General features: G+C 49.2%; 6 protein-coding genes, 1 long non-coding RNA gene and 1 pseudogene across 28 annotated transcripts; 6 read left to right on the top strand and 2 right to left on the bottom strand.

Annotated features, from left to right (window-relative positions):
* Window positions 1-15,617: 15,617 nt before the first annotated feature.
* Slc37a1 (solute carrier family 37 member 1) lies at window positions 15,618-89,066 on the bottom strand. 5 transcript variants are annotated; one of them, NM_001011944.2, is given in 20 exon segments: window positions 15,618-16,579; window positions 16,973-17,037; window positions 19,964-20,061; window positions 24,886-24,964; window positions 25,616-25,689; window positions 26,960-27,008; window positions 27,853-27,938; window positions 28,494-28,556; window positions 30,223-30,313; window positions 31,970-32,101; window positions 37,868-37,948; window positions 40,527-40,564; window positions 43,878-44,044; window positions 45,002-45,078; window positions 47,305-47,440; window positions 49,979-50,057; window positions 50,711-50,855; window positions 59,273-59,354; window positions 66,906-67,127; window positions 70,423-70,625. In NM_001011944.2, coding segments are annotated over 19 exon segments (1,614 nt in total). In that variant the 5' UTR covers window positions 66,962-67,127; window positions 70,423-70,625; the 3' UTR covers window positions 15,618-16,563.
* On the top strand, window positions 88,813-108,422 carry Rsph1 (radial spoke head component 1). The gene is made up of 9 exons (NM_001012176.1): window positions 88,813-88,920; window positions 93,984-94,097; window positions 94,200-94,305; window positions 99,330-99,420; window positions 99,854-99,989; window positions 103,505-103,576; window positions 105,400-105,559; window positions 106,223-106,348; window positions 108,228-108,422. The coding sequence occupies exons 1-9, from the start codon at window positions 88,867-88,869 to the stop codon at window positions 108,269-108,271; spliced, it is 903 nt and encodes a 300-aa protein (NP_001012176.1). The 5' UTR covers window positions 88,813-88,866; the 3' UTR covers window positions 108,272-108,422.
* Window positions 106,908-173,296, bottom strand: Ubash3a (ubiquitin associated and SH3 domain containing, A). Of its 12 annotated transcripts, XM_087597426.1 has the most exons (17): window positions 173,059-173,296; window positions 167,616-167,718; window positions 164,378-164,506; window positions 157,396-157,543; window positions 155,638-155,691; window positions 151,201-151,387; window positions 149,726-149,924; window positions 147,122-147,291; window positions 145,414-145,622; window positions 136,302-136,428; window positions 132,948-133,047; window positions 132,074-132,196; window positions 128,505-128,597; window positions 126,577-126,721; window positions 125,763-125,869; window positions 124,410-124,519; window positions 121,191-122,323 (listed from the first exon to the last, which is right to left on the bottom strand). In XM_087597426.1, the coding sequence occupies exons 4-17, from the start codon at window positions 157,506-157,508 to the stop codon at window positions 122,186-122,188; spliced, it is 1,875 nt and encodes a 624-aa protein (XP_087453552.1). In that variant the 5' UTR covers window positions 157,509-157,543; window positions 164,378-164,506; window positions 167,616-167,718; window positions 173,059-173,296; the 3' UTR covers window positions 121,191-122,185.
* On the top strand, window positions 148,302-151,750 carry LOC147998564 (uncharacterized). The gene is made up of 2 exons (XR_015645649.1): window positions 148,302-148,556; window positions 149,408-151,750. It is a non-coding gene; the product is annotated as an uncharacterized LOC147998564 (long non-coding RNA).
* Tmprss3 (transmembrane serine protease 3) lies at window positions 160,268-197,800 on the top strand. Of its 6 annotated transcripts, none has more exons than XM_087597425.1 (13): window positions 160,268-160,481; window positions 176,631-176,772; window positions 179,500-179,610; window positions 180,520-180,636; window positions 180,975-181,098; window positions 183,398-183,523; window positions 184,839-184,882; window positions 185,256-185,421; window positions 186,099-186,268; window positions 188,238-188,333; window positions 190,176-190,318; window positions 190,933-191,085; window positions 194,551-197,800. In XM_087597425.1, exons 2-13 carry the CDS (start codon window positions 176,679-176,681, stop codon window positions 194,566-194,568), a joined length of 1,362 nt encoding a protein of 453 aa, XP_087453551.1. In that variant the 5' UTR covers window positions 160,268-160,481; window positions 176,631-176,678; the 3' UTR covers window positions 194,569-197,800.
* A 3,981-nt stretch (window positions 197,801-201,781) lies between these two features.
* Window positions 201,782-201,897, top strand: LOC120099070 (small nucleolar RNA SNORA44; annotated as a pseudogene).
* Window positions 201,898-209,243: 7,346 nt separating this feature from the next.
* Tff1 (trefoil factor 1) lies at window positions 209,244-214,204 on the top strand. 2 transcript variants are annotated; one of them, XM_087596768.1, is made up of 5 exons: window positions 209,244-209,265; window positions 209,778-209,941; window positions 210,310-210,451; window positions 212,774-212,926; window positions 213,999-214,204. In XM_087596768.1, the coding sequence occupies exons 2-5, from the start codon at window positions 209,810-209,812 to the stop codon at window positions 214,013-214,015; spliced, it is 444 nt and encodes a 147-aa protein (XP_087452894.1). In that variant the 5' UTR covers window positions 209,244-209,265; window positions 209,778-209,809; the 3' UTR covers window positions 214,016-214,204.
* A 16,393-nt stretch (window positions 214,205-230,597) lies between these two features.
* Window positions 230,598-233,823, top strand: Tff2 (trefoil factor 2). Its single transcript, NM_053844.2, is given in 4 exon segments — window positions 230,598-230,705; window positions 231,305-231,454; window positions 232,295-232,441; window positions 233,650-233,823. Coding segments are annotated over 4 exon segments (390 nt in total). The 5' UTR covers window positions 230,598-230,626; the 3' UTR covers window positions 233,664-233,823.
* The last annotated feature ends 7,653 nt before the right edge of the window (window positions 233,824-241,476 follow it).

Below are 241,476 nucleotides of genomic sequence, written 5' to 3'. Positions count from 1 at the left end.
AGCCCTCAAGGCCACGTTTTCATGACTCATCTAACCCATGGTTGCTTCTCTCCCCTCCTCACCTTCTTTCCCCTGTGTTTCTCCTCTGACCCCCAAGCCCAGGAATCCTAAACCCCACGTATGTCTCTTCTGCCCAGCTATTCGCTGTTGGTATCTTTATTTACCAATCAGAAATAACTTGGGGCAAGGTCGCATAGCTTCCCTTGGGTCTACATGTGGACTCGAGGTCTTGGAGGCCCACACTTAGCATTATGATACACAGCAAGACCAAACCCTAACAAATCACCGTCTGCTCTTCCATAGGAAGAGTTCTTGATTCCCAGCAGCCACACGGTGGCATGTAACCATCTACAGTGAGATCTGGTGCCCTCTTCTGGTGTGTACACAGAAATAAACAAATCTTTAAACAAAACAACATCAAAAACCAATCAACCAACCAAAGAAACGAACAGAAATAATAATGTTAAATATGCACCATGGGGCTGGGCCTCCGTGGCAGTGCCTGGGTTCCAGCTTCAGCGCCACAAAAATGAAGTGAGCAAAACTTAACGTGTAGAGGGTAAATTACCTACCTCTTTTTCCTCCTGCCCTATTGGGTCAGCACAGCTCTGTTCAGGTGTCAACTCGGAGGCTCTTAGGCGCAGGGCACAGGACATCCAGCTAGTGTGGACACTGAGGGACACAGGGAAGGGTCTCTCTAGAAGCTGTGCCATTGTGACTGCCCACAGTTGGAATTTACATGGGAGATTAATTTAGTTTTTGTAAGTCCTGGGGCTCTGGCAGCCTCTCCCTCTTCCTTGGCACAGAGACTTCTGGAAAGGACTCCCTTCCCTCCTTGGCATCTCGGAACAGCACTAGAATGTCACTGTAAACTGAGGCTTTGGGGGCTGTGAAGACAGGTACAGCTGCCCACCGGATTCTATATGGGGCTTGGTGGGTCCTACAGCGAGCTATGATAGCCGGAGCCATGAAGGAGGAAGGCAGAAGGTTTTAAATAGGGGCCTAGGCAGCTCTGTAATCTGAATAGCTTTCAGCCTTTAAACTGATTCTTTTCTGAGTTCCTATAGGCAGCATAAAAACGTCTCCTTTCCAGGTTTATAAATTGGTCCCAGATGGCAGGGTGAAAAGGCAAGGCGGTGACATATTGCAAATGAGGCAGGTCTTTCCCCCTGGGAGTCTGTGGAGACCTGATGACCACAGGGAAAGTCAAACTCCCAGCTCTCCCAGGATCCCCTGCTACACTGCGTGAAGGGAACAGACAGCCCCAAAGACAGTGTGAAGCCCGTTACAGTATGTTTGAATTGTAGCCCCCTGTGTCCATCTGGCCCACAACTATGATGCTATTTGGAGAAAGGGGACAGGCAGATGTGAGTAAGTTAGTGTCCTGGTTTCATTTCTGTCTCTGCCGGGGGAGGAGGGACACGCAGACAGAAAGCCATTCAGGGGAGAAGGTTTGTTTTACCTCATAGTATTGCCGGGAAGGCAAGGAGGCAGGAACTTGAAGCAGGCTGGTCCCGTGAGATCCACACTCCATCGAACAGACAGAAGAGCGTGTACACATGCTTCATTTTGGCTTGCTTCCCTGCCCTGTACACAGCCTAGGACCCAGACTCAGGGAGCAGTGCCTCTCACTACTGGTTAACTTCCCCACATAGATTAAGACAATCTCCCCCCACAGACACGCCCCGAGGGCCGCCAATCTGATCTAGACAACCCCTCACTGAGGGTCTCTTTCCAGGTGTTTCAAGGTTGCATGCGGTGTTGACGGTTTAAAACGAAAGATTGTTGAGACGAGGTGATTCTAGGTTTAATAAGACCGAAATCCAATTGACAAGTGTCCCCTTAAGAAAGGAGAGGGCTCAAAGTCAAAGAGGGGATGTGTGTGTGAAGATGGGCCCTGTTATTAAAAGGCATTCCTTGGAGGGGGGTGTGTGCAAACAATGGATAGCCCTTCTTCTAAGGTCCTTGTGCTCATTCAGGGGAGCCAGTGAGTTCCATGGGCTTCCTTACGGAGCGATGGGGTAGGGGTAGGAACATGGGTGATATTCAAGCAGCCACACTGGGAGGTCTACACCCAGCTAGGATGATGGTTTCCTCAATGCTGTCTAGTGGGAACTACTTCCCAGGGCTTCCCTACTGACAAGCTCTGTCTAGCCTTTCTCCCCAGGTTATCGAATCTCGGAAGAATTGCCTGCACCTGGGGGAGAGGGATAGCTGGATACTCAGGTGAGGGTCTGATGTCTGCCCTCCACCCCTGCACCCTGCGAGTGATATCAACAGGCCCGGCTGTGAGAACTTTTGTGAGCAGTTCCAGGAGGACCAAAGATGGCGCCTGTTTGGTTCCGAGGATCGTCCTGCCCATAAGATGGAGAACCTAGAGCTGTGTATCGACAAACTCAGGGACTACTGAGGACTGTAGGTGACTCTCAGGAGCCAGGAGAGAGGCACGAAAACTCCTCAGAGAGGCCCAGCCCTGCCGCCACGGCCACCGTGCTGGAGGCCTGGCCTTCTGTTGTTGTTTTTTTTCTTTTCTTTTTTCGGAGCTGGGGACCGAACCCAGGGCCTTGCGCTTCCTAGGTAAGCGCTCTACCACTGAGCTAAATCCCCAGCCCCATTTGGTCACCTTTTACTGTTGTCTTTTGAACCCATCAGGATGATTAATCCATCGCCTATCACAGAACCTTTGAGATCTAGCTGGAAATGCTTTCGGAGACCCACCCATGGGTCTCATTGACCCAGTAACGACTCGCCCCAATCAAGTCTATGCCAAGGCGAACCAGTATACATGGGAAGGCTTAAATGGAAGGGGGTCCGAAAGAGAGCCAGACCTGATGGCCTGAGAGTGTGTGTAGGGTGCTTTCCGGGGAGGGGCTAGCCATGCGTCTTCAAACGTCAGGAACCGCACTGAGCATGCGCGCACTGTACACCTGTCACTGAGAGCACCCGTGGTTCTGAGCTCCAGCGGATAAGCTATGGAAAGACGGAAATAATTCCACAGTCTCTTCCTTTTCTACTTGTGGTTGAGGGAGACGCCTGCTGTTGTCTAAACAACACTCGCAGACTGACTTCCTGCCCATCTCTATAACCCCAGGCCTGTGCATTTAAGATTTCTTGTGGTTGTTAGTTTTTCAAGACAGGGTTTCTCCGTGTAGCACTGGCTGTCCCAGACTTGCTTTGTAGACCACTCTGGCCTCGAACTCAGAGATCTGCCTGTCTCTGCCGCCTAAGTGCTGGGATCAAAGGCTCAGGACACAACACCTGGACGGCTTTATGATTCTAATTCCCGCACAAAACCGGCTCTGTTGCAAATACCAGTGAAGATGCTCGACCGATGCCATAGAACCTAAATGCTGGGTGGATGTTGGCACAGCAGGGCCTTCCGTTTATTCCCTGTTGACAAGGCAGGGGACTCCTTCGGTGGAGATAACAGGAGTCGGGGTGGGGGGAGGGAGGATTGGGAGAGGCAGAGACAGATCTCATGGCAGTGGTGGGCTTGGCGTTTAAAACGTCGTCGGCAGCAGCTTCAAGCTGCAGAGCTCACAGCCACGGCAGCTGAACGTGGCTGCTGCTGACACCCTGGCTTTGTTTCGATGATCTGCGACCTGGCCAGCACGCTCAGAGCACAAAGTTCTCAAGCCGAGGTTTATGCCAATACTGTTAGGTTAGAGATGGATGACCCATATAGGGCGTTCTTCATTGCAAGCAATAGGAGAGCTAAGGACAACGGACAAGGACCACGTTACGGAATACAGAAGAATACAGACACTGCCCACCAGTACTTACTGCTCATTGGCTTGATTCTGGAAGTGTATGTGAAGGTGTTACCTATTAGGGTCCTGCTGGGAGTCCTGGTTCTGGCCTCAAGTGGGCACTTTCTGACCATGACCTCTCAAGTAAGAGACAGAGGTTTCTGTTCCATTGCTTCTTTTTAAAAGTTATTATTATTATTAATTATTATTAATTAATAATAATAATAAGTTTGTTTTGAGGCAGGACTTTTCTGTGTAACTCATGGATTACACAGAATCCATGGTTGCCCTGGAACTCGCTTCGTAGACCAGGCTGGCCTTGAACTCAGCGATCTGCCTGCTTCTGCCTCCTGAGTGTGTTGAGATTCGAGATGCGCACCACAGCATCCAGCCCTTGTTACTATTAATATTGGTTATAGTAGTAGTAACATCAGAACAGGGTCTCCTGCAGCTCATGTTGGCCTTGAACCTGCTGTGTAGCCTTGAACTTTGTCTGACCCTCTAGTCTCCATGTCTGGAGTGCTGGGATTATAGGAGTGTATCATACTTCATTTATGCAGCATTAGGATCTATCTAGCCCAGCGTTCATGTGTGCTAGGGAACTCGGGCTGAACGACACCCCTGGTGTTAACCTGTCTCTTCTTTGTTTTTAAGTTTATTTATTTATTTGTTTGTTATATATAGGTACACTGTAGCTGACGTCAGACACACCAGAAGAGGGCACTGGATCCCATTACAGATGGTTGTGAGCCACCATGTGGTTGCTGGGAATTGAACTCAGGACCTCTGGAAGAGGAGCCAGTGCTCTTAACCACTGAGCCATCCCTCCAGCCTCAGCCCATCTCTTCTTATGAGAGCACTAATCTCATTTTAAGAGCTTCACTTTTAGGGCCCCATTAATCTTTGTTACTTTCTCTCTTCAAACACAGACACTGCAGGGTTGTAAGTTTATTGGGGGGAGGCACAGTTAGTCTAGACACTTCTGCCACTAAAGCCATGCCCGGTGTTTTTGCTGTGTTGTTCTGTGTCCCTTGCCTCATTGTAAACTTGTGTCAGGGCAGTGTTAGTCCCCGGACCAGGTTTCTGTAGTCTGAGGAACTTAGATTATTGATGTAGAAACTTGGGTCCTTTGACCCAAGCAAGTACTATGTTGGAGAACCCTCTCCTGTGGAATAGAGCATCTATATGCTCAGCACTGCATGGGCATGCTCAGCACTGCATGGACATGCTCACCACTGCATGAACATGCTCACCACGGCATGAACATGCTCACTATTGCATGAACATGCTCACCACGGCATGAACATGCTCACTATTGCATGAACATGCTCACCACTGCATGAACATGCTCACCACTGCATGAACATGCTCAGCACTGCATGGGCATGCTCAGCACTGCCTGAACATGCTCACCACAGCATGGGCAAGCTCAGCACTGCATGGGCAAGCTCAGCACTGCATGGGCAAGCTCAGCACTGCATGGGCAAGCTCAGCACTGCATGGGCATGCTCAGCACTGCATGGACATGCTCAGCATTGCATAAAATGCTCAGCACTGCATGGGCAAGCTCAGCACTGCATGGGCATGCTCAGCACTGCATGAACATGCTCACCACTGCATGAACATGCTCACCGCTGCATGAACATACTCACTGCTGCATGAACATGCTCAGCACTGCATGAACATGCTCACTATTGCATGAACATGCTCACCACTGCATGGGCATGCTCACCACTGCATAAAAATGCTCACCACTGCATAAAAATGCTCACCACGGCATGAGCATGCTCACCACGGCATGAACATGCTCACTATTGCATGAACAAGCTCACCACTGCATGAACATGCTCAGCACTGCATGGGCATGCTCACCGCTGCATGAACATACTCACTGCTGCATGAACATGCTCAGCACTGCATGAACATGCTCACTATTGCATGAACATGCTCACCACTGCATGGGCATGCTCACCACTGCATAAAAATGCTCACCACTGCATAAAAATGCTCACCACGGCATGAGCATGCTCACCACGGCATGAACATGCTCACTATTGCATGAACAAGCTCACCACTGCATGAACATGCTCAGCACTGCATGGGCATGCTCAGCACTGCATGGATGTAGAGAACACAAGAGGTAGGTACCAGAAGACATGGATTAACAGCACGTAGCTCATTATGTGTCTATGTGATGTAAACTTTTACCTTCTAACTTTAGGATACGGTTTGAACGTGAACTGTCTCCCACAGGCTCTGAACACTTGGTCCCCAGCGTACGGTAAGGTTTGGGAAGGCTGCACCCTATAGAGGAAGTAGGTCACTAGGGGTAGGGCCTTGGGGTTTGACTCAGCCCTACTTCCTGTTCCACCCTCTGCTTCCTGATTGCAGGCACCAAACGGTTGACCAGCTGTCTTCTGTCACCATCAAGACTGGCTGAATCTGGGGTTGGGGATTTTGCTCAGTGGTAGAGCGCTTGCCTAGCATGTGCAAGGCCCTGGGTTCGGTCCCCAGCTCCGAAAAAGAAAAAAAAAAAAAAAAAAAAAAAAAAAAGACTGGCTGAATCTTCGAAACCATGAGTCAAAATAACCCTTCCCTTAAGCTGTATCTTGTAAGATATTTTTAGTCATAGCCAGGAGGAAAGTATCACACTCTGGGAAAATGCCATTTTTTCTACGCGGTTTGGGGGCAAAGGAGTGGCTTCTCTCATAGAATAAACTGAGTTATTTGAAGCATTTAAAATAAAATCCAAGATTTTCCATTCAGGAATCGATGTTTATAGGGTTGTACTATAGACCTGGGTAACAGGGTCTGGGATAGGCAGTTTCCAGGGCTCTGTATCCTTAGACCCAGTTCTTCCAGCAGGAGAGTAGCTTGTCACCTACAGGGGTCTGCCAGGGAACTTAAAAAATGCTTAGGCTACGAGGCCTGGTGGAGTGAGTGAGTCTTTAATTCAAATACTTGAGAGGCAGAGGCAGGTGGCTCTGTACAGGGTCAAGCTAGTCCAGCCTACAGAGTGAGTTCCTCAGTTCGTCAAGTGCTGCACAGTGAGATGCTTGTCTAAAAAAAAAAAAAAAAAAAAAAATACTGTTGCCTGGGTCTAACCTTGACTAAAAGAATCAGACTCTGAAGGTGAAGGGGCCTGAACTGTCAAGTGCATTTGGGTGACCCGAGGTCACATCTCTTTGTTGCAAATCCAGACTGCAACTGGTGCCAGGATTTTGTGGCTGTGGTGAGGCTCCAGCTAAGGAGTGGAACCCCTTTAAGAATGGGTCCCCAGGGGGTTGGGGATTTAGCTCAGTGGTAGAGTGCTTGCCTAACAAGCGCAAGGCCCTGGGTTTGGTCCCCAGCTCCGGAAAAAAAAGAAAAGGAGAAAAAAAAAAAAAAAAAAAAAAGAATGGGTCCCCAGGTCCCTCCACTGAGAAGTGACACATTCCTTTTGTCTCCTGATTAGGAGGATCTGGCCTCCTGATGACCCCAGTACAGATTTCCATAGAGAAAGTTATAAGTTTGAGGAGCACTAATTAGGTCATCCCATTTCCACAGTGTCTCCAAGCAGCACGGCCTCTTACTGGCCCCTCCTCCACATTAGTCACTCAGGCAGTCATCCCTAAATTAGCATAAGGACATAGCCATATGCATGTCACTAAAGCAGTGACTGACAGCCTGTCCTAAAATGGAAATGCAGATGACAGAGGTTGTCTGTAAAATAGCACAGGGATTGTATTTTGAAGCCCTCACGTGAGAAGCCCAGTCTGGGCAGGAAAAGAAGCCTAGTGACCTTGATCCAGGTGTCTCAGCAGTGCTGAGGGGTGAGGCGTCTCACTGTTGGTACAGCAGTCTAGACACTACTGATCCCCCCGCCCCCCACTGGATTGTGAGGTCCTTGAATCCTGTGACTGTTCCATACATCCCAGTGATCACCATGTCACCCTGATGGATGGAAGGCCCAGAATTTAACTGATAGGCTTCTCTGGAAAGATGAGGGAACCAGCCATGGCTGGTTATCTAAGATAGAACTCAAGGCTACTGAGAGACATGTGCCATTGGCTATGGAAAGGCTCCTCCTGGGTCTTCAGGAAGAGAGCCTATGTGTAGCTCACCTGTAGAGGAGGGGCTCAGGGTGTTGCCCTATGCGACTGATCTGTCTCAAACCTCTCTACAGGGGTCTGTGGGGGGCTGCAGCTGGTGAGCCCTTGATCTCTCCTGGGAGACTGGGAATGCACCTGCTGTCCCTTTTAGGGTTTCCGGGGATTCGACCTATCTCGACCAGGAATCAGAGTTATCTTTCACAGCCTGCTGTTTCACAGGTGAGGGGTAAGGGCTCTTGGCATTTCCAGGATGGTAACAAACTGTCCTCTTGTGGGCCCAGCCACTGGTAGGATCGAGGGCAACAGAAGAAATACACATCTTCCAGGTTCAGCTGGAGAAAATGACTGTCTTGAAGATAAGATCTTTGGGCCGGAAGAGATGGCTCAGCGGTTAAGAGCACTGACTGATCTTCCAGAGGTGCTGAGTTCAAATCCCAACAACCACATGGTGGCTCACAGCCATCTGTAATGGGATCTGATGCCCTCTTCTGGTGTGTCTGAAGACAGCTACTTATATACATAAAATAAATCTTAAAAAAAGAAGAAGAGAAAGCAAGATCTTCATGACAAACTTTTGTGAAGGAAGAATACAGACACATTGCCAAGGCCCCTTTGATTCAGTCATCTATCAAGAGGGTGTTTGGACTGTTGCCTGTATTGGGCAGTGTATTGAGAACCAATCTATGACACCTTGGTGGAGGTTACCGTCAAGCATGAAGGCAGACTATCAGGTGAAAAATTCCAGCTTCCTGTGGGAGGTTAAGTTGGTACAAGAGAAGCTCTGAGACTCAGAGGTGTGCAGACTCTGTCCAAGGAAGGGTGTGGCCACACTGGGCCATCTCAGTCTTGAGGAGTCAGGGCAAGGGAAAAGATAGCTTTCTGCTCTCCGATCATAGGGTCACTTTGTGGTCTGGCCAAGTGGACTTGACTTTTGAGAGTGAGGGAAAGCCCCTGGAAAGAATAGAAGACTGGACAAAATTATTAAAGAACTCTGTGTTCACGGTCTTAGTTCCTCCATGCTGGACTTCTGCAGAACACCACGCTCTTTGCTATCAAGAGCTTTGAGTCTGAGGATGGAGATCCAAAGTTCAATCACCACCTCTAACTCCGCCATCTATGTCAATAAATGCCCAGACTACGGCCGGAAGAACCTCATCCCTCCAGCGCGCACGACACGCGTGCTGGGCCCCGTGATGCACGCAGATGCTCGTAAATGTCTATACTTTAATGGTAGACGCTGTTCTTATTTTTAGCCTTCGGTTGTGATCATTAGACTATTAATACAGAGGAAGAAGCTTCCGGTGTGGGATGCGCTCCTGCTCTTCCAGATGGAGATGGCTGCCTCTTCGCAGGTGTTCACATTTGCGGCGGAAATCTGATCTCCCTGTCCGTTTCTCTCTGCCAGAGTCTGCCTTACAATCTTTCCGGGGCCGGGCCGGGATGAATGTCACATTCCTCATCTGCACCGCGCAGAACATAAAACCACACCAGAGAAAAAGGTTATTTGACTCAAACATCTTAGCTGTGCTCAGGGGCCGTGCTTACTCAACTCCAGAAGGTACTTTGTTCAGTGAACGGTAGCTTACCCCACCCTCCCACCCTCAGCTGACGGAGTTAAAGATCTCTCATGGGTGGCTGGGGATGGTGGCGTGCATTTTTTTTTTTTTTTTTTTTTGGTTCTTTTTTTTTGGAGCTGGGGACCGAACCCAGGGCCTTGCGCTTCCTAGGCAAGCGCTCTACCACTGAGCTAAATCCCCAACCCCGGTGGCGGGCATCTTTAATCCAGAAGAGCCAGTACCTCACAAAAAGACCTTGTCAGAAGACAAAACACAGAAACAAACAAACAAACAAAAAGATTCCCAGAGGCCGTCTCCTCGCAGATCACCTCACAGTGCCGACAGGCCTAACCTGACCACTGCCCTAAGAGAACTGTGTGTTCCATTAGGTCTCAGATACAGTGCGAGAGCTCCATCACTGTGGGATTCGTGAATAGATTTTTTTCCATTAAGTGTGGGTGAAGACAGTGGCTGGAGATGCTTGTTCATTGTTTACTACGCGGTTGTTCATGGTTTATAAACGCTATTAGCTTACAGGCGATTCCACTAGGCTCCTCCCAGGGACCTAGCAACGGCTTACGTCATCACCTGCCAGGTGCGCCAGGTACCTGCACCAGGCACCACGTGTCTCTCTCTCTCTCTCTATCTCTCTCTCTCTCTCTCTCTCTCTCTCTCTCTCTCTCTCTCTCTCTCCCTCTCCCTCTCCCTCTCCCTCTCCCTCTCCCTCTTCCTCTTCCTCTCCCTCTCCCCCCCACGTTCTGTCTCTCCCCCTTCTGTTTTCTGTTCTCTGCACCCCACTTCTCTGTCCTCATAGCTCTGTCCCCCACTCCAATCTGTCTGCCTGTCTACATGTCCACTCGTCTGCCGCTACCCCTTCCCAGATCCTCACTCCTCTCCCCTAATAAACCCCCTTTATACCAGATCTGTTGCATGGCTTAAGTACTCAGGGCACACCTTGGCATGGGCCTGCTAGGTACACCCTTCGCCGTTATTATATTTCATAATATACACCCTCTTGGATTCTCAGCTAGATCCTGCTGGGAATGGGGACCCAGCATCTTACATACAGCAAATCGTAATATATTTAAATGTCCTACACCCTGGATGCATCTCAATGGGAAGGGACTCTAAAGAGCTTTTTCTCTTTTTTCCAGTCGACTCCCGTCTGAAACCCACTTCAAAGAGCCATTAAAAAGTCCTTCAGTATTCTTTGCAAAAGTCTTTCAGGAAAATATTCGTATTTTCGGGAAAATATTCACGATGTGCCGGGAAAGTTATGTGCTGTGAGGGAGTCATTAGAACTGAGCTGAATGGAGACACCCACAGTGGTTCTTGTGTGTGGGAAGTCTGTCAAGGGCAGTTTTCCCTGAGACAGTGGTGACTGCCTCCTCCAGATGAGAGCTAACCACTGGGCATGTCAATACTCTGTTCCCGCCTGGGAAGGAGTTACCCGCATGCTGTGACGGGGGTAGTAGCTGCATGTACCTTGGTACAACTGTGCAGTCAAGGGTACCTGTGATGGTTTGTATATGCTCGGCCCAGGGGGTAGCACTATTAGAAGGTGTGGCCCTGTTAGAGTGGGTGTGGTCCTGTTAGAGTGGGCGTGGCCCGTTGGAGTGGGCGTGGCCCGTTGGAGTAGGTGTGGCCTTGTTGGACTGGGTGTGCTGCTGTGAACATCGGCTTTAAGACCCTCATCCTAGCTGCCTGGAAGTCAGTCTTCCACTAGCAGTCTTCAGACGACGAGGTAGAGGGATCAGTTCCTTCTGCACCATGCCTGCCTGGATGCTGCCATGCTCCCACCTTGATGATAATGGACTGAACCTCTGACCCTGTAAGCCAGCCCCAATTAAATGTTGTCCTTATAAGAGTTGTCTTGGTCATGGTGTCTGTTCACAGCAGTAAAACCCTAAGTAAGACAGTACCTGTCAGGTATATTGTGGGGAGAGACTGTCAGGTATACAGTTGGGGGTATCTGCCGGAATCCCTCACGAAGGAGATTAGGACCCCCAACAAGAGGTTCAAGAGGGATCACTCACCCCTTCTAGTGCAACATGGCATTGGGCTAAATGAGTGGCCTCTTCTTGTGGCTCTTCTCCATGAAAGTCCTGCGGCTTCTGCCTCATATCCAATGAGAAATCGCTCTATTCACTGACCAGGGTCACGACGGTTGAAGTGGTCCCTGTGTTAGTTAATCTTGACTCTCAACTTGATTGGATCTTTGAATCAGCACAGAAATAGACCTTTGTGTGTGCATACAAGGGGGTTTCCGGAAAGGTCTCTCTGGTGAGGGAAAACCCACCCTGCTTTGGGGACCGCCATCCCACAGACTGGGACACCAGCTTCATCCCTCTCTGCTCTCTAACTGCAGACACAGTGTGATCACCCTCAGGACCCTGACTCCATCACCACCGTGGGTCATCTCCTGAAGCCGAGCCAAAATAAATCTCTCCTTTTTTTACAATGCCTCGGTCAGAGTGAGGAGAAAAGCAGTTAACACACTCTTTTTCTCAGAATGTCTGCTAGGCAGCAGTCTGCGAGCAGAATGGCTGCGGGAAACCTACTACTGTCTACCTCAGAAGACCATGTGTCCTTTGGGGGTCTCAGACAATTGACTATTTCATTATCACCAGGGCTGGAGGGCAGGAGTCCCGCAGAGAGATGTATGCAGTCAGAAGTAAAAAATACTCTTTTACCTGCTCAGCCCCCTGGACTTCCTTCACATACACACAGGCTTGCATTTTAGGTGGTGTCTGGATTCGAACCCAGGGACTCATGAATGCTAGACAAACACTTTACTAACTGAGCTGCTTTCCCATCCCTATTCTGACTTTTTTTTTTTTTTTTTTTTTTATAGGCAGGTACCTGCAGGGCTGGCTCTGGTCCCTGCTGTGGACAACCTGAGGCTCACATGATAAAAGCCCACCGAGTACCTTTGGCCCATGGATTTTGGTCAATGGCTCTTCCTTTCTGGCCTGGATTCCCTGGCTGCCATGAGTTTGCCTGTGGTCCTGCCATTCAGGGACTGTTTGCAGACTTGAATGGGAGCCAAAGGGCAGCACATCTCCATGAGAATGCAGCGTGGGTCTCCTCTGCTGTTTCCAGATTCCAGTGATCTCAGCTGCTGGATGAAAAGATGAATATATATATATATATATATATATATATATATACACATATATATACATATATATATACACACATATATATACACACACACATACACACACACACACGCGCGCACACACACACACACACATATAAAGACTACAGGATAGCTTTTCCTCATGGGCCATGGGAGATTTTCTTTCAGGGCTTTGGTACATAGAGCTGGGTACAGAAACTATCACCCTTGGGGTTTCCTGCACTGAGTGCCTAGTGCTCATGGGTTATGAGTTCCCATGGTTGTGGGAGTTCCACTGCCCCATACCAGGAGACATGATTGCTGAAGCCTCAGAGGGATCCTTCTGGAGGCAGACAGCAGTGGGTTTAAAAGAGTTTACTTATTGGGTTGGGGATTTAGCTCTGGTAGAGCGCTTACCTAGCAAGCTCAAGGCCCTGGGTTCGGTCCTCAGCTCAAAAAAAAAACAAAAAACAAAAAACAAAAAACAAAAAACAAAAGAGTTTATTAAAAAAAAAGTTGTCACTGGGCAGTGGTGGTGCACATCTTTAAGCCCAGTATTCAGGGAAGGAGACAGGTAGATCTCTGAGTTTGGTGCTAGCCTGGTCTACAGAACAAGTTCTAGGACAGCCAGGGCTGCACAGAGAAACCCTGTCTCCAACTAACATCTTACAACAGGACAGTTGTGCATATGAGCTCTCAATGGTTGTGACAGCATGCACCAGACCCATGAGAGCTCAAGACAAGGTCCCATCCTGAACGCTGGGAAGAGGGGCAGACAGGAGACCCAGCCCTAGCTGAGGAGCTTCTGGCACTGAGAGCTGCTGGGGGAAGGAAAAGAAGCTCTTGGTCATGAGAACAGAACCTCTAACCCCAAGGGGCTGAAATGTGTTTGGTGACGGATTCAGTCATTTTGGCATCAAAACCCTGCCTACAAAGACAGGCTAGAGTACAGTCATGCTAAAGAGGTGGGCAGAGTACTTAGTCCCTTAATGAGACACTGTGCTTTTGTTCCCAGAATCCCCACCCCAGGGGATGATAGACCACAGAGTGTGGGGTCAGTCGGCTCTGCTTTTTTTTTTCTATCTCTTTTTCTCTGCGTGTTTTCTGTAACACTTTGGGTTTTCTCTTCCCCCGACATTTTAGAATTTCTTGGTGCTTGTCCTCCACGGTGTCTGTCCTCCATGCTAGGTAAAGACGTGGCTTTTCCCCCTCTGTCCCCCTCGGGTCAGTAGCTAATCCTTTACACCTTGTCTTCCTGGGGGCTTTTCTTTTAAACTCTAATAACCTTACCCTAGTACTTCAGTTTGAGCCCATTCTTAAATTCTTTTATTAATGGGACTAAACCCCAAAGGGGGATCTCCCCCAACTCCCCGTTTCACTAGGACACCTGGTGACCTCTGTGCGTAGAAAACTGACAATGAAGTCAGTGTTTGTAGACATTTCATTTGCAGGAAAAACAATTTATACACGTGGCAATAACATTAAAAATAAAACAGTGGGGTTGGGGATTTAGCTCAGTGGTAGAGCGCTTGCCTAGCAAGCGCAAGGCCCTGGGTTTGGTCCCCAGCTCCGAAAAAAAAGAAAAAAGAAAAAACAAACAAACAAACAAACAAACAAACAAACAGCATGGGCTGGAGAGATGGCTCAGTGGTTAAGAGCACTGACTGCTCTTCCAGAGATCCTGAGTTCAATTCCCAGCAACCACATGGTGGCTCCCAGTCATCTGTAATGGGATCTGGTGTCCTCTTCTGGTGTGTCTGAAGACAGCTACAGTGTCTTTATACAGTATTTTATACATAAAATAAATAAACCTTAAAAAAAAATAACAAAGACACCCCTCCCCCAACAATAACAACTAAAGAAGCCAGCCCAGTGATGGCCGTGGGCTTCTGGAAGAGCTTGAGGACAGCCCTTCCACCAACTGGTGGTCTGTAGGAGTTGGGGGTGCGCCGCCCTACCCCCACGAGTCACGGCCAGTTGCTATAGATACCGCAGCAGAACTGCCTTAAAGCACAGCCTCCCGCCATTGAGAACATGCACCATGGGAGCTGGGGCCACTGCAGGTCCTGAGGTGTGAATGAATGTCTGAGCACCTCTTCCCAGTTCCAAGCTGCCGCACGCTCACCAAGTGCCATGTCACAGCCAAGGACAAGTGTTGGGATATTCATTAACTCCCACAACTTACCAGATATCCAGAGCTCCATCGTACTGGGGCCTTCTGTGCAGAGCCCCCTTTTCTGTTGCAAAGGTCAGCAAACATCTTTGTCACGATTGATAAGATTTTTCAACTTGGCCGAATCTAGAAACAAACCTTTGGGCACGTCTGTGAAGAATGTTCTAGATTGGGTGAACTGAAGTAGGAAGGCCCTCTTCAGTGGGCAGCACAATGCCACGGCCTGGGGACGGTACGTAAAGGAGAAGCCAGCGGGATCGAGCATCCGTCTCTCCCTGCCTCCTTTCCTGACCATCAGTGCAACATGCCTGGTACCTCAAGCTCCCACCCGAGTGCCTTCTGTGCCACAAGAGCCAAAAGAAACCTTCTTTTCCTTGAAGAATCTTTTGTTGTGGGGGGGAGGGGCTGGAGAGATGGCTCAGTGGTTAGAGCACTGACTGCTCTACCAGAGGTCCTGAGTTCAATTCCCAGCAACCACATGGTGGCTCACAACCATCTGTAATGGGATCTGATGCCCTCTTCTTGTGTGTCTGAAGACAGCGACAATGTACTCATATATAATAAATAAATAAAATCTTTAAAATAAAAAAGAACCTTTTGGGGCTGGAGAGATGGCTCAGTGGTTAAGAGCACCGACCGCTCTCCCAGAGGTCCTGAGTTCAAATCCCAGCAACCACATGGTGGCTCACAACCATCTGTAATGAGATCTGATGCCCTCTTCTGGTGTGTCTGAAGACAGCTACAGTGTACTTATATATGATAAATAAATAAATCTTTAAAAAAAAAAAAAAAGAATCTTTTGTCAGGCGTTTTTGTCCCAGCCACATAAGACTAATACAGTCTCCAATCCTAAGAAAACCAAAGTCACATAGTTTGACTGGAGTCTTTGACAGCAGGATGGAGACTTGGATGGAGATCATCATTTGTATTGGACGTGAGCTTTTTTTATTTTTAAAATAAAAACTCATTTATTTCAAAGAGCAGGTACAATCAAGACAAGAAGTGGCCACGGAACAATCACATTCGTCTTAATAAATAACAAAACGCCATTTATGTCTCTTAAAATCTATATAATACATTATACATTTAAAATAAATAAATCCCTGTGGGTCTAGAAACAGCCCCGGTGTCTGGGACAAGAGGGATGGCTATGTAAGACCCATTGCTCTTGGGTAACCAACAGAGTCCCCTCCCCAGCCACTGTGCTCTCTCTCGGTTCTTCTGGGGACCGTAGCACACGCCGGTGCTTCGGGACTGGCCTTCCTAGTGCCCCTGCCTTGTTTGGGGGGGCTTATTGCTTCGCAGACATTCCCATCTTGACACGGTCGGTACTGAGCATGGCTCTCCGTGACAGCCGGGCGTGGACTCCATCTCCGTCTCTGACTGGGACTGGGTTTTCCCATGCTGTCGGTCGGTTGCTGAGACATCCCGTGAGCGACACGTCTTCTCCTTTCATCCCAAACATTCGGGAAATGGCGGGGCAGGATGGCTGGGACTCACAGGCTATATAACATTCTGCGCTGGATACCTGAGAGGGGTGGGCTGCCTGGGTGCTGCAGGCTAGTCCTACCTGTCACTGTGCAAGCTAGAGTTCAGTGGCTAAAGGGGAGTGAGCGTCTGCCAGGCTGGGGCTGGCTGGGCCACTGGGTCTTGGCCCGTTAAGGCAGTGGGACACAGCCAGACAGACTCCCCTCCCACTGTCAGCCTGAGCTCTGTGTCAGTCTGTACGGCAAGTCTCAAGGTAGCTTCCGAGTTGCTCCCAGGTGCACGTGGAAAGGGCGAGCCTTCCTTTTCATGACAGGATCCTTCGTTTCATCTTTTCCAAAGACAGTTATGTGGAAGATGGGCCCAGGCGCTCCAGGGGACTCCGAGGTTAGTGCTCCTTCAGCCTAAAAGCAAAGGATACGGTGACAGAGGGCCACACGGCAGAGGCTGAACACACACAAAATGCACAGACCACGCAGGGCCAGCCCAGTGCTTTCCCCCATGGCTTCTCAGTGGCAGGGAGAAGAGGGAAGGGTGGGAGGACAGCTGCTAGAGAGACTGTCTTGGCTGGGAAGCCGCACCTCACAACCTCCACAAACATTTTCCTCACATCCCCCTCCCCGGGAGTCTGAGGAGCGATTCGCCCAATCACACCCACACAGAGGCACTTATTAGACGAGAAAGGAGAGTGACCGTGGTGTGCCAAGACAGGAATGACTGGTAATGTCTGGGAAGTTCTTTCCTTCCTGTCAGGCTGCCTGGAGTCGGGCTATCTCTAGAGGCCTTAGTGGACTTACGGAGCCTGGATCACTGTAGCCGACCCTGGACAGCTCAGTTCCTTGTGTATGAGGCGGATCAGGAACTGCACCCAAAACAGAGAAACGATATGGTCACCATCGGAGGACTCAGGCAGAGGGGCAAGCATGGCCTGTCGAGGCTGGCTGGACTGAGGACCTGTCCTCTGGAGCACCCACAGGTTTATGCCCCTTGGAGGTCATTAGAACAGAGACCACGTCAGCCCCTAGAGCTTGGGGTCAAGGCTCAGATGCCTGCCGGAAAACAGGCATTTAGCACGGACTTCAAAACCAACCCAGCACAAGGTGCTCCCCATGGAAACAAGACAGAAAACGCAGGGGAGGTGGCCCAGGGTATGGGGCTGCATGGGGGACTCTGGAGCCAGGAGAGCAGGTAGGAGATGTTCTGTGAGGCTGAAGTAGTGTCTAGGGACTAGCAGTGTGTGTGTGTGTGTGTGTGTGTGTGTGTGTGTGTGTGTGTGTGTGTACGTGTGTGCATGGGTGTGCGTCTTTATGCATACCTTTGGCTGCCTTCCACGTAGTGCTAACTGCGAGGCTTAGAGCCACTGGCTCACCTGGTTAACTTTACGCCTTCCATGTGCTGGAAGGCTCAGAATAACCAGAGCAGAGTAATAATTGGCTACCGCCCGTAGCTCAGGCCTTGACCCTGCCTGCCGGTGTGGAGCTAGTCTCTGTGACTGACAGCAAACCACAGGCAGGTTCCGGGGCTGCATGGAAGGGGGTCCTGAGGGAAGTCCCAGCTTCCGGTGGCATGTGCTTAGAAGGCAGCAGGCAGCCTTAATCCTGAGGGGTTTGGGGTGGGGAACAGGCAGTGCAGGTGCTAAGGGAACCACTGTTGTCCACCCATCAGCTGTCCACCAGGCCTCGGGCTATGGCTCCTAGACACTCCATGTTCAGGACGGAGGCCCACATGCATACGCTAAGGACGATGGGAATATCTCCTGGGGATAATACACAGCTGAGCTTGGCTTGGCCCAAGAACAAGGCCATGGCAGTCAATCACTGGACGGCAGTGGGAATGAGGCAATACCAAGCCCGGAGTTGGTGGCAAAAGAATTTTGCAGCAAATTGGAACTAACTCCAATTTCAGCTTTAACTAACGACCCAGGGCTGAGCTGGCAGCTACCAACAGCGTCCCTCCCACCAAGCACAGTATGTGGTGAGCGCTGGCAGAAGAGGCCTGTGGTGGTGGTGAAATCAGGTTGCCAAGAGGAAGGAGGAGAAGGGAAAGGAAATGTTGCCTGTGAGCATGGGACAGCTGGTGGACGGGGTCACAAGGAGCCAAGTCACCTTCCAACAAAGCTCTGTGCCCATGCAGGTGACAGTGACCAGCAGAAATGAGTCCGCCCATTCCCAGTGCCTGCCCCAAGATGCTGGGAATCTGGGTGGCATGATTCAGAGAGGAGGCTAAGAGGTAGGAACGTGACCAGATCTGCTGCTCATCACAGATGGTTGTGAGCCACCACGTGGTTGCTGGGAATTGAACTCAGGACCTCTGGAAGAGCAGTCAGTGCTCTTAACAGCTGAGCCAGCTCTCCAGCCCGGGGTTGGATCTTATTAAACAGCTTGGGCTAGCCTCAAATATGTGGCGGTCGGTCGTGTACATTCTGAGTGCTGGGATTATGGGCCAGTAGGAGGTCTGTAGGTCGCTGGGAGTGCCCCAAAGTGACTGTGGGAGCCCCAACCTCTTCTCTTCCTATATTTTGATCCCTGGCCCTTCCGTGAGTCATTGGTTTGCAGAGGTTTACCTTGTCACAGGCTCAAGGCAATCCTGGGTTGAAGTATCCAAAGTTGTAGGCAGAACGGAGCCTCTCAAAGCGGGCCGTGTCAGGCATTTGCTATAGGGACTGCCGCAGCAGGCAGATGAGGTGGGGGTTCTCTCTGCTCACGGTCAACTTAGTTCCCTAACAGGTCGGCCATCACTATCAGTACACCCTTTTATAATGTGGCTGCTAGGGACAGGGAGATGGTTCAGGGATCCAGAGCCTTGGCTGCTCTTCCAGAGGACCTGGGTTTAGTTTCACGCACCAACTAAGGAAGCTTACAACCATCTTTAACCTGAGCTTCAGGGGGTGGGGGGAGGGGAGAGTCTGATGCCCTCTTCTGGCCTCTGGACACGTGTGGTACAGATGTGTACACTCAGGCATACACACACATACACATAAAACAATAGAAAAAAGTAAATGTGAATGTCTCGGAGAGGCTCCGTGACATTGACTCTCAATGTCCTACAAGGTTACGGCTTCACCTGCTTCTCGCTTATTCCCCACTGGTGGAGAGAGAGAAAGCTTCAGTCTATGTGTACCTGGAGAAGGTGGTACCACACACAACTTTGCTAGGGGCTGAAGGAGTCCACAGGAAGAAAGTGTGCTAGGGCAGCTTAGGTTATGACCCTCAACCTATGGGTCATGACCCCCAACCTATGGGTCATGACTCCACCATAGGGAAAACAAAGATACTTACATTACTGTTTAAAACAGTAGCAAAATTACAGTTATAAAGTAGCAACAAAAAGGGGTTGGGGATTTAGCTCAGTGGTAGAGCGCTAGCCTAGGAAGCGCAAGGCCCTGGGTTCGGTCCCCAGCTCCGAAAAAAAAAAAGAACCAAAAACAAAACAAAAAAACAAAAAGACTTTTATGGGGCTGGAGAGATGGCTCAGTGGTTAACAGCACTGACTGCTCTCCCAGAGGTCCTGAGTTCAATTCCCAGCAACCACATGGTGGCTCACAACCATCTGTAATGGGATCTGATGCCCTCTTCTGGTGTGTCTGAAGACAGCTACAGTGTACTTATATATAATAAATGAATAAATCTTAAAAAAAAAAAAAAGAATTTTATGGTTGGAGAATGGGGGGTCACCACAACGTGAAGAACCGTATTAAAGGGTTGCTGCATTAGGAAGGGTGAGAACCACCGCAGTAAGGTCTGACCTGCAGCTCTAGGGTTGCTAACTGAAGATGCAAAGGGACCCACCAGTAAGGCACAGGCATCTGCAAACATCAGCATGTAGAACACGTTGCTCCATCCTGAAGGGGAGATGAGCCCGGCCAGCAGGGGCCCCAAGGCAGCTCCTGGAACGGGCATAAAGATGCTGGTTAAGGAAAGGTAACAATGGGAGATGAACTCAGTCGGTGCGGAAGACGGAGTGGGCTCGCATAAACATCTTCTGGAACCCATTCTAAACGTCGGTGTTGATCTTTGAAATGTCCACTCTGTCTGACACACCATCATTATAAATGAGCTTATATTGCTGGGCGTGGTGGTGCACGCCTTTAATCCCAGCACTTGGGAGTCAGAGGCAGGAGGATTTTTGGGAGTTCAAGGCTAGCCTTGTTATATTTCGAGTGCCAGAACTATACAGAGACTCTTAAAAAAAAAAAAAAAATCAGGGCTGGAGAGATGGCTCAGTGGTTAAGAGCACTGACTGCTCTTCCAGAGGTCCTGAATTCAAATCCCAGCAACCACATGGTGGCTCACAACCATCTGTAATGAGATCCAATACCCTCCTCTGGCCTGTCAGAAGACAGCGACAGTGTACTCACATACATTAAATAAATAAATTAAAAAAAATCAAACAGTAAATAAAAGAAATCTGAACCCAACGTATAATTGCAGATACCCCTGTTAGTAAATAAATGTTAGTAAATAAAAAAAATCTGTGTAAGACACACAAGACTTAGACTCTGCTGATGTCAACCGCAGGGAACCCTCTGTCTTTTGAGAGGAGCGCTGACCAGTTATTTGCAAAGGGCAGTGTGGCTGCATCTTACATCAGTGGTTCAGAAAAATGTGCTTGTACATGTGCAAAGTGTGTGTTCATAAGTGTGCATGTGCACATGCATGCATGCAAAGCATGCATGTGTATTCATGTGTAAAAGCATGTGTATGTATGCAGTGCACAAGTGCTATGTATGTACACATGTACACAAATGTGTATATGCATGTATGTGTGTATGTGGGAACAGGTGTGCATGTGTGTATAAGCATTCATGTGTATACAGCTGCACAAGTGCTATGTATGCATGTGTGTGCACAAGTATGTATATGCATGTATATGTATACATGGGCACAGGTATGCATGTAAGTATGTACATGGGCATGTTGCACATGTATATGCATGTGTGCATGTGCATGCATGTGTGTGTACAAGCATGCATGTGTATGCAGTTGTGTGCAGAGTGCATATGCATGTATGTGTGCATCAGTGTGCATAAGTATACAAGTATGTACACAACTGTACATGTGTATATATGTGCACAAGAATGTGTATGCATGCATGTGTGAATGGGGTATGAGATAAAGCAAATTCAAGATGCCTGGGAACTCTTTTATGTTTGTGAGGTTATTTTTTTTTCCGAGTCTTAAATTATGTCAAATGAACTTTGAAGGCTACACAAACAAAAGACCTCTGCATAGGAAGGCTTGCTCCAGCATCCTGAGCGCTTCCCTCACAGTGGGCAGGTGACTCTGACAAGAAGAAGAAGGCTTGTCCAGCATGCTACAGAGTTTGGAGAACTGCCTGCAGGTAACTGATTCCATTATAGTACCCAAGAGCTGGGCTCTCTGCTCTTTACCCACACAGACTGTTCCGAGAGTGTGTATCCAGCACACATATTATTCTGTGGACCCGGGAAGCTATTTAATAAGCTTTTCCCACGTCTCAGCAAAGTTGCAGGCAAATGGCACTACTCATGAGTTTACTCTGAACATCCTAAAGACCACGGCGTGGACCATGCCTGAGTTTTAAAACTGTAAATCAACGAAGTAGAGTGCAGATGAGAGAAAAACATGATTTTTTTTTTAAAAGACAATCGTGGGGTCGTCTCCCCATAGCTAGGCTGGCTGAGCACATGGCACAGCAAAAGGGGCAGCAGTGGCAGAAGGGCCATCGCTTGCTCCCTCTACTACCTCAGAGTCCAGGTCCTCCTCAGCAGTGACTCAAGGACACCCCACAGAAAAGCAATTGCTAAACCTCTGGGGGGAGCAGACTTTATGAGGGGTATGGCAAAAGCCCATAACAGAGAACAAGGATCCAGGGGACAATACCAGCCCCCAAGCAGCCATTCACGTTCCAACAACAGCAAGAACTCCAGCACTGAGCTCCTTCCCTATGGGTAAGCAGACTCCAGGCTCATCTGTAAAAACCACCAGAGGGGGCGCTCTCCAAGAGAAAGGACTCTGCTCACACCCTTAAATAAGAAGATACACTGTGGCAGGCCAAAGAAACAATGTGGCAGCTTAGAGAACCTATGGCTGAGAAAAAGACCCAGCTGCGACCATATCAGAACCACCAGGAAGGAAGCCCAGGGGCAGTTGAACAAGACAGATGAAAACCCCCAGCGATTACTTCTCACCTAACACAGTGTTTGAGGCACTGAAAGGACGGCTAAAATAAGATCACAGAGGTTGAAAGAGAAAGTCAAGGGCACCGTTGGGAGAAGAACAAGAAAGGCAGGAAGGACAAGCAATCTAGAAACCTGACATCTGACTAAGGCTTTCCAGAAAACAAGAAAGAAAAGGCAAATGTATCAAAGAAAACTACAGTGCCCAACCTGCAAGATGTAGGCCCTGCTTCCAGGTGGGTGGGGGAGGGCCTCTGGGTAAGGGGGAGACCCTGAAACCTCAGGGGAGCAGTCAGGTCTATGTGAAGAGCAGTGGAGAATCACAGCAGATACCTATTGCCAGCAATGGAAACTGAGAGACACTGGGGTTCTGGAAGAGGCGCCGAGATTCTGTGGAGATGAAACTCCAGTACCATAGCTGTGCGAGCCCCAGGAACCTTAGGAAGCTACTAGGCCACAATCCCACCCACAGAAAAGCAGTGAGCAAGAATCTGGCTAACAGTGGCCTGATGTCAGAAGGAGAAGGCAGTACAAGGGATGGGGAGGAAGAAAGGTTTCTGGAGCCTAAGTACGCAGCTGTGTGGCCTGTCAGCGGACACCAGAAGGTGGTGGTATCAGGGCAAGGACAACCAGGACAGAAGCAAACAAAAAGCAAATGAGAGAGGGATGACCAGTCTGAGGACCTGCAAGGCTGACTTCCTGACTGGAAGGAGGGCGGCATCAGAGGGGTCAGTGTGATTGGGGGGGGGGGGGGTAGGGGGTGGTTGCAGGTCAGGCAGTGTGACAAGAGCCATGACTAGTTTTCTTGGTTAAAGGACATGAAATGGTGCCTAGCCTCACATATGCGAGGAAGCTAGAAGAGGCAGCTGAGAGGAACCATCTCTAAGAAGAGGACCTGAGCAGGCAGAGCCAGGGCCTGTCACATTGCATCATAAAACCTCATAGAACTAGCTAGCCCCTGTGGCTACAGTATGTATCACTTGGATACAATGAAACCCTGAGAACATCCAGCTACATTTAGCTGTTCGGCTCACACATGTAGGAAGGGCAGCCTTGGGTACCACTAGGATGTCACTCTGGACACTGCAAACGGCACTGCAAACACACCGAGCACACGAGCCATAAAGAACTCCCAAGTTGGGAGAAAGTCCCGGCTGGGATCCGCTCAAGCCCGCACTGACTAATGGACGTGAACACTTGACAAACCCGTGGGGCAAACGCTTCTTGGTGCGAGGCTTTGCTAAAGTGGTGTGCCATCCCTCGGGCCTTCTGCTTCATCTTGGGGAAAGCGTGCATGAGAGGCATAAAGCTGGGACTTGGTGGAGGACCAGTGTTCATGCCGTTTCCATGGTGACTAGCTGCTGAGTCCCTGTGCACTTTGAGTAGTCAGGGAAGCATGGGGGCTGGGAGTCCATCCCATCAGTTCCAAATGTCACTGCTATAGAAACCCAGGTAGTCTCGAGCTTTGAAGGGGGGGTGGCAGGGGACGCTGAGGGCAGGGAGGGCCCGCCACCCTTCTGTTTTGAGCATGGTTCTTTCCTCCTTCACAGCCCAGTGTGCCATGACAAGATCTACCTCTTCACTGACACAGCCTCTCTCCTTTCAGCCTTACGTTTGAGAACGAATGTCAAGAAAGAAGTGGTTCCCCACCTCCTTCCTGGCTTTTCTTTCTCCTCCGATCCTCTGTTTTACTGTGGCACCTAGGCTGAGGGCGGGACTCCATGTTAGCTTTAAGCAAGGCGTCCTGGGGGTAGCAGAGCGCCTCACAAAGACTTCTGTGGGACAGAGGGGAGAGAGCGAGAGAGACAAACAGAGACAGAGAGAGACAGAGACACAGAGGCAAAAAGAAACACAGAGACATAGATATATAGAGAGATAATAGATGATAATAAATGATAGATTGATAAAAGATAGATAGATAGATAGATGATAGATAGCAGATAGACTGACAGACAGACAGACAGCTGGGTAAACTTGGAGAGTGGTGGACCACGCCTCTGAGGAAGGGTTCTGCTGCTTCTGAGACCCATGACCAGGTACAGGAACCCTCCCCCACCTCTCAGTCCCGAACACACACCAGGGTCCAAGAGGGACCAAAACAAACCTTTTCCTCTATTGAAGTTGACCATCTGTGGTGTTTTGTTACAGTAACACAGAGCTGACTAACACCGGGATGAGCTGCTTACATTGTCACTCTAAAATGGGTACCTCGGGATTCATTAGCTTTTTTTTCAATAACTTAAAACTGAAATACGATCCTGTTTTTTCCTGGAGGGACAGTTCTGAAAAGTTGGAGCCTGAAGTGTGCCAACCCCTGGGTCAAACTAGAGCCCGGAGGAACATTCTCTCCTGTCGCAGAAACAGATCCAGCTACCCACAACTGTCTTCTCTGAAGCCACACGCTACAGCCTCCAGGGCCGACTCCCCTGAGCTTCTAGGAGCAGCCTGACGCTGGCATCAGAGCCTTGGGCGCTGGTTAGTTAGGAACAACAGTTTTCCTCCTTCACCCCACAGAGCTCTTGGGGAGAGAGAGAGAGAGTGTTCTCTGCATACCTACAGACCCGGTGCCGTCGATGATGGCTGTCACGGTGGATAGGGCGTGGGAGTTCCCTTTCAGACTCTTGTGAGTCCCCTGTGGGAGCGGAGGAGAAGGACGTGAAACACAGGCAGCTAAAAAGTGAGAAATGAATCCACTCTGGACTCGCTCGATACACAGAACACTCTCCTTAGGAAGTCTACACCCTGCGCCGCTCTGAGCGAAGCGGGTTTCTAAGTGACGTAAACCCTTCAAAACACCGGCCTGAGCACATTTAATTATTTGTGACCCTCTTATTTAGTCTAAAAAAAAAATAGTTAAGAGCCCTCATCTGCTTCTGGTCCTTGCACGTGGACTGTTTTGTTTAGTCTGGTGTGGATCTTTGAAGACTGTTTCATGGGCACAGCGCTGAGTTAGAACTCTCATGCCTACCCAAGGATGAGCTTCCTAGGGGCAGACTCAGAAACACACCCGACATCAAGACCCAGGCAGGGTCAATCTGCTCTGCTGCCTTGCGTAGATGCCACGGGGTGGAAGGGACGGCTCAAAGCTCCGTTCCTCTTCCTCTTCACTTGGCACTGTCTGTTGACCACTCAGGGATTTATAGGAAGAGAGCTGAGGGAGGGTAGCTAGGGACAGGTGCCAGAGAACTCTCAAGACACAGGCTCTCTATAAACAAACTGCGGACGGCGCTTTGCCCACTGAGATGGTGCTGTCCTGGAGTAGGGGAAGCCACATGTGACTTACCAGGTCTGCAGAGACGGCAGTGGTGATCAGAGCGTAGGGCCCGCTGACCAGGGCCCCACTGAGGAGGAGCATGGCTGTGGAAAACAGAGGGAGCTCAGAACAGAGCCTTGCCTGGCCCAGCAGTCAACCGGTGAAGGCAGGCATTGACAGGGAAGAGACCCATCTCCAGGGCATAGAACAAATGGCTTCTGTACTGTGCCGGGGGTTGGGGAGGGGGGAATACATTGCTGTGCTTCCCCAAAGCCTCGGAGGCCTGTTTGGCAGACTTAGATAGAACTCAAGTCCCCTGGCCTCTGTGGACAGCAGCTGATGGCCATACTGGGAGGGGAGGCCAGCACTGTGTCTGTGCCATAATCTTTTCAGTCATACGTGGAATGTCCACTCATCACCACAGGGTGCGGGGACAATGAACCACATGTCCCTTCCCCTCCACTGGCTCAGTTCATTTTCCTGAAGAGACTCTGGGTCTATAGCAAACCCCACGTGACAGGAGCCTCCCCCATCCCTCTCCCCCTCCAGTCTCCTTGGCTGGCTCTCTACCTTACAAAATGGCTTCCAGGGCTGTGGCTAATGCCCCATGCCCAAGCTGAACAGCTCCTCCCCTAGGTACCAGGGCACAGCATCGCTGGTCAGGTGACCACTTACCCACACCAACTGTCACACCTGAACTGTTCAGGTCCATGCCCCAAAACAGGAGCCTGGCCTCCTCCCAAAGAGGGACAGAGGGCCAAGTAGTGGCTTGTGTTCTTATGCTAACTACGTTACCCAAAAACCTGTTTGAAGTCTCCCACACGTAGGACCAAAGGAAGCCTGTCCCCAGTGGGTTTTTGACTATTCAATAAAGTTACCAGCGGCGAATGGCTGGGCAGGGAGACAGAGGAGGGACTTTTAGGATTCCCGGGAAGGGACCAAGGAAGGAAGAATTTCACCATGACGATGACAGCATAGGAGATGGACTACGCCAGAAAGGTGCAGAAGGGAGAGATGGCCGACATGTTGGTGCAAGGGGAAAGCGGCCCCAGGAGGTTGCCCAGCAGGGTTCAGGGCAACAGAGATAAAATATAGATTTAGTAAGTATTCATGAATATTGGAGGGGAGTGTGTGTTAGCCACGTGGAGGTAGGGAACAGCCTAGACATCGAGCTGTTTAAGGTATTTAAACTATAAGGCTGTGTATGTGTCTTACTTTGGGGAATGCAGAACACTGGGTGATATCAAGAAGCCCTTGCACACCCTCTGGGAAATTTAGAGCAGATTAACATACTACCACAAAAGGGCCACACTGCTCAGTCACTCCAGCTTAAAGCCTCTAGATTAACTGTGTGGGGAGGCTTCGTGGACTCACCTATGGTGGCTTCTAGGCCCATTTTGCTGACGGAGGAGAACACATAGAGCTGCAGGAATTAAGAACAAGAAAGGGATGCTTCAGATCAGGCAGCTACAGGGCTGCCAGGAGCCTGTGGTTTAGAGACAGAGCCAACGGGAACCTGCCTGTTGCACAGGTAGCTCTGGACCTTGGGGCAATCGCAGGGTGGGACTCTGAATGCCTAGGGCTGGTGGCAGGACACTGAACGGTTTCCCAACTCCTCATCTGAGGTCTTGCAGTTACCTGCCTGAACGTTGTACCCCGAGATGCCGGCCTCCCAGCAAGGGGGCCGTGCTGCTAGTAATTTCGAAGATTCCTTTATAAAGCCTTAGGCCCAAGAGGACTCAGAACTAGGCCATGTTCTGGGGACAGCCACAGCCTTGGGAGGAAAGGCATGTGACAAATACAATACAGTGGTAACGGACAGGATGGCCCCTCATCTCCCAAACAACAATGGCAGGGCTCTGCACAGCCTCACTGTGGAGTGATGCCACTCATGACCATATGAAGAATCTGAGGCAGGGGAATCACCCGGCCAAGGCCGTGAGCTTCTAAATGCTTGAAGAAGGACAAGTGTGGCATGATAGGGCTCCTTGAGCCTAGAGGGGAGGGATGGCTCAGAGATCCTAAGGGACAAGCAGGAGTGTGACTGGGAAGGGGGCTAGAGATGGGTGTGAAGGGCACCCCAGAGAGAGAAACCCAGAGTGAGGGAGAGGCATGGTCCGTGCAGCCCAGGGGCTGAGGCAAGCAAGCACGGAGGCTCTGTGATTCCAGTCAGGGTTTCTAGGGGATGCGGATCTCAAACACGGGACAGAGGTAGCTAGGGGAGATGACAGTGACTGTCTGTAACTGCGGGCAGAGCCAGGGCTCACCGTGGGTGCCGCGAGCAGTAGCATCAGACCACAGGTGGAGGCTCGTTTCTCCAGACGGTCAGAGATCACACCTGCTAGAATTCCACCTGTAACGGAGAGAGGGGGTGGCCTCGGGAGCTGACGTCTGGCATGAGCTCCCCAGAGACCAAGTCGCAGGGACAAGAACAGCAGCAACCGTCCCCAAGCCTATCCTTACTGGGCATCCGAAATGGCCACCTGGAGCCTGGCCTAGCAGGATGAATCTTGTATGGACCATGGGAGCCACAGGGTGTCTAGGGTCAGGCTTTAGGGCAACCTCAAAGCCCCTTTACTTGGTAGGTACTAATGCCACGGCCACCTGCCTGGGACACCCGTGTGTCATTTCTGAGGGCAGCTGGCTCAAGGTCAGAGGTGAGCATCTTTCAAAGCAATGGCCAAGGTCGCTGTGTCACGTGGTGCTCTCCCAGCAACCAAATAACTTGAACAGGGATTGATAGATTGTTTTTTTGTCTTTTGAGACAAGGTCTCACTGTGTAGGCCAGGCTAGCCTCAAACTTGCCATCCTGCTGCCTCAGCTTCAGAGTGCTAAATCACAGGAATGTCAGTCACCTGGTTGTATTGTTAAGTTCTTGACAAAGCAGAGCGAAGGGCTTTGAACTCACCGAAGATCCCGCCCACGTCAAACAACGTGGAAAGCTCCCCGGCTTTCTTGGCGTCCAGGTGATCTGTTGAATGAACAGCAGGTGAGCCCATGAGGACATGTCTTGAGCAATTATCCCACAGAGGCCCACCCAGACCCTGCTCCACGAGCAGAATTTTACCACGAGTAATCGCCTGAACTCAGATTTTAAAGGGATGTTGGTTGACACATTTTTAAGGGATGTTGGTTGATGCCTGGTCTTCCACAGATGCCCTTGGCCACCACAGGGGCATCAGGTCAGGAAAGAGGGTGAGCCTAGAAAGCTACGTGGGGTGTGTGTGTGTGTGTGTGTGTGTGTGTGTGTGTGTGTGTGTGTATGTGTCTGTGTGTATCTGTGTGTGTGTGTGTGTGTCGCGTGCGCGCACACGTGCGCGCGCACATGCACAAAGACTTATGAGTGATGTTTCTGAGGGCAGGTAGTTCAAGGTCCTGGTAGGGTTCTTCCTGAACAATGGCTAAGACCACTCAGCCAGTCACACAGTGAAACCGAGTGTGGTTTCATGTGCTACCTGATCTCAATGGGGACCAGAGCCTTCTCATGCCTCAGTGGCAGGGCACTGCCACTTCATGTCCCTTTGCTTCCAGCTGGCTGGATGCTGGCCAGTCTGAGGAGACAACTGGGAAGCGCTTGGCTGGCCCAACCCATCTTCCTCATCCTGAATGCCACCTGCAGGAAACTGGGATTGACTCAAACCAAGACTCAGACTGGGCACCCAGCACCGACACTGGCCGAGATTGTTCCCTTGTGAAAGGGGGCATGGCCTCTTACTGAGACTCCCTGTTAGAACTACCGTGCCCCTGTCAAGATGAGGTGGGGGTTGTTAGGCAGTGCCCTGGGCCCTGAGGTAGCTCCTTACAGCCTGCTCACCCACCCTCTTCCTTTCTGCAGCCTGTCCTTATTAGCCAGGTCCCAAGAAAGTCCCCCCTTGCTGCTGTCCCAGCTTCTGCAGCTGAGGTGACATTCCCTCTGACTTTGGGTTTTGGTCAACCTTGACATGACCTTACGACACCCCTTGGAATCAGACTCTCCCACTCTTGAAGCCTTCTTTCCTATGCTGTCTCCGAGCCCACGCCCATGCCCACGCCCACGACTGTGTCTACAAAATGCTGCCCTTTTCCATCCCTCCCCTGACTCACTGGATCCTGAAGCCAAGGTGTTACCATACGCACAGAATTTACAACAGTCCTTCTTGGTTCCTGAGAACCGCTGAGCCCCTAATCTCTCTACAAGTCAATGAAGCACAGCGATATAGTACTATTTTTCTGGAAAATTCTATCAAGAGCCACAGCTCCAGACATCCTTGGACTCTGGAAACCCAAGAGACCGTCAGCCCTCCCACAAATCAGAACACATCCCCAGAAACAGTTTGTAGGTCAGATCTCAGCCCCCAAGGACCATGCTCCTGCTTGCTGGCCACTGTGTTCTAAAATCCAACATGGCCCAGATTTAAACACAGGCAGCCTCTGAGAACCGCAGAGTGGTCTGGATGTACCAGATGAGCCCAGTAAAGGTTACTACCAGAACCACAAACTGTGTGTACCTCCACACTCTCTCTCATCTGCTGCACCACGCTGTCCCTCCCCAGTTACCACATGTGTGGTCACTGTTACAAGTCTCTGGCCCAGCAGGAAGAAAGGAGTTCTGAGCAGTCAGTGCACAGAACTGAACCTCCCTTCCGGCAACCACTCACCTACATTGGTGATGTACAGCGGGAGCCAGAACAGGAAGGTATAGCTGACCAGCTTGGCAAACAGCAGACACAGAGAGAACTCGATCACGCCCTGGAAGAGAGAGGCACTGTCAATCTGGTGTGGGATTAGCACTATTTCAAGGTGTGACTCAGGACAAAGGACTATTCCCCTGCAGACATGCTGTGTTTCCATAAGGTGCAGCCTTGATCAGGGGAGAGCGCGAGTGGGAAGCAAGACCTAGGAGATCTGAATCCAGCAAGAGCCCGTGAGGATTCATACTGATGAGATAGTCACACAGAGTGATAGCTACTGATTCCCTCCCAGAGGAATGCTCGTTAAAACTGGGTTGGGGAGATGGCTCAGTCCATAGGAGTACTTGCTGGACAAGTGTGGTCTGAATTTAAATCCCCGGTATCCACATAAAAAGCAAGGCAAAGTTGTGTGTCTGTAACTCCAGCACGGCAGGGTGAGACGGGCATATTCCAGGGGCTTGCTGGTCAGCTGTTTAGCCAAATCGGCAAGCTTCCAGTTCAGAGACGCTGCGTCACGGTAATAAGGTGGAGAGTGATAGGTGAGGATATTAAACATATTCCTCAGGCCTCTGAATGTGGTGAACCCGGGTGTGTGCACATGCATGCATACTCATGTGCATACATCACACTTGCGCGCGCACACACACACACACACACACACTGACACACTGAACCCCACGCCATCCCCACCTTGGTATTTTCTGGTTGTTACCACGACATGAGGACAGGAGCGTGTGGTACCTACTACATATATGCTTGGCATGTTCTGCACTGAGATAAAATCAGCAAATGGCATTGTAGCAGGGGAGGAGCCCAGGGTAATTGGAAGTTTGCAGTAGACGCTTATGCCAACCATCTGGGCAAGGGCCAGGGGCAGGGGCAGGGAGAAGGCTGGGCTAGGTCTCCAAAGCCAGTTCTATCCACATTGTCCGGTGACTTGCATTTACATGCTAGTCTGTTCCCCACCCGATGCCAGCAGAAGGATCTAGGGCAGTCATGCACAGCAGTAAGGTACCACAGAAGGGCTGCCAGCCAATAGTAAGAACACATCCTTAGAAATGGCGTTCATTGAAAACTGCTGTCTCCTACTGGCTGGCTATGAAGTCTGTCCAGGAACCCAGGGCCCATAACTATAAACTGTGAGATTGCCACTTCAGGGCATTGTGAGCGCTAAGAGGCCCCTAGTGCTAGCGCATAATCAGGTCCTGCTGCTTAATGCCTTAACACATTGCTGGTTATTCTTCTGTAACCTCCACTCCTTCATGCCTCTCCCTCCCTGTGGAAACACACCACACTGGGAACTCAGACCCTCGACATGCTGTGAAATAGAGCAGGCCCAGTAGAGCCACAGAACAGTGAGCACAGGTTGCCTCCCATATAGCACCCTACCCCCTCAGAGCCAGAAGGCAAGTGGCTGGAAAACCAAGAGGGACAGAAGGTATCCGGGGTGTAGGTCCAGAGCAGCCAGCTTTCTGTTTTTCGGAGTGAAAAAACATTTGTCAGATTTCATTTGTCTGTGAAATGTCTGGGTGGAAAACATAATTTCAAAAGTGTTAGAGATAGTACAAGATGAAGGCATCATGCACGGAGCTGCATTCTCCCTGGGGTGACCAGCCACACTGCCCACACAGGATGGGAGGATCTGACCCGCAAACGACACAGCCGCACACTCTCCTTCCCACAGCAGCATTCTCTCCCTGGAAGGCAGACTCACCGGGATCCTCAGCGCTCCCGTGAAGCTGATGGCGGCCATGCTGCTGGTCCTGTCACCGGGGAGGACAACGATGTGGCTCGGGTGGAGGGGGCTCTTCCCGTCGGAGAGCAGTAAGCACTGAAGCTCTGGGTCCTGGGCACAAAAGCAAAAAGGGACAGACGTCACCAGGGGCATCTGACTGAAGTGAGGCCAGAATTTTAAGTGGGTTTCCTACCAAAAGTCTTAGGATCATGTACTGGCTGGCTTTGTGTGTCAACTTGACACAAGCTGAAGTTATCACAGAGAAAGGAGCCTCCCTTGAGGAGACGCCTCCATGAGATCCAGCTGTAAGGCATTTTCCCAATTAATAATCAAGGGTGGGAGGGCCCAGCCCATTGTGGGTGGTGCCATCCCTGGGCTGGTGGTCCTGGGTACTCTAAGAAAGCAAGCTGAGCAAGCCAGGGGAAGCAAGCCAGTAAACAACACCCTTCCATGACCTCTGCATCAGTTTCTGCCTCCAAGTTCCTGCCCTGTGTGAGTCCAGTCCTGACTTCCTTTGGTGATGAACAGCAATGTGGAAGTGTAAGCTGAATAAACCCTTTCTTCCCCACCTTGCTTCTTGGTCATTGTGTTGCACTGCAGCAAGAGAAACCCTAAGATAAACCAGTAACAATTCCCTTGTTTCCTCAGTCCTTAGTATCCACCCGGCTCATGAGATGCCTTGTGCTCATAAAATTCTTTGGTTCAGAAATAGTGAAAGACAGAAAAAAAAATGAACCCCACATCACTGTGGAGAAAGATCAGTTCATTAAAAGGGGTGGGGGGGGGGGAGACCTGGAGAGATGGCTTAGCGGTTAGGAGCAATAACTGCTATTCCAGAGGTCTTGAATTCAATTCCCACCAACCACATGGTAGCCTGCAACCATCTATGATGGGACCCGATGCCCTCTTCTGGCACGCAGGGGTATAAGCAGACAGAGCACTCATATACATAAAATAAATCTTAAAAAAAAAAATTAAGAGGGGACTGGAGAGGTGGCTCAATGGTTTAGAGCATTGACTGCTCTTCCAGAGGTCCTGAGTTCAATTCCTGGCAACCACATGGTGGCTCACAACCATCTATAATGAGATCTGATGCCCTCTTCTGGTGTGTCTGAAGACAGCGACTTTTTTTTTTCTTTTAAAAAGATTAAGAAGGGTTGGGGATTTAGCTCAGCAGTAGAGCGCTTGCCTAGCAAGCGCAAGGCCCTGGGTTTGATCCTCAGCTCCAGAAAAAAAAAAAGAAAAGAAAAGAAAAAAAAAAGATTAAGAAAAAAATAATGGGATCTGATGCCCTCTTCTGGCACATGGGTGTACATGCGGATAGAGCAAATTTTAAAGATATAAAATAAATCTTAAAAAATAAAAATCAAGAAAAAAAAGCACACCTGTGTGGTATTGTATCTTGTACCTAAACATCTGGAAGATTCTGGTAACAGGAGCAGAGGCCTATGCTAGGCATCCTCTTAGATGTAATCAGATTAGATTTTCATTATTTTCTAATCAGGTGTGTTTAGCCTGCTGCCCAGGGCTGACATGTGGCCAAAGATAATTCAGGAACATATCCAACACAAAGTATAAAATCTACTTAAAACTTTAGTGTGTGTGGTTTTTGTTTGTTTTAACTCAATTGCAAAGTTCTCTGGCATGAACCTTGCAGGTGACGGCAGAGTTGAACCTGCCTAAAGGAACTGTGTACATATTCATCCACATCTATAAGATGCTTTTCTGAAAAACAGGGCGAGGCTAAAGTCTAATCCAGCAATGTGATCACTATGCAGTAGAATGATATAATTTCATGGACTTGCTAGTGAGGAATTCTTCACAGAACTCTGGACTTTGCAAGGAGGTCACAGTGTACTAACACTTCCAGAAGCGATGTTATTTTGAAATTTATAAGCCAGTTCTGAGATTTGTGCCTTCCGATACTGGGGACATTCCTAAGGGACAGAATTTGTGCTTACTGGAGCATGGTAGAGAAATCCCAGCTCTGCATGGAGTTTTAAGTCAGAGCAAAGGTGATCTAAGAAGGCTTTTTCTGAATGAACCATGAATCCCAGGGGCTTAAAAAGGAGTGCTCCTAAGTGCTTCGGGCGTGCTGTATGATCTAACAGTCATTGATATATTTTGTTTTACTGTAACCCATGTAGGGTGAATTCAAACCACAGTAGTTTTTTTTTCTTTTTTGAGATGATAGGGTTGGAGAGAAGGCTCAGCGGTTAAGAGCCCTTGCTGCTTTAGCAAAGGACCCAGGTTCAATTTTCAGCACTCACAACGGGCCCCTCACAAATGCCTGTGATTTCAGCTCTAGGAATCCAACGCCCCCTCCTGGCCTCTGTGGGAACTGCACACACAGTTCACATACAGATTAAATAAAAAAGATGAAAGTTAGGGGAAAGGTTTGACGTGCAGACACTCAGATTGTGTGCGAGCTCGAGATGCCACATCACCTAGGCTGGGCTCAGTGGCCAGACATTCTCACACTGGACCCCATAGTTAAGAAGGAAGGGGAAAAGTTCAGGTGTGAAGGAGGGACCCCCACCCCCAACCCTGTTCTACTCCTCACAATCACAGGGTTACAAAGGTCTGCCGTTCACTTTGCGAACCTGCAATGCTCTCATGGGTGTCCAGCTTGGGAGGCACACCACCATTTCTCCAACATACTTAACATTGGCTCCTCTGAGAGCTGCGACCCCATTCCTGGGTTGACTGAGCTATAGGAATCTCTGAATAGCTCTAGGCTTCCGGAGAGCCCCTAGGGACCAAACTGAGATCTACAGAACTTTACGAGTCCTTTTAAACAGAAAGGGGCCTGACCAGGGGGTAAGATGCAGCAAGCCTCAAGGCAACACAAGTGCAGAGAGTCCACCTTGCCAAGGGAGGAGCAGTCTGCGACCTGGAGACTATAAGAACAGGTCAACCTCGGGGGTTGGGGATTTAGCTCAGTGGTAGAGCGCTTGCCTAGCAAACGCAAGGCCCTGGGTTCGGTCCCCAGCTGGGGGGGGCGGGGGGGGGGGGGAGAAGAACAGGTCAACCGGAGAAAACAGCTGCAGGGACCATGTGGGAGTATGAAGTGCTCTAAGGTACCACCTGCTGGGATGGCTTTATACTGCAGGCTAAGACTGCTCTGGCAGCAGACAGGAGTCTACCCAGGCCTCTGGGGAAGGTTTATTCTCTTTGTAGGCTGGAAAGTTAGGTAGTGGTAGGCCTTTCAAAGCAAGCAAAAGGAGATGCTATTTCCTTTTGGATTAACAAGGAACCACTGAGCAGCAAGAGACAAATCCTGGGGGGGGGGGAGGGCAGAGGGAGGGGCTCCTGCTTTAGACTATCTTTTACTCAGTCACTTTATACCCCCCTCACTGCCCCACTCTTGGTCACCCCCTTCCATCATACTTCCCTCACCTTCCCTCCCCTTCTCCTCTGAGCAGGTGGTGGTCCCCCTGGGTATCCAGCCACCCAGGCTCATGAAGTCTCTATGAGGCTTGATGCATCCTCTGCCACTGAGGCCAGACAAGGCAACCCAGCTAGAAGAACATAGTCAGGCAACAGCTTTTGGGATAGCCCCTGCTCCAGTTGTTCAGGACCCACATGAAGACCAAGCTGCACATCTGCTACATATGTGCGGGGGGAAGCCTATCTCCACCCGTGTAATAACCAGGTTCCATGTATGCTCCAGCCCAGAGGCTGCAGGATGAACAGAAGATTCTTCAGTCAGAACCCTGTTCTTGGCTTAGGCTGCTCCTGCTACTGGCAAAAGAACTCCTGCTATTGTTCAAGAACACACGCACATACGCGTGAAAACACGCACATACGCGCGTGCACATGCACACGCATACACGCACACACGCAGGTGCAAAGGCTCTTAACTGAGAAGCCTCATTGTATTCACTCGGATGTGCCTGTAGCCACACTGTGGCCATGGAGATGGGAATGATGACCAGCTCAAGGCAACCATCACAAGCCCTCGGAGACCAAAGAGGTTTCCCCTGCAGCCACATAGGGCCTCTGCCTTAAGCCTTGCATATGGCATGAGCAGCAGAAAGGAGTGCCTGGGGTCACTCTGGAACACTCTGGGAAAGAGGACAATCAGGAGTGCCTACCAAGCGCAGGGGACACCCTCCCTCCCACAAATCCTAGTCCATAGCAAGGGCAGAGGCAGGGGCTTAGTTAAGACACCCTGTGAGCAGGTCCTGTCCCTGACCGGTCAGTCCCCACTGTCGTTGGCTTAAATGAAGCTACTGGGCTGCTGTGTACCTGGCTTCTCAGTGGCAGCGAACAAACTCACAGAGGGAAAAGAACAGGAAGAGGGAAATAATATGTTAAAGCCAGAGTGAGCCTTTTCAGGTTAATCAGTATGAGGAACAAAATGTCATCCTTCACAGTGACCACAGAGAGGCGTCACAAGAGGCATGAACATTAATCAAGCTGTGGTCTTTAAAAGCATAACTCAAGTGAGCTGAGATTCTTGTAGGCTCGACCAACCTTTTGACATTCAAATGCTACACTGCCATCTACAAAGTCCACGTTCAAAAAAAAAACATGCATCAGGCTGTATTCATAACTATCTTGGGGTGCCGTGCATGCAGCCTCTGGGGTGCAGAGTGGACAGGTCTGTAACCATCTTCTTCCTTGGCACCTCTGACTGGCCACGGCTCAGACACTGCTGAGACGCACATGAGCCTTGGAATGGCTCATTTGCCTGTGCCTTGCTCGCTAGATGGGAATCATAGACCTCAGCAAGGGCAGGCTTCCCACAGTGTGGCTACAGACATATCTAAGTGACTACGCACAATCCCCACTCTCCTTCAAGTATAAAGACCAGGATGTATGGCATATCGTGTGTCTTTCTTCGCACACTCCAGACACTACGAGTAAGTTTCTCTGGGCAATAAAGAAATGATATCATGCTTAGTGCACAAATCCTTCAGGCAACCCCACTTCAAGATGAAAGAAAACGGCTGTAACTTGGATGACTAAGGCCAAGTCTACGGTGCTCCAGGGGGTTCAGCTCATGAACTCAGTGAATTATCTAAGAAACTGAAGCCAGAAGAGTTTCATAAGAGAGGAACAGGGAGAAAAGCCAGGCATGGAGAAGACGTCTGGGCTCGTTCTGCGGGTTACAAATCAGGAACCTAACACATTTGTGCCTCAGTTTCTTCATCTAGACAGTGGAAGGAAGCTGAGAGATGACCTTTCATGACATCTGTCACCTTGACTTGAGCCTGTGATATGAATTCTTGATATCACTTTGTACCCCCAGCTCACTGTGTGCTCCTCTTGTCCTGTGTACCCGTACCTGCAATACCCACCTGCCATACAGCTGTGTTGCAGTGACACCTGCTGAGGCCAGCTGGAACAGCACCTGGGGTGCCAGGTGGCTGAGGTCTGCTCACTTCCCATCTGCACTTGCCCCCCAACCCCTAACAACCCTGAGCAGTGCTTCTACACCTGCAATACCCACCTGCCATACAGCTGTGTTGCAGTGACACCTGCTGAGGCCAGCTGGAACAGCACCTGGGGTGCCAGGTGGCTGAGGTCTGCTCACTTCCCATCTGCACTTGTCCCCCAGTCCCTAATAACCCTGAGCAGTACTTCCTGTTAGTGAACAATTATAGGATGGATTATAATTAATTATTGGATAATTTTCAGAGTTGATTTTAGACATATGAGTCTAGTTGACTGTCCAGAGAAAGTCAACAAGGCTGACTCAAATACCCTCTAGGAATATAAGGAGATTTAATGGTTTAAAAACCCTGGAGGCCTGAGACATGCATGATTGAGGCCCAGGGACAGGGACAGGGACAGGGACAGGGACATGCTTAGAGACTGGTTCTGAATCTCTGAAGACATCCCAGCAGGTGGAAGCTGTGTGTTACTCACCAGAGGCCCGTTCTTTTCACTGTGTGTGGTTTGCTTCTGTACTCTGAATCTGTTTATGCCGTTCTCGGAGGCTCTGGGATGCTGGAAGAAAAGGATGTGATTAGAGTTTGGTAAGAATGCTTGTACTGGGGTTGGAGAGATGGCTCAGAGGTTAGGGTCACTGACTGCTCTTCCAGAGGTCCTGAGTTCAAATCCCAGTGACTTAACTAGTAGCTCACAACTCTCTTAACTCCAATTTCAGGGGATCTGACGTACGTACACACACACACACAAACATACACACAGTGCATATATATCCACAGAGGCAAAGGCTTACACACTAAAAACCAGTAATTATTGGTTTTGTGTATGTGAGTACGCTGTGCTGTCTTCAGACGCACCAGAAGAGGGCGCCAGATCCCATTACAGATGGTCGTCAGCCACCATGTGGTTGCTGGGATTTGAACTTAGGACCTCTGGAAGAGGTCTTATCCAAGTCAGTGGTCTTAACCACTGAGCCACCTCTCCACCTCACCCAATACATTTTTATTTGAAATGAACACTTCTTTTATCGCAGAAAAAATTCTCAGGGGGAAAAAAAAACCTGTGGGGAACAACCAGAAATACGCTGCTGTTTCATGCATGACTCTCCGAGACACACTTATACTGAGCTACTTCATTTAAAGCCAACCGTTCAGTGGTCTGTGAGTCAGAGCCTTGTATCCGACACGGACCTCAATCCTGGAACGTTCCTCACCTTTAGAGACGGCACTGTCACTGTGTGCCCTGCCCCCATCACCTCCCCACACACTGATCTGCTTGTCCTTCTGGACTTTTCCTCTTCCCGATGCTTTGCAGAGGGGCTGGGCTATAGCTTAGTAGCCAGGCATTCATTCGTACAAATGAAACTGTATTTAGGCTGTGGCTTTCTGTGACTCGCTTCTTTAGTTCAGCAAAATGGCTTCAACAGGGCTTGCTTTCGTCTGCATCCTCATCAAAATACTTCGCTACAGAACGGATCGCATAGAATGCGCGTCTGTTAACCGACTCGCAGCTGTCTGTTCTGTCCCACGGTTGCAATGCTTTAACCCTGTGGCTAACCTTTGTGCCCAGGTTCTTGCGCGATCGTGATTCTCTGGGTGCGTGTCTGGGAGTGGGGCTGCGGGGTCAGATGTAACTGTACCTCCCATGCGGCTGCATCCCTTTCCATGCGCCCCGGTGAGGTGAGAGTTCTGATCCCTCCACGTTCACACCAACACCCAGGGTGGCCGCCCTGTGGGGTTTGACCAAGTCCCCTGATGCCCTGCTCACGCCGAATGGTGAGATGTGTACTTTCCTGCCCACGCCCGTGTGTGTTCTTTTTAGAACAAGTATCTGTCCTGGTCCTCTGACCCCGTGTGTCCTTGGGTGTCTCAGTAATCAGTTAGTATTCTAGATGTGGGTCTCTGCCCAGGCACAGTTTGTAAATATCCGACCCCCCCACCTCTCTTCTGTGGGACTGCCTCCTTTCAGAGGGTCCCATTTGAAACACTAAGTCTTGAATTTATGGTGAAGCCTCATTGACAGTTTTTTTTCCCCTCCTTCAATTCTACTACGCTAAGGCTGGGCAGCCCCATGGCTTCATGTGTTGAGGCGGAACCCCACTGTGGAACATTAAGGGGTGTGGAAATAGCAACTGTTCTGTTTACCATAGAGCCCTTGGGGCAGCTAAGCTCTGGGAGAGCCCGGTGACTCGTTCCGAGATTTGAAGAGGAGAAAATAAAGATGTGCTTTACTGGACCAAGATCATGTCTAGCAAGAGAATCAATCAGGCAGACCCAGCCCTACCTCACACACATGCCAGCAGGAGAAACGGGAGCTTGTGCCTGGCCTGGGTCCCCTGTATGTCTGGAGCTGGCAATGAGGAAGAAGCCACTTCCCCAGGCTACCAGTTGCCCAGAGGGACAGGTACTCGCGTGTGCAAGTGAGCAGCTAGGTTCTATTGTGTCTAGAGCCCACCCCTACCCCCTCCACACCGCTGCCCGCTACCCCGTGTGACTGAGATCACAATAGAAACATCACCAGCTCTGTGAACTTCGACTCTGAAATCTACCCTTCCACGTGGAGATGGCTCTGGGAACACTTTCAAATACCGGCCACATCTAGTTCTCCAGAATATAGTAGTCTTCTTGGCTTATCTTTGTTTTTTGGTTAATAAAGTGTCAAAATGTTCCCCTAACTCACTCTCTCTCTCTCTCCCTCCCTCCCTCTCTCTCTCTCTCTCTCTCTCTCTCACACACACACACACACACACACACACACACACACACACACACACACACAAAATGAAGCCCATGAGCTGTTAAGCCTCAACAGGAAGCGGCTCTGGCGCCCCCTGCTGCACAATTCGGGCACTGTCCCTAGAGCAAGGATCTGGTTGATATCCTAACGCTTGACAGGGCAGAGGGTAAACAGGTGGAGGAGATCTTATGGGAGCCACTGAGGTGGCCAGCCAAGCCAGGGGGTGACATGTTTCAGGCAACCTCTGCAGGGAGAGCTGAGGACTTAGGAGCTGGTCAGCAGGAAGGGCTCAGTGGGTGGCGATGGCTGAGACAGACTCTCGTCATGCGTGAGTCTGTGGCCAGCTTTTCCGCGCTGGCAGTGTGGGCTGGGAAGGTAACAGAAACACAGGAGCTCTTACCGTGGGGAGGGTGGAGGAGCACTTGATGTCTTTTGGGTCTGAAAGAGCAAACAGGAGATGGGTAACTGAGCATTACCGCTCACAGCAAATGGATCTCAACCTAGCGCCCTCCCTCAGCAGCCCTTAGGGTGCTGCTGGCACCGGACCTGTTCTTTACCCGGGGTTTCCTGCTAAGTAAGTTTTAGGGCCTCTTCCCGCAAAGTCGGGAACAGATGAGGAAGGTATGAGAGTGGCTGGGTGTGCATCATTACCGTAGCTTTTATTGGTTCTGTGTCCTTGAATGCGTATAATAAGGTCCATTTGACAGGAACAAGACGCCATCTGGTGCTCTTACTAACCACACAGACGCCTAAGGAAGAAAGACAGCCCAGGCCAAGGGGCTGGCGAGGAGCTGGCTCCCCTCCCATTCTTCCACGACTGCAGATGGGCGTGTGGCAGCCCGAGGGTACGAATACATTAGGAGCTTAATAGTGTAGTCAATCAGCTTGAGCCAAGGACGTGGTAGACCCTCAGAGCCGTTAGACAGACACAAAAAGACAAGAAGGGCACCGGAACCCTGTCAGAGCAGCGTTTGTCGTGGACGATGACTTTCTTAAGAAATAAGAGCGGGCGGAAATCAGACACCTTCCTGAAGGAAATGGAAGGCTGGTGACGCCGCAAGGAAGCAACGTCACGAAAAGATCCTCCCTTGTCTGTTCTGGCACCTCAAACTTATCTGGTGGCCTTCTGGGCCTTGGGTGGTCACTCAGCTCCCCTGATAAACAGCAGCTTGTCCCTGAACCCTGTGAACTTGAGAGTATGTGGGAGAACGGCCCTGGGGCCTGGCACGGTGTCAGGGAGGCAGGAAGCATTCCATATGGGACAGTCCCTGCCTGCCACCCAGGAAGATGTCCCAGATATGACAGATGAAGAAAGAGAAGGAAAGAGGGTCTTAACCCCAAGGTGTGGGGGGGGGGGAGCAGATGGATGACCTCAGGCATGGGAGGGGACAGTACAGAGGTTTAGGGGAGCTGTCCTCAAGGTCCAGACTGAAGGAGCACACGGCTGAGCACCGGGCCCTGGAGACAGCCTTGCGGAGTTCAGGGAAGAAGAAGGGAATCACACCGGGCACCATGACCAGGTCTGTGGCCTGGGCCACATATTGGGGACAAGCCACAGACTTCAGTGAAGTGGCCAAGAGAGGCAGAAGCAGGAACAGGGGCGGGAGGTGGCTGATGTCGCAAAGCAGCCGGTGTGAACGGGGTTCGGAGGGCATCCCCCCCACATCGGGAGAGCAAAGTGTGGAAGGAGGAGGTAGAAGACACGGAAGTGATCGGAACAGTGAGCTTTAAATAGATGGTTTTTCCCCACGCGTGGCAGTGAGTGCTGAAGGCTTACATGTCTAATAAGGAAACCCGGGAACTAGGAAGGACGTGTGAGTACAGTACGGAGGCCGATTCTGAGACCAGGCCTGGGTCCTGGTTTTGTCTCTCTGTCCTGGCACTAGGATGCTCCACCATCAACCAGCAACCACGTTCCTGAACAGAGCCAGGAAGGACCGGGTAGGAGGAGGCACAGGGCAGCTTGGAGGAATGGTCCTGACTATGTTGGCTCTTGGAAGACTTCCCAGAGAAACGGGCAAACATCAGGTCTGCGGCTTCTAGACCTAGTCAGCTGGCTGGAAGGTTCCGTGGACCTAAGGAGTAGAAACTGTCTGCTCTGGGGTAGATGAGGAAGAATAGCATAAAGGGCGGGGTTGGGCCACACAGGAAGGAGGCGCCAGGTCAGGTACCGGAAAGGTGAGAACAGCGATTCTCTGTTCTGGATAATCCTGCTCTGAGTGGGGCTAACACCCTGTCCGGGAAGACCAGGGTGAATGACATCACCTACCCTCTCTGACCAGTGCCACGTCCTCTGTTCTTCCCCTCACTCTCCTTACCCAGAACTAGCTCCCCCATCAGTTAAAGTCCAGAACACCATCCCTGGGGACTCTAGAAATGGGACAGGGTGGACCTGGGGCCTGGAGCCTTAGTGAGGAGGCACTGTCGATCTCCAGGTGTGTGGTAAGTAGCAGATCAATACCTGGGGGAGGGGAGGGGACAAGGCCCAGGAAGACAGCTGGCACAATGGCCTTTCTGAGAACTCCAGTGACATACCAGTTAGTTAACCGGTTGCCCGAGTACAGAAGCCACAGGGTCCTGCCTGTCCCACAGTGTACTTGCCTGCCAGCCGGCACATCAGCCAACATACCATTTCCTGAGCCTCTGGAGGACACCGTGAAATGAGGTTTAGCGGTGGCCCACATTGCTCATAGGCTGCCTGTCTAAGCTCTAGGTCTGAGTGTTCATTTTTATTTTCACTACCCAGAGAGCTGGCCGGGAGAGCCACATCCCCCTAGTTTGGCAAGATGGAAGCCAATGAAAAACTAACAGGTCAGCTTAAGCAGCGGGCAAAAATCAGAATCGAGGGATGGAGCTTGCTAAAATACCTTCTTTTCTTGGGCAAGGCAGCGGCAGCTCTGGACAGTGTGGAAGCTGAGGGTTTGAGGCAAGGTTAGTGTGTACAGAGGAAAGGAAGATGAGGACAGTCTGGGGCTACTCTGATATACCAGAGCCGTGTGCTTTCATCTCGCTTCAAGCAAAAAAACAAAACAAAACAAAACAAAACAACAACAACAACAAAAAAAACAACCAAAAACAAAATAAACCTAAGAACTAAATGGCCAGCATCGCTTCTGAGACCAGGATGAAGGCTTAAGGGCCTGCCTGGTTCCTCAACCTCAACGTGGCTGCTCAAACCTTTCCCTTGCAGGCCCTTCGCTTTAAAAACCGCTTTCAAGATTTGTTAAGTCAGAAGTCTGGAATTGACCGGAATAGAACATGAACTTCACTTGTCTGTGGACGATTTGCCTCATAAGACATATGGCTTTAAGCCACACCACGGTTTTATGACATGGCCCGGGACGGGGCTCACTGCTGAGTACACAAACTGACAAAGTCCACGTTGGCGTGTGGAGGTGGTGGGTGTGAGCAGGTGCAGGCACGTAGGGTTGGGCCTGTGCCCTCGGGTGGATGTATGAGGGAGATCTGAGAGTCTTTGACGATACTGGTGCAAGGTGCTAAGTAAGAAGGGGGCCAGGACGAACGGGGACAGGATGATAAGGGGGAAAGAATTTCGACAGGAAACTGGGAAGGAGCAGAAAACAGAGCAACACCAAGACAGAATGGGCTGCTGGGGAACTGTGTACAGGGTCTGGCTAGGAGGTTGCCGGGGTGAATAGGGCACGCACCCACAGCACTGGAATCCACATTAACCAACTTGCCGTGAAGACTAAAGCCAAGGTGGCCATGTCTAGGGGTCATGTATACTTACGTTCGATGAGAAAGAGAAAGCACACTATCCCCATGGCTCCAACGATGGCCCCGGGCACGATAAATGACAGGCCCCAGCACGTAGACACCCAGTAACCGGCAATCAAGGACCCCAGAATGTTGCCCACGGAGGTGTGGGAGTTCCAAATCCCCATGATCAGGCCACGCCTACAACACAGCATGATGGGACACTGAGAGGTCTGTGATCTGCTTGCAGGGCAAGAACTAGCGAGGTAGCACGACGGGGGGGGGGGGGTGATGGTGGGGACGCAGGGAGGGTGCACAAAGGAACCAGCGTGACCCAGAGGAACCAGAGTGACCCAGAGGAGCGAGACCGCGGATGTTCTGCGGAGAACTGCGTCTCGGGCTGCATCAGTACGCGTTTCACCGCTACTCAAGAGATCCTCAAGTCGAGGCACGAGGGCTTTTCCTACGATTCTTAGAAGGCAGAGGATTTCAATTTGGGCCTCCACAAACACGGTAGTCTTCTGACTATCTCGGTGACAGAAGCTCGCACTGGTGCCCGTGCCAAATGACTAAAACAAGCTTTCTAAATTGGGCTTCTGAGTCCATCTCCCATTTTAGCCTCAGAGATGGCGGGTGGCGTCTCTATGGTTACTTAACCCCAGCTAAGCTAGGCAGGGACTGAAATACTGTAGCTGGATCACCAGAGCTGGCTCAGGCCTGCTAATTATGGCCCGGGTGACCTCTGCCAGAATGTCTCGAACTCCTCGGCCAGATGCAGGCTCCAATTCAAGAAGCCTGGGGTGGGTCCCCAGATTCTCTATGTCCCACAAGTATGAGGGAAGCTGAGGCCACACGGCTCTCAGGTATGGAGTCCGGGGTCACACACACTACCTGCCTAAGTGGCCAAGGGGGAGGGCTGGGTTCTGTAGAGACAGAGGCTGTCGCCCCATGACAACTATAGAGCGTCCATCTTGGAGATCTCAGTACATTGCTTCCAAGAAGAGCCTCATTAAAGTTTCTGAAATAGGCTGAAAGAAAACTTGAATATAATTTGGTCTAGTTTCCATCTGAATCTGTCGCGCGCGATGGGGGGAGGGTAGGGGAGATGGCGGGGGGGGGGGGGGACAAATGTGGGAAATGGGGCACTATTTCCCTCACCTTCCTTTTCCAAACCAGTTGCTGAGGCAGGTGACGACACTGGGCCAGCCTGTGGTCTGCACCAGTCCATTAATGATCTGTAGGGAGAAAAGGAAGCTCACGGAGGGGAGAGGCTACTCCCACCCCATCCTCCCTGGGAGGGGCGGCTCCCACTCTGTCTCACCACCGGTGGCGAGATGGAAGGTTTATATTTACAGATCGCTTAAGCTATGAAATGTAAAATATATATGTAGTTCACAAACATAAAATATATAGAAACATGGATATGTATATATATACATATATATGTGTATATATATACATATACATATATATATACATATACATATACATATACATATATATATATATATATATATATATATATATATATATATATATATATAAAACCAGGCATACATAGTGGTGCAGGGCTATCATCTGAGCTGCTGGGGAGGCTGAGGCAGAAGGACTGTTGAGGAGAAGAGTTTGACATCTATCTGCCTGGGTAATACAAGAAGATCCGGGACTGGAGAGTTGGCTCAGTGGTTAAGAGCACTGACTGTGGGGTTGGGGATTTAGCTCAGTGGTAGAGCGCTTGCCTAGCAAGTGCAAGGCTCTGGGTTCGGTCCCCAGCTCCAAAAAAAATAAAGAAAAAAGGAAAAAAAAAAAAAGAGCACTGACTGCTCTCCCAGAGGTCCTGAGTTCAAATCCCAGCAACCACAAGATGGCTCACAACCATGTCATGGGATCTGATGCCCTCTCCAGGTTTGTCTGAAGACAGCTGCAGCATAATCATATAACTAAAATAAATACATCTTTGAAAAAAAATAAAAGAAGATTCCCTTCTCAAAAAATAACACGTATGTGCATGCATGCAAATACACACACACATATACATGTGAAAAAGCCAACTCAAACCTTACATGGTGGTTCACACCTATAACCCCAGTACTCAGGAGGAATGCTGTGAGTTTGAGGCAAGCCTGGGCTACATATGAGTCTTTGCCTAGAAAAGAAAAATAAAAAATAAAGCCAACCCAGCCAGGACCCACAGCTAGGAACGTTCTCCTGACAGGTCGAACTCAAACATTCCAGACTCCTTAGAATCTAAACATTCTGTGAAGACAAGAACTTTTCTCTTTATAAACTGCTACAAACTCAGCCTGGTAATGGCACGTGTTCCCCTGGACTAACCATGAAGAATATTCCTCTCAGAAGCCAAAGCAGCCTTGACCCAGCCCTGGCATGCATTCCTGCCCTCTCCAAGAGGTGTTGGGCCTGCATTTAACAGAGGGGACAGTGCCAGGAGGCTCACTTTGGTGTCATTAGAACTGAGGCCATAGCAAAGGGCCCAGCCCAGCTCCCTGCTGTCTCACTGGGGAAACGGGCCCTCCGGGAAGCATGCGCAGGGCAGCATGCCCATCTACTGCCATTCCAGGATTGGCAGCTTGGCCATTACCAGAGGAGCATGTTGGGACTCAGGGAATTGGCTCTCTTTCCCTTCTGACTTTGTACGACATTATGGTCTAATGTAATGTTGGGCTTATAATGGCTACACCCATATCGGATGGCCAATGGTCTCCAAACAGCGTAACAACAGGAGACGCGTCATTCATTCACACTGCGCTTTATGCTATAGACAGTCTAGAGGTGGCTGAATTGCTACAGGAAGGTGCTTGCTGGATGAGCATGAGCCCTATGCCACGAAGCAAGGGACCTGAGTGGCCGAGGACATTGGCAACCGGGGATAACCGACTGCCCGCTTGCAAGAAAGCGGCTGAGCACAGTCATGAAAACCAAAATCAAACAAGAGTCGCTTTGGTTTCCTATCACGCCTCCCCACCCTTGGCTCTATGGAGTAGTTGGCCAGCCCTATTTCTCTTACGAGTCAATATTTGCCCACAGGATTGCCGGAGAGGGCAGAAGCTAAGAGGTGCCGCAAAGGCTGGGCCCTCAAGGAGGGCAAGACTGGGGCTTCTGGTCCCACCTCTCCTTTCTCTCTGGCTCTGTAGTGAAGGCCTCATACCCCTACTCTACTGGCAATGGCTCCAAGCCAACCCTTCCTTCTCCTCTGGCCGGCCCCATGGCCGCTTTGGTGTGATCATTAGTGCTTCACTCATTGACCTGCTACACTGACAGCTCCTAGAACCGGAAGTAAGCATCCACATGCCAGAGTACAAGGGAGGAGGGTCTTTCCACGGCTGTGGGAGCCTTGGTCTTGGAGGGACGCTCTTCTGTCCCTCACTAGTATCTACCATCCGTTCTCTTTAGCAGAGGTCGGCTTTGGGACCTGAACTTGCCGTCCTGGGTCAGAACCTTACCTGGGTCACCACGTAGAAGCCCAGGCTATGAATGTTGTAGAAATAGCCCAAGCCGAACAGGGCTGTGAAGGCGCCGCTGGCCAGCATCCCAAAAGTCAGGTAATACCTAATCGGCAGGCGTTCCCCTATTATGCCACTGAGGCAACAAGGAAAGAGACAGGCATGAGGAAACAGCACAGCACCTTGCTAACAGCTCCGGCCACGTCTCCCGGATGTCCCACACCATCTATTCTCTGTGCTTCCAGACTGCCTAACCCCACCATTGGAGACTGGACTGAAATGCTTCCCTTGGAGCTCACATGCTACCATGGGACCCCTTAGCCTCATTTTTCATTAAAAACAAAACAAACCCTCATTTGTTTCTCATTAATAAAAAAAAAAAAAACACTAACTGTCCAACAATAAAGTTCACACCGCAATTCACACCCACCCTACCTATTAAAGCAGGACTTGCCCTACTTGTTAAGCCTCCTTTTATACCGTCAACACAGAGCCAATGTACAGAGCTGTTTTAAAATGTCACCGTGAAGCTGCAAATGGTAACTTGGAATGGGGATGACTGTGAACTCAAGCAAGCCGCCCATCCATTGAGCGGTGACCAAGAAACCTGTCCGGTGGGTCAGCAAAGATAACACTCCCCTGCACGGCCAACCACTTCCTGCCACAACCACGACGGGTGGGGCAGAGCGTGAGCCCTAAGACAGCAGTGAGGCTCGGGGAGCTACAGCCGTGTGGTAGGGCGACTGTCAAACTGTGGCGTTTGTGGAGGAGCGTGACAGGGCCCCCGGCTTCATAACGGGGCAGGTGTGAAACCGGTTGCTATCCATCACGAGCCACACCTCGGTCTACTGCTTTACACATCACCACGGAGACACAGAGACTCACGATGAGAGCCCTCTGTGCTCTTTGCAAACTCAGTGGGGTCTGCAGAGACACAGACGGCTCACTGGTTAAGAGCACTTGTGTCCTTCTGGCGGATGTGAGATTTGGTTCCCAGTAGCCACATCTGAAGGCTCACAGCTGCCTGTAACTCCAGCTCCAGGGGCTTGGATGTCCTCTTCTGACCTTCATGGGTTCCCGAGCACACATGTGCATGCATATGCACGTGCACGAGTGCACACACACTCAGAAGTAAATAAATCTTTAGAAGATCCACAAGCTACATTTGCTTCCACTCCAGGAATCCAACCATCAGAGAACATGGACAGACACCTGCCTGCCCAAGAGTAGCTCCCTGGAGTAAGTGACACTGTTCCCGTGTCACCTCTAGAACCTGCTTGCTTGCTTTTCCCTTCTGCGCTCACCAAACAGGAAGGATCTACCTAGAGCCACTCAAATGACCCGTGAACACTATTACTCGAGCGTTATCCAACCGCAACACCCTGGGCTGATATACTCAGCAGAGCAGAACCTGATCACAGAGACTAGAGAGCAGTCAAGGTGTTTCCACTCAACCATGCTCACTTTAGAGATCAGGAGACCTGTCAGGGGCTGCAAACCTGCCTAGGCTCAGGATAAGGCACCGAGTCATATGGGTTCCCAAGAGCGGCTGCCATTGGCTACCGCTGGGAGGTGTCCCCTACTATGGCCACCTGGCGCCAGCGCCCTCATCTCCTCGGTGAGATTGAGGGACAATTCTGATGGAATGGACACCACCCCGAATCATATCTGATTCACACAGGACTCACACCCACGCCATACCTGATGATCCTGTCAGGCAAGACCAGGGTCCACCCACCTCCCCCGTGTGCATTCGGGCTACAGAGTCACGTGATGCTACCATTCAAGACCTCAGTGGTAACCTCAGCGCTCTGAGGGCTGTCCTGCCTTCTTGTCACAGCACCGGGCCCATCAGCAATGAGGCAGGTGCTCTCACCTCCCTCTTTGAGACTTTTCTATGGACTTCATGTCCATCAGAATCCCACGACGATACACTCGATGGTAAGCTACAGGAGAAGCTGGCTTTATTTACTAAGCGAGGTTTCTTGGGTCGGATATCTGGCTGGCAAGAAGGTGGAGACCAGGCCCCACACCTTACTTCTCTTTGGCCTCATACACTGTAGACTTGTGCATCCAGCGTACCTCACGCACCAGCCCTTGACCATCCTCTCCTACCCTACTCTCATCCACACTAGCTCTGAGCTCCGTGTGGCATTTACATCTGAGGAGGAGGGCTATCTCTACACTGGCAGGAACCACTTGTCAATCTGTCACCGCCATAGGGCCTCTGAGCTGGGAAGGGCCCTGGATCTTGAATCCACATGATGGGAAGCTCTGAGAGAAACAGTTATATAAACATTTATAAGGATACCCCGAAACTCCCAGGCTCCGAAGATCAGTGTCTAAAACAAAGTCTCTTGGGATAAAGGTTGTAGTTTCTATAAGGTTTCTCCTTATTTTTTTTTCCCCCAGTATTGGGGCTTGAATCCGGGGTCTTTTATATACTGTGTATGCTAGGCAATCACCCTATCCCTGAGTGATCTCGCTAACCCTCCCCTGATGTTATTTTAAAATATGGTGGGGCTGATAGCATCAGCGAGGTTTTAAATCAGCCACGAGTTTGCCTCCTGACCCTGAGAACATCTAGTACCTCCTAGATCCATTCACCTCCTTTACCTCTCTGGACTGACAGGGCCCACAAGACTGGGAAGGGTTCGAGCACGGGGGCTCCTACCTCAGGTACATCCCAATGGCATAGGCACACAGGAAGGCGTAATCCAGGGCTCCAAGCAGTTGCTGGTAGTTGTTCTTATCTACGTGGGTTTGAGAACCGACAGAAAGGCTCGGAGTTAGCTGGCACGTTGTAGAGATGGGTTATAAAACAGAAAACTTTATTCTGTAAATCTCTTTGAAAGGGAGATGCGCTCTTTTTTTTTTTTTTTTTTTTTTAATTTCCGGAACTGGGGACCGAACCCAGGGCCTTGCGCTTGCTAGGCAAGCGCTCTACCACTGAGCTAAATCCCCAACCCCAATGCTCTAACTCTTAAAAATACACACACATACACACACACACACACACACACACACACACACACACGCACGCACGCACGCACGCACGCACGCACGCACGCACCATCACAGCCTAGCTTCCTGTGAAGGAAAGTAAAGCCACCTCTCTCTCAAGCTGTCCTTGAATGTGTCCCTCAGGTTGGAGGCAAACCACACGACTGACTGTGGTGGGTTTGACTTTCTGCGGGACAGCACACACTGCAAGCTATCTTGGAGAGACTTCCCCAGTACAGACATAACTTCACGCAGTGGGCGGGTGCTTGCTATGGGGCAGTCATCCCTGAAACACATTCACAGCCGAGGATGGCGTCACTGTCCTGAGACTAGCCAGGTTGTAGAAACTCCAGTGGATGGCTGCCAAGAGACCTGGGCGGCAGAGGGTTTGACCCAAACTCACCAAAGGGGGCCCAGCCACAGTCGGTCTCGGTCTCGGTCTCGTTGTTCAGGAGCCAGTGGGTGGGGCTACGCCTGGTACTGCTGCTCGGGCCACCGAATCTTGGTTCAGGCTCATCTGCGGCAGCACACTGCTTATGTAGCTCACCCTAGGACAGACAGACAGAGATGGGGGTGTGGGGGGAGTGTTCAAATGGGATGTCTCAGCCAGGACAGCAACAGCTCTTTGAGCACAGGGAGGCTTCTGGTAGGTGTCTGAGTTCCGCAGGAGCTGTCCCGTTGTCGACAGGAGGCTCCGGCAGCATTTTGTAAGAACACCAGTTCATGGCCCACACAGCAGCCAGGGCCTGGCACCAGCGGCCTCTGAAGGGCTTAACATGGAGGTAGCAATCAGGAGGCAAGAGAGCATCAAGCTGAGGACCAACTGCCAGTCATCCTTGACGGCCTGCCCCTCGGGGGAAGAACAGGGTTAACTGCTGGATTTAGACAGCTGGATGCTACGGAGGAATGGAAGAATGAGGATCTCAAAAGGAAAATAGACAAAGAAACGTGGGCTGCGCAGTTTCATTTCCACCAGTTCAAGCACAGGCAAGACACCCCTGGTGGCAGGATAAATCTTATTGTTGCTTAGAAGGGGATGGTAGGGACTGGCACAGGGGGCTGAAAAAGCCTTAACCTAGATCCTGGGTACCCAGGTGTATAGGCAAAGACCTGTCAAACAGACACTTAAGATTAATATATGTATTATATTATACATTATATATGTATATATAATTATATATATTTTTATATATATACATATATAAATTATACATACAAATTATATATATTTATAAATCTATCTATCTATCTATCATCTATCTATCTACACACACACACACACACCAGCAAGGCAGATGGCCACCAGCCTACCAGGACCAGCAAGCTGTATTAGGGCAGAGAGAGGCGTCTGACTGGTGGGGGGGGGGGGCAGGGAGGGAATGACACAGCCGAGGGGCGTGAGGACTGACAAGTCACAAGTGTCCTCCCTCCATCTCCCCATCTGCAGGAGGCTGCCACCCACTTACAGAACAGAGATTCTGACAGTCAATACCAGGTTTTCTACACAGCGTGGGGATGGGGCCACCTAAAGAAGGAGGCCATACTTCCAGTGGGAGTGGCCAGGGCTATCTCCTGGGGAAACTGAGGGATAGGGAATTCACTGTCACACCCGTGTCCCCTACCACTAGATTTAGTAAAGGTCCAGGGTCACAGGAAGCTCAGATGAAGTAACCTTATCAGGTGTGGGTGAAAGGTGACAAGGAGGAACTTCTGGTCAGGGAGATGCTCCTTTGAGGACAAGAAATCCTTCCAGTGTTCAGGAACTGGATCCTGAGAGTCACGGGGCCTGGGGGTTGGTACAGAATCCTAGCCCTGCTATATAGCATGGGGCAAGGAGCCACCTGGCCCCTAAGCAGGCGGTAGGCTTGTCTACCTCTGTCGGGACAGAATAGCTATGGGACCTTGTTGTCCGAAAGGCTGCCTTCATCATCCTGGCTGGATACCAGATTTCTGGACACAAGTCGCTGAGCCCCAGCACGGCACGTGAATGTAGCTTCTCTACAGCGGTGGCTTTGTGCACATCCCTGCGCTGTTCTGACTTAAATGTCACACCAAAAGCTCACCACCTTATAAACTGAAGTGACTGTCTCCCCACATGGTAGCATCCATGTGCCACAGAGGCTCTCTGGCTTCTGTCTCATGCCGAACAGAACACGGTCACTTGGCCCTTCCCCACTCAGGCCGCTACCCCCATCAGGGCTACGAAATTGTGGTGTGTGTGTGTGCGTGAGCGTGTGTGTCTGTGTGTGTGTGTGTATGTGTGTGTGTGTATGTGTGTGTGTGTCCCATTTCTATCTCCGAGGCCTTAAGATGTGTGTGTGTGTGTGTGTGTGTGTGTGTGTCCCATTTCTATCTCCGAGGCCTTAGTTTTCTGGCTACCTCAATAGGTGAGAGTTTCTGCCTTCCGTACACTGTCCTTTCTCAAGGCCACCACACCCAAGGACATTTCTCTCTTGCTGCTCACTGAGGACAGCCACAAGCCAGGAGGGACTCATCTGCCGGACTAAGTAAGTTTCTAATGTTAGCCTTACACGGAAGCGAGGGATATGGATTCTACGGAATAGAGTCATCGACATTATCTCCAGTGGCTTAACCTGTCTGGGGCACATCACCCATGGAAATCAGACCAGGTTAGAGATGATCCAGGATCTTCCATAAGTCTCTGGAAAGGTTTTCAGGTCCTGCCCATGGTGAGCAGCATCAAGAACCCTGGTTTGTTACGGTCACGGGCTCTTGGTTAAGACAGGCCTGGGCTGAGACCTATGGCTGCTTGTAACCGACTGACCTCAGTCACACTCCCTGGACATCAGCTCTGAAGCCAGCATGACAAAGAATGACGTTATAGGGTGTCTGAAGGATGGAGTTCATTCAGAGGGCACCACCCAGGTCCTTACCCTCCAACAGGGTCAGCTGTTGGCTCCGCTGTGCTTAGGCGAGGCTCCTACAATTAACCTCTACCCTTGACGGATACAGTGTATCCACACCCCTCCCAAGCCACTCACCGTCATCTTTGCCTCTCTTGTAGCCCTGCTGGGAGGCTGCCTCCAAAGGTCGAAGAACTCGGGGGATATTTAAGAAAGCACATTAAGGGGTTGGGGATTTAGCTCAGTGGTAGAGCGCTTGCCTAGGAAGCACAAGGCCCTGGGTTCGGTCCCCAGCTCCGAAAAAAAGAACCAAAAAAAAAAAAAAAAAAAAAAAAAAAGCACATTAATTCTCAATTACATCGCTCTGGTTTAATATTTCAATGATGTCTGCTACGAAAGCCTGGTGTTTATGGGAGAACAAACGTCTCACGTTTAGACGTTCTAAAGAGCCAGACTTGGGGCCGATTAGACAATTTCCACCACAAACCTCCCGAGCACAAGGACCCCTCCCTTCCAGGAAGAAAAAAAGGCTGGCTTACTTCCTGAGACAGCTACAAGCCAAACTGTGGCTTCCAACCGACGCACACCCCTCCCCCCCTTGGGAAAGTCTTGAAGGGTACACTGAGTCCGATCTGAAAGTTGTTTCGATCCACCAAATGTGCACAGTACCCTGCTTAGTTACCATTGTGCAAATTCTGCCCCAATGGTTTGAATTCTGCCCCAGTTGTTTGCAAGGTATATAACTCTCTGTTAAAGTCTGCTCAGGGTCGTCTCCCCTTGAAGTGGGAGGACTCTGAGACGGCAGAACTAAACTCTTCTTGCTTTTCCATCGATCACTGCCTCAGTGAGTCTCATTCAAGAGGTCCTGGAAGACGTTCAACTCGGACCTCACAATACAAGGCTCCCACGGACTGATTACCAAAGAAACATTTCAGGGAAGGGCGTGTCCCATAGCTTACGTCAAAGCAGTATCCCTCGCAAAAATTTACAGGGTTATCTTTCAACAAGCTACGCCGAAAATCAATCAGCCTGCTACAACAGTTGGTTAATAAAACGATCAGGGAGATTAACCTCGTCGGTTAAAAGTGTTTGCCTTGCAAGCTCCAGGACCTCGGTTAGAGCTCTGGAACCCATGCTGGGGTGAGGGTGGGGGGCATATGGGTATGGCACTGGGTGCTTTGGATCCTATCCCTGGGAAAATGGAGACAGGCAGGTCTCTAAGCATAGCTGGCTAGCCAGGTTAGCCTACTTGGTGAGGTCTGGGCCGGTGACTCAAATAAAACAAAACAAACAAGGTGGAATCTGACTGAAGAATGACTCCTCAAGTTGATCTCTTGGCTTCCACACACGTGTATATACATGCACACCTGCATACACACACACAAGTGCGCATGCACACACGTGTGTATGCACATCCTCTTTCTCATTCACACCCACATGCACATACACAAAAGATCTGATCAGTCAAAAGGGTGTCAGGGCTAGTAAAATGGCTCAGCAGGCATGGGTGCTTGCTGCCAAGCCTGAGGACCTGAGTTCAATTCCCAGGACAGGTACAAGGAACGACCCAACTCCCACAGGACATCTTTTGACTTCCTAATGCACCCTCCCCACATATACATACATACATACATACATACATACATACATACATACATACATACATACATATATACATACAGAAATGTAAGTTTAAAAGTTTAAAAAAATAGTGGAGCCCATCTTCAGTGACCTAAATTTTTACTCAAAATGCCATAATTTTCTCAAACTTTCACCTATTGAATCTGTTCATGCACTTTGTTTTCCCCCTGGATGCTGCAATAAAGACATTTATACTAGCTGGGTGTGGTGGGACATGTGGTGGAACTCAGAAGTCCGAGACAGGATCACGGCAGAGTTCCCAAGGCTAGCCTGGGTTTCAGAGGAAAACTCTGTCAAAACAACAACAGAAGATGTTTCTGTGTTAATTTGGGGTGCTTGTTTTGAGAGCTGTGACCAAATGCCTGAGAAAAATAACTAATAAAAGGCTGTATTTTGGCTCTTGGCTTACTAGGTCAGCAGGCTGTCCTTGGCTTCACGTTTCTGAGCTGAGGGAAGGCGAGGTATCGTGGTGGGCGGGGCCTAGGCAGGATATGCCCTTCTAAGACCCACCCCCAAGTGATCCATTTCCTCTGGCTAGAGGGATCTTCCAGTGTGTCCCTAGTGTCTATTCAAATCTGAATGGCATGGTGTTCTCATCTACTGACAGGTCAGGGCCTGCGTATTCTTCTGGAATTCTCTTATTTCCTGGGCGTCACTCAGCCTCAAGTTGACAAGGTTACCCATCTCAAGGCAGCAGTCCCGGAGTTAAAAACAGAGCTGTACTCTCCTCTATTCTAAGCCTTTTGCCTGTTCTTGTGCAGCAGCCCAATACTTTGATTATAGTACTCAAAATGCATTATTTTTTTTATATTTTTATTTTGTTTTATTAAAAGTTATCAAGGGGCTGGGGATTTAGCTCAGTGGTAGAGCGCTTACCTAGGAAGCGCAAGACCCTGGATTCGGTCCCCAGCTCCGAAAAAAAGAACCAAAAAAAAAAAAAAAAAGTTATCAAAAAAAAAAAAAAAAACAAAAACAAAAAAAAAAGAGTTAGAAAAAAGGGTTGGGGATTTAGCTCAGTGGTAGAGCGCTTGCCTAGGAAGCGCAAAGCCCTGGGTTCCGTCCCCAGCTCCGGAAAAAAAAAAAGAACCAAAAAAAAAAAAAAAAAGTTATCTTTGAACACTTTCCCTGGCGATATTCTCATATATTCATATTCTTTCTCTCTCTCTCTCACTCTCTCTCTCTCTCACTCTCTCTCTCTCTCTCTCTCTCTCTCACACTCACTCTCTGTCTCTCTCTTTCTCTCCTTTTGGTTGTTATTGAAAAAGGCTCTCTCTATGTAGCCCTGGTTGTCCTGGAACTCCCTATGTAGGTAGACCAGGCTGGCCTCGAACTCTCAGAGATCGTCCTGCCTCTGCCTCCAGAGCGCTGGGACCATGCCCATCTTTGGGGAATTAATTCCTAAGGAGCATCTTTTCATATAAACTTTAGGATTCTTTTACTTGATTAAAAAAAGTAGCTGGGTGTAATGGCACAGGCATGCCTTTGATCCCAGCACTCGGGAGGCAGAGGCAGGCAGATCTCTGTGGGTCTGAAGTCAGCGTTCTCTTCTTGGGGAGTCCCCCAGCCAGCTTGGGGCATGTAGAGAGACCTCGTCTAAAGTGGAAATCTCTGCTGAGGTTTTCCCATGGCCACGGGAGGCACTGGAACTTTTCATAAAACAGCTTTCCTTGACAGCTCTGGCCTTTTTAAATTTTGTTTTCTGTTTGCCCTGGCACTTTAAAAAAAAAAATTTCCAATTCTGTGTGCAAAGAGGTCTGTCAACAATTATCCTCAAGCCAGCCCCCACCTCTTTCTCCCTCCCTCCCTTCTTCCTTCCTTCCCTCCCTCCTCTTCCCTTCCTCCTTCCCTCCCTCCCTCTCTCCCCTCCCCACTGTCCTCCCTCCCTCCCTCCCCTCCTCTCCTCAGGGACCATGCGATACCATTTCTAAGAAACCATCTATTTAAAGATTCTGCTCTGGCCCAGCCTGGAGGAGAGTTCCCCAAAGTTCCCCTCCATTGGGGCATAGACCCCATCTGTCTACGAGCCAGGGAAGACATCTGCCTCAAATAAAGATGGCTGGCTGCAGGCGGAGGATTATGGGAAGGGACAACATTGTCCTCCCAGCTCTAGGTTTTTCAGAGTGCTTTTAAAGGTACTATTTTTTTTTTATCAGAGAAAAATAAAAGCAATCAGTGATAGTTGAGGCGAGTGTCACCCTGATTGACCTGGCATCACTTGACAAATGAGTCACGGTCACTGGGCAAATCACGGCCCATTCTCAGTCGGGGTCCAGTAAGCAAATGTATTCCAGTTTTGTTTATAACCTTCTGGGAAATACAGACTGCAGATGGTGACTCATGGGGTCCCTGATAGAATCATCCCCGTTCCTTGACTCATTTGTGTCATTTAGAGCGGGAGCTGCAGGCTCTGTGAAATCTAAATTATAGGCAGAGACAGCTTTGTCTGCCTCAGGAGGTAAAGCAGCCTTCATGACTTAACATAAGGGCATTGCACATAGAGGTGCACTGGAGAGTCTAGGTGTTAGATGCTGACCGTAGGCAAGCAGTTAGCTGCCCTGGAGACTCCTGGGCAGCCCTGTTAAGAGAAGAGCCCAGGGGCTAGAGTGATGGTTCAGTTGTTCTGAGCACTGACTATTTTTCATAGGACACTGGCTCAGTTCCCAGCATCCTTTTGGGCAGCTCACAATTGTTCATAATTCTAGGTTCAGGCTGAAGCCAGTTATGCATTCAATGCGTATACATAAACATAGGCAAAACACTAGATAAATCTTTAAAAAATAGTAAGAGGGCTGGAGAGGTGGCTCAGCAGTTAAGAGCACTGACTGTTCTTCCAGAGGTCCTGAGTTCAATTCCCAGCAACCACATGGTGGCTGTAATGGGATCCAATGCCCTCTTCTGGTGTGTCTGAAGACAGCTACCTACATACACATACATACTCATATACATAAAATAAATAAGTAATTCTTTAAAAAAAAATAGAAACGAGACCCTGGAGCCAGAGGACCAATGTAGAAGACACCAAGCTCTCTTATTCCTGATGATACCCCTGGGCCACTGTGAGGACTGTATTAGAGAGCAAACACAAGCATTTGGGACCATTGGGTATGGGACTCTGGTTCAAACTAAGGCGTCTCCTCAAGAAACCTAGAGGTCCTAATGGTCACTTCTGCATACGTAAGGCAATGGAATTTGACCTTGACCTGTGTTCATCAGAGTCCAAGGGCAAAGTCCTGCCCTAGAGACCCTCCAGTGTCGAGGCCCACCTCACTCACCATACCTGTCCCACAGGCAATGACTCCGTGGTGACACTCTACTCTCTACCTGGTACTGGACGTGGTCCCTCACCCACCATGTAGACCTAACCTTTCCAGGTCAATCCTAGAAGCCCCAGTGAGGCCCCCTGACTCTGATTGATCCCACATCTTCAGTGCTCACCCCCTGTAAGGGTGGCCTGATGTTTGTTTTCTGTGCTATCCCTCTGTCAGGAGCTAAGCGTGAATTCTCTAGGCAGAAAGAGTCACAGAGACAGCATTCCAATTTCCAGGGCTGATGTCAGAGCCCTTGTCACATGTCACACGTCGGAGCTTTTAAAGCCACCCACTACTTTCCTACCCCCAGTCCTCTTTGAAAGACCTTCTTTCTTGAAGCTCTCCTAGTGCTTCCACAGCAACTCCTGGCTACCATTTACTAGCATCTTCTTAGGGAATGAATATACTGGAGAAAGCACACAGGACCCCAGAGGCAGCAATACACATTGTCTCCCGTACCAGAAACCTTTCTGGGGCAACTAGCCCATCTCAACTGGGAAGTCCATAACTCCAGAGTCCAGGACCAGGTCCCTGCCAACTGCTGGAAGGCAAGCAGGGAACAGAGCCGTAAATAGGCTGATCTTGGCACTGGGGAGCGTCTTTGGTTCTTCTACAGTAGTCAAAAGCCATTCATTTCTGCAGTCAGCTGCTCACACACAAATAAGGTGGGGTGAAAACAATACCCGATTCCTTCCCTGTTCATATGGAAACAGATGACTTGATGGCTAGAAGGACACCTGTTCCCTAACTGTCACCTGCTCTCCCAGGATCCCCAGTGTCTGTACTACAGAGACTGCTCAAGAGCCAAAAGAGGGGTCAAATGACACCAAGGGTAGGAGCCACCTGGGGAAGCATTTAAGACTGGATCTACTAGGAAAGAAAATCCAGACAACATAATTATTTAACTAAGTTTGGGAATTCTGGAACCGTAGTCCAACCCAGTCGTGCCTCTGAGGGGGATAAAGCCTGAAACATTGTAAAGATTAGAGTTCCTTAAAAAGGAAAGCAAGATCAAAATGTAACAAAAAGGCCCCACAACTAAGATGCTAGAGTAACTTGTCTCTAACAATCCCCGCCCACTTCCTCCTGCTCCCCTTCCTCCGGCAGATGCCAGCCGAGCCCGGTGGAGCCCGGTGTGTGAAGATCTCTTACCTTCACTATGCTGATAGGCTTTCGGGATAAGTGGAAGCTTGCGTAGAGCAGGAACGTCAGCATAAAAATGAAAGCCCGGTACCTAGAACACATGTAATACGGGCATGAGAGGTGCCATGCTGTGTTAGTCCCACACCCATCCCATTCACAATCTCACAAGGACAGGTAGCCTTGAGCCCTGACCTCCCACTCCAGTGAAGGTGCTAACAGCCAATGATCTTAACAGCTGTTTTCTCTCAACTCTAACCCTTCTCCATAGAAGGAACCTCAAAAGCCAGTGAGAGGGGGCTGTTCTCTGAAACCCTGACTTAGGGCCCCTTGCACACTTTTAAATACAGCTTCTCTAATCAGACATTTATGGTTACATTTTTTGCTTTTGTTTTTTCTCTCAGAAGCCCTGTAGGAGCTGGGAGGAAAAGCCAAAATCTTTTGCTCCCCACCCCTCCCACCCCCAATATGTGAGACCCATGTCCCCACAACAAACAGCTCTCTAGTGGATTCCGCCTGGAGGGGTTCTGCAATTCAAGCCACGTCTGACACCAATCTACATAGTAATAGTGTCAGACCCCAGGGTTGAGGGTCCCATCCCACACACAGCCCCTACTAATAAACTGACAACTTTTAAAGTGGGGTTCCTACAGGCCCGGGTGCTTGTTCAGTTAGTTTACGTGAGTGGCTCTCCACACCCAGAGAAACCCTTTCTCGAGGTCACCATTTGCTATAAAGCCCACAGAGCAAGAATGAAGACGTGCTGCAGGGACACTTGTCTTCCCCTGACTGGGAGACTTTTGAAACCATGAACAAGAAGTGACCATCTCTGCAGGATGCTTATGACCAGAGAAGAGACGGTCTAAAGCCTGGGCCAGTCAGAGTGGGGAGAGTTGGCTCCGTGAGTTAAAGGGCCTGACAACCTCAGCCTGAGCCCCGGAACCCACAGAGTTGAAGGCGGGAGACTCCATCAGAGTCACACTCTGACTTCCACTCTCACCAGTGCAGGTGTGTATTCACACTCACACACGCATAAACAAAAGGAGTAAAAAAAGATGTTTTTAAAAAAACAACTGGATCCCCCCCCCAAAAAAAAATCCCACATTTCCAGACTTTATTAAAGATTCCGTTTGAAATGAAGAAGGCGGGCTGGAGAGATGGCTCAGTGGTTAAGAGCGCTGACTGCTCTTTTAGAAGTCCTGAGTTCGAATCCCAGCAACCACATGGTGGCTCACAACCATTTATAATGGGATCTGATGTGCTCTTCTGGTGTGTCTGAAGACAGCTATAGTGTACTTACATATAATAAATAAGTCTTAAAAAAAGAAAAGAAAAAAAAAAGAAATGAAGAAGGCAGGGTAGTAGTCCTGTAGAAGGAAAAAAAGGGCCAAATTCACATTAAGAAACTTGTTTCTGGGGGCTGGGGATTTAGCTCAGTGGTAGAGCGCTTACCTAGGAAGCGCAAGGCCCTGGGTTCGGTCCCCAGCTCCGAAAAAAAAGAACCAAAAAAAAAAAAAAAAAAAAAAAAAGAAACTTGTTTCTGGGGCTGGAGAGATGTTTCAGCTGTTAAAAGGTAAGGCTCACAAACGAAAATATAAGAAACTTGCGTCTGGGGGTTGGGGATTTGGCTCAGTGGCAGAGCACTTGCCTAGGAAGTGCAAGGCCCTGGGTTCGGTCCCCAGCTCCGAAAAAAAAAGAACCAAAAAAAAAAAAAAAAAAAAAAAAAAAGAAGAAACTTGCGTCTGAATAAGGAACTGTCTGAGCTCTCTTCTCTCTGGGGAAACCTGAGTTCTTCCAGGACCTGCCGTCCAAAACCCACCAGGTGACAAGAAGAAAAGCAAGCACTTAGGAGACAGAGCTGGGACTGCCCCACCAAGGACATGCTGTCTCTTGCCGTCTCTGCCTCTGTCTGTCTGTCTGTCTGTCTCTGAATGCCTCCCTACAGCAGAACAGAAGGTACTTTCCATCCTTTGGCTGAAGCTGCCCTGTGGCCCATCCCCTGATGGCCTGAGGCTAGGTGTGAGACTCCACCCACTGACCCCCCCTAACCCCATTCTAAGCCCCAGCTCACAGCCTGACTCTAGCTCCTCTCCTGGTCCTCAAACTGGGCATGGATGTCCCTCTAGAGCCTCTCAGTTTGACACGGGAGCCTGGGATATCTTCCAGTGGCCCCTGCCCAAGGCTGATGGCTAAGGCTTTACCTAGCAGGGAGATGACTCATGGCTTTAGGCTCTGTCTACTCCACACTGCTGGAATTGAAACTCCCTATAGTGAGTGATAAGGACTGAGGAGAGCCCATCCCAGACAAACTACATTCCTCAGTCTCAGTAGGTTTCCCGCAAGGAGATTTGAGGATGAGGAGATAGTAGCTTTCAGCCCCAATTTCTACCAGGCCCTTCTGCAGGTGGCCCTGGGAAGGTGGCTCTGGGAAGGTGGCTTGGGAAGGTGGCTTGGGAAGGTGGTGTGGAGCACACAGGCAAAAGGGCTCCTCAGGACAAACCCTCATTCATGCTGGTGAAGCCATGAATGGACCCTTCAGGAAGAGAGAGCCTCACTGAGTCAGGGCTTCTCCTATGAGCTGGAGTCAAAGGTCAATGAAGAGCAGGCAGGATTTCCCTGAGGCAGAAAAAGGAAGCCTTATCTTCATGGGGCTGGTGCCGAGGCCCCGCCTACTTCCTCCATTTCCGAAGTCATTCTTCCTTTTTCCTCAGCTTCTTAGAGGAGCTGGGTGTGGGAGAGGCAAGGGCTGCAGATTGTCCTTCACCTTCCTGGAGGGTCTGCAGTTAATAGCTTTTCTCTGTTAGTGGCCATCTTGCCCCGCCTTGCCTCAGGGAGAAGAGGCCCCTGTGTGTGAGGTCCTGGTGGGGTCCCTCAGTGTTCTTCTGTAATTCCTTCCTTCCACTTGGTAGCTTTATCACCATCCTTGTCACCATTCATAAAGCAGGAGTTTGAAGTCGTCCCTTCTGCCAGACCATTTCTCCCCAAGACTAGAACGGGGTTTCCGAACATCACTTTATTCAGAAATAAGCTTCTGAAGATGTAATGGGTTAGCCTGGGGTCCTGTCAGGTTAGGATGGCCCTAAACCCAAGGACTAATGTCCTCCTCTGAAAAGAGGCTGGGCACAGTGACACGGGCCTTTAATCCCAAAATTCAGGGGGCAGAGGCAGATGGATCTCTGCGAGTTTGAGGCTAGCCTGGACTCTATAGTGGGTTCGAGGATAGATAACCAGGGCTAGAGTGAAAAAGCAAAAGCCCATGCAGAGACAGCAAGGAGGAAGGAAGTGTGGCCACGGGGACGGAGGCCAGCGTGATGCAGCTGGTACCAGAGATACTGCAGCACAAGGAGTGCTTGAAGGAGGAAGGAAGAGGTCACCTGAAACCACCACACGGCCATGACCCTGCTACACTTTCAGCTTGGCCCCTCAGCCTTCCAAGTTACGATGGATCCGGTTCGTGGTGCTTTGTTCCGGGAGAGGACCAAGTCTTTGGCTTTATGTGATGCTACAGGTGGGCTTGGAAGATCAGGTAACGGAATAGAAGCCATCGGGCTCTGCGTTTTCTCTCCAGGGCCCCCTTATGCAGATATGACAAGCGGTTCATGCCAATACAAGAATGGAGCCTGGATTAGCCCCAGTTTCAAGCAAAAAGCTCACATCCCATTAGCCAGCTCGGGGCTTGGATGCACGCCGGACTCTCCTCGGGGGTTATCTCTTATATTTGATACTGTAACATAACACTATCATCTACGCCACTCGAGAACCAGTAAGGTTATATAACCCTCAAAATATTTTAAGACGTGATTTTTGTAGGGCTGTACCATTGCCATCTGCTTACTGAGAAGGAGATCTCTGGGGAGTGGGCTGTGAGGCTTCCGGACTGGCCCCACTTCCTGTACCACTAAGATCAGAGCAAGTAGCCTCAGGCCCTTCTCATGGTACCATCCATGATAGGACTGGCTAGCAGGGGAGACTGTACCCTCTCAAGCATGCAGAATAAGCCCTTCCTATTTAGGTGGCGTTTTCCCAGGTATTTGGTTACAACGATGAAACAAATAGCTAATAGTATCCTCCCGTGTCAGGATCCTCAGAGAAGCAGCAGCAGGGAGCAGGGCTGACAAGCCTCCTCCGGTGGGTTGGAGTCAAAGGTCAACGAAAGGCAGGTTATTACAGAGACACTGCGACATCAACCGGTCTTGGCTCGGTGTTACTCGGCTCAGTCACGCAGGGATTCAACACGCACTTTTTAGAGGAATAACTCGTCAATGTGGCTGGTTTAGAAATGAACCCAAACCGTTTCTGAACTCAGAGAGCCATGCAACCAGATATGGAAGGGAGGTTGTATCTTTGTCAGAGCCTTGGTCGGGAGACTGTCTTAGTTAGGGTTTCTATTCCTGCACAAACATCATGACCAAGAAGCAAGTTAGAGAGCAAAGGGTTTATTCAGCTTACACTTCCACATGGCTGTTCATCACCAAAGGAAGTCAGGACTGGAACTCAAGCAGGTCAGGAAGCAGGAGCTGATGCAAAGGCCATGGAGGGATGTTACTTACTGGCTTGCTTCCCCTGGCTTGCTCAGCTTGCTTTCTTATAGAACCCAAGACCACCAGCCCAGGGATGGCACCACCCACAATGGGCTGGGTCCTACCCCCTTGACCAGTAGTTGAGAAAATGCCTTACAGCTGGGTCTCACGAAGGCATTTCCACAAGGGAGGCTCCTTTTCTGTGATAACTCCAGCTTGAGTCAAGTTGACACACAAAACTACCCAGTACAAAGACGAACATTGTTCACCTAAGATCCTGCCTACCTTGGCAACAGGTCTGTTTTCCACACTAAGGAGGGACTATAAATCTTGTAGGAGCATACTATGAGATGATGGGGCTGGTCCTAGGTCCCAGCTTCCAGGCCCCCCAGATTTGGAGGCTGGCCTCCTAGGGAAGGAAGCATGAGCCTGCTCCAGTGGCCCATGGACTGTGACAAGTTTGAGGAGAGATCAGGTGCCATTCTGTCGATGGGCCATCATCTACTCCTAGGATCAATTATTTGAAGTCTCAAATTGTTGACCTGGTCAGCAAGCAATAGTCCCTCTGGGTTTCACTCATGGTTTTGTTTCCTGGTACCACAAAGCATACTGCCCATCTTCTGCAGTCCCCGCCCATTTTCTGTGGTCCCTGCCTATTTTCTGCTGTCCCCGCCATCTTCTGCAGTTCCTACCAGTTGAGGCATGAGTGTGTCTCTGAGATGCTGGCTTCTGTCAGTGAGAGGAGTCAGACAAAGGAGACCAGGAGCCAGTTGTGCAAACCTGTTCTGGATCTCCAGGATCCCTTCTCATTACACCCCCACCGTGCCTAGTCCCTTCTCTCCCATAGTATCTTTAGCCCCTCCCCTCCCAGCCCCACAAGCCAAAAACGCACTGTCTGACTTTCCAGCTCAACAAACATCTGCTTATCCAAAACGAGAGACCATCCATAAAACACGCGGTTGAACCTTTCAGCGACTCAGGGTCACAAAGGATAAAGCCAAGGGACATTTCTAGACTTAAAGGAGGCAAAAACCACAAGATAGCGAGATGGAGTGTTGTGGCCCTGTGTCAGATCCTGGGTGAGAAGAGGAACTGCCAGAGATCTTGCTGGACACTGGATGTGGTGGTTAACATGACCACTGATTAGAGGCTTGGACCAGGGCTTCACGCTTTGCAAGCACCCTACCACTGACACACACACACACACACACACACACACACACACACACACACACACACACAGACAGCAGGAGGTGCAGACGGGGTAAACAGTAAATAGTAACAACCATCTATTTATAAAACAAGCTAAAAGTCTCCCAGTAGAAGTGTTTAAAGGGGTGTGTGGCTAGAGTCTCAGCAGGCCTCAAAGGAAAGCCACTGAGGGATGCCATCTGCAAGTGGTTTCAAAGCTACCCTGTGACCTTTTGGAGCCCAGTGGTCTTGTGTGAAGCCTTGAGTAGATTAAAATGAGCCTGTATAGAAGACTGGGTGGAGAGCTGCTGAGTTCCTGAAGCCTCTTAGAAGCCACAAAGCAAGCTTCCAAAGATTTAGAAAACTAAGTAACTAAGTAACTAAGTAACTAACTAAGTAACTAACTAACTAACTAACACAAACAAAACCTTCTGTCTCCCAGAAGCAACCAGAAAGGCTAGGAGACTTCTCTATCAGCCGCAACAGATAAAATCAGTTCCCACGGGGTTGGGGATTTAGCTCAGCGGTAGAGCGCTTGCCTAGCAAGCGCAAGGCCCTGGGTTCGGTCCCCAGCTCCGGAAAAAAAAAAAAGAAAAAAAAAATCAGTTCCCACTACCTGTGCTCTTAAGAACTTTTTTTTTCTTCCCAAAAAATCCATGTGTTTTCTTCCTCAGTGGCCTTTGCCACGTCTCCTATTAAAGACAATAATGAGCCCCAGGTTCTCAATGGGCCCTCGGGCGCACATTTCTCTGCGAACCTCCATGAACTCGTGATACAAATCTTTTTATTCTCTCATTCACCGGTCTCTTCAGTTTAACCTGCTTGTGCCCAAGCACTCAATATCAAACGGGAGGAGAAGGGCGGAGGCCTCAGCTCAGCGCCAGAGTGCTTAATCTAGTACGCACCAGGCTCTGGATTTGAACCCAGCACCACAAAAATAAAACACAAGGAGAAAGGGTACGGTTTTTTTTCCTTTCTGACAGACTAGGAGAAGGGTGGAACGGAGCCGGGGGAGCTCCACTCTGAATCACCCCCCGCCCCCGCCCCCTTAAGGAGGATGGCAAGACCAGGTCCCCCTGTGAGGCGACAGAGTCACAGAGCGGCCAGGAGGGACACCCTCTCATGTGGCATTCTGGTCTGTCGATTTCACCTCTGCTCTGTCCCATCCAGTTAGGCCACTCATCCGGAACCAGAGGTACCGGGCCTTATTTCATGAGCACCATTTCATAATCCTGCTCACAGCTGGTTGTGGCGGTGGTTTGTTTTTTTGTTTTTTTTGTTTTTTTTCTTTTTTTTATCGGAGCTGGGGACAGAACCCAGGGCCTTGTGCTTGCTAGGCAAGCACTCTACCACTGAGCTAAATCCCCAACCCTGGGTTGTGGTGGTTTAAATGGGAAATGTCCCCTTACCGGGCTCTGGCATCTGAACACTTGGTCCCTTGGTGGTAGTGGTATTTGGGGAGGTTTGAGTGGTACAGGCTTGCCAGAGGAAGTTGGGTTTAGACACCCCCCTCTACCCCTATCCTCTCCCCCACCCCCACTACTAGTCTCTCCTGCCACTTGCTTCTGTGTGTATCAGCCGAGATGGTCTCTGGAACCGTAAGTCAAAACAAACCCTACCTTCTCTAAGTAGCCTGGACCCTTGCTGTGTTCTACTGCGAGGGGAGGGTAACAGACCAGTGTTACGCTCTGTGAGAACGGTGGTTATTCAAAAAGTCACCCAAACTACTCAGAAGTCCAAATGCCGTCTGTGGTGTCACCACTAAAACACAGACCTCCTGAGGGCGACAGGTCACAGCAGCCACCATTCACTAGCTATGGGAAAGACGGACGCCCATGTTCCGTAACAGAATATGAGTTAAGAAGTCACCAGATGCCCACTATTGCTCTGTCCCCAAAACACACTCCAGAGGACAGACCATCACCAGAGCTTACCATTGATCCCTGGAGAAGGAGATGATGAAGCGGACGCCCATGGGGAGCGGAGCCATTTATGTTGCCCCCTGATCTCAGTCGGTGCTCTAGTCCGGAAATCAGCCACTTGAGAAACAGGTTAAAGTTGTTCTGACAGCCCTGCGGTTCACACGGCCCGGGAAGCAACCTCAGATGGGTTCTACTGGGTCCTGTCCCCTCTTCCTTCCATCAGGGAGATGAGCTCTACGGGAGAAAGAGAGGCATTAAGAATCCGTGACCCTGACAAGAGTACCTTGGAGAGACACTGGCAGGCACCGGTCATTCTACAGAAGGGGAGATGCTACCCCACGCCTGACCAAAGGCCACACTGCGGATACCAGAGGAAGCTCGTACCACGGGTGCCTCAGGGAGGTTTGCTCATATTGGAGGTCACATGATGCTCTAATGATTCCTGCAGGGAAGTGGGCATTCATCTCTCTGCCTTTAGGGCTTCCAAAGATGAGTCTGGCCACGAAACATATGTCTATGTCCATCACATGGGCATCTATCAGAGCATGGGGTGGGCACTAGGCTTGTTCACTTCATTACTCCCCAGTCAGGCTTCCTGTGAGCCTTAGCAATTGAGGACTATGGCCTGGGCAGGATGACAGAAGGGACCAGTCATCAGTTGCTTAGGTCGTGGGTCTGCAATTGAGTCTGACACGGCTAACAGGGAAGGGGTGAATTTCCCATGTGCCACTGTGGTTCCCTCTCCTGTGAGCGTGCTCTGAGAACTGGGCTGAAGAGGGGCAATTCTGGAAGGGGCAGAACAAAGCCTTCGCACTAATAAGGGGTCCAGCCCTCCGGAAGGCATGTCTCCTATCCTGAGCCCCAAGCCGCCCTCAGGACATATATCCCAAGGCACTGTAGATTTCCAAAGTGGAAAATACTTCTTCATCTATCTCCTCCTTTCCTCTGAGCTTTCCACAGCCGCGTGCATTGGTCTGAGGTTTGGTTTGGTAGTGGAACAGCAGGACGGAGACTCTGGGTTCCAAGCCTAGCAGGTCACATAAACACAACCAATAAACTCCAAGAGACCAGCCCCAGAACCATCATAGAGGTGTGGAGGCCCTTGCCACCTCAGCTAGGAGAGCTCTACCTTTCCCAGGGGCCCACGGGGCCTTAGCAAAGGTCACTTGTTCCTGACCCTACACAGATCTGCAGTGATGGGCCACTAGTCCACCTGCTCCCTTAACTTCTCCAGCTAAAAGACAGACTAATGGTACAAGCAACGAGACCCAAAGACGTGGTCTCAGGAAGGCCATGGCGTAGTAGACAGTCCATCAGTACAAGTGTGAGTGGTTCTGTAGGTGAGTTTCAGGGAGGGCAGGGTTTCCCTGTCCCATATCCCAGCTCAGAACAAAAGCAAAGAACTCAGTGGTAGTCAGCCAAGTGACTTAGGCCTGGTGATCTCAGCACTCAGGAGGCTGAGATAGAAGGTCCATTTCGAGTTGGAGGCCAGGCAGGGTTACCTCCAGACTAAACCAAAAGTTGGGGGACGTTGGCTCAAACCTCCATAAGTAAATGGTATCTTCCAAAGAGGGGTTTGCTCAGAATGAGTTTGTTGGGCTTGGTCCTACATGTGCTTCGAATGCACCTGTGAAGTAATTCTGCTGCGGTTTGATGGTTTTGACTAAAGGATTTGTTTTCGATTGCACAGGGCTTAAAAAATAGCAAACCAGAGTCCATTCCCCCCCCCCCCCTCCACTAAAATACTGAAAATTTCACCCCTGTGACCAGGGAAACCAATCTGTCATATCGCCGCACAAAAACATCCAACAAACACCCAACAGCAAAGGCCCTAAAGAGTTGTGGGGGGTGGGGAGAGCTCCTGGCTTCTATAAATAATGTTAGCGATTTCACCGAGCTGATGATGTAGCCTGGTGGGGGTTGGGTATTCATTCTCGAAAGAAGTGCACTGGAGGATGGACAGATGTCAAGTCTACATTTAGGGGGTTGAGAACTCTGCTTAACAAAGTCCCTTTTGGGGCTGGAGAGATTGCTCAGTGGTTAGAGCACTGACTGCTCTCCCAGAGGTCCTGAGTTCAAATCCCAGCAACCACACGGTGGCTCACAACCATCTGCAATGGGATCTGATGCCCTCTTCTGGTGTGTCTGAAGACAGCGACAGTGTGTTCACATAATTTTTTTTTTAAAAAAAAAGTCCTTTTCTTGATGGCCTGGACAGCATCTCTAAAACTTGTTCCCTCAAAATTCCAGGTCATGAAGGCCACTGACATAGCCTCCTGGAGCCCAAGGCATAGCTTGTCCTCTAAGGCAGCGGTTCTCAGCCTGTGGGTCTTGGCCTCAACAGGGGTGCATATCAGATATGTATATTACCAATAGGTATACCAATATGTATATTACCATATAGGTAGCAAAATTACAGTTATGAAGTAGCAATGAAATAATTTTATGGTTGGTGGGGTCACCACAACATGAGGTATTGTATTTAAGAGTCACTGCATTAGGAAGGTTGAGAACCGCTGCTCTAAGAGGAGAGATGAGGTTAACCCAGCTAGGTGGTCTTCACACCCAGGAGGTTCATTTCCCTGGGGGTACCTTCTCAGGCACAAGGACACTTCCTCCTGCCTATCCCTGAAGAGCAGGGGAGCACGTGACTTGGCTGGCAGGCTTTGGCGCAGATCCCAAGCCCGAGAAAGTAGTTAAAGTAGTTTTTAAATGTCACCTCTTAGAAGCTCCCAGAGAACTTCAGGCCATTAGAGAAAAGGATAAGAAGGCAGTGTTATTATTGGACAGGGTGAGGAGAGCAATTAGGAGCTTTTCCTTGGTGAGGCAGCACCCCTACCAGGCTCAGGAGCACACGGAGAGCTTGGCCAAGAGCTGAGGAACAGACACACCCTCGATCCTCCCAGCACTGAGCTACCCAGAGCCCATCAACTCTTCGAGGAGACTCAGGAGTGGGTGGAAGTTAGCAAACGCAAGAGTAATGGCCCCAGGGGCTTTTCCAGGCTTTAGCACACAGACAAAAAATCAGAGCACCCTAAGGCAACATGTCAAAATTATGGCACCTTTTTTGAAAGGGCAAACCTGAGAACCAAACTCTCTCCAACAGCTTCAAGAGTTTTGTTTTAAACTAAGACAAACTATAACTCCTCCAATCGAGCACTTTCTAGGCTTTTAAAGGCTCCATTTCCCATGGGAGATTAAACAGAAACGGTTTGTCAGAATTCGATCCACCATCGCTCTTAGCCCACTCACAACAAAAACGCACCCCGGAACCAGACCTGTAAAAAGACTCCCAAGATCACAAGGTGCAAACGGGACTCCCAAGAGAGGGAATTCTGTGTAAAGCTGGAATAACATATTTACCAACTCGCCCAACTTCATGCAACTTAAGTTCCAGGACAAGCAGGCAGGCAGGGAGGGAGGCAGCCACCAGGCAGGTGCATGGAACTCTGAAGACCGGGAAAAGGTACCTTAAGGAATTTAAATCTAGAGCTAGGGAAGAGTCTTCCGTTCAAATGCAAATCTTTACCTGCGAGTCGCCAAGATCTCTGGATGGACCCTAAGTGCTGGAAGAGTAGTGCGCGCAGCTGGGGGACTTTTCCGGTGGTTTAAACCCTTTATTACAGCCAGACGGTGGCTGTCACTGCGTTGGCCACAGAGCCCGGGCTCCGGGAAGCAGTTCCTTAGCAAATAAACAACCCAGGAGCCCAGGGTGCTGGCTGAGAGCTTTCCCAAGGGCTTTGCGAGCGGACTCCTCCCAGGTCGTACAGCCGCTTGGCCCGGTGGTGAAGGCTACAGGCACGCCCACGTCCCCAACGCGCGGCTGCAGACAAAGCGCTGGGTCTCCGGCAGGCGTCTTCTCACAGCTGTCACTGGCGGCCTGGGGCCGGGAGGGGATCCAGCATCACAGCTAGGCGACCCCAGCCCCCCAGGCCTCGGGGAACCTTCCGCTTCCACTTTCCCTGGGAACTCAGCATAGGCAGCATGGGATCGCCCCCGCACTGTCGCTCAAGGCCACTCTAGGAGCCTTTACTTCAAAGAGGTCCCATTCTAGGAAAAGCACTTGACTAGTCCCCGGCTCTCCAGCCACACAGCAGAGGGAGCCCAAACCGCGGAGAGGCCGAAGCGGGGGCGCAGGGCGCGGGCCCGCGGCAGGTGCGTGGGGGCTGGCAGGTGCGCGCCGCTGGGGAGGGTCCTCCGTTGTCCCCGCGCCTACCTGCGCTTCGCAGCCCGCGTCGTGCGCTTCCTGCCGTCGACTTCCTGGAGCGGCCGCCCTTTCACTTTCCCGGCCCCTACGAACGCCGGCCCAGAGCGGCTCCTCCCTCTCCCGCGCGCCCCCTGACCCCGGCCCCGCGCGCGCCCAGGGATGCTCAGATCGCACACAGCCCGGGGATGCTCAGCTGGGGCATCCTCCTCTAGCTGTTCCTGGGTCCCCACACCTGCCTGTCATGCCCTCCTAGGCCCGGTAGGACGCCCGGCTCTTCCTGACATGGTGCCCAGCAGCCAAACGTCGGCTCCCAGGGGACCTCAGCACCATCAGGCTTTTGTCCCCAAGGCGGACCTTACTAATGCCAGCGAAATGGACAAGTTCCGGGGTAAAGATTTGCTCCCTCGGAGTCCTGGACTGAGGACGGCCTCTCTCGGCCTACCGCACCAAGTGTCAGAGTCAAGAGCACTGGCATGTTACAAAAGGAGCGGGTACACGCCTGGTACCGCACCTGGGCCAGTGTGATAAACGGCTTGCATAGTTAGGTCCTGAAGGTCAGCCATCCGGGTCCTGGGGAGATGCCTGCCCTGGCCCGCAGCCTTCTAGTCAGTTCTGGATAATTAACTTTCAAACCCCTCACCTCCTGCCAAGAATTGACCCTGGAAAGTCCGGGGAGGGCCTGATTACTTCTAAAGGGCACCTGCCTCACACCTCCACCTATCCGCCTGGCTGGGCCTCAAGGCCAACCCTGCTTGCTCAGCGCCAGCTCCTAGATCAGCTCTTGCCTGGAACAGCATAACCAGGCAGGAAACCAACTTCCTAGGAACACCCACTGGGTAAAACCGTGCTTAAACCCAAACCAACTCAAATCCCCGCTTTAAAAGTCAGGTACATGGACAGAGCCGGGGTGAGGGCGGGGAGTGTTTGGGGGTAACTAGCGCCCTCTTCAGACCGGTTGGTGTACAGGCGGCCCATAGCTTCACTCTCCTCCCCACCCCCACCTCTGCCATAAGCGCGCAATTCGCTGAATTGGGTAAGGCCAAGCCCTACTCTATCTACAAGGCTTTTGAGAAGTGTTCTGTACCCTGGAAGCAAAGCTGACTTCCTGGTTGAGCCACCTGCATCCACATCTCACTAGGAAGTGTGACCCCGGAACTCTAGCTGGTCTATCCTGTTCCTTTGGTTAGCTGTCTTCTATTTTTTTTTTTTTTTTTTTGGTTCTTTTTTTTGGAGCTGGGGACCGAACCCAGGGCCTTGCGCTTCCTAGGTAAGCGCTCTACCACTGAGCTAAATCCCCAGCCCCTGTCTTCTATTTTTAATTCCCTAACTCCCCATTCCTCGTAAGCAGCGTAAGCAGCGTAGCAACTCAGGTGGACGCTTACATCTTCTCTAGGCGCCTCCCCATGTCACTATTTCTCAGGCCTGCCATCAACAAGCTTGCTCAAGAGTCCTTTGCCCTTCTGCCTGTGTTCCGGTTTTGGTTTTTGATTTTTATTGTTTGTTTGTTTTGTTTTTGGGGTTTTTTTTTTGTTTTTCTTTTTGTTTTTGTAGCTGCCCCAAATTGCCCTCCCGAAGCAAAATTTGAGCTCCCCAACTTGATTGGCCACTTTTAGAAAGCCTTTCCTCACAACCAAGAACACAAACTCCTCAGGAAGCCCTGAGGCCATTAGCTCAGCCGAAGAGCCTCACAAAAACTTCCGGGTAGCTTTTCTTTTTCTTTTTCTTTTTCTTTTTTTCTTTTCTTTTTTTTTTTTTTTTTATCGGAGCTGGGGACCGAACCCAGGGCCTTGCGCTTGCTAGGCAAGCGCTCTACCACTGAGCTAAATTCCCAACCCCTCGGGTAGCTTTTCAGTTCCCAAGAATGGGACTTTTCACATTAGTGTGTTGGGACGTCTTTCCTGAGTCTGTGGTTTTTGAGTGAGCTCAGACTTTGAGAATCGTTGAAATATTCTGTTTAAAATGCCCATGTCCTAGCGACGCCTGTCTACCTCCCGGCCCCTAGGGGGCGCAGGAAGGCGTCCTAGATTAGAAAACCTAAGACAGCGAGACAGTTAGGGATATTTTTTTCCCCTTAAACAAATAAAGAAAAACCAAAATGACAATTTTCGCATAGATCCTGGAGTTAGCCAGAGGGAGTCTGGCCACCTATGCATGACATTTGCTAAAAGCGTCAATCTTAGAATCTTAGGTAAAGTTAACGTTTCATAATATATATATTTAAATTGATCTTTACAAGAAACACTCACATGTGTTGAGGTGGGATGCGTGTGTGTAAAATTTAAATAAATTTTGAAATGGAAATTTGCGATTCGGTCAGAAGGCTGGCAGGTTTTACACTTCAGAGGCTATGAGAAGGGATTGGGTGGCCCCACCATGGTTTGTGGCCCATGGTCCTCTTGCCTCAGCCTCCTGAGTTCTGAGATTCACGACTGGCTCCCCCTGCTCTCTCCCCACTACGAATATCCGGAGGTTTTCACATGGGAGGTGCATGCTCTATCACTGAGTACCCACCCCCCCTCCCCTGTCCTAAGAATAATTTTTAAATCAAATTTTTAAAAATCAAATTATTTTTTAAATTAAATAAATTAAATAAAGTTTTAAAAATTAATGAAAAGACAAAGTGAAGGAAATGAAAGAGTTTGTGTTAGCCCTTGTTAGCATTCCGTCTAAGCTCCACCCCCACAGTTACCTGGCAACAGCCAGGTATGCCTGACAGTATAAAGGGGACTGCTTGCCCCCTCCTTTCTTTCTTGCTCTCTTTATCTTACCCTCTTCCACCTTTGTCTCCTCTCTCCCCATTCCCTTCCCCACTTCTCTACATGTGCTCATGGTCAGCCTCTACTCCTCTTCTTTCCTCTTTCTCTCTCTCTTTCTCTCTCTCTCTCCCCCTCCCATCCAACCCACCCACCCTACTACCCTCTTAACTCCCCTCCCCATGCCCTGAATAAACTCCATTCTATACTATACCATCATGTGGCTGGTCCCTCAGGGGGAAGGGATGCCTCAGCATGGATACACAGAGGCACCCTTTCCCCCCACACCTCCATAGAACATAACCCCCACCCTCTTTATCTTTTTATAAACACAACATTGGTGCTGAAACCCAGGACATATTCTCTCTTTATCTCTTTATAAACACATCAGCCCTCAGCAATGGCTTTTTAGCAATGACACTGTAGGCACTAATACTTGAATCAGGGGTGTACTTAGAGAGAGGAGCTTCGTCAATGTCTTGTCTGTCTGTCTGTCTATTTTCCTGAGGTAGGGTTTTTCGGTATAGCCCCGGCTGCCTTGGAACTCAGGCTGGCCGCAAACTCACAGAGATTCTGGGATTAAAGGCGTACAGCACCATGCCTGGCTTGAACCACACATTTACGAGTGGCTTCGGTAAGTGGCCCGTAGAAGACAGATTAGGCGAATGTTTCTGTTTCTAAGACTCCTTGGCACTGTCTTCCAGTAGAATGCCTTTATAATTTTTTCTCCTATCTGTAGGATATGGGAAGTGGTCACACAAGATCTAAATTGGATCCTAACTGGAACAGGGTTTGTAAAAGTCTGGAATCAAATTTGGGGGCTGGCACAGCTGGCAGCTGAACTCTTCTCCAGGGCTAGCCCATTGCTGCATCTGTCTGCCGTGGGCTTCCCTACATTTCAAGTTTATAGTTCGCACAAGACAAGACATATGGAAACAGGAAAAAAACCTGACCCCAGTGGAGTCATTCCTGGCAAAGCAGTCGCTGGAGACAAATGTGACAAGCAAATTGGACAATTTTTACAAGGTGTCCCCAAAAGGATCAATAACCTTCAACTGTGGTTTGGGAAACCATGTAGTTCAAATCAAGAGGTTGTGCTTTTAGAGTTCCCTACGGGCCTATGTGTGTGATGATTTATGAAGAGAGAGTCCTTTTACTGCACAGTATGCTAATGCCTTGGTGGGAAAGTACAAGAACCCATCACTTCATCCTCAAACCCAAGCGATCTCACTAGGAGTTCCCATCTCCTAGCCTGGGGCTAAGTTGGTTTCAGAGGAAGCCCTGTGTGGAGCCTCCTGAAGCTACTACCCTGCTCAACAGAGTGTGTCCATCACTGGCTTCATGGCCTGCACATCACCCTCTGTGCATCCCGACTGTGGTCATTGGAGGGTTTGGGCCCTGGGCTCATCTGTGCACAGTTGAGAGCCTTCCTTTTTAACCCTTTTTAAGCCCTTTCTCAAACCACACTTGTATAACTCCCTCCCAAATTCAATCTTTTACTATCATTCAAAGTCACCGGCGGGTGGTGGCCAAGCAAGAGGAGATTTGGGATCTGTCTCCAACTCAAACCTTGACTCCAAACTTCCTGGGACCCTGTGGAGGCCACTTTAGTTTGATGAACTCCCCACTGTGATCATGGGATGGGTGTGAGGATGGATGGGGTTGGGGGGGCAAGAGTTGGGGGATGGGTAAAGGGGGTGGAAGTAGGGAGTGAGAGATGGGGTGGGGGTAAGAGGTGAGGAGGGGGAGGAGTGGGGGAGGAGGTGGGGGAGGGGAGTGAGAGTAGTGGGTGGGTGGAGGAAGGTTTTTGCAAACACCAAGTTTCACTTATTTCATTCACCTGTGCTTGGCACACTCCGGAAGCTTAAGAAACCCTCCCTGTGGAGGGAACATTTACAAGGTTTCTATGGAAACATTAAATCCGCTCTAAATGTCTGTGGCTATCCTAATGACTGGGAAAGAGGCATCCAAGACGAGCCCAGGACACGTGAGCAATCAGGATGGTGGGGGTGGGGAGGGGCGCTCCAAAGTCTCTTTCCTCAGTTTATTTTGTTAAACTGCCCACAAAGGAGAGTTTGAGAGCCCCACCTTCAGGAAGTCCTGTTCAAGTTTGCTTCTTGGCGCGGCTACCATGTATCAACTGCAGCTTTCTAAGACAACTAGACGGACTTCAGTCCAGGGTTTGCATCTATAATCCCGGCACTCAGGAAAGCCGAGGCAGGATAACTTGCCATGCGTTTGGAGCCATCCTGGGCTATGATGCAGGACCCTGCCTCAACAAACAAACAAACCCCACAGGGCTACTTTCCTTTGAGGTCTAGCTACGCTGAGCCAGGCCAAGGAGGCCAGCGCCCACATTCACTTCCTACATGCTCAAAGTCACTGCTGTGTCCACACCTGCACTTACTGAATGAATCACACGGGGGAGAGGGGGGTGTTAACCCATGTCGGTCCCAGTAATTTCTGTTTACCTTATGCTCACGTTCCTGCTCGCTGCTGAGCTCCCTGTCAGGTGGCCATGGACTACAACTTTCTGGAACCCTTAGCCCCCACTGTTAGCATTCTGTCTAAGCTCCCCCCCGCACAGCTACCTGGCAACAGCCAGGTATGCTCCGCCCCACGGTGACCTGGCAACAGCCAAGTAGGCCTGACTCACTATAAAAGGGGCTGCATGGACCCTCCTTATTCTCTTCTCCTCTTTCCTCTTGCTCTTTTCTTGCTCCTTGCTCTTTCCCTCTTCCTCTCTTCCCCTTTGTCCCTTCTCTCCCCGTTTCCCTCCCCACTTCCTTCCACATGCTCATGGCCGGCCTCTACTCCTCTCCCCTTCTACTCTTCTTCTCTCATTAAACCTTTCCATGTGGAACCATGTTGACACGTTGTGTTTTGTTTGGACGAGAGCTGAGATTTCTACCCTAACACCCACATTAAATACTTGGCCATTGTGATGGTTTGCATATGCTTGGCCCAGAGAGTGGCACTATAGAAAGTGTGGCCTTGGGGGTTGGGGAGTTAGCTCAGCGATAGAGAGCTTGTTTAGCAAGCGCAAGGCCCTGGGTTCTGATCCCCAGCTCCGGGGGGGGGGGGGGGGGGGAGAAAGAAAGAAAGAAAAAGGGGGCTGGGGATTTAGCTCAGTGGTAGAGCGCTTACCTAGGAAGCGCAAGGCCCTGGGTTCGGTCCCCAGCTCCGAAAAAAAGAACCAAAAAAAAAAAAAAGAAAAAGAAAAAAAAAAGAGGGGGGGGTTGGGGATTTAGCTCAGTGGTAGAGCGCTTGCCTAGCAAGCGCAAGGCCCTGGGTTCCGTCCCCAGCTCCAAAAAAAAAAAAAAAAAGTGTGGCCTTATTGGAGTGGGTGTGTCACTGTGGGCGTGGGCTTAAGACCCTCACTTTAGCCGCCTGGAAGCCAGTATTCTGCTAGCAGCCTTCAGATGAAGGTGTAGAACTCTCAGCTCCTCCTGCACCATGCCTGCCTGGATGCTGCCATGTTCCCTCCTTGATGATAATGGATTGAACCTCTGAACCCTTGGTGTCTCTTCACAGCAGTAAAACCCTAAGACAGTCGTGATTTTTGTTTTGTTTTGATTTTGATTTGCTTTTTGTTCTATTACGTCAATAGAAGTGTAGCTAAGATACAAACTGCACTCACTATGAGATACCTTCTTACCTTTCAGACCAGCAAAGAAGAAAAATGACCTCTCAGAAGCCCCAAAACAGTGAGTCACATTCTGCTGGTAGGAGTGGGGGTTTGCCATCCCAGAAGCCAGTAGCGACCGTATTTATAACCCGTGATAGTTGCTCTCCATCAGCTTGACTGGGTTTTGAATCATCCAGAAGGCATGCCACTAGGCTGTGAGATCGTTTCCAGACAGGATTAAATAAGGGGAGAAGACTCGGCCTGATTGTGGGTGGCATCAGCCCAAGGACTGGGGTTCCAGACAGAATAAAAAGGGATAAAGGAAAGAGACAGCTGATGGTTTCACTGCAGACACATGACCCCAGCACCTCGTGCTCCCCCTGCCCAGGTTGGATGCCTCCTTTCCTAAATCATAAGCCAAAAATCCCTTCTTCCCTACCATTGCTTGGGACACATGTTTCCCCCCCAGCGATTACAGAAGCAAGTAAGCTGTAAACACCAGCCTCACCACCGGCTCCTCGACCGACCGACGCTCTATATAAGTCAGGACTCTACAGCGTGAACTTGGGATGAGGACAAGACTCAGGCACTCAGACACTCACACAGACGCACACTAGCTCATCCGCTGGGACAGCGGGTGTGCGAGAGCTCGCTGCCTGGCTTGACTGCATCATTGGTGTGCACGAGTATCTCTCCCCCTCTCGTTTTAAATTGAATTTCCATTTGGCAAAATATTGTGAGCTCTCTCTCTCTCTCTAACCGTGGATTCTCTCTTTTTCTATTTTATTTTAAGTAATTGATTAATTTTAAATTAATTCTCATTTGTTTTTTTTGTTGTTGTTGTTGTTATTGTTGTTGTTGTTCGTTTTTTGTTTTTGAAACAGGGTTTCTCGGTGTAGCCCTGGCTGTCCTGGAACTCACTTGCTCTGTAGACCAGGCTGGCCTCACACTCAGAGATCTGCCTACCTCTGCCTCTCAGGTGCTGGGATTAAAGGCATGGGTGCCACCACTTGACGTTAACCATGGATTCTCAGTCACATTTATACCAGGCATTCATTTCCTCTTGGGAAGTGGACAAGTGGGCCTTAATTCCACACCAGCTATGCCACTAAGCATTCAAAGGCATATCTCGCCACACTGTTCATTACCATAGACCGTAGGGTTCACAGTTATGAGGGTATTGATGACCTCTTCCCCCCAGCAACCTGTGTAACTTCTATCAGTATTCTGAAATACTACATAAAGACAACTTAAATCCTGGTACGTATATGTAAGGGGAGGTGCTGATACTAAGGTCTAGTTCCCTAATTGGTTCTTGATTTGTCAATAAAGAAGGCCAGGAGCCAATTGCTGGGCGGAAGGTACACGTGAGACTTCCGGATCCCAAGAGGAAAATGCAGACACAAGGAAGGAGAAGGGCTTCTCTGCTGTGCTTGAGAAAAAAGCAGCAGTCATGTAAAGTGTCCGGGCAACTAGGGCCTGCAGCCTCCGCTATGGGATGGGGCCGAGGAGATTGGAAGGGCTAGCTCATACAGACCACTAAGTTTAGGGCAGGAGGGGAAACTGAGATAATAATTGATGAGGACATGCCTTTCTGGGCAGGAGATTCTGCACCCAGCAGTTGTACCTAACCGGCAAGTTCTAACATGATAAAGTTGTCTGTCTGTCCTTTATCTGAGGATTCTAGGACCTCAGGTTGGGGCTGATTGCCACCGCCCCCCTCCCCCGGAGATAAGCTGGACAAAAGGGAGCCGGGAGGGGCTAGAGCACAGCAGCTCCCAGGCAAAGGGGGTGGCGTGTTTTTTAGAACTACACACTACACACATATACAGGTTACATTTCTATAGAAACTCATGAAGTTTCTGTAGAAACTGGATCATCCTATTCCTCAGTGTCTTACTCACAAAACTTAATTACCACCTTCCTGAAGAAATAAATAACGGACCAGCCTTTCAGTGTGTTGCTTCCTTCTCTGGCCCTCTGTCAGAGGATCTAACTTATTCTTAGGTCCTGGAGAGACAGCCTTATATACCACATGACTTCACACCACCACCATCGTAGGCCACAGTGAGGTTATTTATATGTGGTATCAGAATCGGGACCCAGTGAAAATTTGCTTGAGTTTTGTGTTTAGCAACACACACACACACACCCCCACACACATATATACCACACACACACACATATATACCACACACACATACATATATCACACACACACACCATACACAAACACACCACACATACATACCACACACACATACATACACCACACACACACCACACAAACACACACCACACATACCACACACAAACACACACCACACATAACACACACAACACACACACATACACACCACACACACACACACACACATGCACACACACACATACACACACTCCAAAAGCAGAACCAATTCTAAATTCCCAGTTAGTACATGGGACACTCATTTTAAAGAGAAGGGATAACACACAGCCATAAGGCACGGGGTTTTGGTAATGCTATAAGGGTGCAAATCACTGCAGATATTGCCTGCCGCATGGAAAATTAGAGAATCTCTTCGTCATTTCCTTTCACCCTTGGTCTAGGACTCAACAGACACTCGGATGCGGTTAAGCAATGGAACAAACTCCTGGAAAAGGAGTCTGACATAAGAAAATCAGATCACAAGCTGGGAGAAGAGGAAATGAAACATTGTTATGTTTCACTTTCTTTTTTTTTTTTTTTTTTTTTTTTTTTGGTTCTTTTTTTTTCGGAGCTGGGGACCGAACCCAGGGCCTTGCGCTTCCTAGGCAAGCGCTCTACCACTGAGCTAAATCCCCAACCCCATGTTTCACTTTCTTTCTGTTCCACAGGACTGCACTGGGTAGAGTTGTGCCCCCAAATATCTGAAATTCTACTTGACATATGTGCGTTGATGACTTCCTCAATGGCAGGCACCTGCCATGTGGCATGTGGCCAAAGCTGCTGCCTGTGACATCTCCTGTCTCTACCCTGACCCTACTCATGCCAAGCTGTTTCTTCTGCTGTGATGTTACTGTGCAATCTCATTTCCTGGGAAGAAGAGATTTTGTTATTTCTCTTTCCACAACTGTACTTAACATCATTAAACCATATGCTTCATGGAGGAACCCAGGGAGAGAGAGACAGAGACACAGAGTGACAGAGATAGATAGAGACAGAGATAGATAGATAAATGGATGGATGGATAGATGGATGGATGGATGGGACAGACGGGTGGATGGATGGATAGATAGATAGATAGATAGATAGATAGATAGATAGATAGATAGATAGATAGATAGATAGATTGATTGATTTGGGGCTATTGCTCCATTGTTTCCATATGCTTAACATTGTTTCCAACGCTTAAAAACAAAATCTAGGAACTGGAAAGATGGCTCAGAGGTTAAGAGCACTGACTGCTCTTCCAGAGGTCCTGAGTTCAATTCCCAGCAACCACATGGTGGTTCACAACCATCTGTCATGGGATCTGACGCCCTCTTCTGGTGTCTGAAGACAGCGACAGTGTGCTCACATAAAATAAATAGAAATTTAAAAAAAAAATCTAATGCTAAACAGTTAATGTGTGCATGTTCATACACACACACACACACACACACACACACACACACACACACACACACACACAACACATGCATATTTTTTCTCCCCTAGACGCTTTGGTCTCCCACCTTTGTAAATCTTGGTGCTAGCATGAGCAGAAACAACTATCTGCTCATCACAGACTAACTTCCGACGTCACAGTTACCTGTGCCAAGGACCTTTTGCATGAAAGAAACCCATCCGAAGGTAATTAAAGGTTCTGCAGAGACCTGTTGACAGACCAAATGTTCTTAGTCCACTGTGAGAGAGACAGCAGTTGGATTGGAGTGCAACCCCTTGAGAGTGTTAACTTAGCCTGTGCGAGGGCCTGGGTTCCATTCCACAGGACAAACAAACAGACAGAAGCCAAAGAAAATCAGTGTGCTGTTTTGAATGAGAAATGTCTTGGGCATTTGAACACTTGGTTAGGTTAATGTCGCTGTTTGGGGAGGTTTAGATTGGTGCAGGGTTGCTGGGGGAAGTGACCGAAAGTGGCTTTGAGATGACAAGCCGCAGGACATCTGCAGTTTGTTGTCTCTGCTCTGTGTTTGGGATTGAGATGTTACCTCTCGGTGTCCTGCTCCTACCACCATTCCTGCTGCATGCTGCTGTGGTTCCCTGTCATTGTGGACTCTTACCCTGCACAACCGTAAGCTGAATAAACCCTCTCTCCTATAAGTTATCTTGGCTGTAGTGTTTTATAAAAACAACAGGAAAGAAACCAATGCAGTCAGCATAATTAATAAGAGGTGTTACCTATGTCGCATTGGCTGTGTGCTCAGCACAGCACAGTGTGCTCATTACAGATGAGGGGGTGACGCCACCGACCTCATTTTACCATTGTCTAAACAGACAGTCAGGGGACCCAACCCTGGACTGGATCCCTGTTAAGCGCCAAATGTGGGGTGCTATAAAAATCCACTTTTTACAGTAGAATTTTCTGTCGATACACGCTTATAGCCAATAAGGCATAGCCATGAGCCTTGCTAAATTTAAGGACCTCAACAATCATCAGGGAAAAAAAAATGGTATACTTCCATACTTGTGGCAGATCTGAATGGATTTTCCTGAAAACCTGCTTTTTGTCTAAGCAGTTGCATTTTCCTGACTTCCTGGGTTCTTAAGATCTTTTTTTCTACTTGAAAGCCCAGAAGGAACACATGCAGGGCCTTGGTCAGTCACTATGGCAACTGACTGGCTCACAGAGCCTCCTGTTGGGTGGAGCCCTGGTAGGTGGCCTCATGGTCAGTTAGTTTCCTTGGCAATCTCATCCAGAAAGACGAGGTGCTCTTGGAAGCATCCCCTCCCTCTCGCACACCTTCCCACCTCACACTGAGCTTGGTCAGTAGGGACGTTTCTCCTTCCTTTCCTCTTTTTCTTTTTTTTTCCAGCGAAAAGGGAACTAGGTTGAGAAACAAGAAGGTTTCAGTTGGGGATGTGAAACAGAGGGAGAGAGAGAGTTCTCCCTTCTCTCTCAGCACAGGGCTGGCCATCTGGGCATATCCCTAGTGGGCCACGCCCGCTGCACTTCTGGCTGGGGATGATGGCCCAGCAAGGGCCCACGGAGCTTGCTAGGAAGCCCTTTGCATTGCAGGATGGGCGCGCCCTAGTGGTGCATGTTGGAAATTCTCTTCAGGGGCAGGATGAGAAAAAGCTCCTCCCTGCCGCCAACAGCCCCGACCTCTAGCTTAAATCACTTTCAAGCGCTTCAGTGGGAGACTCTCAAGAGCCAGTGGGTCCCTGCTTGGAAGGCAGATGAACGTCACTCTAAGGGAACTACAATTGCCTTTAAATCAGAGATCGGGCGTTTAGCGGAAGTCGCTCTCCAGTCAGATAGCTCGTTCTGACCCCAGCAGCTGATCAATCTGCCGCCATCTCAGCTCTCCTTGAGCTGAGATTGTACTTTATTGTGCTACTGTTGTACTTAGCCACAGAACGGTGAAGTGACAGCCAGGGCTTCTAAGATAATGCATTACACAAGCCGCTCACACAGTGCCAGCCCAACCTCAGAACTTAGCCCAGGTGTTCTCCGGTCCTTGTGAGCGCCAATACGAAAGCCGAATTCCTGGCACTTGTATGGTCCAAAGAGCTAACATTCATTTTCACACACTTGATTACATTCCCGTTCCAGTTTCTAACATTTTAAGTATTCTCTCACTACAGAAATAAGACCTACACAACTGAAACAAATGTGGAAAGTTCCAACAAATATAGGCACAGCGATGTCCCCCTGGTAACCTCACGACCAGCTTTCTCCTCACTGGAGAAGCTGCTAACATGTGTTTATAATCGTCTCATCTTCGGAAAAATACACACACACACACACACACACACACACACACACACACACACACACACAATTTCAGGGCTTTGCATATTAATTGCTTTTGGCTGGTGTATTCAGTCAGTGTTTGGGCCTGAGGGTTCGGCCTTCAGGAGGAGAGATTCCGTTTGACAGGAGGGTAGGCATTGTGTGCTCTGCAAAGTCCATGGGTGATTCTCCACATGGGTGATCGCATTGGCTGAGTCCCAGCAGCCATGCAGCACAGGAAGGGGAACAGGCTGCCGTGAGGGTCTCAGTAATCACGTGTCACCCAATTGTTAAACAACGCATTAACCAGGCATTGTCTCTAACCTCCCCACCCCTGAAACTTTCATAAACTAGAGGAAACTGAGGCTGGAGGGCAGGGGAGTTCCTGAAGTTTGCTTCCAAGTAAAAGTAACAACAGGAGCCCAGAATTCTGAGGTGACTTTCAGTCGTCAATGTTTTCATCAGATGATGCTTAACTTGGTAGTGTGCTTTCTTGCCAGTTAGAGCAAACCTTTAGAGTAACTCAGGCTAACCGGATAAGATGATTGTGTCACCATTGCTTAAAGTGTTGCCTTTCAAAAGCAACAAAGAGTACCGCAAACTACTTTGAGTTCTTACGAATTGTAATTTGCAAAACCGCCACTTAAGAGGCTGGAGACAGAACTGGACAGCGGCCAGACAGACCGGGTATCAAAAACAGAACAGTGAGCCCAGGCGCAGAGATACAAGATAGCAATCGCAGAGCCTGGAGGAGAGGTAGAAAGATGGAGTTCAAGGTCAACTACAGAGCAAACCTTTGATCAGCTTGGCTACCCCATGTCAAAAAACCAAACAAACAAATTGGACACTGTCTGCATGGATGGACTGCCTGCGGTCTCTAAGCCAGGCTTGGGGGGGGCGCCTCCTGCTTTCCCTCCAAACGGGCAGCAAAACAACCAACAACTCTTGTAACAACCAAGATGACCAAGACTTGATTAATAGCGAGCAGCTTTCCTCATCCCCCCCCCCGTGCCCCCCCCCCCCGAGCTGGGGACCGAACCCATGGCCCTGAGCTTGCTAGGCAAGCGCTCTACCACTGAGCTAAATCCCCAACCCCTCCTCGTTTTTTTACCCTCATTTTAAACTAGGACCAAGCTCGGGCTGGAGAAATGGCTCAGTAGTTGGGAGTTCGATTCCCAGCACCCACATAGCCGCTCACAACTGTCTGCTGCATATGTATACGCAGACAAGAATCATATACATTAAATAAATAAATCTTTTTTAAAAAAGATGTATTCATTTATTATACATAAATACACTGTAGCTGTCTTCAGACACACCAGAAGAGGGCATCGGATCTCTTTACAGATGGTTGTGAGCCATCATGTGGTTGCTGGGAATTGAACTCAGGAAGAGTAGTCGGGTGCTCTTAACTGCTGAGCCATCTCTCCAGCCCTTTTTTTTTTTTTTTTAATAAATAAATCTTAAAAAAAATCACCCTCCCCCTAAACCAAGAAAGCCAAACACATACCCTAGCCAATATACAACCCCCTGCTTCAGGAACCCAGGACCAAAGCCCTCCCCCACCCCGCCCCCACACCCCCCCTCACCTACACCCCCCCCCCTCGGTCCACGAGGAGACTCTGACTCCTCTGACTCTGTCTTTCCTTGTCCTCCCCCAAAATACAAGTGATGGCTGCTGACTCCCTTGCCACAGCAGACTCGGAATAAACAGCCTTTGCTCGTCCTAGTTAGGGCGGTTTAAGTTTCTCATAGAAAAAAAATGTGGGGTTGGGGATTTAGCTCAGTGGTAGAGCGCTTGCCTAGCAAGCGCGAGGCCCTGGGTTCGGTCCCCAGCTCCTAAAAAAAGAAAAGGAAAAAAAAATGTGTATTGTAGCGAAACAGAAAGATTCAACCCCAACTCTATTTCTACCTCAGCCTCCCCAAGACGGTCTTTTTGCTGCCTTCACGGAAAGAGCAGAGGACAAATCATGTGTTCTCTGATGTCCTCTGGTGGCAGAGGGCAGATTAATAGGAGGTTTGCTTCAGGGAGCCCCCTGAATGATGTCTGGATGTTTCCAAGTTGCCCAACCAAACCTGAGACTAGCTCCAGTCTCTAGGCTAATCCCCAACGAGGCCAGCATTCCCAGGTTACACCCTCAACGAGATCAGGGTTTCCAGGTTGTTCCCACAACAAACCTGCACCCCCAAGTTACAAGCCCACCCCCAGCCTAACGACCACCAGTGCAGGGGAGGGGAGCAGAAGTTAAGTTTATGATTGACTCCCAGCACCAGCCAATTATGTTAAAGGCCACAGTAGCTTTTCCAGCTAGATGCTTGCACCCATACTCCCTGCTTGCTGCTTACTATAGAGCCTCGCCCCATAGACATTCAGGGCTCCCCCACGACCAAATCTGTCCTGTGTGACGGTGGTGCATTGAATAAAGACCCTACTGTGAGTTGCAACAGATCGGCTCCTGTCTGTGTTTTGGGGATCACTAACATTTCCCTGGCACCGCCCTGGCCTTTTTTTTTTTGGTTCTTTTTTCCGGAGCTGGGGACCGAACCCAGGGCCTTGCGCTTCCTAGGTAAGCACTCTACCACTGAGCTAAATCCCCAACCGCCCCCCCCCTGGCCTTCTGAAGGAGGTATTTAAACCCCAGCTGCTGTGGGACATAACAGGTCCAATTTACAGGGATGCCCCGATGAGGTGGAAGTCATCACAGCCTAGTCACTTTGCGAAAGTCTCACCTCAGCACCACTGGCATGGTTTGGAAGGGTTTCCCAAGGGCTCAAAGGCTAGGTCACCAGCCTGTGGCATGAGTAGGGAATGAATGAAGGAAGATCACGGGGACACACCCTAAAATGGGGGCTCTCGTGTCACTCATTCCCACCATGACATGGCGTACAGATGTGGCAGAAAGTGCCTTGGATATGAGGGTACAAATTTCTCCAGCACATTCTATGCTGGGTGAGGACATACATGCTCCGGAACCCTCATGGTCTCTCTCAGAATAGAGGCTCGTCTTTCAGTTCTAGTAACACGGACCCATGGCTGTACCTACAGACACAGAGTCTTTTTTTTTTTTTTTTTTTTTTTTTGAGATGGGAGCTCTGTCGTGGGGCAGATGCAGAGAAACTGAGAATGTCTCTCTCCACAGTTCAGGCTAAAAAAATTTTTTTTTGGATCTTTTTTTCGGAGCTGGGGACCGAACCCAGGGCCTTGCGCTTCCTAGGCAAGCGCTCCACCACTGAGCTAAATCCCCAACCCCCAGGCTAAAATTTTTAATTCATTCATTTCCCCATGTCTCTGTATGCACACTACGTTTTTGCTCTTAATGGAAATAAGTGTTCAGACCCAGAGTCGGACCTCATGACCAGGGTAATGCTGGCAGAAGTCTCAAAGTAGCAGAGCCAGTTACCCATGGACTAAAACCTCTGTAACCACGAGCTAAGCTGTGGCCTTGAGTGTTTTTCCACAGTGGCGGAAACGTCGCTGGCATATATCAACAGTACCAGCATTTTCCTAGGAGATATTAAACTCCAGCTGCTGTGGGATATAACAGGTCAAACTTACAGAGCACACAGGCTCATGTATAAAACCTGGGGAGGACAGTGTGGTGACCTACCATAGGTCATGGTGACCATTTTACTTTGCCTTCCTGTTGCTATGGTAAAATAGCATGGGCCAAAGCAACTGTGGGGCAGAGATGACTTCTTTGGCTCACAGGCTGCAGACCATAACTGATCTTTTGAGGGGAACCAGAGAAAGAAGCAAAGCTGAGACCCAGGAGGGGCGCCACCTACTGGCTCATTCCCTCTGGCTTGCTGCACTGCGACCTTCTTATGCAGCCTAGAGATGGGACCGCCCACAGTGGGCTGTGTTCTCCTCCACCAACTAGCAAGTAAGAAAACCACACCCACAGACATCCTCACAGACCAGGATACAATTCCTCAATTGAGATCCCTTCTTCCCGAGTGTGTCGGGTTGACAACCAAAATTAACTGTCACAGTGGCATGGACAGTTCCCTAGGAGTGTGAACAGCAGATTCTAAAGGTAGCACCTGGGGTGGTGGTGGTGGTAGTGGTGGTGGTGGTGGTGGTGGTGGTGGTGATTACAGTGGCTGTGTTGCTGTGTCTGTGGAAATCGGCCCTGTGTGTGTGTGGTGTGTGTGTGTGTGTGTGTGTGTGTGTGTGTGTGTGTGTGTGTGTTAATCAGAATACTGCATGCACATCACGGCACATTAGCATTTTTTTTTCCGGAGCTGGGGACCGAACCCAGGACCTTGCGCTTCCTAGGCAAGCGCTCTACCACTGAGCTAAATCCCCAACCCCTCACATTAGCATTTTTAATTGTCCCAAGTTATGTTTTACATTTTATCACGTGGGGAGGCAGCTTTTTAGCCAATCTTTGGGGGAAAAAACCAACCAAACAAAGATGTCTTGGTGTGCTTTCAAGTGTGGGGAAGCAGGTATTCCAGGGAGCTGGCTGGGCTGGACCAGGCAGAAGCCAGAAGTAGGGACTGGAGGTTTGGGTGGTTTGGTTTGTTTGCAATGTAGCTAGTGCAGGGAGGGGGAGCTTGGGGACATAGAGAGAGGCTGTGTGTGTTTGGGTTTCTGTACAGAGAAAACTGTGAGACTGTTAGGAGGCCAGGTACTGGGACAGAAAGACTGGCTCAGTGGGGGAGCAGGAAGGTCTGAGCTTGGAATGACAGTATAGGGGTTGAAGGGGACCCAGAGGGTCCTTGCAGGGTGGAATGTGGCACTGGAGGGACCCCAAGAGGAGATCTATCTGTAAGAGACAGTCAGTGAATGAGCAGGCTGGACCTTTGAGAGGAAGTCTGCAGGCACCAGAGGACAGAGTAGAACGAATATAGCTCTCCTGCAAGTGAAGGCCCAGAGGTAACCTGAGTTAGTTGAGATGCTAAACCCTGACCCGGGGCAGTGTGTGCGAGCATCTGCTTAAGTGGTCAGAGTTCATCGTCCAGTGTATACGTGTTGACAGGAAACAGAAAAGACTTGAGTTCCTGTCATCTAGAGACCACGAACACCTCAAGACCTGGGAGGGTCCTTGCAGCATCCACGGAGGACCCAAGGGACTGAAAGGCAAGGCCCAGAGTTGAGATGCACCTCTCGTCCCAATGGGGGTCCGCTTTTTAGGTGATTCCTTGTAGAGCCCACAAACCAGATCAGTAAGGACATTCCAGAGGCCGGTGACACAGCTCAGGTTAGACGGTCAGATCTGCCAAGGCCCCGCCCCCCCTCGTCCCGGGCGGCGATTGGCAGAGATACCCTTCCAGTTGCTAGGACACTATTCCAGCCCTTGGCTCCTCCCACGCTTCTCTTGCGGCCCTTTCCCGCCACCCTTCCAGGCAGAGAGCCAAGTGGGGCGGGCAGCGTCTCCATGACGACGCGGGACGCGGGTGGGGGTGGCTGGTACCTGCTTGATAGAGACGCTGCTCCGGAGATCCTGTCTGAGACCAGATCATGTCGGACCTGGGCTCTGAGGAGTTAGAGGAGGAGGGAGAGAACGATCTTGGGGTGAGAGCTCCTGACCAGGGAGGGACTCCTGGGGTGCGCCGCAGCTCCGGAGCGGGAGGCGTGGGGATCAGAGGGCCGAGAGGCCGGGGACAGGACCACGCTGGCCACAGTGGCGGCGCTGCGTCCAGGAAGTCGCTCTGAAAGGTGAAACGCCGTGACGTCTTGTTTCCACCCCCCCCTTCCCCGCTCCCATCCCGCCTCCCATTAAAGGCGAAGATTTCTAAGCAGAGGGCGTGAGTAAAGGTTGCTTCCTGACAACTCCCGCACGGGCTGAGGTGCCCCGGGCTCTCAAGATCTCACCACGTGGGTTTGGAATCAGTTTCTCTGAACCATCCCAAGCCATTGGAATCACTTCTCTAGTGTAGACAGCAGAGGGGAGGCAAAGGACCCACAGCCAGTGGTGTGCTCCTACGTGAGTGCATTGTGGGCCGGCTGTTTATCCTTAAACCAGAGGATGACCACGCCCTGGCTGACAGAGTGGGGGATAGGCCCGCTGTGTGTGAGCAAAGCGCTTTGAGCATCAACTGAAGAACCCAGTCCCTGCTCTGTACTGTTGGTACCCGCTCAGATCTCTTTGCAGGCCCTGGGCATCCTGTCTTAGCTTCTTCATCTATGTGCTGGAACAGCCTGGTCAGTGTGAAGGTGCCACAATGCCTGGGAGTCCTGTGCTCCCAGGAGCCAGTGCAAAGAAGGACATTCTCAAGTGCGACATCTAGACCTCAAGGTCTCCATGCCATTAGCTGGAGGCTGGTATTGCATCTGAGATTGCAACATGCATCCTGGCTTAGCTGCCTCCTTTCCAATCTGGCAGATCTCCTCACTGGTTTCTTCGGGTTCTACTTGTAAAAGTTCCCCCAGGGAAGATGGCTCAGTCAGTAAAGTGCTTGCTGAACAGCACGAGGGCCTGAGTTCAGGTACCACTGTGTAAAAAGCCGGGCACAGGAGGATCCCTGGCGCTTGCCGGCTGGCCAGCCTAGCTCCAACTTCAGTGAAACAGTTTCAAAGAATAAGGTGGAGAGACTTGAAGAAGACATTACATGTCAATCTCTGGCCCCTATAGATGAGCATGAACATTCACATGAGCAAACACCCACATGGACATATCCACCTTACTGAATGAACACACGCACGCACACGCACGCACACGCACACACACACACATCACACACACCACATACACCACACACACACTACACACCACACACACATCACACACACCACATACACCACACACACACTACACACCACACACACATCACACACACCACATACACCACACACACACTACACACCACACACACATCACACACACCACATACACCACACACACACTGCACACACCACATATACTACACACTACACACATCACACACCACACAGACCACACAAACTACATACCACACACACATCACACACACTACACACCACACATACTACACATACCACACACACCACACCACACACACCACACACACATCACACTACACACCACACACAAACACCACACACACTACACACCACACATACTATACACCACACACACTACACACTACACACACACCCCACCTACCACACCACACACACTACACACATTACACATTACACACCACACACACATCACACACACCACATACACCACACACACACTACACACCACATATACTACACACTACACACATCACACACACCACACAGACCACACAAACTACATACCACACACACTACACACCACACACACTACACACCACATACTACACACACACTTACCATACATACTACACACCACACACCACACATACTACACATGCCACACACACACCATACACACTACACACCACATACACTACACACAACACACCACATAATACACACACACATACACACACAGATGGAGGTCACTAATTTACAGTCTGTTTCTGCAGATATTCAATTCACACAGTCCGGTCATCAGGGTTTCCGGTTTGTTCCCTGCCGGCTCCTACTGACCTGTAACGTGTCTAAGCTTATAGTTATGGCATCAAACCACCTTTAGGTCAACTTAAAGAATTTCTCTGTTGGTCATCCAGACAGCTCAGTCCGTGTTGGGCATACTGGGAGGTCCCTGAGATGAGTACAGGGGTCCACTTCTGTGACTCAGTGTTGGCCATAGCGGGAGACCTCCAGGATGGGCGCAGGGACTCTGTACGGTGTGGGTTTAGTAACTTTTCTGTTACTGTGACCAGGCACCATGGCTCGTGGAAGGAAGAGTTTATTTGGACTTACGGTTCCAGGGGGGTAGGAGTCTGTCATAGTGAGGAGGCAGGCAAAGGGGCAGACATGGCGGCAGGAACAGGAAGTTGAGGGCTGACATCTTCAGATGCAAGCAGAGAGCACAGACAGGAAGTGGTGTGAGACTACAAACACTCAAAAGTCCGTCCCTAGTGATGTACCTTCCTCCAGCAAGCCTCTACCTCCCAAAGGTTCCGTAGTCTCCCCACACAGTACCACAAAGCAGGGAATCGGTGTGTAGATATATGAGCTTATAAGGGACAACTGAAATGTAATAATATGTCATGTCATTGTGTATGTTGAAAGTTTGCAGCAAGATGTTATAAGCTAGCCATGCTGCATCATTACTGAATGCTCCGGCCATTTTAGTATATGTTATATGCACTACATCCATGTGTGTGAGTCAGAGAACATTCATCTTGAAAAGTATAGGGGGAAGGGGTGGGGAGAAGTGCAAGCTTGTATTACTTTTTTATTCCCTTGGTTTTAGAGTGGGGGGCAGGGATCTGCTCTGGGACTCAGATGTGCCCTTCAACCCCATGGCTCAAGTGACCCTGCAATCCTGGTTCAGCCTCTACAAGTGGTACTACTTGCAAAAGTTGTGCGCGCGCGCGCGCGCGCGCGCGCGCGTGTGTGTGTGTGTGTGTGTGTGTGTGTGTGCATGTGTGTGTTTGTCTTGGTCTCTCTGTGTGCCTATATGTGCCTCTCTCTTTCTGTGTGCGTGTGTACATTTGTGTGTGTGTGCTTGGGTGTCTGTCTCTGTCTGTCTCTCTGTGTGTGTTTGTGTGTCTATGTGTATCTGTCTCTGTCTCTCGGTCTGTGTGTGTGTGTGTGTGTGTGTGTGTGTGCATGTGTGTGTTTGTCTTGGTCTCTCTGTGTGCCTATATGTGCCTCTCTCTTTCTGTGTGCGTGTGTACATTTGTGTGTGTGTGCTTGGGTGTCTGTCTCTGTCTGTCTCTCTGTGTGTGTTTGTGTGTCTATGTGTATCTGTCTCTGTCTCTCGGTCTGTGTGTGTGTGTGTGTGTGTGTGTGTGCATGTGTGTGTTTGTCTTGGTCTCTCTGTGTGCCTATATGTGCCTCTCTCTTTCTGTGTGCGTGTGTACATTTGTGTGTGTGTGCTTGGGTGTCTGTCTCTGTCTGTCTCTCTGTGTGTGTTTGTGTGTCTATGTGTATCTGTCTCTGTCTCTCGGTCTGTGTGTGTGTGTGTGTGTGTGTGTGTGTGCATGTGTGTGTTTGTCTTGGTCTCTCTGTGTGCCTATATGTGCCTCTCTCTTTCTGTGTGCGTGTGTACATTTGTGTGTGTGTGCTTGGGTGTCTGTCTCTGTCTGTCTCTCTGTGTGTGTTTGTGTGTCTATGTGTATCTGTCTCTGTCTCTCGGTCTGTGTGTGTGTGTGTGTGTGTGTGTGTGCATGTGTGTGTTTGTCTTGGTCTCTCTGTGTGCCTATATGTGCCTCTCTCTTTCTGTGTGCGTGTGTACATTTGTGTGTGTGTGCTTGGGTGTCTGTCTCTGTCTGTCTCTCTGTGTGTGTTTGTGTGTCTATGTGTATCTGTCTCTGTCTCTCGGTCTGTGTGTGTGTGTGTGTGTGTGTGTGTGTGCATGTGTGTGTTTGTCTTGGTCTCTCTGTGTGCCTATATGTGCCTCTCTCTTTCTGTGTGCGTGTGTACATTTGTGTGTGTGTGCTTGGGTGTCTGTCTCTGTCTGTCTCTCTGTGTGTGTTTGTGTGTCTATGTGTATCTGTCTCTGTCTCTCGGTCTGTGTGTGTGTGTGTGTGTGTGTGTGTGCATGTGTGTGTTTGTCTTGGTCTCTCTGTGTGCCTATATGTGCTCTCTCTTTCTGTGTGCGTGTGTACATTTGTGTGTGTGTGCTTGGGTGTCTGTCTCTGTCTGTCTCTCTGTGTGTGTTTGTGTGTCTATGTGTATCTGTCTCTGTCTCTCGGTCTGTGTGTGTGTGTGTGTGTGTGTGTGTGTGTGTGTGTGTGTGAAGGGGTGAAACCCAAGGTCTTGTACATGCTGGGTAGGCAGTTTCACTACTACTGAGATCCATCCCCATTCTAATCTACTTATAAGATAGCTTTATAGAAATTTCAGATTGGGTTAGTTACTTTTAATTTTGGGGTTTTTAAAAATATTAATTTCTTTTATTTTGGGTGTATGGATGTTTTTTCCCCTGCATGTATATCTCTGTATCACATGCATGTAGTGACTGAGGAGGCCAAGAGAGGGCACTGAGTCCTCTGGAACTAGAGTTACAGCTGATTGTGAGCCACCGTTTGGATGCCGGGTACTCCATTTGGGTTCTCTGCAAGACCAGCCAACATTCTTACCCACTGAGCCATCTTTCTAGTCTCTGGGTCCAATTTGTCTGCAGAAAGCGGTCAGTCTAGGAAACCCATGGAGGGCATTTGCTCTTTAAGTCCTGAATGACTGGAGAAAGTGACCTGGGAGGTGTCTGTGCAGGCTGGGGACCTGTTTCACCTGCACGTGTTCTCTACATGTATCCCTAGGATGGTACAGTTCTCGGAGTGTTTTATGTACATTGGTTGTGTTTACAGTGTCAGGGTTAGCATAATGAATCACATTCTCTCAGATGCTTGAAGGGAGTGAGGCTCCCACCATGGATACCCACACTAACTGTGAGACCTTAGACCAGGGCTCCGCCCACAACGCTTTGTTACCTGCCTCTCCAGTATGCACACAGTGCCCAAGGTTGGAAGACTTCAGTGGGACAACAGCTGTAAACTGCTTGGCATGTGCTTGGAACAGCAGCCACAATTAGCTTGATTTCTTTTGCCCAGGAATACGAAGGAGAGCGCAATGAACTGGGAGAGCGGCACGGACATGGGAAGGCACGGTTGCCCAACGGGGACACATATGAAGGAAACTATGAGTCTGGAAAAAGACATGGCCAGGTCAGAAAGGGTGACAGAGGGAACTGGTTTCCTCAATTAAATATCGTCTTAGTGTATGTGGGACCTAGGACCAGTGTGCACTGTATCGTTGATGTGTTTCAGGGCACCTACAAATTTAAGAATGGGGCCCGGTACGTTGGCGACTATGTTAAAAATAAGAAGCATGGACAAGGTACCTTTGTCTATCCAGATGGTTCCAGATATGAAGGTAAGGCGAAGCCTTTTCTGGTTCTCATTCTTGTTCCCCTGTACAGGCTGTATTTACTGTTGAACTTGTCTGTTCACGGTACTAAAGCATACAAGGTATACAAGAACTCGTCAAGTTCACTGGACCTGCCAGTCAATGAAACAAATTGTTCTCCTTCCTAATATTGTCACAGAGGCTATTGTCTTTTAAGTAACCAAACCTCTGATTAAGCGACCCGCACGGCTGGTCCTGTAGGTAGCCCTCCTGCGAGTCAGAGACTTGGAGTAAGTGAAGGAGCCTCCCTGGTTGGGCACAGACTATGGGTAGGCTTGGATCCATGACAGCTTGTCACATCCTCCCTCTGAAGGGGTCTTTGTTGTTTTCTGGTTTTGTCCAATCCCTCTTCTGATGATCATGTTTCTTTAGACCTTTGGTGGGGGGTGGTTCTCTTCATCTGGGCATTTTGCCTTACTAGGATGTCTTTGCCAGTCTCCCATGCTGTGCCTCAGGAAGACTCTTATTTCTGAGAACTTCTGGGCCCTATGTACGGCTGCCACCTGGTGGGTCCAAGTCTAATCCCAGAGCCAGGAAGGGAGAAGGCAGGAAGTGTCTGGGTTTTTCTCTACCCCCTGACCCACCACTAGCACCTGATGTATTCATCTTCAAGGAAAGGAAGGCATAATTTGATTTCAGAGGTTTTAAGACTTTTTTTTTTATTTTATGTGCGTGGGCGTTTTACATGCATGGGGCTTTTACCTGCATGTATGCCAGTGAAATGTGTTCACAATAAAATGTCCACAGAAGCTAGAAGAGGGCATTGGAGCCTCTGGCACTGGAGTTATAGATGGTTCTGGGTTTGGGGAAACTGAATTGGGCTCTTTGTGAGAGCAGCAAGGACTCCGAATCTCTGGACGGTCTCTTCAGCACCTGATTTCAGTCCATAGATGTGGCCATGTTCCATTTAGGCCTGCGACAAGGCAGAGAGCATCGTGGGGGAAGTCTTTCTTTGACAGACCCAGCTGCTCGCCTCATGGTAGCCAGGCAACAGTGGGAGTGGGGATGGGCATGTCCCCGGTGACCTGACTGCTTCCACCAGCTTCTATCGTTCAAAGATTCCACACCTCCCAATAGTACTATGGCTGAGGACCAAGCCAACACACGGCCTTTGGGAGACACCTAGCCGAACCACAGTAGTTAAACAAAGATAAAACAAAACCTAAAAAGAACAGATAGTAAAGTAAGAGAATTCTGCCAGACTCTGAGATGGGGTAGAGGCATTCCTGCCCTTTGTATTATAGACATGGGACTTAAACTGTTCTTCCTAAACCTTAGCAGGCTTGGTCAACCAGAAGCGCCATCTGCCTTTTTAATGAGCTTTGAACAATTTGATTTAGGGCTTAATTTAATTCTCCCCAGATCCCTGTGAGCATAATTTTGTTGTCACTTTTGATCTTAGTGTAGACGTTAATACAATTTAGGTTACACATAAAGTATATTAAGGGCGGGGAGGGGTTTGGGAATTCTTTTTTTTTTTTTTGAAACAGAGTTGGGTGTTTTATTAAAGATATTTTAATAGGGGTTGGGGATCTAGCTCAGTGGTAGAGCGCTTGCCTAGCAAGCGCAAGGCCCTGGGTTCGGTCCCCAGCTCCGGAAAAAAAGGGAAAAAAAAGAAAGAAAAAAAGAAAAGAAAAAAAAGATATTTTAATATAGACTTAGGCATGAAGATTAGGTGAAAAGGAGGTGCTCTGCTATAAGACATCCCCAAGTGTGGGAACGGTATCAGCCCAAGGGAGAGATATTAGGAACTCAGTCTTTTTCTTAGTCTGTCTCAGTCTCTGTATCTGTCTCTGTGTCTCTCTCTCCACCCCCTCCCCTTTCCCTCTCCCTCCTCCCTTCCCCCTCTGGCTCCCTGTCTCCAGGGTTTCTCTGTGTAGTCTTGGCTCTCCTGGAACTCCCTTGTAGACCAGGCTGGCCAGGAACTCACAGCGATCCACCTGCCTCTGCTTCTGTCTCTCAAGTACTGGGATTAAAGACATGGCCACTGCCCAGCACATCAGGAATTCATAACATGGAGATGAATCAACCGAAGAGAAAAGTCTATTCATAAGACTTGTGAGCTCAAGTGTGGGTGTCCACACCAAGCCGTTCTCCAGCTCAGCAGGCAACGGCTTTCCAAGAAGTCAGCAGTTCATGGCACCAGCTACCAGAGCCTCAAGAAGACTTGTCCTTATGAGACCCCCCACCCCCACCCCCGCCCCCAAACTCAGATGCAGAGGTCATGGTGGATGTTTCTAGGGTACTTGACACTTCTGTCCAGCTCAGTGCCAACTAGGTGTTCTCCTAACCCTGTCTCGGGTCTGATGATGGTCCCCCCTTACAGCTTGCAGAACTCTTGGAAACTGTTGTTCGTTTTAAAGGATGCTACAAACCATGCCGATGAACAGTCGGATGAAAGGGTGCGCAGCGTGAGTTCCAGAGGGGTCCGACGCTGAGGAGCTTCTGTTCCTGTGAAGCTGGTCACGCATGCCTTCCCAACCCAAAGCCTCCTCTAATCTCACTCAGGGGATTTTGAGATAGTAATTCCCTCCCTTTAATGCTCCAGTGACGAGACCAGGAGTGGTGGGAATAGGAGAGAACTGTCCAGAATTTTTCAAAAGAAAAAAAAAAGTTACGTGCAAATTTAAAGCAAGACTGTTTCCATCCAAATGCCATTCAGGAGCCTTGACTCCTGGTCGTTGAAACTTGCAGCAGGAATAGGCCATCTTCCTCTGAGAAGCCCCGCTCCATTGCACAGGGTTTCCTAGGCTAGGCGGAGCCTCCCACAAGTTTCTCAAGGGGTGTGGCATGTGCTCTCCGGTCCTCACCGACCAGAAACCTGGTGTGTTTGTGGTTTAAATGTCCTCTTTCACTTTTGAAAAGACTCTGCAGAGCACACAACATTTTTCTTGTCTCGCCAGCCTTGAGCCCAGTTTCCAAGGTCAGGAGGAGAGAGATGGGCTCGTTTTTTTTCTTGTTTGTTTGTTTTTTGTTTGTTTGTTTTGTTATAGTCTTTTTTCGGTGTGTGTGTGGGGGGGGCAGATGAAGTAACTTCTGGTTGTTGCCACTTGGTCCCAGGGCGTGCTGGAGCCGCTCCAAGTAGCTCACAGAAGCCAATTTTGCACTTCTTGCAGCTCCATAAACAGCTCCAAATTGGCCTCAATGGGAATATTCTACCACAGAACCTGGCGGATGCTGCAGACACAGCCACAACGCTGCCACCAAATGCCCATTAGATCTTTGTTCATGGTTACTACACACCTGGACTCATGGTCACTACATACCTGGTCTCATGGTCACTTCACATCTAGTCTCATGGTCCCTACATACCTGGTCTCATGGTCACTACACACCTGGTCACTACACACCTGGTCTCATGGTCACTACACACCTGGTCTCATGGTCACTACACACCTGGTGCCAAATGTATATTTTAGTGAATTACCTTAATTTTGGGGTTTCCCACGTGTCCCTGTCTCACATCTTATCGTGGGACCTAGTGCCTTCTGAACCTGTAGCAGTCGTGGTCCCCATCTCTCCATGTTTGAATGTCTGTGCTGAGCTGTCATTCACCTTTGAGGGCCTGTTCTTGCCTCTGCCCCGGGCTTCGGACCACACCCTTGTTGGCCTCTGTCTTCATCTGGCGGAAGCTCGTGGGAGACGTATGTTGTCCCTTTGTACAGCCGTTCTCCCAGCTCATGAGGCAGCCAGAATATTGTCATTGTTAAGGTGAAATGGGAGAAGTGAGGAAAGTTCTATAGAATCCCCATTTTTTTGATAAACTTTGAGGTTTGGTCATGGAAACAAGCAATTCGGGTAATTAACATTTTGTTAGCATAGTGTGCGTGCAAATGGTTCTAGTGTTTGTGTAAGCCAGAAGTTTGCACACATTCTAGGCTCCTCTTTAAGGAAAAGGATAGAAAGTTGCTGTAAAGATGAATTTTTATTTGTCATGGCAAATTGAAATAAACCAATTTTAAATTAAAAAAAGGTATATATTTTTAATTAATGACTGACATCCTTGTAGAATTCTAGGACAGCTTTCCTTCACCACTGTTTTGGCTTTTCTGCTGTGCTGGGATCGAATCTGAGGCCTCCCACACTCCAGGCAGGCGACTTCCGCCCATGTTAGCCAATATTCTTTCTGTATAAAAACAGCATGCATTGTTTTCTGTAGAGACAATAGAAGATGGAATGGCCTCTTTTCTCTTTAAACCAAATGATCTCAGTTAGTTTTTAATTATTTGTAGTTCCATTCTAGAAAGTTCTACGGGGTAGTAGTCTAGAAAGCAGTATTCTAGAAAGTTCCATCCCGATGCTGGTTTTGCCATTGCTCATATGTGACATTTTAGGGAATGTCTGCCTCGGGAATCCACTGGTTGGTTTTTTCCCTGTGTGAGCTGTGAGAGTTAAGGAGTTTTTGAGAGACCGATTTCAAATCCCCATGTGACTGACAGCATGGTTTGTTGCCGCCGACCTCGTCATAATGCCACGTTCCTCGTTTCTTGCTCTTTTCCCAATGACACGTGTCGATGCATGAGGGATTATCAGGAGCTACCACATGGAGGGACATGGGCAGGACCAACCAGGTCACAAGAAGGAGTGTGTGAGGTAGACTGAAGGAGCAGGCGAGAAGGGCAGCCTTGGAACCAAGTGTCCAGGTGGGAGACAGTGAAGGCACCTCTAAGGCTGATGGAATGTGGCTGGGATCCCTACAGTGGATCAGACAAGCTTGTTTGAATCCTCACCGTGTGCCCATCAGCCTGTGAAAGAATGAAGACGCTAGGAGCTCACATGACGCGCATCCACCCTCCAGATCTGTGACCCTGAGCCCCTAACTGGACCCTCCTTAGCCAGCTGGCACAAGAGGAAGGGGTGCAGAGGCAGGAAGTCAGGAGAGAGGCAGCCCTTATGGTTCTGAAGCTTGGCTACTGCTGGGCTAGCAGGGGCGATGACATCGGTCTGTTCTTTCCAACTCACTTTTAATGAGTGTGTGTTGTCCTTTGTAGGGGAGTGGGCTGACGACCAGAGGCATGGCCATGGCGTTTACTACTACGTCAATAATGACACCTACACAGGGGAGTGGTTCAATCATCAAAGGTTTGGCTTCTTCCTGCAGTCTTGGGGGTCCATCTGTGTAAGCACAGGACGATACCCACTTAAGAAGGTTCCATGCTGTGGGGAAGGTGTGTAGGTGCTGTCGAGAAGGGGAGAGGGGACATTCCCGTGTCCCATCAGTGGGATCCTCTGTCCAGAAGCCCCAGGGAGTGAAGACACAGAGGGCCAATCTAGGGGAGATCAAACAGCCCTGCATTTGCATGGGGAAAGCAGTTTGTGTGCAGACAGTTGGCCTCTGTGTGTTAGATGATGCTAGCCCATTACTTCTCTTAATGTCCCATGTGTGGGCGGCATGCCAAGCCTCTGAGGGGAAACTCGATGCCTGTGAGCTGGTCTCTACTTAGCTCCCCGTCTGTCCTAAGGTCAGTTCTCCAACCCAGACAGTGACCAAGTGGCCTTGTCTTGTCTTCACCAGGCACGGGCAAGGCACCTACTTCTACGCGGAGACCGGCAGTAAGTACGTCGGTACCTGGGTGCACGGGCAGCAGGAGGGTGCCGCCGAGCTCATCCACCTGAATCACAGGTACCAGGGCAAGTTCATAAACAAAAACGTAAGTCGGCGTGCTGTGTGCCAACACTAAACCCTCAGAGGAGTCCTCCATTCCCACCAGCAGAGGATGGCTGTGCTCCATTCTGAGCTAGTCTGAGGCTCACAGAGCACAGATCGGGGTGTAGGGGGTGGGGAGGGGGTGTGTGTGGAAGGCAGAATGCTGGGCCTGTTTCCCATGGCCTCAGAAACACTTTGTGTGTCTCTTAAGGCCAGTGCCCTTGATACCAGAGCATTTTCCACTGGCTGGGTGTGCTGTCTGCCCTCTGGTAAATCATGTCGAATGGGACGGGGACCCCAGGGCTCCCCCTCATGCCAGAGACCTAGCCTGCCTCTCCTGGTTGGGGAGGGCTCTATGCACCCTGGGTCTGGGGACCTCCACATTTTGACCCACTGCCCATTTGGTGGGCTCAGCTTTGGCCGAGGGGAAAACCAGTAACTGTGAGCCTTCTACCCAGGTATTCCTGGGAATGTTGGGCTGGGTTGGAGGAAGACTCCCTAAAAGAGAGAGTTTGCTGAGTGGACTGGCATAGAAGCCAATGTGGGGTATAATTACCTACTTTCATCATGCCCGGGAGCTCCAGGTCATTTATGTGTTATGGGACTTGAGACCCAACTGTTGGAGAAGTCAGTATGTTAGGCTAGCCGGCCTGAAATGAGACAGTAAACCTGGAGGCTTCACTCCGCCAGTTAAGTGTAAAAAAAAGCTTACGGTTACACAAACCACGCAAGAACAGCCACATTATAAAGCGCCTTGTGCTAGGATCCCAGTCCCCCGTGGCTGCCCCTCTCTCGGCCCTCCCTCAGGACCTCAGGACCACGCATACTTACACATCAGCTTACGCAGAATCAGTTTTGCAAGTTCCCGAGGTACCAGGACACAGAGAGACATCTGCTATCATTCCGCACGTCTGACCATGTGGAATAAAATTCTGAGGAGCCCCCCCTCCCCTACCCACCCCCGGTCTAGACAGAGTTCCTTCCCTGGCTCAGAGGGCCATTCAGTTCTACATCACAAGCAAGCCATCTGCCCAGAGAAACAGAATCCCCCCCACCCCAGCAGATTTTCCCGGTGCAGGGTGAGGGCATCCCCTCCCTCTGACCCTCACAGGGCAGGGAACTTTGAATGGGCCTAATCTACATTTGGTTCCGTGTCCCCTCCCCCCAACCTCTCCCCTCCCCTCCCCTCCCCTCACCTGGAGACAATGGCCCGCTTACAGACAGGTGGTACCCGCCTCCGTAATGAAGCCGGTTAAGACCTTCATACTTAAGTTGGTAGTTGCTAAAATGCACTTACGTAGACTAGAGTCCTAGTTACCTTTCTGCCGTGGTGGGTTAAACACCACGACCACATGCAACTTGGGAAGGAAAAGATTTATTTCATCTTAAAAGGTCACGGTCCGTCTTTGAGGGAAATGAGCTCACGAACTGAAGGTGAGGGGGAGCTTGACCTGGAGGAACACGGCTTACATAGCACCTTGTTCTCCAGCTAAGCTTACCTTACCTAACCTTTCTTATATAGCCCCACCCCCCACCCCCGCCTGGGCGTGGCTCTGCCCACAGTGGATTCTGACTGTTCCTACATCCACTAACAGCTAAGAGCACAGCCCGCATGTTTACGGTTCGATCTGATGAAGTAGGCACTTTAGTTGAAGGTCCTCCATCACAGGTGTGTCAAGTTGACAACCAGGGTGAGCCATCACGGCTAGGTAATGGTGGCTGAGTGTCAAGGGCTGACGCTTCCAAACACCCAAGACAGCACCCATTGTCTTGAAAGGCTGCGCGACCCTCACCGACAACAGAACCCAAATCTCCACCAGGTTCTCCTCACACTGGGTTGATCAGCTACATCCTTTGGTTCCCCCCACCAATCTCATGTGCAGTCACACCCCCTCCGACTGTGTTTCCATGGTTACAGGTGGGGTCAAGCATCTTTCACCCTCTTAGCACTTGTTAGTGTTTCTTTCTCAAATGGTTTCCCATCCCTGTGGTAGGAATGAAGAAATGAGGGGTAATAAGGAACTGAGAAACTAGATAACTAGATAAAACCCAAATCACATCGCTGGGCACAGTCTGGGAGGGATACAGAAGATACATGTACTCCTGTCAACTCCCGGCCAAGGAGTTGTAATTTTAAAAGTCTTCCTTGTTCTTTACCACTTTTTTTAAAAAAGATTTATTCATTTATTATATATAAGTACACTGTAGCTGTCTTCAGATACACCAGAAGAGAGCATCAGATCTCTCTCTCTCTCTCTTTTTTTTTTTTTTTTTTCTTTTTCGGAGCTGGGGACCGAACCCAGGGCCTTGTGCTTGCTAGGCAAGCACTCTACCACTGAGCTAAATCCCCAACCCGCATCAGATCTCTTTACAGATGGTTGTGAGCCACCATGTGGTTGCTGGGAATTGAACTCAGGACCTCTGGAAGAGTAGTCGGGTGCTCTTAACCGCTGAGCCATCTCTCCAGCCCGTTCTTTACCACTTTATAAAAGGGCTAGGGAGCCGTAAAATTGGTTTGCCCTTCAGCAAAGGGAGAAAGGTATTTTCTAGAAGGAATATTTAAATTGTGACCATGAGCCTTCCTAAAGGAATCAAAACAGGTGGCTGCCTGCCAGTGCAGAAACGAGGGAAAGAGCCCAACAGACTTGCAAAGAAAAAAAATAGATTTAATTTCATAAGAAGCAGCACAATGACTAGAAAACCCAGTGTGGCGGGATGGGTCTACAGACTCCACTGAGACCAAGAGCAAAGAGGCTCTGAGCCAGTCTGAACTGTGGAGTGAAACACGGTGTCAAAACACAGCGTGTTGGCATGGCAACGGTCCACATCAGTAACGGAGTCCGGGACGTTATCATTCATGGTGCAAGGTGAAATCAAACATCAGGCTGACAGCTGGTGACAGGGGCATTTGTAAATCTGAGGAGCGGTTCACATTGGGTTTCTGAGTCCAAGTGCGTGTAATTGTGACAAGGTTTTTGTTTAAAAAAAAAAAATCCCCTGGGTGCCAGTAAAATGGATCAGTGGGTAAAGGTACCCTATGCCAAGCCTGCCAACTTGAATTTGATACCCACGACCCACATGGTGGAAGGAGAGAATGGATTCCTGCAAGATGTCCTCTGACCGCCGCATACATGCTATGACACGTGCACCCTGCCCCCACCACTAAATAGCTTTGCACTAAGTCCAGTGCTACAGCAAACATACCAAAGCGTTGGTAGCCAGCCCCCCTCTAGCGAGTCTGCCCACAGGCACCGATTTATCACAAGTTCTAAAGTGAATTTATTTCTCATTCCTTGTATGAAGCAATAAAACAAGGCTGGGACCTGCAAAACCAAAACCTTTTAGCACCTCCATTAGCTGTCAGTCGACAAAAACATTCTGTAACCCCTCTTGGACTCTGCTCGAGTGAGGTCCTTCCGGGCGGGCTTTCCGGCTTTGGTGCTTGGGAAGTGTTTTGTACTTTCTGCTCAGAAGAACTTCTGAGGAATAAAGTGCGCTGAATTCCTTTCTCCCCCGTAGCCTGTGGGCCCGGGAAAGTACGTATTTGACGTGGGATGCGAACAGCACGGTGAATACCGCCTCACAGATGTGGTGAGTCGATGCCCCCCGCAACCCCCCCCCGCATTCCCCCTCCGTTTCCAAGGGGGAAATAAATATCTGCTCGGTCACATTGATCCCACTGGGCAGCCCAGCTGCCGGAGCGATCAATGTCATAGGTCCGGCAGGTGTTGAGCCCCAGAATGGCATCTGAACGCCACTGTAACTATCTGTACTGAAGTCAGGTGGCTATTCACGTTCCAAGGGGTGGCCTGCCCTTAAAACCTACTTAATTAATAAGTTCCTTTGCTACACAGAGAATGAATGTTCATAGCAGGTTGCCCTTCTCTGGCTGGCACAAGTATCATTATTTTTGGTCCCTCAGGTAAAGGATTGTGGGAAGGGGTGTCCATGTATGCGCTCCTGATGGGTTAATGCCTGACTGTTGCCTGGGGGTAATGAGGTTTAGTAAAAATTTCCTGGCCTTAGTACTAGCTTTGAGCCTTTGACTTATTTATTCTTGCTGTTAAAAGTTTTGAATTTTTTTTTAATGATTAAGGACAATTTTATTAGAGTTTAAAAAAAAAGGGGGGGGTTGGGGATTTAGCTCAGTGGTAGAGCGCTTGCCTAGGAAGCGCAAGGCCCTGGGTTCGGTCCCCAGCTCCGGAAAAAAAAAAGAACAAAAAAAAAAAAAAAAAAAAAAAAAACCAGGCTAGAGAGATGGCTCAGTGGTTAAGAGCACCGACTGCTCTTCCAGAGGTCCTGAGTTCAATTTCCAGCAACCACATGGTGGCTCACAACCATCTGTAATGGGATCTGGTGTGTCTGAAGACAGCTACAGTATACTGGTATACATAAAACAAATAATAAAACAAAACAACAACAAAAAAACTACCTCAGGGCAGGCAAGCTGTAAACTCAGTCATTTTCCCAGAGAACGCAAGAAAGAAGGAAAGAAAAACAAAAACAAAAACAACTCAAAACAATAAAAAAAGTTTGAGCTAAGCTGGGGGGGAGGGGGGAGGGGGGGAGGAATGCATACCTTAGTACTGCCGATAGTATGACCTCTTTTTTGCATGGACCACCTAATCTTCAAAACGGTCATGCTCTAAGGTCCTGGGGGCTAGGACAAGGTCACATTTTGGGGGGTAGGGCACAGTTGACATCATCACACAAAGATCAGCTTCAACACTCAGAGGCACCCATACACCACTTATTGGGAGTTGACTTAAGGGTCAACTGTCGAGGAAGCAGGAGGTGACCCATGCTGTGACAGCTCTGAAGCTGGGAGCCACCCGAATCAGAGCCATGCAGCAGGTGTGGGATATGGGGATGGCTGAAACCTAGGGCTCTGGCTCTGTGGCTTTGCTGATGGGAGGGGTCGCTTCCGTGGGAGGCACCCAGGTTATGAGCCATAAATTGTGGACTGCCAGCAGCTGAAGGAAGGGCCACCCACCATCTGGGGCAGGTCAGCTATTGCCAGAGCAGAGGTGCCCTTTGGGGCTATTCTCCTTGGCTCAGCAGCTCTGGGTCACTTGGGATCCTATGCAAATGATTCGTCTCCAATCCTGACCCAGAACCTATGCCAATTATTAGTTTCTAGTCCCAACCGGCCGAGTTAGAAGCATATGTGTTTCAGAGAGCCTTCTGGGCGACTCTGGTGCAGGCCAGGCTTGGCCACTTCCATCCTTGAATTACTCGTGTCACCCTATGGGTGAAGGGACTCAGAACCCTGGGAACGAAAATAGAAGAATTCATTTCTGAGCGACCGAGCAGATGTTCAGAATTCTGTCTGCCTCTTGTCATTTAATCTTCCAGACCAAGTGACGGCAATGTCGACAGCTTTGTGATTTTTTTTTTTTTTTGGCTTAAAATAGGAAAGAGGTGAAGAGGAGGAGGAGGAAGAGACATTAGTGAGTATCGTTCCAAAATGGAAAGCTCTCAAAATCACAGAATTGGCCTTGTGGACTCCAACCCTCTCCGAGGAGCATCCTCCTGCTGAGGGACAAGGGCAGGAAGAAGTCCAGGGAGCTACTGGTACGGAACACCCGGTGGCTCTCAGGGTTGCCCTGGGGTTGTCAGGGCAAGCACCATACACACCTGTCCACAGGACTTGGTATATCGGGGTACTCTGGGAAATGGCCAGTGGGTCAGTTAGGGTGCAGGACGTTACAAGGGGAAGGGTTTGGGACGGGAACCTCCCAGGGAGTAGAGGAAAAGAGCAAAAAATCAACTATACAGAAAAGATGTCCTGATATGAAGCAGGCCCTAGGGGGTTGGGGACTTAGCTCAGTGGTAGGCCCTGGGTTCAGTTCCCAGCTCTGGGGGGGGGGGGGGAGAAAGAAATGAAGCAGGCCCTAGGAACCCTGGGGGATTCTCCAATAGCCAGAATTCACTTGGAACCACCTCACTCTGGGCGTGACTTGGGTTGGGCAGCCAATAGCAAATGGGACCAGATGTCCCCATTGGAAGAAGGATCGAGGTAGCATTTCTCTGTATGCATTTTATAGTGGTCTTGCTGAGAAAGTCAGGTGACAGGCCAGGGTGATCTGATGGCCAGGCCTGGGCTGGAACTTGGTGGGTGGGAAAGAAGGCCATGCTTGAAAGAACAGGAGACATTGCTGGGTAGACCAGAAGGGTCACTTGACACACAGACCTGCGTCCATATTCCCTGGTGATCTCATTCTGTCTTCATCCCAGGTGCTGGTGAGCCCTCAGATGACATCCAGGCAGAAGGTTTTGAGGTCGACGCAGAGCCGAGGACGGGCGAAGAAGACATAGACTTCAGGCAGGAGAGCCAGGAGAACAGTTACGACTTAGACCAGGGTAAGAATACATGCCCCCTCGGGGTGGGCGGGGCTAGTTTGAGGGTCCAGCTATGCACCCTAGGAGGAACAGGCTTCTTCCTCCTCTACTGAGCTATCCTCCTGCTGGTCTGAGGGATCGGAGGGAGCCTGGAGAGACCAGTGTAGATTCATGTGAAGTCCAGCTTGTCTGCACTTGAGCCTGACCTTGGCAGGAACTGGCCTGGTGTGACTGGTCCTTAACACTCTCCCCAGAGGGAAAAAACTAGATGTGACTGGGAATAGTTCTGTCAAACTGGTTTAGAGGGACAACCTGTAAACCTATACCTTTGTAATCCACAGAGGGCAGGAATCCCACCTGAGACTTTGGAGTCTTTTGAAAACTCTTTCCCCACAGGGGCTACTTTGATTTGATCAGGTGGGGCTCTCACTTTCTGAGGTAAATCGGACCTTGTTCTTAGGGAGAGAGCTTAGGGGCAGCCTGGCTACCCAAGGCTGCCTGCTCCCCTGGCATGGGCTTAGGGACTGTTTTAGTTGGGGTTTTATTGCTGTGAAGAGATACTGTGACCATGGCAACTCTTATAAAGGGAAACATTTAATTGGGACCGGTAAACTATTCAGAGACTTAGCCCTTGGCATTGTGTCGGGAAGCATGGTGACACACAAGCAGACATGGTGCCGGAGAAGGAGCCAAGAGTTCTACACCCGAATCGGAAGGCAGAAGCAAGAGAGAGATACTGGGTCCAGTGTGAGCTTCTGAAGCCTCAAAGCCTGCCCCCAGTGACTTCCTCCAACAAGGCCACACCTCCTAATAATGCCACTCACTGTGAGCCTATGAGGGGGCATTTTCATTCAAGCCACCACAGGGCCCCTTTAAAACTAGATCTTGGTTATAAATTAAGAATGAATATATTTCCTTTTTTTTTTTTAATCTGAAACAACAAAACCAGGCAAAACTCATTTTCTATGTAGCTGGTAGGAGCGCACACATGGACTTAGGCTCTTCTGGCAATAGCTAAAGTGAACAGTGTAAGAACACTGCAGGATTCATTGAGCGGGCTCTGGTGGAATGCTCACCTTTATCCTCTCATTCCCTAAATAGATAAGAATGACCCCTCCAGAGTACAATGCCTGCAGGGTCCTGTGGGCACTTGGAGCAATAGCGGCCCTGTATCCTTCCTTTGGGTTCCTAAAAGCCCGAAAATTCCATTGCTCATTTGCATACAGCTTTGGGTTGCGGGAGCCCTCAGTGTCAGGTGGAGAGGTGGGGATCTCATCCAGATCTGCCCACATCTACAATTTCACTATAGAGTATTAGGGATGCTGCCCAGAGAGGTGGGACAAGAACAGGAACTATCTCTAGGAAGGGTCAACTCCAAGTAAGTGGAAAGACAGAAGCAGAGACAAAAGGCACATAACCTGAACTCAGGGGGAGTTACGGGGAGGAGGCTGCAGCTCCCTCGAGCATCCTTTCTTGACACATGGTGGGCCTTCGGACTGGATCTTCAGATCTGTGGGTGTGACAGAGGGTCCTTTGAGAAGCATAAGCCTCAAGTTGGTTGCTCAAGTGAGAACGGGTGGGCGGGGGTCCAGTAGAAGATGCGGATCCCCCCAAAAATAAAAAAAAAAATCAATGTGGAAGGAAGAAAGGTCGTGATGGTGTTGAGGGTGCTGGTCTCTGAGAAAGGGGAGGAGCTTTAGCTCAGGAGTTGGTCCTAGGGACCTGAGTGCCTGCAGGAAACAGGGTTTGTTTGGCAAGGGCTAAACGCTTAAAATGTTGTAAACATTTTTTGTTTTGGGGTTTTTTGTTTTTTTGGTTTTTTTTTTTCGGCTTTGGGTTTTTGCTTGCTTGTTTACATCATTAACTTTTATGCTCTTCTGGTGTTTTCTTTTCTTCCCAGGAAACCCGAACTTTGATGAAGAACAGTTAGACCTCCAGGAGTAAGAGGGAGAAGATAGAAGACTACAGACACACCAGGCGTGCCTTAATTAAAACCAGTCAGCTGGGGCTGGTACCCACCACCTGGCAATCTCCCTCCCTCTCTCAGTTGTTTTGCAGTTGGAAATAAATATCCCCATGTTGAGTGTTTGTGAAAGAGCCTCCGAGGTCGCTTCTGTGAACTGTTTTCCAGCTTCTCTGGGGTGTGGACTGGCGGGGTGTACTTCTCATAAAACACTGCAATTGGAGTGTGTGTCCCAGGCTCCGTAAGAAGCCATGTGCCAGCCTTCTCCACCCACTGTTGGCTCCCATAGGATCCCTGCCACAGGCTAAGCAAGGCTAATTACAGGCATTGAGTAGGTAGTGGGCTCCCCCTTCAGGTTCTTTGATAACTGCAGGTTCCTGCTAACTCACGGTCAAGCGTTCAAAGGACTCACACCTGGTGTCTCCTTTCCCTCCCGCATCTGTTCCCTGTCCCAACATTGTTCCTGGGGGCTAAAGCAGAAGTCCTTAAACCTTACCCCACACAGCTTCACCTCCTCTTTTCTTGAGCTGCCCAGAGGGTTAGGGCTGAGCCCTGATTCTACCCATCTCCGGGCAGCGCAGGCTCCCAGGGTTTCAGGTACTGCCCTGAGCATTCTTCCCACTGTTCCCTATACACCCCACCCCGCCCCCGCCCCCACCCCAGGGTGCTAGGGCGTGGCCTGTCTGCTGCAAAGGACCCTTTCATTTCCCCTGCTCTCCTTTCCTAGAGAAGTTGAAACAGAAATTTCAAGCATTTACGTTTTTCTTCTCGGACTGACTTGTCCTAGCTCAGCCCATTGTTAGCATTTAAGTCACCTGAGCAGATGGGTGGGCTGGGGAGGTGGCTCAGTGGTTAAGAGCACTGACTGCCCTTCCGGAGGTCCTGAGTTCAAATCCCAGCATATACATTAAATAAATTTTTTTTTAAGTCCCAGGTGAAGACACCCTGTCAGAATAGCCTGCCCCTCCCTTCTCTTTCCTCAGCCCTTAGAACCTCTCTCTATTCCCTCCCAGCCTCTTAACTCTGCACAATCTTGCAGCTATAACGACTGGGCTTCCACCCCCACCCCCTCTCCCGTTGACACTCACTCACCAAGAGCAGCACCTCGGAATGACATGTGACACTTGGCTCTCTCTGAGGTTCTCTGCACACTGGGAAAGTTACCTTCAGAGGAAACACAGAAGGTTGGAGACCTGAGTGTCAGCAAGTCTGGGGAGGCCTGAGTGTATTTTGTTCAGGTTCCCAGGGGCTGCCGGGTGGAAGGCCACTTTCCATAGTATGTCGTGATCTAGTCTAAAAGCTCAGAAGGTCCAGATAGCAGATTCAGGTCCCCACTGTGTGGGAAGCCGGCTGGGGACCTCTGTGTTTTATCTAATTTCTTCCTTATGACCCTCAGAGGTTGCCACGAAGGCCATGTGAGGCGATGCAGGTGAGGTGCTCATGAAAGATCCCCGAAGAGAGACCCTTTCTAAAGTCGTGGGAAATCACGGACCCCAGACACAGAGAGACCATTTTGGATGTAATAAGCAAAGGCGAGGTTTATTATGGAGATCTATTATGGGGATCTCCGGGTTGACACATATCCTGCGCAGGAGACAGAGGTGTCGACCCCGAAGCTCAAAAGTCAGGGGTTTATATAGGGAAGGCTAGAGGGTTTGGCGCGGTTACACACAATTGGCTAATTTCTGGCGCAGCTATAAGTGATTGGCTCATTTAAACATAGCAGTGAGATTACAGCACAGCAGGAGAGTACGTATTGACTTATTGACTGGAGCGTACAGGATTTTAGAAGCTAGGGGCGTATCAGGGTTTGAAGGACATCTGGTTAAGGTGTGACTCTGAGTAAGCTGGGGGAGGTGCCTTTCTGCCAGAGGGTTTGGGTCAGTCCTGATAACTCGGGTTGGTTCCTGCATTCCTTTTCTTTATCTTTATGGTCTGTTAGTCCTAGCGGCAGGGCGGGGCTGCCTGGACTTGCTTTTCACAATGTTTAGGCCTGAGTCTGTGAATTTTGAAACTTACTCTTTTAATTTCATATTTTTAAACCTTAAATCTGTATAATTTTCCTTTCACTCAGAACACCACGCACAGGGAGATGTGGGCATTTATTGATATTGCGTGACGCCATCCAACTCCTCACGGTGATCCATGAAGCATCTGCGGAATCAAAGATTTATTGGCCAGGGATTTCCTGCAATCTGGGTTTTTGAGAGTATATAAGAACAGAGTACACAGATTGCTGGATTTTACGACCCTTTGAAAACGCAAGGCAGGTGTTTTTCATAATTACGAGAAAGTTACGGACCTTGCAAGCTGCAGGTTGTGCCGCTGTCGTAAAGCCTGTTGTAACTGGGTCGCAGCAATTCCGACACCACATTAGGAACAGCAGCCGAGACCGCGTGACTCCCAGTTACACTCGGGGATCGTCTTGTTGTCCTTGCTTATTATATCAGCACAGTGTGAGAGGGGCTGTCACCAGGACGCTGTGTTTGGAGTTGGGGTGGAGGGCAGAAGATGTAACTCAGTCAGCCGAGTCAATAACAGAAAAAACTCAGGTAAAGGGGCACGTGGTAGAGGGGTGGGAGAATAGAGTCGGGTGGTGGCCCCGGAGTTTCTGACAAGGAATGGAGAAGCGGACATGGCTCCCTGGATCTCATGGAACGACGGCCCTGGACTTCTGGTGTCATGGCAGAACACGGCTCCTGCTAACGACACCCATCCCAACTGTTTCTCCAAATAGCTCTGAAGTAGCAAGCCAGTCGTTCAAATCCTGTAACAGCCACAGACGCACACAAGGGGCTCCACCATTGTCTCTTGTCAGGAGCCTTCTCCAAGTGGGAGGAGGCATGGAGCATGCTGGGAAGCTGCCCCTCTGCTGGACCTGAGGGGAGCTTGGGGGCAGTTACTATTGGCTCTTCCCCTCCAGTACCAGTTTCACAAAAGCACTGCTGTAGCCCTCTCCCCGTTTTACTCTCAATGGCGCTCCTCAAGACCCCTGGTACCCCTTAGGTACCTGTCTTAGTCAGGGTTTCTATTCCTGCACAAACATCATGACCAAGAAGCAAGTTGGGGAGGAAAGGGTTTATTTAGCTCACACTACCACATGGCTGTTCATCACCAAAGGAAGTCAGGACTGGAACTCACACAGGGTAGGAAGCAGGAGCTGATGCAGAGGCCGTGGAGGGATGTTGCTTACTGGCTTGCTTCCCCTGGCTTGCTCAGCTTGCTCTCTTATAGAACCCAAGACCACCAGCCTAGGGATGGCACCACCCACAATGGACTGGGCCCTCCTCCCTTGACCACTAGTTGAGAAAATGCCTTACAGCTGGGGCTCATGGAGGCATTTCCTCAAGGGAGGCTCCTTTCTCCGTGATAACTCCAGCTTGTGTTAAGTTGACACACAAAACCAGCCAGTACAGTATCAAACCTACTTATACCAGGCTGTCTCTGACACAGCTATGACAAGGTCGACTTTAAAAAATTAGGTGCAATGCATTTCACAGCAGCTTCCGTAAAACAGAACAATCTCAGTATTCATTCAGGTGGATCCGACACACCACCCTTTTTCAACGTCTTCTACTGTATCATGTCTTTGGGCCCCAGAGGATGACGGCTGAACCCACGGACACTGACACCGCAGGCAGATAAAGAACAGCCACCTTCTAGGAGGAATTAGCTTGGCAAGATTGATCGATGAAATCACCCAGGCCTGTCATTCTTTGCGGGGTGCTTTCTGCTAATTGATGTAAGGTGTTTCATTGGGCTTTTCCCAATGCAGATGGTGGAATCCGAGGCCTTGAGCATGCTGGGAGAGTGATCTATCACCAAGTTGGTTTCTTCAGATTCTCCCTTCCCTCCCCTCCTCTCTTTCCCTCTCCCTTCCTGTTGTGTTTATAAAAGGATAAGGAGAAGGGGGATAGGTTCGATGGAGGTCTGGGGAAAGGGGTGCCTCAGCAGGCCCATGCTGAGACATCCCTTCCCCCTGAGGGACCAGCCAATAGAATCAAGTTTATTCAGGACATGGGGAAGGGAGTTAGGGTAGTAGGACAGAGAAAGAGAGAAGTAGAGACAGGCTGCGAGCATGTGGAGAGAAGTGGGGAGGGGGATGGGGAAAGAAGGGACAAAGGGGGAAGAGGGTAAGAGCAAGAGAGAACAAGAGGTAGCAAGAGATCGAGGAGGGGGCAAGCAGCCCCTTTATAGCTTCAGGAACACCTGGCTGTTGCCAGGTAACTGTGGGGGTGGAGCTTAGACAGAATGCTAACACCTCCCTTCTCTTCCCCTCTCCTTCTCTTCCCTTCCCTCTTTCCTTCCTTCTCCTTCCCTCTTCTCCCCTCCTTTCCTCTCTTTCCTTCTTCCCTCCCCTCCCTTTTCTTCTCCTTCCCTCCCTTCTCTCCTCTCCTCCCCTTCTCTCTTCTCCCCTCCCTTCTCTTCTCCATTTCCCTTCTTTCTTTTCTTTTTGGTGTTAGGGACTACTTCTGCAGCCCTCACTTGGAACTGTGTAGACCAAACTGGCTACCTTCATGCCTCTGTCTCTCTTTTTTTTTTTTCTCAGAGCTGGGGACCGAACCCAGGGCCTTGCGCTTGCTAGGCAAGTGCTCTACCACTGAGCTAAATCCCCAACCCCTCATGCCTCTGCCTCTTAAGCCTTGATTGGCGGACATGAGGTGCACACCTGACCTCCAGTTATTTTCCTCTGTGATCGTGGTTAGCTGTGTCCTCAGGGGACTGCCTGTCTCATTCCAGTAGCTGCTTTGTTGGTGTAAAGGTTTCTGCTGGGTGTGATATTTCAGACCTTCCATCTCCGGGGCGACGCCCCTCCCGATTTCTGATGATTTGGGGCTTGTCTCTCTTTTGCTCTGATTAGTCTGGGCGGGGTCTCTAAGTTTAATTGATCTTTTTAAAGCACCATGTGTTGTTTTAATCTTCTTCTCTGCTTTCTTTTTGTCGTTGCTCATTTTGTTTTTTCTAGATAGGGTGTCTCTGTCTAGTCCTGGCTGTCCTGGAACTTATTCTGTAGACCAGGGTGGTTTTGAAGATCTGCCTGCCTCTGCCTCCCGAGTGCTGGGATTAAAGGCATGTGTCACAACCGCCTGCTCTTTTTCTGCTTGGTCTTGGAGAATTCCTTTCTTTTGCTCATATTGAGTTAAGGAGTTCATTTTTTGATATCTCATTCAGAAACTAAGCCAAGGACCATTTAGAGCATTTGCCATCTACCCTGGGTGAAGGGTATTCTGATCTGGTTGCTTTAAGGCTGGCTTCTTCAGCCTTCAGTTAGCATCTCAAAGGGACACAGCGGGAGGCTAGGTAAAACCTCAGCGGGGAATTGCTTCTTTAAGTGGAGGTCTTTGTTGGGAGAAAAGGGGAGGGGGGTTTATCTTTGCCCTTTGTTCTCTGTACTGGTAGCACTCAAGGGTAGGGAGCAAGCTTCACAAGGTAAAAAACAAAACAAAACCTAGTTTGGCTAACTTTCACCATTTGTTTCTGGCTCCGAGGGTCACGGGAAGTAAACCACCCTAGAAGTTTTGTTCCGACAAACTCAGCATCTTATCTCCTGTTTTTGCACCTGAGGTCCTGTGGTGTACACCTCCTTTATGACCTCCGGTTAATGGTTTCAGTAACCCCTTGGAATGTGCCCTAAGTTGTAGACCTCTGCCATTATTTCAGAAGTAATTAAGCAGTCCCATTATAAAAGGAACTTGATGGGGCTGGAGGCCAGAGGTCCTGAGGTCAATCCCCAGCAACCACATGGTGGCTCACAATCATCTGTAATGGTATCTGATGCCCTCTTCTGGTGTGTCTGAAGACAGCTACAGTGTACTCATATACGTAAAATAAATAAATCTCTTTTAAAAAAGGAGCTTGAATGTCTCTGGGGTGGGAGGGTTGCCATTTGTAGATGTTTCTGCAGAATGGCAACTTTTACATAGTGGTTGTTTCTGCAGAATAAACGCTCTTTGTCTTTGCATACTGGGGCTGGGGTCTTCCTTCATGGATTTTTGGACCCTTGCAGAGTCACTATATTTTGCTTGTTATTCATAGTTAGGACGCTAAGGCCGTGCATTTTAGGTTTCTCTCCTAGTAATGACTTGTAATGTGGTATTAATTTCCCCTAATCTTGCTGTAATGACATCCCACAGATTCTGATAGGTTGTATTCCTATTCTTGAACAAAACTGAAATTTTTTCCTCAGATTAAAAAAAAATATGGTGTGTGTGTGAAAATGTGTGTGTGCATACACGGAGGTCAGAGGACAACTTGTGGGAATTGGTTCTCTCCGTCCACCAGGTGGGTTCTGAGAAACTCAGGATTTTAGGCTTTTTGTCACACACCTCTCATGGCAGATCCATCCCACCTGTCCTATTTTGTCCTTTTGGCATTGCCTCTGATCCAGCTGCATTATTAATTTACAAATATGTGGATTTTCTTTTACAGTTTTCTGTCATCTTTTAAAAAACGATTTATTATTATTATTTTAATTTATATGAGTACACTATAGTCGTCTTCAGACACACCAGAAGAGGGCACCAGATCCCATCACAGATGGTTGTGAGCCACCATGTGGTTGCTGGGAATTGAACTCAGGACCTCTGGAAGAGCAGTCAGTGCTCTTAACTGCTGAGCCCTCTGTCATCTTTTCTAATCTAGCTCATTTATGGACAGAAAATGTATACTTCACGATTCAAATACTTTCACATTTACTACAATTTGCTTTATAGCCTAGAATGTTGTCCTTTTGACGAATAGGCCATGCTGTATTGGAAAAGAAAATAAATCATATACCACTGGGTGGTGAGGTGCTCTGTAAGTATTGATTAAAGCGAGTTGATTGGTAGTGCTGTCGGGTCTTTTACGTATTTATTGATTTTTTCTTTCTGTTTCTAGTGACTACTGAGAGATATTAAAACCCATGAAAAATAATTGCAGATTTTGCTACCGGTGGTTACAGGGTTTAGCATCTACCATTGTCTGTTGCCCATTTCTTGAAGACCTTGAGGGATGCCCTGCTTAGCATTAACTGTCAACTTGACACAGCCCAGGATCACCTGAAAAAGGTGTCTTAGTTGAGTAATTGACATCATCGGGTGTTGCAGTAAATACTTATAGGCTGCTCTATGCTCCCCAACAGGCTCTGCACCTGTCCAAGAGCTCTGGCTTCACAAATGAAAGACGGGCCAGCTTAATTTTTATCATGCCTTAACAACGCAACAGCTGGGCTTCCCCCTAACTCCACGTGGCTAACCCACTTTCCCCTCTAATATTCCTGAGTTATACTTGCTAAATCTATACTTCATCTCTGCTACCCAAGACCCAATCTGGGGAGTGGCCTCTGGGGCCACTTAGACCGGATTCTTTTTTTTTTTTTTTTTCCAGAGCTGGGGACCGAACCCAGGGCCTTGTGCTTGCTAGGCAAGCGCTCTACCACTGAGCTAAATCCCCAACCCAGACCGGATTCTTATATGTGGCGGGCTCTTAAGTTTGAACTCTCTGCTTCCCCTTGTTGACGGTTCTGCCGCTTCTCTCCTCAGCGTTTCTTGCCCAGGAATCCTAAAAGTCCCACCTCTGTCCCCCTGCTCAGCCATTGGCCTCTGGCTCTTCATTGACCCTCACAAAAACCAACTGTTGGCAGGGACCTGCAGCAGACTTGCGAATTGAAAGCACAAATCAACCCCCCAACAATCAGGTTGGCCTGTGGGCGTGTCTTGGGAGGAGACTGTCTTGATTACTAACTGATGTACGGGGGTCCAGCCCACTGTCGCTGGTACCATCACAGGCAGCTGCTCCTGGGCTGTATCAGAAAGCTGAGTAAGAGTGAGCCAGCAAGCAGCGTTCTTCCAGGTTTCTGCCTCCAGGTCTAGCCCTGACTTCCCTCAGGGATGGGCTGTGACCCGGAAGTCCAATACCATTTCCCCTCCTGGAGGCGGAGCTACCAGACCATGAGCTGTGGCCAAGCGTTCAAACACACAGCCTGTAGGGGTGCCGATTCAAACCTTCCAGCATGAGTGGCAGGGTAAGGGCTTACATTACTAGATCACAGAAGAGTGGGGGGACATTGGTGTGGACTGTGAGGCTCCAAAAATGCGAAGTATCTGAACAAGGGCGGAGAAACGAGAACAGAACGGGATTTGGACAAATATTTCAGAATCCAAAACACCAAGGGTTAGAGTGTTTTCTCACAGCAACAGAAAGGTAACTGCAGCGAGGAACACACCTTGTTTTCTTTGCTTTATCCTTGCTCCCAGCACATCGATGTGGGTTTTTCTTTATGGCTTTTTTTTTTTTCCCTCTCAGTCTGTGGCAATCTCACAACAGTCAGATTCATTAAAATCTACCCACACCATTTTCCCAATAGTTAAGATGGTGGTTACCGTTTTCCTTTTCAGCAATATTTTATAAATTTATTTTTTTTTTAAGATTTTATTTTATTGTATGAGTACACTGTAGCTGCCTTCAGACACACCAGAAGAGGGCATCAGATCTCATTACAGATGGTTGTGAGTCACCATGTGGTTGCTGGGATTTGAACTCAGGACCTCAGGAAGAGCAGTCGGTGCTCTTAACCACTGAGCCATCTCTCCAGCCCCCCAGCAATATTTTAAATGAAGGTCTATACATTGGATTTTAAAACATCTGCCTGCCACACACTTAGCAGAGAGCAGTGTGGCTTAACTTTTATGCTCAACCGGAGACCAGAGATTCCGTGTGGTTCACTTTATTACAGCATTTGCTTTATGGTGGAATGAACCTGTAATAGCGTGAGGTGTGCCTGTGGAGTACAGGGAGGAGCAGACAGAAGTCCGCATTGGTTTTCTTTGCCCTAGAGCTAAAGTGCCTGCCTGGTGTTGCTGCTTTGATACTTGGTGCTACATTGTATCACTTTGAACCCTGTTGGAGGCTTGGTTGTTGTCAATTGTTTTCTAGACTGTAGTTATTTGAAGACCAGCTTAACATTTGAGTCTTAGGTTGATGTGTGTGTGGACACCCTTGCATTCACGCACCGCGGGCACTTGACAGGTTTAAAGAACACTTTGCTTCCGGATGATTTTGTCCTTAAGATAATAGCTTGTCCCAATCATCAGTTTCTTGGCGTTCATCTATCTCCTCACCTGCCATTCTCATTGTCTCAGTAGTGACGCCTCAGCCTTTCTCTTCTGTGACATATTGCTAAGCTACCGTAGTAGTGGAGACGTGTGTTTCAGGAGGCGGGGTGTCTCTCCCTGGGTCTGGTTGCTGCCACATTCGGTTCTTCCTGCTCATGTTGAGCCCTGTGGTGGGACTCTACCTGGCCTGATTGATAACCACCTGGCTGTGGCCATTTGGGGAGGGATGCCACACCCCCAGGTTTCACGCCTTGCAGAAATGTCCCACACCTGAATTTTGCTTGGCCAGACTCAGCCCACCTGCTTCCTGTAGACTGGGTCCAGCTCCACCCTGGAGGCTGTGCCCATTTCCCTGGAGTGGCAAGCCATTCTCCAGTAAGCTCTGCACTTCAGCACTCAAAAAAAACAGCAAGTGACACCCTTTCCAGTTTGTCCTTTCTGGACCATTCTTCCCAGCCTTAGGGGTTCTGTGCATTGTGTATACATCATCATGGTCACCGCTCTTTTAAAGTCAGACATTCTTTTTATCATCACATCACTGGGTGGCCTGGGCCTGTGGGTAGATGGAGCCGAGGTACAGCCTGCTACCTCACTGAATGCATTGCTCGTTGGGTGAGCTACCATATGCCTTACCATAGTGGTGAACCCAGGGGACAGCTCGTGGGTCCCCCTTTACCCAAGTGGTGGTTCCATCTGCTCACGCTCCAGGAGGAAGCTGCAGGAAGCACAGGACTCCCCTTCCCTTCAGAAGCGGCCATCTTGCTTTTACTGTTGTCTGTTGCAGCAATTCGCCCATGTTCCAGTCACTTGTGGTAGAAAGACAGACCCACGCCACAAATGTGGGACCCGATCTCACTTTAACTTTTTCTTTTTTTTTGTAACTTTCAGTCTCCAAAATAGTGGGTTTCTTCAGGGCATTTTCACTTCTTTTGGTTCTTTTTTTTTTTTTTTTTTTTTTTTTCGGAGCTGGGGACTGAACCCAGGGCCTTGCGCTTCCTAGGCAAGCGCTCTACCACTGAGCTAAATCCCCAACCCCTGGCATTTTCACTTCTATATACCATCGTATTCTGTCAGGAAACCAGGGTCCTTGAAAGCCATTCTTGGAGTCTGTGTCTTTTCAGGAGCCATTTCTGGGTGTCTCTTATTTTTTTTTCTTTTTTCAAAAAAGTACCCTGAATTTCTGACTCCAACGAATTTGCTATTTTACGTTTTTGTTAATACGATTTTTCTTGCATTCCAGGATATAGAAGAAAAAACACTATTTTAGTCAATTTTCTCAAGTCCCAGGCGGTTATAGCATCTTCTCTCACCAGGGAATTGATATTGCACACTGGCATTTGGTTAGTCATGCCAGACTTGACGCACCTGTCCACAGGGCCGAGAGGCACTCTGGAAACGTCTGGCTAATCCAGCTGCCACGCGAACAGTAACGGAACTGTTACTGCAGCTGGAGAAGACAGCGTCATCCCTGTCTGGCTGATCCCCACTCAACAACCCACAGAGAAGCTTCTGATGTTCACCCATCTCATACACAAGGAAGTGGATGGAGCTCAGAGGACTAACAGGTGTAGGAGAGGCCAGGCTCTGTGCCTCTGAGCTTGAATCGGAGTTTTCTGACGTTGACACGTCTATTCTTAGTGATGGTCGAAGATCATGCAGTCAGATACAACCACTTCCTGTTCTCAGAATAACCTTCGCTCCAGTCAGGAGCCCTACATGTTTCCCTGGCTCCAGTGTCTGCTCTGTACCCTCTGTAACCACTCCCTGGTATTCCCCATGGATGGGCTCCCAGATCCTTGTAGAAACCAAGGTCTTGGGATGCACGAAACCTTTACAAAGAAGGGAGTCATCATGGCACACAACTGGCATGTATCCTCCATGCAGTGCGGATCATTTCCACATTATTTATGATGCCTAATTCAACATGCACGCTGTGTAGACAGGTCCAGTGGTCAGTACTTCATATGGTGCTGCATAGCCTGCCCAGTGTCCGGCTCCTGGGTGGGAGAGTCTTGGTGCTCTTGCATGCACTGTAGAGTTCTTCGTGACTGCCATACAATGTACATGGACTACATGCTTAATAAAGAGGCAATCTGCCATGGAGGTGTCACACAGCCTGCTTCCTCCTGGGACCTCTCTCCTTGACTTGCCACAGGCTTGCCTCTCTGTATGTGTGTCTTAGTCACTATTCTATTGCCGTGAAGGGACACCATGATCATGGCAACCGTTTAAAATAAAAAGAGTGCATTTGATTGGGACTTGCTTACAGTTTCAGAGTTTAGTCCATTTTCCTCATGGAGGGAAGCATGGTGGCCAGGCAGGCATGGTGCTGGAGAGTTCTACATCTGGATGAAGGCAGCAGAAAGAGAGAAAGCCACTGGGCTTGGCTTCAGCTTCTGAAACTCTAAAGCCCATACCCCAAGATCACACCTACTCCAACAAGGCCACACCTCCTAATCCCTCTCAAGTAGTGCTGTTCCCAGATGATCAAGCATTCAATTATATGAGTCTAAGAGGGCTATTTTTATTCAAACCACCACAATGTGTCTTGACTTCCTTTTCTTATAAGGACAGTCAGATTGGATTGGACCTATCCTGATGATCTCATTTAATTCAGGTACCTTTTCCAAGATCCTGACTCCAGGCCAGCAAGATAGCTCAGAAGGTAAAGATGCTTGGTGCTCAAGACGGGCCACCTGACCTCAATATCCAGAACCTAAGTGTGTTAGCTAGGGTTTCATTGCTGTGAAGAGACACCATGACCAAGGCAACTCTTATAAAGGGCACCATTTAACTGGGGCTGGCTTAAAGGTTCAGAGGTTCAGTCCGTTATCATCAAGGCAGGAAGCATGGCAGTGTCCAGGCAGATATGGTGCTGGAGGAGCTGAGAAATCCACCTCTTGTTCCAAAAGCAGCTAGAAGACTGACTGGCTCCCATAAGATTAAGAGGAGGGTCTCATTGCCCACCTTCACAGTGACACACTTCCTCCAACAAGGCCACACCCACTCCCTTGGACTCTAACCCTCTGGAAATTGGATGCCCAATGAAATGCTTTCTAAATTGCTCTGGTCATCCTGTTTTGTCACAGCAATAGAAATGTAGCTAAGACACTCTGTAAAGTTGGGTAATGTCTGACATCCACATATTTCCTGTAGCCTGCGCACACATAGAGTGCTTACATATATTCTGTCTGTCTGTCTGTCTGTCTGTCTCTGTTTCTCTGTCTCACACACACTTTTTCTTTTTTAACGATTCTATCTCCAAATACTGTTTCAAACTGAAGCGCTGGGATCAAGACTTCTGTGTGACTGATGAACTGATTCAGCCCACAGCAGTGACTCTCAATAGTTTTTCAGGTGACCCAACCCCCAAGTTGCTTCCCAGACTTCCCCCGGGGGAACTGGGGTGGGGGCGGGTGTGTATGTGGGAGAGTGCCTTGAGCTTTTGACCTGTCCACCCATAGGGTCATTTGTCTTTGTTTGCACCTCCGATCCCTGCAGAACTGAACTTGAGAGGAAAGAACACAGCTCTGCCTAGGACACGTGTCAATCAAAATCCAATTATAAAAAACTCAAGTGAAAAGGTCAAAGACTGTGGGTTGGGAGATGGGCTAGGGCAGTGTCCAGAGGAAGGTGTCCTTCCAGATGTCGCCAGCAGGGGTCAGACGAGCTCGGAAACATTAAGGGTCACCCCAGGGAGAGGAAAGAAAAAAAGAGTATCAAGAAGACTCACAAAGCCCCCATCCCTCCCTGCTTGTTGAGATCAAAAAGAAGAAGCCAGACAATGACCCACAGGAAGTGTGTGTGTAGGAGACTCAGATCTTTATGTCTAGACCCTTATCAAGAGCCGTGATGTGTTTGGAAGAACAGAGGCTGAGGTAGGGTGGAGGGTGACCTTCAAAGACACCTCCTAACTTCTGGGACCATGAACAGGTGACCCCTGTGGCTAAGGGATTTTGCCGGCTCGGTTTGTCAAGGATCTTAAGATGGGAAAAGATTCTAGATTACCGAGCACAATTCGTTATAGCGTCTTTGTGAGACCGAGGCAGGAGGCTCAAGGCAGGTGCCATGTGACCGTGCCTTAGGACTTCCCCAAACTGATTGACTTGAATAGAATCATAATATAAAAGACGCCAGGAATATAATATAATAAATATGATGCCAGGAAGGAGAGAGGCCTCTGGATTCTGGAAATGACTGGGGAAGAGTCCTCTAGAATCTGCAGAGGAACGCCACCAAACACTTAGTCTATGCGCAGTAGGAATTTTGCACCACTTTTGAGCATCACTCTGCCTCCAGCTCTGTGTCCGGGCAACAGCACAGAACCCCTAGCCAAGTGCTAGTACCGGCTGCTGTCCTGGTTTTGATCTGGTAGGCTGGCCATTTCTTTTATTGACCACTGTTCCTTATTCAGCTGCTGTGGCCCTGGATATAGAGTGATTGCTATAGCAAGAAGGAGGCCTCCTAAGAACATACATAATAGACAGGTGGCCTCTTCAAGTGTGGAGAGTCGTTAGTTCCTGGAAGTGAGGCAGTTCCTCTGTTCTCTCCTATGCAGCCCACATGTTACAATGTGGTTTCTTAATCTAAACCTCTACTCTGGCCTCTGCAGTGGCTAGCAGGACAGTAGATCCACAGCTGGCACGGATGAGCCGTAGCTATTCCCCCTGAGTATCAAGTGTGTTTTGTTCTTTCTCCCAATCACACCAGCCGAGGGGCTAGGATGCCTTTGTGATCATAATCAGAGCCCCTCATGCCTTGGCATGGGGCAGTCACCTCTTCCTGCAAAGCTTGGCTGACTTAGTTGCTTGAGATCCAGTTTCTCCAGTTAAAGACCGAGTTGGCCCCGTGTGTCAGCGTCTTTACCGGCGGATTCACCAGGTCCCACTTTCCGTCCTCTTTGTTTTCTTCGCAGAAGCACATCCCCAGAGACGGAATCTGGAAGAGGGTTTAGAATGTTTAGAATGTTCTATTACACGTCAATCAACTTCGGAGCCCTTCTTAAACCCACCGAAAATGCGCTTCTGGGTCATGGAGGAGACCCAACAGTCCCAGGCAGTCCCAGCCTGTCACAGAGCCAGGAAACAAATGCTAGCACCGACCATTTAATTTGTCTGGGGATAATCAGCCCTCCTAGCAATGGGTTACATTGTTACCTAGGATGAGATTGGTTACAACTTAGAGTGGGACGGTTGAGCATTTTGGGAGCCAGGAGTCCTCCTTTCTCACAGAATTACCAGACCCACATACCTATGGGGGGGGTGAGAGACCCTGCCAACCAGCTACAAATTATCTTATTCATGCCTCAGCTGCACAGAAAGGTTCAGGATTCAGGTTTTAGAACAAAGCGCAAAGTTGGGCCTCAGTGCCTTCATCTGTAAAATGGGCCAGCTCCATGGATCCTTGTGTTGAGGCTTTTCTGTCCACACACCTTTCTTCCCAGCAGTACCTCATCTTTTTAACGACTAGGAATTCTTTGGTCAGACAAGATGTTTGTTTGCAAACATCCCAAGATGCAGGGAGGAATTCTGGGCAGACGTTAGTGTCGACTCAGGGAAAAGTCATTCTATTGGCAGACAGGGACTGCCAGGAGGTATAATGAGCTGGTCAAGTGAAAGCACTGAATTCTCAGGGCCCTGGATGCTGGCCCTGATGGGAAGGACCAGTCCTTTCAGGCATCCATCAGCAGAGCCCTTGGGTAAACTTCCGAACAGCAGGCTGTTTAATGTGGGCTGCTGTTGGGGTAGACTCAGTGGTCAGCATAAGGCAGTCCCGGAGTCTAGAATGTATAGGAGTCGTTTTTTCTCTTGTCCTTGTTCTCATCTTCCTCTTCCCTCTTCCTCCCTTCTTCCCTCCTTCCTCCTTCTATTTGAACTGGGGTTCCCTGTGTTGCTTAGGGAACCCATAACTCATAAGCTCACGTGGTCATCTGGCCTCAGCCCGCTGAGTGGTCTCGATTACAGCAGGCATGATCCACTGTGCCTGACTCTGAGCTATAATTTCCCATACCAGTAGAGCCAGGGCACTGGATCACTGGTTAATTAAATTGGTGTGTGTGTGTGTGTGTGTGTGTGTGTGTGTGTAACAGTAAGAGTGAGAGGGAGAGGGAGAAAGAGAGGGGGAGAGAAGGGGGGAAGGGGGAGAGAGAGAGAGAGAGAGAGAGAGAGAGAGAGAGAGAGAGAGAGAGAGAGAGAATATGAATATGTGAGCCTAGCCCTGAGCAGGTCACCAGAGGAGAAACAGTTGAACAGTTATCAGTTATAGGGCTGGTCTAAGATGAATAATTCATGGCCTGGCCACCTCCCTCTCTGTTCTGCTTGGGGACCTATTCAGTCGGTCACCCAAAGTGCTACCAAAGCATGCATGCTTGCCCCTAGCTTGCTGCTGGAGCCTTTCACAAGGCTGGCCCAGCACCTGGTCATTGCTATAAATAGCTATGGTGAGTTCCCATTTCTCCCTTCAGAGGAGACTCAGGAGGTGAGTGGGTGGAGGTTCCTTCTATCTGTCAGTACCCACCCCTCCTAGCACCCCCTCCCATCCCCACAGAGGAAGGCAGGACCACGCAAGGTCTAGCCTTCTCTTCTTACTCAAACAATGTCTCCTGACTCCTCATAGGACCTTTGTTGTGCTCTTAGAGCTGCAGAGGATGAGCTATGGGCTAGCACTGAACAAACCTTGAAACTTCCTGACATCGCTGACTGCAAAGAACCGGGGAGACTGCCACTCGGGTGTTAGGGTGACAGGCTTACCCCACAGCTCCTGCAGGTATGCTCTCCATGGGAGCAGGTGGGCACATTCACGTAGTCCTGCCAGCCCTCGGTTTGATGGGCACGTCATTCTTTAAAACGCTTGCTTTACTTGGAAGTTAAAGGGGCAGGGATTGGGGATTTAGCTCAGTGGTAGAGCGCTTGCCTAGCAAGCGCAAGGCCCTGGGTTCAGTCACCAGCTCCGAAAAAAAAAAAAAAAAAAAAAAAAGAAAAAAAAGAAAAGGAAGTTAAAGGGGCATAAAAAGAGGGACACATACCTTTCTTACCAGTTGGGCAAAATCCCCACATTCTCTGGGTGGGAGCCCAAGGAGTGGCCTCGTGCAGGAGTCGAGCGCTGAGCTATGGCTCACAATGAGGGTGATGCCCACTGTTGACAAAACACCTCAAGGTCAGAGCAGGCCCAGGGAGCCCTTTGCAACCTATAAGTCTCTTCAAAGTCTTGAGGGTCCCGCTACTGTGCCCTGGTGAGATGGTGGGGTGAGTATGGGTAGGAAGAGCAGTCATTTGCCATGGCTTAGAGCACACCACCTTGTCACACGGGGCCCGGGGCTAGGATGTGGTGACTGTGTGACAGCTTCAAGGATGGCGTAAGGATGATGATGATCTGAGTCGCTGTCCTTGTGGATGGCTGCCTAGGTCCTGTCAGTCACAGGCGGAGTGTGTGATGGCTGCCGCCAAGACCCGAGCCAATCACTTTATCTGGCTTATCACGGTGAGCCTGAGATGCTGCCTGCTTTTAGATAAGGGTTAGCAGGACCTGGGGAGATGCCTCAGGTGACATGATGGGCTCCAGACAGCTGGAGAGTGGTGTGGGACCTGGCACCTCTGTGTGTGCCTCATGCTGGATAAAGGAAAGCTGGGAGAGATGGTGGTTGATGGTGTGAAGTGGGAGAGCTGGGAGCATGGCTGGCCGATGGTTAGGGCAGGTGGGCTGTGGCTATGCCTCCTTTTCCTTAGGCCTTGGCCACCCCTCTGTCACACTGGGCTTCTCTTCCCATAGTTTGTGATGACCCTGATGGTCTAGGTCCATTCATGCTCAGCATGAGAGCAAGCAAGCCTGGTGTGATGATTTGTATATGCTTGGCCCAGGGAGTGGCACTATTAGAAGGTGTGGCCCTGTTGGGGTGGGTGTGGCCCTGTTGGGGTGGGTGTGGCCCTGTTGGGGTGGGCGTGGCCCTGCTGGAGTAGGTGTGTCACTGTGGGTGTGGACTTTAAGACCCTCATCCTAGCTGCCTGGAAGCCAGTCTTCTCCTAGCAGCCTTCAGATGAAGACGTAGAACTCTCAGCTCCTTCTGCACCGTGCCTGCCTGGATGCTGCCATGCTCCCACCTTCATGATAAATGGACTGAACCTCTGAACCTGTAAGCCAGCCCCAATTAAATGTCGTTCTTATAAGACTCGCTTTGGTCATGGTATCTGCTCACAGCAGTAAAACCCTAAGATATCATAGGATATGTGTGCGTGCATCCACACTCTGTCATGGTGGAGATGACATACTGTCTTGGCCAGAGTATGGGGGTTGGGAAGTGGGGACGCTAACAGCCCAGAATCAGCTAATCCCATCCTAGGGAAGCCCGAGGCTGTCCTCCTCAAGCTTGTGGGACACTCACTGTCCTGTGGGCATGTGTTGATGATCTGCCCCATGCTCACAGCACACCTCTCCACGTACTGGTCATAGCTCTCGGCTGGCAAGAGGGAGCAGCAGGGGAATGCTGGCCTGAAAGAGGATGGAGAGAGAGAGAGAGACATGGGCTGCTGTTCTGCAGCCTTCTGGTGAACAAGAGTGTGCTGGAGCAGCCAAGTGGGGCCATGATCCTCCAGACGGCCTGCTGGGCACGGCTCATGGGTTCCCAGCCAGCAGGGGCTCCTGGAAGTGTTCCACACTGGCCAAGGGAACCACCAGCATGGAGGATGGCCGAACAGGAAAGCTGTACATCTCAGCCCACCTGGAGACAGTCACCCGGTGGGAAAGACAAAGATACTCCCCTTCACAAACCAGAGTGAGGACCCTCTTCTGGGTGAGGTCCCTGTGTTCATCCCCTTTTTTTAGCAGGAATACCCCATCTTCTATATGTGGTCAGTTTCCCCAACCTCCATCACCTCTAGCCGCCTTCACCAGGAGTCTTTTTTTTTTTTTTTTGGTTCTTTTTTCCGGAGCTGGGGACCGAACCCAGGGCCTTGCGCTTCCTAGGTAAGGGCTCTGCCACTGAGCTAAATCCCCAGCCCCTTTCACCAGGAGTCTTGACGGTTTGGTTGAGCAAAACCGTAACCCTCAAGCCATTTCCCATTCCCCTGATCCTGCTGGTACTATATACACAGCCCAGTCTGCCTTACTCCCCCACCTCACGGCTCTACCTCGGTAGATAGATTTTCTTTAACAAGGACCGGAGAAGCCTCGGTGGCCGAGATTTGCAAGACCCATACCTATAGTCGAGGTCAACATTGAAGTCTGCTTCTTTCAGCTCCTCCAAGGTCAAGAAGGTCAGAGTGGCCTTGCCGGCTTCCCACTTCATCCACTCGAAGATTCCGGGCTCAACTTTTATCTTCAGCCTCCTCTCCAGTTTGAGCTCTTGGGTCAATGGAAAACAAGTGCGAAGGAGTTACCATCCGCGTTACATAGAGAGGCTTCTTCATAGCTAGACCCGGCACGGTAGTTAGCTTTTTTTTTTTGTCAACTTGACACAAGCTGGAGTTACGACGGGGAGAAGGAATCTCAACTGAGAAAATGCCTCAGACTGGACACTGCAGGCAAGTCCCTAGCTGTCCTGGCACTCACTCTGCAGAGTCCTATTATTGCTTGCATGCACGCCTGAAAGCCAGAAGAGGGCGCCAGACCCCATGACAGATGGTTGTGAGCCACCATGTGGTTTCTGGGAATTGAACTCAGGACCTCTGGAAGAGCAGCCAGTGCTCTTAACCTCTGAGCCGTCTCTCCAGCCCCTCTTGCAGAGTCCTTGAACTCACGGAGATCTGCCCGCCTCTGCATTCCAAGTGCTGAGATTAAAGGGACACACTATTACGTCCATTTCCTTGTTTGATTACTGATGTGGGAGGGCAAAACCGCTGTGGGTGGTGTCCTACCTGGGCATGCCATCCTAGGTGCTATGAGAAAGCAGGCGGAGCAAACCACGGGGAGCAAGCCAGTAAGCAGCACCCCTCCCTGGCTTCAGGTTCCTGCTTCTAGGTTCCGCTTTGAGTTTCTACCATTACCGATCTGATTGACAGACAGCGCTGTGGAAGTAGAAGTGATGTACGCCTCGTCCTCCCCCAGTTGATTTTGGTTGGTGTTTTATCACAGTGATGGAAAAGCAAACTAGGACACCAACCCTATAACGGAGTCCAAGGAAACCCTTCGCATATGTTACTCTTTCCTGGCAAACGTCACCATCCTGGGATCTAAGCACAGCACTGCTTTCTCTAAGCCCCGAACCACCAGGCATTTGGAGGAATCCAAGGACTGACAGCATGCTGTCCATCAAGAGGGACCATGCTGCTTGGCTAGGGGGATACCATAGGCAGCGGGTTCGCCTTAGGTCCCCGCTGTAACCCCATATGCAGCTCACCTAAGCCAGGCCACAGTTTCTTCCTTGATGGAATGATGCATAATAGAGACAGGGAGTCCCGATGGGGCAAGAGGTGAAGAGTAGGGAAGGAAACGTCTAGAACATTCAGATTTCTCACAGCTTACCCTTCCCGAGCATTTTATATCTGGACCAAAAGACCCATCGAGTAAGGCTCTTTGTGAATGGGGTAAAAGGGGGATTCAGAGTAGGGGCAGGGAGGGCCCCTGTCCCCCTGGTGGCAGGTAGGGTACTGACTTTGGCCAGGAACTTTGTTCTGCAATGAACAAGGAGGGGTTCTCTCCCCCACTATGGACACCTCCATGACACCCTAAGTGTGGGCAGAACCTGGGTGACCACCAGCTACCCACATGGCTATGTTGTCTCGCATAGCTGAGAGGATCTGTGAATGGCTTTCTTGACCTTTGGGAGATGCTGGACAGCTCCTTTCCAGCACTGATCCTGTCCCGGGAAGTCTGGTATGGATCTAGAAGGGGTCCTCAGTAGCCCCAGCTCTCTAGGCTTGTGAATGTTCGTTCCCAAGTACCGAGACACTTGGCAGAACTGAGACACATGACTAAGTATGATGATCCTGTGACACCAGCTCCCACGGGTCGTACAACCCTAGCATTCTGGGATGTAAGTGGTTCATTTCTGCCAGCGGCTCCCAGGAGGCTGGCTCCTAACTGCCACTCCTTGCTCAACATCTCATTCGTCCCCACGCCCTCTTTGCTCCCCACGGAGAGCCGCCTTAAGATCAAGCCAAAAGGTAAGGTCTGTTGAGCTTCTCACCTTCCAGGATGTGCTTGGCTGTCTGCACGCAGCGCAGGGCTGGAGACGCGAAGACCGCGGTGACTCTGACGCCACTGTCCAGCAGGGCTTCTCCTGGAAAACAACAGGTAGGAAACTCCCTTCACGTATCAGCCCAGGATTGGGGGCTTGCCTTGGTGGCAGGCAGGGATGGATGAGACTCCTATCAACTGCTATACACACCTGCAGGATCCCCCAACCAGGATAGGGTAGGACCCGCAACTGTGACCAGCATTGCCAGTAATGGTCTTGTGACTACATTATATTGTATGGCGGAGGTGGTGGCCCAGGGGTCAATGATCCTGTAAACAGTGTGGAGGTTCCTCCCAGCTGGCCACAGAACAGGACTGAGAGGAAACCTAAGGGGGTTGTACTTGCCATGTGAACCCTACTCTTTAGCTGTGTTGAAAAATGGAGGAGTTCATGTTACAAGGCGTGGGTGTAGCCTCAGGAGCAGAAAGTAGCCAATAGCAGCCAGAGAAGACCCCCCCAGTCCTACATCCCTGAGGACCCAAGTTCTGCTCAGACCCTGGGTGAGTCTGGAAGGAGGACTGGACTCTGTGGACTGAGAACCCACCGTGCCTACCTCAAGTCAGATCTGCAACTGTAAGCTTAGCATGCACATAGCTAAGGTGTCCACTTAGTCGGTCACCTTAAGGCCAGCCATGGCTTGTGGGGGGACAAGGGGTAATCTAACCATGTTTTCTCTGTGGTGCTAGAAGTCCAGCTGGTGGCAAAGGCACCCATGGCACAGGAGGTGCCTGACACGAAAGTCACAAGGCTTGTGGTTGTCCGTTAGGGGCAAGTTGGACTACTGACCCCCTCAGAATGGGACCTTAATTGATGGATCCGTATCTGAGGCTTTGACCAATAGGAATAGAAAAATATCAGAAAATTGTGACTGCACCAAACACACAAATTTCATGCAAAATTTATGATATATATATCTATGATATATTATCTATGCTATATATCTATGCTATATATCTATGACACACACACACACACACACACACACACACACACACACACACACACACACATGGATTTGAATACCCATAGATTCTGTGCCCAAAAAAAGATAAGATCCTGGGACCTATCTCCCAGGGCAACTGAGAACAAGTTAACATATTAACATAAAGCTCGGCTCTGATCCCCTCAGAGTCAAATGTCTTCCACAAGGGAGAAGGCTGAGAAGAGATTCAGACAGAAAGGGATGATGGGAAGACATCAGGGCCAGACCCCATGGAGCAACAGGGAGAGGTAAGTCTTCCTCAGAAGGAATCATGTGCTTGAACTGTGGCCTTGGGACTTCAACCTCTAGCACCAATAGGTAACAAATGATACTTCAGCCACCCAGATGGTGACAGGGATATAGCAACTGGGGATATTTGTTACCTACGCAACCCATCCCTGGATGCTCCCGTGCATACATCCTGGGAGATGTTCAAACATCTCTGTAAGTATTTAGGCACGAGGACAGGACTTCTGGGACACATATACAGGCTCACATGACATGTGGGCTTGTCACATCTCCTAAGGAAGGAGGAACCCTAATGGGCTGTGTACAGCTGATATATCCCAACCTGAGAACCAACTGTCGTCAGACTGGGAGCTAGAAACAGCCACAGTGTGAACCACCGGGAGAGCTGGCAGTGAGAGCCTGTCTCATGTAGGGCGAGAAGCAGGAAGGCTGGTCCTGTAGATGACCAGCCAGGGACTGGGATGTCTGCTTGTCCCCTTAGGCTCAGCTTTCTGAATTTGTAAGTTGTAACTAGAGAAGCACAACAGTCTCATCTGTTCCCCAAATGACAGCTCATAGAAGGAGACTCTGCAGTCATAAACTCAAAGGCATAAGTGATAGAGCAGTATTACCTGTGAGGGGGTGTGCCTTTAAAGTGTGTGTGTGTGTGTGTGTGTGTGTGTGTGTGTGTGCGCGCGCGCATCGGTGCCTGTGCCTGTGTGTCTGTGCGTGTGTGTGTGTCTGCATCAGTGCCTGTGCCTGTGTGTCTGTGTGTCTGTGTGTGTGTGTGTGTGTCTGCATCAGTGCCTGCGCCTGCATCAGTGTGTGTGTCTATATCTGTGTGTTGGCATCTGTGCCTGTGCCTGTGCCTGTGCATGTGTGTATGTATGTGTCTGTGACTGTGTGTCTCTCTGTGTGTTTGTGCCTATATCTGTGTGTCTGCATCTGTGTCTGTGATTATGTCTGTGCGTGCGTGTGTGTGTATGTGTGTGTGTATGTGCATATGTGCACACATACAGGTGTGCATGTATGCTTGTGTGTGGATGTGTGTGGTGGTCAGATGTCAGCCTCAGAAGTCATCCTCAGGAATGCTGTTCACCCTTTTATTTAAAATGGCATTTCTCATGGGCCTGGAGCTCACCTTGTAGGTGAGTCTGTCTGGCCAGGGAGCCCTGGGGAACAGTCTGCCTCTGCTTCCTCAGCACTGGGAGTACAAGTGTGCTATCACACCCAGCTTTTCCACCTAGGTTCTGAGGATTGGTGTGCTCACTGGGCAAATACTTGGCCCACTGAGCTATCTCCTCAGCTCGGTTTTAATTTTTTAAGTGACACTCTTGGTGCATTCAGTGATTTTTTTTGCTATTTCTTCTCCCTACAGTGTTTCCTCCCTATATTTCCTTGCTTTTTATCACCAATCATCCACTTCTGGATCAGACTGTTCTACTTTTGGTCACTAGCTGTGTGACCCGAGGGAAATGATTGAACATCTCTGTGGTGGTTTAAATGAGAATGTCCCCCAACCCAGGCTCATATGTTTAAATATTTGGTCCCCAGGTAGTGGAACTGTTTGGGAAGGATTAGAAGGTGTGGCCTTGTTGGAGTAGGTGTGGCCTTGTTGGAATAGGTGTGGCTTTGTTGGAGTAGGTGTGGCCTTGTTGGAGTAGGTGTGGCCTTGTTGGAGTAGGTGTGACTTTGTTGGAGTAGGTGTGGCCTTGTTGGAGTGGGTGTGGCCTTGTTGGAGGAGATGTGGCCTTGTTGGAGTGGGTGTGGCCTTGTTGGAAGAGGTGTGACTTTGTTGGAGTAGGTGTGGCCTTGTTGGAGTGGGTGTGGCCTTGTTGGAGGAGATGTGGCCTTGTTGAAAGTGGTATGTCACTGGGGATGGGCTTTGAAGTTTCAAAAGCTCATGTTAGGCCCAGTATCCCTCAGCCTCCTGCCTGTGGATCAGGAGGTAAACTATCAGCTGCTGCCCCAGCATCTGCCTCCCTGCCATGATGATCATGGATTCACCCTCTGAAACTGCAAGCAATCCCCCAGTTAAATGCTTCCTTTCATAAGCTGCCTTGGTCATGGTGTTTCTTCACAGCAATAGAACAGTAACTAAGACACTCTGCATGCCCGGGTATGGGCAGAGTAGGAAAGATGCCAGTATGGTTAAAGGATGCACTGCAGGGGCTCCGTGGATACAATACAGCCCATGACAGAGGCAGGGGCTCAGTGGATACAATATAGTCCATGGCAGGGGCTCAGTGGATACAATATAGTCATTATTGTTACTGTCACTTTCCTCTGGGAACACTCTTAAACGTACCAGCAAGTCTGGCCTGGAAAATTCCACAGGAAGATAACGGCGGATCGTTTTCAAAGTCTTTGATGCCGTTGCTCCTCCTGGGGAGGCTGCGGGGGAAGTTCAGGTCTGGCCTGTAGTATTTTCCTGAGGTAGAAACAAGTGGCAGACATCTGAGGTCACTGAGTCAGATCCCATTTGTCATCCAAGTCCCCAAGAGGGAGCTCCACACTGCGGGGAAGGTTATTGTCTGAGAGCTCGCCAGTGCCGTTGTTTGTAAAGGGTTCTTGTGATGGGGACTCAAGTCAGGGGACCAATATCGCAGGCCAGTAACATGTTCTCGAATTCAGAATGCATAGGTTTGAGCCCCAGGGACCAGGAGCCCACTTTTTCCTTTTATCCCTTATCACTCACAAGGGAGAGAATGCTGCATCCTCAGAATAAACTTCTGAGTTGGTATCAGTTAACCGACTGTAGTGTGATGCCTCCCTTCTGTGTTGCTGATGGCGGGGCAGTTCACACTTGGCTGGAGGTGCCCTACCATGGGAACTCTTCAGTCACATGCTTGAATGCAGGACCAGAAAACAGGGGCTGCATGACACCCTGGTCCCTTTGAGTTTGACACTGGTCTCTAAGATCTGTCAACCTGTTAGAAATCCCGACCCTTAGCCGTATGACCAGAAATGAGTGGTTTAACCTCTCTCATTAGAGAAAAGGGGAACCAGGATTGTCACCAGTCACCGACCTGATGCCAAGGGCCTGGCTTAGACATGTAGCCAGTGTGTACGTGGGTGGGTTTCTTTATCCAAATTAGCGGCCCCAAAGGTGCTATGCCATGGTCTAGGGTCCCTCAAGGACACAGAGCTAATCTGTCGAGAGTCATCCCGACTCAACCTACCATCAGTGGTAGTGCACTGGTGTAGCCAAGACTTCCCAAAGACCTGGTCCACCCTCTCACCATGGCGTATGACCAGAACACCTCTCCTCGCGATGGTAGCCTGGGGTGGGAACAATGGGTTGTGAAGTTATTAAGAGACTTTGCAGTATCCACCAGCCATCGACTAGGGACAAAGACTCTCCCAAGCTCCTTGGCAACTGCGGTCAGTCAGGCTGCCAGCCTTCACAGTGTGAGGCTGGGGGATTGCTTCCATTTCTTCCTACATTTAATTTCTCGGGCCCCATGACTTCATAAAAGAGATGTAAAGAGGACTGAGCCCATCACAGACATGTACTCTCCAACTGTTTTGTCTCTCCCAAGTGTCTGTCTTTCTGTCTATCTGTCTATCTATCTGTCTATCTATCTGTCTATCTGCCTGCCTGTCTGCCTGCCTGTCTGTCTGTCTGTCTATCTATCTATCTATCTATCTATCTATCTATCTATCTATCTTCTTCTTCTTCTTCTTCTTCATCATCATCATCATCATCATCATCATCATCATCTATCGCCTGTCAATCTACAGTAATGAGAAGTGTCCCCTATAGGCTTAGCTATTTGAATACTTGGTCCCCTACATCTGTCTGTCTGTCTGTCTGTCTAATCTATTAACCATCTTTCTTCCTCCCTCCATCTTCCTCCTTCTTTTCTTTTTCTCTCATATATCAATCTATTTAGTTTACTCATTTACTCCTACTCTTCCTCTTCTGAGGAGCCCTCCAGGATTAGCCATGCTTGAGTCCATCCCAAGGCAGCTTCTTTATAATGCCCGGGTGTGTGCCTCGCCTCTGAGCACTCAGGTAAGGAGCCTCCCTCTTCTTCCCCCTGCCTTCCTGTTGCTGGTCAGTCTCTGCTTGCCCACGTGCTCTTAGTGAGCAGGACAGTCATCCCTCAGTGTACCTGAGGTGGGCTGAGGACCCCTGCAGGCACTAAAGTTCACAGATGCCCAGGTTCCTTCTATAAAACAGTGTGATGTTTTTATTGAACGTAGACACATCCCTTGTGTGCTTTAACTCATCTCCAGACAACTGAAATGCCTAATGCCATTTAATGCTATGTGAACAGTACTTTTTTTTTTTTTCAGAGCTGGGGACCAAACCCAGGGCCTTGCGCTTGCTAGGCAAGTGCTCTACCACTGAGCTAAATCCCCAACCCCCTATGTGAACAGTACTTATGTCATATTGTTTAAGGAACAGTGGCAGAAAAAGTCTGTATGCATTCAATACTGGCACAGATATTGCCTTCCTTCATCCTTCTTTCCTGCCTTCCTTCCTTCCTCCTTCTCTCCCTCCCTCTTTTCTCTTTTCCTTTCTCTCTCCCTCCCTCTCTCCTTCTCTCCTTGTTTTTATTCCATCCATCCTTCCTTCCTCCCTCCCTTCCTTTATTTGTTTCTTCTTTTCTTTTCTTTTCCTTTCTTTCTTTTCTTCTTTCTCTCTTTCCTTCTTTCTTTGTTTGTTTTTTCTTGTTTTCATTTGAAACATGGTCTGACACTATAGCCCAGGTTGCCCTAGAACTTTCAGTGTAGCCAAGGTTGGTCTCAGACTCACGGCTATCCTCCTGCTTTTACCTCCCGAGTGCTGGGATTACAGATATGTGTTACCACAGCCATTTCGGATCTTGAATGTTATTCAGAGGCTCAGATGTGGAAGGCTTGGCTGCAACCCATGGTACTGCTGAGAGTGGGACCTTTCAGAGGAGAGCCTGGTGGGAAGAAGTTAGGTCACTGGACTTGTGACTTTGAAGGGTTCTTGGGACCCAGTGCCTTCCTCCTTTTGCTTCCTGGCTCCTATCAGGTAACTGACTCTCCTCTACTATCTGCTTGTATCGTGGTAAACTGCATCACGATAGGTCCAAAGCAACTGGTTGGTCCAAATGATGACGGACTGAATACTTTAAGACCATGACAAACACAGAACAAGCCATTCATTTCCTTCGAAGCTGGTCATTTTAGGTTTTTTATTGCAACACTGGGAAGCTGATTAAGACAAGGTACAGTCTTCTATAATATTTTCCACCCCTGGTTGGTTGAATCAATGGGGGGGGGGAAAGCCCCTCATGATCTAGAGGTACAGAGGCTGTATTTTATTTTGTTTCAACTTTTTTAAAAAAAGATTTATTTATTTTATTTATACAAGTACACTGTCGCTGTCTTCATGCACACGAGAAGAGGGCATTGGATCCCATTTACAGATGGTTGTGAGCCACCATGTGGTTGCTGGGAATTGAACTCAGGACCTCTAGAAGAGCAAGCAGTCAGTGCTCTTAACCACTGAGCCATCTCTCCAGCCCCCCCTTGTTTTAACTTTTTACCTGACAGCATCCAGCAGCCTTAGGTCAGTGTGTGTGTGTGTGTGTGTGTGTGTGTGTGTGTGTGTGTGTGTGTGTGTGTGTTGGGGGCAGCAGCTCTCTGAAACATTCCTTCAGCAGCCTTAGGTCAGTGTGTGTGTGTGTGTGTGTGTGTGTGTGTGTGTGTGTGTGTGTTGGGGGCAGCAGCTCTCTGAAACATTCCTTTCCTTTCTAGGCTGCCCTTGGTACTTCACAGCCACAGGGCACACGCCCACTGTGTTCTTGAGAGGTTTGTGTTTGGGGAGTAGCCCCAGAGTCCTCAGCAGCAATGCATCAACCTTCAGGAGGGGCTCCTCTGTGTGTGAGTTCATCGTTGTGGTGGGGTTTGGTCCGTGGCTATGTATTGTAATGCTAAACACCAGGCCCCAAGGTCTGATTGCTCTCAGGGTAGAGAGAATCCTCACGTACACCAAGTGATGCTCTTCGATTTTGCTCCTTAATTTAAAACTATTAGTTGAATAAAGATGCTGACAGCCTATAGCTGGGCAGAAGAGAGATAAGCGTGGTTTTAATTCCTAGGCCTGGGGTCTGAGGAGACCACACAGAGGGAGAAGGAGATGGAGAGAGGAGAAGATGCCATGGGGTAGGTGAGTCTTGAAAAGATGGTCATGAGGGCTGGCCAATTAGAGGTGAGAGCAGCCCAGACAGAACATGGCAGGTCATAACGGGGTTCTTGTCAGGGAAGTAGACATATAATAGGAGAGGGTAGACACACCCAGCTCTTGTGCTGATTAAGGCTTATTATAGATATAAAAGTTTTGTGTCTTTTATCTGGGAGCTAAATGATCAAAGGTGGGGTAGAAACTCCCATTTGAGATTAAATAGTTACTATAATAGCCTCACTTGGGAGAAAAGTCAAACTCTAGCAGCCAGGGCTACCATAGTGTTATATTAGCAAGCACGGTTTACTAACAAAACAACAAACACATAAACAATAACAACGACAACAACACCAACACAAGGTCCTGTTACCTGCAAAGCTTGTATGTCGCTAATGCTCCTTGACACTGACGGAGTGTGTGAGTCCCCATTTCTCCTGCTACTGGCTTCAAACTCCTTCCTAGAGTTCAGGTCCATGGCGAGACTGAACGTGTATGTCCTGTGGGGGAAGAAGTAGAAGAAGAAGCAGCTGTGAACAGAGACATGACTTGTCGTCACCATGGTTTCTAGTCCCAGATGTTCCTGGGAATACCTGCTTCAGCCCCTGCAGTAAGAATGAAGGCCACAAAATAACACCGAGCTACCGAGCACTCAGAGCCTATCTCGTGAAGCCTGTGGTTGGTTCATGGTTGTAGCACCATGGAGATGCTCGACCCACCTCAACACCATAATCGGGCATTGTTCAAAAGTTACTTTGTATCTTCCCCTGTTGTTCAGGCTGCCCACAAACTGAAAGCTCAAAACCGCTTCCCACCTCAGCCTTCCGAGTAGCTGGGACGGCAGATGTGTGCCTCTGTGCCAAGCTCTGATGTTTCCAGCATCGCTAAGAAGGTACCTTTTGGATGAGATTAGCGGCGAGACCGGCAGACCTTGAATAAAATAGATGATCCCATGCATGCAGGGTCGGGGGAGATACAGGATAGACAGAGGTCTCCACCGAGGAAGAGTGGATTCTGTCTCTAGGTTACCTTCAGACTCAAGCTATAGCCCTAGATCTTTCCTGGGCCCCACCTGCTGGTCTGACCTTCAGACTTCAGATCTGTCAATCACAAACTTCAACAGAGCCCCTCCCCAACGAACCCCCTCCCACCCCTCTATCTTACTGGTGCTGCACCTTTAGTGACTATCAAATCTGTTTCTTCCACACGCCATCCCCTGATTTACCCTCCTCAGCTGCAGTCAGAGGTGTTCAGCTAGAAGTAGTCGGGACACTGTCATAGTGGCCAGACACCCTCGAGAGCTAGAGATGTGCACTGTGGGTAGTGGGTACTGACGGCACCTGAGCATGTGCAGGTAACCAGGAAACTGTAAATTACTTAAAGTACCACGACGTGAACGGGTGACCAGGAGCTCTGGGGACACATGGGTCGGGGAAAAGCCAAAGCAAACTGGAAAGCGAACCCCGAGATATGAAACAGGAAAGGGTTTGTGCTCAACCCTCTATGGAAGGACCAGGCGGGTGTTTGAGAGAGGAGGGTGAATGGCTAACACAGAGCACGCGACTCCTCCTCTGACGGGAGAAAATGAGTGATTTCCCCAGGGCAGAAGCCATTTCATAGAAGTTTCGGGAAACTGTTTAAAAAGAAATGGGCAGGGGTTGGGGATTTAACTCAGTGGTAGAGCGCTTGCCTAGCAAGCGCAAGGCCTTGGGTTCGGTCCCCAGCTCTGAAAAAAAAAAAAAAAGTAATGGGCAGCCCCAGTGACAGTTAGGTACTCACGATGCACTGGGCTCTTCCGGGTTGCGTTCTATGACAAGTCCTGCCTGCCACCCTCTATGTCTGAGAGCCTTTACTCTTATTTCCTGTTAACCCAGCAAGGTTACTCTCCAATTCCTTTATGGTCAAGGAACAGTTTGACTCATTACTGGAAATGTGGAAAATGGTTCTGACCCACTGAAAATGAAAAGGTAGTCCCGACTTTGTCAGCCATTGAGTTCAACAACTTAGATTTTGCATCCACCCATATTTAGACTTGACCCATTTTTTTGTGGGGAGGGGAGGAGGGGAAGCAGATTGCATAGCTGGGTTTCAGAAGTAGAGTATTATGAGCTGCAATAATGCAGGGGTGGCGGCCTGGTTGAATGGGCTCTGGCTATCTGAGGATGGAAGCAGGGCCCCCCAAATTCCTCAAGGCTGTGATTGACACAGGATGTGGGTGAATGGGGGTGAATGTGGGGATGGAGGAGCGGGTGGAGTAGGCAGGCATGTGTGCATTTCTGCGTTCGTGTGTGCGGGGCTCAACTCTCTGGAAGGTTAACCAACAGCAAAGGCTCTCTTAAGGGTTATCAGAACATCTGAGACCTGCCTGGCTGGAACAGAATGAGCCGAGGGAGGAGAGGCAGGGGTAAAACAGAAGAGCTTCTGTGGGCGCAGAGCCCAGAGGCTGCAGGCTCACCCGAGGTTTGCGCTTTGAGCAAGTGTAAGGAGCAGACAGATATGGTGACCCTGTGAGCAGTAAGTCAGACTGCTGTCACTTTCTTCAGACACACCGGAAGAGGGCATCAGATCTCATTACAGATGGTTGCGAGCCACCATGTGGTTGCCGGGATTTGAACTCAGGACCTCTGGAAAAGCAGTCAGTGCCCTTAATCACTGAGCCACCTCTCCGGCCCCTCTCTCTCTCTCTCTGCACTCTTATGGATCAGACCTGGACCTCACACACCAGACCAGTGCTTTACCATGGACACAGATCCAAGCTTAGCTCCAGGCTTTGCAGCTGGGCCACAGGAAAGAGTGAACTGCTCTTGATCGAGATGCACAGGCTCTGAGATTTGACTTGGCCACTGTAAACCTGGATCTCCTCTGGAACTGAGTCGGCTTGGGGTGAGGGTATGGCTCATGGCCACCTGGGGCCCGAGTCACAGCCATTTTCAAAGGCGACACAAAGACAGGAACTTGCTCAGACAGGCTCCCCTCATGGGAGTGTGAACTGCATGCAGCTTGTGAAAACTCAGGCCTTGCCTTGTTCTGCCCTGTGGTACTCTGGCTATTCTGAATGTACAGAGGCCATGAATGTCAAGCAGTGGCTGGTCACCATTAGAGACAGGCCTACCAAGAGTTCTGAGATACCCTCTGGCTTCGGCCCCATCCAAACACTCCCATCACAGAAGCCGGAGGCAGGCTTGTCTAAAAACACGTTCTTTCTGTTTATTTCTTGTCTCTGCCAGGCACTGGTTTGGGTAAACAAATGTATGGGGTACAAAATACTGTGGATGTCATTTGCCCTTCCCCTGCAGCTTCTGTGGGGTTCTCAGAGATGAGTTTCCCAGGATGCCAGGTAGGCCTCTTTGTTACCCCTATACCTGCCCCATCCTGCTGTCTTCTTTCCTTTGAGCTAAAATGCTATTTTGATTTTTGATGTGATATATCATTTATATATATACACATATATACTATAAAATAAATATACTATACTATAATATAACATATATAATAATATAAAATATGCTATAATATAAAAAATTATTTGAGACAGGGTCTGAGGTATCCCAGGTTAGCCTTAAACGAACTATGTAGACAAAAATACCCTTGAACAGCTGAACTTCCTACCGACTATGGGATTGCAGGTGTGCACCACCACATCTGGGTTTAGGGGGTACTGCAGCTCAAACCCAGGTCCTCGTATGCACTGGGCGAACATCGCCTCTCATTACTTTGGCCCCAGTGTTGTCCCAGCTCTTCTCTTCTGGATGTCTCTTTTAGGTAAACGTTTCCTTCAGCCAGTGACATTCAAACAAATGACCTCACCAGGATTTTGTCTGAAGTCTCGTAAAACCTGGAAGGAAGACTCTGAAGTTGACAGCTCCCTGGGACTCACTCTCCTCACCACCCATGAGGTGTATTTCTATTTGCGCAGCCCCTTTCTTACAACAGCTTTTTATATGGTAGGCAACAGCTCCCCAAGACTGTCTTGAGTCACATGGCATCACTTACCCCGAGTCTAGGCAACCTGTGACCAAGCTCTGGGCCATCTGTGATTTTTGTTGCACTTTGACGTAGTCCATGTGTTTGAATGTCTTATTTTAAGTATATGGGAGCTTTGCCTACATGTATGTCTGTCTGTGCCTTGTGGGTATGGCTGACATCCATTGAAGCCAAAAGACAGCAGGCATCAGATACCTTGGGAATGGGCTTACAGATGGTCATGAGCCACAATGTGGGTGCTAGGAATTGAACCTGGGTCCTCTGAAAGAGCAGTCAAGTGCTTTTTAACTGCAGAGCCATTTCTCTGGTCTCAAGTATTTTTTTTTATTACCTATAAGTTATGGTCCTCTGTCCCTGTCATTGTGTCCTCAAGGTATAACCTCTTATGGCCTCCTCCATATGGACCTGGGTTGGAGAGATGGCTCAGTCATTAAAGGCACCCAACCAACAAGACATGGACTTCATGTGTTCTCACGCTGCAGATACAAGCAGGATGGAGTGTAGGTGTCAGTGAATCCTGTAGCTGAATTGTGACACACATCAGAGCCACTGACAACCCCTTTCTTTTTTTATGAAGTATTTTACTATCTCCATATATGGTTATTGAAAGTTTTGCTGGGTATAATAGTCTGGGCTGTGGTTTCTTAAGAGTCTGCAGCACATCGTCTGTCCAGACCCTTCTGATTGTTAAAAGTCTCCATTGAGAAGTCAGGTGTAATTCTGGTTGGTCTGTCTTTATTTGATACATGGTCTTTTTCCCTTTCAGCTTTTAATATTCTCCCATTGTTCTTTATGTTTAGTGTTTTGATTATTATGTGTCAAGGGGGACTTTCTTTTCTGGTCCAATCTATTGGGGGTTCTTTATGCTTCTGGTACCTGCATAGGCACCTCCTTCTTTAGGTTAGAAAATTTTTCTTCTATGGTTTTGCTGAAAATATTTTCTGGGCCTTTGAGCTGAGCAGACTCCTCCTCCTTCTCCTCCTCCTCCTCCTCTTCCTGTTCTTCCTCCTCCTCTTCCTCAACCTCCTCCTTCTCTTCTTCTTCTCCTCCTCCTCCTCTTCTTCTTCTTTTCCTTCTTCCTTTTCCTCTTCTTCCTCTTCTTCCTTCCTCCTCTTCTTCCTCTTCCTCCTCTTCATCCTTCTCCTCTTCCTCCTCCTTCCTTCATCTTCCTCCATCTCCTTCCTCCTTCTTCCTCCTCCTTTTTCTTTCTTTCCTCCTCTTCTTCTTCCTCCTCACCCTTCTCTTTCTTTTTCTTCTATACATACCATTCTTAGGTTTGGCATTTTTTCTTTTATTGGATTTTTTAAATTTACATTTTAAATGTTATCCCCTTCCCCCGTTTCCCCTCCAGAAACCCACTACCCTATCCCCCTCCCCCTGCTTCTATGAGGGTGCTCCTTCACCCACCCTTTTCAATGACTGTCACACAGAGCAGGTAGAGCTGAAGCATCCCGATACAGGAAGTGCAGGCTGCTCTCTTCTTCCTGAGGGCAAGGCTGGGGCACGTGTAACTCAAGGCTTACTGCTCAGACAGTAAACTATGGTTATCTCTGAGTGACATCTGTGAACTTTACAGTCAGAGAGGAAGTCGAGTTTGTCTGCTAGTCTTTCAATTAAAAAAAAATGCAAGCAACAGATTAACGAGCACATTGGTGTTGAAGGGACAGAGGGAAGTAGGTGACATTTTGTCATTTTTTTTTCTTCCTCTTGGATTTAGGAACATCACTTAGTGGTTAACTCGTGCCATAGAAATGGATTAAATTTCCCATTCACCTTTGTTCCTAGAGGGGGGTCACTTCAGTGTGTGGCATTTCAAAGACAAAGTCACAGGGGTAGTGTCTGTCCTGGAGTTACTGTCACACAGACTGGGGCTTCAATGACACAACAGGTTTCATCATTGTCTCTCTGCCCCAGAGAATAGGAGATCCAAGATGAAGACACAGAAACTTGTGATTTATCTTAGGGATTCTGTCCTGGGCCTGGTGAGAAGTTGGTGTCTTCCCCCTGTGTCCTCTATGACCTTTGGTCAAAGTAAGATTGGATAAGGGGCACCTTAATTGAAAGGTCTAAAAAAAATGTTCACTGGGGCTTTAGCATATGAGTTTTGGGAGGGACACAGTTCATCCAGCAATGGCGTAGTACCCTTGCTGTGTGGAAGCTTCCTCCCACCAGCTCGTTGTGGGATCTGATTAGCTCTTTGGCGGGACGCCCTCATGTGGTTGGACGACAGCTTCCACTCCTGTTGGGCTCTGATTCTCAGCCTTTGCCTCTCTGATCTGTGGCAGGGCTGGATACACGTTCTGTGAAGATGCCTGAAACTGAGGTAGCGGTGGTCCCTCCCACGCAGCTATCTTCCAGTAATACATGGTTTCCAAGTAACAAGTGGGTGTTGGATCAGGACCATTGGGTCCTCAGAATCCTGTAGCCACCTGCTGGGGAGTTTACACTGTTGCTGGTGGGGTTGCACAATGTGGGGTTGTACAGTGTGTTCCCATGGCAGCCACCTTCAGGGCTGTGGGCGCGGGGGGGATGTCCTCTGAGCAGGAAGAGGCTCTTGCCACGTGGTTTGCAGATCTCTCCCTTGGTGCTGGCATAGCAGCGCTTCTCACTGTACATATCAAGCACGCCCTGTGTGAATCCTGTGCCCTTAGGAGTTATATACGGAAGGTATATACAACAAGTAGTCCGGTCACAGGCCAACTATCTGTGCACACAGGTGTCTGACTACATTCCCCACTGCTTAACACGTCCATGACACATTCAGATTTTGCCAGGATCTCTCTTCAGACAGAGTGTCGTTGTGTAGCTCTGGCTGCCTTGGACCTCACAGAGGTCTGCCTGCCTCTGCCTCCTAAGTACTAGAATTAAGGCCGGGCACCACTATGCCCCAATTTAATTTTTTTTTTCCGGAGCTGGGGACTGAACCCAGGACCTTGCGCTTCCTAGGCAAGGGCTCTACCACTGAGCTAAATCCCCAACCCCTATGCCCCAATTTAAAACCTCTTTAAATGTTTAGAAGAACGATCAGCAGCTTTGAAAACCATAGACAGCCCACTGCTAACTCTCAACCTATAGTCACACCAGACAGCCTACGGGTGGGGAGTAGATCATAGCTATCTTGTGAGGAGAGAGTGAGTCTGATACGGGGGTGGAGGATGGGGTTTGGGGGAGTGGGAGCTCAAGAGATAAGCCACAGCATTCAGCCAAAACTTCCTTTTTCTCGAAACTTTTACAAATATACCCTGGTTCCTGAGAGAAGCTGGCCTCCCAGGAAGGTCAGGATCACAAGGCAGGTGCAGGTGACGTATTAACAGGAAGTGGAACTGTTGCTAGCCAGAGTTCGCTGCAGAAGCTTGCCCCTTGGCTGATGGCTTCTCGGCCACAGTGAGGTCTCTTTGGCCCTTGGGTGGGGAGAGAAGATGAGGGGCTATTAGGCCCCATCTTCCCCAGCGTCCTACTCCCAAGCCCCAGAGTCCAATGCCTGCCTGTCCTGTCCTACATTCTTCCTTCTTCCGGTTTTTTTTTTTTTTTTTTTTTAGAGCAGCTAACCGACCAAGTGGGTTCAGCAGGAAGCCCCTCCCCTCCCACGCTGGGGGCTTGGCTTTCCCAGGAGGGCGTGTCCAGCTCTCTCTCCAGTCCCTGGAGAATCAGTGGATCATGGAGGTGACCTGATACAAAAGCCCTAGAATCGAGGCTGAGTTCTTTTTCCTGAGTTTGTAGGCAGGCTCCACAGCTTTCACGAAATTTTAGGTTCCTATGCATACCTGACCGATTCATAAACGCATATAGGAACCCATGCTTAGCTGCGTAGCATACATGAAACCCGCACGACGGAGCATGTCTGTAATATCAGTACTCTGGAGATGGAGCCCGGAGGATCCGAAGTTTAAAAGGTCATCCTTGGCTATAGAGCAACGTAGTGAGTCCCAGGGCAGCCTGGGAAGGGATGGTGGGGGATTTACTTTATTGTCAACTGCATTTGGTGGCACAGTCCAAGGGCACAGATGCCGAACCTGGCCTGTCATGCAAACTTAAATGTAAGCTTAATTTTAACAGGAAGAACCAGTAGCCTAGAGGTCACCTGATCTCCCTTCATAAATCTTTTCAGAAAAAAAAAAAAAACCCAAAAACCTCCATTCAATAAAAATAATAATTGCTTGCAAAGTCCTTTTCCCCCATGAAATCCCATCAGCCACTAAACGACCAAAATCAACCATTTGCTTTAAATATTCAAAATGCATTGCTTCTTAATTTATTCAAAACAGAAGTTTAAGCTTCTGGAACTTTTACCACACTCTCTAACTGGCTTCCAGTAGGCGCATGAACAAAACAGTATGGTTTCCACAGCTCTGCCTTGTGATACAAAGAGATATGGGGGTGGGGTGGGGGGTAGGAGAAAATCTCTCTGAATACACAGAGGCTAGAAGATCTGTCCAGCAAATATGCATCACACACACACACAAACACACACACACACACACAGACACACATACAATGTGCTTATGCAAGTGCAAACACACACACAATGTGCTTATGCAAATGCAAACACACACACACACACACACACACACACACACACACACCCCTCAGAAAAAGCAAAGAAAAAAAAGTCATGGTTATTCCTGGAAGAGCACATACAGATTGTGGGCTGGAGGATGTCCACAGCATCAAGACACAGGTATAGAAGCAGGGGTGGGGGTGGGGAGGTCACCATGTTGCAATAAAAGGCTTAGCAACATTGTTGATGGGAAACAGAACTGGATGAAGAATGGAGTTGGTTAAGTAGCTCTGGTTATCTCTGTGTGCAACGTCAAAGCAATCACCACGTTTCTCCTTTTTGCTCGTAGTAAAACGGGAGACTGAGACGCATATATCCCGTAAATCGAGGGGAGGAACTGATACATTTAAGAAACAACGCCTTGGTTCTGAAAAGCTTGAAAACCCTTGGCCTTGACAGATGGTGCTAGATACTAACAGAAAGAGATCCGCCAGGTGAGCTGGAAGAAACAAACCAGCAGGAGCAGGCCAGCTTCCGGGAAGTACATTTTACCAAAAACCACATAAGCTTAGGGGAGGACTCTGAGCATCAGATGAGAACCCAGTGCAAGCTATCCCAGGGTCACAGCCTTAGAGGACGGTTAAGTTAAATTTGTGTCACTTTGTTACAGAACAGCAAGAGATTGCTAACCCTCCTCAGAAGGCTACAGGGGCCAGTTCCGACCTCTGTGTACGCTCTGTGATGTTCCTAAGACAGAAGTATTTCACAATATTTGAGCATTATTATCTCAGAAGAGTAATTTGAAGCACTCCGATTTCCTCAGGGTTATCGGCAGAAACCACAAATAGATCTGATGTTTGCTGTGCGCACTGGGGAAGAGGGGGGAAGGGAAGGTAATGTGGCCAGTGTAGGGACTGCAAGTCTCTCTAATGACCTAATTGAGGACATAACCACTGTGCCTGCTGTTTCCGGTGCTAACCAACAGAGAGAGGGTGGGGCTCACCTGTGCTTAACCCAGGTGTCGGCCTCATTGGCTCGCTCCGTGTAGTTCTCTGGCAAGAAGCCCCGGCAGCCAGTCCGATGTGAGATCCCAATGGCCCAGCCCTCGCTGGCCTCTTCTTGCTGAGTGGGGTCCACGAAGATGTAATCACCAGGACTGAGCATTAGTTCGTCTGCATTCTGGGGTTTGTACTGGAACAGCGCCTTCAGGGTCTAGAAAGGAGGCAGGAGACCCATGTCTTTGTGAGGGTTTGGCTGGGAAGCAATAGCAGTGGGAGGCCAGATGCCAGTCTGTCCCACCTTCTGTCTCCTCTGATGTGCCTAATGTCCCTGAGGTCCCTTCATGCCTTTGCCTAATGATACACAGTGTGGAACATAGCCAAATACCGCAGATTAGAAATCTTAGGGTGGACTTAGAAAGTTTTATGTCTGTCTTCTTCCCTCTACCCACCCACTCACTCACCAACCCACGTCTGCATTCATTTCTCTGCCTACCCAAATGCTTGTGTATTCTTCTGCCCACCATCCATCCACTAATGCACTCATCTGTCCATCCACTCAAACACTCATTTCCCATGTTTGTATGTATGTATCTATGTATGTGTGTATTCCTGTATGTATATATGTATGTATGTATATATGTATCTATGTTCTATGTATGTTCTATCTATGTATGTATGCATGTATCTATGTATGTATGCATGCATGTATCTATGTATGTATATATCTATGTTCTATGTATGTATGTATTATCTATGTATGTATCTATATATCTATGTATCTATGTATCCAATCTATATATTTATGTATCTATCTATGTAACTATGTATCTGTCTATCATCTATCATCTATGTATGTATCTACATATCTATTTATCTATATATGTATTTATGTATGTATCATCTATTTATCTATGTATCTTTCCATCCATCCATCCACCTACCCATTTTCTAATTCATTCATCTATCCAGTTATCCATGTATCTATTCATTTACTCATATGTCCACCATCCCATCCATCTATCTCCCCATTCATTCATCTGTCCGTCCACTCATCCACCCATTCCCCCTCATTCATATACCAATCTATCCATCCATTGAGACATCTATCTATCCACCAATGCATTCTTTCACCCATTTATCCATCCATCTATCCATTCAGTTATTCACCCACTCACCTACACATCCATCAATCTATCCACTCATCCATCTTTCTCCCAATATCTGTTTCTCTTATAGGAAAGACCTTACAGTGTGACCAAATATGCTTATCTACCTTCCTTGGTGGGAAGCTACTTACAATTTCCCTTATGACAAGAAATGTGTGGCTCCCTCATACTTCTCTGTGTGACACACTTTCTTCCTCAACCAATTAGCTCTTAGGAAAGGAAAACTTGGCATGAAGTACACCAAAAGTATTACAGAGGACAAATTAACAAGCAAACCATGCATTAGCACTCCTCGGCAACGAACAGGCTTTCTGAACACCGTGGGAGCTCTTTCATTGTCTTTTGAAATGATTGTTAATGTCCAACTCATTCATAAAGGGATGCTACTTCCAAACCGCACATGAGGGGAGGGCTCCAGCAGAGGGGAGCCCCCTCTTTTTGTCAGGGAAGACTGTAGGAATAAGTGCTGTCAGGGGAGCATTTATTCACTTCCTATCAGTAAGAAAGGCTGGCCCAGCCCACCAGCCCGGCCAGGTCCTCTCACCTGGTAGTGCACAAAACGCATGTCTCGGGAGTACAGGGCAGCTGTCCATTGGCAGGTGTGGCTGGGCTGGATGGCTCTGGCCAGCTGCTCCAGGGTCCTTTGGTGGTGCGGGTAGAACTTATGGGCCAAGGTCAGGTGCAGCTGCTTGGTGCAGGGCTTGATGGTACAGTCTGTGGAGTCAAGAAAACACAGGGTGCTGAGTATCTCATCTTGAATGTCAAGCGAACATAGCATGCGGGGTACCCATGCTGAATGGCAGATAGGAATTGGAGCGCCAAGAACCTGTCCCTGAATGTCAGTGCTACCTGCCTGGAACAGGCAGAAACCTCTCTTCTCCCTGCCTCTGTTCTACTGCGCCTGCTCTTTAGGGTTAGCGCTTTCTTGACAAAGCAAGGACTGGGCTCTCCCTATGAGACAGGATGTGGCTGGGTCCTTGCAGTGTTTGTAAACAAAAACAAAAAACAAACAAACTAAAGGACGGGCACAGAGATGTAGCTCAAGGTCTTCATAGCTCTTAGGCTGCAAGCTAGCTCAAAGTGCAGTGAATGGCCCTTCATTCTCTGGTGCACCCGTGACTGGGGTCCAGACTCTCCTCAGTCAGTGCTGTTTGGTTTTGGTTTTGATTTGAGACAGGATCTCGTGCGTCCTTGACTGCTTTGAACTTGTTATGTAGCTGAGGATGACTGTGAACTACTGATCCTCCTGCCCTTATATCCCGAGTGCATCCGCATCCCTGGTTTATGTGTTGCCAGCCATTGGACTTAGGGCCTCATTGTTGCTGGAGAGCACTCTACCCACTGAGCTATGTCTCCAGCCTAGGTCAATTCTTAAAGAAGAGTCTCCCTGACAGACGGACATAAAACCTACAGCACGTCTAGAGAGCATTAGACTTTCCTCACTGGAGGCCGGGTAGTGGTCAGGCTCAGTGCTTTCTGATGGCCTCTGCCCTTGAGAACTCCTCGGCTTCAGGTTGGCAAGCAAGAGAGGATAGTATCTTGGGAACGATCAGATCTGGTGTCAGTTGGGCCCCAAGCATTACAGACTCTGAGGAGGCAGTTTGGTGTCTTAGTAGAAATGACAGACTTTGCTGTGGAAGGACCTACTTCTAGGCTCTTCTGTCCTTGTCCCCACAGGGGTCTTGGCTGAGAATCATGCTCTGACTTAGTTTCTTTCATGACAGGAAGTACTTGAGGATGAAGATGGTTAACTCCAGGACTCTGGAGTCCACTGTGCCCAAGAGCTGCTTGACACTTCTTCATCCAGGTCAGGAAGCAAACAGGACATGTTACTCCCCTAATGAAAGTTCTGAAAGGTTCAGGCACCATGATGCTAAGTTCACTACAGTATTCTCCACACAGGGGAACTTTGGCAGCCAGTGGATCCTGGCCAGGTCCCTGAGCCCTAAGCTTCTGGGGAAGCAGCTAGTGGCATAAAGGTATGTGTAGGTGATGGGAAATCCTTTTCATGACACTTTTTCGTAGTTGGGAAGGGTAAGCGCTCCATGTAAGTGAGCACAGCCTGGAAAAGACCGGGCTTCTCGGGAGACCCAGGGGTGAGTCATGCTGACTTCTGAATAGGCTTTTGTTTTTCCTCTGTTACTCTGTGTACCTGGGTTCAGTTTCACTGAGAGGGACAGTGCGGGCAGGGAGGGACTTGGGACACTCCTGAGCTGTCATCTCAGGGGAGTCTCCTAGCCTCTCAGGTCAGACTAAGGTTGAACCTGGGAAGGCAGGAAAAGCCTGCTCAGGGTCAAGAGATGGATATGAGCTCAGGGCCAGCTCTCCCAGGAAGTGAGGTAGTTAGATCAAGTGACCTCCTTGTTATCCCCACATGTCTTTTTCAGGACCATGCTATTGATTTACGTTATTGATTTTGGTATCAATCACCAGTTATTGATTTAGGGTCACTTTACTCCAGCGTGACCTCATCTTAATTAATTGAGTCTTTAAAGAGCCCACTGCTAAGAAAGGTCCCACTCTGAGGTTCCTGGTGGGAGGGGACCCTGTGTAACCTAGGACAGGGATGCTGGGCAGGGTTTTCTGCTGGGCAGACTCAACTGTTTTCTTTTCTTTTCTTTCTTTCCTTCTTTCTTTCTTTCTTTCTTCCTTCCTTTCTCTTTTCCTTTCTTTCTCTCTTCTTTTCATTTCATTTCATTTTCCTTTCTTTCTCTCTCTTCCTGTTTTCTTGAGACAGGGTCTTGTGTAATAAAGGCAGGATTCAAACTAGCTCTATGGTGAAGATGTTCTTGAACTTCTGACCCCCCTGCCTCCCCTTTCTGGATTACAGGTACGTGGGCCTCATGTCTGGAGTATGTACCACTGAGGACGGAACCACATGCCCTGGCAAGCACTCTACCAACTGATATATACCCCTGCAACTTCCTCCCCCCTTTTAAGGTGAGACCTATAAGAGCCATCTGGGGACATAGAGACAGTGCCTGTCTGAGGGCAGTGGCTGCCTTAGGACAAGAGCCAAACTCTTCCCTCAGAGGATGGTCATTAAAAGGCCATCACCACTCACAGGAACTAATCCATCAAGGCCTAGAGGTGTCTCAGCTGGGACCCAAAGGGTACAGTGTGTCTGCCCCCAGCCGGGGTTCCCTACCTGCCAGGGCTGATGCCTCTGTGGCGAACGCCATAGCAAAGTCCCGGATGACGTCAGCTGGGCTGTCGTTGATGAAGAAGCCGAGGTAGCTGATCGAAGAATGGAGAACGAGAGGAACCAGGGCAGGGAAGGACCCCAGGATCCTGTCCCCTGCACGCCTCAGAGCCTCATACAAACACTCTACCTTCTGGTCTTCACACTAAGGGAAGAGAAGCAAAGAACATGTATTCTTTTTTTTTTTTTCAAAGATTTTTTCTATTTATTATTATATATGAGTACACTGTAGCTGTCCCCAGACACACCAGAAGAGAGCACCGGATATCACTACAGGTGGTTGTGAGCCACCATGTGGCTGCTGGGAACCGAACCCAGGACGTGTGGAAGAGCAGTCGTTGCTCTCAACCGCTGAGCCACCTCTCCAGCCCAAGAACATGTATTCTTGTAGCTTGTTCAGGCTTATCCACCACGGACTGTTCTCTGTCCAGGACACTGGGGTTCTTCCTATCCAGCCCCTGCAGTTATGGAGTGAAGGGTCATCACCACCCCTACCTCCAAGTCTTCTGCTCAGTTATGAGACATCTTGGAGAAGACCTCCAGGAATACTATCCCCTTTACATGTATAGATTAGAAGTTCCCTGTTGCCTCCCTAGTCAGTCCTCTTTCCTTCTCTGTTGTATGCATATGGAATTCTCTAGTCAACTCTGAGGAAGCTCATGGTGCCCTGAGGGATCCCAGCTCAGACCTCTAGAAAGCAAGGGTTTAGCTCCTACCCCAGAGAGCTCCTGGTCTCAGGCACACAGGGGGTGCTTTGTGGATGTTTGTGAGGCACTGCTTTCCAGGGGAAAGCTTCTGGAAGCTTCTTTCTTGCACATCACACTTTGCATTCCTCTAGCACTGTGGAGTGGCAGGCTCTGCTCTGATGTCCCCGCAGTAGGTGGGTCCTTCTCTAGCTCATCAAGTAGAGGTATAGAGGAAATGGTTGTTTCTTTGACATTACTGCATAGGGAGGCTGCTGACTTGGCCATTTTTTCCCTCAGAGGGCCAGGCTCTGACATAGGGAAGACCCTTGTTATGTCAAATCATCACCTTTCAGTACTTCATCACACAGGGGGTTCTTGCTTTGTTCAGAACTTTGCTAGTCTCTGGGTAGACAAGGACCTGGGTAACATCTGCCTTCTTAGAAGGGTGTATCACCTTCATAGCACCCAAATGGACTCCTAGAGATATTGACAAAAAGATGCTGAGAGCCTGGGATTACACCTTCTTCTGCCTGGGAACTGAAGACTCTAAATTGAATTGGGTCCTGAAGGATGAGCTAAAGTTGACCAGAGGAAGAAAAAGATCCCACAAAGCAGACAGCTCCTGCTAATGTCTTGATTAAAATAAATCAGTTGTGTTCTATTGTTGCCCGGTTACCAGAGAACACTGCCATCAGCTGCAGTGGTGAGCACTTAAGGCCTCCGGGGCGGACTCACCGTGAAAAAGTCACAGAGTGTCACATGAGGGAAGACTTCATGAGCTCTGTTCTTTGCACATTGGCGTCTGCTCTCTCTCCAGAACTCTTGGAGTTTTTCCAGCAAGGGCCCCGTGGGGCAGAGGAAGAGAGCATACTCCTGAGGGATGGGGTCATCCAGAGAAGGGTCACTGCAGTGGCCATGCAGCCTGCAACAGAAAACACTGTCGTATCAATTGGAGCTGTCTCCATTGAGGACATGCAACAGCGGCAACACCAGCCCAAAGTTGAGGGTATGCTGATCTCACACAAACACATCAGGACTGTGGCCATCCCTGCAAGATAGTGCCAAGTGGTGCGGCTGTGTGGCCTTAGGCTAGACCAATGCCTACCTGCTCTCAGTCCTATTACAGTTTGACACTGCAGCCAAAGACAGAGAGGCCCAGACCTCAACCTTCAGAAGAGTGCTGGTCTAGATATCTTTGTGGTATCGAAACACATATACAGGGAATTTTCCCCCCACATTTTAACTTCACCATCAACTTTCACATTAAATGGAAAAATTGAAACCACAGAAGACTGGACAACATTTAAGTGAATACTAGTGGGTTTTTTTTTAATTGTTCGTTTTTGACTCAAAAAGTATTTATTTATTTTGATGAAAAAAAGAGCATTTATTTGATTATTGAGACAGATCTCTCTATACACCAGGTGGACCTGGTGGTGATTCTGTCTCAGCCTCCTCACTCTAGGATTACAGGTGTGAGCTACCACCCCTAGCCAAGCAAACCACTCTAAATACAAGAATGACCAATGTACAGCGCCAAATACAAGTCTATCACAAAAAAAATAAAAATAAAAATGGGGAAAGACATAATTTCTCTCGTCGGTTGAGTTAAGATAGGTATTTAGTTCAAAGGTTTGATGATGTTTGCCATCATGTCGGAAGTACAGCGAGACCACAGGCTGCAGCTGTGTGGCCATCGCTTAGCGCGATCTGCCAACACTTGGCATGGGAAAACACTTAGTGCCTTAAATTAATAATTCAACTTCAAGACAAGAAGAGCAAGAAGCATAGGTAAAAAATTTCACACGGAAAAAAAATCTCTGTAAGGTAAGGGCTAAGTAGCAGTTACTTTGCTTAGCACACACTCATTGGAGAACTCCGGGGGACGGACGCTTGCCCATGATGTCACACGATGGCTAGGAAGTGGGGTGTTATCAGCAGGCATACACCTTGTGTGTAAGCAAGTTCCCTTGATGATAATCTGTAGCAGAGGTGAGCCTGCCCCTCTTGTCTCTCCCTGTACCTCTTGCCTGAGCTCACCCTGATGGCGGATTAGCAACAGACCCAGCGGGCATGTGTGTTTATGTAAATCCTGAGTTCGTTCAAGCCATTCCATGACCTGTGTTTTGGGCTCTTTCACATGGAGACTAGGCATCTAGGCACATTGCCAAAATGAGGGTGACCAAGGCTGACTCACAACCCACCTTACACAAAGGGAACGTCGCCTCAACCCATTTCCAAATCCGGGGACATTTTGTTTCCATTGCTGTGAAGGGACACCATGACCACGGCAACTCTTATAAAGGAAAACATTTCATTGGGGCTGGCTTATAGTTTCAGAGGCTTAGTCCATTACTGTGGAGCAGAGAGTTCTACATCTGGATCCACAGGCAGCAGGAAGAGATCCTGAGCCTCTGATCTGGTGAGCGGCTGAGATCTCAAGGCCCGCCCCCAGTGACGCACTTCCCCCAACAAGGCCACACCTCCTGATAATGCCACGCCCCATAGGCTAAGCATTCACTGCATGAGTCTGTGGGGGTCATTCCTATTCAAACCACCATACCGCTCACCTACTTTCGCATTTCCAGAGCTTCCTTAAGAGCTCTGAGTAGATCTGATTTTTTTTTTGTTAAGGTCTCTGTGTAGAGGTGGAACTGTGTGGAGTTAGATGGTCAGCTTCCCATGTTCCCAGCACTGACTGACACCGCACATTGCCTTCCCCCTCAGCAACAATCAAAGGGAAGTGTAGGGAACCCGGAATCATCCCTCATCCTTGGTGAGTCTCACTGGCCAGGCTGCTACTGACAGGTAACATCCAGGCACACCCCCAACCTTCAACTACTGAGTTTAGCCTGTGGTGTATAGTTAGAATCTGGAGGCTGGCTTTGAAGTCAGATGGCTGGAACTCTGAGGCACTGCCTGACTACCCTCTGTCTTGTAAGGCTGCCAGGACTCTGGGCATTGCCCTATCCAAGTAGAGGTGTTGCCTGTGCACCCTCTGCCCGTGAGCCCTCTGCCTGTGCTCCCTCTGCCTGTGAGCCTTCTGCCTGTGCTCCCTCTGCCTGTGCACCCATATCCTCTGCCTATGCTCCCTCTGCCTATGCTCCCTCTGCCTGTGCTCCCTCTGCCTGTGCTCTCTCTGTCTGTGCACCCATACCCTCTCTATGCTCCCTCTGCCTGTGCTCCCTCTGCCTGTGAGCCCTCTGCCTGTGCTTCCTCTGCCTGTGCTTCCTCTGCCTGTGCTCCCTCTGCCTGTGCTCCCTCTGCCTGTGCTCTCTCTGCCTGTGCACCCATACCCTCTCTATGCTCCCTCTGCCTGTGCTCCCTCTGCCTGTGAGCCCTCTGCCTGTGCTCCCTCTGCCTGTGCTCCCTCTGCCTGTGCTCTCTCTGCCTGTGCTCCCTCTGCCTGTGCTCTCTCTGCCTGTGCACCCATACCCTCTCTATGCTCCCTCTGCCTGTGCTCCCTCTGCCTGTGAGCCCTCTGCCTGTGCTCCCTCTGCCAGTGCTCCCTCTGCCTGTGCTCCCTCTGCCTGTGCTCTCTCTGCCTGTGCACCCATACCCTCTCTATGCTCCCTCTGCTTGTGCTCCCTCTGCCTGTGCTCCCTCTGCCTGTGCTCCCTCTGCCTGTGCTCCCTCTGCCTGTGCTCCCTCTGCCTGTGCTCTCTCTGCCTGTGCACCCATACCCTCTCTATGCTCCCTCTGCCTGTGCTCCCTCTGCCTGTGCTCCCTCTGCCTATGCACACTCTGCCTGTACATCCTTGGCCTGTGGCCTTATAGGCAGAGGTTCTCCTAGAACACAGAACCCTGGTCCCACTCCCAGGCTTCTATCCAGTGCTGGAAGAGTTTTTTTAGGTAGATAGAGTTCGGCACGGAACCTGGGGTGGCAAATATTGATCGTTTATTTGCTAGACTCTAGAATCAATCCTGGAAGACAAACTGCCAGGCTCCACCATGAGAGAAAGTCTAGGCTGGGTCAACTGAGGAAGGAAGGCTCAACCCGAATGAGTGACTGAGTGATCCTACGGAAGGGGCCAACATTCCCCTCTCCCCCAGCTTCCTCACTGTGGATGGTAAGAGACCAGCTGTCTCACATTCCAGCACATCTCACGGCTTTCTCCACCACTGTCAAACACTCCCAGACAAGCCCTTCCTTCTTTAGTTGCCTCTGTTGAGCGTTTGATCTCACAGCAACAGGAAAGGGAACTAGTAGAGCGCTCAGGTCCCCACACTTAGGTGAGCCCTCACCACTGAGCCATAGCAGAGCCCAGGATCTGCTTTTCGCTGTTTGACTTTCACTGTGGCTTCTTCAGATAAGAGGTGGGAGGGACTTCCCAGTTGGGTGGAAGGGTGACGTCAAGTGACACCAAGGCTGGGGAGGAGCTCCCAAAAACAAGGACTTCCAACCTCACCCCCAGGCAGATGGCTGAAATATGAGGTAAGGAGGGTCATCTTTCCCTAACCCTACTGGGGGTTTACCCTTCGATACCTTGGGGATTCCCAACTGTCTTTAAACTCTCCTCCATTGCAGCAGCCTGTGAGTGTGTGAATTTCATAGCAACAAAAAAAGACACCTCCTTGCTTACTTAAAATATATCACAAACAAACATGAATCTTTTTTGAGTCAAATTTGGATTAAAAAATCAGGTGTGTGCATATGAGAGTGAGAGAGAGAGAGAGAGAGAGAGAGAGAGAGCGAGAGAGAGAGAGAGCACTTATGTGCAAGGGGTAGAAGCCGGGATGTTTGGAAGAATCTGTGCAGAGCCCTAAATCTGGCTTTTAAGTGAGAACAGTCTCTATCTCTTAATGTCTTAAAAAAAGATTTATTTATTATATTATATGAGTACACTGTCGCTGTCTTCAGACTCACCAGAAGAGGACGTCAGATCCCATTACAGATGGTTGTGAGCCACCGTGTGGTTGCTGGGAATTGAACTCAGGACCTCTGGAAGAACAGTCAGTGCTCTAACCACTGAGCCATCTCTCCAGCCCTCTGTCTTTATGTCTTAAAGTTGGGTTTCACTATTTCTCTGGGCTCAGAACTGGTGCAAATGGATGTCATTTTGAATCTTTTCTGCAGGAACCCCATCCCACTCAGAAGACCTGCCTGGGGTATAGAGTCCCTGGTGTAGTCACCCAAGCCCCTGGTAACCCTGCAGCCCCCATTCCACTCACCAGTCTGCGGCCTCCTCTGCTGTCTTCATCCCTGTGGCCGCCAGTGCTTTGAGCCTGTGGAACGAGAACACAGCAGAGTCAAGGCCCGCTCGCCTCTTCTTTGGAAGGGGTGAGCTCTGGTAGTAAAATGGTTTCTCTTCCACACTGTGTCCTACCAGGGCCAAGCTGCTGGACTTCCCTTTATGCCAAGATCTCCATCTTTCATACAGTGACTCATGCCACACCCACGGCTTGATTTCTTGACCCTGGGTCCTGGTTGTCCAAGTCCCAACCTCTGCTCTCTCTTCCTTTCGTCTCTCTGCACCCTGCTACCCTGCAACAAAGCCGACGTCATCTACTTGTGGATGCTCAACTGGGCTGGGACAGGCTGCATTCCTGGCTCGAGCCTGTGCTGCCCTGACAGATGCACCCCAACCCCGGTTGCTTAGCAGGTAGTGTTCCTTAACCAATCACTGGGCAGGCTCATCCACATCCCTCTCCTGTGTCTCCCCCCACCCCACTACTCGCTGGTGCTTTCCTCATGGTTCCCATGCGTCTTAGTCATTCTGGGACCTGGGTTGTACACAGGCTGACTTCAGTTTGGCTGAGTTGGGCCAGAGAGACCAGAGTGGGCCACGCACCCAACCATCAGTGGCTGAAACCGCTGGTCCACGTTGGAACCCAGTGTAATATCGCCCAGTATTTGGGCGAAGAGCAGTGGAGATGTAGCCGTCTAGAGAGGCCATGACAGAGAGGTCCAGCCATGAGCCCCTTCTGAGCCCCACCTAAGAACCTGTAGACACGTGGGTGTTTACTGGTTTATGCTAGCAGGGATTTGGAAGGTGAGCCCACTGCACGGCTTGAGTAGTAAAACAGAATGGGTCTCGGAGGCCTTGGGAGCCTGCTCCTGTCCTACCTAGGCTTGCCGCTGGCTACTCTTTAGGCCTTGGTGTTCTCATGTGCGGCTTCCTGGTGGGTTCTGTTCCCCATTTAGTGACCAAGAAGCCCCGATATTGGGAGAAGAGGAGACCAGCTTCGATGCCAATGTCCTCCCTGGTAGCCAGGTTCTTGCTATCTCATCGAAGGACTTATTTGGCTCACTGCCTGAGCCCCGGGTTCTCTGAAGCACACTTCCGACTTGCGTCTCCTTGGGAATAAGGATCTGAGAGGACGGCCGCTAAGAAGCAGGTTTACAATGGATGCTCTGACCACGGTCAGCAGCATCTTTCCTCTCTGAGCCCAGGGGGACTTGGATGAGCCCAGTGGTGCTGGGGTGAGCTGTCTCTGGAACTTCTCACACATTCTACTTTGTCACCGGGTATTCCAGATGTGTTCCCTAAAGGCAAGCGACTTTCCCTGGGCTGCTTAGAAACTCGAACGATAATTCTCTCAGGGGATCCTAGCCTTAGAGCCTCATGTCAGAGTCGCATACCTTGAAACGTCACCATAAGATTTGCCAGTGCACAGGAGAGGAACATTTGCCTCCAAACCCCTCCAACCCTCCCCCTCCAAAGTGGGCAGCCAGAGGCCCACATGGCTTCTAATGTGCGCATGCCCCTGTCAGTCACTAGGAAGAGCTCATCTTTCAGAGCTCAAGACCATTCCATGTTTAAGCAAGAGGAAGGGGCCTTCTTGTGAGACGCCCGTCTTACACAATTAGGTGACCACTTTAGCAGGAAGTCAGCCACACTCGGTTATCCAGTTGCACGACAGGCGGAGGAGAGGATCCACCCAGGCAGGGAAGCCGGGTTCTAGGGCTGTGGCAGCCGCAGTACTCACGCGGTATGTGTGGGGAAGCCCAAAGCCAGGAGGGGGTCCAGGAGTGAGGAGGTGCTGCGGCCCTTGAGCTTGTTGGAGACCTTAGCATAGAGCTGCGTCTCCCCGGCAGCCATGCCTTCCTGCTTGCCGTACACGAGGCGTCTGCTCACTGCAAGGATTAGATAAAGTGAGAGAGGAGAAGGAGGCAGGCTGAGGCTGTGAAGAAAAACCTCAAGCCTCTTTTGATCTCTCTGACACAAGCGAATATCCTGTTTGCACAATGATCCGGCTTCAATTCTCCCTGCCGGTCCACAGCCAATGTTTTCCAAACCCACGGGCTTCCACAGTTGAGGTCTGGCCCGAAGTTCATCATTGGGATCTGCTGGGTGCGTTTGGGAGAAGGAAGACCTGAGAGTGTGGGGGAGGGAGGAGCAAAAGGAGGAGTCTGGAACAGGCTTCTTCTGTAGGTTCTGCCAGGCACCCACCCTTGCCACCCTGGACCTTAGCCTCTGTGTCTGCAGACGAAACACGGGTGTTCACTCTATACACTGCCCCTGCTTGCTTAGAAAACTCTAAGAAAAGGTTTAATTGACTTTTTTTTTTTTTTGGAAGAACTTTTAACATTCAGTGCTATGTATGGAGCATGAGGAATTTCCACAGAGTAGATTTCCTCTCCCCAGGACCAATGAAACAGTAATGCAAAGCCCGCAGCATTTAACTTTTGCACCCCCCACCCCCGCAAGGGGACAGTTGACAGTGTCTGGAGACATTTTGGCAACTAGTGGATGCCAACCGCAGAGGCCACAGGACCCAGGACTGTCTGTACAGAAAAGGGCAGGCTTGCCCAGTATCAGCAAGGCAGGTTAGGAAATGCTGCTCCAGAACTTTCCAGACCCTTAGAAGCATCCCTACCCCTCCCTGCCTCCCTCTTCCAAGGTTATCCCCTTGGAATCTCTTTTGTGCTTTAATTTGAAGACTCGTGTAGCTAGAACACTGGAACTCATGCTCTATTATCATGGCTGTGTTCTCCTCTCCTCTCCTCTCCTCTCCTCTCCTCTCCTCTCCCCTTCTCTCCCTTCCCCTTCCCTCCGCTCCCCACTTTCCTCCTCTCCTCTCCTCTCCTCTCCTCTCCTCTCCTCTCCTCTCCTCTCCTCTCCTCTCCTCTCCTCTCCTCTCCTCTCCTCTCCTCCCCTCCCCTCTCCTCTCTCCCTTCTTCTGTCCTCTTTCTCTCTCCACCCCTCCCCTCCCTTCCTCCTTTCCCCTTCCCTCCCCTCCTTTCTCCTCCCCACCCCTCTCTTCCCCTCCCCTCTCCCTTCTCCTTCCCTCTCCCTTCCCCTCCCCTCCCCTCCTTTCCCTTCCTCTCCTCTCCTCTCCTCTCCTCTCCTCTCCTCTCCTCTCTTCTCTTCTCTTCTCTCCTTTCTTTTCTTTTCATGATGCCAGGGATTGAATCCAGAGCTCCATCCATGCTAGGCAACTGCAGCCCCTTAGCTCCTCCTGTCCTGATTCTTGGCTCCAATCGATGTCTATGGGATCCACCCATGCTTGCACTTCACTGCTACCCTGACAAACATCCTACTAAACGGTGCCTGGTTCTTCCACCTACTTTTTTGCTGGAGTACATGTGGGCCGAATCGACAATCTACCCTCTGGCCCTCTGAGGATGAGAGGCTTGGTGTGTTTGGTTTTTTGTTTTTTTTTTTGTTTTTTTTTTCTTTTTCTGTTTTCAGTCCTCTGGTCAGTTTACAGTAGCATCTCCATGTGGTTGCAATTTGCATTCCTCAACTACGGACCAAAATACCAGGGCTGTTTGACTACAGGCTTACTGGCCACAGAGCAGTCTCTCTGGGGAAGTGTCTTCTTGGATCTCTCTGCTCCTTCCTCCCGAGATTTGGCTTGTTAGTCTTATTTTTTTTTTCTTCTTTTTTTCGGAGCTGGGGACCGAACCCAGGGCCTTGCGCTTGCTAGGCAAGTGCTCTACTGCTGAGCTAAATCCCCAACCCCAGTCTTATTTTTTAATCACTCTGTGGAAGCTCTCTCTGGCTGGCACCTTCTGCATCCTGTTCGAGAAATCGCTGTTCGTACGCACCAGTGAACGCGGTCTCCTCCACATTGTTCTAGAAGTTTGTCTGTGGTTGTCATTCCCGTTGAGCTCAGTGGGGGTTAGGGTATGGTACATCACCATACACTGTCACAATTGTGTGTCGCAGACACACAATTACTTTGGGAATGGTTCGAGGTGGGGCTAAAGGTTCTTTATTCTCCGTTGACGAGATGAGCCCATGCCACCAGCGTATTGTCAGCCAGTTTGCTTCTGGCTTTGTCGTGTTCTCTTATCTGATTTGTTCATTTTTGTGCTCCTTTTTTAAAAAACCACTATGGTGTGAGAGTGTGCTGATTTAGCTGTGAGATTGTCCTCTGCTCTTAGCTCTTTTATGTAAAAATCAAAGAGCAGGCTGCATATGTACCGGGAAGGGTGCAGGTGACTCACATATACATCAGTCAACTGTCAATAATCAATAATCGGGCATTCTAACTCCCCAGGAAGGGCTGCTCCTTCCGTAACAGTGCTGGGGAACTGCAAGCACGTATGGTGTTAATTCAAAATAGATGGTGGGCTCAGACGTAAAATCAAAAACTACCAAACCTGTCAAAGAAAGCCTAGAAGAGAAATACATGTTGTGTTTTAGCTTATAAAACTTTCTTGGGGCACAACAGGAGTAACCCGCGATCTTTTATTCTTCCACATCAGGCTTCGTCAAAATCATAAATGTTTACTCTTTGAAAAGTGTTGTAAAGGAAACGAAAAGAAAGATAAGTCACTGAGTGGGAGAAAATACCCCCTCCCACGCGCCTACATACTTGGTCTGATACCCGGAATGTACAGGGCATGCATGTATTCAAACAGCTAACGAGAGAACCAAACACATCTTTAAAATCGGTAACGTGTCTAACTGCTACCTGGTGGAGAAGAGGCGAGAGCACTCATGAAAGACGTCTGACCTCATCTGTCACTGAGGGATATAGAAGAAGACCACAGCACAGTTCCATAGCACCCACTGGACTTGGAGCTAAAGTCAAAAGGACCAATAAGGTTAGGCTTCAACAAGGTGAGGGACCTCTCGGAAACACCCATGCTTTCGGTGGGATTGTCGTTCAACGTGTTGACACAATGTCTTATAAAGGTCAACATGCATTTGCGACAGGACCGATTCTGATTTTAGATTTTACCAGGGAAAAGTGAAAATGTGTGCTCCCACGAAAACCCATCTTTGAACGTCCACGGTGGCTTTACTCATTAGCGACTCAAACTGGAAAGGATTCGAATAGTCCAACTGTGAACAGACACACAGCAGCTGTGTGCTCAGGGTAGCTATGCCCAAGCACAGGAAGCACCGTAGCCCGGCTTCCTGTAACCTGAACGAACAGAGGAGCTCGCTGTGCTGAGTGCCAGCGGCCCCACCACACTTTCGTATGGATTTATCTAGATGACATTTAGGCAGACAGCTTCAAAGAGCAGAGCAGTGGTTGCCTGAGACAGGGTGCGAAGGGGCTTTGGGCTGAGGGGCCTGACTGAGTGGTGTTTACATGGGTGTCCTTTTTTGTTGTTGTTGTTGTTGTTCAAGACAGACAAACTGAGTGTTTAGAACGGACACCTTTAACAGCCTGTCAATTAAGCCTCATTCAAACCGATCTTCAGAAATAAAAGCAATGCTAAAGATAACAAAAAAAAAAGAAAGAAAAAACGAATGCACTAATTAATTCTGCCAGAAACAATCCGTGAGGTGAGACTGAATCTGCAGATCATTTGAGGGAGGATAGACATTTTAAGGGTAGTCTGTCTGTGATTCTGAGAACATGGTCTAGATCGCTCTGCTTGAGTTCTCCTAGCACTGGTGGTAGTTTTCAGTTTCTTAATTATGAAAAGATATAATTTATGTGTGTGCGTGTTTGTATGTGTATGTGTTTGTATGTGTGTGTTTGTATGTGTGTATGTGTGTGCATGTGTGTGCGTGTTTGTATGTGTGTGCATGTGTGTTTGTATGTGTATGCATGTGTGTTTGCATGTGTGTATATGTGTGTGCATGTGTGTGTTTGTATGTGTGTGCATTTATATGTGTATGTGTGTGCATGTATGTGTATGTTTGTATGTGTGTGTATGTGTGTGCATGTGTGTGTTTGTATGTGGTTTGTATGTGTGTACATGTGTGCATGTGTATACATGTGTGTGTTTGTATGTGTGTACATGTGTGTATGTGTATGCGTGTGCATGTGTGTGTATTTATATGTGTGTGTTTGTGTGTGTGTATGTGTGTGCATGTGTGTGTTTGTATGTGTATGCATGTGTCTGTTGTGTACCTGTGGGTGCTTGCATGCCGTGGCCATCTGTGGAGGTCAGAGGGCAACTTGGAAGAGTTGCTTCTCCCCCACCATCTTTGAGTAGGTTCTAGGAATCAAATTCAGGTTACCAGGCTTGTGTGTCAAGCCCTTTACCCACTGAGCTATCTTGCTGGCCCCTTCATTTATGTCTTTGATACTATTATAAATTATATATATAATCAATTACATGTATATACAATTTAAACCATAAATAAATCAATTAAAATAAATAATAAAGTATGCACACATTAATTAAAACAAGCAAGATAAACAAATAGCTTATGAATTAATATATTCATATATATACAATATATACTATTATATAGCTTATAATTTATAGTTTAACATAAATAAATTAATTGAAATAAATAATAAAATAAAGTATGCATATGTTAATTAAAATAAATGACAGGATAAATGAATAGTACATAAATGAATTAAATTAATTAATATACGTATATGTATATATGATATAGGCTTTCATCATATATCTAGGTTGGCTTTGAACTAATTAGGCAGTTAAGTGTGACCCTGAACTCCTGATCCTTCAGCCTGTGCATTCTAGTAGGGTACCACCATGCCTAGTTTTAAGTAATCTCTAATAGACATCTATATTTAATCCTTACTTTGTGTGTATGGGTATTTTGCCTGCAGGTGTGCATGTGCGTCACATGCATGTCTCGTGCCCACAGAAACCAGAAGAAGACATCAGATCCCTTGAAACTGGGGTCACAATAGCTGTAGGCTACCATGACAATGAAAACTGCCGTGCAGATTTTGGGAAATGAACCTGGCTCCCCTGAAAGAGCAGTCAGAACTCTTAGCTTTCTCTCCCACCCCCGTCAGTGACCCTTTAAAGCAATATGTATTTCCGGTTGTTGGCAGTGGTAGAGAAATACAACTGACTTTTGCATAAGGACCCCACATTCGAAGATCTGGCTAAGTTTACTTCCTATTCCTGGAGCTGCAGAGATTCTTCTGCATTTTCTACAGACTGAATATGATCTGTTCTCCAGGCCACAGCAGGCTTTCTCTTCCTTTCAAGTTATTGTTGTGTAAGGCTACGTGGGATTTTTATCACACCACGGTTTGCCAGGTTATTTCAGTGCAGTGCAAGCAAGACGGGCTATGCTATGTCTGCTTTCCTAAAAGTAAGTCTCCAAGTCATAACACTCTTTTCTATAAACACACACATACACACACACACACACACACACACACATGCACACACACCCCGTTAAATGTGTGTGTACGTGTATGTGTGTGCATGCATGTGTGTGTCCATGTGTGTGTGTGCACGCATATTGTGTGTGCATGTATGTGCATGTATGGAGTTGCAGGCAGTTGTCACATTCCTTATTTTTAATTTTTATCCGTGTGTATGTGCACACACATGTGTGAAGGTGCCAGGAGTAGATGTTGGGGATCCCTTGGAGCAGGAGCTTCAGGCAGTTGTACACACACACACACACATACACGTGTGTGCTTGTGCACTTTATTAACACTCATTAGCCTCAATGTATTCTAACTCTCGTTTAAGGGGCTCTGCCTCCGTGTTTGTGAATTAGCCTGGCCGGATGCTCTTTGATATGGTCTGGTTTTGGTTTTGGTTTTACAAGATAGAGTTTCCCTGCAAAGCCCTCTGTCCTGGGACTCGCTCTGTAGACCAGGCTGGCCTCGAACTCAGAGAGCCGCCTGCCTCTGCCTCCCGAGCACTAGGACTAAGGGCATGCGCCACCACATTCAGCTTCATGTCCTTATTACTCAGTGGTTCTTACCCCTTTTCATTGTATTTCCTCCTTTCTCATCGGGTTTATCCTTTTCCCCTTCCAAACTTCTTTCTTTTCTCTGTCCCTCTAGCTTTCTTTCTGTGTTTATTGACCCACGTTGGGTCCCAAATAAGACGCCGAATGGATGTGATAGGTCCTCCGTGTTGCTCCCTAGTGTAGAGGAGAGATTTTTAATATCTTTAAACTTTTATTTAATTAGAACCCCTCTCTCTCCTTCTTTATGTATATGCACACATAGATACACACACATACACATATGCACACACACATGTATATGGCTTCTTAAATCATCACATTCTTTACTTTTAACTATAATTTTTATTTGTGTGTATGTGTACACGCATGTGTGAGGGTGCCAGGAGAAGGTGCTGGGGATCCCCTGAAGCAGGAGTTGCAGGCAGTCGTGAGCCTTTTAACATGGGTCCTGGGAACCAGGCTCTGAGCTCTGCAGGCATAGCGAATGCTCTCTGAAATCGGCTCTCCACATTTCCCAGCATGCAGCGCGGCGCTGTGGCTGTGAGCTCACCCCTAACTCTGGATTTGCCCATTCTACAGATCTATAATCTAAACCATTTGCTTCATGTTCCCCCACTTCCTCTCACTCCACCCTAAACTCACCACAACCATATTGTTCTCTGCCACACTCTTTCTTGTGCCTATCCCACACCTAAGGGTTAGCCAGCAGTCTCTTTCTCTGCCTGGCCCATTTCCTTTGCTGTGGCGGACTCCAAGCTGCCAATCATTCTCCTTTCCTCTCAGGGATCCAAGAGGAATTTCCTGGTCAATTTATTCATCTTGAATTTGAACGTTTGAAATAGACAAAGTTTGCTACCTACCATGGAGGCAAAACTCGTCTCTTGCTCCAAAAGGGAATCACGAGCTGGTTTCATTGTGATTCAGCTGTGAGTCACATGGCTTCGAGTTACCCCCGATGACAAGGCTTCACTGTGGAGACGTTACATGAACTGTTGATAGTCACAGAACAAAAGGCAGTTTAAATGAAGGCATTTTCAAACACATTGCCGGGGACATCAGATAGATGGGTTACAGGAAAGCGGGCATATCTCTTCTGTGAGTCTCAGGCGCCATCCGATGCTGTGCTTAGCTTTGGAGTTGGTTACTGGTCTGCTGAATTAATGCATTCCAAAGGTTTGACTTGTTAGTTGAAGGGATGTTAGTCAGATAAAGAGGTGAGTGACAAATGACCATGACGGGGATAAAAGATGGCCCAAGATGATTTGGATCTTGATCTGCAACATTCTGGCATGTACAAGCATGTGAGTGCACTTGTGTGCATGTGCACGTGCGAGCGCGCACACACACACAAACATACATACATACACATACACACAAACATACACACACATACATGCACACACATACAGGCACACATAAACACACACATGTACATGCATGCACACACATGTGTGCATATACACATACACACTCCCACATGTGTGCACACACATGCACACATACATGCATGCACACACATACACACACATATACCCACACACATACATGCACAAACACACACACAAACATACACACACATACATGCACACACATACAGGCTCACATAAACACACACACATGCACATGCATGCACGCACATACACACATACACACACATACACATACACACTCGCACATATGTGCACACACATGCACACATACATGCATGCACACACATACACCCACATATGTCGCGCCCACCTCGTCCAGCAAGGAAGACGCAACACGGTTGGATTCTTCTCAACAGCCTTTACTGCAGGAGACCTTCTTTGTTGATACAGGGAGGCGGCGGCAGCCAGCCCTAAGTGTTACAGCTCCAAATGTTACAGCTCCAAGTGTTACAGCTTTAAGTGTTACCGCGCCGAGCGGCAAAGCCGCTCGGCTTATATACACAACAGTATGCTAATCTTTCAGGGATTGGTGGGGCACGAGTCACCCCACTGCCATCCCAGCTACTTGTCCTCCAGAGATTGGCGAGGCATGAACTCCCATTTAGCATAGTACCGCCCCAGCCAGACTGACATCAGGTGCAAAACTCCACGCATGCTCAGTAGTGTTGTTAGGAGGGCGCCAGATTCACCTCATTATCATACAGCTGTCGCACCGCTCCCTACATCTCCCCCTTTTTTGTTTAATAAAATGACTGGTCTAGATCTGGGTGTCACGTCAATCTTGTCATTGCTCCTGTCTTAGGTCGTTCCTGACGATGACTCGGCCTTACCCGTCGTTGGGTCACCCTATCGCCACCGGGCCCCGTGTCTTAGGTTGGTCCGAGCTCGAGGAAAGTTGCCCGTCCCTGGATACAATGACCCCACATGACTGTGACAAAAATGATCTAGGGCGAACTCTTAATCTTTCAAAGAGGCCAGCCATACATTGGGAGAAGCACCATTGTCAATGGCAGTCATAGCCTGGTAAACAACCGCTTTGTGTCTGGCATGTTCTCTTTTTAAACGGCCAATAAGCCAGAGACATACTCCGCATCCCAGGAGGACAATAGCTCCCCAGGCAAACATGCCCGCCCACTCCTTAAAAAAGGAGAAAGCATTGGTAATCCATGAGGTAAAGTCTTCAATTGTGACGGGGTCCAGCCTAGTGCTGTTGAGGACAGCAATCTGCATCAGCAATTGTCTGGATAGTTGCTCTGCTTTCATGGACCAGTTTCCTTTCAGATAATTTGAGATTTCTTTGCTCTGTTGAGAATGCTGAGAAAAGTTGGCTTGCAAAGGAGTAATGCATAAACCTCTTAGGGAGGAAACGCAAGACAGCTGTGTCATATGATATAGTGCTTCAATTTGTTCTTGAACTAAATCTATCCTTTGATTGGCTAATAGAAGGCCAGATGCCAAATGAGTATTAAATTCTTCTTGTATCTCTAGCGCCATTGCAGTTCTTTCTACAATCTGATTGACAGTCTCAGCCGTCTGTATTTGATTGGTCATAGCAATTGCAGCTGTGGTAGCTGCGGCAGCAGACAGCACGATGGCTGAAATTATGGCTGCCGTAATTCCAAAATCTCTTTTGGTTCTCAGCAAATTGAGAATAGGAAAACTATCTGGGTTTGCCTCCACTGGGATTGGCACAAAGGAGGGAATCTTAACCATCACTGCGGTGTCATTGTTGCCATCCCAGCATTCAGCTAAATAGCAGACTACATCAGAGCTATTACAATTTAAAACACCATTGCTGACATTAGTGCTTATCAGAAAGAAAAAGGGTGATCTAACACATACTGAAGTACTAGTGGCAGTATTATGTTCCAAGAGGTTATTATATTGAATATTGGTCAACCTGGTATCATTTTTTTCTGGTAGCCGAAACATTATACAGCGTGAAGTTCTCACCCATCAACCTAGCAAAGGGGGTCAGGGATGTATATGCCCCTTGCTCATTGGACAGCACCCATTGAAACCAAGGCCAGAGATTATGCTTGCCAGTCTTATTCTCCCCCCAGTCATACTGTACATGGCCAAGAGGAGGGGAAAATTCAAATCCCGGTAGGAATTGTTTTGTTCTATGGAATGGACTCTGACATGGGGTAAAATTAGGTGGAAACTCTTGATGCGGGGGGCAAGCGGGTAAGACTCTACGACGGGTAGAGCTATTCTGTGCATAGTTACCTTGCCCTGGGCATGATGGAACACTACAATTATGCATCACAATTAGTGTTGTAATGTTCAGATCAGCAGAACTATCGACTGACATGTCCTCGCTGGGTGAAGAGACTCCCTGGGCAATTTGACTCAAAGCAGCCAGGATGATCCCGGTGTTCATTGTGCTGTCACTTATAGGATTCAACCAATTAGCTAACGTGGCTCTACGTAACCAAATACAGGGCAGGGAAGAGTCTTTGATGGTAAAACATAAGGTATGCAACAGAGAAACGTTAGTGGCGGCATACCGTTGGGGCATTTCTCCAGTTGGCACTATACAAGGAACATCACGCAAACAGGAGGTAGAGAAAAAGGTTGGTAAAACAGTAGAATTGCTATGGACTGGCATGGGTACTGGCCAGGATCTGGCAATAGCCCACAGGGTGATCGAATTAACCTGGATTACCATTCCCAGTAGCAATAGTAGGGTTCGTAGTCTCATCTTCAGGAAGAGCAGAAGGCAATTTTCGAGTCAAGCGCTCAGGTACCCAAATTGGATTTTCTTGATTCTGCGGAAAAACACAAATAGCTCCCCTAGATCTTGAAATCACGGGATCTGGGCCACACCATTTATCAGTTAAGACATCCTTCCACTTTACTTCTGCATTAGTTATAGGTGTAGTAGCAGCATGGCGATCCGCAGCACAGCGGCCATGCGCATCCAAAACTAAGAAATTTAGAGTAAAAAGAGCTAAAGAAAGTTGTTCTTTTGGTGTTCGGCTGCTGGCAATTCCCTCTTTTTGTTTTTTTATCAGCTCTTTTAAGGTACGATGTACTCTTTCCACAATTCCTTGACCTTGGGGATTGTATGGCAATCCTGTAGTATGTTTGACCTGCATTGTCTGGCAAAATGCCTGAAAGGACTTTGCAGTGTAGGCAGGCCCGTTGTCCGTCTTGAGACTATCAGGCTTTCCCCAGGCTGCCCATGCCTCTAAGCAATGGCTAATGGCATTACGAGCCTTTTCACCAGTCATCAGAGTAGCATGTATAATACCAGAACATGTATCAACAGAAACATGAGCATATTTTAAATTTCCAAATTGAGATATGTGTGTGACATCCATCTGCCAAAGTTTTAGCGGGATCAGACCACGAGGGTTAATCCCTACATGAGGAGGGTGGTGAAATTGAACACAATTCTGGCAACTTAACACCACATCACGAGCTGCAGCTCTAGAGATTTTAAATTTTTGTTGAAGAGTAAAGGCAGGTACATGAAACTTTTGATGAAATTCTCTAGCGAGATCAACCGGAGCAGCATGAAAAATAAACTCTCTACGAGTACTAGCATCCACCAGGGCGTTATTACTGGTCATGGGACCAGGCAAATTAGTATGGGCTCGAATATGTTGTATGAAAAATTTATTTTTTCTGGCCCAAATCAAATTTTGTAATTCTAAAAGAATTTGACATACAGTACTAGTCGACCGAATTGGCCCTGCAATTTCAAGTGAGCGTACCGCATTAACCACATAAGCAGAGTCAGAAATTAAATTAAAAGAATCATGAAATCTTTTGAAAACTTCCAATACAATTTTACATTCTGTAATTTGGGGGGTACCTGGACTATATTGAATTAATACTGGTTCTTGAGAATCAACCATATAGGCACCTACACCGGTTTTGGAGCCATCTGTATAAATATCTAATGCTCCAGACAAAGGCTCTGAGGCAGTGATCTTTGGAAAGATCACTGGATGTTCAGTAAAAAATTGTAGCAGCGGATCCTTAGGATAATGATTGTCAAACTCTCCATCAAAACTACAGCGCAATATGGCCCAATCATCTATCAATGCACACAATGTTTCTACCTGAGCAGTTGTATATGGTATAATAATTTTCTTTGGTGAAATACCAAAATGCTGAATGCAAGATTTAACACCTAATACAGCAAGCTGTGCAACAGCAGAAGGGTAATATTCAAGGGTTTTATTAGGAGAAATATGGGGATAAATCCAAAGAAGTGGACCTTGTTGCCATAATACTCCTGTAGGTTGACAAAAAGTTCTCAGTATACACAAAAGCAGATCTTCCTCTTCCTTATACCTTTTTAGTATTGCCTTTTCTAGTCTTTCTTCTACTTTCCTCAAGGATAATCGTGCTTCCTTGGTTAAAACACGTGGTGAAGTAAGCTGAGAATCCCCTTTCAGGATCTCATAGAGTGGTTGTAAATCTACATTGGGCATTTTTATATAGGGTCGAATCCAATTTATGCTTCCTAGTAATTTTTGAAAGTCATTTAATGTTTTTAAATGGTCTTTCCGTAATTCAATTTTTTGAGGAGAAATACTATGAGGAGTGATTTTTGTTCCTAAGTATTCTCCCATTTGGCCCATTTGAACCTTTTCAGGTGCTATGCACAATTGGTTGCTTTCAAGCGCCTTAACCACTTTCGCATAAGCTACTTCCAGGGTGCCATGATCTTTAGCAGAAAGCAAGATATCATCCATGAAATGAATCATTCTTAATTTTGGGAATTGGTCACGTACAGGCCGTAGGGCCTGTCCTACATAAAGTTGACACATAGTAGGACTATTTGCCATACCTTGAGGTAAGACCACCCACTGATAGCGCTTATCAGGTTCCTCATTATTCATAGATGGCAAAGTAAATGCAAATCGCACGCTATCTTGTGGAGCAAGAGGGATAGAAAAAAAGCAATCTTTAATATCAATAATAATAATAGGCCATTCAGCAGGAATGCTGGAGAGTAATGGTATACCTTTCTGTATGGGACCCATTATTTGCATTTGAGAATTAATAGCTCTTAGATCATGTAATAACCGCCATTTTCCTGACTTTTTCTTAATAACAAATATGGGCGTATTCCAAGGTGATCTGGATGGTTGAATATGTCCTAATTGTAATTGTTCGAATACTAATTCGGCAGCAGCAATTAATTTTTCAGAGGATAGAGGCCATTGAGGAACCCATAAAGGCTCCTCCGTTTTCCATGTAATGGGTATTCCCCCCTCAACGGCCCCTAGGAAAAACCCAGACCCGTCCTGTCATGTTTTTGTTTTGACAGTACTGGGTCAACTCGTCCTTGTAAGTTCTTTCCCAGACCCTTTCTAGGCACGTAACCCATTTTTGCCATCATATCCTGGACTTGTGGGGAGTAATCATTTGTCAGTCTCATGTCCAGCTCTACCAAAACATCTCTGCCCCACAGCGTTACTGGAATGTCTATAACATAAGGAGTGATCTTTCCTGATCTCCCTTCTGTATCTCTCCACGTCAATTCTTTTGAGCTCATTAAAGGAGCCATTTCGTACCCTAAACCACGTAGGGCCTGAGACGATGTTTGTGTAGGCCATCTGGGTGGCCAGTCATGAGCAGAGATAATACTACGATCTGCTCCAGTATCCAATAGACCAAGGAATGAACGTCCCTCCACAGTCAATGTTAACATTGGACGATCACTCAGTTCCAATGAGATAAAGGCAAATCGGGAACCTGTAGATCCCAAGCCCCTATCCCTTCTAATCCTATTTTCAGCAGGAAAGCGCTTATGTAAGCTGGGCAGAAGCAGCATTTGAGCGATTCTGTCTCCAGGGGAAATGGCAGTGACACCCTGGGGGGAGGCTACCAGCACTTTTACTGTACCTAAATAATCAGGATCAATTACTCCGGGCACAATCTGCAAACCGTCCAGGGCAGAGGAGGAGCATCCCAACAAAAGCCCAACTGTATCTTTAGGGAGGGGTCCTCTAAAATCTGTATCTACAGGCTGCACTCCCATTTGGGGGGTCAGTACGAGTCTGGTGGTGGAGTGGAGGTCCAGTCCTGCGGAGCCTTTAACGGCTCTCCTCGGTCCTTCGGGTGGCGAAGGAAAGGCCAAGGCCTCTGATTGTCCTGTCCTTGTCTGTCGCCCTGCAGAGCCCCATATATTTGAGGGCCCTGGGGACGTGGGCCCCGTTGTCCGTTTTTTGGCTGTGCACCACCATATCCTGTCACTAGGGGTCGGCCATCCAAGTCTTTCACAGATTGACACTCATTTGCCCAGTGGTTTCCCTTCTTACATCGTGAACATAGTCCAGGCTGCTTGGATCTATTGCTAATTTTCCCCTTACTCCTTTCAGGGCACTGTTTTCGATAATGCCCTTTACGGCCACATTGGAAACAGGTATCCGTGGTAGTGGTTTTCCCTAATTGTACCACAGCTGCCGCTAGACCAGCATTAGTCAATGGTCCTCCCAGTTCCCTGCAGACTTTCATCCAAATCTCTAAACCTTTATGTTTGTATGGTGTTATGGCATTCCTACATTCTTTTGTACATTGCTCATATACCAGCTGTTTAATGAGCGGCATGGCTGCATCAGGGTCTCCGAAGATCTTGGTAGCGGCCTCTACCATGCGGGCCACAAAGTCTGAAAACGGCTCTGTAGGTCCTTGCAGAACCTTGGTAAGGTTCCCGGAGACTGCGCCCCTATTAGGCAGTGCTTTCCATGCCTTGATGGCTACTCTTATTAATTTGGCTATAAACTTGCTCTGGATAACCGGTCTGGTCCAGAGCGAATCTCCCTAGACCCAATAGCATGTCAGCATCCCAATGTCTCTGAGGGTCTGCTCCTGAGGCCAGATTAATGGCGGCCTGAGCATTAGCATGTTCAAAAAGATAAGATTTCCAATCCAAGTATTGACCTGAGGAGAGGCAGGCCTTAGCCAGACTCCCCCAATCCCCACGAGTGAGGCAATACCTAGCAAGAGCCTCAACTTGAGCCACAACAAAAGCTGCACTGACCCCATAAGTTCTAACCGATTCTGCCAATTGCTTTATAGTCTTAAAGTCAACGGGTTCATGATATCGTTGCCCATTGGCGTCCAAAAATACTGGGAAACTTAATCCCATTTCTCTCCATACCTCTGGGCAAAAGGAAGTACCTTTTGCAGGCCTCGCTATGCTTTTATGTTGAGGGTTGTACGGAGGTGCGGTTGGTATAACTACCTTTTTGCCTAATTGTCTGCCTCCTTGCCACGTGGTGTTAGCGTGTGGCCAGTCCGGATCACATCTCTCCCCCTCATACTGAGCAGCCTCTTCCTCAAGGTCAGCCTCACCATCCTCACTAAGCTTTGACTCATCTGACATTTCTAAAGTCAAGGCTTTTAAGGAGGGATATATCTTATCTATTTCCTGGTCCTGATTATCTCCTTTTTTTTATCTCTGCCTTCTCTCTGTTCCTTTTGTCTCCTTTTCTTTTCCTTTCTTTCTTTGGGACCTTTTCTCCCTCTGACATACTTTCTTGATGCTCTGCAAGGATTCTCTGACCTGTTCTAACGACTTCCTCACGTCGCTTATCCTCTAAACAAGCGGACTATTCGCCAAAGAGGCTTTGATCCGGGTCTAAGCTTGCCCTCTGTGGCTTCTTTATCTAGATCCCTTCCCAATTTGTCCCATGCTCGCAAGGTAAGAGATCCTGACACTATAAACCACGGAGCACAACGATCGCATTCATCAAGAAAACTTGACAGGATTTTCCTTTCAACTTTGAGCTTACGCCGATTAAGGAGCTCCTGGAGAGCTGTCAGGAGTGGGCTGGAATGTGAGCTTTCCATACTCAATGAACTTATTTACAAGCAGTTTTTTAGCAAGCTGGCCTGTTTCTTTATACCCAACTCCGTAGCCTGGCACCTGTTGGCTACTCCGAGCAAGTGCACTCCCGTCCAGGAAGGTGGCAATTCAAAAGAAAGCAAACACACAACACAAAGACGAAAAGAAACAAAATTATAAAACCTGCCCACAAAGGATCAACTTGAAACAACATCGCTGCAGACCGCAGACCTTTTAGCCTCTAACCCAAGGCTCCCATCGTCTCTGCTCACCTCCAGAGAACTTTATGGTCCCTTACCGGGAACTTTTCCGACGTCGCTCCTCCTGAAGCTGAAGAGTTCTGAGATCCACGAGGATGTCCTCGTCCCCGTACGGGCCACCACTTTGTCGCGCCCATCTCGTCCGGCAAGGAAGACGCAACACGGTTGGATTCTTCTCAACAGCCTTTACTGCAGGAGACCTTCTTTGTTGATACAGGGAGGCGGCGGCAGCCAGCCCTAAGTGTTACAGCTCCAAATGTTACAGCTCCAAGTGTTACAGCTCCAAGTGTTACAGCTTTAAGTGTTACCGCGCCGAGCGGCTTGCCGCTCGGCTTATATACACAACAGTATGCTAATCTTCTTTCAGGGATTGGTGGGGCACGAGTCACCCCACTGCCATCCCAGCTACTTGTCCTCCAGAGATTGGCGAGGCATGAACTCCCATTTAGCATAGTACCGCCCCAGCCAGACTGACATCAGGTGCAAAACTCCACGCATGCTCAGTAGTGTTGTTAGGAGGGCGCCAGATTCACCTCATTATCATACAGCTGTCGCACCGCTCCCTACACACATACACCCACACACATGCACAAACACACACACACACACCATACCTCATAAGTTACAGTCCGTCTATAAAATTTTCATCACAGGAGAGGTTTTGTGAAGTGTGTGTGGACAGGGGCTTCGTTCCACCTTACCCTGAGAAGAAACAAGTAAATATGAGGTCTGATAAATAGCTCCATTCAAATATGGGTTTTCTCTCACAGATAATAATTTTTGAGCAGGCACATTTATATCCACAATATATTGAAATATGATAGGTTTTGATTCATTTCTCTGTTCACCCAGAACGTGAAGCCAGGGTAGCAGAATGGTGAGTTTGAGGCTAGCCTGGGCTACACATTGAGATGACTCATAAAACAGAAGCAAGGAAAGAAGGGAGGAAAGAAGGAAGGAAGGAAGGAAGGAAGGAGAGGGGAAGAGGGAAGAGAAAGCTCATTCATATCAGTCAGGAAACCCTCTAGCTGATTTATTCCTCTCCTCATACCTTAAGAAAGCTGTCTTTCCAGTCAGGCACAGGAAAGAAACTGGTTCATCTACAAAACTCACTGGAGAGAAGAGACTTATCTTGCCAATGCTGCTGAGGGGGCAGGACCCGTCTGACCTTCAACCTGCATCCTGTTGGTTCTCAGTTAGCGATGTGTTTATTCAATACTGTTTGAACACTTACATTCACAATCAGCTCTTCCTGGTTCCGGTCACTGTGGGGGCCATGACAGAACATTCTACATGATCGTCTAAGATGTTCCTCCAATCCATGGAAAGAGAAGAGAGCTTCAAGAGCTAAGTCTGCTGCCATGGTTCGTCTTGGGATGGGGAGTATAGTCAGAGATAAGAAAGGACCTGCAAACATGGGGGGTTTCCAGTGAATTCAGACATTAAAGGGTGGGGTAGGTGGAGGCAGGCAGGAAAATAGTGACTTTTTTGAACCCCTCCCCCCCTCAAGTCTCACTACACCCGGATTGATCTAGAACCTATTCTGCAGCCCATTGGTCTCCAATGCATGATCCTCCTGCCTCAGCGTCTGGAGAAAGCACACCACTTGCAAATACCTCTTCAGCCGTGGCCAACAAACCTCTGAGCAATCATCACAGAGTGTAGCCATTGAGGCTCTCGCCTGCTGCAGCCTGCTCAGACCCTGTGTGTCTGTCCAGCCCTCACCCAGAACCTAACGTGTCTGTTCCGCTGAGCTCGCTCTCGGTTGTCTAGCACACAGGAAGCAAACTGGAATCCTTTCTGACACTGCAGGTTCTCTGAGCTACCCATCAGACTCCCTTGCCTCCTCTGGCTCTAGGCGTGGGGTTTTCCCCAGAGTGCACCCTCTCTCCTGGCTTTGAAGCCACGGTCGCCTACTATGAGCAACATAACCCTTATTTCACAAGGCTAATGCTATCCTGTTCTGAGGTCTCTACACCACCAGCACTTCGTACGGCCCAAGGCCACATAGTCGAACACAGATTCACAGAGCACATAGAGAGACCCTTGCACTCCAGAGACCTCAGAGCCCCTGCTCAGTGGGTGGCATCCTCCAGTCTCTCTCTTTTGTCCTCGGGGCAGCTGTAGGACTCAACCAAGGCTCAGTCACCTGGGTGGATGGCAGTGCCCAACAGAAAGTGCTGACCTGCCCTTCTGTGGGGCTGTCTGCTTGGCGCTGGGTATAGCCCCGTTGTTCGCCTTTGAGCAAAAGGAATGTCCTTGGGGCCTACGTTCTTCTGCGACGCTCCTATAATTCTGGCTTTGCTCATTTACAAGCTGTTCTGTCTCTGCGCCCATACTACCAGGGCTACCTGATAGTCACGTTCAGATTGAGTTACAGAGGCGCCACGGTGATGCCGCTGGCCTCAGTGACGGAGTCAGCAAGGCTGAGTGACTTGGTAGAAATATCTCCCTACTGGACTCCCCTTTGGCCAGCAGCTTACCCTCCTGCTTGTTTTTATAATGAAAAAGGAAATTATTCCTGCTTCCAAGGATGGCGGCTCCAGAAACGGTACGTAAGGGATCCAGGGGAGGCAGTGCTCTGAGGAGCTTCCCAGCTTCCTCACAGGGACCTACCAACCCTGGCCTGCTTGGGAGTGCCTCCAAAGCATATTCTCCGGAAGCTTAGCATTTACTAATATTATATTTTAAAAAAAGCAACCAAGGTTAGTTTTTAATGGCGAGTGGCTCCATGTGGAATGTGAATAAACACAACAGGTAGCCAGGAACGAGGCAGACATAGGCTCACTGTTGACACTCACCAGCCTTGGTGGGGAGGGCTCTGTGGACCTCAGCCTTGGAGGAAGCAGATTCCTAGAGCACCCTGGTTGTGCACTTGGGACGATGACCTGGGGCTCACCTGGGAGCACCTTTTGTTAACTGCGCTCGCTCAGCCCTCTCCAGAAGGTCTCTATCTTACCAAGCAGAGCCCTGTGTGGGTTTGGCCCAAGACGGAGGGTTTGGCCCTCGTGGAGGCTGCCAGCCACTCCTCACTTGGCTGGGTGGCCCGGGTCCCCAGGGCTTGGGTACTTTCATTTTCAATTAGGTCACGCTTGATGAGTCAGGGAAGGGCTGTGTCTGTGGGTCGCTACTAACTGTGTGCCGGCGCCCATTCCCAGGTGCTGCCTACATTTTAGGACACAGAAATTGAGTATCGGAAGGTCTTATGTCTATGACAGGTAAATCCTATGGCTAGAAAGAAATATCAAAACGTTGGACAGAGGACGGCTGTCTCATTCTGACGGCCATGGTTTTCTAAGGAGCAACACACTGTGACTTCTGTGTGACAAAAGGGCTTATCTCTAAAAGTGCCACTTGATTGGCTACAGAGAGGCCACCGACACCGCTGTCACTTGAAAGGAATTAAAATTCTGATTCCTGTCAGCTCTGGAAGCCACTCTGCTATTTACCGTGGTCTAGAGAAAGTTGTGTTCTCGGTAGACAGATACTTGCAACAAACCCACAGGGGGTGGGCTTCGTGTCCCACTGAAAGGATTTAAAATGGGACAGAGGCACCCCTGGTGCCCACACTCTCCACAGGGGCCAACCCTGCTCACCCCTGGCTAAGCAGGTGGAGGTGGAACCGGAACCCAACATCAGAGGCCCTGAGATAGTCACCATGGGGGAAAACGACCCTCCAGCAGCCGAAGCCCCCTTCTCCTTCCGGTCACTCTTTGGCTTGGACGATTTGAAAATAAGTTCTGTGGCACCAGGTAAGTGGGCCTTTGGGATGCGGGCCCTTTGCAGAAAGGGCGAGTGTGGCCAAGCATCTGGGACTGGGGGCGATCCCCTTGCAGTCTCTCACTCTCCTACTCAGTCTCTTTCTCTCTCCCAGCTCCCTCTGTCTTTCTCTCTTCCCCTCTACTTTCTCTACAGTACTGGGGATCGAACTGGGCCTTGCACATACTAGATAGGCACTCAAGGATTTTGCTATGACCCTCACCCTTCTTGGGCATCTTTCCATCACTAGCTGGACACCTCTCTTTCCTTATCTCGCAGAACTACGTAGTGAGAGGGTGCTAAGGAGGAACCTCTTTGGCTCAGGCACTTGCTACGTCTCAGCAGGCAGTGTGTGAGTGTACGGATGCATTTGTGTTTAAGCTCTCTTCTTGGGGAGGTCCTCAGGAGTTCTGGTTCACTCGAAAGAAGGTCAAATCTAGGCTAGGAAAACTCTGAGCCCTCCAGAAGTCCTTACAAACAGTGGCCACGGCCCTTCTAGAAAATTCAGGCACGCTGTACATCACCAAAGATTAAATGCCTGGCTAGATAGAACGAGTGGTCCAGCCACCCAAAGAAGGAAAGCTGGTTTTATGAGTCACATCTATTCAGTAAGCGTTCCCCGCCTGATGTCTTTTGCTGTGTGCTCTTTGTGCTGAGAGCTATCTGTCCCTTGCTGGTCCTGAGAGCAGGGCTCAGGAGCAATGGGAAGAATGACCCCTGTGTCTGGGTGAGGGTGGGAACTTGAAGAGTTCAGGCTGTAGCTCTCTTCTGCGTATCCGGGATCCCCGAAGGATTCTTTTTACGCTATCTGGGCTGCTGACAGAGTGTGAAGGACAAGGAAGAGGGAGTGGGTTTAGGAATTGAAAAGACGGGGTTGGGGATTTAGCTCAGTGGTAGAGTGCTTGCCTAGCAAGCGCAAGGCCCTGGGTTCGGTCTCCAGCTCCGGGGGGGGGGGAAGACGCCCCCTGGGTCTTCTAGCCCATGTGTGCTGCGGGAATGTTCTTTTGTTGGCTGTTCAGACTCCTTCCTGTTTGCCACCTTCCCGCACAGGGTGTGTGGAGACAGGACTCTGTGTGCAACCATGACAACATTTAGGATACATTTCTGGAAGCAACATTCCTGGGTCGAGAATTGTATCTGCTTTTGAGCTATGTAGATACATCTCCGACCTCACACAAACAGGAAGCAAACAAGACCCGCTCCCCATCAGGTACTGTGTAAGGAGCTGGCCATCCCTTCCACGGCGAGCACCAGTGGGTGTGGTGATAGCAAAGTCATGGTGATGTTAGGATGAATTTAAGTCCATTTTGTTTGTTTGTTTGTTTCCAGGGAGGCTGGGAGGTTTTCCTGCTTGCCAGTCCTTTGTGGAGCCTCTCTAGAGAGATATATTTTTATACAACACCCCAAGTGTCCTAGCTCAGCTTCTACTGCTATGGCCAACACCACGGCCAGAAGCAACCTGGAGAGGAAAGGGTTAGATCAGCTTCGCAGCTTACAGTCTGTCCTCTGGTGGAAGTCAGGGCAGGAACCAAAGCAGAAGCCATGGAGGAGCGAGGCTTCCAGGCTTGTTTAGCCAACGTTCTTATGCCATTCAGGGCCGACTGCCCTGGAGTGACACTACCCACAGTGAACTGGACTCTCCAATGTCCATCAAGGACAGGGATTTGTCACTCCCTGAACAGCAGGTGACCTCATCACCCTTGTCACTGCCAGCCCCCTTCCCAGCGGGCATTGACCCTAGTAGGTGGTTCCCACTAGAGCTGAAGAACCCAGAGTCTGGGGACCCCAGTCCTTGAGAGTGGCAAGCAGAGGTGTGGTTTGGAAGCAGACATTTACTGATCTGGGCATTGTGCTACTGGACAACCCCATACTAGGGCAGGGGGGAGGGCGGACAAGCTACCTATACGGCGGCCTCTGCTCACATGTGGCTAATGGTATGGAACAAAGACTAAGGGTGGCTCTCTAGGAGAGAGCTAGCTTGGGATGGTTTGAAAGAGCCCAGTGCCTTCTTTGCTTCAAGCACACAGTATGAAATCTCCACGTCCTCTTCCCCTTGGGACCTAGGACTTCCTTCAACTGTTCTCCCAGGGCCGCTGGGACAATATGCCACAGTTGGGTGGCTCAGTCAACGGTCTTCTTGTCTTCCATTTTGGAAGCCAGAAGTCTGAGAGCCCCGACGTCCATAAGGTCCCACTGCCATGGATGTACACAGGAAATTCTATGACTGTGCAGATACAGGCCTTTGGCCAATAGCCTTGGGGGTTCCTTGAATTGGGAACACATCACTCTGCTCTCTGCCTTCATTTTCCCACAGATGTATGTTCCCTTTGTCTCTTATCTTTCTTCTATGCATGTCTGTGTTAAAACTTCCTCCTCCCCGAGGATACCAGTCCTACGAGATTAGCAGCTGCCCTATGGACCTCATCTTAACTTCTCTTCTCTGTGGTCTCCAAGTAAGATCCCATTCTTGGTTGTTGAGAGTTAGGGTGTCAAGGGCTCCCGGTCAGGATACTTTTCAGCCCACAGCAATGGGACAGAGAGCTGGGTGAGAGAGACTGACCTAGACAACATGGTCATTCACCGAATAAAGTAAGCTGTCTTTGGGCCAGCATTTTCTGGGCACAGAGGGAACGCAGCACACATGGCTAGACTTTAAGTTTCCCACCACTCAGAATGGATGCTCCCCAGCTCTCCCACACCCCTATCCCTTTGGTTTGCAGATGGAGATGCAGTGGCCGCGCAGATCTTGTCCCTTCTGCCCTTGAAGTTTTTTCCGATCATCGTCATTGGGATCATAGCCTTGATACTGGCGTTGGCTATCGGCCTGGGCAGTGAGTACCATCTATTATTTAGTAGGCGCTCGATTACCTGGTCTGGCATTTAAACATGCATGAGACTCCCCCTGCCCCCACGCCCTTGTTGGTACTTGTTGCTGCCTGGCCTTAATTACTGGTGGCCGGTGTCCTTTTGGTTTGATGGCTATGGGATTTATCATCCTGCATGAATGTCAAACCAGTGTGGGAATAGGCAGGGGCCACTGGCTGTGCTCCAGGCTTTGCCACCGGGGTACCCGGCCGGTTAGAATTACTCAAAGGTAGCAGGTGAAACAGGACTCTGGGATGGGAAGGGGGAGGCTTGGGTGGAGCAGACAAAGCCTTCCATTCAAGTCATACCACGCGCATTGGCTATTTTTACAGGGAGGTATGTAGGGCTTTGGAGAAAGTGGGTCATGGGGAGGAAGGGGCTCTCTCAAGAGCCCATAGTTTCTCGTTTTCTCCTTCAAGTAACTGCAGCACAGGGCAGCTTATTTTGCCTCCTGCTCAACTGTGTGTTCCACAGTTCATTGGCTCCAGATCCAGAGTAAACAGAAGCGAGATGGTTGAGCAGTTGAGCGGTTGAGCGGTTGAGCGGTCTCATTTGGGGCTCCTGCTGATCCAGCTTAAGGCATTGACCCCAGCCGTGCAGTTTCATTCCCGACTTTGAATCTCTGAGAGTCTGAATGGCCCCTGTCTTGTGATTGCTGGAGGTAGCGATACTGTGGTTGTGGCAGCCCTGCCTCTCGGAGTTCAGGATAGGTGCTAGGCTGAAGGAAACAGGCTGCTGTCTGGGACGTAGTTTCAATGCAGGTTTCATTATTAATGGGCAAGTTCAAGGCCACACGGCAAAGGCACACAGCTGTCGGGGCTGGGCACCGAAGGGGTCACTTGCTGGCATTCTACTGTCCCCTCCCTTTTTCCTAGTCCACTTCGACTGCTCTGGGAAGTACAGGTGCCATTCATCTTTCAAGTGTATTGAACTAACAGCCCGATGTGACGGGGTCCCCAATTGCAAGGACGGGGAGGATGAGTACCGTTGCGGTGAGTCACGTCCTGTTCACGGAAGGAAGTCACAGAGGGTGAACACAAGCAGACGCCAGGCATAGCCAGCATCATGCCGTGTCCCCAGCTGGGACGTGGCTAACTTGGGTTCTTGCATAGAACTGTTATGCATGTTTACATGCTGAGCTGACGGTGGGTGGGTGGGTCCCAGGGTGCAAGCCATGGGAACTGCAGCAGCATCTTGTGGGGGAAGGGCTGCAGGTGGGGACAGGTCAGGTTAGAAGACAGGGATCGTGGAACAAGGAGCTGCAGCCTCTGCCCAGCCTCAGACCTTACTGGTAATCATTGCCCTCCCCCATCCCCCCATGCCTGGTCAGTGCGGGTGAGCGGCCAAAGAGCAGCGCTCCAAGTGTTCACGGCTGCTGCATGGAGGACCATGTGTTCAGATGACTGGAAAAGCCACTATGCCAAGATTGCCTGTGCCCAGCTGGGGTTTCCCAGGTGAGTCAAGGCCCAATGGCTAGGACATCAGAGCAAAGGCAGCTTGCTACGGGACAGTCTAGAGCTCTCTAGATGCACTGACGAGTTATACTTCATTCTTATAGCAACCTCGTGGCACGGGGAGCCATGCCTCATGGGGAGACAGACAAAGGCTCACCAGCTGGGTGACTCCAAGTCACACAGAGTGTCACATTTGAAGGGAGTTCTCAGGGCTAGATAAGAGACCTTAGATGCAAACGCTGTTAGACATTTAGAGCTAGGGAGGGCTGGAGCTCCATTGGTAAGAGGTCTACCCTAGCATAGCCAAGGCTGTGGGTTCTGTTCCAGCCCTGTATCCACCAGGCATGGAGACGCATGTAATTTGTAATTCCTGTACTGGGGAGGTAGAGGCAGGAACAAAGGGAGCTTCAGTTTGAACCGAAGAGTGAGTTCCTGCCCCCCACCCCCACCCCACCCCCCCAAAAAAGAAAGAAAGATCGGTAACAGAAAGCAAACAGTTCGTGCGCCCAGAGCTTCTGAGTGGAAAAGTAAATACTCTGGTTGGTGCTTTGCAACTTAGAGAGCAGATATTGGTTGACTGGCACCTGGCCATGCTGGACTTATCCTTGTCCACACACACACACATCCTCACGAGCCCCAAGGATATAATAATTCAAGACACCCTTAGCCCCGGGAGACCATCTAAGACAGCGTCTTTCCAGCTTCAGTGTTGGGAGTCAGCTGCTGCCTTTCCACACAGCTTTTGCTCAACTGTGGGTCCCCTCTCCATGGCCATCTTGACTCCTGACCCCTGCCTTGCTTCCCTGGAGGCCATCGATACTGTAGGTCACAGTTTACCACAGACAGGTTCCCGAGTTCCTACACTCGTCTGAGGAACTGAGCAAGATCGACGATCGCAAACTCAGAAGTATACCCTAGTTTGTTTTCTAACCCAGGAAGCAGGGCCCTCAAAGCTCCATGGCTACACACACCTTCTGTCCAGGATCTAAGCCAACGGGATCCTAGATGCCCCGCAGCTGAGGTGTCCCCAGGCCTGATTCCTCTGTACGCCATGCCTGCCTGGGTTCTGAAACCGGCTGCAACTGGATTTCAGTGACAGCTGCAAAGGTTACCAAGAGACAATGTTGGGAATTCTGTAGCTTTACTCCTTAAAGAAGAGGAGATTCAAATAGCATAAAACCCACGCATCATATGCACGCATCATATGCACGCATCATATGCACGTACGCATGCACAAGCCAGTTGGCTCAAATCTTGGTGTGGATTCAAGCCAGTCTTGTGAGGTTTGCTGCAATTCCTCCCTTAGAACAGATATTAAGCATCCGCCTAAAAAGGCCGTGGGAGCTCTGTGGTCATTAGGGGTAGGCGTGACCATGGCTATGGTGGTGGTCGCTGCAGCTCTAAGGTGACCCGTGGGCTCCGCTTGTGACACTGAGACTCCCTCTGCCCCAGCTCATTGCCCTGCCCATCTCCCCACGACCCCAGCAAAAGCAGGCTCCTTCACACCAAGGCAGCCAACTGCAGCCTCCCCCTGGGGGGAAATGCCTGGCTAGTATCTCGATGCCATTTTCTTCAAACCTGTGCTTGGCTGAGCATTGCACCGTACTTACTTGAGTCCCGGTGGCATTAACAGCATTTAGGTGCAATCCTGGGTGACAAACTGCTGGGTTAGTGAGAAGGTGGCCACCTGCAGAACACTCTGCTCCCCACCGACCTTGGGGACTCCTTAAACTCTGTATCCCTTCTCCCTCGATCCTCTACTGCTGGGTTTGTGCTCAGCCATTCTACTTCATTCTAATTTCTTTAAACCTCTCTTCCATACCATGGCTGTACATACCTGTTTCCCAGCATTGAGCTCATTTGTTTGGTCCCAGAGTCCTTGAGCCACTGCCTTCTTTGACAGTGCTAGGCAAAGTGGAACAGGCTCTCAAACATCCCCTTCCCCCTTCCCCTCAGGAGCTAGACATCTAGCTGGCTCCCCCTGAGGCGGCCAAATCACGAGCATCCGAGTGAGGTGGGTGGAGACCACCTAATTGGCAGGTCTTTCTTTGTGGCTGGAGCTGGGTGGGTGGAGAGGCCAGGGTGTGGACTGTGGGTCAGCAAGTGGGTCTCTAGGCCACAGTTAAACTGGAACGCCTGGCTAAGGTGAGTGCATTGTATGAGAGGAAAAAAAAGACTCTGATGATTTGCGGAGGGCCAAAAGGTCTCCAAAGCTTGTAACTTGTCGAGTGGGGGATGGGGGGTGGCCGATGTCTCAGTCACCATGACTGTTGGGTCTGGGTTTCCAATGTGCCCGCAGCTATGTGAGCTCAGACCACCTCAGAGTGGATGCACTTGAGGAGCAGTTCCAGGGCGACTTCGTGTCCATCAATCACCTCTTGCCAGATGACAAGGTGACCGCATTACACCACTCTGTGTACATGAGGTAAGCGGTCGGACAGATGGCTCTGCTGTCTACACTGGGGCCAGGTCACAGGCTGGGTTTGTGAAGCTGAGGTGAACTCCGTGAGGGGAAAGAACGTCACCTCCACAAGCAAGGGTGGAGCTCACTGCTGTGGTTAGAGCTGGGGTGGATAAGCTGGGGGGCAGGGATGAATCCCAACCCTGGAGAGTCTGGGTCAGTGGAGGCAGGGAAGGGAGCACAGTAAAGGAGCAGCAGTGACAGGTATGCCATTGAGCCACGTGTCTGCCTCACAGCAGGGTGTCACATATGTGTGAGTATGTACATGTGTGTGTGTGCATGCGTGTGTGTGGTGGGAGTGTGTGGGTGTATGTGTATGCAAATGTGTGTATGCATATGTGTGTGTAATGTGTATGTGTGGTGGGGTGTGTGTGTGTCTGAGTCTGTATGCGTGTGTATGCATGTGTGTGTAATGTGGTACGTGTATGTGTATGTATGAATATATGTATGTATATATGACTATGTATGTGTGAGTACATATATATGTATATGTGCATGTGTGAGTGTGTATGCATGTGTGTATGTCTATGTATGTATATGTATATATATGTATATGTGTATGTGTATGCATGTGTATATGCATGTGTATGGGGGGTGTATGTATACATGTTTGTGGTGTGCGTATATGTATATGTAAGTATGTTTGTATATATGTATGTGTGTACGTATGTGTGTGTGTCTGTAGAGTATATTTGTGTGTACATGCATGTGTATGCATATGTGTATGTATATGTATGTATATGCATGTTTGTATGTGTACATTTATATATGTTTGTGTGTATATATATGCATGCATGTGTGTATGTATGTGAGTGTGTCAATGTGAGTGTATGTGTGTATGTGTGTGTATGTGTGTAAGTGTGTGTGATGTAAGCAAAGAAGCAGGGAAGGGAAGAAGTTAAGACAGCATCCTTTGCAAACAGCTTTCACATTCACCAGTTGCTCCCCAAACCCTAGAACTCTGGGGGAAAAAAAAACTAGGTTCCCTTAGCAACAATCAGTTCTGAGAGAGCTCCCACCGAGGCTCAGGCTAAAGTAGGGAGCAAAGACCACAGGTGCTCTGAAGCCAGGCTTTCTTCTGACACCCAGGCCCCAGGTTGACGTGTGTGTGTGTGTGTGTGTGTGTGTGTGTGTGTGTGTGTGTGTGTGTGTAGAGAGAGAGAGAGAGAGAGAGAGAGAGAGACAGAGAGAGAGAGAGAGAGAGAGAGAGACAGACCGACCTCTGCTCTGAAATTAGCACCAGGTTGGCCTGTCCATGAACTGTTCCTTTCCACTGCAGGGAAGGCTGCACCTCAGGCCATGTGGTCACCTTGAAGTGCTCAGGTAAGTGTCTGAATATGGAGGGGGCCACACGGAAGACTGCACTGGTGGAGTCATAGCCCCACTGGGGACTGCTCAAGACCCCTTCTCCTGGATGCTAGCGTGGGGCTAGGTACCAGGAGGTCATTGCCATCAGGGACACTGTTGATGGGCAGCTCTCTGCACTAACAACTCTTCCCACTGCCTCCCACAAACCCCACCCACCCCCTAGTCTTCTGTCTGCCTGACCCTCTCATTACCCCAGCTCCAGCTTTGGCAGGATTGTGAGCGCTGGGTAGGGGACAGGAATTTTGCTAGGTAGGAGGTTTGGGGTGCTGACAAAATTTCCTCCAGCAAAGGTCACAGAATTTACCCATAAACCTTTGTTCCTCTGTAGCCTGTGGCATGAGAACTGGCTACAGTCCCCGCATTGTGGGTGGAAACGTGTCCTCGCTCACTCAGTGGCCCTGGCAGGTCAGCCTCCAGTTCCAGGGGTACCACCTATGTGGGGGCTCCGTCATCACCCCTCTGTGGATTGTCACCGCTGCGCACTGTGTTTACGAGTGAGTGCCGGGGCCGGCTACTGCGGCTTCTGCTCTCCCCAGAGCCTTGTCTAGTCCTGGGTCAGCTAGAGAAGGGGTGGTCTGGAAGTGAGGGCAAGTCAGAAAGCCACGTGCAGGGGTGCAGCCCACCTTCCTTACAGTGGACTTGTCTCTGTGTCTGAGGGTGACATGAGCTAGGCTAGCACAGAAAAGGTAGAAAAAGGATGTAGGAGCTCAAGGCAGAATGAGACCCCTTGAAATAAGAGTCGTAGCCCTTCCTGTAGCTCACTACCTTGTCCATGGGTACCGTGGGTGGGAGTGCAGGGCACCCAGAGAACACTGAGCCTTCATGACGCTATGTCTGTCAGGTGTTTAGATGGCAAGGAAGTCACAGAAAGCATCTTAGAGCAAGTGGCCGATTCTCTTTCTATCTCCCGGTTTGTCCAATGGAGAAAGGCCTCTGCGGAGAGCCAAGCTTAGCCCAGCTCTCAAATGCTTGTCTTTTGGGTGTCACAAAGAGACTGGCCTGTCTGGGATGTACATGGGTGTGGCCTGTGTTCCTACAGGACTTGGGAGTGTGGTCTATGTGGGACACAGATGTGTAGGGCATTGGGCCATTTCCACTGGGTTTCCCTGGGCTCTTGGGACAGCAGAGCTCAACAGGATTTCTCCTGAGATTCTCTGTCTATGATTTCCAGCCTGTACCACCCCAAGTCCTGGACTGTCCAGGTGGGTCTCGTGTCCCTGATGGACAGTCCTGTGCCCTCCCACCTGGTGGAGAAAATCATCTACCACAGCAAGTACAAACCAAAGCGACTGGGCAATGACATCGCCCTCATGAAGCTGTCCGAGCCACTCACCTTTGACGGTACGTTCAGGCCTCCGTGCCGGGCATTTGCTTCTAGCTTGTTTCAAGACCTTGCCTGTTGAAGCATTGCTATAATGGCTGTTTTCCCGTCCCTTGCTTGGAAATTTCAAAATCTGATTCAGCTGGGTGCCAACATGGTGCATTGCATTTGCTCATTAAAGGTGTGCATGTGTGTGTGTGTATGTGTGTGTGTGTGTGTGCATGTGTGTGTGTGTGCATGTGTCTGAGAGTTTGAGTGCGCGTGCAAGCACATGCACATACGTGCACATATGTATGCATGCACATAGCAGTCAGAGGTCAATCTTGAATGTCATTCCTTAGGGACCATCCACCACCTGTTTTTGTGTGTGTGTGTGTGTGTGTGTGTGTGTGTGTGTGTGTGTGTGTGTGTGTGTAGTGCGGGCAGGGCTCAGGGGCTCTTCCTGATCTAGAGTTTCCTAATAGTCTAACTGGCCAAGAACCAGAGTCGCTCCAGGGACCTTTCTGTCCCTACCTCCTCAGGACTGGGTAACAGACTCAATGCCACTCCAGCTGGCCTTTTACATGGGTGTCATGGGCCAAGCTCAGGTGTTCATGCTTGTGCAGGCGTTCACTTCGCCAGCCGAGCCACCTGCCTGAGTTAGGTGTTTTCAATCTGAGCATGTTAGGAGACGGAGCCCTTGCTCAAGATTTCAGCCTGATTTCTTCAGACTTGGCTTATCGATCTTGGCTGTCCCTCTAGTGCCAATTTAATCTCACAGCCTCCCAGTTCTGCTCTGGTTTCCTTCTGGTGCCAGCTACAGATAGAACTCCAGGCCAGTAGGCCAGGCCACCTGGTGCCTCTAGGTGGTGGAAGAGAGTCGCCTGTCCTCAGGGACCCAGAGTCGAGAGCATTTTGCTGTCCTGGCTTTTGCTGCTTGGAGCCTCTTGTAGGGGATCCCCCGTGGAAAGAGTAGAGTCCCAAGCAGGGGTAGCTTGAAGACTTGCAAAGAACCTGCCTCTTTCTTTCCATCTGGAAGGTTCTAGGCATCCTCAGCTCCCTGGGCATTCTAGAGCCGACCTCTCTCTCCTCTCCTCTCCTATTCTTATCTGTGAGTTCCAAGCTCAGCCCTCTGACCATTAATAGAGCCCTGCTAGAACTCTCAAAATTCACAAAATGCAAAACAGGAGGAATGGTGGCTTAAATAAAACTCCTGACCATCCCAAGGATAAGCACCCTGGAGGGCAGGAAGGGCCGCTTCCAAGGTAGACTCTCATTCTCGGCAGCAAATCTATGTGATTTCAAGAGAAACTGAGAGAAAAGCTGCTTGGGTTGGGTGGGGGCTGCCGGCGATATTTGATTCTAGAAAAGGAAGTGTCCACAGTGTACTTGGCTAAAGAGTTAAATAGTTCATAGTTAAATATGTCTCTACCCTTCTCCAGTTTTTCGTTATCAGAATGAGGAAAGGGGGGGAGGGGTGCTTCTCAAGTGCTGCTCCCATGGAAGCCCTGGGCATACGCAGCTGCTTGGCTTTGCTAGGGCATCAGTGGCACAGCCTAGATACAGACTGGCTGTCACCACAAACACCAGAGGCAGCGGTGTGATGTTCTGTGAAACCCAGTAAAGACTTAAGTCTGGTCCAGGAGTGATCAACTGTGTGGCTCACGGGCCACCGGTGAACCAATGTACATTTGAGCAAGTAAAAATCTTGTCATAAATCCACCAGTCACCCTTTCTGTATGTCTCCTGTGGTTCTAGCAACTGTGGAGTGAGGTTCACATAGGCTACAAGCTGGAACTGTCTACTGTCCAACTGTCTGACTTTTGACAGCTGTGTTTTGTTGCTGGGCTCTGGATTCATGCCACAGTCTAGGGCCATAGTTGGGAGATGAGTGGACATGTCAACCGCTCTCTGGGGGGGTGGGGGGGGCTCAGAGACCTGAACATAAAGTCATTTGATTTCTGGGACAGTGGCTTCAGGGACCTCACCTCATTGTGCTCCTTCTAACAGAGACCATCCAGCCCATCTGCCTGCCCAACTCTGAAGAGAACTTTCCAGACGGGAAATTGTGCTGGACCTCAGGATGGGGAGCCACAGAGGACGGAGGTCAGTGGTCCAAAGCCAGAGGCTGGGAGGACCCCTCGGGATGTTTGGAGGTCCCAGTTCAGGGTTAGGGCCCTGACTGTTCACAACAGCAGTCTGCTGAGTAGCTGTGGGCCACCACAGTGTCGTTCTTTGGATAGTGTGGAGTTTTGAGGTTTCATGGAGGAATGAGCTATGGGGGAGAAGTGTGGGTACTTCTCCATGGCGAGGCCTCCTCCTACCCCTCCCTCCTGCTCCTTCTCATTCTCCTGAAGCAAGTGTCTGAAGCCCACCTTGATGAGCCTTGAGGCTTGTGCCAGCAGGCAGGTACAAGATGGAGAACTCTTGCCTGAGAGAGTCGGCACCGTGTGTTATTTTCTCCTAGGAGTATACAATAGAAGGCATTACCCAGGAACCTCCACCGCTTTGGTAGCGGTAATACTGACAGGGATGTCATGTCATGTACTTGCCAGGGACATCTGTGTCCCTTGCATCAAGGAACAGGGCTGACACGGTCTCTCCAGCAATGGCTTTCCCCTGTGCATTTTCTAGGCACAAGCTAGCCTGCTGTCACTAGAAAACTACCATGGTCTAGATGGCTCAAAAAAAAAAAAAAAACCTCGACAGGGCAGACTTGAGTCCTCTCTTATTTCTGAAGTCTGAAGTCTCAGGTGGCATCTGTCCCAGCATCTGTCCAGTGTCTGTTGGCTCTAGCTTTTCCCAGTGTTCCTTGCCTGGCTCTTACGTCTATCCAGTCCCAATGTCTAGGTGGTTGTTTGATTTTTTTTTATTTTTTTCTGTTTGTTTTGTTTTTTTTTTCCCCTAATGTGAGTTCTGGGTATTGAACCTGCCACATTACAGGTTGATCCGTCTCCTCATTCCCTTGACCCCTGACCCCATTGGTATCAGCTGTCGGATTTAGAGCCTGCTTCAAACGCAAGGTGACCCAGCCTCCAGATAGTACTTGATCCAGAGTTTAGCAGCTTCTGCTCCAAACAAGGTCACCCATCTTAGTTACAGGCAGGCAAATAAGAAGGGGGTTATAATTCAATCCATGAGGGAAGCTCCGTGTCTCCCTTTGGAGACATACTCATGCGGGGTCTCACTACAGCCTAGGCTGACCTGGAACTTACACTGTAGATCAGGCTGGCCACAAACTTCACAGTAAGCCTCCTGCCTCAGCCTCTCCAACTCCAGGATTCAATGCCCCGTTTGTTCATTACCTTCTGGTCATAGGTCAGAAGCCACCATCCTGCCTCAGGGGTCGCTGGTGCTGTAGGCTGGGTCCTCAGTTGGCTCTGGGGATGATGACAGCTGTTGTCCCTTTGTTCTTAGACTCCTGGACTCGTGGCCTCCTCTTCATCTTCAAGGCCAACAGGCTGATCTGAATCTAAGTTTCTCTGATGTCACCTACTTCATGTTGTTGATATGTCCTTATCATTTTAATGAATTTGCCCAGCAACCTTTGGGCTATCTCACAGTTGTACCCTTGACCACCTGTGAGGATCCCTAGCTAATGGCACGGTCACAGGTCCAGGGCCCACACCTGCATTTGGAGGGTATGTTACCGCTGACCACAACCAGTTCTGTCCAGATGTGGGCGGCCTTTGGGGCCTCAGTTTCCCTTTTGTAATGTGGATTGACCGGCGTGGGTCGAGGGCTTGGCTGCCTGTGGGACAGCACACCGAGCAGGGGACGCTCTGAGCACCATGGGTTCAGGGATAGACTATTGTCTCAGCTATAGTAGACCTGGCCTTTGCTGTGACTTCTTCACATCAGGTGGCCTGTCCCACGTCCCCTGCTCTCTCTCTGCTCTCAAAGCTGGATTACCTCTCATGGTGCATTTCTCACATTACTTTGAAGCAGGTGACGCCTCCCCTGTCCTGAACCACGCGGCCGTCCCTTTAATTTCAAACAAGATCTGCAACCACAGGGATGTGTATGGCGGTATCATTTCACCCTCCATGCTCTGTGCGGGCTATCTGAAAGGCGGTGTGGACAGCTGCCAGGTAAGTGACTTCCGGTAACCCTTGGGGCCACAGCAACAGGCAAGGGTCCAATTTAGTGACCCAGCCCATGGGACAGGCCCCTGCCAGCTTCCCCATGACGGAACAGAAAGCAAATTTACATGGCACAGGGAAGGAATTTGCTTAAGATATCCCTTGGCTTTCTTGGTGGCCCAGCCTGTGTTTACCCAGTCTTTCAGGGCACATGGGGGTGTGGCCTCTCCTCATCCCCTCTAGCCCGATTCTGAGGGTGAAAGGGGGCTGTGAGCTGGTGGGGCTGGGCTTGTAAAAGCCACGGCGAATGAGACTTAGTACTTCCTGTGGACATAGAGTTCGGTCTGGCTCACGCAGACCCCCTCTCTTCCAGCTCCATGGGCTACACAGGCCACCGTTGACCTTCACAGTTTAGTGTTTGGGATCTGAAGGGAGACGTAGGTGGAGGGAAACTTTCCCACACAGTCAAGGAGCCACGTCTTGAGAGTAACAGAGACCATTCTAGAAGTATACGGGGAGAGGTGTGCACATGGTTCACCTGTAACATGACACGGAAAGTCTGTGCCGCCAGGACAGTGTAGCTGCTCCAGCCTCTTTGACCTTTGACTCCTTCTGTCCTGCAGGGAGACAGCGGGGGACCCCTGGTGTGCCAGGAGAGGAGACTGTGGAAGTTAGTGGGTGCGACAAGCTTTGGAATTGGCTGTGCTGAGGTGAACAAGCCTGGAGTCTACACACGAATCACCTCCTTCCTGGACTGGATTCACGAACAGTTGGAGGTGGGTGGAGTGGCCCGGTTGGAGGTGGATGTGACTCTCTACCAGCTCACGTGTTCCCTGCACCCAGTGTGACCACAGCTCTGCCAGGGGGAGCCAGGAGGAGGTGGAAAAGATATTGACTCTGCAGTGATTTGGAGGTTCTGGGTATCGGCCCCAGAACACAGCTAATCCCACAGGTGTGATCCAGGCATACAGGGGAGGGGCTGGAGGAAGGGCCCTGCTTGACTCAACAGGGACAAAGGTGACCAGTGGATGAGCTGGGAAGTTGATCCCTTGCTGAGAACCAGGACTGCTTTGCTTCAGGGAGGGGAAGCAGGACAGGCCTATAGAGGCTCCTGGTCAGAGAGAGGAACCCTGAGCCACCAGAGAACTGAGAGTCACCGGGCAACAGGCAAAGAGATGTTCTGATAGACACAGGCCTTGCAATGAGAGTCAGATGCCACAACCCCTGTCTCTCCTGAGAGGGGAAGGGCAGTAGGGAAGCAAGGCCCAGCCACACACCAGGCACCAGGCAAACATTTACTGACTTTATCTCAGACGGGTTTTACATCATCCCCTAGTTCAGTTTCAAAGATATTTTCTCCTGACATGATAGGAGTGAAATTTATGTAACGTGGACAAACATTTAAAAGACAACAATCCCATGGCCTTTGATGCACTTACACGTGCAGTCACGCCCTCTGCTCAGTTCTAAAAGTCTCCTAACATCCCAAGGGAAACCCTATCCCATCCTGCCCTCCGGTCTTCAGAGACCACTGTGGGGGTCCAAAACCTTTATAAGTTGTGTGTGTGTGTGTGTGTGTGTGTGTATGTGCGCGTGCATGTGTTTATGTATGTGTGTGTATGTTTCTGTATCTGTGCATATGTGGGAGCAGTGTGTCTATATGTGCACGTCTGTGTGTATGTGGTATGTGTGTGTGCATGTGTGCATATGTGTGTGCATGTGTGTTTATGTGTATGTTATGTGTGCATGTATGTGTGTGTTTATGTGTCTGCGTGCATGTGTTCATGTATGTGTATATGTGTGTTATGTGTGCATGCATGTATGTGCATGTGCATGTGTGTGTATATGTGTCTGTGTATATGTGGGAGCAGTGTGTCTGTATGTGCATGTCTGTGTGTATGTGTGTGCATGTGTGTTTATATATGTGTTATGTGTGCATGTATATGTATATATATGTCTGTGTGCATGTGTTTACATGTGTGTATATGTGTGTTATGTGTGCATGTATGCATGCGCGTGTGCATGTGTGTGTGTGCATGTGAGTACAGTGCCTTCAAAGGTTAGAAGGAGACGTAGGATTTGGAACTGGAGCTACTGTATTACTGGATTATTGTAAACTACCTGTGTGGGATCTGGGAATCAAACCCAGGTCCACTGCAGTATAGAGTGGCGTGTGCTCTTAAGCACTGGGCCGCCTCAAGGACCTTTTTAAAGGGTTCTTGTCATTTGAAGCGGTTGACTAAATAAGAAAAAAAAACCTTCAAGAACTCCCTTAGCCTTCTTCAGGGGTTAATTTCTGTTTCTTTCCTTTTTAAATGTTAGTTTTATTTTATGCGTATGGGTGTTTTGCCTGCATATGTGTCTGTGCTCCGTGTGTGTGCTTGATGCCAGGGGAGGGGGGTTTAGAAGAGGGCATCAGCTCTCCTGAGACTGGAGTTACAGACAGTTGTGAGCTGCCATGTGGGTGCTGCAAATCAAATCTAGGTCCTCTACAGGAGCAGCCAGTGCTCTTAACCTCCGAGCCATCTCTTCAACCTGCAGAGGGGGAGGCTGCATGTGTCAGTGTGTCAAATGCCGTGGGGTTGATGTCTTTTAAAAAGCTCGTCCATGTTATATAAATTATTATTGCTAAGTATAGAAATTATACTATTTTTCCATCATTGGTTTAATGCAAGGTCTTCTTTTTTTTTTCTTCATTTTTAGTACTGAGGACTGAATGCAAGGCCTTGTGGGTACTCGGTGGGACTCTACCATTGAGCTACACCCAAGCTGTTTGCTTCTTCATCTAAATGAGGAAGGACACTGAATGTGACTCCTGTGTTGGGGTAGGGTAGGGATGAGGTGGTGGCAGGTGAGGCCAGGGCATGGTCAGATCTCAGCCACACTAGTCATAGCCGTGTCTTTCCACAGCTTTGCATACATCTTCGGTGCATGATGGAACCCGTGGGGCTGGCCTAGTGTAGGCCTGGCTGCCAGTCAGAGCCGGTAGAAAGCTCCCGGCTGGAACAGTCCGTTGGTACTATTATGCATTTAGTACCACAAGCTCCTCTTCAGATCGGGATTTAGCTAACTCTTGTCTTCCCCTTGTGCGAAGGGGCGTTTGAGCAGGTGATGTCCTTACACAGAGGCCACTGAAAGCACCTGCACCTGGGAGGTGTGGCCATGTGCACCTGAGAGGTGTGGCAAGGGATGGAGGAATCTCAGAACGCAAGCTTGCCTTCCTGTGGTTATCTCGTGGGACAAAGGTCCCGCCTGACTATTCTGGAACTCTAGACCACCACAAAGCCAAGAGACTGCTCCTTGGATGCCTCACGCTGTCCAAGAATATGAGGCAGTCAGGGACTCAGACTGGGCATCCATGACAGGAACAGGGTCCTAGCCAGTGTGCTCTCTATGTCGTACTTCAAGATGAGTTCTATGACATTCCTCATGATAGATAGGAACTCGGATACGTTGAGGGTTCCCAAGCTGGTAAGGGCTCATGGGCACAGCCATACCCAGATCAGAACCTCAGCATGACTGGAGTCCCAGGACCCTCTTCCAGTCTCAGTTGGGGATCTGGGGTAAGGACCAGGTGACCTTAATGTTTTGAACATCATTTGAGAAAGGCTGGTGTATCAAGACTCACTGGCAAGCAGGAAAGGACCCAGCTGTTTTCTGAAGTGTCTTGTTGTCTGAGGGGCTTCACTATGGTGGCTGGCTGGGCTTTTGACAATCTCTCAGGGCATCTTAGTCATCAGCTGCCTCTGGCCACTGAGGACCTGCAGGAGATGTCACCTAAATCGCTTTCCAAGTAGCTCAAGGAAGATCCGGAAGCCCCCACCCCTCCACTCTGTAGGAAGATTGCCAGGTTTGACTTGTCCCATGGGAGGTCCTTCCAAAAGTCCTCTCCCTTTGTGGCATTGTCCCATGTCAGGCCCCATGCGTCCCCATGCCATCATTCTCATCCTACCAACCAAGTTTTCCTAGTCAGTTAGGGCATAAAACAAAAATTGTTCTGTCCCAACTAAGTCCCCAGGAGCATGCGGCTAAGACCTAGCACCCGCATGTAGCAGTCTGTGGGACAATCTTGGGCAGAGATGAAAAGTGCAAAGGGCTTTCTGAGTGGGTGCCATCCAGAGCTGGTGGACTCTTCCCTCAGAAACACAACCCTCCTTAGTAACCCCTGAGGACACCTGGTGGAAAATCTGTCACCATGTCCAAGACATGGTTTGCAAGGGAAAACCTGTTTTCACTTCTAGAGAGATCTGAAGACTTGAAGAAGAGGGAACAAGCCAGCACCTGAGCTCCTGAGGGGTGGACACAGCACGGGCCTTCCCTGGACTCCTGAGTGGACATGTTGGATGGGAGTACCAGCTCTTACCACCCTGCCCATGGCGTTGAAGCATATCCATCCACTGGGATGAGAACCCTTCCAACCCCGACACCCGGAGTTGCTTGCTGCTAAAGCCCCTGGCTTTGAGGCTGAAACAACCTTGGACTCATGTACACAAGCGGCACCTTTCCCGGTCACCCCCCACCCACCCTAGATTTTCTCCTTATAGTTGCTGCCAACACTGGCAAGCTCTCATGCACACCAATCGAACACCAGTTGGTGCAGGAACTGCTGGTGTGGATTGTTGAAGACGCAGTCACCTATTCGTTCTAGCCCCGGGCTCCAGATCTCAACCCAACTGCCTACTTCCAGGAGCTGGTTTTGGGAGTGAGGAACTTAGTCTTTGACTGATTCAGTCTGAGGTTTTTTGTTTTTTGTTTTGTTTTGTTTTGGCTCCGCTGTTTTCTCACAGGATTTGGTGCTTGACGAATTTCTCGCTTCTGAAAGGCGTCCCTTTGCTTAGCTTGGCCTGTCCTTGGGCTTGAGTGAATGCGTGGCCATGGGCCACGGACACTGAAATCACGGGCTCACCTCAAAAGCCGACCATGCTACACATGTCGGGAGTTTGCATTTTCCTGTTAAGGTTTCCCAGCATATCAGAAGTGTACCATATTGTATTGTGGGACTCATAAACAGAGTAAGGGACACAGGCCAGGTGAAGACAAGACTGGACTCTAAAAGCAAGTTGAATAGAGGGGTTCTAAGTTACAGGGTCTGCCCCACTTGTCCTCCATGAACTCTGCTAATGGACCACAGCCGATGGTGTCCACAGCCCCTCTTACATGGCTTACAGTCCTGTGGTCCCTGTATTACCCAGTAACAGAGGAGGGTTTCGTGAGACACAGGCATTGGTCATTTAAGCTTGTCACAGATGAAGTCTTCAGAGTATGAATCAGTTGCTTTGTGGCTGCAATAGAAAATGTGTGTGTGTGTGTGTGTGTGTGTGTGTGTGCGCGCGCATACGTGTGTATGTGGTGTGTAGTATGTGTAGTGTGGGTGGGGCCCATCACCAAGACAAACTGCCACATAGTCATTGAGCTTTGACCCAACCCTGTCCAAATTAGAGCCCCCCTCTATGGATGTAATTTATCTATTAGTCACGGGAAGAAATGATAAACACAACTGGAAATAAAGCACAGAAGTTATAAACACATATGACCACTCCCACTAACATATCATAGTTCATCACCCTCCAGTGAGGGCAGGAACTCAAGCGGGGCAGGATCCTGGAGGCAGGAGCTGGTGCAGAGGCCACAAAAGGATGCTGCTTACTGGCTGTCTTTCATGGCTTGCTCAGCCTGCCTTCTTATAGAGCCCAGGACCACTAGCCCAGGGGTGGCCCCGCCCACAATGGGCTGGGTCCTCCCTCATCCATCACTAATTAAGAAAATGCCCTACAGCTGGGTCTTATGGAGGCATTTCCACAACTAAGGCTCCCTCCTCTCTGATGACTCTAGCTTGTGTCAAGTTGATATAAAACTAGACAGCACAATAAGAGGGCAGATGTCACAAGCTCAGAGAAGTCAAGCCATGCCATTTGCAGCCTCTCCCACTTCAGGTAGAGAACAATCAGGTGGGACCTACTATGGCCTCCTAGTCCCTCTCACTTTTCCTTGCAGCTAGAGGCAACCAAGGGCTCCCCATGCATTGACCCAAGATGATCTTAAGCTACAACCTCAACTTCCTATCCAGAGCCTTCTTGCTCCATTCCTAATACTCAGATTAGGTCACTGGTGTGGTGTGAGCCATGCCCCTCCCTCCCGAAATCTCTAAGAGTCAGAAACTCCAAATCCCGACGCTGAAGGCTCTCTCTTTTCAGAACCCTGCCCGTTGCTACAACTATCTTAGTAAGGCTCCTACCTACAAACCCGTTATGTCTTCCTTTATATCTGTAACCATTACAAAGTAAAATAGGGGTCATTTGAACACAACTATTGCTCTACCAAGATTCCACCCGATAAATGAAGCAGCTATCAGCTGGCTGGTGGGTGGGTAGCGAGTTCAGTGTGGACATGACTTATGTCCTGAGGGGAGAGAGGAAAGGCATGAAATTTCCCCCACAGTATCCAAAACAGTAACTAAAGACTCAACCAGTAGTGTGTTTCTGGAATTTTCCATTTATTATCTTTGGACTGTATACAGTTGACTTCTTGTAACCAAAACTTTGAGAGGAGAAGCCTTCCATGGTGGTTGAGGATGTACGCCTTTCTGTGTGGCTTTGCCAAACTCTGACAATACTGAGTTTCCGTGTGATAGCGAGGAGCTTTCCTAAGTAACCATCCCACTTGAGAGAGCCGGACTGAGGTTGGAGAAGGAAGATTCAAGCCTACTAGGACCTCACCCTTCCCTGTTCACAGTTGTTTTGATGCTTGCAGACTGTCTTGGATAAGACAGAGAGCAGCTGGGCTAATCAGCACAGACTAGGTGCCTGGTCTAACCCCTGCACACTTCGATAGACTTACCTCTGTGTTGTGCTTGGCTGTGACAACCCGGCTGCTCCTTGGGGTTCTTGTCAGAGCCTTCTTTTGCCCCTCTCCAGGCCTGCTTCCCCTCTTCAGATCTGTTTCCCCTCCCCTTCCCTGCTTCCCTTCCCTTAGCCTCCCCACATGCCCCAGCCCATCCTGCCACAAGGCTGGCTTCATCTTCCTACTCCTCTACAAGCCTTAGGTCCCTTCCCTTTCACCTGGTACTCAAAATTCTAAAGAAGAGACCAGCCTCAAAGATCAATATGCTCACTGCTAAATTGTATTTTGTTAGGATTATAGAATCTAAGACATCTATGTGATCTCTGTACAATATAAAGCATGAACTGCCTACCCATAGTCTTTACCAAGAGGCGTGGGCACTTCTGTGAAGTTTGGTTTGCAACCAAGCACCATGTCCTTCAGAAGGGAGTGCAGGAGCTCCTCTTGGGAGCTTGGACTCCACTGCAGGGCTCAGGCCAGAGGGAAAGGGTACTAGAAGTTAAGACTACATCCAAGATACTCACAGCCTTTCTGCTTCCCTCCTCCCTGTAAACATCAGTTGCATCCCTGGACGCTCCAAAGCAGAGCTCTAGGGAGAGCCTTATCCATCCGCCAAGGTGCTGGTCCTCGAATAAACCTGATTGCATCCCATAAGCTCTCATCTCCCAAATGTTGGCTTTCGAGTTGGAGATGACTAGGTGTTATTTCTGTAACACTGAGAAATAGGACTAGCGTGTGGTCCCTCTTCTGTGAGGAGGAGTCTAGGGTGTCTGAAAGGAGTCACTTTCTCAAGACCACACACTGGCCCAGCACTGTACGGACTAAGAATGGCTCCTCTTAGTCTGTACCAGTGGGAACGAAAGCAAGGTGGGACCAGACCCTTTGGTACTTTGTTACCCATTCAGAGCCATCAGAGACACCTGTGGTCTGAGGTCCTGGCTGGTTTCTCCCTCTAGGGCAATGTTAGATCTTCCCAGAGAGAGCTGAGTGCTCAAAACAGAGGTCAGCAGGGTAGCCATGTTCTTCTCTTTCCAGCTGTTGATGTTAAGTGTCGTTCTCTGTTTATTTTTCCCCTATTTCCCTAAGACAAGGTCTCTCACTGAATCTGCAGTTTGCTGTTTGCTGACCAGAAACTCCTAGCAAACCTGTTTCTGCTCTGCCCTCCCCAGCACTGGAGGAACAGTTGTGTGCGTCCATGTTCAACGTTGCTGTTTGTTTTAAACACGGGATCTGGGGATTTGAACTTAGGCCTCCATGTTTGCACGGCAGGCATTCTGACCCACTAAGCCATCTGCCAAGCCCCTCCATGGCTTAAACCTTAAACGGCACCATCACAAGGATGTCTCACTGTGTCCCATCCTTACCCACATGCTGTACGATGAAGCTTTAGTAGGCTTGCTGCAGGCACGGATCACAGCCTACGTCCATGCAGGGCCCATAGAGAGCTCAGCAGGCAGAGGCGTTGTCCATCTATCTGGAAGTCCCTTCCTCTAGAGGGGCTGGTTCCTGGTTTAGCTACCTCCTCTGTGTGCTTAGAGAGACTAGATTGTCCCTGAAGTTCACAGACGTCCTCTGGGTTAGTTACTTCTCTTTTGCTGTGACAAAGCGCCGTGGCCAAGTGCGAGTTTGCCTTGGATCACGGTTCCAGAGGGATAAGAGTCCATCGTGCAAGAAAGGCATGGTGGGAAACAGCAGGCATGGCAGCTGGAGCAGAAATTGAGCACTGACATCTTTGAAAGCAAGGACAAGCGGAGAGAGGAAACTTCCAAGGACATTTAATCTCAAAGCCTGTCCTCAATGACCTATCTTCTCCAGCAAGGTTGTACCATTCAGAATAATGTCACCACTGGGGACCAAGGGTTCAAATGCCTGAGACTATGATGGGCATCTCATTCAAACCACTATACTCCTTCTTTCTTTATGGTCTTCATAAGATATGCATGCATGCATATAAATTGGCAGGTATGTGTTTGTTTGTATATGAGTGTACACACGGACAGTAATCCTTCTTGGCAAGTCGCCATTTATGTGAGAGCCTGCTTGTCACTCTAGGCTGAGGGTTTGTTGGGTCCATGGATGCCTGTGCCCCTGGCACTGAGTCTGGGATCTACACAACGCTCACACATTCTGGCGGGATGAGCGAACAATGACTGTAAGAACAGGACGCCACCACAGACCACCTGGAGGCCGTCACTTCATGTGTAAGCGTACTGAGTTAGACATCATGAGAAGAAACCTGGAGATAGACTGTAATACAGCAATTTGCTTTAAAAGTCTCCATATCTTGACATTCAAAAGTATAAATATCATCGGCGGGTATTGGAAAACCGGACTCCAGGATCACCATTAAACCTGGAACATATCCTGGGCTGCCTGAGTGATGTGAGCCATGCAGAAATCATGATCAAAAGTACAGTTCGGGGCTGGGGATTTAGCTCAGTGGTAGAGCGCTTACCTAGGAAGCGCAAGGCCCTGGGTTCGGTCCCCAGCTCCGAAAAAAAGAACCAAAAAAAAAAAAAAAAGTACAGTTCATAGAGAAATGGTCAGAGTATGATCACAGAGGAGGAGGGGTTTTTACAACTCAGTTATCACAGAAAGGAAGGTACAGGACAGGGCAGGTGACCTCCATCTCTTCTCCCAGCCCAGTCCCTCTGCCTTCCTTCCCCTCCTCTGACAGAATCATAGGCAAGCTAGGGTCACATCTCAGGGGCGGGACCTGGATTCTTGGCTTTTTCCACTGTGGTTTCTTGTCTTTTTCCTTCCTCTCCTTTGCACCTTGGTGCTAATGGAGGCTTCCTCACAAGAGCTGAACTTGTGTCTTTTATGTGCACTTTGTCATTTCCCTTCTACCAAGTGTCACTAGGGAAGGATGCAGCCCCTGGGCCTACTACCGTCCCTCTCCTTGCTCTCACAAGCACCAGGAGTATCCTAGAAGGCATGGTCAGTGTCCAGGAGCTACTCTTTTGGTGGATCTGAGTCCAGTTCTCAGTACCCGTGCTGGGATGCTAACAACCGTCTAACTCCAGATCCAGGATGATCTGATGCCACTGGCCTGCATGGACACCTGCCCTGCCATGCACATAGACACTCAAATATGCATTCATTAATAAAATCAGTCTTCAAAACATTTAAGGTTGACTTCTTCATTTCCTTGTTGTTGCGATGATAAAATATCCCAGCAGAAAGGTCTGAAGCCAGAAAAAAGGGTTTGTTCCATCCGATAATTCTAGGCTACAGTCCATTATTGTTGGGAAGATCAGAAGACAGAAACTGGAAGCAGCTAGTCACAACATGTAATCAAGGGCAGGGATATGCTTACTTATGCTCAGTCCCATCTTTGTACTTACACAGTTCAGGATCAGCTACCTAGGGGATGGTGCCGCCCATAGTGGGCGGATCTTCCCACCTCAACACAATCCAAACAAATACAGGTATAACCATGTGATCTAGACACTCCCCCACTGATTCCAGATTATGTTAGGTTGACGATGCTAAGTTGAGTGGTGAGGTCCAGTTGCTGGAGTTTCTCATTAGTTCTCAAGTCCACAGTGAAAAGCTGGAGAGCATGTCACTTAGTTTGAGGTCCTGCATGATTTTAGTCCTGGAAGACTTTGCCTGTGCTTATCTTAAAAGTTTTCTTTTTTAAAAAATATTTAGTTCTATGAAGTATATTGTGCTCTTTTTTTTTTTTTGAGGTGTGAGGTGTAACTGAAGCACCTGCCCCACTGCAACCCCCCAACTCCCCCAGGGCCACAGCCCACACTCCCCTTGCTCCACCAGCAATGTCTCCTCTAGCAGATATCTACTCCTTTGTCCCAAGCATATGTGTGAGGTCTGTTCTGAGTCCTCAGCTGTTCCTTATTGACCCACGAGTCTGCCCATCCGCTACTGCTGCACTGGCCCCAGAACAGACCCCACCAATAGCAGCCAACCTAAACATCAGGACCTCTTCCCATGCCTTCTATTTTTAAGATTGTTTTGGCTCTTCTGTGGCCAGCATCTCTCCAAGTAGATCCCAAAATAAGCTTATTCATGGCTACCCAAACCCCACAGGAACTGAATCCATCTGGGGAGAGCTGACGTCTCTCCTGTCCAGAGCCTTGGTTTTCTGTTTGTTTTGTTGTTGTTTTGTTATTTTTGTTTTGCAGCAGGTCTTGTCTATAGTTCATGTTTTTCTTCTTGTGTCTTGAATGTTTCTGCACATTCTCTGGCACTGTTAGAAGAGTAGTTGGCTTTTGTGACCTGGCTAAACTCTTTTATCTTTAGCTCTTTTTAGATTCCGTGGAATTTGATCTTATTTTTGGTTCTAGAGATCAAACCCAGGACCTTGATTGAGGGTACATACTAATTATGTGGTACTCTACTCCAGAGCTGTACCCTTACCTCCTGGAGACCTTATATGGGTGTGGTCATGACATCTGCAAATGAATGTATTTATTCTCGTGTGTATATTTCTTTTACTTATATAACTACTGTCTCTACCACTATACTGGATAGGTATAAGCACCCCCTGTTTATTCTCAATCTTGGGATAAAAGCGTCCAGCCTTTTGCCAGTAAATATGACATCACAGCAGACATTTTGGGGATGCTCTTTCTCAAGGTGAGGTCATTGGCTTCCATAGCTACGATCTAGGAGATTTTTAAAGTCAAGTTAAAGTTAGTTGGTTTTCTGCCAGAGTAACGGAGAGACTTTGACAGCCCAGGTTATCACAGTGCCTGCTGTTGCCACTCAGCTCTCCTATATGTTTTTCCACTGGAGTTATGAGCTGTCTGTCCTTCTGTCCTGTGGTATTCAACAACAAACTTTCCTTCTGCAGTGTGCACTTGGGCAGTTCTTGGAAGAGTGAGGAGACAGCCTGTCAGCCTCTGCTCATTAAGCTAAGGACCATGTGACCAGTGAGGTGGCCATCATGTGATTTGGTCTGCATTATTTGTTGGAAAAATGCCACAAGAAGATCACACTGGGATTTAGAAGTTTCTGGCTAATACTTAGCCAGGTAGCCTTTTGTGGCCAGATTGGTCTACAAAGAGAAACAGCATTTTGGAAAAGTGAAATACCTTTGTAACCTAACATGCAATTGGTTCAAAAAGACTTCAAATTTCAAAAAAAAAAAAGTTAGTTGGTTTTCCTACTTAAATCGATATGGTCATTTTTAGAGTTATAGCAACCTTGCATAAATTAGAAGAAATCCTAATTGACTTCACATATAGTTTTTTTTTTTTTTTTTTTGGTTCTTTTTTTCGGAGCTGGGGACCGAACCCAGGGCCTTGCGCTTCCTAGGTAAGCGCTCTACCACTGAGCCAAATCCCCAGCCCTAGTTTTTTAAATATACATTGTTGACTTAGGTTCCTGGCATTTTATTGAAGAGGTTTGTGTCTAAGTTCATGACTGCCGCTGTTCTGTTGCTTTACTTGTGTGTGTTGGCTTTGTCTGGCCTAGGTGGGTGATTGGATGAAAATGATCTCATAAACGAGTTAACAAGTATTCACCATTCTCTTGTTTCCCAGAGAAATTGTGTGAAATTAGTGTTAATTTTCAAAAACTGGACCTAGAAATCCAACTAGGAATTAAAATTTTCTGAGGATCACAGGGAGCAAATTTTCACCTTAATTGAGTTTGGCAGTTTGTAATTTTTGAGGAATTGGTCTGTGTCTTTTTGATGACTATATCATGAGCAAAACAAGTCCTTTTTTTTTCTGATCCCTTAGATGGCTGTTGAGTCTGTAGTAATGTCTATTGCTAGGTTTGTGGTATTTGTTGTTTGTGTCTTATCTTTAAATGTTGTCAGTTTTAATATATTATTGACCTATTGTTATTGTTGTTATTATTATATTTATTTATTTTATTATTTTTTTAAAATAGAGCCTCATTTTGTAGCTCTGGCTGTCCTGAAACTTACTCTGTAGATCAAACTGGCCTCAAAGTAACAGAGATCTGGCTGTCACTGCCTTCCAAGTGCTGGGATTAGAGGTCTGCACTACCATGCCTGGCCCTATTGATCTTTTATCAGTATATCAGTTTGTTATTGGTTGCTACTGTCCTCCTTTCTAGTGTACATTAATGCTGTCACATGATCTCACGCCTGCTTCAGCTGAGCCCTACAACTTCTAAAATGAATTGTTTTCATTTTCATTTAGTTCTGTAGGTTTTTTTTTAAAGTTCCTCTGGAAATACCCTTTTTACCTCATAGGTTGTTTAGAAATGGAGTGCTTAGTTTCCACCTGTTTAAAGCCCCCTCCTCCTCCGGTTCTTTGGTGGTAATTTCTGATTTGATCCCACTACAGTTTGGGATATTTGACTTATTTTTGTTTTGTCAATGTGTGTTTTGTGGTCTCATCTCTGTAGGGTCTGTCTTGGGAGAGCTGATTTTAGCTGCTGTTGTCTGGAGTGTTTTATGCAGACCAGTTAGATTCCACTGGGCAGTAAGACCTTCTATTTTTCTGATGATCCCCTACCCAGTCATTTTGCTGCTATCAGTTGCTGGTTGGAGCCCAAAGTCCTCAGTGTAATACACGTCCATTTCCCCTGCTCCATTTGGTGTAATCAAGCCCCTCCTAACACCAACTTTAGTGTAGATTGTAGAAGGAACAGCTAAGTCTCCAGAGGTCTGGCCTCAGAAACTAACTCTTCCTCTCACAATTTTGGAAATCTCTTTTCATGGTCCTCATTTCATAGAAAAATAGAAAAGACCAAATGTGTCATAGAAAGCTGCAGAGGAACCCTTCAAACCTCCCATTAGAACACATCACGGGGTTGGGGATTTAGCTCAGTGGTAGAGCGCTTGGCTAGGAAGCGCAAGGCCCTGGGTTCAGTCTCCAGCACCGAAAAAAAGAAAAGAAAAGAAAAAAAAAGAACACATCACAACCCTGGTGTCCTCTTTGGGACACACTCATGCATGGCCAGGCTGGACCAGTGCTAAAGCCCCAGAGACAACACCTCCTTAAAAGCTCATGGTCAGGACTTACATCCGTTTGGGGGCTTTGATTCCTGTCTTGCTTGTCTGGATGATGACTGGTGATATGGGAGGCAGAGGAGCCTGGGGGAAGAGGACAAGGCTTGCGATTTAGAGGTCTCCATGTTACCACTGACAGGCCTGGATATCTTCTGTCCCCTCATTGGCCAGTGTGGAGTGAGGCTCTAGGATTGATGGGGTGGAGCAAGGAGGACTCACTGGGCAGGAATGGGTGGCTCCATTCCACAGCACCCATTATCTGCATGACAGGTCCATGTTTGACTTCAGGGAAGGTGTGCGGAAATGGTTTCAGTGCAAGCACATCAGTGGGGTGTGGGCCCCAAGGAACCCCTACAAAGTCAAACACTAGTCCCATATCTTACCCTCTGACTCACCTGCCAGGAGAGGAGGGCAACTTCTCCCACTTTGATCTGGGGAAAGCAAAACTATTGAATGGGGGGCTTGTTGAATGCCACCTTTTCAACGATGGAAGTTAAGTCTTCTCTCGCAGGGGTTAACTGGGACGCAGAACCCAGAGCGGTCCACGGACCCTACCTTCTTATACCGGTCATGCCTAACGCCTCAGCTCGGTCTTTCCCTTTTCTCTCAGGTTGTTTTAAACTTCAGGGCCCAGTTCCTTTGGAGGGAACAGTGTGGTATAATTCTTCATGTATGATGATGGTCTTTAATGATCTGCAAGTGATGGCTCCAACACAGGAGGATGTGAACCCGCGATGCCCACACAGCAAGGCCTGCATCACCTGTGAGGCCCGCGTCACCTGTAGTCCACATCTGCTCTCGGGAGACCTGGCTGAGCCTGTGCTTCTGAGGGTCTGGGTCTGCTCAGAACTAGTACTCATGGCCTCAGACGGACCTCCTGTCTTTCTTCGCCAGCCTCCAGACTGCACTGGTTCCTGTAGCTGTCCCAACGAAGTCTGAAGATGTGTTTGCGCCCCGGTTTCTTGTTTTATATGGAAACACCACACCTACCCTGTCTCCACACGAACGCCATCATCTACAAAGACCTATTTCCAAATGAGGGCGCAGCGTCAGCTGCCGGAGGTCGAGGCTTTAGTACAGTGCAAGAAAGACGCCTGAGAATGGCCTCACAGCCTTGCTCCAGGGCCCTTTATTGTATTTGGGGAACTCTGGATCCCACATCAGCTCCAATGGGAGCCTCAAGACCTCTGAAAGCTGCTGTAGGTCCCTTACTAAGACATCTCCTTTTTTTTTTTTTTTCTGGAGCTGAGGACCGAACCCAGGGTTTTGCGCTTGCTAGGCAAGCGCTCTACCACTGAGCTAAATCCCCAACCCAAGACATCTCCTCTTTATATATAGATCTTAGTTTGTTAATTAATTTTAAAGTTCAGAAGTAAAAACCATATACATTTATGATATATAATACAATCCTTTGAAACATGTGAGTACAGTTAGACCTGGTGGCACTTGAGAGGGTGAGTCAGAAGGATCACAAGTTCAAGGCCAGGGTATGCTACAAGTGTAGACCCTGCTGGGTGGGGGTCTCTGCAAACACCAGGGCCGGCAGAGTAATGACCAGTCAGTGTAGGGCAAGAAAAAAATCCAGTTCAACAAGACTTAGCTGGCATTGTTTAAAACTTTGAGTCTCATCCCCAGGGAGTTTCTTTTTGACGTATTTAAACACAGTACAATTTTGGAAAAAAGTTTCCCTGTGATAATAGTCACAAGAATGCTTACGGGATGAGCACATCAAAACTTTGCAAAGTACAAGTCTTCCACAAATCTCCTTTGACCTCCTCCATAAGAATGGGTTTCATTGATTGAGAAACAATGTTCAAAATAAAACTGTAGGGAAGATCTTGGATGGGGGCATAATTTGGGTGAGGCCCGGGGGGAATCAGGTAAGGCTGGGGGGGTGGCGTTTGGGTGAGGCTTGGGTGGGGGGGGATTCAGGTGAGGCCTGGTGGGGGGATTCAGGTAAGTCCTGGGGGGGGGAATTCAGGTGAGGTTTGGGAAGTGGGGATTCGGGTGAGGCCTGGGGCGGGGGATGGGGGGGATTCGGTTGAGGCCTGACCCTACAGATAACACAGATCGCCAGGTTATTAACTATACCTATTCCCCGCTTTCCAAGTGGAAATGGGTATACATCCCTTCAGTTAAACAGACAAGCCTGGGTGCTTAGCATTCTTGGGTTTCCTGAGCATTTATCTGTGGGGCACAAGGACCTTGCGCCTTCTACACTGCTGCCTCGAAAAATTAGAAAACAAAATGTGTACCTCATGAGCCAGGTAAGCCAAACCGTTCATCCACACATTAGTTTATTTATTTTGATTTGTGTGTGTGTGTGTGTGTGTGTGTGTGTGTGTGTGTGTGTGTGCTCGTGCACATGTGTCACGGTGCCTGTGTAGCTCAAAGGACAGCTTGCAGGAGCCAGTTCTCTCCTTCCACCATGTGGGTCCAGGAGCTGGAACTTAGGTCGTCACATCAGGTTTGGTGGCTGGCACCTTTACCCACTGAGACCATCTCGCTACGCCAAGCCAAGTTGATAAACAGGAATCGCATTGAGTTTTTTAAAACACTAGTCATGGTACTGCTCCAAAGAGCCCTCAAACTTAATTTCCTCTTGCTTTGAGCAACATGACCTCCATTCCATATGCTCTCCTGGCCATCCAAACCACCATCCCACGCTCTGCTCCCAGAGTTCAGCCTTTTCACCAGGTGCAGGGTCCGTGCGTCTGCATCCACGGAGTCCTTTCATGGAGCGCGATGACGAGATCATTTCAGGGTGTGGTTGTCTGGAGACCTTCCTAGAGGAAGGCTGCTCCACTTCTGGCAGGGGTGGCAAAGTTTCTGGGGTGTGCGAATCCCAGCTTGCACTCCCTCTGACACCCCCACCTGTGGCTCTGAGTCTCACCTCCTCCTCACTTCATCGTGCAGCGAGCAATGCCCCATTTGCATACTGGCTTCCTTTCCTTTTGGACACGTACCCTAGAGTGGGTACCTGGGTCACAAGCTTCTAGGGTCTTGAGTGTCTGTGATGTTTATATAGTGGAGACAGTGGTTTGCATCTCCACCTGACTACTCTCCTTTTCTTCAAGTAGGAAAACGCAAACCCAGAGCTGGTGAGATACTGCACAGGTTCCCTGACCCCGGGTGGTCCGTCAGTCAACCCTGCATTCTCCCCTGGGTCCCACCGCCGTGTTAAAAGCCTGTTTTTGTTTTTGTTTTTTTGTTTTTTGTTTTTGTTTTTGTTTTTTTTTTTTAGATTTTTGTCCAATTTGTGATTTTTTCTTTTTTTTTCTCCATCTTTATTAAATTGGGCATTTCTTATTTACATTTCAATTGTTATTCCCTTTCCCGGTTTCCAGGCCAACATCCCCCTAACCTCTCTCCCTCCCCTTCTCCATGGGTGTTCCCCTCCTCATCCTCCCCCCATTACCACTCTCCCCACCAACAATCGTGTTCACTTGGGGGTTCAGTCTTGGTAGGACCAAGGGCTTCCCCTTCCACTGGTGCTCTTACTAGGATATTCATTGCTACCTATGTGGTTGGAGTCCAGGGTCAGTCCATGTACAGTCTTTGGGTAGTGGCTTAGTCCCTGGAGGCTCTGGTTTTTATTTAGCAGGTCCACTGTTGTCTTCCATTGGAAGTCATGGAGCTGACTGTGCTCTGGACAAACGGAACCCTAACCTGCTGTCCCTGCAAAATCAGCTTCAGCCACTCTAGTGTCTACCTCAAGGGGGGATCCAGATGCTTAGGGATCCCCCTAGCTGTTCTCAAAAGAAGCCAGACTTGAAAAAACAAAAAACAAAAAAGGACCCAAGTCTCTATGCAGGGGGTGGTTCAGCAGGTATCCCCCAGATCCACCCCAGCGAATGGCGCTGGCTCTCGCCGGCCTTCTTCAGCAAATCATAGCCGGGCAGAAGCATGGAGGGCTTCTATGTCCTTCCCATGCTTTCATTCCCTCCTTCCTCTGTGAGGCAGTGTGCTGAGGCTGGACCCTTCCCTTCCGTCTGTGTTTGCATGCCTTTGGTCTGGGTGCTGTTCTAGTGTAGGGGCAGTATCTGACATGTTTGAGTGTCTGATCTTACACGGACTCTCTTCATTTGACTGTGTTCCAAAGATGTCTCCTTGTGGTCTGTTCCTCCCTATCTAGGCAAGGAACTCAATACATTCTGCGGGCAGAGTAAGCGATATTATACACGAGAGTGAGATTTCTGTATACTTCAAGCTTTTCCCCTTCCTTTTGTTAAGGAGCACCTAGAAGCCTCTTCCCCCTCTCCCCTTCTCCCTAGCACAAGCAGCCAGCAGAGCTCTTCTTGCTTCCTCATGTGTGGGGATGTTTATCTGGGGTCTACATAAATCTCGAGCCAGTTGAACCAGTGGGCTGTGCTCCCAAGCCCCACCTCCTATTTCTCCTGTCACACCGTTTCCACCCTGCTTTCTGAGCCCTCTCACTGTGAACCAAGAAGCCTCGCATCCCTTGTGCATGATGAACTCAGCCCTCTCTCGGAAGGCCCCCCACTTCTGCCCGCCAGGCCCTCTCCTATGATTCTGCTTAAGCAGGAATCGAGGGGAAAAGAGGGTGGGTGATTCTTGTCTCTGAGCCATGTTCTCCCCTCCAGGGCCTCTGGGGTTTACTTAAGTAAGGCTCTCTTCCAGACTGGCATGCAGGATGCTTAATCTATCACCAAAGGAAAAGCACTTCTGCTGTGATTCGTTCATTCATTCATTCATTCATATTCATTCATCCATTCATTCATATTCATTCATTCATTTTCATGCATTCATTCATTTTCATTCATTCATTCATTTTCATGCATTCATTCATTTTCATGCATTCATTCATTTTCATGCATTCATTCATTTTCATGCATTCATTCATTTTCATGCATTCATTCATTTTCATGCATTCATTCATTTTCATTCATTCGTTCGTTCATTCATTCATTTCATTCATTCATTTGTTCGTTCGTTCATTCATTCATTCATTCATTCATTCATTCATGTGTTCATAGCTACTGTTGACGCCCATTGAAGCTGTGGTCTTAGAGCTGGGCCGCAAAACAAAGTCTCTGCTCTCTCACGAACCTTCCAGTCCAGGTGAGGGTTATAAACAATGAGCAGAGATACAGAATGGCTGCGTAGATCACCAGATCAATAACGAAGGCAGAGGTGGAGGGTGAGTCAGAGCCCTGGGTGTAGGCATCCTCTAGGAGACTATGACCCAGGAGGCAGAATGCCTTTTGGGGACATTGAGGCAGAGGCTGGAGGACAGGGAGCAGCAGGTGCCAGGCAGGGCGAGCCCGCTGTCTGTTTTCCACTTAGCTCTTATACACGATTGGTTTTTCTTCCTTTCCCCCTTTCCCTTTCTTTTCTTTTCTTTTCTTTTTTTTTTTTTTTCCGGAGCTGAGGACCGAACCCAGGGCGTTGCTAGGCAAGCGCTCTACCACTGAGCTAAATCCCCAACCCCTTTCCCTTTCTTTCTAAAAGGACCCCACTGCAAATAGGGTAATAGTCTATGGCACCCAGAATATGCCTAGTCTCATCTCAAATAGAAAAATAAAGAAGGAATCATTTAAGTAGGCTGGTCAAGATGCATGTGTGGACCTTGACGAGGACTCTGAGCTCTTGCAGGTTTTCAGGGCCCCACGTTGTCAACGGGGCAGACTCCCATTGAGTATGTCTCCTCAGTAAGGACGGAAGAGAGCCTTGGTCACACAGGCATGTGTCAGGATGGAGCAGATGCTGGAAAGATACATCTGACAGATTCATCCCAGCAGAGGAGAGGAATGCACCATCAGGGGACCCATTATTTTCCCTGTCATCTTGTCGAGCCACGCACTTCCCGCCACCAGGTAACCCAGATCCTCCAAGTAGATGACATCACACATGTGCCCACTTTGGAAGGACGGGGCCAGCAGATGGGGGGTCACCAGCTTTGGATCACGTGTTGAACATTGTTGATGCAAACTGCCCTTTCTGTGGCCTCTTGGTATGAATCATCTTTGAGCAAACAACGTTAACCCAGCCTGGAGGGTTTTACTAATACCACTCGGCACCAGATCAAGGTCATGTCAGGGGAGATACCCACGTTACCCATGTATCTTACTAGCCTTCCATATCAGCACACTCTCAGTCCGTGACTGCACCCCAGAAACACCTTACAATCTTACTCAGCGTGGACCCCTCCTTTGGCAAATGCTCTCACGCTCTAATCAAATAGACCTGTGGTATAAAGTCAAGAACTCGGAAGCTCATCCATCACTCGTGGTCTTCCCTGGAAGCTGCCATGGAGCACAAGGTGACCTGTGTCCTCGCCATGGTCCTCATGCTGGCTCTCAGCAGCCTTGCCCAGAACCAGGAAGGTAAGACAAACCCTCTTGTTTCCTGCTGGCCACGGCTGACAGACACTGGTCCCCAGAGGCTATTGTGACCTGGTGCTTACTTCCAATTTTTCTCTATGTAGACAGTAGGCTGAGCCCTTGAAGGCCATTGCCCTGTTTACAAGAACACAAGAACTTAGGTGGCTGGAGCAGCGGGCGGGGCCCCAGGACCTCTGAGGGAACAGGGAGAATGAAGCTTCTACATCTGGGCTCTATCTTCCCTTGTTGATGTGAATGTTACGCTGATCTTAGAGCCTCATTTGCAGATGTGACATCCAGCCACCCTCTCCCTGGCAGGCAGCCCTGCCCAAGTACTTGAGCTGGGACTGGGCCTTCAAGAGATTTCTCTAGATCCTGGGTCCTTGGATCCTTAGGGTGCACCCAGTTCTGGGAACCAAACCCCTTCTGGAGCCCTATGTTATCTGCCTAGCCGTCATCCCTCCTTGGGGTGGAGGGTCTTGTGACCTATGACCTTGTCTCAGCTGCCTCGTGGGCATCAACAAAAGGCTCAAGGCAGTGGCTGTGCGTGAGCTGTGCTCTTCCCGGCTGTGAAGAGCTTGGCTCTCAGATACAGTGTTGAGGAAGAAGGAACAGGGAAGTGTCCAAGCTAAGGTGCATTAGAGAAGCTAATACCTTCCAGCATCTTCAAGGCCCCTTGAGTGGGAGGAGGTAGTTGGGAGAGCAGGGAGGATGGAGGAACCATGTACCTGCCTAGGCCCCTCCGCTCCAGCCTGTGACAGAGGACATGGAGCCAGTCTGGGAAGCTGACGGAGAAATAAATGGTTTTGGAATAGAAGGGGAAGGGAAAGGGGTACATCCACCAGCTGCTCTGTGCTCTCTCCAGTCTCCCCTCGTCCCCCAGTCCCAGCCATCATGCAGTCTCTCTTGCTTTCCTCTGCCCCATTCCCTGGAACGGGGCTCAACCCTTGTTTCTGGGTCATATGGTGTTTTTGACCTTTTTTCCATACAGCTTTATCTGTAGATAGATAGACATATCCTACAGAATGCCCTGAAGGGAACTTGCTTTCAAGAATTTCCTCAGGTGACCAGCAATGTACAGGCAGGACAGAGATCTTTTTTTTTCTTTCTTTTTTTTTTTTTTTTTTTTTCAGAGCTGGGGACCGAACCCAGGGCCTTGCGCTTGCTAGGCAAGCGCTCTACCACTGAGCTAAATCCCCAACCCCAGGACAGAGATCTTTTAAGTCCTGCTTGGAAAGGGAGTTGGAGGCCACAGGACAGCAGAAACATCCCTTCCTCTCTTGGCTGCTGATTCTCCAGGGCTTAAAGGGCTCCTTATGACCCCTGACTGTCCCGTGCTGTGGCCAGTGGTCACCTTAGCTTTATAATGGAGTCACAGCTTAGAGGTCAGCACCCCCTCCGAGGCCACCGGCAAGCAGATGACAGACAGGTCCTGATCTTATCTTGAAAGATAAGATTCCATTCTTCAATAATGTTTTGGGTCATCCTCATGTCAGGGAAGAGCCCTGGGGGCAGGGTTGGGGATTTAGCTCAGTGGTAGAGCACTTGCCTAGCAAGCGCAAGGCCCTGGGTTCGGTCCCCAGCTCCGAAAAAAAGAATTAAAAAAAAAAAAAAAAGAACTCTAGGGGCAGCCCCTGATCAACTCCCGCCCAGGCCTCTGACCCTGATACATTCTTGGGACACCATTGTAAAGGCTCAGCCTCCTCTAAAGGGAGCTCTTTTCTCCCCTCAGTCTTGAAGTCCTCAGCCCATCTCCAGGGCTCCTGCCAGCGGCAAGCATAAGTTCCACAGAGTGGGATGATTGTACTGCGTGGCTCATGGGTCTGTTAGCCTCATGCAAGGGGTGGAGAGTCAAGCCTGAAAGTCTGGCAAGGGGTCCCCTTTGACTTGGCTGTCTGTCATATCTGAAACAAAAACACATTCTCGGGAATGCTCATCAGCTTCCTGGAAGAAGAGGAGGAGGGCTGCAAGACCTCTGTTTTCGCCTCCGTTTCTTGTCACTGGGTACAGTGTCCTTGGCTTTGGCCCCATCAGTACCTCCACCATACATACTGCTCAGTAAGTAGTTATTTATTAGGCCAGTTTACTGACCACGTGCGGAAACTAAGGAGCAAACAGTTCATCACCCAGCAGAGGCAGCTGTGGAAGCCCGAGCCCTTCAACTGCCCCAGTGTCTTTGCATCTACAAAGGAGGACTGTATCCCCCTTGCATATTCAAACCTGACTCCCAGCAGGCGGGTGTCCTGTTCCCTTAGAGTTGGAAGCAGTGTGACAACCTCAGGCACCTAGCCCATGACTCACTTCTGCCTTTTGTCCTCACTTTAGAAACATGTGCCGTGATCCCCCGGGAGAGAATAAATTGTGGCTTCCCCGGTGTCACCGCCCAGCAATGCAAGGAAAAGGGTTGCTGTTTTGATGACAGTGTCCGGGGGTTCCCATGGTGCTTCCAACCTCTGGTCATTGAGAACCAGCAAGAAGGTACAGTCATCTGTCAGCGTCGTCGGGGAGGAGGAGTTAGTAGAAAGACCCACATGAGACTGTGGGGCCAGTCGGTATCACTGGTTGGTGGTCCCTGGATGCCTGCAACATAGCTGAATCTGGGTCTGGGGGTGAAGGGTCAGCGCTGAGAGACTGGCAAGGAAGGGGCTCCTTTTTACTTAGCTATTTGTCCGAATCCAAGATGCAATCGTGGGGATGCTCACTGGAGCAGTGAGGGGTTGGCAAGGGAAGCCACTCTCTGCGTGCGTGTGTGTAAGTATATGCATGTATGCAGATGCGTGTGCACATGTGTATGCATGTGTGAGAAGGCCAGATGTCAACATCATGTCCCTTTACTCGGGAGCCACCCACCTTCCTTTTTCAGTCATTCACTGGGATGAGTAGATAGGGGATCTCCCATCTTCATCTCCACAGTACAACTTCTTGGGTGGAGCTGGAGATTGAACTCAGGTCCCCAAAGCTTGCAAGGCAAGCACTTGGCCAATGGAGTCATTTCCCCAGTCCCGAGAGTCTGTGCTTTGCAGAGAATTTTCCCATTGCTACTTTGAGCCAAAGCCTTCTGCAATTGCTTAAAGAGCAAGACAACGCTTATTCTCACGAGTACCCTTGCTGTACAAAACACCGAGAGACCACCAAGGAGCCAATTCCTATGCAATCGCACTAGGGTCTTTATTTAAGTTCATGCTCGGGCCGGCCGCCATCATGGACGCAGAGGGATGGGAGGGTGAAGCCCCGAGCCCAGTTTCAAGCAAGTATTTATAGAGGAAAGCAAACGAGCACAGGGGTTTCCAGCCTGGCACACATCTCACGGGGGAATTTGTTGCCCTTTCAAATGATTAGCTCGTGCTGGGAGCCAAACCATAAACTTAACTTCTGCTTCCCTCCTGATCAGTGGTGGTTGTCAGGGAGTGACCTGGAAACCAGTGCTAGGTTCAGGCCTGTTGGTTAATGTGAGTTCAACCTTAGGTCAGGTTCTCTCAGACGGAGCCTGGACCCAAGATGGAGTTTGTCTAGTCTCTCACTAGCCCTTTGTCTGTTTTTCTCTCTTTAGAAGAATGTCCCTTCTAAGGTCCATCCGAGAGAACTGGTTACATCAAGACTCGGCACCCCCTCCCCCAAACCTGGACCCTGGAGCCACCTGGCCCACCTGCTTCATACACACCTGTTCGGTGGCTGGATCTGGCCTGGTGACACAGTTCAACCTCTCAGACTTTTAACCCTCAAATTCGGCCTGATTATTAAAAGATATGAATGCTATTCTGTGTTCTTTGTTACTTTTTAAAAAAAGAAATACAAACCACCTTCTTTTCTCTGATGATTCAAGGGCAGTGTTTTGGTCACTGACTCCTTGTCATGGATCAACCCTTAAATGGAGCCGAGGGTGGGCTCGGGGCTTCACCCTCCCATCCTGCTGTTCCCAGGAGGAGGTGGCAGTGGGTAGCTGGGAGGGTGGTATGTCCTATAGCCGATGTTGTTCTGCTGGCTGTTACTGGTGCTGAGAGCAAGGGCAGAGGTCTCAGAGTCATGCCGGGGAGCCTCATAGGCTAAAAACTGTGGTACCAACTGTTCTCAGACATCCGGGGAGGACAGACGGACCAAGAGCTGAGACCCATCTTCCAATGATGCTAGAGCTGTTGTCAGCAGGAGGACTATTAAAGACACAATGATGAAAGGCAGGAAAAAAAAAAGGAGATTCATTTAGTGTGGCCACACTGGGAAGGGAACAAGGAGGTCCAGTGGTCCTCCATTCCTGCTCTGCCTCTGGGGTCCTGACTCGGAGTTTAAGTTTAAACATAGGGCAAGGAGTATGCACAGCTAAGCGATCTGGTCAAACAAGGTTCTATCCACCACCCAGGCTCGGCTCCAGTCTCCCGGGTAAGGTGGTCTGTAAATCTCTTCCACAGAGACAAGTTCCTCCCTTTGCTGGAACCGTGCTTCTGCCTTTCCTTCCCCAACATGAGGGCCCTGGGGACTTGTAATTTCTTGGGGGTGTATATCTCAATCTGATAACCAAATGAAAGGACACGGGTGTTCCTTTGCAATAGCCTCACTCCCTCCAGGACAGCCCCACCAATGCCTTTACTGCCCCTAACAGAAACCAGCTTAGGATTCGAGCCCACAGTCATACACATCTGAATGAGTTAATCGTAAAAAGAGGGTATGTGAGGTCACACATTAAACCTGGCCGTGGCAAACGAATGAACTGGAAAAATAGAATAAAAGCCAAGGATGCAGAGGTTCAAGGTCTCCTCTTTACCTTAGTTCTAACGCAGCCCAAATAAAGGGACCATAGGGCCGTCTGGAGCTGCCATCCACATAGCCAGCTTGGTATGACCACAGTAGATGGGGAGTATCATTCAGATGGGAATTACAGTGGGAATCTCGGATGCTACCCCTCTAAGAGCTTTCATAGGGTGAGGAAAGGGGCCTCTTGGGGTCAGCCAGCCCCGTGCCAGGGCTGGGTGTCTGGATCCCTCTTGCCATATGACTGCTAGGTGCTTATGTGCATGGTTCTCAGCAGGAAGAAAGGAGGCTTGGACCCTTGGGTCCCTCTCTTTTTGTATTAGTCAAATGAGTCGCAGAGAAATGAGAGCACCCAGGAGCTAATTCCCCATAAAGGGAAGCACCTGGGACAGAAGGAGCCTCTCCTCCCATAACAAGTGCATACACATGTCCCTCGGTATCCCTGGGAGACAAGCTGTAGGAACTTCCAAGGACGACAAAGTCTGTGACCTCAATACCCTCGGTGTGGAGGGGCGTGGTAACCTGCACAGAACCAACATTGTCCTGCTACGTGGTCGAAATCATCCGCTACTCAAAATACCAGCAACAGTGGAAGCACAGATCTAAACAGTGGTGTCACCACATCGTTTAGGAAATGAAGGCAAGGGTTGGGGATTTAGCTCAGTGGTAGAGCGCTTGCCTAGAAAGCGCAAGGCCCTGGGTTCGGTCCTCAGCTCTGGAAAAAAAAAAAAAGAAAAAAAAAGAAAAAAAAAAGAAAGAAAGGAAACGAAGGCAAGAAAATGGGTCTGTGCATACTCAGAAGCAGAGCTCATGGATCCTGGCACTGGACGGCCCCTGTGCTCTGCAATTTCGTACTCTGTGCCATGCCCATGTGCTGCAAGGGTCAGAGGGACACTCCTTGCCTCTCCAGTATGTCTGGAGGCTATCTAATCATACGGTCTACTTTATCTCGTTGCTTTAAGAAAAAGCCACTGAAGGAAGGAGATGCTTGTTTCGGCTCGCAGTTTCTGGGGACACATTTCATCCCTGTGGGGAAAGCACAGTGCCGAGGGGGTCACATTGCAGCTACAGTCAGGAAGCAGCGAGAGCTGTGTGTGGCCGCCCACCCTGCTTTCTTCTTTTCATTCAGTCTAGGACTAGCCTGGAGAGTTAGTTTTGGTTTTATTGCTGCTAAATTTATTGGTTTTATTACCACTGCGACCAAGGCAACTCTTACGTGGGGCAGCATTTAAGTGGGGCTGGCTTACAGAGATTCAGTCCATTATTATCGTTTCAAAGGTTTAGCCCATTACCATCATGGCAGGAAGCAGGGCCGCACATAGGCTGACATGGTCCTGAGAAGGAGCCAAGAGTTCTACATCTTGATCTGAAAGCTGCCAGGAGAAGGCAGACCCTTCTGCACTTGGGCACTAGGAACCCTCAAAGCCTGCCTGCAACGGTGACACACTTCCTCCAACAAGGCCACACAAATTCCAACAAGGACAAACCTCCTCCAACAAGGCCACACTTCCTAGTAGTGCCACTTCCCATGGGCCAGGCATATTCACGCCACCATGGTAGGTCTTCCCCACATCAGTTAACCTAATCTAGAAACTTCTTCATGGCCCTACCCCGAGATTTTTTTCCGTGACGATTCTAAATCCCGTCAAGTTAACCATTACTTTTTTTTGTCGTTGTTGCTGTATGAATAAGGCAATTGACAGAAGGAAAAGTGTATTGGGCTTATACTTCCAAAAGCCATCATAGCAGAGAGGCAAAGGTGCAAGCTGCAGGCATGGTGTCAGGAACTCCCACGGTGCAAGGAAAAAACAGAGCAAACTGGAAGTGGTACAAGACTTTTAATTTCAACCAACACACTTCATCCAGCAAGGCTGCACCCACATCCTAAGCCTCCCCAAACAAGAAGACTCCTAGAAGAAACCAAGAGTTCAAATACCCCAAAAGGGGGTATATTCTCATTCAACCCACCACAGCTCCTGCCGTTGGTGAGAGGCAAACTGTGTTTGGTAGGATCCCATAAGCCTCAGGTTGGGAATCTACATAGCTTCCTCAGGCCACGGTCTTGGGACAAAGACCTGAGGGTCTACATCATGCCCCTATGTCCCACATTTTGCTGAGCCACACATGAAGTGACAGCCCCAGCGTCCTCTGGGATCTGGCTAGCAGGAATGCCTCGTGCTATCTTCTCCTAGCAATTCCTCAGTGGCTAGAAGGGGGTGTCCCATGGCATCTTGCAGCTGGTCTGTTCCTGGTACTCGCCTCCCATGCCTCCCCCTTTTTTCCTCACAGAGCTGTCACTCATGGAGAATGAGGGAACGTACTCCCTTCCCAAACCCTTCCAGCTAGAGGTGGTCCTCATCCAAGGGGGCATCTGCAGGAAGGCTATGGGGAGGGAACTTAGGAATCTTTCTTCTGGTTGAAGGAAGAATGAGTGTCCTCTGGCTTCCTGGACAGCCCTCCAAGGTTGGTCTGTGGCTGCGATGTGTTGCAGGCAGCCATTCTCAGATAAGAAGAGCCCAGAGCTAGGGCCCAGATAGATACCCCTGAGCTGCTGACTTGACTACTCCATCCCCCACTCTCAGACTTTGTGTTAAGTAAAGTCAATGTTTCTAGAGCGTAAAGCACGGCATGCTGGGATTTTTACTGGAACTCAGCACACTCTGAAGGACTGTATCTTCCTTTGGCAAGGGCACTCCCTGAGGCGAGCAGATTTGGCCAGTCACATGACCAGCGTACCTGGCAGTTCAAGGGGACTAAAGACAGATGGGAATTCTTTTGTTTGGTTTTGATTTTGGGGACAGGGTTTCTCTGTGTAGCCCTGACTGGCTCCGTAGACCAGGCTGGATTTGAACTCAGAGATCTACCTGCCTCTGCCTCCCGAGTGCTGGAATGGGAACGGCAGGTGCCACCGCCACCAGGCCAGCGCATCGCTTTGCTTGCTACGTTTAATCAGCTGAAGAGTCTGATTTGGTAGTACAGATGTGTGGTGAGCGGGGTGAACATTCAGGGTTTCCTTCCAGATTGTTAAGCCTGTGCAGAAAAGGAAGCTGATACTAACTTAAGACCCATCGCACCTCCAAAGGGCGGTCGCACTGCAAGCTGAGTAGCCGGGGGCCTTGGACGCGACTCCTTAGGATACTACACGCTCCATACAGACCCTCATTTGCTCAGCTGGGATGCACTGGCTTTGTCCTGCTTTATCTGATCTGTCTGCTCATGGGCGTCAGTAGTAAAAGTGGTACCTTCCTTCCATGACTGACGAGAGGTTCTTCACTCCCAAGAAACAGTGCTTGGATTTTGCTTTTGAACTTCCCATCCCATTTACAAACAGCATTCACTGATGCCATTAATGCCTCGCCGCAGGCCAGTATCCTGTCTGAGGGAGGGATGAATATATGCTGGACAGCTTTTGGAATTAAGTGCAAGCCACGAGTAATATAAATGCTCCCCTCCCCCCTTATTTTTTCTAAATGATTTTATTTGTGTGTGCGTACACCCTGGATAGTTTTTTAAATTTAGTGCAAGCCGTGAACAATACACTTTTTTCCCTAAATTTTGCGTGCAATATAAACACTTTTGCTTCTCTTTCTAAATGGTGTGTGCGTGACTCGCACATGTGACTTGTGTATAGGGGCCTGAGGAGGTAGTTAGAGTTAACAGGCAGCTATGCGCTTGCTCCTATGGGTCCTGGGGATTGGATTTGGATCTTCTGCAAGAGCAGCAGTTGCCTTTATGACCTACCCAGCTTTCCAGCCCCAGCTGAACTTTCCTTAACACATATGGACCCCTAGGGTGCTTTGTGCCTATGCTCGTTACCGTACAAACACACACATTGACGCTATTTTAAAATTCCATCTCTGCAAAATTGCTCTATGGGCTCATTGTCTTGTCGGAGGGGTATAAATCAGCTCTCCTCACATCGTTGGGAGTAACTTCCACCCTGCCAGGACCACTGCTGTGCTGTCTGCTTAATTAAAGCACACTGTCCCACCTCCCATACATTTAAAAGAAAATCCACGACTTTCAAACACTGTGAATCATCGTATTGAGTTTCTGAAGGTGGAGCTCCTCTGGCTGGCATATTCAGTGACGCACCCCTGAGTGCAGAGAGGTATGGCTGTGTACACAGGCCACCTCCTCAGGGATGCCGAAATGGGGTTCTGATTTTGAACAGCAGTTAGTACCACGGGGCGCTGTTTAAGCTATTAACGGTGAAAGCTAATAGCATGTTGTGCAATCGCCACGTCACCCGGTCATTAATCTCTGCAGTCAGATCGATCCTGGGGCCCACCCATCCTTTGTGGACAGAGCTCCACCCTGTACTCGTGGCCCCTCAGCTTTTTTGGCTCCTGCTCCAATCAAGGCTTATGATTCAGAACTAGGGAGTTAGCTTGCCATCAATCAGCACGTGCAGAAATCGCAGACTTTAAAAACCAAGACCAACACCATCAACGGGGGCTGGTCTAACGAGCCCCGTAGCGGAATGAGTCCAGACCCAGACATTTGCTCTTAATCAAAGGCCAAGAACTTGTCAGGTCTTCTTGACATCTTTGTTAGCACAATTGCATGTGGGAGACTGCTTACGGCATGGGGAACAACAGTTTTGTGATTAAATTGCATTGGAAACAGCTACACAGTGAAGGAGAAGGAGACACTGGCCCCAGATGCAGGCAGCTTGTACGGACTGGGCTTGGGCTTCAGCTTGTGGATCTGGGGCATGGAGGACAAACTCAACCCACAACAACCCAGCCTGGTGGTTCAAACCTGCAATCACAGCTAGTCGGGAGGCTGAGGCAGGAGGATCATGAATTCAAGGCTATCCTAGGAAACTTAGTGACTTGCAGCCCTTGGACCCTGTTCAATGTTCAATGCACATGGATCACCAAAAGTTGGCTGTTATTTGAGACTGGTTAAATCTCCTAGAACTGAAGATGCTTCTGGTGTAGAGAGCGGGCACCCAGAGGTGAGTGACTCTCCTGAGAGCTTCCTTGTGGTTGGCATGGGAATTGATCATCTCAAGACTGTGCCATACGACAAGGAGAGGGGAGGAGTCACCGAGACAAAAATGATGGAAAGGGGCGGGCCTAGTGGTCCAGGTCAGTAGTCACTGTTACTCTGGAAGTCGAGGCAGGGGGATCATGAGCCCAAGTCCTGCATGGGCTAGAGAGTGAGTTCAAGGACAAACCAAGCAATTTGTTGAGAGCTTGGCTCAAAATAAAACATAAAATGTAGGCCAGGGGTATGAACAGTGGTAGCATGCTTGCCTAGTACATAGATGGCCTTAGATTCAATCCCAGCACCAAGGAGTGGAAGACAGAAGAGAGAAGGAGGGGAGGAGGGAAGCATGGGAGAGGGAAGGAGGGGAGAAAGAAGAGAAGGAGAAAGAGGGGAACCTTACACCTGGGAGCCACTGAGGTGGTGTTAGGGCCATGTATACTCCACCTAACAGGCAGAGTAGAAACCCAGTGCTCTGTGGGTCCTGGTGATGACCAGGCATCCTTACCCTCAAGGCAGAAGTGAGTTGAGAGCAGGGTTCATATTCCAACTTGGGCCCCTAACTTAAGTCTCCACTCTGGTACATGAGACCATAACACTGGGGCAGGGAAGGACCCTGAGTATCTCATAGCTAATGGTCTGGTGTTCCCTTCCAGGCCCTTTGGCTCCAGAAGAGAGCTGTTAACCTCTTCTTCCCCTGGTGCGCACCACACTATGGGGTTTGTGCCTTTGCTTGGTCTGTGAGTCCTTCTGGTGCAGAACAATGAATCCAGAGAACCCCACTCCCCATACAATCCTGGACTTCTCTTCAGTGTCGAGCCAAGGGCCAAGGGCCAGAACAGGAACTGGCGCTCAAGTCAAGTTGTGGCTTTGGACCATGTGTGTAGGGTCAATTTTAACATCAGAGAATGATAATGCTAACTTAAGAAAACATCCTTGACTTTGTGGAGGTGGAAAGGGGCCATGTATTGAACTATTTACTTCTTTGGATCCTGGTGGGAAACAAGCTAAGGAGGAAGGAATCAATCTGGCAAGTGCCAGCCATGGAGTTTCCTGGAAGGTTTTGACAGCCATCAGTCAGATTGTGGACAGGGAAGGAATGGGATGTGGTTTGTTTTAACCCCTTTTCTCAGCGATTAATGCCAAGCAGGACTTTTCTACGCAGCAGATTCAGTTAGGCAAAGCTATTACATTCTACTCATGTGCTGGGAGGAGTATGAAGCTCGTCTGAGTTAGTAGGGAGCTTGCAAGGGCACACTTGAACCCTGGTGGGGGTGGTATGAGTCCATTTAGTCTGAGAAGGGCCAAGATTTTATGCTACTTGCAAGCCCACAAGTCAGCGAGCTAGTGTCTGTGTTATCTGAGTCTTGTAAGCATCTAAGCTAGAGAAAAGGGTTTGATCCTCATTGTGAAGCAAACAGCATAAATAGCACAATACTTGGAATGTTCCCTTGGTCCTAAAACCACCTCCTTATGATGATAGGACAGGCTCAGAGGTACCCACTCCTTAGCCCTTTCCCATCTTCCATGTACAATGTGTTGTGTTATAGGAAGGAACCCTGCCCATAGGGTTCCTTTGCTCTGGGAGAGACATCTTATCTACCTCCCAAGATTATCTACTCCACAAACATCCTTCAAGATAGTCCAAAGATAGGACTGTACAGTTCTCTGGAGAGGGAGGAACCTCTTGCTAGAGTTACAGGGATTGTCAAACACCTTTCACCTAAAAGGATGGCTGAGAACAATGACTTTGTGACTCACACGAGGATGACAGCCAGATGCATGCACTCACGAAGGCACACACACACACACACACACACACACACACACACACACACACAGGGCCACATGGAGAGGCGCTCAGCCTAGTGTGAATGAGGCTTTGCAGTATCAAGGTGTGACAGCCAATGTCTCTGTAGAACTGGATTAATGTCTTTAAGTAATTCTGTGGGTGGGCAGTGGACTGGAGACACATAGATGGCTACTCCAGGACAAGAAGGGACAGGTGACTGATCCTCTGAGGAGACATGCCTTACCTGTGAGCAGGAGGAAGTGGAACTTGCGTTTGAGTCATTCAAAACTCCCAAATCCAACCGGGATTCATGAGCTCCTTTAATACTGAGCATTGGTTTTAGGACTCACGCCATGGGAGGACAGCTCTTCATAGACATGGCCTGATACCATAAGCCAAATAAACTCTGCCTTCTTTAAACCTCGTTCACCAGGTGATTTGTCGCAGCAACATAGCAAGTCACAAACGCACTGGTCCGAACCCACAGGGATACGGGTCCTGAACAGCAAGGTGATCAAGTGAGAGGACCAGAAAGACAAGAGAGAAAAGACGAAAGCAATAGCTGGGGCCAGGAGACCTTGCCTAAGCTGATGATGTATGCCAAGCAAGTGAATTAATACATATAGTATCATATATGCTATTGATGGGGAGGGGGGCCCAGGTCAGTCGAGAGCCAAGTCAGATAATGTAGGCAAAGATAACTCAGGATACCCCAGACATATTTGCCTCAGGACTGATAACCACAACCCAGGCAGAAGAGCTGGGTCCCCAGAAGCTGCAAGCTTAACTCTTATGAGATGTTGGCTCCAGCTATAGACCAGTCTTGCTAAATCCACTCCTACACACGGACACAGGACACGGACACAGAGCTGAAATTCCCTTTGTCCTTGCATTAGGGCCTCTGAGAAAGCCCTGGGTCAGTCTGGCTACCCACCATATACAAGCCAGGTAAAAAAACCGTAGAGACTCGATCAAGCTGTATGTTGAAAGCTAACAGAGAGAGCCAAGCAGATAACTGAGCCAACCCAGTCTGAGAGGTGGGAGAGCTCTGAGGAGCAATAGGGAGAAACTTCAGCCTGGATCCCCTAATGACGTTCTTTGGAGGACAGATTTTCAAACAGCAACTTCTTCTGTACACCTAAAAACAATTTTGAGGGATGTTTTCACAGGGTGTAGTGCTCTGACTTGGCCCAGCCCTTTATATCCCTGTTTCCATCGCTTCAGGTTTCCATTGCTCGAGAAAAATGTCAGCCATTTACCTTATGGTTTCTCGGCCACCTTAGGAATTTTCTTAATGTTTTCCCCATGGTGATAGTCTTCATTTCTTTCTTTGTTTCTTTGTTTCGTTTCTTTTCTTTGTTTCTTTCTTTGTTTCTTTTCTTTTCTCTGTTTCTTTCTTTGTTTCTTTGTCTCCTTGTTTCTTTGTCTCCTTGTTTCTTTCTTTGTTTCTTTCTTTGTTTCTTTCTTTGTTTCTTTGTTTCTTTCTTTTTTTCTTTCTTTTTCTCTTTCTTCCAATTTATCTTCCTTACAGTTTTTTGAGTTTCTGGGATTTTTGTCTTTATACCGCCAATCAAGTTTATTAAAAAGCTGACCAAAATCTCTCCAAGTATTCATAAATGGGACTTTTTCTCTTCCTTCCTCCCAGTTCTCTGGTTATATGACACCATTTGATATTATTTCAGAAGCCACAGAAACTCTGCGATTTTCTCCAGCCCTTTACTCTTGGTGGCTTGAACGGTTAACATCACACTGGCTTTGAGTAAACCAGTCACCTCTGCTGTATCTAGTAAAACTACACAACAAATATTCCATTTCAGATGCATCGTTCTTGTATTTCTAGAATCTCTCATATTTCTCACCCCTTTCCTTGCTGGGGATCTTTTTGTTCTTGCCATTCCCTTGTCTGTTTTTCCCTTTCTGAATTTGTTTCTACCCAGCAGCTTTTCTAATGGTTTGTTAGATGTGATTTCTTTGATATTTGTTTTTTTTTTTTTTTCTTTTTTTTTTTTTTTTTTTTTTATTAACTTGAGTATTTCTTATATACATTTCGAGTGTTATTCCCTTTCCCGGTTTCCGGGCAAACATCCCCCTCCCCCCACCCCTTCCTTATGGGTGTTCCCCTCCCAACCCTTGATATTTGTTTTGATATTTGTGTTACATGTCATGGTTTGAATCTGAAATGCCCCACACCCTGACCCCTGCCCAGGCTCAAATGTTTGAACATTTAATCAACATCTGGTTTTGGAAGTTGCAGAACATATAAGGAATGAAGCCAACATGATGTAGTGGTAAGCTGCTAGGAGAGGCTATGAGGCCATACCACCTTTTATTCTGGTCCGGTCCCTCTGACTCCTGGTCTGGATGCCATAGGAAGAGCTCTGTCACACACTCAGGTCCAGGGAGCCACCCTGCCATGCGTGCCTGCCTTCTTTGTTATTGTGGGCTGTGAACTCTTTCTCAAACTGTGAGCCAAAATGAACATTTACTCTCAGAGTTGCTTCTGTCAATATTTTACCAATGCAGGAGGAAAAATTAACTAATACAAAAGACTTAGTATGGAGAGGTGTTTTATGACCAAACCTGACCCTGTGGGTCCCAGCCTTGTTCACTTGTCTGAGAACAATGTAGAGGGGTTTGTAGATGAGGTCAGACAAATCCTAGAAGGCCACAGGATGACATTAATGGGATGTCCTGGCTGGAGTCTAGAATCCCAGCATATAGATAGAAGTGACATGCTCTTAAGAGTTGAGATGAGAAGAAACCTTAAGCTAGAGGCCATTCGTGCTCGAATTCTGCCAAAGAATTTGGACTCATTCTGCCCGTGTCCCAAACAATCTCGTGAACCCGAATACAAAAGTGTGAACTAATTTCCTTTGATGGAGGAAATTTCAAGACAGGGTAACATTCAGGCTGTGGCACGGTTGTTACTTGCTGCTTTTACCCAAACATTACCCAAATGTATGGTGAAGATCCGGAGTGAAAGGCAAAGCAAAAAGATAAGAACAACATGAAGTTTGGTAAGGAAGGGAATGCGATAATTATTTAAATTTGTACCTGAAGCAAGGCTGGAGGGTGGGGGGAGTGTCTAATTATCTAGGAGTTTAGTGCTGCTCCAAGAAAGCTCTCCCACTGGGCAATGGAACAATAGAAAAGCTGACCCAAGGGCAGGCAGAATCCCACCCTTCAAGTGCTACGGGGTGTAAAATTGCAAACTCACTTGAAAGATTCTCCTCAGAAAGAAGAGTCATTGTAAAGAGAGGGGTCGACAGAAGAGACTTACCAGGGCCTGCTGGTCAAACAGCCATGCAGGAAACAGTCCGAAGGGTCACCTGTGCAGGCACTGAGTGGTCAGGGGTGGGGTCATGGTAGTAGTGGTCCAAGGGACATGACTAATGGCAGATCAATCACTGCTTTTACAAAGTGCAGCATGTAATAGTCACAGGACCGTGGATGCTCCCTCGCTCCACGTGTCCAGAGGAAAGCCAGCGAGACTGGGCAGGAGTCCTTGAAGTGAGGGCCCCAGGGGGCTCATGAGTGAACTGGTAAAAGAGAATCTCCTACGTTGCCGTGGAGATGTTAGTGATGTGAAATGTCTGCCAAGGGGCACTGCAGACAGTGAGAGGAGTGGGCCAAGGGAAAGCCTATGTGTGCTTTCTTTCCTTCCTCCTTTCTTTCTTTCTTTCTTCCTTCCTTTCTTTCTTTTAAGATTTATAAGTACACTGTAGCTGTTCAGACACGCCAGAAGAGGGCATCAGATCTCATTACAGATGGTTGTGAGCTGCCATGTGGTTGCTGGGATTTGAACTCAGGACCTTTGGAAGAGCAGTCAGTGCTCTTAACCACTGAGCCATCTCTCCAGCCCCCTCTTTCTTTTTTATTGGATATTTCTTCATTTACATTTCAAATGTTATTCCCTTTCCCGGCCTCCTGTCCATAAGCTCCCTATCCTCTCCCCCTCCCCTTCTTCTATAAGGGTGTTCCCCTCCCTATCCATCCCCCACTTCCTGCTGCCCAACCCCCCCCCCGATGTTCCCTTATACTTGGGGTCCAACCATGGCAGGACCAAGGGCTTCTCCTTTCATTGGTACCCCAACAAGGGCATTCTCTGCTGCATATGCAGTTGGAGCCCTGGGTCAGTCCGTGTATAGTCTTTGGATAGTGGCTTAGTCCCTGGAAGCTCTGGTTGGATGGCCTTGTTGTCCTTATGGGGTTGCAAGCCCCTTCAGCTCTTTCAACCCTTTCTCTAATTCCTCCAACGGGGACCCCGTTCTCAGTTCCTATGTGTGCTTTAAGTGGTAGGTGTTCATGAATGGGGTTGCCCAAGCCTGTTAGGATCTCAGCGATGACTCCTTTGTGCCAGGAGTAGAGGTGCGGGATTGTCGGATTTAATGTTAGCCATACTAATGTTAGGGCTTTTTTTTTTTTTTTTTTTTTTTTTTTTTTTTTTTTTTTTTGACTAATTTTTCTTTACTAGATCACTTCCCGAACTTTAGAACGGAAGCGTTGAGTCTGTAGCATTACGGAATGTTTTGTTTTAGTTTTTCGAACCGCAGATTGACCTCAAGTTTCAGTAGGTGCTTTGGGCTCTTTTAGACAGTGTTGGGACCCCTAGGACTCTGGGGACATTTGCAGTTAGTCTGAATGCATTTTCCATTGTGTGGTGGCCATGGGCTTCTGCGAGGCCACAGGTGGAACACTGTGTCTTAAGTCTGGACTGTCCTTCACAGGCTCGTTTGATCGCTTGGTCCCGAGCTCATATCATTGTTTTGGGGGACACAGAGCCTTTGGGACAAGTGACCTAGCTGGCAGAGGTAGGCTGCTAGGGGGCAGGCCTTGAAAATTAAGTCCATGGGGTTGGGGATTTAGCTCAGTGGTAGAGCGCTTGCCTAGCAAGCGCAAGGTCCTGGGTTCGGTCCCCAGCTCCGAAAAAAAAAAAAAAAAAAAGAAAAGAAAAGAAAATTAAGTCCATTTCTAGTTCTGTCCTGAGCTCTCAGATCACCATGTGAGGAGTTCCGCCATGATGGAGCCACACCCCCAAGCCCGCCTTGCAGTGATGGAGTGAAATAGTTCTGAAGCTCTGAGGCAAGAGAAACTTCCCACAAAAAAAATTATTAATTTGAAAAAAGAAATGCATCAAGGAGCCGCACAAGAAAATAAACCTTCTCTCTCTCTTAAGTTGCTTTTATCGGGCATTTTGTCATAGCCATGAGAAAAATAACCAACACACACGTTACACAGTCTTCGTGTTACATGTGCCTGCGTTTGTTAGCTTCTTTAGAAAAGCATGGAGCTTTGCTCAGTCAGGCCGAGCTTTGGTTGAACTCGGTCCCCTCACCTCTAAGATCCCAGGGCGTGATGACATGTAGAGGTGGAATATTATGGGGGCTGACTAAGGTAAAACGTAAGAAACGCGAGGAATCCAGAGGGACAGCCCTGTAAGCTCACGGGAAAAGGATGCCTTCTTCCTGCGGAGGAGGGGCCGTAGGAAGAGCCCGCCCCTGCTGACACCTTGATCATAAGCTCTCAACCCCCTGGAGGCAGAAAAGACACGCCTGCTCTCAAAGCTGGGGTCTGTGGTCCTTTGTCTTGGCAACCATAGCAAGGTAACTCAGCTAATTTACTTGCAGAATTGACTTGATTCTTTCAAGACCCGCTTTGAAATTCTGCTAGATTGGGCCTGGGGCACCTCCACTCTGGGATCAGTCAACCTGTTCCTATGGTGTGTCTCCGTGGCTGTAACCCATCCTTGGGTTCCTCATAGCCTTCTTCCTCGGGCAGGGTAGCAGTCCACATGATTTCCAGCCTCTTAAGAAACACTACAAAACTAGGAGCGCCCGGTTGGCTGCCTTACCTCAGGGTTCATATAGTCAGCCGAGCTTGGTCGTATAAGCCTTATGTTGCTAATGCGCATGCTCAGACCCCTGGCAACCATCAATACGCGATTTGTCTCGCCTTCGGGTCAAGGCAGTTAAGGATTTGACAAAGGACTCAAGGGACTTACATTTATGGTCTGCGCCTTCATTTTCTTCCTTCTCCCACCCAGCTCCCCGGGTTCTGAGGCTGAGAGCTCCTAGCTCTCACATGTCTCTACAGCTTAACTGGAGAACTGTGCCAACAAACAACCCAACAGGGGCAGCATGGTGGGAAGGAGTGCCTTGTTTCTCTCCTTTGGATTCCTGCCATTTGCCAGGGCTTTAGAGATCCTATAGGAGAGGGTGGCCTGGACCTCTTTCTATGTGTTCAGAAAAAGACGCCTGACTAGTACCCAAGGAACTCCAGTTTGCCTGACTAGATAACGATCATCTCTCCCAAGATGTGCACCGGGACTGAGGGGTTGGGGGTGGAGAGTAGACAGGAGAAAAATTACATCACGAAGGCACGGCTGGTCTGAGCGCATGCGCAGAAGCAGCAGCGTGAGGCTTGCCCATGCAAACCCTGGAGCTGTTGTGAACCCTGAGGTAGGATGCAGCCACGTGCTCCCGGTGTTGTAGTGGGGGTGCTGTGAGCCCCGTGGAAGTTGGGCTGGAGGACAAGAGGCACAGACAAGGGAGAGCTGAGCTGCTCTGGAGTAGAGGGTTAGGACTTAGGGAGCAGCTGCTGTGGTGGCCCCAGAGAAAGTGCTGGAAGTGAGAGCTACTGAACAGAAAAGACACCTGTGTTTTGGCCGTGGAGAATTCAGGTTCTAAGCGAGAGGTGAAAGGGAAGTTCCCAGAATCCAGGAGAAGATACAGAAGATACAGAGTTGGGCAGCCCTGAGTCTGGATGTGACGTGCCGGGAGTGCAGAAGCCATTTACAATGGTACCAAGCTTTGGGCCAATGACCTTGGGAGTGGGTCCTTGACACCAGGTCAGTGGACCCCAGTGAGGCAAACGCAATAGATGTGGCACAGCACAGAGCCTGCATTCCACAGCACCCACAGCTTTCGCATAAAGTGGAAACTGTAGCTTCCGGGTTCTCCCGAACCTCTGTGATGTTTCCACAGATGTGGCGGCCTTTGTCGCTCAGTACCCATGGCTTCATATGGAACAGGGCAGGGGGCGGTACTCATAATACAGATAGCCTGTTCATCAGGGTACAGACTTGTACAGGGGGAAGGGGTAATGCTCAACGGGAGCAGCAGAGTAGGAAAAATGTCTCTTCGGGGTACCAGTTGGGTTAGGATGCAGGCCAGAGAGGAAGGAGGAATGAGAATGTTCGAGATAATGGGCTATTGGCAAGCCTATCATTTTGATGGCTGTCCTAGTTTGCTGCCCCTTGCTATGATAGCCAAAAGGCACTTGGACAGAAAAGGGATTATTTATCCAACACATCCCTAGCAGTCAGGCATTGAGGGAGGTTCAGACAGGACCACCAAGCAGGAACCTGGAGGCAGGAACCTGGAGGCAGGAACTGAAGCAGAGACCACGGAGAAAGGCTGCCTACTGGCTTTTCTCCTATGGCTTGCTCAGCCTGCTTTCTTACACAACCCAGGACCCTCTCTTGCCTGATGAGCCTGGCTTGTATCAAGTTGATATCAAAACAGCAGCAGCAGCAACAACAACAATAACAATAACAGCAGCAACAACAACAACAACAAAATACCTAATAACCACAGTGGTGAAGAACTGCTGGGATGTGCTACAGAGAAATGGACCCCTGCTGGGTTTGCAAGGATCCAGGTGAGGCATTAAGGATTTAGGTCTGCTCTCTAGAGCCTGAGCTGGGGCCAAGGCTTCTAAATTCAATATCTGAGTCGTGGACTCTGTAGCCTATCCCCCACCGCTGGGTAGATCCCTTCAGCCCCAAAGAACAGACACATAGTCCCTCTCCTTCTCTACCCTGACATTTCTCTTTTGAGTTGTCCTGATCCCCTGGCTTCTGTTCTCTGTGTCCAATTTTCAGAGTCCTCCTCCAAGGCATCTCATGGTGGGCATCTCAGTGCTAGGCACTGTCTGAGGGGATGAGAAATATCCCTGTGGGAGAAAGGGGTCCAACATCAAGGAAGATGAAAGCTGTCTGTTCTGACAGCTCCCTTAGGTCCTGTCACCTGGCCTTTGTGTTCAACAGTCCTTGAGGCTGGCAGGGACTCAGGTGAGGCAGGGTGTGCCCTGCATCAGGGATGCAGACTGGCTTCCCTGGAGGTGCCTCCTACAGTCCTGTGAGATTCTCCTCCTCCCCCACGAAGCTCCTGGATAGAATGGCCTTGTGATTTTCGTCACCCTATAGCCTCACTCCAAATATTTAGAAACAAAACCAAAAAGCCAGAAGTCTTTACAGTAGCCATAAACCTTATCCAGAATATTACCACATGGCTAATCCCTTCCTGGGTGTGACCCTGTGGGTGCTGAGATCCAGCTGCACACGTGGCCCATTCCCCCAGTCAGTACCCTGGCATGACCCTGCTTCCGGTTTAGGGAGCCCAGCCTGACCCAGCCCATGACTGGAGCCATTTTCCCCATCCCCTCCACCCCACCCCACCCCCACCCCCGCCTCCTCTTGGCCTCCACTTGGAGCCATGTCAGCATTTCTGCACAAAGGATCCAGGAGGCTTGGGGCCACTGGTAGGGGACAGTTATCAGGGCCACTGAGCAAACAAACAGGAGCCAATAAAAGGCCAGCTGGTGGGAACTGGGCAATCTGCAGAACACCCAGGTCCAGTGGAGCAGACATGGGCCCTCGAGGTGCCCCTCTCTTGGTAGTGGTCCTTGTCTTGGGGCTGCATGCCCTGGCGGAAGGCGAGAAACCTTGTAAGTAAAAGTCCTTGGGAGACCCTGCAGCAGGTGAAAGGTGGGCTCTGTGTGAGTCCCCGTGAGTGATGGGCACTAGGTGGGGTTCTTCTCTATGTTCCCGCAAAGGACAAAGGCAGGGTGACAACTTACAAGGAGCTAGACAGCACCCTGCAGTCTGGGTGCTGCTGTGTGAAGCTCACCCAGAATCTCTTATTCAGAAGGGCTATGTCTACAAGTGTCCCCCTGGCTAGGAGGACAGGAGGGCCTGCTGCCTTGGGCCTATCTTGTGCCATTGACCTCTGCATAAGTCCCCAGGGTCACCCTCTTTACAGAAGGTTTGTCTTCCTTCCTTCCTTCCTTCCTTCCTTCCTTCTTTCCTTCCTTCTTTCCTTCCTTCCTTCTTTCCTTCCTTCTTTCCTTATTTAACAAATGAAATGGTTTCAGTAAAAGCTCCCGGTTTCCCCAGGAGGAAGCCAGATTGCTCTAACATGGGCAAAATAAGACCTCATGGCACCCCTTGGGCAGTGGGATTTTGGAAGGGCTCTAAGCCCCCAGGGTGGGTTGGGACAAGCATCTGGCACCCTGGGCAGGGTTAACCACGATGGATCTATCCACAGCTCCCTGTCGGTGCTCCAGGATGACGCCCTCCAACAGAAAGAACTGTGGCTTCCCGGGCATCACCAGTGACCAGTGCTTTAATCTTGGATGCTGCTTTGACTCTAGTGTTGCTGGGGTCCCCTGGTGTTTCCACCCACTTCCAAACCAAGGTAAACTTTGGAGACCCGGGTCCCTCTGCCAGCTCAGTTGGCTTAGGACCTGTCCCTGGGTAAGGTTTACAGTAGGTACTTGGAAGCCTGTCTGTCTGTCTAGAGCTAGCCCAGGTTAACAAAAAGGAAGCCTTAAATGCCTCTTCTATCCCCCACCCCGACCCCCATCATCCCATATCCTGGATCTACATTTACCTGAGCTTAAAAACGTAACTTCCAAAGCACCTTGGGAAGGGAAGTGGAGGCATCAGATACGATGGTATGGCCGCCCCTGCAAACAGACTTCAGACATTCAGAAGGGTGTTGAGGCTACCGGCAGCTTCTGCTGGAACGGGTTTTAAGGCAGGGCAAACTGCGAATACAGTATGCCCATGAAGGCCAGCTGTGTGAGAATGCACTGCAGGCATGAGCTTTGCCATTGGGGGCACACTCATATAGGGAATACCTCCATTGTGCTCAGGGTGCTCTGGAGGAAAACCAGGTAGGCTGGTGGCTATGTCCAACGTCCCTTTCAGGTATCAATGTCTTCTGGGCTTGGGACAGTGGGCTGCCCATATTCCACAGAGCTCAATACTGAGTCCAGAGAGGGTGACGTGGTTTTCCCCAAGTCCCAGTTCTGCAAATATTCTCGCCCGTGATCACCTCCCTCTATTAGTGCCCTCCTGTGGGAAGGACAGCCAGTCCCCTAGGCATTACTCTCCTGAGAGACGCCACCCGAAGGAGCTCCTTGGGACACACGGAGAGCCTGCAAATTCAATGTCCCTAAGAAGGCAGAACTGGTGGCCCTCGGTGAGTGTCCAGCCTGACGGGGTCTTGGGTGTTGCTCTTCCCCTCAACCAGCGTCGGAACAATGTGTCATGGAAGTGTCAACCCGCGAGGACTGTGGATACCCGGGCATCAGCCCTGAGGACTGTGCCAGCCGACACTGCTGCTTTTCCAACCTGATCTTCGAAGTGCCCTGGTGTTTCTTCCCACAGTCTGTGGATGGTAATTGTTGCCAGTGGGCCTGGCTGGGACCATTCCCACCCACTCCCATCTGCTGAGGGCCCCTCCGTTGTGTGTGTGTGTGTGTGGGGGGGGGTGTACTCTGTGCATCTGTGTGTGCCTCTGTGTGTGTATGTATCTGTATATGTATACCTCTGTGTGTATGTGTGTGAGTGTTGTATGTGTGTGGTGTACTCTGTGTATCTGTTGTGTATATATCTATATGTATACTTCTATGTATGTGTGTGTACTGTGTGTACTTGTGTATATGTATATGTACGTGTGTGTGTGTGTGTGTGTGTGTGGTGTACTCTGTGCATCTGTGTGTGCCTCTGTGTGTGTATGTATCTGTATATGTATACCTCTGTGTGTATGTGTGTGAGTGTTGTATGTGTGTGGTGTACTCTGTGTATCTGTTGTGTATATATCTATATGTATACTTCTATGTATGTGTGTGTACTGTGTGTACTTGTGTATATGTATATGTACGTGTGTGTGTGTGTGTGTGTGTGGTGTACTCTGTGTATCTGTGTGTGCCTCTGTTTGTGTATGTATCTGTATATGTATACCTCTGTGTGTATGTGTGTGAGTGTTGTATGTGTGTGGTGTACTCTGTGTATCTGTTGTGTATATATCTATATGTATACTTCTATGTATGTGTGTGTACTGTGTGTACTTGTGTATATGTATATGTACGTGTGTGTGTGTGTGTGTGTGTGTGTGTCTGTGTGTGTGTGTGTGTGTATCTACATGTGGAGGCCAGAGTTTGACATCGGGTGCTTCCCTTAGTCCTTCTTCACCATTTTTTGAGACAGGGTCTCTCATTGAATGCAGGGTTCACCAATTGGCTAGGCTGGCAGGCCAGTGAGCTCCGCTCCAATCTGCTCCCAACACTAGTGTTAAAGCCACAACACCTGTCTTTTTATGTGGGTTCCAGGATCCAAGCTCAGGGACCCTCAGGCTCGTATGACAAGCGCTTTCCTGCTTGAGCCATTCCCCTCCCCCCAGTGGTTTGTTATATGGCCACCCACACTGGTCAGCAGGCTCCTTTCAGGGGGGTTTCTAACGGTTTGGGGAGAACAGACCCCATCACTCCCGTTCCACTTTGTCCTGGCTCAGAACCTGTCTGTGATGAGCCGACCACACTTCTGAGCGCAGGCACTCACGGCTCCTGGGCATGCTTACCAACCACCCTGCTTTTGCACCTCCAGATTGTCACTACTGAAGGGCACTGCTGCCGAGACCATCACCGGGAGCTGCAAGCCGGAAGAAGAAAGCCTCCACCAGACTGCGTCGATCTCTGGGGTTTCTTAAACTCTCTTGAGCCCCAGCAGTGGCTGGACACAGTGTCTTTCCAAGTAAAGAAAACCTTTGAAAAACCTGGCAAACTTCATTTTGGTTTCATTGGTTCACAGACGCATGATGGCGGTATGCATGTAGGTGAAGGTGTGCGTATGCGCCGGAGTGTGTGTGTTTGTGCGAGCTTAGGTGTGAATTCGAGGAGCGTACACAGGTGTGAATATGTACAAGTATGTCAACGCATGCATGTGCATATGTATCTGGGCAAGTGTGGGAATATGTGCGTGTGTGTGTGAACACATCATCAGTGTGTGCATGCGCATGTGTGCATGCGCGTGTGTGCATGCATGTGTGTGTACATGCATGTGTGTGCATGCATGTGTGTGTACATGCATGTGTGTGCATGCATGTGTGTGCATGCATGTGTGTGCATGCATGTGTGTGTACATGCATGTGTGTGCATGCATGTGTGTGTACATGCATGTGTGTGCATGCATGTGTGCCCAGGTGTGTGAATACCTGCGGGTGTGTGAACACATCAGTGTGCATGGGCATATATGAGCAACAGTGCACACAACACCCGTTCATCCCTCTGAGAGCCCCAAGCCACTGGTTACTTCTAGGCCACTCCAGGGACAACAGCCTTCTGCTTATGGGAACGTCAGAACCCACCATCTCTATGAGACCACACATGGAGTTGTCTTTAACGAGCTCAATGGACTCTGACCTCAGACCCTATGGGGCTAACACGTGGCTGCCGACCACAGTTCCCGAAGTCTTTCCTTTTTATTAACTGTTCTGCAGGTCACCCACTTTTGGCATGGGTCCCTGACCACTGATGGCCTTCTTTTCTTGATGGGAACAGGAGCGGTGAGGGTCTGGGCCTTGGGGGTCACCCTGAACTGTGTTTCTTGGCCTGAGAGCATCCTTAATAACTTATTCAAATGGAGGTTGCTGAAGGAGGAAGCTCCAGCAAGGACCGTTCTTCCCTGCATTGTCTAAGACAGTGGTTCTCAACCTGTGGGGTCGAGACCCTGTTGACAAACCTACAGGTCCAAGAATATTTACATCATGATTCATAACGGTAGCAAAATTACAGTTATGGGGTAGCAACGGTGATAACTTTATGGTTGGGGGTCACCACAACACGAGAGACTGTTCTTAAAGGGTCCTAACATTAAGAAGGTTGAGAACCACGGGCCTGAGGGTCATTAGCGGCTTCCAGTTAGAGGCCAGGGGTGTGTGGTGATGGTGTAAGGCTGGCTTCCGGTACAGTTTTTATCTCCTTTCCTTTTCCCGGCCTAAGCTGCCTGGTTAGCATCACCCAGTGGCTTACACATGCTGCCTGGGGGAAATCCTAAGTTCCAGGCCTGGGGCTTGCTCCACTCCAACCTCACTTCCTTCTTGGGAAGCTCTTTGGTGAAGGGAGGGCTCTGTTTTCTGAGCCAGTCATACTCAGCGGTGTGATCATCCAAAAACCATGGCTTGCTTTTCTAGGAGAAAACACCACCAAAAACAACCCCGGGAGGGAAAGGTTTCTTTGGTTTACACTACTTCCCTATCACAGGCCGCTGTGACAGGAAGTTGGGGCAGGAACTCAAACGGGAACCCCGGAGAGAGGAGCCGATGCAGAGGCCATGGAGGGGTGCTGCTAACAGGCTTGTTCCTCCTGGCTTGCCCAGCCTGCTTTCTTATAACACCCCAGGACCATCTGCCAGGGGTGGCAGCCCCCACACTGAGTTCCCACAGCGAGAAAATGCTTCACGGGCTTGCCCGCAGGTCAATCTGATAGAGACATCTTGTCAGTTGCGGTTCCGTTTCCAAAATGACCCAGGCCTGTGTGGAGCGGACCAAACGCAGCACAGCTGTCTTCCTCGCTGTGGGCTTTGCCAGTCACAGGTTTGGAGCCTGCTCAGGCTCTCGGATACTCTAACACTTGCTGGCCCCACACTGACTTAGCCGACCCCGTGGCATCCCCTGCCTTCCCCAGAAGCCTCGAACGGTTTCTTGACCCAATCAGAAAAACGCCTTTCTTTTCCCTTTAGCCCCACTTCCCCCTGTTCTCATCCTCGGCTCCTTCCGATCTCCTTCCCCCTAAGATCCCTCGGTGACTTCTGCCTTCTCTCCCTGTCCTCCCATGTCACATCTGCCATCACAGATACCCATTGTGGGTGCCACCGTTCGAGGAAACTCTGAGAGGTGTAAAAGGCAGGGCCTGGTGGGAGGCTCTTGCAGCCGACGTTCTGATAAGAAGCAGATGAACAAGGGGTTTGGGGGACGACCCCCCCCATTCACCTGCGCTGTCTGTCTGTCTGTCTGTCTTGGACTTGCTCACGTCTCCCTGGTCACACACCCCCATCTCCTGCCATTCAGTACTGTCACCTGTCACCATTTCTAGCCTCTCCCATTTCCCCATAACCCGTGCCTGTGGAAACAGCTCTAGAAGCAGGCCAGACTGTCCACTCCACGGGACATCCTCCGCTTCTAGGTTATGACTATGGATTGGGAAAAGAGACTTTCTTTGCTCCATAGCCCTGCTGGAAGGGAAGGGACCTGCCCTAACCCTACTGGGTTCTCCTGGAGGTTCAGACAGGACACAGTCCTCAGCCACAACTGCCAGGTTTTACCAAAAGGCCCACGACCTGTAGCCCCCATATATAATTTTTTTTTTTTTTTTTTTTTTTTTTTTGTCTCCATGCGCAGTAATTTGATATGCATTGAGTCCTGCCGGGTTGGTCCCGCCTGGCCATCATTGTTCTCTGGCGCCCTCTACTGGCTGACTCGGGGAGAAGCCCACCTCTGTCTCTACTGCCAGGTGCCACCCACGGCCCGATGCCAACCACTGTCAGGTGCCAGCCCAGCGCCCTCTCATTAGTAGAACTCACAAGGATAACCGTCATACCATGGACTTTTATTTCACATTATTAGGTGTATTGGTGTGTGAGTCACGCTCCGAGACAGAGGCCAAAGGATCTCGGAGTTGGAGGTCACCCTGGTCTGTAGAGCAAGTTCTAGGACAGCCAAGGGTACAGGGAGAAGCCCCGTCTTCAACAAAACAGTGCAGCAAGTTTGTCAAAGGCACACAATCGTATAAATACTATTTTAGTCAAGCACGGAGGATCGTTTTGCCCCACTCCCCCAAACCTCTTGATCCCCTACACAGAGCCCTGCCCTACCGCCTGCTCCTCCATGAACCCAACGATCACCTTTCTATCCCCCTGGCTCCATTTCTCTTAGAGCTTCCTGTATGTGTGCCCTGCGGTACAGCGTGACTGCTCTTTCTCACCAGACTGTCGCCTGTGAGGAAGCTTTGTTATTTAGCATTCCTGAGCAGCGTGGGGTGTTTGGATGGACTTTTGAGTTGTTTCCAGAGTTTACTTATAAATGAAATTACCAGAAATTACTGGGGATAAATGAAATCCCCAGGCACAGGATTTTTGGACATACTTTGGTAAGTGATTGGTCTCTAGGGTAAACACCTATAATTTCTCGGACAGCATCTGTAAGAATCACCCCATATCTCCTGCCCACCAGCAATGGGCGAGGTGACCGGATGCTCTCTGCGTCCAGCGCCCTTCATCCTCCTAACTTACTTTTCTCAATCAGCAAACGGCATTGATCATCTCATAGGCTTACCTGTTTTGTTTTGTTTTCCAATAGTTTTCTCTGGTAAAGCCTGTCTGGATAGTTCATTTATACTTTTAACATTCAAAGAATGATTTTTATCCAGTCACGCACATACCGCGGCAGGTACATGGAGTTCAGGAGACAAATTATGGGCATTGGTTCTCACTTTCCACCATGTGAGTCCCGGGGATTGAACTCAGGTCCTCAGGCTTGACAGCAAGCACCTTTTTTCCCACTGAGCCATCTTGCCAGCCCCAGCTTATACATTTTTAATCAGATGGGGCTTCTTTTGTTGGTTTTTTTTTTTTTTTGGTTCTTTTTTTCGGAGCTGGGGACCGAACCCAGGGCCTTGTGCTTCCTAGGTAAGCGCTCTACCACTGAGCTAAATCCCCAGCCCGGTTTTTTTTTTTTTTTTTTTTGGTTTGTTTTTTTCCGTTCATGTTCTTACACCCTGTATCAGAAATGAGTGTGGTATTTTGTGGCGGGGTATTCAGCAGAGAAGACTGCTTTGATATGGGTTTAAGCCAATAAAAAGTATTAGACAATCAGTAACTAGTCTGGGTGTTCAGGATCCCAGTGTAGCCCTGAGCCTTTCTCAGCATGAGCTTTTAAGCGCGCGCGCACACACACACACACACACACACACACACACACACACACAAACCAAAAAAATAAATAAATAAATAAAAACCACCACATCCTCCGTCGTTGACATGCTTCAGTTAACAAGAACAGTTAGCTAGAAGCGGAACTTCAGAAGCCAAAAAGATGAGCTTAGTACGTTTAGAGGCTTTCCCAGGACAGAGGGACAGAGGACTTTGATGAACCAGGTCTTTGGTTTTTTGTTTGTTTGTTTGTTTGTTTGTTTGTTTGTTTGTTTTTACAGATGGTGCTGTCTTCATGCTGAGTTCTACAGCCTGAATGGAGTCAGTTGTGCTAAGGTCTGGGGGCCTCTTACAGGTTCACCCTATAATTCCTGTACTTGAGAGGCTGAGGTAGGGAGACATCTGTGAGGTTGAAGCCAGCCTTGGCTTGCGGAGTGAGTTCCAGGCCAGGTTTACACACGACACACAAACAAGTCCTTTATGGATGTGTGCTGTGCAGACATTTCCTTCTGGTTTCTATGACTCAGCCTTTTAGCTTACTTTGGTAGTGTCTGGCAAAGGGCAAATCCTTCTGTGTGTGTGTGTGTGTGTGTGTAAACACTCTGCGTCCTGTCTGAAACCATCTGCTTTAACCCAAGGTGCAAACACTTCCTGTAACACTTTCTCCTGGGAGAGCCGTGACTTTAATGCCCACATCTCCTGTGGGACACCTCTCAAGGAGACCTGTGGGGTCTCTTCTGTCATTTCCTCCAGAGCAAGCCATTGCAGTGTGATGACTGCTTGGTGTCTGAAGCTCTTTCAGGATTCTGAGAGACTCTGAGCATGAAGACCTGGGTGGACCTGCTCCTCAGAACTTCTGTTAGCGCACTGTCCTTCAGCCTATGTCCCTGCCAGAGCAATCCCGCTGAGCTGTTACCATCTGAGGAATTTATCTGTCACACCCATTATTTTTATACATTTTTTTCATATTTATTGTCTACTACTGTATACGTATGTGCTCCCATGTGGTGTGGCATGCATGTGGTGGTCTGAGCAAATCTGTGGAGCCTGGTATCTCCTTCCACCTTAATATAGACTCTGGGGATTGAACTCAAGATTGCCTGGCCTGAGTGGCAAGTTCTTCTATCCCCTGAGCCATCCCACTGCTCTTTTAAAATGTCAACATTTCTTTGTGTGTGTGTGTGTGTTTGTGTGTGTGTGTCTGTGTGTCTGTGTGTGTGTATGTGTGTGTGCCTGTGTGTGTATGTATGTCTCTGTGTGTGTCTCTCTCTTGTGTGTGTGTCTGTGTGTGTATGTGTGTGTCTGTGTGTGTGTCTGTGTGTGTATGTATGTGTTTGTGTGTGTCTGTGTGTATGTGTGTGTTTGTGTGTGTCTGTGTGTGTGTGTCTGTGTCTGTGTGTGTTTGTGTGTGTGTACCTGTGTGTGTGTCTGTGTGTGTATGTGTGTGTGTCTCTGTGTGTGTCTGTGTGTACCTGTGTGTGTGTCTGTGTGTGTGTTTGTGTGTGTGTATGTGTGTGTCTGTGTGAGTGTTTGTGTGTGTATGTGTGTGTGTGTGTGTGTCTGTGTCTGTGTGTGTTTGTGTGTGTGTACCTGTGTGTGTGTCTGTGTGTGTGTATGTGTGTGTGTCTCTGTGTGTGTCTGTGTGTACCTGTGTGTGTCTGTGTGTGTGTTTGTGTGTGTGTATGTGTGTGTCTCTGAGTGTGTGTCTGTGTGTGTGTCAAGCATGATAATTACTGTAACATTTCCACTTAATAGGATCTACTGTTTTCTTTGTGAACAAACACACCATTAAATGCTGGGAATATAAGCAGTTGTGTTACTTCCTGATTACCGTCTGGTACACAGAAGCACAGATGTGGCTTCCTGATTACCTCTGCAAATCTGTTACCTCATTATTTTTGTCCACTTAGCCTCTCTTATCTCAGTGATGTTTTCTCCGCCAATGGAGATTTTGGACCATACACACACACACACACACACACACACACACACACACACACAAATCTGCATACATGCATATATGTTTTTCAAGACAGGATTTCTCTGTTTAACAGCCCTGGATGTTCTGGAACTCACTCTGTAGACCAGGCTGGCCTCAAAACCCACAGAGACCCCCCTTGCCTCTGCCTCCCGAGTGTTGGGATTAGAGGCGTACGTCACCACCGCCCGGCTATAAATTATATTTTGGATGAGACCTCAATACCCTTCTGGCTCCACTTTATGCTATGCTGCGGGTCCCTGTCAGTGACTTTAGGTGATTGCTACAAGAGCTTGAAGATCTTTCGTGTTGGTTGCTGGGAAGATGTGCCAGGTCAGAAAGGGTGGGCACCCTTGGCTTCTCACACTCCCCAGTCTTTATCACTCAGAAGCTCCCTAATGACCCATGAGTTACTTATCAGCCCTTCTGTTTTATGGCTGCATTGTTTGCCCTGTACCCGGGCACACAAGGGTATCGATTATAATCTAAACAGCCCTCGTAGCAGCAGAGGGAGCCGGCCCAGGAAACTGCCTGCTGCTTGACCCGGGTCTGTCCAGCAATTAGCCAGTAATTGCACAGCCTCGGAGACAGTGTTCTAATCCCCCAGGAGCCCCACGGCTGCTCATAATCGGGCAATCACCGATAACCAACATCTACCCTTACAGCCCGGAGCTGGGGCACACGCTTCTGGTGGATTATGCTTCGGACGATGGTATCCATGTTTATTCCTGAAGCTTACTTATTCTGCTCACTGTACCCCTGTAAAGGCTACCCTCTGTCTTGTGAGGCACTGGGGAGGTGAACGGAGAAGCTCTACCCTCCCCCAGTAGAAGAGGCTCAGGGGAAAGAGAACTCATGGACAACCGGGGCCGAAGATCTACCTAGGGAAGGAAGTCACTGTGGTGTGAAGAGTGGACTTTGACCAGCACAGTGGGGCAAATACAACGGACCCCAGTGTTAAAGAGCCTGTAGGGGGTTGGGGATTTAGCCCAGCGGTAGAGCGCTTGCCTAGCAAGCTCAAGGCCCTGGGTTCGATCCCCAGCTCCGAAAAAAAGAAAAGAAAAAAAAAAAGAGCCTGTGGAATGTGCACTAGCACACGCCCTATGGCTCTACCACACGCCCTACCACCATCATGCTTTGCCTGAGTATATGGAGTCTAGTTACTTTCTGAAACTTCCAGCCCAGTCAGTCCTTCATCTTATACATTGTTTCAGGAATTTTGCCTCAGCAACCATCAAGTAGCTACTAGAGTTTTTTGCTTCTCCACACATCTCTCCAAGCAGGACATAAGTCTCCCCTTGGGAGGAAACCCTTCGTATAAACCCAAACGCCTGCTTCACTCTGTGTCTTTTCTGTGACGTCTTCGGTGAATATGAAGTTAAGATATTAGCATCCAAGGAGACCTTCCCCGCCTTTCTCCTGTCAATCATGATCCTTCCTTTTTCTTCCTTTTCTTCCTCTTCCTTCATTCAAAACATACCGTATAGAAAGTAATACAATTCACCTATAAAACGACGCTATAAGAGAAT

Source organism: Rattus norvegicus, chromosome 20 (genome assembly GCF_021556685.1).
Source record: "Rattus norvegicus strain SHRSP/BbbUtx chromosome 20, alternate assembly SHRSP_T2T, whole genome shotgun sequence".
In the NCBI taxonomy this organism is placed as follows: domain Eukaryota; kingdom Metazoa; phylum Chordata; class Mammalia; order Rodentia; family Muridae; genus Rattus; species Rattus norvegicus.
This window is presented reverse-complemented; position numbering and strand designations above follow the sequence as displayed.

Excerpts from the sequence above, each read along its gene's own strand:
- Slc37a1 (XM_087597103.1), bottom strand. The coding sequence starts at position 66,961 with ATGGCTCCGCTCCCCATGGGCGTCCGCTTCATCATCTCCTTCTCCAGG. Across the intron at positions 50,058-50,710 it reads CTGTGGCTGGGCCCCCTTTG|ATAAGAACAACTACCAGCAA; the intron begins GTGAGTTTGGGT and ends AAACCCACGTAG. Across the intron at positions 17,038-19,963 it reads CAGATGCCTGTGCCTTACTG|TTCCTGATCCGCCTCATACA; the intron begins GTGGGTCCCTTT and ends TTTTGGGTGCAG.
- Rsph1 (NM_001012176.1), top strand. The coding sequence starts at position 88,867 with ATGTCGGACCTGGGCTCTGAGGAGTTAGAGGAGGAGGGAGAGAACGAT. Across the intron at positions 94,098-94,199 it reads CTGGAAAAAGACATGGCCAG|GGCACCTACAAATTTAAGAA; the intron begins GTCAGAAAGGGT and ends GATGTGTTTCAG. Across the intron at positions 105,560-106,222 it reads AGAAGTCCAGGGAGCTACTG|GTGCTGGTGAGCCCTCAGAT; the intron begins GTACGGAACACC and ends TCTTCATCCCAG.
- Ubash3a (XM_087597426.1), bottom strand. The coding sequence starts at position 157,508 with ATGGCTGCCGGGGAGACGCAGCTCTATGCTAAGGTCTCCAACAAGCTC. Across the intron at positions 149,925-151,200 it reads CACTCTGTGACTTTTTCACG|TGTGAAGACCAGAAGGTAGA; the intron begins GTGAGTCCGCCC and ends CTCTTCCCTTAG. Across the intron at positions 125,870-126,576 it reads AATGTTGACCTCGACTATAG|GCCAGCATTCCCCTGCTGCT; the intron begins GTATGGGTCTTG and ends ATCCTCTTTCAG.
- Tmprss3 (XM_087597422.1), top strand. The coding sequence starts at position 176,679 with ATGGGGGAAAACGACCCTCCAGCAGCCGAAGCCCCCTTCTCCTTCCGG. Across the intron at positions 176,773-179,499 it reads AATAAGTTCTGTGGCACCAG|ATGGAGATGCAGTGGCCGCG; the intron begins GTAAGTGGGCCT and ends TTTGGTTTGCAG. Across the intron at positions 181,099-183,397 it reads GCCCAGCTGGGGTTTCCCAG|CTATGTGAGCTCAGACCACC; the intron begins GTGAGTCAAGGC and ends ATGTGCCCGCAG.
- Tff1 (XM_087596768.1), top strand. The coding sequence starts at position 209,810 with ATGTGTCAGGATGGAGCAGATGCTGGAAAGATACATCTGACAGATTCA. Across the intron at positions 209,942-210,309 it reads CACGCACTTCCCGCCACCAG|ACCTGTGGTATAAAGTCAAG; the intron begins GTAACCCAGATC and ends CTAATCAAATAG. Across the intron at positions 210,452-212,773 it reads CCTTGCCCAGAACCAGGAAG|AAACATGTGCCGTGATCCCC; the intron begins GTAAGACAAACC and ends TCCTCACTTTAG.